The sequence below is a fragment of the Lepisosteus platostomus genome, chromosome 10, assembly GCF_059453375.1.
Source record: "Lepisosteus platostomus isolate fLepPlt1 chromosome 10, fLepPlt1.hap1, whole genome shotgun sequence".
In the NCBI taxonomy this organism is placed as follows: domain Eukaryota; kingdom Metazoa; phylum Chordata; class Actinopteri; order Semionotiformes; family Lepisosteidae; genus Lepisosteus; species Lepisosteus platostomus.
This window is the reverse complement of record NC_142620.1, coordinates 16739425-16951833: the sequence shown is the minus strand read 5'-3', so window position 1 is coordinate 16951833 and position 212409 is coordinate 16739425. Positions and strand designations below refer to the sequence as shown.

Sequence of the window (212409 nt, the reverse complement as noted above, 5' to 3'; positions counted from 1 at the left end):
AGCTTGTGCGAGTCTAGATACGGTTTTTAAAGATTTCCTTATCTGGTGTGTGGCTGTTTTTCAGAGTGAACCCAAAAATGTTGTCGAACGCATATTTTAGCCACGTGGCTTCTAAACCAACGGACAGTATGAACATTGGTGACCAGGAACTACCATTGTCCAGTCAAGGAATATAATCAGTGTGCTCTCAAGTTGGAAAATTTGATAAATAGCATCAGACATAAAAGTTGGGTTTGGATTTGGATACTTATAATATTAAAATTGCATTTAATTAAGATAAATATGCAGTCACTGTTATTTACCCAACAAGAACTAATGTTTGATAGATATTCATTAGGTTTTGGCCTTCTTTGAAGATTCACATACAGTAAATACCTTTCACTGTAGAATTGAAAACACTTAATGTTTTCTTCAGTTGCTTCGTTGGTGTCCATTTTACATTAAATTAATGGATATTGTAAGTATTCTGTTTATTTTAAATGGCTGAAAGGATTGTTCTGGTACAGGAACATCCAATAATGACATACATGTGAGAGATGTTGCTTTATCTACTGTAATCTTTTTGGAGTAAATAGCACAATGTTCTGTGAGGTGTAGGGGGAAATTAACCAAATGGTCTTCATGGACCTTTAAGATCAGTATGGTGAGAAATTTTGCAATGTTAAATTTAATTAAGGTGGTACACGGCCCTTTGTAACAGCCACAAAGTATTTTGACAATCAATAATGGGTACATCACCGAAGTTAAATTAAATTCAACACACTTTATTTGTACCCATAGGAGCAATTAACTTCATTCTTTACAACAGAAGGATAACGGCAGTCATGCAACTCAATGCTTCCGCCTCGCAACAGATTTATTGCCCAGGATTTTCCTCCCACTGGCAAATATTTTCCTGGACTGACAGAAGAACTCTCCTAAATTCTTGGTGTCACCCAAAGAAGACTCAACAGCGGAAATGTCTCTATTTTGCTGGTTTGAATGAATCTTTACATGTTCCTTTGCAGCTCATGCACACTGCCACAGTTCCGCACTTCCACACAACAAAATGTGTCAACCAACACTTTTATTGTGAAGGCACTCTGCGAAACCTCAGGGTATGATTTTACATTATATTCCACTCATTCTGCTTGTCTGCGTGATCTATACAATTGACTCATTTCTCAGTGGGAGCCTTAAACTCATTTATGCTTATGTTTATTTGCAGTTGACGTCTGATTTCTCTCCATGGTATTTGAAAAAAACACTAATACTGGATGAGCAGGTTGTCTAATATGCATCATGACATAAAACTGTGTGGGTTTACCCCCAGCTGGCAGCTGCATTTTGGTGGTAACTGAAATGACCCTAACCTGATTCTCTTCTATACTGTATGTAAAACACATGGGGATCCTTTGGAATAAAAAAACACTTTGTAAATGTTAGGAATTATGATGATTATTGTTCTGAAGACAAATTCTAATCCTACATACATTAATTGATACTCTTTCTAGTGTTAAAATTTCAACATGACCTTCGCTGAAACAGCTTTTTCTGAATTAGTGGTACCAGTTTCCATTTATTGAATTGAGTATAACCCTAATTTCAAGCAAGACCGAAAAGAGATCCACCTCTAAGTTAATTGGCAATTAATTGAAGTTATTTTATTTATGCCCCCTTTTTTTAAAAAAAAAGTTCAAAATATCTATTTTTCAAGAGGTCCTGCACCAAGCTGGCCCATTAAGACAGACTTGGGGAAAGAAAAATAGAAACTGTGCTGTTGGTTTTTGAGTCTATGCTGAATAACTTACACTGGCTTTGAGCCAGCTGAGCTTTTCCTATTTCCCTTCCTTGTGCCCCACCGAAGGAAGTACAAAACAATGGCTTATCTTTTTTTTTTTATGGCAGCCAATGTATTCTTCTCTTCATGTTTTACAGTGACAAGTCCCATTATCTGCATTAATACTATGTATGGCCATTTCCAGCCTATAGTTCAAGCTCTCAAAATAAAAATGGAAGTAGTAAAATTATAAATACAGAAGAACTGTATTTAAGGATGGGATTGATACACCAATTATATTATACCTGTTTAGATGAATAAATACCTGTTATATACTGTAGGTAACAGCTTAGGTAAGTTCATTCATTCATAGGTCAGTTATAACTTGAATTGGATATAAACTGGGATTAACATTTTTGAAGTTTTCAACTGCAATCTCAATTCCACTGAACAATACTAATGTTTGCACAAAGCACTTTTGATATTATTTACATAAGTTACTTTAATAAAAACTGAATAGTATTTCTAGTATAGCCTGGCTTAACATTCAACACTTCTTTATATAATTCATACAATTATAACAAGTGTCATGGCTAATGAGCTGATTGCAGTGTGAGTTTCCACAGGTTAATGATATAATGTCATTGTTAACTCCCATTCTTAATTAAATAAAATGAGCTAACCTGTGTGAGGCCCATCCTTACACTCAGTCTTCGCCGTGTAGATCTTTGGAAAGACAGGGAGGTCTGAGCAGAACTAATACACTGTAGCATTAACTCCTTTTCAATTCCAAAAGCATGCACTCAGTGACAATGCCCGTCATTTCTCTTAGTTCAGTCGAGCTTTTGGATCAGACAGAAAAATGGCCTTATGTGCAAGTAGAAGAAGGATTAGCAGGAGATAATGCTTCTCTGAATAGAGTTTGTAAGGAGAATTGTGCTCCAGTTCCTGAAACTGATGCCAAAGCACAACTTTTGCCTGCAGAGGAATGGGACTGCTGATCACATTGCAATTTTCTGTAATAATTCTTTGAAGCATTGTGGCAGCTGAATCAGGGCATAGCAGAAAAGAGGCCATTTTCATCTCAAATGGGCACCTATCACCATGTAACATATCCCAGCCAGCTTCTACAGGTGCACTATTGAGAGTGTCCGGACTGGTTGCATCACAGCCTGGTATGGAAATGGCTCCGCCTGGGATCCCCACGTTCTGTGCAGGGTGGTGAAGTCAGCGCAGCTCATTACCGGCTGTGAGCTACCAAACATCTAGGATATCTACTCAGGTAGATGTCTTAAGAAGTCCAGGTCCATTCTCAAGGACCCCAGTCATCCCAGTCAAAAAATGTTTTCTCTCCTACCGTCTGGTAAACGGTATTGAAGGATTCGGTGAAAGGCTAACAGATTACGGAACAGCTTTTACCACCTGGCAATAAGACTGCTTAATAGCCAAGCTGCAGTTCCTTCAACAAATCAAATGTAATAGCTACATGGACATACAGTGTTCAGTGTATTTGGCATACTGCACTACTTGGACATAATGTATTGCATACACCCTGGACACACCGCAGCTCTGTTTATATTGAGCTTTATGTCTGAGTTTATTCAACATCTGTTGCACTATTATGTAACTATTTTGAAACTTTAATTTTCTGATTTTTATCTCCCACTCCCCCCCCCCCCCCCCCACAGAAAAGACATTTCATTGCCAGCAACTACTGTTACACACTATTGTTGTGCATTTGATAAATAAACTTTGGTTGATTGATTGATTGACCTCGCTTGCTTGGATGAGGTTTTGAATAATCATGCATGATCCATGTGCATACTTGAAGACTTACTTGATAATAAACAGTGTGCAGTGTGTAGCCAGGAGGGGAACCTCAGAAGGTAGTGTCCCCATGTCCAGGTTACTCTTACCCAGATCCAAGTCAGCCGGGGAGCAGTAATGCAGTAAGTGCTGACTGTCAGAGTTTAGCCTGCGAAGGACAATAAAGATGTCACTAACAAGACCCTGAAGGAAGAATTGAACGTGGCTCTGATGGTAGGCATGTCTCTCAGTTCTGATGATGCTCATGAAAAAGGATTTATTCCTGCATCCTGGACAGAGAAGGTTTTTCCATCTTGATGAACTTTGAGACACCACCTCCCATGGAAAGCTGGGGGAGGAAGATGCTGGAGGAGGTGGTTTTCAGCTGACTAGAGGCAAAAAGCATGGGTGCTAAAATGAGAATAACTAGGTCAGTTGTTGAGTTTTGCAACAAGAACATTTTTCGAACTTTTGCAGTCATAGAAGTTCCTTCTTTTAGTTCACTTTTTCAGGAGAAAGTGGACAAGGGTGGTGGCTCTAGTGAGGATTAAAATAGAGGGGTATGAAGTTGTTGAAAACATACACTCGTCCATGGAAAAGATGGGGAAAATGAGAACTAGTTTCTGTAGAATGGACCATCAGAGGGTCTTTCTGGAGTGTTGTGTATGTCCATCAGATGTAGTAATATAACAATAATTGCTTACACTTATAAAGCGCTTTTCTGGACATTCCACTCAAAGCGCTTTACAGGTAATGGGGACTCCCCTCCACCACCACCAACGTGCAGCATCCACCTGGATGATGCAACGGCAGCCATAGTGCGCCAGAACGCTCACCACACATCAGCTATCAGTGGGGAGGAGAGCAGAGTAATGTAGCCAATTCATAGAGGGGGATTATTAGGAGGCCATGATTGGTAAGGGCCAATTGGAAATTTGGCCAGGACACCGGAGTTACACCCCTACTCTTTTCGAGAAGCGCCCTGGGATTTTTAATGACCACAGAGAGTCAGGACCTCGGTTTTACGTCTCTTCCAAAGGACGGCACCTGTTTACAGTATAGTGTCCCCGTCACTATACTGGGGCATTAGGACCCACATGGACCGCAGGGTGAGCGCCCCCTGCTGGCCCCACTAACACCTCTTCCAGCAGCAACCTTAGTTTTTCCCAGGAGGTCTCCCATACAGGTACTGACCAGGCTCACACCTGCTTAGCTTCAGTGGGTTGCCAGTTGTGAGTTGCAGGGTGATATGGCTGCAGGTATATTGCATGTGTTGGAGCAACTCAGCTCTGAATACTGTCCTACATAGTCTAACTGGAAAAGAATGTTCAATATGTTTTGGTTATAATCCATATTTTTATAAAAAATATACCCCCAGCACAAAGCGCTATGATACACTGTGGCATGGATGTGAAAAGAGGTCAAAATAAAAAGCCAAAACACTATGGTTGATAAGGCAATTGTACACCTTAAAGTACTCATTAGTATTTTATAATACAGTTTTAATAATAATAATTGCTTACACTTATGTAGCACTTTTTAGGACACTCCACTCAAACCGCTTTACAGGTAATGGAGATTCCCTTCCACCACCACCAATGCTCCACCTGGACGATGCAACAGCAGCCATAGTGCGCCAGTACACTCACCACACATCAGCTATCAGTGGGAAGGAGAACAGAATGATGAAGCTAATTCTTAGATGGGGATTATTAGGAAGCCATGATTGGTAAAGGCCAAGGGGAAATTTGGCCAGGACACCAGGTTTACACCCATACTCTTTTCAAGAAATACCCTGAGATTTTTAATGACCAGAGAGAGTCAGGACCTCGGTCAAAGGATGTCAACTTTTTACATTATAGTGGCCCTGTCATTATATGGGGCATTAGGACCTACATACTGTAGACCACAGAGTGAGCACCCCCTGTTGGCCCTACTAACACCTCTTCCAGCAGCAACCTTAGTTTTTCCCAGGAGGTCTTTCATCCAGGTATTGACCAGGCTCATACCTGCTGAGCTTCAGTGGGTTTTCAGTTGTGAGTTGCAAGGTGATATGGCTGTAGGCAAGGAACATGCACTCGCCCAAAAGTTGTGATTTTTCATTTAAAAGACTTGAGTTTACATTCAAATCCATTGTAAGTTATTGTAAACAGAGGATAATGAAGGCATGAAGTTTCTTATCACAGTCAATTTTTAATCTTCATCTGTGTATAGCTTTCAAAATAGCAGAAACAAGAGAATTATAAGTGAGCATATGGGAAGAGGTTTTCATTTCTTCATGTCAAAGAAGATGCAAATGTTTATTTTCCTCAGGAAAATGACAATGAGTTGCTTTAATAAGAGGGAAGAAACGTGTTGCTTGTTTCAGACTCAACAGACAGGGGATGAAACATGAATAATTGATAAAGAATGCTAAACATCTGGGAACATACCACCTCCCTTTACTCAATGATAGTAAAGTGACAGAGTAAAAGGAACAGCCTACATTGCAAACATCAAGTAACAGCTGGAAGCTGCAGGAGTGATGCTTACTGGAGTAGAACACACCATTTAAAACGTTAGATGTTGGACTTTATGATGTTTTGTGTGTTTAATTTCACGTATAGCTCTTCTGAACACCACCATGAATGTAATGCAAATGTCACAGAGTCAAACAAATGGGTATGAGACAACAGGTGGCAGGGGCCATGTTGACTTTCCTTTTTTTCAGGCTTCTCGTTGATCAAAGGTCCTTGCACAGACACTTGTTAATGGACCACACAGTTCAGAGACGACGTGGGAGTGGGAGACAGGTCTTACTGTGTCTCAGGCTGAGAGGAGGCTCTAGAACAGGGTGTGAATACACAGTGCATCCCTACTCCTGGCCATCTGAATACAGCTACAGTACTTGACCAATGAGCCCTGAGCAGTTAGCTCTGACCACACCTTAGATATCACAAGGACCTTTACACCTCCACAATAACGGGTCGAGAGCTCCAGCTACACTAGGGCTTCATAGAGAAGAGAGAATTTGGATGGAATGCACAAGTCTTACCGAATTAGTTGAATTAGCTGCTCACTTCAGAAAATAAAAAAAAACAAAGGGTAGTGAAAATTACTATCAATTACTAGTGGTTATATAAATATTTTAACAATAATTAAATAACGGCAAAGGGAAATCTTCACAAACAATCTGAAAACATCTTAATTCAAAATATTATTTTGTACTAAATCGGTCTTTTATCGCATGTGAAATTACACTGCTACACAATAGTTTGGCTGTGTTGCCACCTAGTGTTGGAAATACTACCTATCTGTTCAACTACAATTAAATTAAATGTGACCTGATTATTTTGAACTGCGCATGTGTACACCGTTTCCAAAATGAAACTTAAATGTGTAGTTACATTATGTTGCTTTGCTGTATTAATACTTCTAAACTTGTGTTGTGCTGTATTAGTATTTCAGTTGGTTATCTCACATTTCTATCGTCATTAAATCACCCTTTGCACCATATTAATTTGTTGCCATTACCGATGTATATACTGTATACATTGTAACTGGACTGCAATGTACATTACATTAATTTATTTTTTTATGTGTACATGCGCAGGGCAAGTGACCCGAAAATGGATGGATTTGTATTTGCATAACATAAATCTTTAAAAAACCTACAAATCCTAGCATGCAGTTCTTCGTGGATTTTGGCCACTTGCCACTTTGTTGTTCAAAATAATACAATTCCCAGAATGCAACGTACTACTTATCTCATGACGTATGGGGTTAAAGTGGAAAAATGGTGTGTGGGTTTTTACGGACTGTACAGGAACTTAAGTTTTAAGGAATAAATAAAACATAACGAAAATGTCTACAACAAAAGAGCTGCTGGAGAAGAATCTGTATGCTTTGCTTGGAGTAGAAGACGGGGTATCCGAGAAAGAGGTAAAACAGAATCGTATTATAAGAAGTATAATTATTTGAGATGAGTAATTTAAACAATGAAGTGAGAAATAATCGTAAACGTGACTTTTATTTCTATTGTTATAATGGAATTGCAATGAATGCTTTTCTTCTGAAATCAGTATTTACTATACATATTTTCTGTCTAGCTAGATATGCTATGTTTGTTAAGCACATTTAAAGTAAAATACACTGGAAAGGCCAGGTCCAGTCGCCTAACCTGCAACTTGGAATAGATAAAGCTACAGCCGGTGATCTTTATTTAAACACATCTTATCAAATAGATATTTACAGTTCTTTTTAGAAACTGAAGGTGGATATCGCTAGCCTTTCAAATGACACCTTTTTCCTAACGCTATTAAAATTAAAATGCAGAGCTGTTCGATGTCTTGAAAGTAGTTACACTGCTGTGTGTAGAAGCTCTCTGAACACAGGGTCGATACATTACGAGTCTACACTTCCATCGCAAAGGAAACATATTGCACTGAACTTGTGTTTGAGGTAACTGTTACGTTTTGGTTAAGTGTTCAATTTTGTACGTTTAGCTAGGTTGACCTACAGTAGATCCAAATCCAAAATGGATAATTCTGTGAATAATCTGGATTTTAAGAACACTTCAGGAAGAAAAATAAATACTAACAACATTATTATTACAGTATTTACTACTACTACTACTACTACTACTTGCGGTTCCACAATGTATTTTGGCACAGGACTGCTACTACAACTGAAATCGTTTTCTGCCACTACAAGTAAAACAGTCTTGAAAGAAACATTGTCAAACACCATTTCTGCAATTCCAATTTATGTAAAATCAAGTTTTTTTCACAAAGTGGATCTGTTCTAAGAATGCATTAATTTTTTTGTACTAATGTTAGCACTACATTCAAATACCCCTCTATGTTCAATAAAGATTTAGTCCAAAAGAAAGCTTTGTAGTGAACTGGAGTTCAGGCAAACATTGGGCACACAGTATGATACACTCTGGATGAGATGCTAGTTCATCTCAGAGCGCATATGCATTCATTCACACATTACGAAGGGCTTAAAATTTAGAGGTGACATTTAACCTATACTGCGTTGTTTTGGGACTGTGTAAGAAAACTTGAGAAATTGCAGAGAACCCATTCAACCACATGATGAGCATGAAACTACACACAGAATGTTCTCCTGGTCTGAATCCATCCCAGTGCCCAAGAGCTGTTAGGCAGGCTGTTAGGAAAATGCTCCATTCTGCTATGCTGCCCACCATCCTTATTTACACAGTTTATTTTGCTGTGATTTTGTGTAGAAATCTAGGCTTTTACTGAGGGGTTTTTTTTCTTGAAAATTTGTATCCTAGTGAAAAAAATATGGAGAATATCCATCCATCCATCCATCCATCCATTTTCTAAATGCTTCATCCAATTCAGGGTTGCAGGGGAGCTGGAACCTGTTCTGGTAAGCTTTGGGCACATGGAGAGGTACATCCTGGACAGGATGCCAGTCCATCGCAGGGCACTCACAGACACAAATAAACAGTCAGGGCCTAGGGCTCCACCACAGCAAGGCAGCAGTGCTAACCACTGTGCCCTTCATGCCACCTTATTGAGAACTTCTGGAGACCTTTGTCTTCTCTACTAGTTTGTTTTCACCACTAAGAGGCACTATCATCCTGTGTTATGTTCTTCTTGATCTCCTGATGCAGCCAGAGCTGTCTTAGTAGATGCTGTGTTGTTCCGGCCTTGTTGCTACTGCACCACACATGTAATGTTTTCTTCCCAGGATATAGCCTGAAGCTAATCTGCAGCTGCTGTAACAAGCCTGTGTTTTTCTGTTTTGTTTTATTTGACAAAAGGATGCAAAAAGAAAACATCTTCTGAGAAGCTGAAAATAAATTGCATCATATAAAAGCTGTTCGTCCCCAAGTTTTGTTTACCTAGATGTACATTCCACCCCTGACTCCTACCATTGCTTATGGTCCTCTGAGTACTGTATCCAATCCAGACAGCCTGAGTGTGTACTAGATCTGCAGCTTGAATTTAATGAGTGTATGCCTGAATATCTCTAAAATGTTATTTGTTGATGCCATATTTATAGTATATAATTAAATAACATACTGTGTGTGTTATTAATGTATGTATTAACACATACATGATTATATTTTATAGCAATACAGTACCAGTCAAATGTTCCTCTGAACAGTTGATGTTAAAACATCTGTACTTCGAGTGCTCAGCTTATATTTCAGGGGCAGTTAGTCGCCGGTTTCTCAGACTTGTGACCCTAGTAAATGTATTTTCTGATTCTGAGGTCACCTTTGGCCTGCCGGACCTTTTTCGGTCCTTCTGAGTGCCAGTGTCTTCATATCGTTTGATAGTCTTGGCCACAGCAGTAACCGATACTTGCAAAGTTCTTGCAATTTGTCTTAAAGATTGACCTTCATTTCTCAAAGTAATTATAGACTTTTTTTCCTTGCTTAACTGAGCAAATTATGCCATGTTTATTCAGGAATTACAAACTTTTGCCCATGCTCCCTATATTTATAGTAATTGTGGACCCTCACCTGTTAACCAGTAATTGGTGACAAAAGGTAAATGAGGTAACATGCTAGTTAACTGTGAGAACATCTGAAAAAGACCATTTTAAACTTCTTTAAGTGTTCTAACACCATGTCATACACATTTCTAACTAACCAGGGCTTCAGACTGAAATCTTTTTGCTTTGGGTGTTAATTGTATTGAAATTGAAAAATTAACATTTTCAATGCAGTTCATTTAAGATTATAAGTACATATATCATGTAATTAAATATTAAGTCTTTATAGACAAGTTTATACAGTTTAAAGCACAGATAATCATGAAACACGTGGTTTCAAGCAGGTGTACTCAAACCTTTGACTGGTTCTGTATATTACTATGCAAAATATTTCACTTATATTCTTAATTTCTAACGTTAACCTGATGCTCTTCTCGCAGAGTGGGAATAGAATGGAAGTGAAGGGATTTGGCTACAATGTATGAAAACAGTTAGCAATGATGTGATTTGTCCTGGGTTCAGAAGAATATAAGAAAGGTTACAGCTTAGAAGGGGCCAAACTAGTTTATTTGGATGTAACTATCTACTGTGGGGTATCAGCCTCAGCAATATGGCCAGTTAACTTATTCCAGACTTCCACAACCCTTTGTCTAAAGCATTTGCTCCTGTTATCACTCTCAAATGATTTTCCCTTAGTTTAATCACAGAAGATGGAGTGGGCCAATGTTTTTATCTCACATTTCAGAGAATGAGCAAACTGCTCTTCCAGGAGCTATAAAGTGGCACTGAAGTCACCTTTTGCAAAAAATGTTGGGCAAAACTAGGTAGAACTGTTATGCCGTAAGGTATCTCATGAGCAAGGAGGTCTAAAGAGTACACTGTAACCATTATCTCGGAGTGTTCATATGCGCAGAACCTTGATTAATTGCATATGGAAAAGGGAGTGCAGAAGTCATTTTCATCTGAGCTGTTAAAGGGACAGTAACTGGAATAGAGAAAACTAGTTTTAAACTAAAATAATCATGCTAAAAGGTTCTATGTTTATATTTAAGATGAAAAATTGTAAATAAATTGTAATGCTTAAGAGCAGTTTGTGTACTTTAAAGTTCATTGTTTCATTCACTTTTACTAATCTTAATTACATTAAATGCAGAATTATCAATATTGTAGGTACTATAGAATGTCCAGATAAACAGCTTGATCAACAATGTATCTTCCCCTATGTATGAGCTTTAGTTATACTGCTTTGATTTACAGAAAACTGCACCTACCAACAAGAATGTCTCAATATTCAAAGTTTTAAGTCAATAAACTACAACGTGGCCTATTGAAAAGCAACAAGGGGCTACAATCTAGATCTTAATCCGTCATAGCACATTTGTTTTTCTGGATATGTAAAGACTTTCAGCTGTCGATGTGGGTTAAAGAAGGTGGGAATAATATAGTGTACATTATAAGTACATTTAAGAAGAAAAGAAACCATTGGCAAGGTTAATTCCATTAGGTGGCACTATAGTGCACAATATTGTACATTTTTACAGTGCAGTAAATCCTTGGTTTATATCACTATTTGTAATACATATATGCTTTCTGTATTTTTTACTTATGTTATAACAATTGTGTACAACACAGTCAATGAATGTTCCTGTGCCTTATACGTATATATACTTATATACTATATTATACGTATAAATATGATGAATGTCTTAAATATACTGTATAAAATTTGCATAAGCATACAAAACACAATTGGAAGCTATTGAAATACTGCTCTAGGGTACCATTCATTTTTCTAGATTTTAAACCTATAGAATTATATCTTGGGCAATGTGTTTATTTTTACCTTGATTTACCATTTGTGCATTTCATTGTAATTGCTGGGAAAGGCCAGTATTTCTGATTTTACAGAGAAAATTCCGATTTTGTCCATTAAATCCGAAGGCAGTGAATGTGCAATCCATTAAACCTGGGGTTTACTGTAGGAAGGGTGTTGACTTAAAGAAGGTTTCTGCATTTTTAGAGACACCTACTCACTTTATAAAAAGAGCTTTGATGTATTGAAGATTTTGTTTTCTTTTGGTGTGCTTAGCAGATTTTCAAACCTTCTTTTATGTAGCCTTTAGTTTACTTTATAGCACTTTACACATTACATTTTTAGAAAATCCCAGAGCAAAGGAAACAAAGAAGATACAGCAGTTAATCATACAAGAGCCTTTCTGAAAAAGTTACGTTTTTAGACTAGAGTTAAAATCAACCAGTGTGACTAAGTACTTGATTTATTTTGGTATGCTGTGGCACAGTATCTGGGCATGGCATCAAAGAACCTTGTCACCTTGTCATTCGTAGAGTGCAAACATATCATGATATTTGAAATATAATTCAATTTTGTTTAAAGGAGCCACAGTTTTATCAAACGTCAGACAGATTTTTGTCAGTTTAAGAATCTCTGTACATGGTGCCTAGCTACAGTATGTGGGAGAAAAAGGACAAAGGCTGTTTGATAAAATTATTATTTGACCTGGCAGTCTGTCCTGTAAGAGCTGCTGTCCTTTAGATGAGATGTTAAACTGAGGAACTAATGACTTTTGGTCATTAAACATTTTGCACTGTTTATAAGAGCAGGAGTGTTAGATCAATACACCATTGGAGGCACTTGTATAGGACCGTGATCCAGGCTCAGTGGTCTAGAGCCAGTGTTCTGCTACTGTCATCCCCAAAAAGTCACTGTAGGCTTTATTCAATATACTTGTTCCATATAGCTTTATATGCAGCTCATTATTAAGTGCCTTCATTCATCCATACATTCATTTTCTGTCCAATTCTTCCAATTCAGGGCTGTGGGGGAGCCAGAGCCTATCCTGGCAAGCAGTGGGTGGAAGGCAGGATACGCCTTGGATGGGATGCCAGTCCATCGCAGGGCAGACAAGCACAAACATGGACACTCACACACTTACATCAGGGTCAGTTTCCCAAAAGCCATTTTACGGGTCTGTGAGTATGTTTTTGGACTGTGGGAGCAACTAGAGAAAACCCACGCAAACACAGGGAGAACATACAAACGCCATTCAGACAGTACCCCAGGTCTGGAATTGAACCCAGGGCCACCATTATGGTGTCCTCAGTGCATTAAGTCTGTTCATATATTAAAGTCTTTGATTAGTTTTAATAGTTAATAGTGTGAATCAGTTTTTTAAGTTTTAAACCTGAAAAGTTTTGCAAGCAGCTTCCTTACTGCTGTCATTTTACACCATGACTCTGTATACCAATCAGAAGACTCAGTTGCTGTATATATTAAAAATGTGTAATTTAGTTGTAATTTAGCTATTCTAGGCAGGTACTAGCTATGTTGCCACAGCTATATAATCCACAGCTTTGGATGTTTTTTTCCTCTTTCACAAACGTTATCAATGCACATTCTTTATTGCTGAACAAAACAGCCGCATATTTATCAATAGAAAAAGAAAGATCAGGGTGTTGCAGAGGCTACACTGCATTATTTCACCTTCATGTGCTCTCAAGTAGGTCCTGGTGAATTTTGTTTCTAGAGAACTTGGGCCTGAAAGCTCCCTTCTGAAATAAACACTGTTCCACATCCCGAGTCACGCACAATTACAATAATCACATTGGGAATCATCATAAATACAGACCAGTTCAGAAACTCACTGCCTGTAAAATTTAAATGTCTGATAATTCTCTCCTTATGTTATTACCAAATTGTGGTTAGTATATAGGAAAATCACGGTTTTACAAATGATTACTGGCCAGAGCTCATATGACAAAACAGTATAGGCTCTGTGTTTATTGGAGTAATGCACGTATTTTACATTTGGACTCTGGGACAGAAAAAAGATCCATTGTCCTTTCCACCCAATAAGTAATGTGGTCTGGAAAAAAAAGGGCTGTAGCCCATTCACTTGCCTCCTGACCTTGCCAACATGTCAGAATTCTGAGAGCAGAGACCGGAATCCAATTAACATTGCAGTGAAATTGAGGAAAGAAGGTCATGTATTTACTGAATTACAAAGATGGGGTGGAGGGTGGGGGTCATCCCAAAATTTGCTGTGGAAGTTTGTGGTTGGCCAAAAAGTACATTTGGTTTAAGCCAAGTTCTGTGAGGTCTTTGATAGTTCAGTTTGATAATAATTGTCTCTAGACACAGTAGGTTTGCGGAGGACGGATTTGGGAACAGTGTGGTTTAAACAAAGATGTCAACAGATTAGCAGCACCAGCATCTTTGGTTGGTTTTTGTGAGCCCAGGAAAGGGGACATGCATTCGGAAATTGGAAAGCCCAGGAGCCCTGCCAGGGTTGGTTTGTTGCAAGATGAAAGGTGTTTTAGGACTGCATTTGGCCTGCTCCAGAGCTTGTAAAAATCTTTTTTTAATGGCTTGGCATGGTGCTAATTGTTACCTCTCACATGATTCTCATTAACATCATGTGAATTTCAGGGACTCTGAGGCATGCTGTATCTGTGAGTTGATGAGCTAAATGCTGATGTTATTCCAGTTCACATAACAAAAAGGCTCAGGCTGGCATCAGCCAACAGTGTGGTCCGTGAGGGTTCTGGGGCCATTAGTTTTCTGTTTTATCCAGGCTTGTAATTAATTAATTGACTCCATTATTTAAATTATTTATTTGAAATTTCAGTGCGCAACAGGTAGCTAAGAATTGAGCATTTAGAGCCAAATGTGAGACCAGGGGATATAAGTTAAAGTCCTTCACGAGCCTACTGACTCATTGGGCTGGAACTAATCCCAGTGTGTGTATAAGGATACATGTCTATATCAGGTTTACCCTCCAGCAATGCTAGTACCCATTTATACAGCTGACTGGAACAGTCATACCTTGCTAAAGAATACAACAGCAATGTCCACATGGGGCTCCTGAACTCATAAACATCTGGTAATGGATCCAGGGCCTTAACCATTAGTTTGTGCTCCCTTGAGCTGGCGGAAACTTAATATTTTATATTCACGCAAGTAGTACTCTGGCTTATGCCGTGTTCCGTTGAATTTCTCTTCTTTTCAGAGAAAAACATGTTTTACCTAATGTCTAGTCCTCAAGTCCACACTGCAGGATGGGTTATTTTTCTCTGAGGCTGCATTCTACATTAGTATTCAATGGTGTCGGGGGCTTTGTATATTTCAAGTTCCATATTTTTTCATTCTTTAAAAAATATTTTGAGACATTTTGTTTGAAAATATGAGGGAAACACATCACAGCGCTGTTAGTCTTGAGGTCTTGTTCACCGGAACAGAAACAGCAGGAGCTAATAGACTGCTCTTAAATGGGAGGGAATACAGTCCCTTGTTAACTCCTTGTGGTTAAAATCGAGGTCTCCTGCAGTGTCCAGAAACACCAACTACAGTAAAAACCGCAGAAAAAAAGCCATTTCCCCACTACTTACCAGTCTTACTCCTACCACTGTATGACTGTCTTGACAAATGGTTCTGTCAGGCAAGTGAACTCATATTGCATTCCGTAAACTGTAATTTCATTCTTTTTTTTTTTCCTGTAAATGCCAAGTCTGGGTAATTGCAGAAGATGGGCTCTCAGAGGGACGCGTAGCCACCCGCACAGGCAATTTTTTAGTAAGTCGTCAGCAGTAATAACGAACACAGACTGTCGTAATGAGAAAAAGATGTAGGAAGGCAATAAAGTATATCAAGCAGCGGGTGGCCAAGCGGTCCTGAGTTTTCTAAGCAGATCCACTGCAGTAAGTTATTACTGCAGGACAGAAATGCCTGAGGGAGGTGTGTGTTTATGTGTACGCTTATACTCTTCTGGGAACCACAAGAGCTTCTTCTCCGTAGATGAGGTGCTCAGCTGCACGATGGCACATCACCACCGCTTATCCCGCACGGGTGCCCTTGTATGGTCATGTATATACATTGGGGATTCCTTTGCATAGTTTTGCATTCTTTGGGGAACTTGTGAGTCATTAATTCTCATAGGGTATAGTGATAACTGTTTTTAAATGTAAAATCATGCTTGTTACTGTATTAAAAAAAACTGCTTTGGCTCCCTGACACATGTTAATGTCAGTAGCTATATCAACCTGCAGCTCACCACTGGCAGTCCACTGAAGCTAATCAGGTGTGAGCCTGGTCAGTACCTGGATGGGAGACCTCTTGGGGAAAAACTAAGGTTGCTGCTGGAAGAGGTGTTAGTGGGGCCAGTAGAGGGTGCTCACCCTGTGGTCTGTGTGGGTCCTATGCCCCAGTATAGCAATGGGAACACTATACTGTAAAAAAGTCCCGTAAAGATGAGATGTAAAACCGAGGTCTTGATTCTCTGTGGTCATTACAAATCCTGGCCAAATTTCCCCCTGGCCTTTACCAACCATGGTCTCCTAATAATCCTCATCTATGAATTGGCTTCATTACTCTGTCCCCCTCCACACTAATAGCTGTTGTGTGGTGAGAGCACTGGCGCACTATGGCTGCTGTTACATCATCCAGGTGGGGCTGCACATTGGTGGTGGTGGAGGGGAGTCCCCATTACCTGTAAAGCGCTTGGAGTGGAGTGTCCAGAAAAGCACTATATAAGTGTAAGGAATTATTTTTATCATTATTATTATTATTTTGTTACTATGTTCAGTGTGCAATCAATCATGATTAAACATGTTCTTTACCACATAACCATTTTCTAGTGTTTGTTCTGTCTGAACATTCTTGTTCCTCTTCCTCAAAGGCCCTGACATTAACCATTCTTTCATTAAATAAGTCCTGAACATACTGGGGTAAGAGCTAAATAACAGGGATTCTGAGTCGTTGATTTAATTCACACTCATTCCATTGTTGCTGTTTGTATTAAACCTTAAAACACTTTTCTCCAGCTAGTTAGTGCTGTGTCCTAAAACCTATTTGACTGATTGTTTGATATACTATTCTAAATTGTCTAAATATGTGCTTTTGCAACAAAAAGTGTTTAGTATTTTCAGGAATAGCATGAAAGAAGCAGGTCTTAGCTTTGTACACCACCCAGTCCAATGACTCCCCCAGTGACCTTATACACTCTTATATGGTCACACTTATAAGAGCAGCTATGTATTAGCTCCTTGCACGCATCCAAAAACTGAAGTCTAATTATCACAGAGTTTTTTTTTCCTTTTCTTAGTTTTCTGTGATGACTTTTGAATTCTGTTGCTCCCAAAGCTGTAAATAATGGTCCATTTTGAGCTTGTAAAAAACTGAGAAAGCACCTTTCCAAGCCCTGGCACACATGGTTCCAATCACATGTTTATTGTCATGTTTTTTGCTGGTCTCAGAACAATTTCCTGAGAGACCTGGAGGGCAACGCAGTAAAACGAAAAAAAAACACAACCTATATGTGTATATGAGTCGTCCAGAAGACAAATGCCCCACAGTTTTTAAAAAATAATTTCCCACAGGAAATTCCTGCTTCATTTTGCAAAGTTCCAAAACATTCCTACAGATAGCTCCCAACAATCTGTCTGGGAGATCCTACTATACTTTATGATATATATAATAAGTTTTAGTCGGTTTAGCTGTTCCAAGCGCCGCATATCAAACCACACTACAGGTCTTGAAAATAGACTGCTCTCCCTTACTTCTTTTCCTGGAGTCCTGGATTCTTTTTGATTCCTCTTTTCTGACATGTTACACGTGAAACTATAAGTACGTTTCCATACTCTATACTTCTTTCTTTTTTATATATCACTGTTTTTTTAACTTGTTAGATGAAGTTTTTGTGTACTTTTACATATAAGGTCCTTTTACACTGCTTATACTAGGACTGATTAAGACACCTGCTCTACTCTGTAACCAGATTCACCTTATCTTGACTAAGTTTGACTAAATTATTTATTTCTTGATGGATATGCGTTCAGGGAGCAGTCTTGCTTTGTGTTCTGTACCTGCCAAGTTGGGTTTCAGCTCTAAGGACATAAGCAGTAACTGAAAATGTTTGTATGAGGTTCTTAAATCCTGCATCACTTCTTCATCACATACATGTACTGTAAGTTCTGAACTGCTGCACACCATTCATTTGGCTGTTATTTGTTGTAATGTTGTAAAACATGACTTTCAGTTGTGACACTAATCCAGAGGCAATAATTAGACAGCCAGTGTGTCCGTGAGTTTTCACTCCAACTCTGTGCTCAGTGAGCTAAACCAGCTGCTTAAAGGCTAAACTGGACCAATTTAATAATTTCTCCTAGTTGATCAGGTGATACTGCTTTAATGAGACCCTTACAATCTGCAGACATGCCGGCCTTGAGGATCAGGAATGCACACCCCTGCATTATTTGTTTTTTGTCTTTTCCTAGACCCTTACTACTGCAGCCCTTCTGTTAATGAGAAAAGTTTTTGATTGAAACCTTTAGTATGTAGAGTTGTCATAATAATAATAAACAAAATTAAGAAAATGCTTTTCAGGACACTCCACTAAAAGCACTTTACAGGTCATCCACCACCTCTCCTCCACCTGGATGATGCAACAGCTCAAGGGTACAGTATGCTCAACCCACATCAGCTACCTCTTTTTGGGGAGAACAGAGTGATTAAGTAAATCCATAGATGTGGATTATTAGGAAACCGTGATTCTCTTTTCAAGAAATGCACTGCGAGTTTTAATGACCCTGGAAAGTTAAAATCCTTTTTCTGAAATCAGTCATTTCACAATTAATATTGTTACCATGATAATTAAAAATGTAACTAGTGTTACATTTAAGAGCACTTTTTATGCCTCTCAGTATACACTTTCATGAACAGTATTTCTGAAATGAATATCTTTGTTTTTAAGTCAAGGAAGACAATACTTATGTCTGCAACTGCATAATTAGAAATGACCCACACTGTTTCAGAAATGCATATAGAAGGAGGGTTATTCATTTTGCAGCTTTGACAGTTAATATAAGTGTAAGATTAAGAAGGTACGGCTACCTTCCTAAAATTAAGTATATTAAAAAGAAAAACGTCTTGTTTTACAGTACCATATACTGTATCACGGTCTTATAGTCAACTTAGAGCAAAATCTATTAACTTTACAGCCAGTGTTGTGTCCATCCATTAAGGTGGTGCCCACTGGACAGCTAGACAGGTGGTAGAAAAGGCAGTGTGTGGACATACCGCATGGCTCAGCCTCTCTAATCTACTGCCGGCTAACATCAGGCCTGTGTTTGAGACTTCCCAGCAGGGATGTTCCTGGTCAATTAGAGCAATAGCGCAGCAGGGCTCTGTACCACAAATAAATATTTGTGTTCTTTCCTGCTGTTTTATTCCTCTTTTTTTCTGTACCCATGGTCAGTGGTACAGAAAGATCGTTATCCATCTGGCTTGCTCTCAAGCTTGCATCAGTACCGAAAACATGCAGTTAAAAAGCCACAATTTCCAGGTCACCTCTTGGTTAGAAAAACACATTACATCATTTTCATGGCTTTTCTTTTTCATTTTAATACCCGTTATACAGTACTGGGGTGCTAATTTGACTCTGGCAGGTGAATTGTAAACTAAATTGAGATTTGAAAAGGGAAATCTTATGTTGTTGGAGTAAAATTAGCTTTTTTGCATTATTTTTCTCCATTGGTATTGATGCTTCAAGGCACTATAGTTTATTGTGTGTAAAATGAGATGGTTCTTATCATATCCTGAATTGTCAAATTGAATGAAATGGATCAATTAGGAATAACAACTGGGAGTTCAGTTTACCAGTCTGTCCTAGAAGAACCTTTCTGCATATCAATAATGATACAACCTACAGTAAAGTTAGATTGATATGATTACACAAATTGAGATACGAGGTTAAGAGTGTTCGTTTTTACTGTAGATCACTAAAAGTATATTGTTGTTCTGGAAGAAGAGCCACCAAGTATATTACTTACAGGCTGGAAGAATTACATTTCTTTAATCGTGGACAGTCATAACTAAGAGGTGACTTCATTCAGCTGTTCTTAATCCTTAAAGGTATTGACAAAGAATCCAATGAGCTTCTTCAGGACCAACAGTTAAACGTGAACTTGAGGAAACAAATGGAAACTAGAGTAGTTAATTTAATATTGAAAATTAGTTCAATTAGTTAGTTCTTTATACAAAATTGTCGTGGGAGCTTAGAATAAGCTATCCATCAGTGTTGTTGAAGCTAACGTGTTCACTTCCTTGAAAACACCTGGATGAGCTCCTCAGATCAATAGAGCTATTACTACCTGAGCAAACTAGATGGGCTGAATAGCTGGATGTTCATTTTTCCTATGTGTTGTTTTGAAAAAGTAAAAATACAGTGCTGTTTTTAATCAGAACAAGCTGATGTCGAGCTGCTGTAGCCTATAATCAGGGTTTTCCTTCTCTAGGAGTTGTGACCTTGGGGCTTTTGTGCTACTGCTCTTTGCCTGTCCTGTGGGTGACTGGTAGGTGAGTCTGACGGGCTCTGCGGAAAGGAGGCCGGCTTGTCTTGAAAACAGATGGAGACGGAGGCGCGAGGGAGCCAGGGTTCTCTGGCAGGGGGCCAGCACTCTGCGTGTCAGACCTGTCTCTGGAGGAAGTGCCTAAGTACCAGTCAGCGATGCTGGGGAGCTCTAACAATGTTTTTATTTCTGAAAGCCCTGGAACTGAACTGTGTCGAAACTGATTATAAGGATAAAGGCACACGTTGCTGTTAACTGTTAGCAAACTATGTCCTGTTCTGCTTTTTCCCGGCTGTGGCTGTCTCAGGACTGGCTCGGGCAGTCCCAGTGGAGCTTGCGGCCTGGCGCATTTGAGACGATTTAAACTTGTCGAGAGCGTGCGAGGAAGACTTGATCCGGGAGGGTCTTAGAGGCTGTTCGTGTGGAACATTCCACAGATACAAGAGCGTCTATCAGTACACACGGAAAAGGCATGTGTAGAAACGTACTGTATCATACGAAACTCCAGACGTGCCAAGCATGTGAGATCCTTGTGTTTCGATTGAAAGTATGTTCAGATTTTGCTTTTTTTAGACTAAAATGTTAGTGTCAGGAAACTTGTAACTGAGATTCTGAAAAAGAAGTAAAAACATCTTTGAAGGTGTAAATAAAATGTTCTAATAAAAACTTTTAAGTTCAGAAAGCGTTGAACTTTGAGTTGCTTTGATGTGTACAGTATTATTGTTTAATTAATACCATTTGGAAAAATGTTGTTCTTTTTAGCATTCCTTTGCCATAATGTGATGTTCCCTGTAAAATCTCCACTATTACTATAATCCCATTCATCACAATTTATTTAACCATTTAAAAAATTAAGAGGAGTGCAGTTTCTTTATTCTATGTGAATTTTTAAAGGTGTATACATTTCTTATCCTCTTGTTGTGGGCTTCTTCTGACAGGGTATGTCACATTTGGCTAGATTTAGGAAAAGATGAGATACGTCTTTAAAAAATGCTGTAGTTGACCATGATTGCCGTGTGGTTCCAAAATTGCTACAGGCAAAAACAAAGGGAATATTTTCTTAGACCCTGACTACATTTTATTGTCTCTTTTATTGTTCCCTAATTACTGAAAATTCAAAAATAGGAATAACAGGAATAAATAATGCCTTGAAATTTGAATTAAATTTGTCTTTATCCCTGCTAAGAGTGTGTTTAAAAATAAACCTGGTGGAGAATACTAGTCTCCTAGACCACGAAGACTGAGAGTTTTGCTATCCACAGGCCAAAAACCACAATTACAACCAGCCTTGCTCCTAGGGATTGTTTATCATTGGCTAATAACACTAAATCAGAATTAGTGTTTTACCTTAAAATATCATTAAGCTTGTGTTTATTTCTCAAGTTTGAAATCAGAGACACACTGAACATAAAGCAATGTATTTTAAGATCTATTACCATACATTAAGGAACAAACATTTGCCTACTATACGCATTCTGGGTTGTTGATGGTTCTTTTGTAATTAAAATAGTTTTCTCATTCGGCAAATACTGCCTTAATCAGAGAGACTGCTAAGTATACCTCCAAAGGATGATTCTTGTTTCAGACCTAGCAAGGCAAGTGTCAGGAAACTGCACTGCCAAACTGCTCTGTACTGTCATGGTGGCCAATACACACATTGAGAAACTGCTTAAAAAATAATAGGTTGCACATTTTTAGAGCATCGGCCCTGTTGCTTCTTGAAATCTGTGCACAATGTTGGTTAGTATGTGTGCAGATAATGCATATGTATATAATGTATATGCATTAACCCATTTTTTTATATGGTACATCTTTAAATATGCCCATATAAATCTGGTTTCTGTTCCTCTTCATTCTTGTGTTCTTGCTTAGCAAGGATACATTTTCAGCTCAGGATAAGTTTCTTCCACACATTTTTTGGAACTGGGTGCCCTCACTCATCAGCCTTTTTCTTCAACTTCATCATTAAACATGGCAGGAGTCTCCCCTCAGACCATTTTTAAGTCTTCTTTGAGGGTTTTCAACTTCCTCTGTCAAACACAGCTTCATAGTGGCTCAAATGTGTGTTAGTGATGTACAAATATGTATCAGGACCACTGCTTGTTTCAGAGTGAAGTTAATGTATTATCCCTTATTTACTATGCGCTTAACAGAGAAGGAGAATCATGTTTTTCTCTGTTACTAAGCTATCAATAATTAATAACAAAAAAGTGTGGGGCATGGTTAGGGCTTTGTAATTTGTAACACCTGAAATTCACTTGATTTGCTACCATAAATGCCCAGCTGTATAAATGGCTAATAATGACAGCTGAATAAATTTATATAGTAGCTTTACCCATTGGAGAATGGAGAAAGAAACTAAACTAGGCAGTACTGTATATTATGTTAATCCTGTGCTGGGACCCACAGGATATTAAAATAAAAGGCCTCAATAAGGCAATGAAATTATATGGTACTTGGGCAAATGGTAACTAATATTTAGAGTCTTGGGCAGCCTTCTTAGGGAATGTGTGTGGAGGAGCGTGAGCATTTTACAAATCAGTTATTTTTCAGTTATTTTCTCAGAGTCAAACTTCCAGCAATTGCTTTTGTTTCTTTCCACACTATAGTCTGAAGTACAGTGGCATCCTATCAGAGGCAGTTGTACACCTCTTCTGCACATTTTTGCAAATATTATCTTAGGTTATTATTCCGTTTTCTCCATAGATAAGAAAGTAGTTTACCATTTAGGCATTTAATTTAAAAAGAGCAGTTGCAATTTTTCTTGTCAAAGCAGGAAACGAACAGACGGCACATGCTACTAGCTTCAGGTTCAAGGTCAGAACAGTATTCAGTAGCTGAGGTCTCTTGCAAGCTAAAATCTGTGTCAGTATTCCCTTTTCATGTCTTATTACAAAGGTTAAGCTTGAAATGTAATGGAGGAGTCTGCAATTGTTTATTGTTATAGCTTGAATGAGCTCTGCCATAAGGACTTTTAAGCCTTTTGCCAGAAGGTAGGGCGCCATAGTTTTCCGACTTATTTTTTTTGTTCTTCTGAATAATGAACCTCAGTCCCATCCCATAGTAATACCCATCATCTTTCAAGAGCTTCATTAAAAACAGCCTTTTTTTCTTTTTGGTAATAAAGGTTTAACTTATTTTATAGGGACCTCAAGTTTGGCTGTTTTTCAGGTTCTGCTGTTAAGAATGTGCTGGAAACTATTTTTCCAATATCCTTAAAGAGACCTGTGTGGTGGTGAACTGTTCCCACAGCTCAGTTGATTTAAGTGTCTGAATCAGAGCAATTTTTTGTTTAGCGTGCTTGATCAGGAAAACTGTGTACTGTTGAGTACACTTACAAATCGGATCATGGGAAACACGTTTCCCTGCAAAATAACAGTATACAGCACTATGATAGCTTGCATGTGTAGAAGGACACAGAACATACCTACATGAAACTGTTCTGTGTAAACTCTATGGGAATTTGATTTGATTGTCGATGAGAATTAATTTGGCACGTTCCCACTTGAGTACCAGACTTCACTCCTTCTCAGTGTGAGTTTTTAGGACTCTGTATTAACCATGCTTTTATCTTGCCTCTTGAAGATCAAGAAAGCCTACAGACAAAAAGCACTGACATGCCATCCTGACAAGAACCCAGATAACCCCAAAGCAGGTGAGTAGAAAAAAATGTAGAAACTTAAAGATTAATCAAAGCTTTTGTGGTTTATCTTTTAACCCTTTGTTAACAAAATCTTGTCCTTCCTTGCTTTAGGTTTTTCCAACAACCACATTTATGGTTTCACCAATTGCTGGAGAAGGCAATCGGATTAATGAGCGGCAAAAGAAAAATATCACATGTAATTGCAACTAAGTTCTTATCCAGAGAATGTCAATTGTTGTTGTTGTTTTTTTTGTAGCAGGCATAGTGACAGTCAATTGAAAATATATTATATGGGAAAATTTAATGCTGATTAATATTTGTGATTATCAGGGATAAGCAATGTGGAGTCTATTGTGAATATCTAGTAATACTGTACATGTATGTCTGTGTACCCACTGTTGAAAACAATGTAAGCTGTACATCTGTGTTGCATAGTTCACTGGGTTGCAGAACAGATGCTCTTTGTGGGATTTTGTCCCTTTCCACTCACAGAACTTGGAAAAGTAGTACTGTATGAGATGTCAAATTTTATACCAGAAGTTCAAGGACGTGTCTTATTGTTACTGCAGGAATATTGTTACATCAAGATCATCCCACAGAAATGGCAGCAAGTGATGTCTTAGGGCTTGATCAGTGTAGCACTCAATCATTAGACAGTCCTACCCATCCCCATTGACCTAAAACCGTTTATGTCTCATAGTCTGCTGTGTTTGGCTACAAAGTTAGAAATTCACACCCCAGACATCAAGTAACTTAAGACTGGGCTTAATCTATCATACTTATGACATTAAGGTGTTGTTCTCCTGATAAGTGTATTAAGCTTGACAATCAACAGGTTAAATCATTTCATCCCATGAACTCAATCAACTAATTTTTTTTACAAATTCAAGGAGCTTTATTGGGATGACTGAGGAATTGTAGTCTTTCAAAATCGTTAAGAATTAGCAAGAGATTTACAATCATTAATATTATTATCTATCCATTTCGTAACCCCTTCATCCAATTCAGGGTTGCAAGGAAGCCAGAGCCTATCTCGGCAAGCAACGGGTACAAGATAGGGTACACCCTGGAGAGGATGCCAGATCATCGCAGGGCACACATACACATGCTCACATCAGGGCCAATTAACCCAATTAACCTATCTGTATGTCTTTGGACTATGAGAGGAAACCTGGAGGAATCCCATGTTAACATGGGGATGTTATCTATACATCACACAGATAGCACCTACTGTAGTTTCTGGAAATGAATAACAGTGCTAACCACTGTGCCCTTGTGGTGCATGGTATTCTTCTTATTATTATTATTATTTAATTATATATTTTAGATCCTCGCTCTTCCTCAGGCAGTAACAGGGGATCACAAACAGGGCTGCTAGCTGTATTGAGTTTCCTGGCCCCTTCTCCATTAGGACTGGAAAAACTGACTCAGGAGACGCAGGGAATTCTGATCGTTTACTGGTTATTTTGGGGGGAATAATGACTCTCTAACTCTCAGGTATATCTTGCAGAGCAGCAGAAAGTGCAACACTGTCTCTGCTTCTCCCTAGCGGCAGTGGGAGCGTAGCAGGTCCTCTCTGGACTGCCAGGTTTGTCTGTGTCGCCCTCTGTGGCCAGGCTGTGTTCACTAAACCAGTAGTTCGGCAAGGTTTTTTTCTCATTGTAGCCTCTCTGCCTGGTCAGTTTGGCCATTGTAGCTTTTCTTTTTACGGCCTGGAAGCATTCCAGTCTGTGTGTAAAATGAACTAAGTAGTGTTTGTGCTGAGGTGATTTAATGTTTATTCAAGTCAGTCAAGTGCATCTCAGTCAGTCATGGGTCATGAATCGGTTACCTAAAATGATATCAAAAACAATATCCAAAATCTGTATTGTTTTTGTAAAAACATGCACATATAGGAAAATAATGACAAGGAACAGGGAATAGGTTTATTCCATGCTTTTCAGCATAATTCTTGTTCCTTTGCAGCTGATGCAGCTACCCACCATAAATAATGATATATTTCTTTAGATGTCTAGTGTATATTGACCAAATTTACCAAACCTTTTCTGTTTTATTAGCTATAGAATGTATGGAGTATACTAGTTAAAAAATAAATTAAAACAAATCGGTACAGATGTAGGATACCCCTCCAAGCCTTGGAGTACTTGTAATTTGTAAAGTTCTTAAACTCCTTTCTGGTTGCAGACCGGCCACATCCCCATGAGTTGTTTGGCCTTCAACATGCAACTTAACCAGCTACAGCAATTCTCTGGTGACTAAGGCCCCAGCCCAAAGGACCGCGTAACCAGAAATATTAGGTTGTAATTGCATAAGTAGCCACTCTGAGGTGATGCATGTTTTTCTGTCTTTGAAACTCTCCTGAGGCCTTATGCCAAGAAACATGCAAACAATCAGTTTCGGAAATTTAAATATAATTTGAATGTGAAAAATGCACCCTGAAAATCAGTAGAATGTTTTCCAATGAGGTCTGTGGTCCCTGGATCTCTTTGCATTATGCCAGATTAACTGACAAGGAAGATATGTGTATGTGTGTGAAGGCCGGGGAGGGGGAAGACAGCTCCAGACCCACAAGTGGATCTTTTTCTCTGAAAAACAGAAACAACAAACAAATATTTAGGAAGCCAGAACCTTTGCAATAATTCAGTTAAGAATTTCTTTGGTTGAATGGGATGCTACCTGGTCACACTAAAGGAAAAGGCAGTGACAGATGCAGTGGAATTAGGATCACTTTGGCAGTTTGAAAGTTATTTGAACTAAAGTTATTTATCCATTGTCTCTTACGGTGCTTTCTCATTGTCTTTCCTTAGGAGTGCAGAGCAGCTCTAAATGGCTTCAACGTCTTTATCTCTATCCACACTATCCCAATATTCTAGGTTCATTTTTCTAAGACTTCATAATTTCTTCTCTTTAGTGTGAGAGACTGGCCATGAAGATGTTTTACTGTTCAAGATAGATGTCGGTTTCTGTCACTGAACATTAACAGTAAAACAAAACCTTATTTGTTCAAACTGTTTTCTGTCAATGATACTGCCATTGAGAATAGCATGTGTAGAACTAGGAACGGGGAACCTTAGTCTTAGTCTTGTCATTTCCTCCGCTCCAAAGCCCGATCCCAGTGAGCCCGTGAACAGACCTGTAAATGCACCTCTCTTCAGCTAAGGCTGCTCTTCTTTGTGTACAACTCCTTTAGTTCCAGGTTGGAATTCCTCTGTGGTATTCTGTGATTTCTGGGAGTAGCGTGACATGTTTATTTATGTTTCATTATAAAGTCGACAGATTTCTGAACCCTTAACAGGAGGCTGTAACTTTACTCTCACATGTACTAAATTCCCGCCATTAATCTGTATTCCCCCAAGCCAGGAGAAAGGCGAAACCTAAGATTCCTGCAGCTCATTATATATATAAAAAAAAATCTCAACAGAGTTATTAAGCCCAAGCGATGGCAAGGGGCAGGTTCAGGTTTGGGGGTTAGCTGTGCATTGTACATATTCTGCCCTTCTGCGGACCCCACTGTTTGACAGAAAGAATCAGGAATTTACGTGAGAAAATTCACAGCATATCATTAGAGGAAACAGTCTGCGTGAGACTTCAAGCACGTTTTTTGCAGGAAATGTCTCAATTAATATCAGCCGTGTTTGGCACTGAGTCGATGAACAGTACACTTCTGTTCATTGCTTAACCCCTGTCTTGCCTCGTTTTGTCCACCCACTCTGTTATAAGTCCTTTTGAACGTCTTTAAAAGCCTTTTAATTTGACTGTCTTTATTTGATCAAGTTTTGCTTTTGGACATGACCGCTTCTTAATTTGTCTGTGTCATGGAAAGGGTTACTTTTGTTTCTTGTCATGCAGAGTCTTCAAGGAACCACCCTTCAATGTTATTTTAAATTAGTTTCTACTGTGGTAGTGCTCGACTACAAGGGATGCGAAAGGTCTTTGGTTAATGAAATGCAATTTTTCTTCAGAACACATAAAAACATGGCCTGCAGGTTTAATAGTGTATTGTCATTCTTATCAAGACTAAAGATTCCTTTTCTGCATATGCATGTGGTGTGAATTTAATTTTGTGTTTGTTTTTTCCATTTTTGTATATGTGCTCTGATGGTGCTCTTTGCTTTCTTTTCAGCTGAGCTCTTCCACCAGCTGTCCCAGGCTTTAGAAATCCTCACTGATGCTGCTGCCAGGGTAAGACTGCCATAGACCACTCCTATATTTTCACAAAGGGCACTGCATTGTGCATTTCCTCAATTATCTCCATTTATCTTCCTTCAAACCAACATGTGCAGTAGCTTGTATTCTGCTTTATTTCCCTCGAGTTTTCACTGCCTGCCAGTGACAATGACAAAGCAAAACCCATTCTGGAATAGATCACTACTTTAAAAATGTTGTGCAGACTTCTTGTCTGATCACTAAAATTGTTTTCTGTATTATTGGAAGCTAGCTAAAAGTTCAGTCTTACAGCAACAGGTCTTTGAGTAGGCCAGCTACATTTTAAGGAACACCCTGTACTGTATGTCAGATGACATAATGAAAAGAAGTGCCACTCTTCACTTTGTAATGATTTGAAGATGTTTTCTTCAGTATGAATGATCTGTTAAACTGGTGCCTTCTGGTTTGATTTCCCATTCATTCTGTTCCGCACATGTGGTTCTAAGGATGTTCTTACTAAAAAGCAAAACAAAACCGTGGTTCAGTGGTAACTTAAGTCTCCTTTTCCCCATCTGTGGTTGTTCAAATAAAGCTTCCCATGAAGTAAACATTGGCTGTCAATCAGTGTTATTAATTTCTGATCTGACACAAGTTTGTTAAGCATGAAATTTATCAATCTTACTCAGAAGTAGGAGAGCTGTTTTGTAAAATGTGAGAAAAAATGTAACAATAAGAATAACATTCAAAATGATCACCTGGAACTGACAAATTCTTGGATTATCCATATCTTAATGTATTTGAATGCACAGTATTTGTTCACCTTCATTAGAGAGGAAAGAGAAAAAAAGAAATGTATGTGATCTTTAAATGTGATTCCTCTCTGGTTCTGTATTACTTTCAACATAAAAGCACTAGATTTTTAAGGCTAAAGTCCTTGTCCATTAAAAGGATACTAATTTCTACTAAATATTACATTTCATTGCACTGCTCAATTTGCACTGCTTTCTTTAAATCCCAAACAGAATGCATTCCCTTTTTCATTCCTTTGATACTGCATCTCTTACTAATTTTACAAATTTCAACAGTATATTTCAGAAAATGTGGAGCACATGTTATTTCTGGAGAAAAAAAGTTTTCAGAGTTACAGTTTTCTCATGGATTTATAAATGGCTTTTTCTTTAACTTTTAAATAAGTACGCTTATCTGCGACACTGCTTTGTTTGTTAACTTTGAAATGACTCTTCCCTTCATGTTCTTCCCAGGCTGCTTACGACAAAGTTCGCAAAGCGAAAAAGCAAGCTGAAGAGCGAACCAGAAGACTTGATGACAAAAGAAAAAAGATTAAACTAGGTGAAGTGTCTTTCTAAGCTGTAAATATCAAGAAGTCGGTTTGATGTTAACAGATAATATACCTAATGCTTAAATCTCTTCTACAGAGAAGATAGTTATATTGGGAAAAAAACTTATTTGCAAGATTTATGAGGTTTAGCTATGAAGGCAATGGGCTGCCTTCAAAAAAGGTTCCAGGTTCAGATCCCTTTGTTACTAGCAATGCTTTTGCCGTTTGGTACCAAGTTGTTCAGATGGGATATGTAACTGAAGTTATGTTGTAAATTATTTAGCTGCTGATAATTTGTTTTCATAATCTCTGCAAGTCATTTTTTGTAGTAGCGTCTTCTAAATTATTACTTTTGTTTTTAACAGCAACAACTAAAATGTTAGTTAAGCTGGTTAAATATAACAGAGTACTTTTCAATTAAATTTTTTTTTTACTTAATTACCTTATCTAAGGTGAATCTGCTTTTCAAATAAAATATAAAACATTTGGTGACTGTCAACATTCTCAGAGATTTCTAAATGAGAAATGGCATTTTCAAATGTTTTTATGGTTCTTGTTATGGCTGTTCTTATGATTTATAGCAGAAAATCTCCCTCTGTTAATTTCTGTCCTGGGAACATTTTTGTCCGTCATTGGAAATAGCAATAAAAAGTAACTAATCTGCAGTATTGTTTACCTATTGTCTATTATCAGGAAGCAGGATGTCTGTGGAAACTGTAATTGGTTTTTAGTTTAGATGAGTTATTAAGTTGGCTAAGGACATTGCAAAACAATCTAATCAAACAGTGCTAAATTCTTGCATTTCCACTTGAAAGATGCAGGTTATTTTATTTGATTAACAGATGTCATTTCCACATTTTTTCATTCTGAATGGTAAACTTTGTGTTTTCAAGTCTGATAAAGAAGGATTGTCAAAAGATTGACAATGTAGCACACTTTTATTCATGTTTTAATGTTCTTGCTTACCACCCAAAGAAGGGAAGTGTTTTTTTCCAGTTTCTTTTCAGATAATAGTTCCAAATGTAAACCCTTATAAAATCCATATTTTTATTTTTCAGACCAAGTTGTAACTTGTGTTACTTTAAATCTTCAGTTTATGCCTGTGATCCTATGTATCTGTCAAAAAAAACAAGCCTCTTCCACATATTATGCTGTAAGAGACAAACTGCAGTGGTGTGTTTTCCATAAAAAAATAATGTTTACAATATATTCTTTCAAATCCGATTATTTATTTCTGCTGCAGAAATTGGAAGAGCATGGTGAAGGGCTATTTTTTCATTTCTTGAACAATAAACAAAAAAAAACATTCAACTAATTTTTAACTTGGATAGGCAGGATTCTGCTCTAAGGAGAAACAGTGGTTTAGCATAATTTTGTCAACTGCTTTTATCTTTTAACTTAAAAACCTAATATTTTCCTGATTCATTTTATGAAGAACCTAGAATCTCTTTCTCGCCTGCTTGTAATAAAGTGATCTTGATTTTCACAGACTTGGAGGCCCGAGAGAGGGAAGCCCAAGCTCAATCTGCCGAAGAGGACGAAATTAAAATAACACGTACATTAGAAGAGGAGGTGAGCAGTGTTATTAAAGTAATGTGACTAGAAAGGCAGTTTACTTTTGATTTTTGAAAGTATTGCATACTGTTTGTTTTATTTATTCCATCATATTTTTTTATCTTCATCAGTATAATAACAGCAATAACAATGATTATTATTTGAGTATTAAGGCACCAGGTCATTTAGTGTCTGAATCTTTTAGATAGAAACAGCAAGGAGGAACACAAGTTTTTGTTTTGTTTATTTAACATCCTGTTTTTTACATACTTGAACTGTGCGTGCAGTTCATTCCGAAACAATTGTATGGTGTTTCTGAATGTGGTCATAGCAAGCATAAAACAACATAAAACAGACTTGAGAGCTTAGGAAATCTAAGAAAACTTTTAACTCACAAGTCAAAGATTAGGGACTGCCACAAGAATTTAGCTTTACGGTATACTAAAAATTTCTTAGGAATTACAAATTGCACTTTAAAGTGACCACATGGCTATTTATGTTTGTCTAGGTGTGCATACTGTATGTCTGTTTTATTCAAGCCTTGAAGTGTTCTTTTAAAATAACACTAATCAGCACTGTATTGAAGACACATAATCTGTATAGTTTAATATACCCATTTTTTTGTTTTAGGGTTATGCAATGCTTGGAATACATTATTTTAAAAAGATTTCAAGTATTACATGCAGATATTTTTTGGGTTCTGAAGAAGACAGGATATTTGTATTAAACACAGCCAGCAGGTGGCAGTGCTCAGTTGTCACTTCAGAAGGCATTAGTGTTAGACTGACATGCCTTTTACAATAGTAGTCTGCTCTTCTTTAGGCAGTTGTTCCTCAGAAGCAAAACTGAGATTCTGAAGGATACTGTCTAGCATGTTATTGGATATTTCCTTAGAATTTTCCCAGACGTTCTCAAAATATATCCATCCATTTTGTACTTGCTTTATCCAATACAGGGTCAGGGGGAAGCTGGAGACTATACTGGCAAACAATAGACACAAGGCAGGAAACACTCTGAATGGGATGCCAGTCCATTGCAGGGTACGCACAGACACAAACACAAATATGCACACGCTCACACCAGGGCCAGTTTTCCTAGGAGCCAGCTAACCTACCAGTATATCTGTGGACTGTGGGAGTACACCGGAACACCCACAGGAAACCCATGCGAATACAGGGAAAACATTCAAACCCCATGCAGATAGCACCCCGGGTTATGTATAATCATTATGTCAAAGATGCTAAGGTGCATTGTGCTGTCTGTTCAGATCTGTTCAGAATGAAGATATCATTCATGCTTTGGTTTGTGATTTGAGGTGTACTTTTAAGGGCGTGATTTCTGAATTCTGAATTATTCCCAGATCATACGGCTGCGGGAAGAAGGGTCCAGAGAGCTCCAAAAAGAGCAGCAGCTGATAAAGGAACAGATCCAGCGAGAGCGGGAAGGCAGAGTGCACAGGACGAACACAAAGCAAGGTGCACCCTGTTTCTTATTATCAGCACATTAAGCCATTGCCTCTTATTACTAACAGCACACATGCCATACAGATACTGCTGCTTGGTGCAGGCGTCTCACAGCACCAAGCACTCGCACACAGTATAACATGAAATTCCTGTTATATGATTATGGAAAACACATGCAGTGTTTCTTATTGATAACATGGAGCAGGCCCTTTTCAGTCATTGTTTTTTTATTAGTAAAACTGGACACTTTGCTCTGTGCAAATATTTCCTCATAAGAACGTAAGAATGACAAGTGGCCACTTTGACCTAGGCTAGGCAGTGTGACAATAACAACAAACACCCTTTTATATAGCGCCATTAAAAGTGGCTTGTCAAAGTGCTTTTTGGAAAATAAGAAGCCCTTCAAAACAAGGTTTTCACTCTAGATTTGAAAGAGCTCGGGGAAGGTGGTTCTCTGGTATCCTTAGCGATAAAATTCCAGAGCTTTGGGGAATAAGAGGAGAAGGCCCTGTCACTTATAGAGTATGTTTCCAATGTTCAAAAGCCTTTGTGTCAAGAAGGACCTCCTGTTTTTTGTCCTTAATTCACACCTTCTTAGTTCTCACTTGCTGGTCTTCACTTAGACCTTAGGGTTTAGACCTTAGATTTTGTTTCATCACTGGCAAAGAGTCCCCATAGCACAGAACACTCACACTAAGTGCTTGGTGTTAGTTAGCAACAGTATGCTGCTGTAATGATCAGTTCTCATAAAAGCATTGTCCTAACAAATGGAGAGCACACCAATCAATGTATATGTAGAATTACATGGTAAGCAATATTTTAGTTAGGACTGATTTTGACTGGTTGTATTCACTTCAAGAAAAAAATACATTATTCAACTTGAATAACGATAAATTGACTATGATACATTTGTGTCTAAATTGAGAATTTTGAAGAAGTTAGTCTGCAAATAAAATACAATATGCAGCACTGATTGACACATTGCTGCTTTTTCAGAGTGTCAGGTCATCTGTCACGGCAGCTCAAACTGTAACCAGGTCATGTTATACAGAATCTTACAAGCCCAAAAGCTTCCTATCAGTTAGAACAACAATCCAAAGACAGGAACACCATCTGAAAACAGATCTTTTTAAAACAATTCTCCATGTGCATGCAGACTCTGCAGGTGGGGATGCACAGGGATTTTTTGGAGTTTGGGGAAAAAAAAGCAGCTGAAAGCTGTTTGTGTTTCAGTGAAGTACTTGGGAATCAGACAAGGGCTGCTTGTTATGTCTTATTATTTATTTTCTTTGAAAACTAAACTATGCAGTCATCCTTCCAGAGCTTTTCTCATGTGGAGAGGACTTCTGTGAAAACAGACTAGGTCTTTCAGGAATTGGAATAAGACAGATGTTAATCCCTATGCCTTCTGAACCACTCACTCCTTAATATTGCTCTTCGAAATGGATTAATACCAAAAGTCTATAATAAACAGCTGCTTCTAGTATTAACGAAATGTGGCATTTCAGCACTTTGTCTATAGTGTCGTGAAAAAAATAGTATTTGAATGCAAAGGTCTGTCATCTGATATCCATTGTATTTAAGTGCATCAATGTATTTTTGCCAGTGACAATTTTTTAGAGCAAAATTCGGACTGGGGATGGGGAACTGATGTGAGAATGAATGTCTAACAAGGAAAAAGAGACCTTTTCGTTGGGTTAAAAAAACTCTGCTGCCTGAACCCTAGAACAGTATGGATGTCTGTTCTCATTTTAAAGTTCTGGCATGTTGCCGTCTTCGTTCTGAGAGTATTTTCTTTGCTAGACCTGTTTTTACTTATTCCTGTGCACTCCTATAAATGGCCACCTGACTGCATCTTCCTTCTTTCCGAAGGTCATTCTTAGGGCTGAAAATTCAGGTGCCAAGAACTCCAGAAGCTCTCAATGGCTTTCAAATAAGTAGATAATGCCAATATTAAAACCTGGAGCACCTCACCATCCCTGGAATCTCCTTCACTAGGAGGGCCCTGCATCATAGATCAAACTGTGTTTGTATGGGATGTAAAGGTATTGTGACACAGCCTTCAAAATACAATTCTTAATATTTTCTCTTTCTCTCCGAGAGTCCCTTCTTCCCCTCCCATGTGGTAAACTAGCAAAACATCCAAAGCCACACCAGCATTAATTGAAAAATTAATATGAAACTTTAGTAGACACTCAAGAGGCTTTTTTAGGAGTCATAGATCTTCCAAGACTTACATTATCTGGTATTTCATTTACTCTTTTGAGTAGAGTCTGCATGTCAATTTGAGAGCTCGCATGTGCTGCACCACAGTCGAGTCATAGCAGTACAACAGAAGGGGAATCTGCTTTATTGTAGCAATCTCTGACTCTATCCTGTCCATTTGCCGGCATACTGTAGCTGGGTTCAGACTCTCAAAAACTAGCTTTCCCTTTGGACTCCAAGCTGCCTATTGGAGATTCAAGCAATCGTTCCTCTTTTCTGTTAACACTGGATGGAAATGCACCTGAAGTGGAAATAAGGCTGGGTTCTGTTGGGTTAATAAAAAAACACAAAAAAGGTGAAAGAATGATAGAAAAACAGGTAATGAGAGGACAGAACCCCCATCGAGGCCTCAAACAAGGCAGGCACGCAAGGATGCTGTTTTCAGTCTGCTCTCCGCTTGCACGCAAGAAGGCCCTCTGCATTCCTCGTTTCTCGGAAATCTTCATTCCAGAAAGGCCGGTTAGATCAACAGTGTGGTTCCTGGAGCCAGAAAATGAATTTTAAAAAATTGTGTGAGACCAGCAAGTGATACAACAGTGTTAGAGTACATTTGACAGAAGTGCAGCTTGTTCCTGTCCCTCTAGTCGAGCTACCCCCTCCATCACTCTTTGACCGCGTGTGCACCACCTCCCCCCTTCCTCCCTTTCCCTGACATGTCCAGGTTATTTATACTGTTCTTTCTTAATTTTGGCAAAATTCAAATATCTCGTCTTCCCTCCCACAGGCACTCAGGGTGGAACACGATCCGACACACATGTGACCCCCAAATTAAAAGTAAGACATTAAAATATTGCTTTTCGATTGGGTGAATAGGGGTCAGGGGAGTATTGCGTGACTCTTGCAGATAGCTCTTTTGGAATTATTCAGTGGTGTCCCAGGGAGTCAGTGGGTCAGGGGACATTGAGAGGAAAGCAACTCTTAGAAAACCAGTGGAATATTTGTGATTATAGCAGTCATGATTGAAACCAGGGCACTGTATAGCAGAACATTAGGGGTAGTAAAAATACTGCCTATTTATTTTATCTGTACCTTATTCCAGCTTTAATTTATTATCCAGAGCACCATAACTAAATTAGCAACTGAAAGGAAACATGGGGAATGTATACTTTAGGAATTCACTACAGGAATAATATCTTTAACAATAAACTAACTACTCTTTGTGTTTTCAGCAGTGATATCAAATATTAAAGGTTGGCAAGAAAATGCATAGTGTAGTGTTGCACAAAATTTGTAAAGACACTAGTCCAGGTCAGATGTGGGCATAATACAAGCTGGCAATGATGACCAGTGTCAATCCAGGCTTTTGGAATATGTGAGGAAATGTGTAATCTGCTAGGAAATGCTAAATGACAAGTAAGTCATCTGAAGAATGACCACCTGACTTTCAAACAAGACCTTACAGCTCTCAGAAAGAAGAATAAAGATAACCATTACTGTACCACAATACCCAAAGTAAAGTCTTTTTAATAGGATGCTAAGCACATCAATGTCTGATCCCAATCAATGTGGATGCATCTTCCAGTTACAAATTGCAGGGACAGTGCTTGAAATGATTGCTCTTGGCAAAAACCCTTTTCCCTTTTATCCAAAATGTCTAAATCTGAAGAAAAAGTGTATTTTTTTCCAATCAAGTGTTGGATTGTGATTGCAACAAGGTAGTATGATCAACATTTTAAAACAATAATTGTTGCACCTAAGGAAGATTTGTAAAGAGAGTCTTATATGAAGTAGAACATTCGTTACATTTATCCCCTTCTGAAGGTCTAAAGGTCCAAGAATTGGACAATAAATTTCTGTCCTGCACTTTGGGTTTTGACATAATGACACCGCATTATATGCTGTGACCACCATATAGATCACAGTTACTATTTACCCATTAAAGCAATCTGTGTAGGGATCTTACTATTTTTACAAGCAAACCTGAATCTATTGGATGTTGTTTAGAAGTCTATTGACTGCTTTAAAGAATGTCCTATAGATTAAGAAGCAAATAAAAAAGACAGCAATTCTTCAAGAGGTAGGTGGCATGTCACAGACAAATCTCAGACATGTTGGTCCTACTGAAAAGTATTTTATTTCTAATCAGTAATGTCTCCAATGCAAATTCCTGATCCAGTTTTTCATAATATAGCGGTCGTATTCTGATTCTAGGTTAAAATATATAAGAAGGTTATTTACAGTACCTTGCAAAAGTATTCCTAAGACTCTTCCTATGGTGTTCCATTTTGTAAAATTACAGAATGATGCATACACTTAGTATTGTATTCAAATATTTATATATATGAATGTATTGTATTCAAATTCATATTTTGGTTACAGTAAATGTAAACAAAAACGAAAGAGAAAAAAATGAAATATGTTGATTGCATAAATATTCAGACCTATGAACGTGTGACTCATGGCTATTTCCTCCCATCTCAGCCTTTGTACTCTTTCTCCCAGAACTCTGTAACCCTTTCACTGTTGTTGGGCTCGCAGTGGCATCCCTAACCAGTTTTCTTCTTGTCCGGATGCTCGGTTTGGAGGAAAAACTTTATCTGGGCAGTGACTGGGTATCGCTAACTGCCTAATGACAGTTGGTTTGTTAACTCTGAATTCTAGCTTGAAATTCACTCACTGAGGCATCTTTCAAAGGCTCATTTATTCTGAAATCATGTGAAACAGTTATTGCAAACGGCCCTCTAACCGAAAGTAGGTATGGTTCCTTAGGGTCATTTTTATTAATTTAATTTTATTAAGGTTTGCCACTGCAAATGTTTAGAATACTTTTGAAAGAAAATGGAAAGTCATGATTGCATATTATCAATTTAATTATTTTTGTTTTATACTTCCTATACTTGTATGTGAAGTAGTTTGTGTATATAACATTAATTGTTAAGTCACAGTGCCATTATTGCAAGTTTTAAGCAATAAAAAAGTGAAAACAGAGCAAGGACTTTTGCACAGCCGTGTACAGTATGTCTTACATCAAGAGCAGCCTAGCCTCTTATAAGTGTTGTGTTTTTGTGTGTATAACCATGAATGGGACTACATTGTAACCAGTTGTCTACAGTGAACAAGTGATGTATTTGTCAAAAATTGATTTAATCAAACTCTTTGCATGTGAGACTATCTGGCAGAGCCTAAAGTCACGCATGACCTGATTGACAAATATCTGAGTGGAAATTAATTTTTCTATGCTTCATTGTTCCCTGGGTTTGGTTAACCTGGTAGATATCATTTTGAGGACATTCTAAAAGGTGTAATAGGTTCCAAGCAACAAAGTTGCTTGTGTGGATTATTTTTTCTTCTGTAATTTTCACATGCCTATGAAATCCAGAAACATTGAGCAATATTATAGGCAGGTGAAAGGCCAATGATAAGTAGTCACAGTACAGTGCACATTGTACCAGTCAGGTAAATTTTGGCAATCTCGAAAATTGTTGCTCCCTGAAACCAAGCAGAATAGAGGTCTATTACTATTGGGCTGTGTTATGACACATCCATAATAATATGTAGCGTATGTTCATAATAAGATGGTTGGCTGTCACAAACTAATCAATGTAAAAATCTAGGTAATATGTACTGTATATGTACAGTAGCATTGTGACTTGGCGGTACATTGTGCCAGTGTCATATAACATCTCGTACTTCTAGAACTCGCATAGATCTGAATATGGAAAGGAACACATAGGTTAAATGTTGTTCACAAAACGTGGCTAGAGCCTATAAATGCTGTTCTGAATAGCAGCCTTTGGTGATAATATTCCTCTATCAAATAAAGCCAATTGGTCTCATGACTGTGCAACAAGTAAGGTTGTGGACCTGTCTTCGTCCTCCTGACCAAATAAAATGCCATTTAACTCCATAATGAATGCATAAAGGGCCATGGTTACTGTGGGATGCAGGTGGGAACCCTTATGTGCTTATGGATATAATGATAAATGAAATATTGTGTTATACAACTCATGATAAAGTTATGGTTATTATTTGGAACACATCAAGGAATGTACTTTTCCATAAAAGACCTTTAAGTTCTCATGAAAGTCATGTCTTGGTCACTTATGGATCTGTTCTTGCAGCTATACTGTATTTCCAAATTGTTTTTTTGGGCAACCAGATGGTTTTGCAGTTAGTAGTGCTCCCTCACAGGTCGTGGGTCCTTTTGAATTGTGTGCCTCCTGTGTGGAGTTAGCATTTTCTTCTGTATGTTTTGTTTGGCTGCTTCAACCTTCTCCCTTGGTGTCTGCAAATTGTGTGTGTCCTGTCTGCTGGGTTATGCTCTGGCATTCTGCAGCTATCTATAGGATGAAGTGGCTGTGGATATTGAATGGATTTTTTTTTGTTAATGTACTCTAAATTGTTTAAACATAATTTGAATTCTGTAAATCCAATGTAAAAACATGCTGCTGTTCTTTGAAAAGGACCATATAACAGTAATACTTAATTTGATTTATGTTTTTTCCCCAGAATGTTTGGTTATTTGTGGTCTTGGTGTTTGGGGTTGATCTCAAATGGACTGTAGCATTTAGCCAGTGGTGGAATGCATTAATTCTTCACTTAACAAACACCCTTCCAAAGTTGTTTAGGCTACTAGTAATATACTGTATACACAAGCAATATGCAGCAACAGACAAAATGTTGGGTATCGCCCACACGCTGTTGTGAGTTTGATGCATGTAGATTAATGGGGAAAGACGTTACAGCCGATCAGAAAGAAACAGTGTGGGAAAACACATTTTTGAGACGGTTTTTGAAACCTAAATGATAATCATTTCACTATTTTTGATTTCTAGAAATACCTTTTATACTGTACCAGTTTTGTCCTCAGTATTGCAATATTACACCGTGGCTTTGAGTTAGGCACATTCTTCACGAGAACCTAACTGATTACTTGAAGCTTTTTGTTTTTGTTGAGCTTTAATTAAAACATCCAGAAATGTGTGCTTTAGCTGCTGTTATGTTTTGACCAGAAATGCTAATAAAATGGCGTTGCCCCACAATTTCAATTGCCCCTCTCTAATCTGTCTTACTGAAATACAGTGCCTTGCAAAAGTTTCAGACCCTTGCAAAATCTTCCATGTTGCCGCTTTAAAGCTTGCAGGTCGGACAATTTAGAGTAGCAATTAACATTTGTTATATACACAACCAACAGCTCCTCGCATTCAAAGCAGAAAGCGCTATGAAAAAGTTACTGTATCTCATCTTACCCTTAGATGAAGACCCTTACCTCTTAGTCTTTAGTTTAAGCATTCTAGTTTTGAATGCAATAGTTAGGTAAAAACTTGTGTATGCATCATTTTGTAATTTAAAAAAAAGGGAAACAATGGAGAGAGGTCGGAATATTCTTGCAAGGCACCGTCACTTTGACTGAACATAGTTCTAATCTTTGTTAATGAAAATATTAAGAAACCCCACACGTTAATGGGGCCTCATCAGCAAGAACAGGATGAGGCACATATTCCACAAGGCTTTTCAATATTTGAACCCTGTCATACTCTATTTGGTGGTGGTGGAGGGGAGTCCCCATTACCTGTAAAGCGCTTTGAGTGGGGTGTCCAGAAAAGCGCTATATAAGTGTAAGCAATTATTAATATTATTATTATTATTGCTCGAGCAGGATCACCGTCAGATGACTTCTTGAGGGTTTCTAAAATTTGGGGCAGTAAGTGTATATAAATGGGCAGGAAAATCATACATTTTATTACTAGGTATACTAACCTTGTATACATCACTGGTCTCTGAACAATGTCAGAGAGGGATGTAGAGCTAAATTTTTCTGTAGGAAAAGTCAGACATATCAGGATTGATTTTATGTAAAACAAACAGAATATCTTCCAAATAATTCCAGGAACACAAAACATCAGCTGGCATAGTTCTAGTACATTATCTTGCTTATTTTGGAAAATGGACATTATTGTGGGAACACAAAACTTGTCTTGTACAGTCAGAATGCACAAGAATAGTAATGCTCACCAAATATTTTCTCAGTTTCACATACAGATCAATATTTTATGCCTCCATTCAAGCAGAAGCCGGACCTCGCTTGCTTGCGTGTCTGTGCACTATATTTTTACTCATGTGCGTTTTATTATAGATGACAGGAGTAGACAACTAACCACAACTGCATATCGTTTAGAGTCTGAAATGATTTTTTTTTTTTAGATTTGTTTGTTTTAAAACCTTCAGACAATGGCTTCTTAAATCTAATATCATAAATTAGTTCTTCGGGGGGTTACAAGTGAGATTCAAAGATACGGGCATCAGTTACTGTCAAATTTTATTATTTCTCCTCCAAGGTTAACTGCGGTGTGCCTCTTAATACATAGCTTCAAGGAGCTGATGGTTTAAACAGAGTGTGGCACGCATGATGTATTTATTAATTCCAACAATAACTGGTTTAAATTAGCACACCAGTAAAGTGTTTTTTTTCTTAAGTCAGTAACATACCATGTCATATTTGTAAGTCCATGCTTAATGTGCTTTGTCTCCTAGTGAATGAAGACTGAGGGAATTCAAACATCACACATGGTTTCAACTTTACCCCCCCTTTAAATTGCGAATAGTGTTTAAATTTGGTTTCATTTTCGTTCTGCTTCTCTCAAGATGTAGAGAAGCTGTACATGCTTTTGTATGGTACTTATATGTAGGAGGTCAAGTGAAAACTTTCATCTCCTTTAAAGAACCTTCTCAACTTAAAACACTTCAGCATTCTCAGGCTTATTTATCTAATTTGTTTTTGGCTCTTTTGGCCTTATATGGGAACAAATTCTCCATCGATTGCGAAACCACAACCTTCTTTATTTTTTATTTAAATCTTTTGAAATGGGTTAACTGGTTGCAAAATGTTCCTAACATTAGGAAAATTGTTTGTTTGGTTTTTAGAATCCCAGACAATTTACAGTTTGGCAACCTTTTATGTTTTGAAAGGTCACATGTGGCCCTGAAGCTGCAGGTTGCAAACCACTAATATAAGGTATTGTATTTTAATAATAGTAATCCTTATAATTCTGGTTGGATTAAGGCATCTGCTAGATATGTATATAATAAAGAGTGTTTTTGGTGTTCATTTCTATGGGAATTCTGCTCTGTTTGCTGCCTGTCTCCACTAAATTTCCACTAACAAATTAACTATAGTAGTAAACAAATCTATGAGCAATAACCAATGTTATTGCTTAATTTTACCGGTAGAAGACAATTACTATGTAAAACAAAACCTTAAAGGTTATATAACCTGTTTTTTTGCAGTTAATCATTTGATGTGAATTAGACAGTCTGGTTTGTAGTTAAACATGTAATCAATATCATTGTTAATCTTTTTTCACTTTCGAATGTCATATCTAAAAATGTTTATTTTGTATCTTTTTTAATGTAGGTTTGGTATTTATGCCTTAACTTAATGGAATATCTGTTTTGGATTGCACTGAGTACAGTGACATGTCGGGATCAATAAAGTCTGATCTTATCTTATTTTCTGGTGGCCCCTGGGAAGATATGTTGTAATATGGTAACCTAGTTTCCATATTACATATTCCATTTAAGGTTGTACATGTCCTGCTGAGGTGATGCAAAATAAAAATAATTCCTTATACTTATATAGTGCTTCTCTGGACAATCCACTCAAAGTGCTTTACAGGTAATGGGGACTCCATTCCAAACATCACCAGTGTAGTCCCCACCTGGATGATGCAACAGCAGCTAATGTGCGCCAGTATGCTCACCACACCAGCTATTAGTGGGGAGGAGAACAGAGTAATGAAATCACTCAGAGATGAGGATTATTAGGAGGCCATGATTGGTTAAGGCCTGCTGAAGGCCATTCTTTACAGTACGGTGTCCCCATCACTATACTGGGGCATTAGGACCCACACAGGCCACAGGGTGAGTGCCCCCTACTGATCCCACTAACACCTCTTCCAGCACCAGCCTTAGTTTTGCTGGGCTCACATCTGATTAGCTTCAGGGGTTGCCAGTTGTGAACTGCAGGTGATATAGTTACTTCTTCAGGAGAGGAGAGTCCCTGTTGATTAAGCATTTCCAGCAAACACAAATGATTTTGACAACAGTGAAAACAGGGTCTACACTACTCACAGGAAAGTTTTTTTTTCATTCTAAATTAATATTATTGCTTTTTTTAACAGTCCGAATGATTTTGAACTCATAGAGTAAGATTTTGCAGCTCATGTAAAATGCTTGTCTACTGTGTAGATGTAAACCTTTTAAATAAAATCTGAATACCTAAGTGGATATTTCTGTTGATGATTTTAAGAATTAATTCTTTCACTGCTGTTGTAATCACAATTATGACATTAAAAGTTATTCAACTGTCAGCTCTGTGTTTTAATGATGACTGTCTTTGTAATTTAATGGTTCTGTATCATCTGTGTTTAATGTATAAATACTAAGATGGACAAGCATGTGACACTGCTGTGAAAATCTGTTTTTCTATAGACTTCTGGAGGAAGTTGTATATTGGCAGTGTACAGTAGCTGTTGTAAGTTGTAAAAGTATATGAATGAAAATGCTTAACACACTTCAGGATGCAAAGAAAAAAGGAGCCTCTTTTAATTTCAGAGAAACTGGTAGAAAAAAGTTTTGTAATCATCAGTTGTTTTAAGACTCCTCAGCAACTTCTTAGGTGTTCCCAGGTGCTCTAGGCACCGAGCAATCACAGGAGTCTCAGTTTGCCAGAATGATGAGAGCCTTGGCAGTTAATGCCAGTCCTATCTCCAGTGGCACTCGACCAATGATGTACTGCCACTTGGGGTGTCCCACTAACTTCTGCCTAGTTATATGGTCTAGGGATAGAGGCATTTGGATCATAGTTCTCCACACTATGATCATATGAGGTCTGAACAAACACCTTTATCTTTACAGGTTGAGCAACCCTTGGAACTCAACTTTTTTTAGTTTAACTTGTGAGGGCTTTCAGAGCGCTGTGGAGGCTGTTAACAAAGGTTGTACTGTTTGTTGTGCTTGCAACTGTAGAGGATCACACTCATTTTCAATTTATTTTAGTTTATAAGACCAGATGTATATCCTTTAAAAACACTTTTGGCTTTTTCACCCCAACTACAATCTTGGCAAGTCAGAACTAGCTCTGGAGTTTGAATGGGAAACCATCAGTGACACTCTGCTTTTCACAGGATCAGCAAACACTTTTAAAATACTTCATCTGTTTTACAGCCTTTTAGTAAGAAGATCTGCATCTGTTTCTTTTGACATTTGTCTTTTTCAGTGTAATAATTCATTTTAATAAAAGTTAATATTACTGGTATGGCAATAAATGATAGTTTTTTTATATGAGAAAAGGTTACACATGAGAGGAGGCTCATTGTTGGAAGTACTGTAGCTAGTTGATCCAAGAATCTCGTCTAGCCATTTCTTGAAGTAAGCCAGGTATCAGTTTTGCTGGTTATCCTACTCCATACCCTTACTTCCCTTTGTGTCAGGTCCCTTCGTAATCTCTGTTCAAAACTAAAACGATTCAGTTCTTTGAGCCTGTCATAGTAAAGCATTTCTTTATACTCAGGAATAATTTATTCTTCTGTCTTCAAAGCTGTTTTGAAATACTGTATAGGATCCACTCAAAGACAGCTGAGTGTCCCTTAGGTAACCAGATGCCTTCAGAACATAGCACTGTTGCCAAAGGCTGTCTGTCCTTAAGTTTTTATAAAGGCTCTGTTGTTTCCACATAATGCAAAAAACTCTCGACAGTGTCACAGGAGTCAGCTGTGCCTTCAGATGTCTTCGTTTTTTAGTACAGTGACCAGACAGGTTTTATTGACAGTTTCAACAGAGTAAAATTCTTTGTATAATAATGATGAATGGTTAAATGGTTTATGGTGGTATATCAGTAATGCACACAAATGAGTAAATTATGCTTCTAAAAGGATCTTTGTGGAATTATCTGGTGCTAATTTGCTTCTAGCATATGCTTCCTATCAGACTGTATTTAAGAGGCTTGTTTTATTTCATGAAATGGGCAAGCGAACTATGTAGAAACACAAAAATCACACAGATCACATTAGGGTAGAATGCAGCGCAAGTAGGATAATAAATACGGTACTAAATTAAATATCACACAGAAGCTTTTCAGATTATATAAACATCTTTTTTTTTATAGTGTCATAAGAAAATAAACAGAAGGTCCTGTCTGGAAAACAAAAGGTTATGAATGGGAGGCAAACACATTGCCAGGTCTCAAATGTGCAATATGTGGAAAATGTAATCTAGTGAGCTACCAAGGAGAGTTCTAGATTTTCATGATGAAATTAGATATAAGATGCGCACAGTGACTGCTTTGTATTAATTTCAGATTGTGTTCTTATAACACTTTCACTGCTAAATGCCTGCAGATTTCACAGGTGGGTGGGTGCTCTCCAAATATTTAAGACCTGCCCTCTAGCTCTGCTTTCTTGGCATGGTTCTTGTTATTGGAATTAATGTTAAACTCTGCTCGTCATCGGAGAGGTATGTGTTCCAGTAGTTTGTGAGGTGAAAGGTCTTGCAACAACAGAATATGTATCCACTAACAACTTTTGTTTTCCTCTCTTTTTCAGTTGAAGTGGAAGAGTAAGAAAGATGATGAGACAAACGGGGGTTACTCCCGTGATTTGCTTCTTGGCCTTTTACACAAGGTGGGTGTCACGAAACCAGGGCTGTATTTGCCTCAGAGCCATGCTTCAAAATTGCGTTTCTCTGAAGGGAGAAGGCTCGTTAGTTTGTCAAAAGCGATGTGCAGCAAAATGGTTCTAAATGTGTGTATTTACACAGCATTACTCAAAAATGGATGATATTTTAAAGGAAGTAGTAGATTAACTTTGTAGACGTCTGGTCAATTGCAGAAAAAACACATCCGTGTTAAGAAGTAGGTCTTTTCGCCTCGTTAAAAATCGATCTGTGGATGCACTTTAAAACTAAAAGTTTAGTTTTGAGAAGTTAATTTAAAAGCTCAAAATGACCATTATAGTTTATTATTTCTGGCTTGTCTGAGTATGAATTAGTGTGGTTCATTCATCATTAAGGAACTTTTTTTAGTTCTCCTTTATACACAATGAGCTTGGCTTCTCTATCTCCCATTCAGGTTTGTTTTGTCTTGTTCGGTGCCTTGTGGAAAACGTGGAATGCTACTTATCCTAAGTGGTATACTCTATTTTTGTGCAAGCCTCATTAATTTTTGTTTAAATGAAACTGCTAATGGCAGATTACTATACTCTTTTCAACATTGACACAACTTTGTTTTTGCCCCTTTATTTGTATTTTTTTTTTATCAGTGGCTTGGAAGCTGGTAGAAAATGTTCTCTTCTCATGCAATGCTGCTGCTGCTTCACAATCTCGATGAGCCCTTCAACACTAAGCAAATTAAAAATAGATTAGTGCAGTGAGTTTGCAGGAATGCAGCAGAGGCAGTCCAAGTCTGCTGGCATCAAGCATCTAAAAGGCACTGTTTCAATCTCTCCCTCGTGTGTGCATTATTAGCAGGGGTCATGGCCTTGGACATGGGAAATTGGGTCAAGGGTTTGTGGGAAAAAGCACACTGGACTAAGACAGAGGGAGTAAAAGCAAAACAAAATAGACATTTTAAAACATGGCCAGGCAGGGCCAAGAAAAATGTCAGGTAAAGCTCAAATAAAAATAATAACTACCCTTGTGGGAATGGGACTTTGTGTATTTTGGACTTGTGTGGAAAACTGATTCCTCCCCCACAAAAAATCAGACATTTGGAAATCTGAAATAGTAGTCTTTAGAAAGTCCCTTTGTCATTGTTGGCCATTTTGCTTTCAGTTACAATACTTGCCCTTTTTCCAAAGATTAAGAAAGAAGACTCTTGGCTTCTTCTGTTCCTGGGACTCCCTGAAGGGTGCTAATGCTCTGTTGAAATCCTGTTGTTTGATTAATCCAGTTTATAAAGTCAAGCCTTGAGGGTCACCAGCCGATCCCAGTGAATGCTACAAGATAAAGACTAATGAAAGCTTTAAAATTAGTCCATACTAAAAAAAAAATCAGTGGACCCTTCTAAGTGTTAACCAGTAATTATCTGTGGAGTTGAGGAGAATGCTTTTTATACCTTCAGGCTTTGTCCGATCCTTATCCCAGTTTTGAAATTTCTAGTTTTCCAGTGTAGACACATTTAAATCCTTCTTCTGTGTCATCAATTAAGAAGTATAAAAATACAGTACAATGGCCCAATTCCTTTTGGAAAAGTTTTTGTATAACTTAATTTGCCATTTTTATCATGTTTAACCAGAGCATACAGCAGCACGTTGTCACTCATTCTGGGCATTTGTATTCGGATGGTATTTTAGCTGTAACATCTTCATGATGTCATTCACAGTGCATCTTGTAGCTTGATGTTTGTCTTTGATATCACACTTTGTACTGCACTGCTTTTTAGTAGCTACTGAACAACGTATTTTTCTAAAGATTTGTGCAAGCTGAAATGATCCTGCTGCTGTCATTTTGTGGGACTCTTTAGAGAAATCTAATTCATTATTGATCACGGTTTGATTAACCCAGAGGAAATGTGAAGGAAAGTGAATAGGATAATGTCTGAAACCTTTTGGAGTTGAGTGTAATCACCTTAGATTATGGTTTCATGCTATCTCTTTAGGTTCTTGGTGGACTAATTAAGGCCCATAGTAAACTGGTGTGGTTCAGACCACAGTATAGTTGGAGTCTTTTCAGCACCATATTATGTTTATATTAAACGCACACTCTGGGCTGTAACATTTCTGAGCTATTTTCCAGAATAAACACATTTCAGAAAACCCTTTACGCACACTCTATATAATATATATACTGTCAGGCTTATGACATATGGTTACCAACACCAGCTGCCAGTTTTTTTATAAAGTACCTCTCATAATGATCTTCATTACAATTAATTGCAGTAACAAAAAGCACGTGCAGTCCTACATGCATAGAAATTCTTAGCTGGCACTTCAGGTGCAATGTGGCGTCCAGCTGGACAGTTACTCTGAACTGCGGAAACCCAGGGCTAGTTGTTTTGTGTAGAGTGCATCACATGAACCTTCTCATGTTAAGGATAATGATTATACAGTTTAAGCTGAGACAAGTTTAATGTAGGTTTTAAGTAAGCAACTGGTTGTTAGAAATTGGTTTGAGAATGATGTGCTCTGTATAACATTTCCAAACTGTCCTTACTTCTTTGGAAGGCCCAGGAATTATCAATTATTAATCTCACTTTTACAACAGTGTAAAAAGTTTTACTTCATTTCAGGAAGATTTTTAAGGAAATGTGTACCTCACGTATGCTTTATTATTTACCACATTCACTTTGTATTTCTTAACATTTAAAAAGTCTCTTTATATATTTCTGTGTTTTAACATTTTTTTTTTCTGCAATTTCCTAAATGTATTGATATTCTTTTTTGCTAACAAATGTTGATTTAGTCTTCAGGAAGGTGATTTTGCTTACACACAGTGCACAATATGTTTTCTTGGGCATCACTAAAGGCAGCTTCAGTATTTGTTCATTCTTTTTCACATTTTGGTTACTTTTTATAGATCTGTTTGTGAGCATATTTGTACTGCTATTGAGTCACTGGTGTACTAATTTCTTTACTCAAAATACCATCTGTCCTAAGCCACAGCCCAACATTTAAAAAAATATCTGCCGCTTTGTCTAGTTTTAGCAGCAAGTGTCTACTTTCATGGTTTTCCTGGAAACAGTTATAACATATATATCATTATAAAAAGACACCAGGCTGCTTGAGTATACCTGATAAATTATGAAGCATACGTCTAACTGGGTATTAAAATGCTTGACTAAATAATACACAATCCATCTCTGTTTTTTTCCAGTATGGTGATGTGTTAAATGTTATTGTTTCAAGTAAGAAGAATGGGAGTGCAGTTGTTGAGTTTGCTACAGTCAAAGCAGCTGTAAGTACTTTTCATTTTTGTTCTTGTTTCTTTGGATGTAACACTAAATGGGAAAAAAGTATCTTCCAGACTTAGTAGTTCACTGTTTTTCTTTGAACAATGCCTAAATATTATTATCTCAATCTTAAATTATGGCACCTTGAAGTGCAAGCTGTTCTTTTAGTGTTCGCACAACATCCGAGGAGCAGGAACTTATGACACTATGGTCAGCAGCACAACATTCAATCTTCTACCCACTAGCCATAAAATGATTATTTTTAGCTGAATGAAAGTATAAAGGGAAATGCCTTCAAGTAAACCAAAAAAATTTTTGATGGCTACAGTTTAATCCTTTGGCAAAAAGGATACATTGTTACAAACTTTTGAAAGCCTGTTTGTTGGTGTGTTCTGTTTATTGTGGTGGTTTGTATGGAGTGCGTGGTTTCTCTGAAGAGAGCATGCTTGCTTTCCTCTGAGAGCTAGCTCTCAAAGTGTGGTTGTTGTCAGAACATTCTGAGGGTCTTGCAACGCCATGGGGGGTCAGGGGAGGAAAAGTTCAGTATATGTCTGAATTTGTGAATTTGCAAATGTTTGCTGTGTTTTTAAATGAATTAAAGTACACTCTCATTTAATGAGTACTGCCTTGTCTACAAAGTTAGTTGACTGTTTGGGGAGGCCTACATTGTGCAGGTTTGAATTTCGAACACGTACCAATAGGACAGTGGTAAACACATTGCTGTTGTCAGTGACAATGGACATGGAACAACTTCTTGTTATCATGTAGTATGTCCTACCATGTGAACAAGCCATCATTGATACAAGTGGTAGGTGTTTGAGTCCATTCAGTGCTCTCTGATCCCCCCTATCGCTGAAAATGTATGCTCTGTGGTTTGTACTCTGTGAATCCCAAGTGGCAGTGCTCTAGTGACAGTTTTAACAACATAGTTGCTTAAATACACCAAGCATCATAACGATATAGATCTATAAGTGTTTTGCTTATCTTTGGAAGGATTTTTGTTGAAACACATTTTCATTACAGGATGTGGAGAAGAAACAAGTTTTGTCATTAATTCCCCCTAGGAACTTGCTTTTAAAAATGAAATGGGGTTGACAAGTAACCCCTTGAAGATATCCTGGCTGGAAGGACAGCCTACAGTCCCAGCAGCAGAAGCTTACAGCAACAGCTCAGACAGTTCATTCAAGCCAGCCCAGGTAATGCTCTATCTTGGATGTACAGTATATCATGGAGTGAGAAATGTTTCTTCGGAGCTTTGCGACTAAGATGTACTCAGGAATTGAACAAAATCTGTTTTTACTTTAAGACGGATAATGCAATACCCTGTCTTGTCAGAATTGTTTTCCCCAGTGGGAGCTGATTGTGCTAGGTGAAATACTCATCATAGTTTTGAAGACTTCATAAAAAAGATAAAAAGTATTTATTTTCTATTTGCCTTGCAAAAGTTCAACTGAAGGCATTTCACTTGCATCTAATGCAGTCCAGGAGGGCACAATGATAACTTGTTAATTGCTGTCCTGTATTTACAATATTTAAAAAGAGCAATAGAAAAGCACCTAAGTGTAAACAAAGAACTGTTGACTTGGCACTTCTCTCGAGTACAGTATGCAGCTTGTTGAGTTGTTGTGCGAATTCCTCCATCAGGGTGGTCATATTAACTGCAGTTACACTTCAAGATATTCTCATACATGTTACTAGGTTTTAATGATTTCAACATTTTTAGTTTCTTCCAGGCAGTTCTTGGCATTAAGGCACATGCAGCGGCACCATATGTTTGCAGTTTGTTTATTCTGATTTGAACATTTCCTTGAAGACACAGTGTTTGGAGATTGTTCTAGAGAAGGGAAATATCTCCTTGTGAAATATAGTCTATATTGAAAAGAAAAGAAAGAAAAAGCAACTTTTCAGCCGTGGAGCCTTCTTCAGGAGTGAGCGACCTACAGAGTGAAGACCTACAGTACAGATGCCCTGCCCCAGCGTGCGGAAGAAATATCTCTGATTGAAAGAGTGGCGCATTTCTCATTATCATTACAATAATTACAGTAAGGTGCTCACACCTGAAGAAGGCTCCACGGTGGAAATGATAAGGGATTTTGTCTTTTCAGACTAATACTTTGATTCGGAGAAGCATAATTTTCTGTCAGCTGAGTGGAAGATCGTGAAAGGTATTTGACAAATACCTGAGCCCTAACTCTAACCTAGACAAACCCATAGCTAGGGTTAGGATTCCCATAAAACATAGACAGTATTTGATGGCATGGCTGTGTTTTAAGGCAGAAATTATACCAAGGAAAACAGTTATTTCAATGTTTTCTAAACATTTTTTTTCTCACATATATAGTTGTATACAGTGTACTGGCCCAAGAAGGAATGTTTTATAAATTGCTCTACAAGCAATAGTTTGACAGAATCTGATTTAACTTTACAAACTCTTGCAATTAGCATTGACATCACAGGCATATTAACAAATAAAACCAAAATTTATTAGGTGTTTCTGACTCTCACGCCACTTAAGCCTGAACCCATATTCAATCAGCACTCCATTCAACACAAAATTTCCAAAGAATATCTGACAAAAATTAATTTAAAAAATCTTGATACATTCTTTTGGTTTTGGCAAGGTTGTTTAGTCTTTTCAGACTAATACTTTGATTCAGAGAAGCAAATTTTCCTATCAAATGAGTGGAATATTGTGAAAGGTCTTTGACAAATCCCAGAGACCTAACCCTAACCCTAACCTTGCCAAACCCATAGCTAGGGTTAGGGTTAGAATTCCCACAAAACATAGACAGTTTTTGATGGCATGGCTGTGTTTTAGGGCAGAAATAATAACTAGGAAAACAGTTCTTTCAATGTTTTCTAAACATTTTTTTTCCTCACATATATGGCTATATTCAGTCTGTTGGCCCTAAAGGGAATGTTGTCTAAATTGGTCTACAAGCTATAGTTTGACAGAAACTGATTTAACTTTACAAACACTTGAAGTCAGCATTGACTGCAGATGTATTTTAACAAATAGAACCAACATTTATTAGGTGTTTCTGACTCGCACGTCACTTAAGCCTGAACCCATATTCATTCAGCACTCCATTCAACACAACATTTCCAAATTCCAAATTTCTTTATACGTTCTTTTGGTTTTGTCATGGTTGTTTTTACTTTACAGATTAGTGGTTTGATTCAGGGCAGCAAATGTTCGTATTAAATGAGTGGAACATTATGAATGAGTGAGGACCTGCCGACGCCGCGCTCCAGCGTGCAGAGGAAATATCACTGATTGTGAGAGTGATGCATTTCTCCATATCATTACAAGCTTCCAGGTACTCTGTAGGTTCCAGGACTGGTTTATGCATACTGTAAATTGATGAGGGATCCCTGACAGTGTTCAATATCCCTCACAATCTCTTGATTGCCAGGCCCAGGTTTGAACTGGTAACATCTGGACCAAAGCGTTTCAGATCATGTAAATTCTTCAACATGCAGTTCATTTACAGCTTGTGTAGATAATACTAAACTGCGCCTTGTATATAAGCAAGGACTGAGTCTTAAAACCACAACACCCGGAATTCTGCACATGTTCTTTGTTACTTTTTTAAACATGATTGATATATTGGAAAATACTGAAAATGAATATCCCAGCCATGTGGCTTCCAAACTAAATAATATTTTAGACACATTCTTGAGAAGAATTGAAATGTAAGGTATTATTTTTGTACCAGTGCAAAAATAGTCCCAAGTCCTTACATTTAGCTGTTCCAGATTCCAGTACTTTGTTTTATTTAAGCATGTTGAAATTTGTATGGCTTGGAAAGGGCTCTAATTCTCCACTTTTAGTCCAAACCCCTGTTCGTCTTTCATTAAGAATTAAAATCAGTCCCTCTAACAGCAGCATGGCAGCCTCATAGACTGAAGGAATGCTGTTTCATTTTGAGCTACAGAGGAAGAGCAGGTGGGTCAGTTTGGTTTCCCTCCAGTTTTGATCCTTGACCCTGTCTTGCTGTGGTTTACAGACATTCCAGAATGGTCAGGTTGACTCACAGGGGGAAAAAGGTTGAAATTCTTCAACTAGGAATTCTTTGGAGAGAATGTGGTGCTGAAACAGCAAACCCACATATGTGAAATAAATGCTACTAAATAAGCAAGGGAGCATTTGGGCTGTTGCACAATTGCTGCTCTATAATTTGCTTCATCTGTTTCACAATATGTAGGATGCATTTGAGCAGATCAGGAAAATGCACGTGAGTGTGTATGGGAATGAGATTTTGCAGGCAGAGAGAGGCAAGCTAAAAGTCGAAGGTGGTGGGTTAGTGAGAGTTCCCATTACCATCTTAGAAATCTGACATTGCACTGGTACATCTTTACCCATATTAACTTGGTAGTTTACATTCTGTTTTCTTTTAGATCATTTTTAGATCCACAAATCTCGTTTCTTTTTTTTAGATTGTTTTGTGATAATTAAATATTTGACAAAAATAACCTTCTCTAGAGATTTTCCATAGATTATTAATCAGTTAGGTAGGCACCGTTATCAACTGCATTGTCAATTAACAAAATGGAGTAGAAAAGAAAATCGTTTACAAAATTATGCATTAACAAAATTTCAGTACATGTGTTTCAGTACAGTTTCATGGGTTATGTATGGCTCGATATAGGTCCCATAAAGCAGTTTTTGAGGTACGGAAAGGTAAAGAATTAGATGCGATTAATTCCTTAGGTGGATGACTAACACAGAGTAAGCATAATATGGTCACCACTGCTTAATTCTTACACATGCACTGCATCATCTGTACTGTATATCGATCTGCGCTTTTTTGATTAAAATGATAAAAAGCCCTTACTTCAGTCATATTGTTGTGTTTTTAGTTGTTGAACAGTCCAGTGTAAGGTAAAGAAATATACAGTACGGAATTTCAACAATTTTTAAATGGGATTCTCTTTCCAATGTTTCATTTATTGTTTACTGTATGCAGTATGTGGTGTTAATTTATATTGGTTGCAGTACCTGTAATAGTGTGCAATACTGTATTAAAACAAAATCCAAACTATTCCACTACTTAATGCACATAGCTGGTGTGGTGACTATGGCGAATGCGGTCTAAATGGGCGAGTCTTGGCAGGAAGTAAGGATATCGGATGCACATTACAGTAGGTTCATGTAATGAGTTTCTTTTACTTGAACTTGAACTTTATTACCATAAGTTCAGACAGTGCATCAAGACAATATGCAAACAAACAGTAGACAATGTACAAGTAAACAGTTTGAATGTAAACAATGCAGATGTGTAAACAATGACTGGAGATGTGCAATAAATAAGAAATCATAATGAGGTAGATGGTATAGGTGTGGTGCAAGGGGCATGGCTAAATGTGTTCGCCAATCGCGGTGCTTGTGGATAGAAGCTATTGAAGAATCTAGTGGTAAGTGTCCATATGGTCTTGTATCTCTTGCCTGAGGGCAGTGGGGTGAAGAGCTCATGCCCGGGGTGGTGACTGTCCTCTGTGATGGCCAGAATTCTACCACGCCAGTGGTCCTCATAGAACTGTTTAATCTCGGTGAGACCACAGCCGATGATCTTCTGGGCCATATTGACCATTCTCTGCAGTGCCTTTCTCTCTCAAGAAGAGGTGTTGCCGTACCACACGGTGATCCCGTTGGTGAAGATGCTCTTAATGGTGCAGCAGTAGAAGTTCACCAACACAGGTATTGGCATCCCCCATAACTTGAGGCACCTCAAGAAATAAAGGCGCTGCTGAGCCTTCTTCAAGATAGAGTCAGTGTTCACAGTCCAAAATTCACAGTGTGAATTCCCAAAAACCTAAAGCTAGTGACTGTTTCCACTTCCGTTCCATCAATACTGAGTGGGCCGTGAGTGTGTGGCCTGTGTCTGCGAAGGTCCACTGTTAGCTTTTTCGTTTCATTTACGTTCAGGTCGAGGTTATTGCTATGAAACCACCTTAGCAGCTGTACAACTTCATCCCTGTAAGTAGACTCGTCATCATCGCTGATCAGTCCTATTATAGTGGTATCATCCGCAAACTTAATGATGCGGTTGTTGCTGTGTCTTGCTGTGCAGTCTTGAGTGAACCAGGCATACAACCTTGGACTCAGACAGCAACCTTGTGGGGTTCAAGTGCTCAGGGTGAGAGGTGTTGATGTTTTATTACCTATCCGCACCTCCTGTGGTCTCTCGATTAGAAAGTCCAGCTGCCAGTTGCAGACAGATTTGCACAGAACTAATCCCCTGAGCTTTGTCACCAGTTGACTGGGTATGATGGAATTGAATGCTGAACTGTAGTCCACAAACAGCATTCTCACATACTAGTTCTTTTTAGTCCAGGTGATCCAAGGCTGTATGTAGAGCTGGGGAGACAGAATCATCCACTGATCTGTTGTTCTGGTAGGTGAACTGCAAGGGGTCCAGAGACTCCTTGATGGTGGAGTTGATGTGTGACAACACCAGCTTCTCCAGGCATTTCATCACCACAGATGTTAATGCTACTGGGCAGTAATCGTTCAGGCACGTTACTTTTGCCTTTTTGGGGGAGTGGAACAATTGTTTTTTTTGAAGCAGGTGGGGACAATGGACTGTGACAGGGAGGAGTTGAAGATGTCCGTAAACACTGTGGTCAGCTGGGCTGCACATAGGTCAGCTGGGTATCCCATCAGGCCCAGCAGCCTTACGGATTTTCAGCCTGCTTGGAGTCTTCTGCACGCCCTGCTCTGGGAGTTTCAGAACAAACTCACCCTACACACTGGGGGTCTTTTCAGCTTTGGGAAATCATTGTTTTTTTGGAGATGAATACTGATACTATAGCTGAAGCACAATAAACGTGGTGCAAAAAGGAATTCAGGTTAATATGAAATTAAAAGTAGTATGGAGTTTCTTTCAAAATAGGAATGTGGAAGTACAGTATGTCCTGGATGCCATTCTTTCCACACATGATGCTCTTTTAACATTTGTGGGATGAACTTGAGACTTTGTGGCATCTCAGACTCACAAACTAGTGAAGAGACACCTTTATCCAGGCTCTATTAAAAGAGTAGAACAGCATCCTAGAAGACAGCATCTGCAGTATGGTGCAAATCATAATATATGTCTCAAATCCATGGTGTGTATTGCTTCCAAAAGTGACCAAGTTTACCATTAACCTATGACTTTCATATTAGAACCCCTGTTGATGACAAATGTTAATCAGCATAGTGAAATTATCTATGATGTGTCTGGTCAATAAAATGTGAGTTCACCAGCTACAAAAAAGTAGTCTTTATGACATTTGTTTTGCCTTGCAAAAGTATTCACACCCTTGCACAGTTTTCACATTTTGTTTGAAATTTTTCATTCATGTTACTGTAAAGTAGCCATTTAGTAGATCATGAGAAAAAATGGAAAATTCATAATTGTAAAGAATGGAGGTAAGGTTTCACATCCTTTCCTGTGGCAACCTAAATTTTATTTTGTGCACAATGTTGCCTTAATTAGTCACACAATTAGAGTGGCCCCTATGCAATGTTAGTGCCTCACATGATTTCAGAATAAAAACACCTGTTTGTGTAAGGTTCCCTCAAGCAGATGATGAATTTCAAGACGAAGGAGCTTTCAAAACAAATCACGGATAAAGTCATTGAAAGGTCCTGACTTGAATCCTATTAAGAATCTGTGGAAAGACTTGAAACTGCTGTTCATAAGCGATTCCTGTGCAACTTGATAGAGCTTAAGTAAATCTGCCAAAAAGAATGCATACCAAAATTGGAAGAGACTTACTCAAAAAGACTTGTGGCTGTAACTGCTGCCAATGGTGCCTGTGCCAAATACTAAATTCAGATCTGAATACTTGTACAATCGATATATTTAAGTTTTTTTCACTTTAGGATTTGCTGAAATTTACTGTAACTTACCTTAGCCTTAGTCTTCAGTTTGAGCATTCAGATTTTGAAATGTTCGTGTATCATGTAGTTTCACAAAATGAGACACCATAGGAAGGATCTAAATTATTTTGCAAGGAACTTTTGATGCTTGGTATATATACACTAAAAAAGTATTATATTTTGTAATACAATCTTCCATTTCCCCTGGAAAAGCAGGGGGCGTCTGCAAGTGGCATTGGTGGATCAGGAGTTAGCACTCTTCCATCTGGATCAGAGGTTGCAGAGGTTTTGATCCCGGGTACTGGCTAAATTCTACTGTGGGCTTTTACGGTCTGGCCCTCTCAAAGTACCGTCTGGGACGACTGGTGGAATGACATACACCAATCATATAATGACTCTTGTGTGTCATTCAGGTGGGTGCTGCACTTCATAAGCGGAAAAAGTGTGTCCCCTTCTTTAGATAAAGTTTTTTGATATCCTTAGGGATGAACATGAATATGAACATGAATACAAGGAGATCGTATTTCTTATTATTAATCAAAATATTTCACTCTTTACATTTATAGGATCCAGACAGTATTAATGTCCTACATGTACAGTATGTTATGGGACAGTGTAAGAGTCACAAGAACCTTAAAGGCCGAGTAGCCTCAGCAAGTAAACTAATACAATGAAAGCCTTTTTTCCTGTTTGTCATCATCCAGGTTAAAATGAAGATACCTTTTTTACCTAATCTATCCAGAGTCACTAATTAAGATAATGAAATTACATTGGAACAAGGAGGAGAGGAATTACCTCAGTCTGATTAACGAAAATTTAGTTCCAGATGTTTATAGCAAAAAAATTGTCCTGGGTCTTGAAACAGCTGTGGCTATGACTTAAGAGTTACACAATATCAGTTCATGATTTAATGATGTGCTTACCAGGCTTATGTGCTGTGTAACAACCCCTTGTCACTGCGCATCTCCCTCTGGAGGGAAATGTGACCTGATGAAGGGAGTTTTGCTATCCTTACTGCATGAGCAGGTGTTTCTGCAGAAGAACAGCCAGCCCTTCTGGATTAGTAAAGACTCTCAGTGTCTCGCAGTTTTTATACTTTTCCATATGGCAGGCTGGTCTTTGAAGGGACTGTTTACCAGTCAATCTGCCAATAGAGACTGTACAAAAAAGCCTCTATTATTTGTAATTAGATACACTAAATGATGATTAATTAGGTATTTTGTAAAGGGTATAGAAGTTGTCGTCTCTTGGGTACAGTTACTGTAGTTTTTCAGGATAAAAAGGGCTTCCATGGTGTTAGTGATTGGTTCGATGTTTAATAGCTGTCTGCGGAAGCTGAAGAGTGTTTTTTGTTATTTAACCTGCAAGATCTGAAAAATAAAACCTCCCACACAGACTGGTGTAACTATCATGGGTTTTTATGTGTTCAAATCCATTAAACCACCTTCATTAAAGATCACAATCCATTACACATATAATAAACTAAGATCTGAAATAAGTCATAATGTTTGTTGGTTTTATTTAGTTTACTTGTAGTATCTCTGTGGTTCAGATGTTGATAGTTTGAGCCTTGGTTTTTTTACATTAACTGACTACAGTATAACAGGGAAGCTCAATCCTTGGCACACATTTGTGAAAAATGCAGTGAGAGCTGGATAGTTTGGAATGTTCTCCTCTCATTTATAACATTCTTATGTTTTTAAGAGTGTGGTAGCATGCCACTAATACAAAAGAGACTTGTTGAAACTAGTTATAGAGTTCATGAATAAAGCCCATGGACTACTGACTTTCTGACTGAAGTCAGCCCACTGACTTTCCTATCAGTAAGGTGTGAGCTTTTGTCAATGTGTTTCAGGTCCTAGATGCTACAGTAGGTGAATTTGACCATTTGAAGTTTCACCATACATTACGGTGGTAATGTACAAGTATTGTTATTTTTTTCATCTGGAATTTTTATTTTTTTACTAATAAATTGTTAGTTTGGTATGAGTGCTGCAGCAGCCATGTAACAGCAACATGGAAGCACCATGATAAAGACTAGTGCCCCCTATAAAACATGAGGTCACCCATCTCTTTTAGTACTGCGACCCATGGCACTCAAAACGCCCTTTTAAGATTCCTGATTTGGAGAATTGGTACCACTCTTGCTGAGAAAATTGCAAGTGTACAGCCTTCTGGTCAGCCATAGGGGATTTTGTTGCACCACAAGCTGAAGAAATCCTGACCAACTTTAAACCCAATCAAACTTGGCAAGTGCTTAGTCGGTTTTCTGGTAAAATTCAAGCCCTGCATTCCCTATGATTTTTAGCCACTCATTGGGGAGTCGTGGTCACAGTGAACTAATGATATAACCCAGATATGAACCAGCAATCCCTGGCTTAAAGGACTCAGCATACTGTTCAAGCCGAGGCCTCTACTGGTTTCTACTTTGCTTATTTTAATTCTGTCTCGACATACAAAGAACAAAATATTTGTGAAAAGTGTATATAATAAATGTAAGAATTTATTAGAACCCAGGTCTTGTACAATATTAGTTTGGTAAATTAATTAACTGTAATGTAGGAAGTAAAGGCAGTTTAATGTAACACATTGACATGGTAGTCAATAGAATGTGTAAAAGTAATTAAGCCGAATAGTTTGTGTTCTAGCTTGAGTACCAGCAATTTATAAAAGTTAAAGTTAAGTAATAACACCCCCCACTGGTGAGGAAATGCTGGGTAAGGTCACATGCAATAGCTTCTTTAATGTTCTGTGAACAATTTGGAAGGGGAGAAATAAACAGGTACTCGCTTTCAAGACAGGGATTTATTAAAGTAATTACTAAGTCCACATGACACACAAAAAATATTTTCACATTACTATTTAGAATTTATTAGAGCCCATGTCTTCTCCAACTTTGATAACCCCAGTTGCACTTTGAAGGGGACATGAATCTTTAGGTGTGCAGGCTTTTCTAAACTAAATTCCCCTCCACAAGTGAGCCTGCTCTCTAAAGTGGCGTTAAAAAAGGAGAGTCTCCAAAAATATCATCCAGATAAACAAGAGTGACAACCCTTATGTGGTAGATTTCAAAAGGTAATTTAAGTAGTTCCATCAGTTTAAAAATGTAGTTTCTTTACCTTCATTTACGTTGGCCTTTCAGTGCTCAGTACCTGACAAATCAAAAACATTTTGGTTTGCCAAAAAGGCATAAAGTGGTGAAGGTGTTTAGTAGGGTTTTCTCATACTACATTCTTTCTCTTGCTGTCTGTCTTTTATATACTGCCTAGTCACAAAATGCTGTTCACCTTCTGGAAATTTCCAGCCTGTACTGATGTTGAGATGAAGTACCCAGATTACAGTGAAGCCACACAAACAATATGTTGAGTGTAAGGATTATTTTAGTACATATTAACTATGTATGTGTTAGGTACCACAATTACGAGATGGCTGGATCTCTTTAGACTATAAGGCTAGGAAGAATGGAAAGTCCAAGATAAAAAGTAGTTTTCCAAGTAGCTAAAGAGTTTGGTGGCATCCTTCACAATAAGGTCCATATCAACAGATGTGTTATGTCAAGAAAATAAATCATAACACAAGAGCAGAACTTTTATAAACAAAGAACAATGATTTTAAGGCTTAGTAACAAGAAAATGTACTCTAAAATATTAAAAAATAATTGCAAGAAGGAAACAGAGTTAGGTCAATTCAAAATTACTTTCACACTTTTGGAAGAATACCAGTCTCCCTCATTACTTTTTTAATGGGTCTGAATGCTCAGATGTAATTACATCACAGAAAATAGAATTTCATTTCACTGTGTTGTTCCAGAATATTTATGCTTGGTGCTCAGCAGCGTCTCATAAGATGAAACAATGTTCTGTTTTGCAATGACAAAGAAAGGGCTTGTGAGATGTTTTTAGTATGGTTTATGAATTTAAACCCAAAGACAGCTCTGCAGGAGAAAAGGATGACCCCTACAGGCAATGACCCCTGCTGTTCACAGCTGGAGCATTAACATCTCTGTTGGAGACTGGTGATGACCATGATTCAAACAGACAAAAAGCTGTTTGGAGATAAAAGGAGAAATCCAGTACCAAGGTACTGTATATAGAGGGAAGACATCAGCTGGTGGTGGCAATGATTATTATTTCATTCAAATGGCAAGAGAAAACAAATACCCCAACCGGAGAGAAAATATTGTTTTAAAGATGTGAAGTGTGGGAATCTTTAGGGATCTCAGTGGGGTAGTTGGACAGTCCAGGGATACATCATTGCTGGGAGATGACGGATCCTCTCTGTGATACAGGCCTTTAGTGACTTGCTATTACTTTAAAACTCCCAAATGTCATTCTGTGTATCAACATACTGTACACTAAGACTTTCCTGTCCTGGTGATCCTGACCTTGCTTTCTGATGGTTTTCATTTCCACTGCACTTCATTTCTTCATTGAAGCCCTTAACTAAACCAATAGATAGATGAATTAGAAGGCGGCTTCCATGCTTTGCTTCATTATCAGCAGTTAAAAATGTAGCTTTTACAAGTTTAAAAAGTTCCATTTCATACATTTAAAATTAATCTGGAAATCCCTGAAAATCTAGGAGTTTTAAATTAAAGATGTTGAACACTACAAATGAGTAATTTGATTCAGGGTTGAATTAATAGAGAGTTCATCGAAAAGGCAAGCTCAAAGGTACTGGGGTCAAAGGGACCAGGGAATAAGGGAAGTGCTGTTTTACAATTAAAAGGGATGTTCAGATCTATGCGTTTTAAAAGTTATTTCCAAACAGTATTGGAAAAAAATACATTGAATTACCAGGTTGTTGTTTTTTTACTTGCTGTTAACAAAAATACATAGGGACCGCCACAGAAATGCTTCACTCCACAGAACTGAACACAGTTTCAAAGGCTTGCCCAGATTAGTGAAATCAAGTTTATCCCTTAAACTATTCACCACATTTACAGCCAATGAAATCGTGTTTATGCCAGTATTTCACAGGGACCAAGATAACCAGCATTGAGGCCATGTTGATGAGAGCATTGCTGTGCTGGGCAGTCGATGTTATTCTTATTGATGACCATAAGAACACAAAATCCATTCACTCTTCTCAGGTCAGAACAAAGAAGCAGAGATGGCCAGAGAAAACGTTACAGTCTTATATCTATTCTAAGAAAGTGTCATCTGATGTTAGATAGTTGGAAAAAGGTGTCCCATGAATGATGCAGATGGTACAGCTCACACCATAACAGAATGCTATCATTCAAAAGTGAGTGGATTGAGGAATTGTTAATCCCTCACAGTTACATGCAAATCCACAAAATGTATTTGGTAACAACTCTTTAACACCCTTTTAACCTCTGCGAGGTCATGACTATGATAGAATTGATACAATCAGATTCTTCTCAAATCGCAATTGACCTATGTTTTCATATGGAGTAATATTAGAAAGATTATAGTTGTAAAAAAATAATAAAGGACTTCTCAAAAAGTGCATCTAAATGCAAAATATTGTACATATACAGTAAATACACCTAATAATTCAAGCTGGTATTGTATATCTGACTTTATTATATGATATCAAATTAGAATTAGGGGAAAGTGGTAACAGATGTGGAGCCACACTTTGGAGTTTAAAACTTCTGGGCAGTCACGCAGCGCCAAGATAATTTGTCTTCCAATTATAGTCTTTGTTCTCACATCTTTCCTCTGTGTTATAATGCTTGTTAAGAATAACTTTACATGATTTTAATACACTTAGCTAAATGCCATTTGATGAAGGTATCGCTTACAAATTTGGAGGAGCTTGTACTCACTGTGTCAGGCCTGATTGCGTTAGTTTAACAGGAAAGAATTCCTGACTGTAGTTTACAGTCCAGAATTATACTTGTGATTCAATTATGTTGAAATTTAAAGTATCAAAAAAATCTTATAGAATCTTCCTGTTTTGTATGAAATGTTTAGCCAGCAGTACCAGTCAAATATCATAAAATGACCAATAGATTCCAGAGTGCTGTCAAAAATTGCAGTGAATAATAACTATTTTTTCATGGCAAATAGCCATAATATTTCCCTCCACAACCCCTGTAGAAGTTCATACATTATATAACTTGTATAGCAGCATCCTAACATATTCTCATTTGTGTCAGTTCATTTGGGGGTATTATGAATTATACATCATTCACAGCAGCAGAACATACCACCAGAAATGCACTGGAACCATACTGGTTTCATCTGGGAGGCTTCCTTTTTTGTGTAAGTAATGTTTGTGCTTTCTTCGACTCAGATTTCTTCTTTTATCTAACCCCCCCCCCCTCTTTACATACACATATAGTGGATAATCCCCACCACCACCACTCAAATTAAGTCATTCATCTCTTCATCTACAGAATTATTTTGTTGTTGATTTTGAGACCATCATTTACTGTAAGTGACCCTGTTGTGACAATATGTGTTGAGACCTGACAATATATTGGTCTGGTAAACCTTATTAACAGGAAAAAGAAAAAAAATCTCTGTTTTTTTGTCCTCTTGAAAGCCCTTCGAGAAAATGATAGCCACCGTTACAAAGGACCTTCTGGGTCACTTCCGTAAGAACGGTCACTTTCCGTCAGAACATTCTAGACTGGAGTTTTCATGTCTTGTAAGGTGATTGCACATGGCAGTGAATTTGTGTGATAGAAATGTGATTTTCCCCAGCTTCTGCCAAGTATTATTTCTGAAAATCCTTTATCGATATAAAATCTCCAGACAACCCTTCATAATGTCCGGCAGTATAAGTGTATGTATGCAGAAGGGATGAAAATGTCAGGAGTAATAATTTGCAGGCCTTTTTAAGATGTGCAAATGTTTTCCCTCCCTCATCCCCGTGACATTTATTCAGGCTCCCAGCACAGTTTGTGCAGCTGTGGGTTCTCACATCTTAATGATGTTGGAAGACACCCCAGCCACAGAGAGAGATGTACTATAGGAGTGTCAGGGAGAATTTGTCCTCCTGCCTTCCCTCTGTTTATCTGACTCGCACGTAATGGCCATTTATTTATCTAGCAGTAAATGAGGAATCTTTCAAATGTCATTTGTAAAGCGGTCAGTCTCGAAGTGAAATGTGTCAGCTATTTTATTTAAATATATTATTTTTTATTAGACAGTTAACTGCATTGTTGAACTTTAAAACTGAAATTTCCTGGAGTTAAAAACCATTGCTTCCATTTTTAAATGTTTTGAAGCGATTATTTGTGCTCTCTTCTTGCAGTAAATTTGCAGACTTCTATACATATATGTTTTTTAAAGTAAGTCACCCTGTATTACTGCCCATTTTTTTTTACAGTTGGGTTTATGCTGTAATTTTGACCAAAGCAAGGTAAAGATAAATTCCAGATTTAACTACATGCAGGTGCTATGAAACTGTGCGCTTTAAGACCTGCATCATTCCTGGCCTGAATAAACTTATAGACCTACGTGAAGCAAGTCTAACAATGTGGATGGGTAAGTGGTTTTAGAAGCCCAGCAAACCTTTGTGTAAAGAAATCTCTCCAGCTCATAGTCTTCAGTAACCTTCCCCTTGTTTTCACCTCATGTCCGCTAGTCTGTGTGCATTGAATTAGCTTTGTTAAAGCATGAATCAAGTCTCCTTGTACTCTTCTGTGTAAAGGTTAAAAAGATTTGGTTTGTTTAGTGTCAGTGTGGGACATTTCTTTTAAGACCGGAATGTATGCTCTTTCTTTTACACCAGAGTAACAGTGACTTTTTTAAAGTATGGTGAACAGAACTTTTTACAATATTCCAAATGAGGTCTTACTAATATGTTGTGTAATTTTAAGATTCCCTCACCATTGTTTGAATTTCAGTGTTTTTAACTATATAAATCCTTACATTGTGTTTTTGGTTGATCGATGAATTCAGCTCAAGCACTAACTGCCAGTGTTGCAGGGATAACGATGGTCATGCTGTCTCCCTGAGACCTGCAGGAAATCTTGAAGATGCCTTGGAGCCCTTAGCTATCAGCTGTAGTCCTTATGGACCTTTCAAAACAATACACATCAATTGTTTTTTTACACTTTTACTTAGTGAAATGATGCTTTTTGTTGCATTTTGTAGAACAGTTTGAGGAAAAGTATTGCAGCCAACCAGGCCTTGCTTTAAGAAGATTGTCCCACCATACCTTATTTTTTAAAAAGGCACAAAATTAAGGAAAAGTGTCATTGAGCTTTTCCAAAACATTCAGGTAACGTTTTCTGGGTTGTTGTTGATGTGTCAGAGAAGTGAGGTGTTTTGGAGATGCAGCACACATCACAAGCTTTCTGCTGTGGTGTTTGTCAAGATAATGAAACCAGCTGTGTACTATCACTTTCTTTAATTATGGCTAATTTAATTTGAAATGTATGACACTGAAGACAATTTGGAAAGGCTGATTTTACTGTAAAACAGTCATTATTCCAGAGAAAAGCCTGGATCTTGATTTCTTTCTTTCTGTTAAAATTAATTTCCCTATTTTGTTTATTGTTGGATATTGCACCATTTGTACAGTTTTCTTCTTCTGTGAAAACCACTAAATCGTAAGCATTATCTGCTTGAATTATTGAAGAGTTCAATGATTAACAGTGGTTGTTAAAGTTAGTGAAAAAATGTATTGTAATCTTGGGGATTTTTATGGTAAACCAGAATGGAATCCCCTGACAGGATTGACAGGAATTGCAGATGAAGTGATCATTGATGGATCAGGTCATGGATTGCTGTGAAAGGCAAGCTCTTGTGGTGTGTGGTTTGACTTATAAGATGACTCTGCAAAACGGAGATATTTAAGGTTTCTATTCAGACATGTTCTTCTGATGAAACATAATCATTAAAACTGAAGTGTTTTCATGTCCCGTCATTGAATGACCAAAATATGTGTTTTTTACTGTAATTACAACATTTTTATTACTGTATTGCAACATTTATCTCCTCAGGGTGTTCTGCTTCATCCAACTTTTAGTGTCCAGTAATGATATTATTTGCATAATCTGTTTTGGTACAGTACCATTAAGAACAGTTTATGTTGTCTGCCCACCAGCTGACAGCAGTTTTTGATTCAATTTCCATTTGCATCCTCAGCTCCTAGTTTTGTTGTTGAGCATCAGGAATCTTGTTCACTGTTAAAATGTAGGATGTAGTGAGGATGTTCATATTTCTTATTACATGTATTCATCTGCTACTTATGATGGAAGTCCTTTCATTAACTTTCTTATTGATCTTATTTGAGTCAAGCAATTGTTAAATATATACTAATAAAATAAGATCAGTATCTTCAAATGGAGTATGCAGTATGACACCAGATATTTTATCTCTTAAGTCCCACTGTCAGTTTTGTCTGAATGTTTAAGAAAAATGAAACTAAATCTATCCAATCTGCTGACATTATTTTACATTCTTTTCTTTTTTTATTCTGGTCAAATTCCTAATGCTGCTGGCTCTGCTGTCAGCATGTTTCCTATTTCATAGCACTTTTAATGTTTGTGAGGAAAATGCAGTTTTCTCATTTTTCAAATAAAACAGGAAAGGCAGGAGTAGACAGGCATTTACATTGTACTGTATCTTAAAAGACACTTTCAATAAATTTATTACATCACTTCCGTGAGAGATCTCTGGAATGTAAAAATCTTTCTAGCCAGTGGCATGATGTCTCATGCAACGTCTGTCTCGGTAGACACTGAGTTTCCTTTTTCAGTGTCTTCAGACCCTCCTTACACATGGGCAGGTTTGCCTGTCCACCCTTCAGCTGACTGTTTTGTATAATAGCTCATGGAGGATTGTGTCCCTCTCTGCTCTTGTCGTATCAAAAGCAGCCCAGAGATAAGCTTTCTTGAACTTGAAGTTCAAGTCTAAAACTTGAAAATGACATCATACTTGGTATAACTGGTTTGGCTGTTAAAAACAAAGAAATAAATAATGAAACCTGTAATAATGTAACCTGAGCCTGGATTGCACATCTTCTCCTGCCTCCTGCAGTGGTGGTAAGAGAACAGGGTAGCTCCCTGATGTGTGCACTTGGCAGGTCTTTCTCGAGACGTGGTGAGAAGCAGACATGTTTGTTCAGCAGGTAGCATTTAAACCCTCATCAGAATTTATAATGAATAGCTCTATTACAAAAACCCAAAAGGCAGATGTGGAAATACTGCCTTTCATTTGTTATTTCTCATTTCGGAGCAGAAACAGTAGTAAGGACTAAAATTACACCTAAAATAACAGGGGTTGTGTTTTAGTTGAAACCATTGGTTTGGTTCTGGTTGCAGCTTTCTCTCCTTTTGTTATTGAAAGCAGAGGAGTCCATTTATTTCTACTGCAGTATTGCATAAGGACATCAGGAGAGAGCAGTGTTTTGGTGAGGGTACTCCGCGGTTGTATAGGGACAGAAAAGTGTTCCTTTTTTCTGGAAGACAGGTCCTAAGATGTCATGACTTGAATATTTTGCAAACCATGAAGCTAATAAAAAAGCATCTCTGAGGATGATTTGCTAACTTGCATTTTACCTCAGTTCTTAAATTGCATATAAATGTTTTAAAGATGTGAAGAGGCATTGAGGTCTATAAGTAGAGTTTCACACGATCGACTTGTATTGCCTTTTGACTATTAAGGCACAACGGCAGATGTGGGCAACTGTAACCTTGAAGCGAAAAGACTACTTAAAAAATGTTGGTTGGAGAAGTAAAAGAGCTCCCCTTTTAGATTAAATAGTTGGAACCCCCCAAGTAGAGCTTAAAAATTCTGCTAATTATTTTTGCCCAAATGGCAAATTTTACAAATTTTAACTGAGTTCTGAGGTTCCTTAATGCTTTTGTTAGTGATGTGAACTTTGTTTGGGATGGGTGAAAGATCATTCGTTTTGGCATCAGGCTTAATATCCTGTCATGTATTCAATACAGCCCATAATAGGCTAAGAGATTAATTGAGCATTAGATTTATACTATATAATCCCATTGCATCTTCGTATATGTGTGTACAGTGTATATGCCTATGTAATATTTCTGAAGGCCAGTTAACCCTGAATAATTTCTAACAATTGTGAAGGTAAACGCATCGGAAGATGGCCATTCTGCATCTGCATTGGGATCTCCAGCCCAGCTCACCCCAGTTTCATGCTTCACCATTAAGTTGCCATTTTCAAAAGACTTAGAGGAATTTAATTATTGATAGCAGATGATTTATTACATATTTAAAATGAATACACAGATAATGTGACGTAAGGATATCCTCAAGGATGAGAGTTTCCTTAATTGAACACATGTCTTTAGTTGATCAAAAATTGACGGTGTTTCCAATCTTTAAAAACGAGTGATTTAGAGTGATCTATAAAACCTCCCATTTTGGGGTTCTCCCAAACCAGCCTGATCTTTAATCTTTGCGTACAGTATTTAATCCATTGTGAGTAACCATTGTGAGTATACGTATTTACCCGGATTTTCTGTAGACATAATAAACATATGACTCTGATGAAACAAAAAGCATTTATTTCAGGAACTATCACACTTTGACAGGACTTCTAGGGGGGCTTAATTATCATACTGTACGTGTATGATGGGAGACAGCTGCTCTCAATGTTCTTGTGGCTCAGTAAGTACTGTTCCTGTTTTGTTGTCAGAATTGTAACTGTTTGCATGCTGCTAAACAGGGTTTTGGGAGTAGGGGATAAGATAGAAGACCGCAGAGCCAGCCACTGTCAACTTGAACGTGCTCTTCAAGTTTTTGTTGGCTTTTAAACTGCTGGGTTGTGTAGTTGTACCTCATAGTTTGGTGTTTTTTAGAAGAATCTATATGGTGCAAAAATAAAGACCTTAAATGGTAGGAAAGGAGAACGCTTCAATTTTCAGGGTAATTATGAATGGGACTAGCGTCTGTTATATGAGAATGTTTGACTATAATTTTTTGCTTCAAAAACATTCTGTAAACTTTTTGTTTAAAAATATATATTTTTTGTTAAATATAAAAAACATAAAACCCTTACCCATATTTCTATAACAATGTGTATCTAACCATAAATACATGGTACCTGGGATTAGAAAACTTCTGCATAGGCTCTTCCAGTAATTTCATTCCTAAACTCCAAGCATTCCTGTTTGAAATACGGTATATATAGCTTTAAAAGAAGTTTAAAAATCCTAAACACCATTTTTATGTTTTGTACATGTCCAGTAAATGCTAGACTTTAAATTGTCCTCCTGAGCATCTAAAATCGGTGATTCATTGAACCCAGTAAGCAGCTATTCATTCAGAGTCCATTCCAATGAGTCCAATGTCAGTGACGTTAAGCATGCCATATGTGTGCTCTTTGTCAATAGCTTTGTACTTGAACTGCATTCATACAGCTCACACACCCAGACAGTGACAAGATAATGAAGTGCACTCCTGCCTGGTTCTAGTCAAACAAGCTGTATTTAACAGCATTGGTGTAGGCAGAGAAACTTTAAGCACTACAGTTCTCTAGAAACTAATGGAAACCTATGGATTATACCTATGATACAGCTGCTATTATTGACTAGCTTTTTCTTTTTCAGAGTACTTCATTTTAAAAACTCTGCACTTATGGAACTGTTGTAATTGACAGATATTGTCTGAGGAAAGAACAGACGAAGTGTGAATATTTACAAAGTAACTTATTGAGTCTCCATTGCTCTTGGAACAGAGTGCAGACTAATTTCCAGCTAAACAAAAGATTCCCTCTTTTACAAAATAAAGCTGCACTTCTGTCCAGTAACTGTAAAGTGATGCTTTTTCTTGTAATACAATATAAGTAAGTCAATACATACAGTAATTCCAGTTCTGATTGTCCAGTTGTCTGCACTACATTCTCTTAGAAGTAGGTATCTGAATTTTAAAACCTAAGAAAGATTACGAATGAGAGAAGGCCATTCACCCATTGAGCCCGATTGGTAGTCAGAAGCTAATTAATCTGGGAATCTTGTCCAGCCATTTCTTGAAAGAAGCAATCTTTAGCCGCATTACTGAGATACTCTAAAAGTCCTTTGGGTAAAGAAGTGAAAGGTTTTCCCACTTGTGTCTTCTAGCTTGTGTTTTATAAGATATGTCTGTGAAATGCTTGCTGAATGTCAGTGGAAATTAACTGTAATGCAAGCAGTTCATTGGATTCAATCATTCAATCTACATTCTGTGGTAAAGGTACCTATATCTGCATTTCGGGTACCTTGTATAAAATTCTAAAGTGGATGATCTGTTTTCCTTTATGCATTATGATCCTTAAATATATTATTATAATGTTCATTCTTCCTGCATTTGCTTATTCGTTTTATACAATACATTGTGCAAAACGGCCCTCTTAAGAGATTTTATATTTTTTACTGCCCTAATACCCCTGTTAATTTATCTAGTTAGTTTCACTGATGTTTTTCCATTACTTGAAGAACATCATCCAGAATTGAAGGACCCAGGTCAAGGTTTAGAGAGAAGGCAGGTTCCTCTTCCACTGGCAGAGGGTCCTCTTCAAAGGACAGTGTTGTCTCCGTGTCTCTCCCTGAGCTGAAGCTGTGCTTGTCTGTGGTGTCGCTGTGGTCCTCAGGCTGAAGATTGTCCAGCTCTTCGCTGTCCAGCAAAGGCATAGAGCTGGAGATCTGTCGTCTGTGGCTGGAGTAGCTGTCCCCCCAGGCTGTACTCTCCCGAGACCGGTCCTCCTCTGGGTTAAGCCGAGGGGGCTTGGGTGGGGGGGCACAGGCCAGCAGGAGGTTCTGCTCACTCTGGGAGCTCTTGAGCAGGAGGCTGTGGCCCCTGTTTAGGAAGGAGAGGTCTCCGAAAGTGTCCCCGCTCCCCCCACTTCCGATGTGGGAGAGGTGACGGAAGTCACCCAGGGGCAGGCTGATCATGTTCACCGAGAGCACCTCCTTCCTCTTCTGCTTCTTACTCCAGCGGGGTGACGGGGATTTAAGGTGCAACGAGGACTTGAGCGGCATTCTGGGTCAAGGCTGTGGTGCTGGCAGACAGTTTGGAGGCTGCGATTGTCAAGGAGGTCTCCAATTACAACTCCAGTTCCATTGCTCCTTGGCAGCTGTTCTTGGGGAAACAGGAAGAGAGGCAAGATTATTCTAAATAGGTTTTACCTGGAATTTTGCGAGCGTGCATGGGAATGGGAATTATTTTCTTCATTTGCCTATTAAAAATAAAGTGCTAACATTTTTGCAGATTTGCTCAGTCTGGAATTGTTTCAAAGGAGTTTAGAGTAAACACAAGAGCAGGAAAATACACAGTGAAGCTGCACTGTTGGTAAGACTTCAAAAAACAGCACTGTTACTCATTGACAGTTTTTATTCCACACCTTGTGAGATCTCTTTTTTGAAAAAGAAGTGTTCCAAAACGACTGCATTCACATTCAACTCCAGATGCAAATCTTGGCTATTGCACGATGGTCACCTTTCACAGTTTGAGGTGAAAACCCAAATGGCTGCAGTCTGTGTTTAATAAATGCACCTGTGCTCCTATACCCCAGGCTAGTAGTATTATTCATTATTTGGACCAAAAGTGGTATTCAAACATGTGCTTCAAAGCAACATTAAAAGTGAATGGCTTTTTGTGAAATGTATTCTAATTTAGCATGGCATTGTTAATAAAAGAACATATTAGGCTAATTGGAGTGCCTCCATTTGGATATAGGTTAAACTTTAAACGGATGTGAGTCATTCAGATTTGCTTTCAGTCACCTACAAGGGAAAGTAAAACCTTGCCATTTTTTCTTTTGTTATTTTTTATTGTTATTTAGTAATCTACTACAAAAAAGACAGTAGGAACATCTAACTATAATACAGCAAGATCCAGACTCCAATCCCCTCCCCTACCCACTCATGATAGTAACCCACCCCATATTCACAAAAGTGCATCACCAAAATGATGTCAGTCAATTTCAAAGGCTAGTATAAAAGAAAACAGATAAGACAAGGAAGAAGGGGCAGGAAAAAGACCGAAAAGATCTGTATTTTCTTATGCTGCCTATGCAGACTCTCAGAAGTGAACGGTCTGGTCTCCAGCCCCATGCATCCGACCTGTGAAAGCGTCACATGCAAAACATCCAGAAAGGAAAAGGCTCATTGATGCTATCTGGCCATTGACGCAGAGCTACCATGTTCTTAGCTGCTGTTGTATCTGCGAGGCAAATTATTTTTTTTTGTGAAGTAGGCTGCTCAGTGAGGATGCCTCGCCCTTTCTCAGTGTTATCATGAAAAATCACAAAGGGAAAAAGGTTACAACTCCACACTGTGTTCAGCACAGCTTTCAGAGAGGTTACTGCAGTGTATCCTGTGCTTAATAAGTACAAAAAGAGAAATAGTCTGCTGCAGAAAAGTAAAAAAGTAAAGCACTGCATTCAAGATTTGTATTCAAGATGCAGTTATGGTAGATTAATTATCCAGTGTGCATGGTGAGAAAGAGTCACCCTGGGAGAGAGTTTTCAGAAATGCTAGGTAATTGCATCCGTTGTTAGAATAGTTTATCTATTAGCATTCTTTTATAATATTGTGTTTTAGCGTGTTGTGTATATGCTTATTAATGTTTTTAATTTGTTTAAAGTATATGTATTTTGTAAATAGAGCATGGAGTTCGTCAAAACACTATTAGAATACATTTAAATTACAATACTGTAGAAACAGTGCTCCACAGAAACATTACTTCAGCTTCTTAATGCAAGGTATAATACATTTACTGCCATACTTATTTAATAAGAGCTAAAGTATTGTTTGTAAATACTGTATGATACAGAATATATTAACTGTGACCACCAGTGAATGTTGGAAGCCAAAATCCAACATTGGCCAAATTATTGATAATTTACTGTATTTGAAAGTTTGTATTTTATTTCATTACCTACAATAACAATTCAGTAATGACTTTAGTTTTTTTTTTCTTCATTACTCTTGCATGAAAGTCATCTTTGTATTGCTTCAATAAATTGTTTTAAATGTGGAAGATATGTGACAATCCGTGTTTAGAGGAGTTATTTTGTTCATTGTGAAAAGTTCATTTTATGATGCTCAAAACTCAATTCTGAATGAGGGCACATGACACTGATATATACAATGGTCCAGCTCAGCGGATTATGCCACTTCATTGAGCTTGATAGCAATGTGTTGAATTTCCTTTCCTTAATTGTACACTTTAACATTTGATGAATCATTTTCAAGCTTTATTTTTCCTAAGGTAGTTATTTTGCAAGGCAAATTAGAATCCAAGATATATCAGTGTGCAGTCTTGATTCAGGATCGCACCTATTTGTAATTGCATTTCCCCATTAACATTTGGGGTTGAATCTTGTTTTGAGTCACAGATTAGTTAATTTTACCTTTATTTAGCAGTGCGGTTATGGAGGCTGTGGACATTTGACTGTGGACTGAGTGATTAGAGCAGTGAATCTACAGTAAGGCCTGAAATGTTTGGACAGTGAAAACTCATTTCCTGAATAACATTTCCTGCTCTGTTTTGACTGATGCCAGAGCTTCAGTGTTCTTACCTGTTCTGGTGACAGAATGATGACTGTGGAACCAGTTTAACGTCACACCATTGCCTAATCAAAGGCTTGTACTGACTTGCACATTACAATAACAGTCGCCCTTTCAGCTAAATCTGAGAAATTATTCAGAAGTGCTGGATGTTTTTGGTAAGTCTAATGCAAAGTAAACTACAGAATTTATTTACACTCTTTATGATTACCTAGAAATGGGTGGTATTTCTCTTTGGTGTAATTATTTAAAGATTTAGACGTTTTCTGTGAACTATCCTTCTGAGCTCTGTGCCTTCCCCTTATTTGTGGTTAGGTACAACCCTGACCATGTAATCCAAACATATTTGGTATGTTTTTAACTTTGATCTTTGTACTCATAGGGTGAGATTTACAGAACTAAATCTGTGGTTGACACTCTGCTGAGTCAGAGCTAGACGTGCCTAAGACAATAGAAAACAAATGGGAATATTGCAAAAAGAGATGTTTAGATAGTTGTGTGATGTCTGAAACTAACAAGGAACAAGTGCAGTAAGAAATCAGTGCCAAAGCGATGAATTTTATGGTAAAAGACTGTAAAACCCACATTTTAACATCTAACATTGAATTGAATTTAGTTTTACATAATTAAAATGTGAAATGAATGTTATACTATAATGGAATCCAGGAACTAGCAAACCCATTCTACTATTAGATTAATTCTTAACAATTGGATGCAGATCTCTTTTTTTTACCTGACATTTGTGAGCTACACGACCTACTGTACCTACACTAAATTGTTCAAGTCATAGGAATTTGATGCATGCAATGTTATCTTTTCTGTTAAGGTCACTTCCTTAGAAACAGAAATAGAGGTTAAGTATTGTTCTACTGACAGGAGTCAGAATAAGACATAGTCTAAAACAATACAGTACAAATGAAAAAACAAAGGTCCACAAACTTCTTAAAAAGCTCAAATATTATGCTTTAGTTTTCCCCCATTTTAAACATCTGGTTTATTGCCTTTCAAAAAAATGGACAGACATTGTATTAGAAAACTTTATTTTACGTTGTGAGGAAAAGTATTTGAAATTTAAGAAGTATATTTTGATCAACTTTTAAAACTTGTTGAACTGCATTAGAAAACATAACTATAACATATACAAACTGTTTTGGTCCTGTTTTTGGCTGGTTCTAGTTGTCTGTGATGGATTCTAGTTGGGCACAGTTAAACCGGTCTAAGTGGAATACAGAGGTGGATATTTGGCATTTCTTTAACAACACTATTTTTATACTGTATTGACTAATTCCAAGTAAATTATAGCAGCTGTTTTAATACCATTCACTTCAAAGCATGTTATGTGATAATATGGAGCATGGCTTGAACAATATCTTTTATGAAGTTTGGTTATGTAAAACTCTTGCTCATAAAATCTTTTCAACCATAATGTAAATATACCATGTCTGGCTATAAACATTTTATTGCTGCTTTCATAGCTAGAGGTGATTTTCAAATCTCCTCACAAAGGTGTGTCAAAAACAAGTGTTCACACAGCAGCATTCCTTCTGAAGTATGTAAATAGGGTAGAATGCAGTTTTGCCTAGAAAAAGTTAAGTTTGTATTTTCTTAGCAGAAGTAGTTTGTGACTGTGAAGCTTTCTCAGGCTTTTAAATAAGTTATTTACCTGTTGAGGTTCCTGTCGGACCAAGATCATTTCTAAAACTTCCAGAGAATATAATATAATAATATGAAGAGTACATGGCAGTTGAAAGTTTTTAGTTTATACTCCTAGGTTTCTTAAAGAAAAGCATTAGTTTTAAAAGACTTACATTATGATGGGTCTCTCTGGGATCTGTCTCTTCCTGCACCTACACGTAAACAGGCATACACAAACTGTCAGACTAAAAGAGAAGGTAAAATACAGTAGTAGCTGAAAATATGAAAACACCTCTTTAACATGATCAGGCTTGTTCAACTGTGAGTAAGAAACAAGACAGGAAAGGTGCTAGTTCTGGATTTAGTATATGAAAAGTCAGTTAAAGGAAAGATCAACCTACCAGTCCAAGGAACAGAAATGTGCAGACAAAAGCTTTGTTTATGTCGTCTCCAGGCTTTCAGGTTACCCTGATTAAATCCAACTCTCTTGTCTCTGTTTTTGGTTTCCTGTATCACTCCCTAGATCCGTTTCCCCTTTATCCCAGACATCCCAGCATTCAGAGCGCCCCGAAATAAATCAGGAAGAGTCACTTTGAAAACCCAGCACCTGCGACTAACGCACTTAAGTGTAGTGAGCTCTGACGACCAGGTAGAGTGCTTATACAAAAAAGGGATTGTGTGCACACGCCCTCAAGCCAAATAACTACAGTAATTGGGTGAACTTTCTTTTTTTTAAAGTCTACCTAGAGAGTAAGGCGGGAGGGTTTTCACCTGAACAAGAGATTTGATGGGTCACAGGTTTGTTATATGTTTTCTGCTGTTTTTACTATAAAGCAATTTCATACACTTTACAATTATAATGAATGCATACAACCTGTAGTGTTTGTAGTCTTTTACTTGGACTGTATAATCTTTTACCTGGACTTTATTTTTAAGTGTATTAAGTCTTTTACTTTTTCATTCTTAGTTTTTTACCTTTACCTTATTTTCTTTACATTCTTTTGCTTTTAGTCTTTTACTTAGTATAAAGTAAGAGCAAAGTAAAAAGTAAAGTTTTTTTCCATGCTGAAAAGATACACAACATTTGGCTTTTTTGGATCCTTCTTGAGGTGAACTTTAAAAGCTATGAGAAAAACCCAAGAAACCAAAACATGATTGCTAATCTTTGTGTCATTGTCTCTGCACTCTGAATTTCCTTTATTCCATAGGATAGGCTCTAGTGACTTTCCCAGAACCATACAAATTCCCGCTCAATGCTGAAAGAAACACATTACATTACGCAATGCTACACATTCAGAGCACAAACATGCTTAGTGTCTGCTGAAAATATACGTCATCTCTTGCTACAGTAGAAATGTTGATTTATAGTATTGTCGCTCTATGTGCCTCACACAGTTTTACAGCCCTTTGTATTTTGTTGTTTTTATTTTCTTTTTATGAAAAAATCTGTTCCACTGTTAAAGGTGTTGTTATATATTCAACATACATTTTGGAAATGATTTCATAGGGGCAGCCTTTACAAGTTCACAAAACAATAGCGTTTTAAAACTCCTTCCTTGCCTTTTTTTACCACATTTTGTGTTAATTGCATTTTGTCTGTGCGGGGAGCTTTGCTATTTTTTGTAATAACTTTAATATATTATACATAGATATTAAATGCTTAATTCGTTCTGCATTACCACAACACACGTTATTTTATCATGTCTTAAAGACAGCTTCTGTTGTTTAGTTCAGTGTTAACTTACATTCTAAGGAAGATAATATTAAAACAAACGGTTCTGAAATATTTATGTATTTTAAAGGACAAATAATTCATCATGTTATTAGTTTTTACCATGTGAAACCAAGATTGTAAACCTGTAAGCATGTAAAGACCTGCTCAGCACACTCTTAAATGTTAGGAATCCCCAGTAAATGTCATATTGGACTTCTGCAGATTACATGAACGGATGTGAGATGGATTCTAAAAGGTCCTGAAAAGTTTTTTACCAAGCCTCATAGTTTTTCTATTAGGATGTCCTATATTTGAGTTGGTCAGGAGGGTAAGATAACAGGCTATTCCACTTGTCCACTAGTTTCAGTTTCAGTCTGAGATCTACAAATTGATCTTCACAGGGAAGGTGATGACTAACTTTTGCTTCCTAACCAAGAACACACTGCCTGCCCACTGGCAGCTGTTCCTAATATACTGAGGAGGTATTGATTCCGGTATTTATTTGTTGTGTTTTTAATGCCTTTCTGCATTTCTTTTTGGCAAGAGAATATTTAACAGGTTTTGAATTAAAGCACATTTTTAGCAATAAAGGCCAGTGTTTTTGAGATAAACTTCCAAAAGAGACCAGTCTGCTTTTAAACCTGCTGTGTAGAATTCTAAGTCATTTCTATTTTTCTGATTATCATATTTCTAAGAGTTTCTTTGCACGAGAGTGACTTTAAACTGTAGAAAAACAATCTTCTAAATGCATATCTTGAGTGCATTCAGAAAATCTTACGTAGGAGATTCAGGAGATCTTACATAGAAACATTCCTTCTTCTGAAGACTCTGAACCATTTGGTTGGCTCTCTTGATTTTTATTGATCTCCCTATGCTGATTTATTTGAGCTTTTATGCTTTAATACCCTTAATGTGAATTGACTATGCATGACTGCATTTCTTACTTCCCTGTGTAGCTATTGGATACCATATAACATCAGCATACCTTAACTGCCAGACTTTCTTTTACATTTTCGCACTAAAGGTAATGAAGCCACTTAACAGTCTTTCAGATTCCATTGAATTAAAAAAGGCATATTGAAGAGTCCATTTTAAAGATTCTTACTGTTACAAGAGTGTAGTTCTTACTACACATGTAGTATCCAAGGACATGCATTTTAGAGTGAAAGTGATGATAGAGCTACAATAGGTAACTCTTTTCATTGGCTGCCTTTTAGAAGTCTTTCACTTTAATAGAAATGGCAGAGCTGTTCCCACTAAACGTCAGTGGGTGAAGGTCTTACAGAACATTCTGATAGGTATAATTGCCAGTGATTGTTCAAATAACTGACTAATCATAACATTTACTTAGGATTAGGCTATTAATTCCAACAACATTTTTTGTGATTTAAGCAAACAGCAATTTGACTCAATCGGACAAATGGAACAAGGCAATAATTTCTCTGGGTATTGCAAACACAAGAAACAATTACAGGCAATGAATCCTGTGGCAATCATTTTTTATGCTAGTAAAGCATGTCTTAAGCTGATTTGTTTAGTATTAGAGCAAGTGATAGCTTTACAGTTAACTTTCCTCCCCTTTTTTGTGGAAGTAGTAAGAAATGTGCATACTGCCTTAGGTTACTTAGAAATTTCCTTCCTTAACTGATTTGAGGTTGTCAACTGTTAAACTTTGCCTTTTTGAAAATGTGTAAAAGCACACAGTATGTCTTGACAGGAAGATGAGCTTGGATCATTAAGGTATACAGAGATATCATTCATTGCCGCACATCAAAAAGGTCCAGAGGTGCAGTATGAGCCTGTATCATCATTGTCATTGTTTTGTTTCTGTTACGAATGAAATGCTCTACTGGAGATAGATTCTGCAGCAATATTCTGATTATGTGCACACATTAGCTAAAGGAGGTTTCACAGGCCTTCATTCATCCTTACATTTTCTAACCGCTTTGTCCAATACAGGGTTGCAGGTGGAGCCAGAGCCTATCCCAGAAAGCAGCAGGTGCAAGGCACGATATACCCTGGGAGGGATGTCAGTCCGTTGCAGGGCAGACACAAACACAGACAGACACACACACACAGGGCAGTTTTCCCAGAAGCCATTGAACCTGCCAGTATGTCTTTGCACTGTGGGAGGGAACCAACATGAACAGGGGGAGAACATACAAACTCCACGTTGAAAGCAATGCCAGATAATTACACGATAATTTTTCAGTTCTCTACATTGAGTATAGCTTTAGAGCTAGAAGAAAGTTGCAGTAAGGTTAGGAATTTAGAAGTAAAGGATTGTGACTCATGAACATGGGCAAACTTTGATAAGATTTAAATGATGTTCTAATGCAGCAGTAAATAACATTTATCTCTTGATCTAACAACTCAAAATGTGACTCACAAAAAAAGTCTGGTATTCTGTAGTTCTAGAACACAAATTGAGAAGCATACCCATTATGAAAATATTCCAATAATTGATTATATTTTAATAATTCTTTTTTACCAAATTTCATATTCACACTTCAGCAGGCTATACCATTCACCAATGCATTTCATGTGAAGGAGCACTTATAATGTTAAAGTGGTTTGGATTTGGACTGGTTTTCGGCCTTAGTTTTTGATTTAAAGTATTTCATCTTAAAATAAAGCTGTTCTAGCTGAATGCAGCATGTTCTTTTATACCATGGCTATTATAAGACGAACATATGTTTTTTAGTATTAGTATTCTTCAGGTGATGTTTCTTTGAAACAAAAAAGGCACTATGAAGTGAACTTCATACTACATAAACTACATTCAGTTTTATAATGAGTTAACATTCAATTTTGACATTCCACGGCATAAATAATATGATTGAGCTATGGCATAAAATATTCCATTTACAATAATCGTTTGTACTTTGTTGGCTGGGTGTTAAGTGGCAGACTCCTGCTTCTTTCTTACCCAATCTTAAAATGCAGAAGCTGTTCAAAGGAAAAAAAAAAGGTTTTGTGATAAAAGTGATACTTTTCTTAGGGTTCTTGAGCATCACCGTTAATGAGGCAGGAAAAAAGACATGCCTCAAAAAGACATTTGTTTCTGTAGACATGAAAGATCTTATAGTTTTCACACGGTAAATTGCTGATGTAAAATTTTTTGCAGATTTGAAACAAATAGTGATGTGAAGTTAAAGGTCAAAAGCTTTAAAGTAAACACAGTGAGAAGGCTTGCATTTCACACACTGTTTATTTATTGCATTCATTAAATTAAAACACATTTCTCAATATTGGGAATACCTATGGCTAATCTTGTAGATAAGATAAGCCATTTTTAGACAAGCAATGTTACCATACATACTTTATGTCCTCTGTAATTCAGGAACAATAGCATGTACTGTATATATTTTGTGAGATCTGTAATAATTAAGATGTTTGTCTATTTCATAACATTTCCAAAGTTAATATGAAGAAGTGGCCACATTTAATCCATGACTGAATGGCTGCATCAATCTGGATGACACACTAAAGATTTTCAGCCATAGTCCACAGCAGGTCAGATGGAGAAGGAAATTACTTAAGTTGAGTTAAGGCCGAATTTAGGGAAGCCAGACTGTGCAAACCCAGAGTGGAAGTTAGCCAGAACATCAGGGTTAACATCTCTTTTATTTTAAACAGTGCTGGGGGAAGATCTATTCAATATGATAATATTCATTTTAATACAGTTTTATTTAGAATCTTCAAAACTGGAATTACTGCACAAAAGAACACAGAAATATAGAAGCAGAAATAAAAAGAAAGAGAATAAGTGCATATTGAATTGACTAAGTGAAAGCAATAGAACTAAATCTACATTAAAATGCTAAAGCAAAAAAATAGGTCTTTAAGTGGCTTTTAAAAATGACCACAGGATGTGGGCAATGCGTTACACTGTTGTGGTGCTGGACAAGAGAGGGCTCTGTTGCCATGGCACCTGGTCTTTAGTGGAATTAAAATGCTTGTTCGCAAAACTCACACTGGAGTGTTGGATTATACTCGTGTAGAAAGTCTTGTAACCTGGAACGCTAGTGCCTTAACTGAAGGACCCTACTAAATTCATGGTTATTTTTGTGAATTTCACAGTCATAACAAAATGCCTTTTATGGTTTGTCATTTAAATTTTAAATTTCATGGTGTTGTTAGAAGACATGGATATTTATTTAAAAGAAAACAATATTTACAAGCCAAAACTTCACAAAATCACTGCCTCTTATACTTGTGTTCTTACAGTATATTCCTGATTCAGGGTAGTAAACAAAATTGTTAAACATCATTTGCCAGGTGTTTGCACAGTCTTGAATTAAATCTTTAATCTTTTTAAATTTAATATTCTGTAATCTGGATTATTGCTTTTGATAAGGAAGATCAGTGGTCCTAGTACAGATCCTTGCAATGCTCCACTAATTATATCCCCCCAAACTGAGTATTCACCCCTTATCTGTGAATCTGTTTTGTATTCAAGAACCAATTCTCAACACTCCCAACATGCCTGCTTCCTGAATTTCGAGAAATATGCATTTATTCGTTTTTTTTTTAATCAAAAGCCTTCTGAAAATCTAAATATGCCATATTATTTGCCCTGTCCGTATACATTACTGTTGTTGCTTGTTCAAGGAATTCTAACCAGTGGCTTAGGGAGGTTAGGCAAGACCTACCTTTAATAAAAAATCAGTTTACAATTTTTCTAGAATATTTTTTCCATGTAAGAAAGGTACACTATCAGTAACTTGTGTTAGGGTGTGATTGACCTACACTAAGTGATGTTTGGTGATGGTGATCACAAAGGCTAGTTGAATTCACCACCTTCAATTTAAGGAAGATCATATTCTCTTTACTATTAAGTAAAGGGACTTTCAGTCTTGTGGTCTTAAATGCCCACTTCTAATGCTTGAAGATTGGAAATACCCACACCACATGTACTGACTAAGTCTGCATGGCCACACTTATGTGCTGAGAAGTTGACATGCTGAGTAGAGCTGTAATAATCCAAATTAGCCAGGAAAACAGTAGCTAAACTGTTAGGAGAATCCATGTGTATGCTGGCATCGCCAAGAAGTAAGATGCTTTATAGGCTAGACAAAGCACAGTGAGTAGCTATAAAAACTCTTCCTTCAGTTCACTCAACTGTGTGATTCAGTAGCAGGAATGCTGCGGCACCATACCAGGATGCCATTCAAGGAGAAACATTTGCTCAGTCCCTCAGTTCACTCACTTATAATGCAGCAGAATCCAGGATATGTGCTAATGCCAATGAACCACTTAGCTCAAAGAGTCAAGCACAAAATGGGGACAGATAAACGAAGTGATTGAAGTGTTTGAGCTTTCTGGCCATGTACTGTAGCTAATATTAATCCAATGTAGATGTAAGGTAACATTAATTAATCTATTATAGGTAAATATTAATTCGTTCCTAATGGGAAGTATTTGATTCACACAGCGGTATAGCTAATTATTAGCTCCTGTAAAAGAGGTCTAGAGAGTAGACTTGTAAAAGCAAGTCTAAAAGCTGTATTGAGTACAGTGGACGTTTGGAGACAATTTCTAAACTTCCAGATGAGGAATTTATAATGTGCAAACAGTGGCATCGATACATATTTGCACACATTTAGGCTGATTTTGCAAATTGTGGAGTAGTTTTCCCAAAGTAGAGGCATTAGAATACCAATGATAATACATTTTAAAATTGTTTGTAGGAGAATTGAATAACAGTATTGTTTGGTTTTCATGTACTCTGAATTTTGGTTTTGAGGCCAATTGTTGTGGAATAAATTCCTTTCAATGTTTTTTTTTTTTTATTCTGGTTGCCTTTTTTAATCGGTGGAATGTGTGGGTGATACCCGTCGATGTGAAATGTGCACAATAAACCCATTTCAGGGTCCGACCTCTACATGATTTTTTTTTGTCTTCCTGAGGTTTGAAAAAAAGACAAATTGGGATCCTTGTTTTTCTCCAGAGAAAAGAGCTGAGCAAAAATGAGCTATTTGCTAAAAATACCCTGCTACAGGACATTAAATTCGGGATAGAAAATGTTCACGGAAGTCCACCCCCATTAGAGAACTTAGAACATTCCTTATTACATGGAGAGTTCCGGAACACTGCAAACCCAGCAACAACATGGTTCCCAAAGGCCGGAGTTGTTCTCTGGAGTTCCTTTGGCTTATATTTTGGAGGAGCTAGCTACATGTGACATGAGCTGGATTTCTAGTATCCTGAAACAAAAGTTTTCTTTTGTCTTAAATTTAAATATAAATCTGAGGCCTGCATTTTGTCAGAGTGGCCAACTATGAGGTAAAAAAACTACTGGCTTTTCACGGATTCATATTTTTAAAACAGTATGAGACTGTTTTCCTTCAACCCTACTCTGTCATAAATCCTAGCATGTCTGTTAACACCCCATGAGTAAATTGGAGTGTACTTCGCTTTGTTCATGGCAACATATTAATGGATTTGTTTTGTGATCTTTGATCTAGAACCATCAGGTGTGCATTGTCTTTAACTGCACCATCTTTGCTGCTGTTTCTGAAAGTTTATTATTTCAAATGCTCCTGAATAAATAGTTTTACAAAGTTCTGAAATTTCAATTTGTAAGAAAATGTAATTATACTTGAATGAACTTTTTAGCCTTTCCAAATACTGTTCATTATCTTTTACAGTAGGAGCCATGTTGACGAACATTTAGTGTTTTATGTGCCAATCAAATTCCTTCCTTGTGCAAGCTTTTCATTTAGTATCCAAACCCTTTATTTTCATTTAAAACTTTGCTAAGAGGTTTATTCTATTTGCAGAAAAATATTTTATTCATCAAGACTTCTGTCTTGAGCAAGGTATTCTAATATAGCACCTGCAGGTATTTCTGTTTTAAGATAAGTTGACAGTGTGAAATAAAGCAGATCAAGTATTTTTTTATAAAAACCTTTTGCACTCAACTTTTTACAACCACAGTATCTAGGACTCAAAGACACTGGATTATTTAAAAATGAAAAGCAGAACATCAAACATCCTGTTTTTTTTTTTAATTGGCAAGTCCTGACTGTGATGTCCTTGCCCTACACTCATGTAACTCAATTGTATTTTTCAGAGAACTAAATGTGTTACTTATTCCTTATTTCCGTATGCAGGCTTGTTCACTGCTCAAGGGTATTATTTGATGTCTGTGCTGGCTTTATCTTGAAATAATTCATGCCTGAAGTGCATTGTGGTTTTTCAAGTAGTTATACAATTATTAAATAACCTTAAAAATCACCTAAGTCATGAATTCTGTTATGGTTTGTTCTGTCGAGCACATTTGATGTACTGTATGTACTCTTAAATTAAGTAAGAATTTTTGAAAATAGAATTGTTCCAAAATGTAACTGCTTCACCCCTTTTGAGTGCTAGCAAAATGTACAAAATTTTTGTATTTTTGTAAAATATATGTCATGTACATGAATATATATAAAAATAAAAAAGAAGCAAGGACTCCTTTGTCCTTAACCTTACGCATACAGTGCCACTGTATCTGAAAAAACATAATCGGTGTCATTCAATTCTGAATTGCTTTTCTATATTGACATACTTTGGCGATATACTATATGTTACCATAATAACGAAATATCACTTGCTTAGCCCAAGCTGTAAGCACTTTCACAAAATCGAATTTTAAAAATTACCAAATTACTTTCAGTTTGTATTCTGGCTTGTGCTTTTTTCTTTTTGTTTATTTTACTTAGCAAAAGTACTTGGGCCAAAGTATGCACGTATCGCACTTCTAATGATCTCTAAATAAGTGTTTGGCCCTCATAAATCAATGCTCCAAATCTTGTTGACACAAATCATAGACAAATAACCCATAATTAACTTCACCTGTTGGGAGGAATTTAGATCAACCAAAAAGTGCTAAACATTATAACCTTGGTGGTTATAAAGATAGTTCCATTTTGTTTGCATTCATGTAACCAAACGTTTTTTGTATTTGGCGTATCTCACTCTATGAAGGTAATGGACTGACAGCTATTGGCTAGCTATATACAGTACATTCAGACATAATTGCATTTCGCAGTCTGGTACTATGACCTCAGTTCATTTGGTAATGTCAGCTAAAAAGATATCAGTCTATGCTTTGTCAGTCTTTGTAATATCATACTACCCTGCCTAGCATTGTGGGTTTTCCATGACAGTGCTTTGTATTTTACTTTATTACATTGGGAATATTTATTTTATTAACTTGTCTACTTCATCAACTACAAACGCTGTACATGAAAGGACTGTTGTTGGGCTGTTCACAACAAACACAAGGGTCTTGATGTTTCTGAAGACAGAGAACAGACTATGCATGTACACGTCAGGAGTGTTTTCCCAGTTTCCTTGTATTGTTGATGCTTTGGAGTTTTTGGTTAATAGTGGAGTGTAAACACAAGAACGGTTTCAACCATTCATATTTTTTATGGCATTTTAAGAAACTGGGATGAATCAATAAAAATTCAATAAAGACACTAACCATGAGCTAAAAACAATTAGAATAAATCCATGTTGGCTCTGGATTTTCCTGTGGTGACACAAAGTGTACCTGCTGCCACAGTTAATTAAGGTTACCTCACAGTAGGCTGGATGTCCACACTTTGCCAAATAGCAACTTCGGAGACTGGTCTGGTGGAATGAAATGACAATAAAATTCTGGTTCCCTTATCATAATTTTAAAAATGCATAACTGCATTGTAGGGTTCCTTACTCACTCAGAAGTGTCTATTTACACTACAATTTTGTTACATCTGCAGCTGCTTCTTTAACATACTGCATGCTTTGGAAGTCCAGATGTGATTTCAGTGTGAAAATCATACTTTATCTTGATAATATAGATACATCTGTTTCACCCCTTCCGTGTTTCTCAGTGATTTCTGAATTTAACAGTAGGCGTGGATCTGAACGTTTCTTGAACGTGTGTACGTGACAGTTTCACTTGGTCCCCAAATGCCTGAGGGTTTCATTTTAAACACAAGTTGAAGGATCAAAAAGAACTCTTACCCGTATTTATTTTTCTTTCAGTTCCTAGTCAATTTTCTTGTAAATAAACAGACTGGAGTACTTTATCTGAGTGGGTAAAGTACTTCATTTTTGTTTGTTTTAACTTTGGAAGAGAGTGCCAAAGCTGTGTAATAGTTTAATTTGCTGTCAGTACATTAAAGTCAAAGTCTTTAAACTTTTCCCAACCTTAAAATATAGTATTACTTTTTTCCAAGCTATAAATATTTCTTCATGAAGAAAGGATTACAATATAATATTTCGTACGTGTACCTGACACTAATGGATGTCTTGCATGGATACTGTAGGTAGCAGAGTAAGATGCTCTAATAACCCTACTATTATTGCTTAAATATGTTTCTAGTTCATTTATTTATCAAGATTTTAGAATATTCAGGGTGGTCTTAAATGTTTTTTTAATAAATCAGAAACAGGTTTTATGGTATTGAAAGTGGAAGATGAACAAATCTTTAGTTAAGCATACGTTCGTGTGTGCCAGCTATACAAACTCCTGTTAATATATATTTCATTTTGTAGCTGTGGGGGTTTTGACATTGAACACATTGATAGCTGAGATTCCTGCTGAGATAATGTTTTCATTATATGAGTGTCTCGCATCAGGGTGTGACTAACAGTAAAATTGTGTGATGTCATAATGTGGTCAGACCAGGAGGTTTCTGTCTGGGTTCTTTGGAGTTTATTCTTAATTGTGGTGTTAGTTTACCCCAGGCATCAATAAACAGCTCTTTGTCATCTTTCAACAGAACAACTTGTGTCATCCACACTACCCTGCTATTTTTTGTGTGAACATTCAGTATTTATTGTATGGATTCTGCATGTTTCTCTTAGTGTCTTTTTGTGCAGTTTCCACAAAAACAATAAAACTTGAGTGTAACTCAAAAATAATACATACATGTGATGTTCAGGTCTGTAAAAGTTAGAGAATTCTTATTAAATTGCTTCACGATTTAGCGTATTAAGTATGAATTATTCACAATAAATTATAGTATTATTGCTAAACATGGTAAGGAGAAATCTAGCCATAATCGAAATCTTAGAATCAGACAGTTTGTGTCCAGGCTTGTGTAACAAAATGAAAATGATCTAACTAGTCCCTTAAGTTAATGTTAAACTGTTAAATTTTCCCAAGGAACTAGTTTCTTTTCCCAACAAATCAAAAATATTAATTTATGTTTTAAATGTATATTATAATGTTGAACTATTTTTGCCTCATTTATAATATCGATTTGGAAATTGTGAACATATTTATATTAACTACTGTATAAGCTTTATCCAAGTACAACATTTGAAATAAATAGAAACAAACATTAAACAATATCTTTCTTTGTTTTCTGATAAATGTATTCTATCATTTACAGTCTATAGCTTTATTTTCAAAAAAATATTTTTAAATAAAAACCATTAGATATCTGAATTCATTGAACACAACAGAAAAGAAGCCTCATGAAAGTTAAATGTCAAAAGGAAATTCAAAAGGAGTCATTTGTATAAAGAAAGAAAAAACATTTAGACTTTATAGTTTTATTTAAAAATACTACTTATAGTACTTATTGGCCTGGCATTATTCTGCTAATTTCGCTCTGTCCTAAAACCTGCAAAGGAACAATGGCTGATCTGTAGTTTGTACTTATTTAACAGTTTTTACATAGTTCCAAAGGTTTCCAGTAGAGGTCAGGATGAAGCAGAGATAGGATTGTAGTAGAAAGAAAGTGGTTGATCTTTTTTTTGGCTCTACATTGTTTTTTTATTAATGGTTATAAGTTGTGCTTTCTTTTCCAAACTGTCAGCCTATGATATTTCAAAGGAATTTATTGAATCCCTCTTAATTAGCAAACAGAATTACCTCGACAGCTAACACCAGCTGTCTTTCAGCATTCTGGTCTATGTAACTACTTCTTCTACAACTGTACATTTGTCACGTAACGTACATATCACCATTGCAATTGAAGGGACGAGCTGTGAAGATTAGTCAGATACAATGTTATATGTTTATTTGGTTGCATTAGGTGTCAGTACATTGACTTATTCTATTTCAGTCTGTTACAGTACAATTTTTTGTTTACAGATATTTGTGCATTGCGCAAACCCTATTCCATGAAATTAGTTTTCAGAAAAGCTTTCTGTTAGTTAGATTTCTGCTAGCTAAGCTTGCAAAAGACTGGACAATATCAGTGGCAGCTCTTGGCCTTGCTATTGGCAGTGAAGCTGTGCAGTTTCCACTCCAGATGTGCCTCAGTGCAGAAGAGTGAACAGCTTGGTCATAAAGAATATGGTTGTCTTCCTGTAACCCATGCTGTTTGAAAACTAACTACAGTGGCAAGAAACGTTGAAGAACCATGGCTGATAAGACAAAAAATATTCAGATTTTTTTTTTAAATAGCCTAAGACGTGTCTCTTATTTTCATTTATTGTTCTTCTGTGCCAGAAAATCCAAAATATTTTTTATTTTGTTTTACACTTTGTTTCCTTTGGAGTGATGGCATTTGAAGAACTTGATTCAAACATTTCTTATTCCCAGTGTTTGTACAGTATGTGATTTTGGCTTGGTGATTCCATTTCTATATGACAGGCTCTTAGGTCAACATTTTACAGTGTCATCTTTTGTGATTTTGAATTTGTCTTATGTATTCCAAGTGTCACCTCATTCACGTGCATATACACCTGATTCTGCTGTCCTGATTATAAAAGCTGCTGTGACAATCTGACTTTATTCACAGTTCCCATATAGCAGAGTACATTTAAGAGCCTAGAATAAAAATGAGAGGCCTGTAAGATTTAGTCTAGTCTTGCTGGTATAGTAACTAAACCCATGCCAATACATTGCATGGATGTGGACAGTTTGCATTTCAAAGTGCCTGATTAGGATAAGGGTTGCTTATTTGCTTAATTTCCAGGAAGCAAAGAAAATGTCAGAATAATTTATTGACATTGTGACTTCAAAGAAATCAATTCTTTTTTATAGTTGAAATTAAGTTTTAATGTTTAACTTAGAGTTGATTTTTTATATGAAAGCGTCATGAAGCAGGTCTTTCATTTTCCACGAAGCTGTATATTTCCTTCTAAATCTTTTGTAATTTCATTTTGTATTTTGTTACAAGCACAAGTATGAAAAGTGCATCAGACTTCTGCTAGTATTCAGGATGTAAACAGATGTTCCAGTAAAACACCACCTGTGTGCTCCATAAACTGAAATGTGTAGGAAAATAATCCAGAATACTTGCAAGGATACTTTGAAGCCACTGTCATACCCCAGATTTCATCCACTGTGCCAATGAAAAGCAGATTAAGAAATATAATAAAATAAGCAATCAACATTGATGTGTATGCATGATGAACATTTCTTGCATAATAATACCCCTTTAGTTCAGATCAAATGTCACATTGTCATGGGCACAGAAAACTGGTTACAGTCGACTGGAACAAAAGCAAAGGGCATATTGTTTAGAACTAATTTACCTGTGATCTTTTAACAGTGACTATTTTCAAGACTATTTTTTCCTATCAGGCGCTTTGATGTTCAGCACTTCCAAAGGTTAAAATCTTTAGAAACCTATATACAGTATATCATATATTCAGGCAGGGGTTAAAATTGTTGGTATCAATTTATTTTTCTGCTTTATGAGCATTGGTCTCTTGCACAAAACATCAGCAAAAAATGTAGTGTGGTATTTGAATGGTGTTTAGTTTTTATAAATATGCATTAAATAATGCAGGAGTTTTGAGCTTAATACAAAGGAGCCTTTTCATCCTGCTTGCAACAAAGTAACTAAGGCAACAACAAGCTTTTTAAATTCTGAACTTAATCTTAAGACTCTATCACACTTTTGTTATGCTGACTCTGAAACCCAGATTTTTTAAACCCAGAGATATTGTAGTGAGACAAAGCAGGCCTCTGTCTTAAGTCCCACTGGATCACAAAGATAGATAGCTGCTGTTTGGTCTTTGACAGCTGTAATAGTAACTCTTTAAGCAAAACAGAACCTTTACTGGTTATTTTGTTTCTGTTGAGAAAAGTAATAGAATAAAGAATAAAACAGAAATAGCTCATATTGTGGCTCTCTCTTCACATGAAATATAAAGTTATACAATTCATATTTCTTGGAGTATTTTAGTTTTGATATATTTCAGATGCAGTTTTTGAGATTCCCTTTAGTTGTATGTTAAAGCTGTATGGGAGAGGAAAGTTTAATTACTAGGAGTAAAAGTTAAGCTGTGTGGCATGGGAGCAATATCCTTGTACAATATTCTTGTTAAAAATAAATCAGATATGGATTTTGCTTCATTCAGTTAGTAATACACTTCTTTATCTCTAGCACTTCTGAAAGATAGAAGCATTTTGGCCACAACAAATTATTAAACTTAAATATAATACTGTTACAGACATATCACTCATCATTAGATACAGAACACTTTGGAGTTACATTGGCGTCATGGCAGCCTCATACCTTGGACAGAAGAGTGACAACTGGTGACAGTTATGGTTACCAAAGTGTTGTCATTGGCACATCAGTGTCTGTTGACAGGCACAGTAAAGGTTTTCTTCCTCAAGCTTCCCATTCTCTGAACATACTGTGTAGAACAGCTGCGAGTTAGTATACACTGCATTATTTATATGGCTGTCTCTTTTACACAAAGAGACCCACGTGTGTACTCGTTTATCAAGTTGGAGTGAAGTACGTAGCAGTGTCCTTTATTCACACAAAATTTGAACCCACCAGTTTTACTTATGAGTCTATCATCCATTTTTTTTAAACTCCAAAATAAAGTCTATGCTAAACTCAAGACTTGTTTGGAGAGTGACTGTCACCACGTCTCTAGCCCATACCTCTCCAAGCACTCTCAGGTTAAGCATTCTTTATCTGCTTACAAAACAGAAACAAACAATTGTCCTAACTCTGTCAGGATGCCTCAGCTTCTTGGTTTTAAATCATCACCTGACCAATCACTCTTCAACATCTGGCCAGGTGACTGAGGACAGTAGGACATTACCCTCAGCTTTGTGGGAAAATGTAGTTCAGGCCAGAGTTTGGCACCTTGTCAGCCACCTGCTGTCCTCACTCAGTGCATATTTATTAGCCATTGTGGCTTATTTATTTAACACAATTTGTACACAAGTATCCATTGTTGCTGCATTATACATAAATGTATTTGTCTTCAGTCTACAACTTATTCTGTCTTTGCCAGGATTATTTTTCTGCTGAATTGTTCTTTATGCCTTAGAGTAGTCTAACCAATTGAGTCTGAATAGGGTGAATCATTTGTGCTAGATACTCATTTTTATGTGGTTTATGGAAGTATTTTGTCTTTATTTACACATAATAGCTTACTAATTGGTTAAATGTTATTCTTTTACATAGTTTACATTGATTCATAACTTTTATCATTAAGTAAAAATATTCTGTAGTGGTTCTCTTGGTACCATAGTGGTTTAAATTGTAAATCCAAGGACCTGTAGCCACAAACCACAGCTTTTCTGGACTCTTGTTGAGATCTTGTTGAGAAACTGTAGGCTGTCTAGCAGAAGCCTGTTTCTCTCTGGTCTCTGAATGCTGAACGTTTTGGGTCTTTTCAAAGTACTTGTGTCTGAGAGCCGTCAACGATTGCGTCTCTCTCTCCTCCGGCCCCTGCAGGGTTCTCTTCTCACCGAGCGGGACTACGAGAGCGTGGTGCTGATGCGGATGCGCCAGGCGGCGGAGAGACAGCGGCTTATTGAGCAGATGCAGAGGGAGGACGAAGAGGAAGCTGCACGCCCCTAGCCCGCAGGACTCTCTGTGTCTAGTTTAATAAAGCTCTTCTTTTTTTAAAAGCACAGAACTGTATGGATCAAGTGATTTCATACTTTGTTGGCATACTGATAAATAAATGTGTAAAAACAAGTCGTAGGAACCTGTTTTTTGCGCACTCTATGAACCAGTATGTTACCTTAACGCAGCATAGATTATGGCTGTTTATACAGTATGTCTTTAGAATTTGGAATTGCCCATCATTTATCAGTGCTTGCTCCTACTTCTCTGCACCGGCATGAGAAGAATGATATCTGGGAGCACTGTTCTGACATGCCCACTGTTGAACTGCTCATGATTTCACACACAGTCAACGCTAGAGAGCCATTTGAGGAGAGTTATCACCAATTTGAGGAGCAGTAGTCTTCTAGGTGACAACATTGCAAGCTTACAAGCACCTGGCAGGTTCCTGGTAGGGGTTTCTAATGCATACAAAGTCAAACATGCCAAACTCAAAACCCAGCATAACCTGACAGTGCTCTACATCTTGGGGAATCACTGTTCCTGTGTGTTCATTACATTGCCGAAGCTTGAACCTTATAATGTCTAGACTTTGGGGCTCAGCTTGCACACTGTGCAAAGCTACCTTTACTGATTAAGCCATTTTGGGAGCTTTCCATGACTTATGAGCTAGAAGCATTGTAAGTATAAAACGGTGGTGTTAAATGTTTCATTCCCCAGCTCCCTTTGGGAAAGGCTACTGAGTGATGGTTTACAGACATGGTGACTTGAAGCACTGTAGAAAGTTACAGTATGTCATATATAAGAGTGAAATAAAAAGGGGCCCAGTCAGGTTCTTCGTTAGATTATATATCAGTGCAATTACTTCCTCACTTATTGCAAAATCCCTTTGATGGAACTGATTATTATTTTGTACACTGAGTCCCAGGACTGTTATCATTTCATTACTGCCTGTCAGAAAAGTTCTTGCTGTTATGAAAAGAGTAAAAACTGCTTTTTGGGATTTCCTCCAATTTGGATTTCTTAATCCTCCAGACTAATATTGCAAATCAGTTCCTTATTTATTTTTTCAGTTTTATAATTTCAGCCAAGAGCAAATTTCTCCCTCATTGAATAGTTCTTTTTGATTTATTTTGTGTATCTTTATAATGTCCTTTGTGTTTCTGCACTGCTTAAATCATTTGCCATGCTTCTCTTTGGGAGATAGATATGCAACAGAAATTTTAGAATTCCTTTTTGTATATATCTGTGCATGGAATTAACCCCTATGACTGTAAACATTCAGTCTGATGGAAATTATATTCAATTAAAATGTTTTACTGATTTTAAAAGGCTAGTGCTGAAATGCATCTGTTCAATAATATGTGGAAAAAAGTTTGAAAAAAAGATGTTAAAATGTGTAATTGAGCTCAACGAGTCAAATTGCTTACTGGATCCCATGTTGAGCCCTGTAGACCAAACCTGTCCAGTTTGGAGCTGGGTTCTCTCGTGGGGTAACTATGACCAAGCAGCCCCAGGTGGCAGTGGCAGTCCTTGGCATTTGATGAGTGCCTGGGAGCTGTTGCTATGAGACTGCTCTTCGGGAGCCATGCTTACTTTGCTGAAAAGGCACGTCAGTACTTGTGTGGATTGAGCTCTGCAAGGTGGGCATCTTTAGGATTTTGAATTCAAAAATGGGATTAACATGGCAAAAAAAATACTTGTTGATACAAAAAGTTATCAAAAAATAATTAAGCAAATCCTGTGAATAATGAATGGGGAGACGCTCCACAAAATCCCCGTTGTGTTAGAGGATTGAAGATTTACACCACTGCTAGAACCCCCTGGATTCGCTATGACTGCTTTATTCCCTGCTTATATTTTAGCCAAGCATTTGTAATCCTTCACACTTGACTTGTTGTGTAGCCTGACATGCTACATAGACAATTTTGTATTCAACCGTTCACCACATACAGTACAGTACTGATGGTCCACCCACATTTACTTTAGTAATTAAGAAATTTTGAAAGACGTTCTCAGAATTGATTGGTGCTGTGCATAACTTTAGCTTTGAACCCAAAAAGTGATTTTGAATCCAGTGGTATTGAGGCTTTTTTATTAAAATCATCACAATACTATGATTTACATCATGTAGCAAGTCCATATATGACCAAATTCATCATTCAATTATCCTTTCAACAACATGTTAGTTGCAACCAACTTATACCAATAATATGCCACCACTTTTACTTAAGTTTATATTGCTGGAACTATCTTAAACATTTCCATCAATATTCAATCTTTCGCATTTCAAAATCCAGCAATCTGTTAAAACAGCTCACATCTGTGATGTAAATCGGTGTTCTCCAGTATGTTAACAATTTTTTTCTAGGTGGTTCTATTTGTGTTGTGATGATTGGGTTTTTTATATTCTTCATAACCAAAAACATAACCCAATTCAAATTACAGTAAAAGAAGAAATGGAATCACATGTATTCTCGAAGAAACACATTTCTCTGCCAGCATTTGCCATTTCAGAAAATTAAGCCAGAGGAAAAATCGTTTTAATCTTCCATTCCATATTCTGTGCATCCTCCACTTTGAACCTGCCAGTTCAGTGGAGAATGAAACCTAAAGTTTCATTTCCTTTGACAAAAATTTTACTGTTGATGGAAATTACTGCCACTTTTCAGCCAAGTCACGGTATTTAATGAAGCAAACCACCAAGCAAGGCCAATTGATTTTGGCTCTTCTTTCAGACGAAAACTGGCAGAAAGTCACTTACAAATTTTCTTCTAATGTAACCACCCACAGAGGTTGGCTACAACTGCTTCGCCACTCCAGAGGTTTCACTTTCTGTCCAAAGGGACATTCATTTCTCTGATTCATTTGCATCATAAATTATAAACTGAATCCTCCAGCAGCAAGAAAAGATCCCTTTAGCTCCTTAACTAGGACTCCTCAATAAACTTGCTGTCCTCTAGGAAGTCCTTTAGTTCCCTAGTTTAGTTTTCCTTTAGTTTAACTTGAGCCAAGAGCAAATGTCACGACAGGTTCGCTGTTTGACCTGGGATTTCATTTTGGTTTTGTGATCTTACAGGAACTATGGATTCTCCACACAGTGCTGAGAAAATGTTTGTGAACCCCCAGGTTGGTCAGTATTCTATATTGTAGACCTAAAACATTAATAGACATAAATGTCTTAATAAAATATGAAAATAACCTGATAATATATATAAACACAAAATGTTTGGATTAATGAACAAAATTATCCAATAGTATCCCTATGTAAATAAGTGTGAACTGAGAAACTGGTGGCATCTTTTTGAGCAACAATGACTTCAACTAAATGTTTTCTGTTAACAGTTTATCAGTTTTCCACATTGACCTACGAATTTTGGCCCATTCGTCCTTCCAGCTGGTAATATTTTTGAGTTTTCATGCATGAACTGTTTATTTTACATACTACCATAACATTTCAATAGGGTTTATGTCTGGATTTTAACTTGGCCAATCAAAAATGTAAATTTCTTCTTCAGCCTTTCTGTTGTGGATCTGCTTGTACAGTATGTTTAGGATCATTGTCTTTATGTATGACTCACTTTCAGCTCAGCTTCAGTTGAAAAATGGATGGCCTCACTCCTGAACATACTGATAGAACATCAAATTTATTGTTCTGTGGGTCATGGCAGGCCTTCTGGGTCCTGAGGCAGCAAATCTGCCCCCAAATAGCCCTGCTACCATGCTTGGCGGTTGGGATGAGATTCTTCCGTTTTAAAGCAGTTTTTGGTTTTTGCCACACAAAAAGTTTGTCACGTGGTGAAAAAGTTCGACCTTTGACTCGTCATCCAGGTGGTCCTTGGCAAACCTGACATGGGCAGCAATGTTTTTTTTTAGAGAGCAATGGTTTCTTCCTGGCTGTCCTCCAATGAAACCATTTCAGCTCAGTCTTTTCCTGAAGGCTGAGGCTTGAACACTGGCTTCAGCTACAGTGAGAGAGGCCTGCACATCCTCAGACATTACCCTGTGGTTCTTTGCCACATGATTTTCCAGGTTGCTCTTGGGGACATCTTGGCAGGATGACCTGTCTTAGAAAAGTCACCATGGTCTTGAATATTTTCTATTTAAATACTGTGTAAATGGTAAATGTTTAAAACAGAGCCTCAAATGTTTAGGAATGATTTTGCAACCCTCACCAGATGGATGAGTATCAACAATTTGTCTAGGTCCTCTGAAGTCTCATTTAATTGCTGAAGTATTAAACTACTAAACACAGAATGTTTCAGAGCATTTTCTAGGACAGGAATGCTGAAAAACTGTCCTTGTTGAACTGTTATCCAATTATTTAATTACATTATTCTAATTACCCCCTTACTTGTCCTAAGCAAACTTTGGGTACACTTATTAATTTCTACTGCATGCGCCATTGCATCACCAAACAAATTTGACATGGTAAATAAATAAACCCTTTAGTTTAAGAAAAGACTGGTTTCAATTCAAAAATCATATCCTGGTAAGAAATTGTAATTCTCATAATTACAGTTACTGAATGTTTGAGGTTTGCAAACATTTTTTTGGCCTAGGATGTACATCAAAGTTTTCCAAAAGACATCTGCCTATCAATTCTTGTTCTGTACAGTAGTATTATTGGCTATAGTGTCCCACTTCAGAAATCCAGTGCAAAGCAAGTGTGAGGTCATCAACTGCACCATGTCCTTGTGAATGTATGGGTATTCCTATTGACCAATTTTGATGTTCAATTATTTGAAGTTCTTCAGTGCATTATTGCCTTGTGCATTATTGCATTTTAAAATGATAGAAGGCTGTGTTGTCAGCAAGACAAAAATGTTAAATTGCATTTTGCCAATGTTTTGTATTCTTTTCAAAGAGACTAGCGCTCTTTCAGATGCCCCTGGTTGAGACCTCTGATCAAGAAGTAAAATGAGCAAAATAGCCTCTGACTATCTGTACCCTTTGTTTTTTTTTCAATTCCTGGACACATATTAATTTCTTCAAATCTCTGTAAAACTGATATTTTCTGCAAAGTGCTTTTTCAAACTTTCATTTATGCAGTCTTTTATCAGCTTTTCATCTAAACATTAAATACCTTCTATCTGAAGCAGTTTTACAGGTTAAAATGTACTGTAATTGGAATTTAACAAATAAGGCTTATATTGACTATTTGCTTCTGTGTTCAGAAAGACTATTTTGTGATATGGTCAAAATAATGCTGTCATTAAATGTACTAAGATGATGAAGCAATAATATGTATAAAACAAGAAACAGCTTATAAAGGACAAAACTAATTTATTACATTTTTACATTTAATGTTAATTTTATACAGTCTCCATCTCACACTTTATCACATTGAGAATGTATTGAACTCAACCTTCATTTCTAGATGATGGTGACAGGCACACAACTGGGAATAACACATGTGATTTAAATTACATCATTGTTAAAGACAACAGTACAAAACAGACATATTTGAATGACTTTCACACTACGCTCTGTTGATTATTAGAGAATACATTTCATTTTGTGCTCTACTTAATGTGTATACTAAACAGAAATTTAGTTATAGGTTTGATAGTCTTCATTTATGATGAAAAGACTTTGCAAGCTGGGGAAAGGGTCATTATCCAGACGACATTTCTTAAACAGTAATGGACATAAACTATGTTTCTGCAGTGGAATGTGGTTATTCTGTGAAACATCTGCATCATATATATACAGTACGTACTTGTTTCTAACTGTGGGGCTGAGATGTGTGGCATGAGATGACCTCACACCAAGAACCTTAGTGGCTATCTGCAGAAATATCCAATAGGTGTGAAAAATTTCCACTTAGCCACAAAAATTAGCCACTAAGGCCCATAGAATTTGTCATGAACTTTACAATGTGTTCAAATTCCTTGTGACAGGTAATTCAAGCTTTGGCTATGTCACTGTGTCACTGTGTCACAGGAACTGTGGCTGTTCCCACTGATGATAACAGAAACTAACATTTGAACTGGCTCTTTTATTACACAGATCTCCTTCAAAATGTGTTTTGAAAAAAATGTGTAATTTTGAAGCCTGTGAACCACCCCATCCTTCTGAAGCCAAGAAGACAAAAATGCACCTGTGTTTTTTTTTCTAGAACTAGTCATACACATTATAGGAAGGATTAATAGGCTTCCAGAGGGAATCTTCAAGTCCTCTCCACTGAGAATCCAGTGCCAAGAATTAACTGCTCACTAAAGTGAACACAATGTGTCCAAAACAAATTAAAAATACTACTTGTACCTTTAAACTAATTATAAATTCCACCCAGCAACAGTTTCCCCTGGTAATAAGAACAATATAATTTAGCCCCCCTTCTAGGATGCATGAGGTAAAAATCATTTGGATGCAAGTATCAAAAAAGTAATTTTTTTTTAATGTATTGTGTAATACAAATCACCAGAGCTTCAGCACAATGTAAGATCACATGTACAGCACAAGAATATCCAGCAGTTAGTCTGTGGTAATCCATTGGTAAGGCAGGGCACCCATTATTCACCAACATCTGCACAGCTCACAGTGTCTCCTTGTGTAGGCACCACACCAGTGTCTGGCCTACTCCAGTCATGCTCACCACACGATAGCCGATCTTCTCCAGTTTGTCCAGAACCATTCGTGGTGGATCGTCTACATGGTATTCAGAACTGCAGCAGAAAGTAAAGATTTCAATCGGCAACAACGCACAATGGCATTCAGCTATATTTACCATCTTGGTACCATGTTGTGCTGCTACTGTATGTCAGTAGGGCCATTCCATTTGAAATCAGTCAGGTCAAGTGAAGGCATGTGTCTATAAGGCTCATTTTTTAATGTGCTCTTCTGCTTTGTAGCTACTGTTCCAGGGCAGTTTTATATTTTGCAAAGTAACAAGTAAAGATTTATTCCTTGCTGTGAAGAGAAGAAAATAAACATAACCTCATGCATTCTAGAAGGAAGACTAAATTACATTGCTTATTACCAGGGGACAAAACTGAAGAAGGCTCCACAGTGTTTCTTTTCTTCTCTTTTCAGCATGGAATAAACCTTTACTTGTTCCTTTGCAGCCTACGCATGCTGGCACAGCTACCAACTTGAACTACTTTACTTATATGTCGCTTATCTCCTCAGGACTCAATGTGTGTTCCGCTAGTTGCTGTGGTTGGCTCCAGCAAGTCAGCACATATTCCTAAATCTACACTGATTTGATCAGAATGGCTAGGGACTGGAAATGATCCTGAAGGTCCCTTTGTGTGCAGGAAGTTCACCTCTACATCATGCTGCAACCGACATTGCCAAACCAATGCACCTGTCCCTTGCCTTACAATATGCTGAGGATAATTTTTTGGGGTTTCAAATAAATTGATAAATTCAGATAAATTGTCCATTTTCTACCAGAGTACCAGAGATCTGAGCTCCTTTATATAATGGGCATATACTGAATACAAAATCCTCAGTGGAGGACACCTGTATTAATTTGTGAAGACCACTTTAAGTGCATCTAACATTACATCACCTCCTAAGTCTGGGACCTATCAACTTTACTGGTTTGCTTCCAAAATGCAAGCTGGATTCGAAATCTGGTAATGCTTTTATTTTTGTGAGTAAGGTTTTTTTTTCCCTTTGTCTGCTCAAAGATCATTCGATTGTCCCTCAGAGTGATATATATATATATTTTTTTTTACTCTGTTAAGAGTGACAACAAACAGACCACAATGGAAAACAGAAGTGAACTGTATAATGTTCTTTCTGATAAGACACTGATAGAACATACAGTCTGACAAAACCAATCACACTGTGACAGACAGGATATTAACTCCTCTGTAGTTTAGCCCAAGATTAAAACTGGAGATTGTAGTGTCTTTTCCACAGTATTTCTGAAAGGTGTTTTTGAAAGATAACACTAAATGCCAAAGGAATATGATGCAAAGCCCACACTGTTAAAGAAAGAGGCCTTTCAGAAAAACACAAAGGGATTAAATACTACCTACTCACACAAAACTATGAAATGCAAACTAATGATTAGTTCTCAGAATGTTTTGACTTACTGTACATCTCATAAAAAAAAACAATTTTAGAATATAAGCTTAAAAAATGTCTCCCAATTATTTTCCTAGTACTTCAGTTAACAAGAATCATTTTATTATATATTTTTCTAATAAGATAAAAACTTCACATCATGATAACAGGACTACCAATGCAAGGAATGCTAGATGTAGATGTTCCCACAAATCCTTTTACTTACCAGCTCTGGCTGGCTGGTTACACTATTACATAATGCAATTAGGTGCTGATGTGTCTCTGGTTTTATTTCAAAGCTTCTTGTTTTTTTCATCTACAGTACTTACCAGACAGTCGATATTTCCCCTCAATCTGATTTTATAGAAGTCTTTGAAACAAACAAACAGACTGACTACAATAATAATTACCTTCAAATGGTTAAAGCACTAAAATGATTTAATATTTTATATCAGTGGCTGATGAGTGTAATTTTGTTATGCAACAAGACATAACAGAAAATGTTTACTGGCATTACACAATTTTATCATTAGATGTGCTCTCCCCACCACACCCCACTCATATTGATGGGTTAAGCAATCAGTTTATGTTTGAGTTTCAAAGTTTTGAATAATAACTGATCGCTGAGATATATAATTGGACAATGATGAAACATGGCGGTAAAAACGGTTAACTAACTTTTAAAAAGGTAATATGCACACATACACCCATCATGAATGATATGTAAAAAAGTGTATTCACCTTTGAATTTAAGTGCACTAGTTAAAATAAATACTAAGGTAGATTCAGAACATTTGTATTCAGCACACTGCTAATATAAACAATAGTTACTTTGAGCCAGAAATTACATTAAATGAATTAAACTAATGATCAGACTTCTCCTTTAAGGTTCATTTAAATTAAAATGCATCATTAATCAGGGAATACATAATTATGTCCAGCCTGATGCCTCTCTCACACATAGGATAAGCTGCTTGAGAGGCCACTTCTTAACATTAAATTTTGCACTTATCAAGAGAATGTGGTCAGTATATTTCTCTGTTCATCTAGCTGAGTACGGACAATTAATCAGCTCTACCCTATGTAGGATTTCTATGAAAGGTGTGTTGATGTTTTACAGACATAACTGATGTTTAATACCAGAAGACACTCTCCCTCAGTTCACTTCAAAACATCTTCAAAAAAGAGGCCAAAATATAAATGTTTTTATTTCATACTATATAATGCTTTATAATGTTTTTACATAATCTACCCATAATCTAATATTCTTACTAATTTGTCTGTTTTTTTCCTCTCATATAGTTATGTTCCTGAACTGACAGTCCAATTAAGCTGGCAATTTCTACCATACCTCTGGTCTTTAAAGCCCTGCAGTCAAATTGCTTGTACAAAATCCTTATAATGATTTAGACCTATGTCATAAGCAGTATTTCATTTGTATAAGCAGAGTTTTGAATAATGGATTGAGTATTTACCACTCCAATCATGTAATCTTAGCATTTTTAAAGCAAAATAATATCACTCACAAGTTGTTGCCCAACATTGTTGTTTTCCTGGCTCCTAAGTAATTCATAAGGGTTGGGTCTGAGTATTCATCCCCAACCATAGTAGGACCAGTTTCCTGAAACACAAGAGAAACAGTCAGGAAAGACACATATCATTTTAAAATCAATACTACATCTACTGCTTTGTTATGCAACTATTATACACCCATATGAGAGAGACAGCAGTTTTATTGCTGGCTAACAGAAAACAACAACAACAACAACAACAACAACAACATCAACAACAATATGAGATATATCATATGTTCTACACTTGACCTAAAACTTCTTAATTGAAGACGTATTTGTTCCCGTAACATCCCTCAGCTACTGTATATTTCACGCGATAAACAGATTCACGACCAAACACGCTTTTCCTGGAGTTCTAGCTCGAGATAATTCATCTCCTTTGTAAAGTGTAAATCAATAGTAGAAGTAACAGCATCTGTTTTTGTATCTTACAAGATTCAAAATATTTTTTCAAGTTAGTTATTTTCGCACAACAAAATAAATATATTTTGATGCATACAGCTCATTTTATACTGTAGTTTATACTGTAGATACAGTATATCATGTCTAATGGTAATAGTTTAAGAAGTCTAAACATAAATACGTTTGAAAACGGTTGTACAGTATATAACATTTTACGCTTATAAAACTAACTGCAACCATCAACGATTCACAAGATAATGTATCAACATTTACACACTTCGCCTATTTGTGAATTCCAGAGAATTCGCGGGCAAGAAGCGGAAGAATGAACTCAATGGTAAATTAGAGTTTTGGAATCGCAAACCAAACACGTCTGCTTCTAGTTTTTAGGTTGGGCTTTTTTGTAAACCTTAAAATGTCTGTTTTACATTTACAAAACGCCCCCCCCCCCCAACGAGATTTACAGACAACACATTCAATTTAGATCCAACACAGAATACACTGGATAAACCCTTTCTATTACAAAACGTCTAACAATTTGCAGTACAAACTATAACACTTTACGCAATATTTGCTCAGTGCATTCCGCTTTCCACACTATATTTTTTTCATCCACACCGGAATATCACAAAGGTGAGTCTATAGGACACAGAATTCATTTTAAAGATTCTTTCGGTACCACTGGATTTTAAGGATTGTTGTATGTTTTGATAAAGTTACCAGCATTTCTTAGCACCTAACAAACATTGGGGGCGGGGAAGAAGACATGATCGTTTTTAAGTCTCGTTAGCAAAGGCTTATCCAGCATGAAATGGTAATCACGGTGCGACGCTAAACTCAAGCTAGTTCTCAGAGCAACCGATGCATGTTACAAACCAGTCGAATCTGTGTGCTGATGAGCACGTAAGGCATCCTCGGACTTGGCGTTCTACCCTCTTTCGCAGTTGTCTCCAAATCGTCCCCTGAGGATTATTTGGCGAGTGCAGCTCTAACTGGTTAATGAAGCAAGCAGCTCTCTTCCACAACAGCTTTCCTACACTGACAGCTCAGAGCAGAATGCGGAAACACCCATTGCAACGGACCAATCATATGCCGACAAAAACACTTCTGTGCCAACGGCAATAAATTTGTATGAAGAAAGCAAAGCATTTTTTTTCTTCCAAGCAGACTAAGTCCTTAGATGTGTAATGGAGAGTTGTACTCTCCATTAAGTCCAGCACACTGAAATTCCAATAAATACTATTGCATGAATACATATTAATAATAAAACCACCATATATTATACTTTCTATTTATTATACGGCTAATATAGTGTTTTGCAAAAGTCTTCAGCCCCTGCATCGTCTTCACATTTTGTTGCCTTTGAGCTTGCAGTCGTGACACTTAGAAGTAGAAATTAATGTCTGTTACGTACTGTACATAACCTGCTCCTCATATTGAGCAAAAGTCAAAATGAAAAAAAAAAGATAAATTCTCAGATCCCACTGTAGTTTGCATCAGTAGGTACGTGATACTGCAAACAAAGGATTTGTGGTCAGACAAGACACAATTGGTACTTTTTGGTGTATTAAATCGGCAAAAGCCAGCAGAGCTTCACCACCATGCCTATGGGGAAGGTTAACCTCAGTAGTGACTTCAAAGCTTATTAGGATTGAAGGAAAAGTATGGATGGGCAAAGTACAGGTACAGTATATGTTAGAGGAAAATCTGCTTCAGTCCTAAAACTAGGACAAAAATGGACCTTTCAGCAGAATGATCCAAAGTACAAGCTCAAAGCTACTTTGCAGTGGCTTATTATTATGAAAGTGAATGTTCTTGAGTCCTGGTTCGAATTGTAGTGAGAATCTGTTAAGAGACTTGAATAATACTGTCCATTAAGTGGTCCCCAAAAAACTTGAGAGCCCGAGCAAACCTGTCAAGACAAATGGACAAAAATTGTACTAAGCCGTTTTGAAAAGTTGATAGAGACTTACCCAAAAAGACTCATGGATGTAAGACAGTATTACATTGAAAAGAACGTGTATGACTCATTTTGTAATTTCACCAAATGGGATACCATAGGAATGGTTTGAATAATTTTGCAGTGCTCTGTAATATATATATGCTGTACTGTATATACTGTAGATTGATCAAACACAAGCATTTATGTACCATTGAAACAGAGAAAAACAAGTGGCAATAAAATTCCACAGCACATATGTACATATCAATATAGCAGGGGGGTCCATCAGAGATTTATCTACTCAGACAAGCTTGTTTATTTTTCAGACAGGAAAACAGATGAAAGAGTTATCTCAAAAATTTTCTGAAAATGTTGCAATCAGACCCGGTCTTCCCTGAGTGCACGGCAGTTGGATGATTTGCCACCTCTTATGGTTTTCCTGTGTTCGGCTCAGGTTTCCCTTTTAATCCTGTGGTTTGGAAAAGTCACATAATATCCACTGTGGTTTTATTCTCAAACACGGACATAGAACAATGGTGAATTTTCCTAAAGGGGCACATGTTGAGAATTTCTTACTGCGCTCTAATTTTGTGTCTTTCAACTGCGAAAACTTGAACTATCCTTCAAAAATGTAATTACTTAAGGCTGTCAATATGTATAACCTCAAATCCTGGTGTCCCATAATACTTTTCAGTTTAATTGAGAAACATGATTCTATGGTGTCCCTTTACTGAAATCCTCTGGTAATACTTCATTTTTGTCCAAAGGCAGACTTGTCTGTTTTAATTCCCAACAAAAATTGATGTTTTGAAAGACTAGAGTTCAGTTCCAAGAAGTGGTCTTAGTTTTTCTATAATCCTTCAGGTTTTGAGAGTGCTTTAAGGGTATTCCCCACATATAATCTATCTTTCTATGCCCTTTATTGTGTACTTGTAATTATATTTCTTGATGTCTTCTTTTACATGAGTACGTTCCCATGATAAAAAAATTCAAGCAAAATTACAGTAAAGCCTCAAAAGATATCAAGAGATCTTATATGTATGAGTTCTGTCTGTACTTTTAATCATAGGAGAGCTGATTCTTCTCAATCAATCAGTCAGTCAATCAATCAATGTGTATTTGTTTTAAGTTGGAAGAAGTGCTTTGCTTTGGTGAGGTTGTTTCATTTTTAGGGCAAGAGAAAAATAACATGCTCTGATTTAAATCAAAATATATTACTCGCCATTTGGAGAACATTTGCTTTTATTTGTTAAAAATGTGCTGCAATCTGAAAAGGGATGATGTTACAATAATTATGAATCACCAATACATAATCTAAAAAATTTCAATAAATGGTATGTAGTAAATATTTCAGTTGGGTATCCATCCACATTTGTTTTACACAAGTTCTAATTTTGAAATACTTTAATTTAGTTAAAAATAGAATGGTTAAGTCAAAGAAGACTTATGTGGATTATGCACACAGTAAAATGAAAAGATCTGATCTGAAAAGGGAAACTCATAAAAATGCCAAGTGGAGTAGACAGGCAGTGCGCAAGCTCTGACAATGAAAATATGAAGGTGAAAATAAAAGCCTTTCGATTAATATCACCTTCATGTCCTTTTCCCTGAAAACGGCAACACTAAGATACTGTCTTTAATATCCTCAGAGCTCTTTGTCATTTGAGGCTCATAAACAATAAAAAAATCTTTTGATTTTTAAAATAACTGTCAATATACAACAGAAATATCTTCTCCATGTATCTTTCGAAGGCTCAGTGGAAAAAGAATAATGACTAGACTCAAATGAGTAAGCAGTTTTCAATGTTTATACATTTAAAAAAAACATTGTGAAAAATTAATAAAATTTCTGAAAAGGCGTGGGAGAGTAATTCTCAGCAGATATTGTATGTATGTACTATTCCATTGTAACACCATTGTGATTTTTTGTAAATTGCTTTGGGGTGATGCTCACCAGGAGAGAGCAGCTTACACAAAGGCTTCACAGCCAAAACGTTGTGTTTTCTCTCGTCTCTTTTTAGCATGTAATAAACCTATTACTTGTTCCTTAAAAGAGTAAATTACAACAATTAAAATGGTTTATAATGTTCCTCAGACGGGTCAAGTACATCAATTTAAGAAATTAAACACATGGCGTGAAAAATGTACTGTATAACATACAGTATTGGCATTTTATTGTTTTTTTTACCTTTCAAACGTTCTATTTACTACTATAAATAATTCAGTTTTGCTATAATATGATTTGGATTATTAGTAAATTTGAAATGATTTAATTTACTCTTGCAACCAAATGAGAGCTGCGGTCTGAATGGCAATCTCTCGTTTGCGACCTTTGTTACTGTATGTTCGTCACCCTGTGTCCGTAATGGTTACTGTCACTTTAACCTTACGGTGGGGGCGAGGTATAAAAATGTATAGCTTTTGGTTGCAAGACGGAAGAGTTTTGGTGTAACACTATAGTTTTTTTTCCATGCTAAAAAACGAAACAGAAATAGTGAGCACATATACTAAATAGAAACTGATATTATCATATCAGCTAATAAAACATTAAATAATAATCTTTACTTAGACAGAAACGAAGAAAAACGTGCGATTCTGGTCCTACGTTTTCAAGAGGCTTTCTAGTGTAAGTAAACGTGATGACAGCGGCTGTAGTATAGTACAACGCAGACAACCGGCTTGAGTGGAGAAAGCGTGGTGTATTCGTGCAATTCAAGGAGAAACACTGAAACTGCCATATTTTAAAGCGCGTTTAGAAAATAAAAGCACGGACACTTTCTAAATAAATTACATGGGGCTTCATTCATATGTTTTTTTATTTTAAAACTTTTATTTTTAAAAATAATATATTTCTAGTTATTCCTAAACGACACTCTTAACTGAATATTTTTGTTTTCCGATATATTTTAGTATTGCATCTAGTGGAGAGCAAACGTTTATTTGGGACCTCTCATGAATTAGAACCATTTGGTGTACTTTGCTATTATATACAGTATATAGGACTTCTTTCTGTAATGGGCAAACTAGGAACAAATACCTTGGTTGCACTGAGCTTGGGAGCTACCGCAGGAGCTGGATTGATTATTTACTTTATATGCAACGAGAGGAAAAAAAGGAAGGTACGAAAGCTAAGACTGGAGAACATCTCAACACACGTGTTGCACAGGACGGATGGGCCGACTGGAGTTCACAGCACTACACAAGCCCTGGATATCAGAGGTAAATCGCACGCAGAATATATTTCAGTTAGCTGCAAACATAAAGGAAACGCTTGAGCAAATGAGTGTACTGTATATTGAAAGCAGTTTAGACAGGTATGGTTCCTGAGTTAATTAAGCAATTAACTTCGTGCTTAGGGTCAGTGGCTTTGAGAGAGGGGTGACTGTTGGGGAATGTTTGGCAGGAGCTTCAGTGATAAAGACTGTGCAACGTGCTGATGTTTCACGAGGAACAGTGGCTAAAGTGGTGTTGGCATGGCCGTCTGATGGAAAGACATCGCCTAGAGGCAACTGTGGACGAAAGCGCACACTCCCCGACTGTGATATCCATGCATTGGTTCAGGATAGATGAGCAAAACAGACCAACAATTCTGAATCAGCTGCCTGCAAATGTCATTCTAAGGCTGTTTCATTAAGTACAGTCTGTCAACCTCACAGAGAGGGATACCATGGTTGGGTTGCAGTGTTTAAATCTTGTATTATAGCTAGAAATGTACTTTTGCAAGTAAAGTGGTGTAAGAACACTAGTAGTGGTCTATTGAGCAGTGGAAAAAAGTCATATGGTCAAATGAGTCACCCTTTGCCCTGTTCTCAACAAGCGGATAAGTACCTGTGTGATGCTTGCCAAGTGAAGCCTATAGGCTCGAGTGCTTGTTTCTTATGGTGCATTGACTGCTTACAGGGCAAAGCCATTCTGAGTGATCATGATTGTCATCCTGATGGGAGTGGAATCTTCCAGGATGACAGTGCCCCCCTGCACAGGGTGACTGAATGGTTTGATGAGCATGGAAACGATTTAAACCATTTCTCATGGCCGTCCTAGTCAGGAGGTCTCAACCCAATTAGACACTCATAAGAGATTCTGGAGTGGTGTCTGAGACAGCGTTTTCTACCACCATCAACAAAACCTCAGATGATGATGAATTTTTTTAATGGAAGAATGTTGTCACATCCCTACAACAGAATTCTAGACACTTGTAGAATCTATGCCAAGGCACATTGAAGCTGTTCTGGTGGCCTATGATAGCACACTATCCTAATAACACGTTGTAGTGGTGTTTCCTTTATTTTGGCAGGCTTTACAGTATTGTGAAATGTCATCCTTGACTCCCACAGATTCTTTCCCTCTTTCTCCACACTAGCCTTATACCTTTAGCTAAATTTCATGCTATTATGTTTTTGTAAACATAATATGTGTTTGCAGTCATTCTCTTGCTTTTTGCCTTCTCTGTTTTAAGTGGTGTATTGATGCTTCTGTGTTTTCGAAGGAACAAGTACATCAGTTTAAGAAATTAAACTATTAATTATTAATTAATTAAGCCATGAAACTGTCATAGGCTGATCATAGTTTTAGCTGTTATTGCCGTCAAGCCTACTTTGATTGAATAGTTGAATTGTGCTGTATCAGAAACTTGGATTGAACTCTATCTTAATCAATCTGCCCATGTAAAGGGTCTTCACTTGGAACACTGTCTTTGGAGCCAGACCGGGGTGTGTTGCCTGAACAGCAGGGGGAGCTGTGGAGCCGGCTGGACGCAGTGCTCCACTGTGTGGCTGAGCTGCGGGCTGAAGTGGCTGACCTGAGGAACGGTCTGCAGGGGATCGCTGACCAGATTGTCCAGGATGTGAAGTGAGGAGACAAAAATGCTTGTATGAATGGAATGGTAACTGGCATGAATGCCTTCTGAGGAAGCAGGAGCACAAAAATGAAGGAATGAGCAATGGGTCTTCTTTCCTGCACAATGTATTTTTTTTACTTAATCCTTTGTTTAACCAGAAAGGTCAATTTAGACAATTTCTCCTTTTAAAATGATCAATTTTAGGCTTATACAGCATTAGTACAGAAAACATAGCAGTGAAAGAAAGAAGAGAGCAATCAGTAAAATGTAAAAGGCATAACATAACAGGATATGGATTTATTAGTTAGTATCAGGCAGAAATGATTTAACTATCCAACTAAAAGAACCCTAGAATACAAAGGCGGATGCCCTCAGCTTACTCTGTAAATTATTCCCTTCATTAGGAATGACATATGGCAAATTGAAATAAGTTAAAAAAATATATTGTTCTTCTTGGATAGTTAAATTTGTTGAATGTACTACATTTTAAATTGAAAGATGTAACTGAGAACTGCAATAAATTAGAGAGGTGTTTTCCCAATTTTGAGTCTGTAAATTTGCTTATGAGTTGTCTAAAGTGAGCTTAAATGGCATAATCAGTTGAAAAGTAAAGATCGCCTATTGCCTGAACCATATTAATATATGAAAGCAGTAGGGCTCAAAATAGAAACTTGCAGGACTCAGTTTGTAACTGGATGTGGTTGTGAAGTATATCTGTTGGGTTTTACACATTGTATATGGTTTTGGAAATAGTTGCGACACCATACAAGTGAGACTGTATCAAGACAGATATTACGCAACCTTTTTGAAATGATTGAGTGATCCACAGTATTGAGAGCAATAGATTAATGCATGAAGATCAATAACACAGTATGTGAGAGAATTTGAAGCCGCCTTATGTCTCTGTTTCACTTTGTTTTGCAGATTCAGTGTGGAGGAGAGTCAGAAGGCAGCACGCAAACGGAGAATCTTCCTGCCTAGGGAGCGCACCGACTCTATGAGCTCCAGCTCCATCTACTTTTCAGCTAGTGCAGGCCCAGCCAGTGCATACGATGGGGAAAGTGAGGGAGGGTAGGTTTCACAGGTCACAGGTCTCTGAACTCGCCTGTATTGCATGCATCTCAGAGTTCTCGTGTGGTCACCCGTGTGGATCCCTCAACAGTCAAAACATCATTTTGGAAACCATTTCGAACAGTAATTGAAACTGCGCCGAAAATGAGATTAAGATAAAAACACATATATGTGTGCACACCTCAGGATTGAGAATGCTGTTTTCTAAAAGTTTAAGTTTGAGGAAAGATGATATCTTGCAGAAAACGGAGTTAAGGTGTTGGTAGCAAGTTATGGTGGAAGCAGCATATGGACTATCACAATTATTTATCGTTAGAGATATGAAGGATATGTCCATCTTCAAATGATCCTCCACACTCATGCAAACATAAATTGCAAGTACCATATTGCAAGTACTGTGAGTAGAAACTTCATGGATAAGTCACGTGACCTGCATTCCTTCTTGCACACTTGAAAAGGTTGTTGGGCTTGATAAAGTGGGGGGGAAAAAAACGGGCAAAGCGACAAGTCGCTGTTGATTGAAAGAAGGGTTCCCATGGAGCTTCTTTTTCAAGAATTTGTCTCTGCAGATTTGAAGAGTACCGATCCAGGAAGGAAAACAGGAAACCGAAGGGGCACTGAGCTGAAAGCAGAAAACAAATTAAGAATCCCTCCTGCCAAAACACACTTTCAGAACCTCTTTCTTGAGCCGCCCCCACCTTCCGGTAGCCCCTGTGTGAATTCCTGTTACAGCTCCAGCGCTCCATCTTATTAGCGTCCAAATGCACTTTCACTCTTACCTGGGCTCCCGCTGGGACTGACCTGTGTGCTTCCCTGCGGTGGTGGAGAGGAAGCACTGGGGTGGCAGGCAGGGAGGCTGTGCAGCTCTGCCCATCCTTGGCACAAGGACGCGCCCTGCCTGTGCAGGCCTCGTTGGCTTTCTTGTTTCAGCATCCGATGTTTTAGCTGTGCCCTCATCAGGAAAGGATGCTTCACGTTAGAAGTGTTAAAAACTTCCCTACTTCCTGACTTTGAGGAAAAGAAGCAGAACAATGATGGGAAAGTGGTTATTTTCCCTGGAACCTCTTGAGTGAAGCTTCAGGGTCATCCCATTCCGAAACAGTGCAGAGGAGCTATTTTTGTGAAGTGCGCTGTTTAATAGAGTACATGTGAGCCAAAAAAAGCTTTGGGTGTTATATAACGCTTGTGTTATGTTTTTTTTTGTAACAAAGGCGGAAAAAAAGCCTTAGAAAATTCAGGTCAGTTAGCTAAAGGTGGCACAGATCCAACCGCATCAGGAGATCTCTTCAGAAAATTGCAGGGCACTTAGGAGCCATTTAGACTGTCATTGTTTTTATTCTTTTAACTAAGCTTTTATCAGAAAGGGAAAACATGGGTGTCTTCTTCTTTTGGAGTATTTTTTTCCCATCACTCAACACATCAAAGACATGATGATTATAATTAGGAAATGTCAAAGAAGCACAACCACCCAAGGGTGTGCATGATAACCTTTACAGTCCCAAACTTTCTTTTTTAATTTTTTTGCTTTCTGGCTCGTGTCTTGTCAGGTCATTTATTTTTATACTTTAGACAAATGTTGATAAAGTTAGATACATTTGTCAATTTAATTGGTGCTTGGAAATATTTAGCTAAAATGATGACAACAAAACAAAATATCTTTCTTGTGGTAATGTACTGTAATCTAAGTCCTGCATTAATGCCAAAATTAAGTAAGGAAATCTTATCCAATCGATCCTGCTTTTAGACTGTTGGTCTCAAAGATCCATGAGAAATTTGTATTTAATAGTTAATAATATATTATAAAGATTTGTTAAATAAATAAATATTTTTAAGGCTAAAATATTTTAAGACGAGGGATTGATGATAAATTTGTAGAAGAGCAGCATTATGAGTTATTTATAAACAAAGTTAAAATATTTTAGCTTTAACAAAGCTTCAATATGTCACCCATCCGTCCTTCCATCTGTTTTCTATCCACCTTATCCAATTTGGGGTCGTGGAGGAGCTGGAGCCTATCCTGGCAAGCAGCAGTCCATCCCAGGGCTGTGTTATCATTCACATATTCAAAATGTTTTCATGAACAGTAAAGGTTTCTCTTTTCTTGACTTCTCAGGTACACGACTGCTAACGCTGAGTCCGATTACAATGGAGAAACGGACAAGGACACGGATGAGGAAGATGAGAGTTGCGCAACGGTGAGGACGCTTCGACGAGACTCGCTCTGCCTGGATGACGATGAGCCTTCCTCCCAGCTTGACTTCGAGCTGCCCAGTGATGAGCTATCCCTCCTGCTGGCGCAGAGTGACAGGCTGCACACTGGAGCCAAGGAGGAGAAGGCTGAAGGCTTTCACCTGCTGCTCACAAACAAGCCCCTGGTAGGTGCAAACTAGAGTGACAACAGGTATAACAGCAAGAAATGTACAGAAGTGAATTGAGTTTTGGCCATGAAGATAAACTGACTCCTGGCATATTTAAAACAACTGCATTAAGTACTAGACATCAGTTCATACATCCATTTTCTATCCACTTTATCCAGTAGAGGCTCACGGGGGAGCCAGAGCCTAGGATGGACACCAGTCTACCACAGGGCACACACAGATGCAAATACAGACATACTCACATGAAGTCCAGTTTTCCTAGAAGCCAAATAACCTACCAGCATGTCTTTGGACTGTGGGAGGAAACCGGAGTAACCAGAGGAAACCCACATGAACACGGGGAGAACATACAAACTCCATGCAGAAAGGACCTCAGGTCCTGAATTGATCGCAGGGCTCCCTGTGCTGGGCAGCAGCAATGCTGGGACTAGAAATAAAATGCACAATTCCAAAAACAAAGCACACAATACATTTGAAAAGGTGCCATATGTACCTTTCTGGAAATTATACAGGCTGTAAGTCATGATACGTACTAGCTTCAAATGCAAACATCAAATTTTCTGTTGGCAGATCATTTAAAATGCTTTATTAGCATAGTTACACGAATGCAGCTGTTAGAAATTGCTATAATGTGTTCAAGTACTGTTACTGCTCTAGAATCAAACTATGGGTTATTTTGTCCTCCAGTGGTAGTCATGACAGCCATATGCAGTTGGTCCAAGGAAATAAGTTTCCTAATTATTTTACAGATGTAATCTACTTTTTATATTTTTTATGCATAAAAAGGACTAATTAATGTGTATCCTATTTACATGTATTTTGTGTGCAGCACGTCATGGAGCATGATTTCACAAAAGCTGCTGTTTAAAGTTACATTTGATAAACTATGAAGATTAAATGTAGTTTCTGTACCCTGCCTGATGTAGCTGGTCCCTAGCTACTGGGTACACTGAACCCTGGTCAACCATTCACACAGTTTCACTCCACAGATGTTTGTTAAGGGTTTGTTCTGGGCTAGGTCCAGTCGTCTTTAGAATGCTGTTCTTATCTAACAAGACAATGTTGATAGTATTGATTGAGAAATAATGGAAGACTGTAAGTTACAGATAATGTATCAGTTTAACACCTGTTGAGTAATAATAAAGCTACCATGTTGTTGTCTGTATCCCCAAGAAAAGGCATGTTTTAACATAATAGAAGATTCTTGTTTTGGTTTAGAGAAAGCTGTCTGGACATTATGGGGCTTCTATCCACAGACCCTTTCAACCAATTACATTCTGCAGCAGAATCCATTGTGCTCATGTGATCTTTTAGGCGACACACCAAGCCTTTTAACCTCCAACTCAATACCTCAATGTGCGTAGTGTCAGGAACAGTTAAATCAACTCTACTTGACAAATCCAAATGGGCAAAAATCTTGCTTCCTCAACCATAGATGAAGATCCTTTGGCACGATATCTTTAGTAACCCTGAACGGCAGGTTACAATCCCACAACTCCATGTGAAAGTATGTTGAAGCTGCTCTTGTACCCCCAACCGTATGTGGAAGTAGATCAAAGCTGTGGATGTAGTTCAGACTTCAGCATCAATATTCAGTGTAGAGCATTATAAAGCTTTTTTCAGCTTAAGCCAATTCATTGATCCCATCAAAGATACACCAGTTTTCTCCCTCTGTCAGAAATACTGGCTCAAATTGGCATGGCTATATTCTTGCTCTAAAGTGTCGATATGTATCTGTAATCGTTACTTTGTACCCAAGCCATATAAACAAAGACTTTGTACTTCTAATGAGTGTTTTTTTTGTCCTGTCACACACAAAAGTTACTAGCTGTGGTACCTGGCTTTACCCAGGGAAGGAAATGAACAAGCTAGCCTGTTTCTGTGTGCCACATTTTCTGGGAGTTAGAATAACTACATAACCATAAATGTTAGACTTTGCACAAAAATGCATAAAATGCCACGTTGAAAGGCACAGATTCACAATTTAATTCTAAGACTCTTTTGTCATAATTTTGCACCTGTGTTCCAAATGTGGTGCTGATTAGGTAAACAATAACAATAGTAAGGCTACTAATGTAGATTATTTAAAAAAAGCATTATTGGAATATACCTATGCTGCTATTTGATTGACATTCAAAATAGGATAAATTCAAATTTTGAATTAGGTCATATTTTATACACTGTGTACATGTGCTACAGGAATCCATAATATATATATTTTAAACCCTTCTGTCCTTCATCATCTAAGTGCCAGATTGGTACTAATTGGATGAGCAGTATTAGAATGCACACAGGACAGACATACACATTGAGCTTTATATGTAAGATTGTTCAAATCCAGCCTTTGTAATGTGATTGATAAGAAACAATTTAGAGTGAGACAAAACAACAAGTTTAACATTGGATTGAAATTTATATATATTTAAGTATATATAATGGCTGTTTTAAAAGCAAACGTTTGCTAATGGGTAGATAAAAGAACATTTATAGAATTTCCTAGTTTACAACATTCTCAGTTTGGCAGCATTACTGAGGTTACCATCAGGCAATTGTAACAAGACAACAGCAAGGGACTCAAAATGTTAAAAACATGTAATCGAAAGCTTTGAAGAGCTTTTATCTTAAATTAAAAATTCTTTGAAGGAAGCAATATTTCACACATCGCGCGGAAGGAAATGCCAAGACCCTGATACAAGCATGGCAGGGGACACTGTGCTATAATTGGATGAATTCTGCAGAATTGTTGAATTTTAGGAACACATCCTGTTAACCAGTAGTTAGTCGAAACAGCTGTTGCATAATATGAGCTAAAACGTCTGTGGCTGTCGTTTTACCCATTTTAACATTGTTCAAATATTTCCACTGTGGTACACTTCTGGAGTAGCACGTACACTTGAGCAGTTGCTGCACTTTGGTATTAACTCTTGTGGTCACAAAAGAGTAAGCATGGGCCTGGAACCAGTTTACAGTTAATTTTCTTTATGGGCAAGAAGGGATAAGCTCTACCAGTTTACAATAAAATATATTAAAAGGTAAAAACCCTAAAGATTATTTAGAATTTTGTTTTGGGGAAGTAACTTTGAGAACTGTATACAAATAGCACCTTAAAATTGGGCTGAGAGAATTACCAAATTCATGCAGAAGTGGCTTAAAAGGTTTATTTCAGTTGCCTTCCCACTCATTTCTGCTTTACATTGGTAAAACACAGAAAATATAGCTCTACGTAACTTTCTTGCAACTATATAGCTCTTTTCTATCCCAGAGCTCTAAACATATAGGTGAGGACCCACTTCTTCAACCACAGTAATGCATTTCTCCAGTGGGTGGGGCATGCCATTCATTATACTGTACAGCAGCAGTCTCACTGCAAAAAATCGAGAAATGAGAGAATACGTCATCGTTTGAATTAAAGGTAATTTAGGCTAGAAGGTGGTAACGGTGTTGCTGGGACAGGACCTAGTCAAGATCTGTTATTAGCTATAAGCAAGTTATCCTCTTAACTTTGGGTATACTATTCCCCCCTCAGTATGGCGATAGTAAAGAATTCCAATGGCGACTGGCACGTTCCTATAATGACATGTGTGAGATCACAGAAGACAAAGAAGAGAGGAAATCCTACGCTGAACAAGGTGATGTACTTCATTTTCTCCTTCCTTGGCCAGGGATTGAGAGACAATTTACCTAACATTTCAGTTTCTTCCAAACAGCAAGAGCCAGAAAGTTCAGTATAGCGTGTGATCTTCTATTTTGTCAAAAAGGGTTTGTGCTACACATCTTATTAAGGTTTTGTGAGCTTTTATCATTGATCAACAGATATTCAGGACTGTGAGTGGAGAAGTGGAAGCTTACAGTTTAATTAATTTAATTAACTAATGGGATTAGGTGCAGCCTGCAGCTCACAAGTGGTAGCCCACATAAGCTAAGCAGGGCTGAGCCTGGTCAGTACCTGGATGGGAGACCTCCTGGGAAGCTGTGGTTGCTGCTGGAAAAGGTGTTAGCGGGACCAGTGGGGAGCACCCACCCTGTGGTCTGTGTGGGTCCTAATGCCCCAGTATAGTGACGGGGACACTATACTGCAGTGGACTCCGTCTTTCGGATGAGACAAGGTTCTGACTAAAAAGCATATGCAACCTATACTTTTCATTTCAGGTAAAAAAATATTTTCTAAAAAAAGCACCTTTCATACAAAAAATCTAAACTGTGGAATAATTAAATCATATATACAGTATATATGCATCTAGTCCTCCACATTCCCAGGGAATATGTTCCTGAACTGCCCGCAGATAATGAAAGACAAATACACTGTGAAAAGTCTCCTCTACACTAGATATACTGTATATACCATGAGTATACCTAATATGTCTTGTAAGTAAACATAACAACAGAGCATGACAGAAAATAAATGCAGTGCTGCAGTTTTCCATTATAAAAGGGACTATATTAAAAACAAACATGAAGTGCATTTCTTTTTAGTTACTGATAACGGTAATAGTCAGGTAGATGTGATGGGTATTGTATGCACATGAACTACTTTACATTCTGTTGATGGTGATGATTGGTGAATCCGATGCCAAGAATGAAGTTAATGATTTTACAGTGCTGTCTTCCCTTATTTGTGTTTACATGTGTATAATGATTTTAACACGCACATGCCAACTAAAAGCAGCAAAAGACTGTGATCATGCATAGTCCGATGCAGGGGTGCAGAGTAAATAGAGAACTGGGATGAGATGTGGTGGGTAAGGCTGAAGAAAAAAACGCATGCATGAATTTTTAATTGAGTAATGGAGACTGTCCGAGAAGTTTCTGGCTTCTGAGAATGTTCTAGAAGCCTCAAGATTGCCTCTCGAGCCAGGCGTGGTTCAGTGTTTAAGGATTTCTGTACTTTTAAGTGTGCACTTAAGTTTGCATATAACCATTTAAGAATAGTCAAATTAATAAAAAATCACCCTGCATTTAGAATTAAATATAGGTGCAAGCACAGACAGGAACATTACAGAGTTGAAGCACATGAAAAATATTGTTTGTAAATCACAGACTGACAGAGGTTTCCTGTAAATTTCGATCAACTTAATTTACTGTAGAACTTTGACCTGTTAAACTGTTAGTCTTATGCATATTCATGGGAAAATGGACCTGATCCAGCAGTGAATTGAGAGATCAATATCTTCATCACAGCATAAGTTTTATTCTAGTTAGAACAGCAAATTGATTACTCAAAATGGACTTTGCACTCCATTCACTTTAATCACTAATTATAAGTTGATTCTGATGCCAGAGGACATCTCGGCAGGTTATTTAGGTTGAATGGCCCAATATGTTACTGCAGCATCTGACTAGAAATTTGGTTAAGAAACCAACTATTCTGGAGGCAGTTTTTGCAGACATGGATGAAAAACAGGCAGCTCAGTCCCCCCGAGCTGTCAATAAGGATGATGAGGAAAGTAAAACTTTAACTTGACTTCATATGCAGAAGACTAATGCCTGCATTAACTGATTTAACTCGAAACAAGTGAGGTATTCTCATTGTAGACCAGGCAGCTATAACAAGAAAGTCTGTAGTGGTAAAAGCCAGGGCCTACAGGGGTCTTGTATGACAGTCCTACAGAGTGTAAGGATTTATATGCTGTGAAGACCTGTGGGTAGAGGCAACAGGAGACATCCACATTACAAATGGTCAAACCTGGGAAAGACATTTGCAGATTCAGAGCGGAGGTTAGGGGGATGAATGTCTGACTGGGGAGAACTCGAAGGGCAGAGTGTCAAATGATGCTGAGCAAAAAGAGAATTGAGAAAAAAAAAAGAGAAAAGAGAAAAGGCTCAAGAGAATTGCTTTAAGGGGAAGTCTGTACCACACTGTAGGCAGGTAATAGACTGAGTGATTGTGGATGGTATAGCCCAGTATTTCTTAAAGGTTCCCTGTGAAAATCTACATTAAGGGGAGCCTATGGTGATGAGTGTTTGCTCCACTTATTTGCCGCTTTACTAGATCATTTTTACTTCTTTAATTGACATTTTCATAGTATAATACTGGGCGAATTCTACTAAATGTCTGCTTCAGGAAAGGGTGGCAATCCTGCAAGTAGTTATTAATCAATAAATGACAATGTCATACATATGCTACAATTTCATACCAGTTGATTGACAAAAGCATTAATAATCATTTTTATTGAAATGGTGTGTGAAAAAAAAAAGATAGGTGATATACAATTGCGATTAATTTGCGTTTCTGTTTATCAGCATAACTTTATAAAAGAATCATGACCTATGTGATATGACTTAAGAATTTTGTTGTTTTTTTTCCTGTTGCTTTCTGTTGCAATTGTGATACCTAGTAAATATTCCTGTTTTAAGGACAGATTTTGTCAACATTCTGTATTTTATTCCCATGTTATCAATTTATTTTGCATGGGGTTCATTCTGTCTCTTTTTTCCCCCGATACCTTGTGCACGGAGCTTGATGCAGCTGTTTCATGTCAGTGATCAATGCAATCTGTGAAGCTGTAAGAAAAGCTTTTACATCTGTAGCACAAACATGGTAACTAACTCATAGCTAATGGGATAAAATGTGTAATGAAGGCTTTCACGAGGGCAGGTCTTAGAAGATGAAAGAGTTTCCCAATGCAGTTGAGCGAAGTTTCAGAACAATATGTTACCATTCCTTCAGTCTTTTTTTGGCATCAGTTGAGGAAGTGGGAATAAGAACAGACGCCTTGGGCAGGGCCTGGTGCACTAAATGGACAACAGCTTGCCTGGCACAAAATCAACCATGGCACAGACCTGCTCTGACTGAGATCAAGCACAGATTGGGCTTCTCCAACCAGCACTTGTCCAGAAACCAGCAAACCTGGTTTTGTTCTGAAGGGACTCCTGGCCGTGTTGTGGAATTCCTTCAAACTTGTACCCCACTGCAGTCTGTATTTTTCTCTTGTTTTGATAGGTGCGAAAGGATTCCCACCTTTTCCAATGTTTTGTTACAGCAGTTTTGTATTTAATACTGCTAAGGGGCTGATTTGTATTCTTGGAAAGCTATAATTGATGCCTTTTGCAGCATGGATAAAAGTTAAACTGATGATTTAGTGAGGCATGCTGACTTCCTTGTTTTCTGTAAGATGAGGCCTTCTCTAGCTAAGGGCCTTGTTTTCTTCCACTTTGATTAATCATGAACAGTTCATGATTTGCAGTTGTTCTTGTTACCTCAGAAACCAGAACAGAGCTTTTGACCCTTTGGGGCCTATGTGGTGTTTCTAACTCAGCTATCCTTTCTATGACGCTTAACAGAATTGTTATTTTTTTTATTTTCCCCATACAGAGATAAGAATAGCTTTGGAATTATGGACATTAAAGAAAAGTCACATCTCATGTGCTAGCTTTAAGACAAAAATAAGTAAAATAATGTATGAGTAAACATTTTATGTTTTATTTGTAATGTATGTGTAGGCTATTAATACCTGAGAACATTTTGTTATTAATAGGCGATGCTTTTTATCTCCTGGTGAGGTGTTTCCTTTGACCTTTATTTTGGGGAAAGAATAGAGAAAAATGTTCAGGATTTGTATTTGTTGTAGACAAAACATCTATAAATGTTATCTCAGAAAAAGTTTATTCATAATACAAATGTTCCTTTTCTATGTTTACTTTTGAAGTGAATAATATTTCAGAAATCAATTGCTCATTTTGTTACAATTTTTCTGTTTGACTAATTGTTTGAATAGCTGCCTGTTTTGGCAACGTGTACATTTTATGTGTACTGTATGTAGTCCAGGTAGTAAACAGAATGGAAATGTTCTCTTTTAGCTCCAAATATGACTCAGTCATGCTTAAAGGCATTATCATCGCTCATATTTTTTTTAAATGTGTCTTCCACCTATAATGCTGAATCTTTTGAAGGTTGTGTTCAAATGGTGGTGGTATTGAGATTATTCATTGGCAGACCTGCATGTTGTTGCCTCACTGCAAATGGGAGAAATTTGCCTGTTTCCATTGCTTGTCTGACTTGAGTAATGGACCTTGTTGTGAATGTTGCCAGAGAATGGAGTTTCTGAATATAGGTGCTGTGTCATCAGATTTTACCATACCCAACTGTCATTTACCTTTTATACCATTTATTCTTTAGTCAGTCTAGACTAGCACACAACAGTCCAAATATTTTTCCATAACTAATTTGTTTTTAATTTTTCATTAAATGTTTTCTCAAAATATATTGGAAGGAAGAATATTCCTTTTTTGAACAAAATTATCCTTCCTGTTTTTTACACACTCTCCATTCTTCTTTTGCCTGTTATATTCTTGTTTTCACTTGAATTTGTATTTAATTTTTAAAGAACAATGAGGTGTCTGATTTTTTTTTTCATATCTGCAGTTTTATGCAGGTGTGCTTTTTTGGTGTTGAAAGGGTGAGGCCTGTTGGTGTGTTTGTCCACCTGAGGGAAACCATGGCTGTTTTTTCTTCTGCATTATTGATTTCAGATGGCCTGTACCTCTACCAGCTGCTCCTCATTAACCCTTCTATAAAGAAAGATGTTTACATCTCTTTTCATTACAGTCCGCCCTTTGTTTCAGTACTGTTTCGCACACCATTTGGATTATTTTTTCAAGCTACTGTGTGAAAGTCTCTGTTTTTTACCACAGTGACCTTAACCCTTTTCTTTGACCCCTCCACTCTAAGTCTGGTCAGTGTGCATGTCTCTGTTTTAACCTTAAGTGATCTCAAATTCTCTAAACAATATCACATCTTCTATACAACTGCTAATTATTATGGGCAACACACATTTAAATATAATTACATCAGTGGAATCCTGCCCATTAATTTCTTTGGAGAAGATGGATTTTGCTTTGAATTTGTAAAGTACAAAAGAAGTTACTTGTGTTACTATCAGAGGAAATATATTTTTTCATTCACTGACTCAGGAATAAGTAAAAGGCACATCATTTTGTATTCTTTTAAAGTCATACAGAGGCATAGTGTGGTATTTCTTTTGGGGTGTGTCACCTAATTCAAACAGTTTTGTTCTCTGATCTTACCCAATATAAAAATGTTGAATAGGTCCTTTATCCGCAATGTGACTCCACTATAATTTTGAGTGTCATAGGTCAGTGGCCAACAATTAATAATTCTGAAAGGAGTACGTAAAAAGAAGTACTATTAAAGAAATTGGGCAAAATTTACAGTACATTGAAGAGAAACACATTTAGAGAAAAATAAAATAGAGAAAAACATCTCTTAGTTAAGTCACATGCCAGGTTAGGGTTTAAAGGCCTCCAGAGTAGCTCAAGCAGTAAAGGTGCTTGTCCAAGTACAGGCTCACCTGTAGGATTGTGGGTTTGAGAGTGTCATGTTACCATCTGTCTGTGATGGGGATTCCACTGTGTGCTGCTTGCTTTAGAATGAAATTAGTAGGCCAGAGCTCTCTCAGCCCTGCAGTCTCAAGGATGCCTGCGTGTCTGCTGTACTGTCAGTGAGGGACTGCTCAGACTTCGTTATGAGACTGTGTGGCCTGTGATGTGTTAAAAGACAAGTGGGTTGAAAGTGGAGAGACAGAGGAGTCTGACTTCCCTTCCTCATTCTTTCCCCTCTGCTGTCACTGGGTTCATAGCTGTGAGCCAAGATTAGCACAGTCAATTGGCGATTTGAATCAACCAAAAATAAATGGTGATTCTACATTTTAAAAAGAGAACTGCTGCCTATCTAGTGCCTTTAACCTGAGGAGAATTCCTTTACTTTGCAGATTGAATTTAAACGTACTATCTCACTCCAAACCTGGTCAACTACAAATTGTAAATCCAGTATTTGTTAGCTGCTTTTAGTTTCAAAGGGCCTTTTACGGAAAGAAAGTCCTGCATCAATATATGTTCAACATTTATAATCTCTGATGTGCATGTGTATTGATGTTATGATTATGGCCTCTGCTCTCTTATATATCATAGAAATGTTAGAGCTGAAAAACAAAAGTGAAGACCATTCTAATGTTTCTCATCTCTTCTGTATCTTTTCCCTATAGGTCGAGAAGAAGCAGAAGCAGCTCTCCTGAAGGATGACCAAAGCGCTGAATGTCACAAGTGGTATGGCTCAAAACTTTGCTTCGATTTACATTTCTGAGTATTTGTTCGTACACTTACAGTGGGTTGTGGTGTTATTGTCAGATGTAGCTTCAGACAGATATTTGGAGAGATTACAAAGTTATATACAATAACGAGGAGTTGCCAGCTTCAGTGATTACTCATTAAGAGGCCGGCAGTATTATTAAGGAGATTGTGATGGACAGCTGTTCTACGAGACCCTAAGAATTTCTAGTTATGAAAGACTATTATACTTTATCAGCCTCGATGCAAACAAGTGTAACTGAAAATCATATTGTTAGTTCAGAAGTAACTCAGGCTTAGCCAATATTGCATCTTTTAGAAGTTAAAATGTTTCCATACTCTATACCTTTCTTATTCAACTTATTTTCATTTTATTTTCCTTTGTATTCCATTGTCATAGAGAAAGGTGGATCATTACTTTTTTCTATCAATTATATTACCTCATCTGAACAGAGAGATCCTATTTTACACCAGCGTCTTGTAAAAAACTTTCTGCTTGCATGGCTTATTTTTTGTAAAATAAAATCCTCAGATTTGTCAGAATGTGTTAATGTAGAGGTCTGATGTTAACGTAAAACAGGGGCATTTTTCTGCATTAGTATTAGTGCTTCTACATGAATAGTTCTGCACAGTGCTGTCTCTGCAAAATACACCTCTATATCCCTCCCTCACATCTGGAATTCATTCTCTTACATTCACTAATCAGATTTATCAGGATTTTTATTGGTAAGTAATTGTAGTACTTTTTAAAAACAAAATCACCTATAGTGAATCAAGTCAGCTCACTGCTTCATCGTAGCATGTGCAATGTCAGGAACTCTCATATCCTTCTATGTGCTTGCTTTCTGACTATTCAGCCCTGTGGAAGCTTGCTCAATTGGACACAGATCCTTGGGAATCCCTGGTTGCAGTTTCACCTACTGTAACTCTGATCTAAGACGTATTGGACTGCAGCAAAGGAATTCAACATCTTCTAGTAGAAGGACCTCTTTTCAGAAAGCACTTGTGAATTAATTTAAATTTTAATTGAAGTCATTTTTCAATTAATTGTTTTCACACCACTTTCAATACCGTCTTATTCAGTTCATGGTCACGGTGGCCCAGGCCTGTCCTAGGAAGCACTATACATAAGGTAGAATACACCCTGGGTAGGGCACTAGTCCATTGCAGGGCATACGCAGATATAAACACACTTACACACTCATGACAGGGCCAATGTATAAAAGAAGCCAATGAGTGTATCAGTATGTCTTTGGACTGTGGAAGGAAAGTGGAGGAAATCTGGAGGAAATGCAGGGAGAACATGCAATCTCCGCACAGATAGCACCCAAGGTATTGAACACAGACCTCCTAGCACTGCAAGACAGCAATGCATCGTTTAAAATTTATAATTATTGCCAATAATCCTCTTGTCAATTATAAAGTATTACATTCAGAACTGCAGGTCAGCAGACCCTCCATCACCTCTGTGAGAGCTGCTGAAAATGGGTTCCATGTGTGATTATTGATCTTACACAATGTACTTTAAAACATTTTCTAAGGGCTCCCAGTTGTTCTCTGCCCTATAGTTGAATATACTTGAACAACAGGACCCAACCTTATCTTCTGAGCCACTTGGACGTCCAAAAATACTTTTTCATATTTATTTACTTGGAAATCGTGTTTCTTTTTCTGAAAAGCCTATTTAGCAACGGTTAATATTTTAAATACCTCTCTGAGTAAATGCAGCCATAGTGAATTACAAAGAGAGAATAACAGGATTTTATAATGGTTAAACATGAAATCAACATGAAATGCACCTTTAATAATGGTTTATAAACAGCCTTTCAATAATGCCTCTCAGCACTTTTGTACAATAGAATAAAATGCAGCTGAGCATAAAGAACAGCTTGAGTTTGTTAAAAACTGGGAAAAAAAGACACAAAAATTATGTCCAGAAGCACAACAGCTACAGAACAGGATGCAGTCTAAGTCCTTTTTGTTTATATTGAAATTATGGCCGATAATAACATCCAAAATTGGAGGAAATTTCAGCAGTTTATCATGACGTAGTTTTGTATGCCAGCTGTGATTATTTTGTAGTGCTCGCTGAGGTTCGGATTTGAGATCTGTTGTTTTGTGTGTGGTGGGTAGTAGCTCAGTTTCAAACTGAGAATACTGTTCTCAGATGAGGACAGTTATAGGGAATACATGTTTCAGCCAAAGTTGGATGATATCATCAAATAACCTATTGTTACGGACACAAGCTGCGATTGAGCAGCTTACAGTAAAACCTAAAGTGACTGCAATTCACAAAATGTGATAAATGCTGTGCAATTTGACAAGACAGACCCAATAATACTCTTGCTTTTTTTTTAATTCACATTGGTTGGATATTTTATTACGCTCCATAGGCTATTGAAATTAACTGCTAAAACCAGCTTGTTCCTTTATCTTTTCGAAAGAGACAACATAAGCTCGGGTGATACAGAATTATATGTTTCGAAAATGATGATTAGTTGAGTGGAGAATTATGATAAATGGTATGCCAGTCTGGAAACAGAAATGTTCTTCAAATGCTATAACAAATGATAAATGACACACAAATGCTTCAAACAAGTTTGGCACTTAATACGTAAGAAAAAAATGGAGGTCAATTATGTGACAATGATGTCATTGGACTACTGTGTTCTATTAACTCCATGTGTTGCTGTTTTTTTTTCTAATGATGTTTCATTTTGGTGTTCTTTTCTGGACCCGTAAATTAAAAACATTCACGTTTTCCTCGATAAAGGCTAAAAGGAACTTCAAAATGTGACAGGAAATGGTTTCAGAAGTAACTCCTAATCATAGCTCGAGTGGTATTTGGAGATGATTTCAGCTCTAGCCAGTCTACATGCTTTGTGGTTTTATAGGAAGTGGCTTACATTGCAGCTAAGATTCTTTTGGAACAAACATGGTCTAATTTCTTTACACACAGAAGAGGTGTAATTGTCTTTATGATAGTAATAGGCTCATACTGTAGGTTACTGAATTGATAGATGTTTTTCTCTGCTTGAGTGTCTTAAAATTACTTCGTTTGAATGTTCTATCTTTATATCCCTGTCCTATATTTTTCTTTATTGGAGTTAAAACATCATTAGGGGTTATACTATAAGTCTGACTGGATGTTTGTGTTCACCGTATACATTTAACAGGTTAATCACAGTCATATTGGAACTGAAAATGCATTGTCAGAATATCTTGATCAAATCCAGTTTTTAAATTTTCAATTTATTGAAGCTTTAGGCATTGCTCCCGAGTCTTTCCCTAAAAGGAGTTGCAAACGAACACAGCTGTGTCTTTGTCGACAATTGCTGTGTCAGTAAATTGAATTATTTTCCAGTAGTTTAACCTTTTAAGATGCATTTTCTAAACAGGTCAGATTAAAGTTTTCACTAACTAAAGTATTTCATTAAAGAACACATGCTATACAAAGAAAAGACTTATGGGCTGATATAAGCTGAAGGCCTTAATGAATTATTGTTGTTACCTTGCCTGCCCTTTTAATGCAAGACTTAATTTTAAAGAACAAAATAGGATGTAAACAGGAAAGTCCTGCAGTGAAATATTGGGTAGATTGTTTTTTGTTTCTCCAAAGAATAAGATTTTAGTTTATATCTGTCTAGTCTAAATATTTGTCATAAGCAGTAGACCAAAGTTCTCTTTTTCAGAGGATCAAGGTCTCTTTCCACCATGTGTCTGCGGAAAGCTGCAACATGGCCCAATAATTGTGAGAGACTTTCATGTCTACATTATCTCTCACAATATGTTTAATGAATTGTATGTTATACCACATCATAAACTGCATTTACTAACCAAGGCCTGCAAGATATAAATTATTTGTTCCTGTCCGTCACATACTCATGGAGCCACAATAGTGAGTCTGAACAACTAAATTGTAATGCATGAACAGAGTATCCCAGCTGCCTTTTATACTGTTTCTTGCTCAGTCCTTTTCTCTTCAGGTTGTTTGCCTTGCCAAAAGATAATTTAGATTTTCTGTGTAGCCTGAGTACACCTACAGTATGTGCTCCCTTTTCAGTAATAGCAGTTTCAAAGGTTTGCTGAAATGGCCAGTTTTTGGACTGCTTCCATTTACTAAATAATGGACAATTTGTATGCCAATTCAAAAGACCTCTGTACTTGAGGCCCACTTGATATTACCCTGGAAGAATATTATTCTGGCTGTTGCTAGTTTCAATATGAGTCAGTATTTGCATGTGCATTTTTCTGGAAATTGTAGTTTTGGACTCCTGGGACACATAATAATGATAGAGCCAGACTTCTACTTTGACAAGTAAGTCTTGGCATGGTAATGTCAGATAACAGTAAACAAAATGTTTTGCTTCAGGGAAAACTAGAAGGAATGCCTGTGGCAGCATAAGTGGAATTTATTGCAGTGTGATACATGCAGTTCTCTGCCAAATTCTGTCGTGAGCTGCAAACAAAATTTGAAATGGTTAATGACAGTTCCACACCAAAGAGTGTAAAAGTGCTAAACAGTGTAGATCTGTGGTTAAAAAGCCTTAACTGTGTTCAACCACGGTCACATCAGAATGAGTACTGGCTGGGCGCTTAACCCACAGACTTGAAACTGAACACTTCTTGCGCCAACTCTCTTACTTCTAAGTCGTATATCAGCTTGTAACAGCCCTTATAAATACAAGGTGGTTACTGTGGCTAAGCTTGCCACCTATACCTGACCCTCACAGCCCCTTTGTTGCATTTAAATTATTTGACATCCTTCAAAATGCACAATGATAAATTATTTGTGTGATACTAATTAAAAGACCATACAAATATTCCCTTTGTATGGGAGCAAAATTGTTTTCATTTGACAGTTTTTGCAGGTATAAATATTTTGTTTTTAGAAACATCTTGTATGTAGTCCAAATATATATGCAGTATACCCTAAGAAGACACCGCTGCTGAAAATGTTTTCCTCTTTTTACTTTTCAGTGTTGAATTAACCTTACATTGTTTCTATGTAATATATTACTATCCAGTATATTTTGACACACCCAAGAATTTGTTGTGTAACAGGATCTTTAAAATAGGAGGGCCCAGAAAAACAGATACAAATACAGCTGGAAGGTAGACAACAGTGATCTTTTATTAACAGTCTGAGGACAACACAAAACAAAAGCTTAAGTCCTTTTCTGTGTTTATAACAGTGGTATTCACAGTCCCTTGTTATTCACAGCGATGCAGATAAGCTGCTTAACGATTTTTTGTAAACATCACATTTCTCAGGCTATACACTACAGTAAGTCTCTCTCCCAGACACTCTGTCTCAAAAAACATTCAAAACTCACAGGTTCCACGGGTTTTCACAGTTCCACTGTCAAGCACTTGCAGTTTTAGGTCTGTGGGTTAAGTTCCCAGCCAGCACTCATTCTGACATGACAGTGGTTGAACACAATTAAGGCTTCTCCCTTCTCATGAATTTGCCCGTTACCCCCCCAGAAGGCACATTCAACCAGCATTTGTAAGATTTTGCTTCCTTATTGTTGATGATCATTTTATCTGTTATTTTCTCAAGGCTCATCAGGGGATCGAGAGTAGTAGATCAATCCTCACAGCATTCTGGAGGTTGTGGTTCAGACGAGCCTACTGCCCTTACTGCCCTCTTAACAATATGTTTATAAACATACATGTACTGTACGGAACAGGCATTTCATCTCCACCAATGTATATAGACAGTATATGTTTTTCATCTACTTGTTTATGACATTACTGATGATTACAAAAAATCACTAGTGATTTCAATATGTGTATATGCAGTATAAATGTAAGTGCACATAATATAAATGTCTACATTCACATGTCATAATGTACACTTTAGAAACATATTTAGCAAATAATTATATTTAATTTCCTGTGATTTACTGACTTTTGACTTTCTAGTTCTATCTCAAAAAGGTAGTGCTTGGAAATATACCCTTCTATAACCTATAGATGCTATTTTAAAAGTTCATGTACAGTATGTTAAAGTGAAAAGGAGTAACCTTTCTTTATACATTTTAGTAAGGTACAGTAGATTCATTTAATATAAACCCACACTCAATCAACACTTGTAAATATTAGGATATTAGCATGAATAGAAATTGTGCAATGCATACGTTTTAAGAGCAGAGATATGATTTGATTTCGGGATGTTTGCACATTATTCTGTTTGTATGCATTGAAAATAACCTACTGTACAGTATAAGCTTCATTATCACTTTGCAGAATTTGTACAGTGTGGAACAATATTTGTCCAAACTGCTTGTCTGCTAAACAGTGATTAATGTATTATCACACTGTGTATATGTGTTGTAATCTAAAGATGCAGTTCTTAATGTTTCTATGAAACTGCCTTTCAGAAAGTTAAAAGAACTTAAATCCGATATCGCAGATAGGAAACAGTACAAATGAAAGGAGGTTATTCACTGTCTATCTTATTTGGTTCCTCATAGATTGAAGGATCTCATCCAATATTAACTTTAAATTTAATATAGGGAGATGATAGTACTTAGTGGTGTTAGGTACTAGCCGCAGTATTTGACTTAAAACCATTATAACAGTCTCAATATTATAAAAAGTTTTAGAGGTCTAATCTAATTATTATTTTAAGGGAGTTCCAGTAGGCACAAAACCTGGAAAATTCCTGGCCTTGCTGTAAATAGCAGATTGTTTTGTTTGCGGGACAGTGAATTTGCTTCGCACTTAACATACGTTTTAATCAAAATTTTCATTCAATAGCTCAGAAGTAGTCTTGGATTTTTTTTGTTGGTCACGATCCACATGTTTTATGTAGGTACTGTATAGAGGTTTTAGACAGGAAGCCATCACACAAATAGAATGCTCCCCTGCACTGGAAAGTTTTGGGGGAATGTAAAAGACATTGTAAAAGAAGTTATTAATCTCATTTACACTTTCCTCAATCAGTTTTCCTGGCAGAACAGCACAATTAGGCTAAACCATGAGTTTCTGTATGGATTTTGATTTATGAAAGTGGAGCTGAAAGGACATCACAACCTTTTGTTTCACATTGGCATCATTTAGAGTGGTACAGTTTACTGGATTCCATCTCCTGTTGCTTTCATTGTGCAGGATGATTTTTTTTGAATTACTGGATTTTGCTTTTATTGAAGTTAATTTTGACCTTTATTTAATTTTGAGTTTTTCGCTGGATTAAACATAATTATCTCTATGGATTGACACCCATTTAAGAATTTAACATGCAATTATATTTCTCAATTTCATGCCTAATATTTTAACTATTGAATTCATATTATGCTTTTTTCTAACAGTTTCTTGTTCCTCTGCCAGATGGAGCCTACTGACTTGTGTGTTTTGATAGATATGAAAACTTTCTAGGCATTGCCTGTTTTACGTTTAACATAAAAAGGAGCTTAAGTGTTAGCCAGGGGCCAGACAATGTTTAGTGAATACTACACCGCTCAGCACAGAATGCAGTATATTTTAGATCATTTTCTAGTCTAAAGCAAAACACTAGATACGTCGCAAAAAATAATAGTCCTACCTCAGAGAGGACATACAAGGAAGCTAAGGGAAAATATATTTGAAGCTGAGAACAGGAGTTTTTTACCCAAGAGGTTTTGATAGTCAAGAATAAGGTGCACAGCAATATCATTGATCCTGATACTCGGCTTCTTTCAAGAGATGACTAGATGGCATCTTGAGATCAAATAGATTCTAGCAACCAATCAAACTGGCCTCTAATCGATTGTACCCTGTAGGAGTTTCTCCATTCTTAGAGTTGTAACAACTCTCTATCAACATCAGATCCTCATTTCATATGTAGCAGGCACCATAAGGTCATGGTTTCAACCTTAACGAGTGAGGGAATTAATCAAGTGCCAGATCAGAAGGTGATGCCAACAAAACATTCTAATTGCTGTGAAATTGGTGCTTTCAAAACAGCAGCCAGGGGTTACTTAAGCAAGGTAATTGAGAAAGCTGTCATTCTTTTGACTTCGTATACCTCATGTCCTCTGGGCCCTTCTTACAGCTCACACACTTTGTGCTTCTGGCCTCAGGTAAGAGCCTGGTTTTAATTTTCGGTAATGGCTACCGGATCGCTCTTGCCCCCTTCGTTCGGCAGCATTTAATGAATCATTTCCTCCAACACGCAGCCAGAAAATAATTTTCAGTGATGGCAGATAAAAAGCTGGCTACTTCTGAGGGGAAAATGTGATTAATTCTCCCACCCCAAGTGCAAGTGTGGTCATTTAAAATAAGAATGGAGAAAAAAGTTTGGGGATACAGTGTTTAACTCATCATCCCTTGTTTACCTTCTGATTCACAGGCCTAAACAAACGCGAAGAGTTGGAAAGTGTAAAGCTAACTTCCATTGTTGCTCAAAAATGGTTTTGCAGAATGTTTTATCAAATCCATACTGTATGTACAGGGGTATAAAATTCCTTTCCCTACACCATTATCATCTACACTGTTTTTAAATTGCCAGCTATGGTCAAATGGTAATTACTATTGCCTTCAACTCACTAAAACAATACAAAGGCAAAACTAAGGTTCCTAAAACATCACAATTTAAGATAAAGTTGGGAAATCTCGAAAGAAAATCAAAATATTGGTTTACCTCTAAAAAGTCTAAAACACAATCATACATAAAATCTACTTATAGATTCATGGAGAAATCAAAGCCACACAAATTTCTAGGTATCATAATACACAGCAGTCTTTGGTGAATTATGATTAGGTAACATATTGTACTGCTCAAAGTAATTAAGGGAACTTAATCTTAAGGGATCTGAGATTAAAAGATGCAGATCATTTAACAAGACAACCTTCCTTTCAAAAACAGTGCTGTTTGCTTTGTAACCATGACATCTTGGTTGTGACTGCACATATGGTGCAAATGACATACATATGACAAACCTCCATGCTCATTGCATGCATCTAATGCAGTACATTGGTTGGCTGCTTTAAATGTTTCTGGAATAGTTATTCATATTTTTCCTCCATTGTGCCTTCAAAGGTCTACCTCCTAGATGCTTTATCAGATTTAGTTCTGGGGAGCACACTGGTTAATTAAGCTGTTCCAAGACATTGGAACTAGTGTGACCAGTGTGCTCTGGCATTCTTGTTAATGAATTCTGACAACTATGAAATATCGAATTTAGTGTCTTTAAAACAAAGTCAACAAGAAAGAAGTGAGCTCTGAAAATTACACGTGCATACCATTCAGCATTTCTCAGCTGCAGTTCTCAGCAATGCGATCAGTTCTAATTTTGAGTAATTTATTGCGAGCACTCAGCTTTAGGCCTGTAAAAGGAAACTTGGGTATAATCTGTTCAAGTCACATTTGTGGGTAGGTCCAGGTAATACGATCCTGGCTTGTGTTATTTTGTCTCATTCCACTCATAGAGCCTGGGCTCGCATGTGCCTGTTCAGAGATCTCTAAGCCATAGATGCCACACATCATCATCTGAGCTCACCCCCCACAATTGTTCAGTCTGGCTAGAAGGGCATCCACAACATAGCTATCACATTCTCATTTTACAAGAAAAATGTTTTTATGGGGAACAACATGAGAATATGCACTGTTCTGATGGAACATTGTCATGTCAAGATGCATAATACAGGAATGGCACTAAATGAGATCCCCAGCTTTGATATGTGTTGTGTGGTGCAGTCAGGATGACATCAATCGCTGTAAGTAGAATTCTATAGTAACTTGGCACTCCTGCCCTGATCACGATCACACTTGGATCCTCCCATTGACTGGTCTGTCTTACTCAACAATTAGTATATCATGCACATCTGTGCCTTACTCACAGATGTAAGACAGGGCAATACACAAAACTTTCATTAATTTCTAAAGAGGACCTGTGTGGTAGACTAGTCTGCAAAGAATAACTATTGTAATGACTACGCATATTACATATACTGTACATGTCAGTCTTGGTGAGGAGACTTGTTTTCTATCACTGATGGACAATGTTTGGGAGTAAAATATTGCCAACTTAGAAATTGCTGGTTTCAAATACCCAAGAGGGCTAAATGACAGTGCACTGACTTAGTCCAGCCTCTGACATACTGTATATGTATTGGTGTCTTGATAAGGTGGCTAAATTTGTACTTTTGTGTTTGTATTTCTGGATTTTAACCTGGATTGACATTCAACCGGTTGAAGCACCTCATTACCTGGCCCAATCAACTCTTACACATAAGGGCTAGATGATTTCTTGTCTTCTTGTGTCCACCTTTAGGGAAAACAGTTTAATTTAGATATGTAAGACCCCTGGGCAGTTAAAAAAATTTTCTCTTCCCTTTCTTTTTCTGTTTTATGATCTTCCGTTCTTTAGTTACTAGGAAGAGAGCAGTTAGCTGTATGGCCATTCCCTCAGTGGTTTTACTTCAGCCACTTTAACAGACTGCTAGAGGTCACGTAATCACACTCTTTCTGGCTTCCAGACCTCACATTACGCAAGCTATATGTTTTGGCAGCAGTTATCACTTTTTATAGAACCACAGAGGTTAGTTCACAACAATTGCTTCTTTTGGCTGTTACACAGGTGCTAAATTGATATCAGCATGTAACTTGAGTAGAGTTTGGGCTTTAGGGTAAGTTCACTTTGCCTCCCTCCTTTAATTTTCCAGTTGAGTCCTGACATTCGTATCTTTTGGTTCGATGGAATTTTTTCTTCTCATTATGTACCTAACCCCTAACCCTACTGACAGTACATTCACAAAAGATAGCAATTTTCGAGTCAGCCTTTTGTACTCTAAGTTGTTTCACTTGGCAGTATCCACTGATTTTCTGAAAACTAGATGAGGTTAGGATAATTGTTTTTCGAATCGAATTCTGCAGGTGTCCAGATTGCCTGTGTTTGGTATGGCTGTGCACACAGCTCCCAGCATCCCTGAGGTCTTCTTGTTTTCATTTTGACTATGTATCAGAGCACGAGTTGCAGTATGCTCAGGAGATGCTTGGGTAATTGAAGCAGTAAGCCTGTACTATGTGCACAAATGATTTTCATATTGGACACCCCCAGCATGAGATTTTCATGGTCTGCTAGAAGAATTGACCAGAAAATTGGATTGTTGAGAGTTAGATTTACTTCTCAGTTGTTCAAGCACACCACCTTGCAGGTTTAACTCTTTACTGTCCCTATCCAGTCTCTTCTATGAAGCCCAGTTATTTAGAGATTAAATTTAACTTTGTCAAATGTTTTCTGGGCTTCTTGAAATCTTAAGATAAATGTTTGTAAAACACTACATGCTGGCCTATGCAGCACATTGTAAAGTTGTTCCATGTTGCTTTCTTCATGTTGCCATGTTAAGCCTGTCAGCCTGACTTTAGCTGAGTGACTCCGGACATTTTAAGTGGCGCACATCAGAGCAACGGATACCCGAAGCATCAAAAATGAACAAGGGCTGGTATAAGCATATCAGCTACGAAACGATCAAACAATGCATACTGTAGTTCAGAAAATAGTCAAGGATGGGAGACCTCCAAGGAAAATAGCTCTTCTGCTGTAAGTAGTTTATCTTCCATCTGGTTAGGAATTTTCAAACCAAATGGGACATCTGGACACCGTAAAATGTCTCATATTATGTCATATTATGGTGTTGACCAGGTATATCAGGAAATTTATCTAACGGGATTATATCTGCAGTTTGGTAACTGATGTAATACGTTTTTTGGGCATTGACTGTATATGTACTGTATAAACTACATACCCATATATATATATATCATATACTGTATGACTACTTCTGACAACATCACTAAGCTTGGGGGTGAAAACAAGTCCAGAGGTGATGGACAAGTTAAGAGCCCAAGCAAGAGCACAGCTGTAATCTGGAACCTCTTAACAGTGTGAGAGGACTGAATTACCACCAAAACAGACAAGTAAAGTATTTTCTCATATGGTTTGTGCACGATGACTGGTGTCTTACCAGTAAATAAAATTAAATCAGCTCAGCTTCAGCTTACAATGCATGTGCTTTTGTTTAAAATGTTCTTACTTTTCTGTCTTGTTTTTATTTTTTTTAATTGTTTTCTTCCTTTTGGTGTACAGTATGTGAATTCCCATTCGTACCAGCATTGAAATTATTTGTCCGTAGTTTTGGGAATGAACCCGTTGCCTGCAGCCATACTACCTTGGTTTCTGTATATTTCCAGCAAAATTGTGTAACAGAACAAAGCAACCAGCCATTTCACAACCTTTTACCTCAACATTCATAACAGATGGGTATCTTTACAATTTATAAATACTCTCATTTATCTTCCCCATTGTACTCTTCTTCTTCTTCTTCTTCTTCTTCTTCTTTTTCACAGCCTTAGTCCCAGACTGTCCTGGGGTCAGCTGCTTTGGTTGCTCTTCTCCATTTGTCTCTGTCGAGCACATCTTCCTCACTCACTTCACATACCTCCATATCTTTTCTCACACAATCTATCCATCTCTTTCTAGGCCTGCCTCTTCCTCTGTTACCTTCCACCTCAAATTCCATTACCCTCTTTGTTACTTCCTCAACGTCCCTCCTCATGATATGTCCATACCACCGTAACCTCGCTTCTCGCATCTTCTCAACCACATCCACCACCCTACATCGTCTACGGATTTCTTCATTTCTGATCTTATCCTTCATTGAAATCTGCAGAATCCATCTCAACATCCTCATTTCAGTTCTTCTCATCAAGTTCTCTTCCCTCTTTCCAACTGCCAAGCATTCAGCTCCATATAGTAATACAGGTCTAATCACAGTCTTGTACATTTTGCACTTTAACTTTCTGGGAATTTTCCTGTCACAGATTATTCCAGTTATTTCTCTCCACTTGTTCCATCCAGCTTTCACTCTTTGTTTTACTGCCTCCAGTGTTTCTCCTCCCTTTACCAGTTTTGATCCAAGGTATTTAAAGTCATCAACTTGTTTCAGTTTTCCTCCATTTGTCTCCTCAACATTGGTCATAGTATCTCCTCTTCTCTCCATTACCATTATTTCAGATTTTTCTGCATTCATTTTCAGTCCACCCTTTTCCAGACTCCTCTGCCATTTGAACACTTTCTCCTGTAGTTCTACTTCTGAGTCTGCCATCAGTGCCACATCATCAGCAAAGATGAGTTCCCAAGGCACTTCTGTTCTTACCTCCTCTGTCAGTGTGTCAATAATGTTTATGAAAAGGAAAGGACTTAGTGCTGATCCTTGGTGTACTCCAACTGTGATTTCAAACTCTTTTGTCTCTCCCTGTTGTGTTATCATCTTTGTAGTTGTATCTCTATAGGTTGCTTGAACTAACTTCACCATGCTTTCTGGTACTCCTTTCTTCCTCAAGCACCAATACACCACCTCTCTGGGCACACGGTCATATGCCTTCTCCAAGTCCAGAAAGGCCACATACAGCTTTTTCCCTTTCTCTAGTGTCTTCTCCTGTAACTGTCTCATCACAAAAATGGCATCTGTTGTGCTTTTCCCCGCTGAGAATCCAAATTGTGAGTTGTGGATCCTGATTATCTTCCTGAGTCTCTTGTCCAGAATTTTTTCCAGGATTTTCAATCCATGTTCCAGAAGTTTTATTCCTCTATAGTTTTTACACTCCATTGGGTCTCCTTTCTCCTTGTAGATGGTAACCATACTGCTTTTTGTCCATTCTTCTGGAATTCTCTCTTCCTTTGCAATATTGTTTAGCAATCTCGTCAGCCACTGAATCCCCTCTTCATCGAGGTTCTTAAAGTGTTCTGCTGCTATTCCTGATGGTCCAGTTGCTTTGCCCACTTTCATCTCTTTGATAGCTTCTGTCACTTCCTTTACTGAAATTTCTTGGATTGGTCCACACACTACGTCTGCCTCCACTAGGTTCTCCCTCTCATTTTCTACATTTAACAGATTTTTGAAGTACTCCAGCCATCTTTGTTTGATCTGTTCTTGTTTAATCAAGACTCTGCCTTCTCCATCCTTGAGTACCGCCACCCGGATAATATCTTTTTTCTGTCTCGCTCTATGTTTAGCAATCTTGTAGATTTGGTCCTCTCCTTCCTTGTACAATCTTCCCCATTGTACTGTCCATATTTAATCCTTAATAATAAATGAAGTCGTGTAAATGCAGGAAGGATAAATTCCCACATTCATAGCGACTGTGTGTTGTGTAGAATACTTTTTTTGGTCCATTGGTTTGAATCTCTGCTTGCACTTGATTTTTTTTTGTCTTTGTATCTGTGGCCAGTTTGGTTCTTGAATTCAGAAATCAATGAACAGTTGAAATGTTCTGATAAAACTTGAAAACTGTTCATTTAGCAGAAGAAATTTAGCAGTTTTGAACTGTACCAATATTGAAAGTTGTGTCTACTTGAATTTCATTAAAACCAAAATGTATTTTTCTGCTTCAAAGAACAATACCCCGTTAAACTGTCTTTATTGCAATTTCTTTGTGACATTTCATATGGTAAAACCATTACAAAGACAGGACTTGTTGTGGAAATCAATCAACAAGTCTACAAAGTCAACAATTTTCTTTTACAGTGTGGTACGTGCCCGCAAGAGACATTTTTTTAGAGATAGAGAAACTGGGATTTCCAAGTTTTTTTTTTTTCATTTTCCCCTTGTTTTGTCTGTTTGTTAATTATAAAAGTGTTTGTAACTGTTTACTGGAGTATCTAGCTGGATGTCCTCCATATGGCTGAAACTTTATCATCACTAAGATTAAATACACGTGTAGCTTGTGTTGCTGATAAAAATGCCCTGTCAGTGCTTTTATAGGGTGTAATCCCTTTCAGCAAAGGCTAACAGCTGGCTACAGTTTGTGCACTTAAGCAATCATTTGGATGACAGTATGCTTCCAGCGGATATCTTTGAACAGGATCTATAGGCGAAACATTAACGGCTAAATGCCTCCATTAGTACAGAGTGGGTCCATGATGTAATCAAGGTCACTGAAAAGTCTTTTCACTTCTCGCCTTTTTCCCCATCTTTACTGTTATTTTTGATGCTGTATATTTGATGAGCAGCATTTGAAATCTGGATGATCTTTGAGTTCAAAGATACAAAGCTGTGCAAAAAAATGGAAACATCCATTTTACACCGAACTCAAATACTTAGCCACATCATTTGCTGTTAAATATTTTACTTACTGTATATAATGGAAACAAATGATTTCTCATGGTTTAATAATCCAAAGTTTTTTTATTCAGATATTTTTTTTTACTTGCAATTTTATTAAAATCCAAAACATTAGTGAAATAATATAATGACTTCAAGTGTTAAAGATTTACCGCAGGATAAATGCTGTCTGTACTTTGGTAAACAAAGCTTAAAACTGAAGAAAACCACAGCCAACTTTCAGATATTCAAAAATGGGACAAGTAAAGGTTTATTCCATGCAGAAAAGAAGAAAAGCAGCACAACTTTTCGGCTGTAGAGCCTTCAGGTGATACACAGTAATACAGTACTAGAGCCTTACTAAACGTTACAGGAATACTCGAACTATTCAAATGTCAATTCAAGTTAATAAAGCAATACTTGATTAAGTATACTTTTCTATCACTTATGGAGTCTCCGTTTTTTCATCACAAGAGATACATTCCAGTGACTGCTGTTCTGTTATTGCATGGAAGAAGCTCTGTGGTTGAAGAGATTCCACTTTTAAACTTCTGTGACTTCCCTCCTTTAGTTTGCATTTCATATTATCATTATAGACCCCTGGACGATGAAGTCAAAAGTTTTTCAGTAGTTATGAAGTCCTTTGAGTGCTGCGATTAGGAAGTGCACAGGAACCAATACAATTCTGCCATGATGATGACAGGAAACTTGTCAGGACGTTGCTGTATTCCAAATGGATATACTGTATTTAGAGAAATAATACAGATAATTAAATGATTCCTGTTCATGTGCTTGCTTAATTTTTTAATTTGCTGTCCTTTTGTATCACTATGTAAAGGGATACATGTGTGACAGTGTTAATCTTTCAAGTTCCTACATTGTAATTAGGAATGTCAAAAGTATATGTAAAAAATTCATATTCGTAGCAAAATCCCTTTTAAAAAAAATATTTTCTCTGTTGCTTATACTCCTTAACAGTGTCCACAGTCAGCCATATATTTAGATTATCATCCACTGGTGAGTCCAGTCTTGTGGAGATTAGCTTCTAGAATATGATAGGAAAATATACAAAAATATCACGGGGCTTTTAAACATAAGGATTTATTGGATACAATAACAGTACTTTCTGCAACTTAATTCTGTTTTTTTTTCTGGACAATTTTCAAAATACACTTTCATCATTTGTAGTTGACAGAATTTAATGACAAAAGCACCCTTCATCTTGGTTCACCCAGGACTACAGATTGAATACAGGAATTTGTGGTGGCCAGCAAGGACTATGGCTGTTCAGTATTTACAGTATGACTTGGTAGAGTGTTTCTATCCTTTCCATATCAGTCTTCAGTCTCTATAGTGACACCCAGATCTCATACAAATCGGTTCATTCGTCTGTGGGCACAAGCTCTTAAATGTCAGTAATGCTTTCCTTTAATGAAGTTAGATTTTTCAAATCCTATCGGTAGAATTGAATAGAGCTCTGTTGCCACTGCTGCAATGCTAAATGACTGACTGGCAATTCTAACCTTTCCTTTGCAGGATAGGTTTTGGGTAGCTGTAATCCAATATTCTTGGATGACCTTGCGCATCAAGAGGTGATTTCTGAAAATAAGTGTAAGGAACTAATACAGATGCAGCCATCTACAATGTACATTAAAACTCATGTTAGAGAAAGCAGACTGCGGTATACTACGGTCTGGTCCAGATACTACAGTCTGCACTTCGTCTTCACTACTCAAAATAGATAAAAGGTGGCACTTGTGTTGCGTTCCATGTTACTGAAATGGTACAGTAGCTTCATTTAATGTTTTTCTTAGTCTAATAATCATACTTCCTGAAAATAGAAAATGGTGCCTGGTTTCACAGAAATGCTCAGAAATCAATTATATGCATGCAGTGTCTATAAAACTAATCAAAACAACTGAAATTGTTAGTATTGGAGTTTGTTGAGGTACAGTATGCACTGCTGAAACATTTTAATGCCATTTTAATGCTTACTTGCATGACAGTGGTGTACATAATGGCAACGGAAACATAACTAACAAATGTGTACACTTCCTGGTCTACAAAGGCTGTACAGGATAATTTTTCTTGCTCTCCTACTGTATGTCTGTGTCTTATATTCAGGGACTCATGGTCATGCCATTATGTATAGAGTAAAAAAGCAGTGCATGGCAGTGAACTGAATCGAGTACATATTCAGAGGATACATGACGCATGAATTAATCTGTTAATTTTGAGATTAAGATTACATCTAAAATTCCAAGTCATACTATGAAATATTTTATTTTCTTGTTTTAGTTTCAGGGTCTGTACAGGACACTAAATTTTTATGTATGTTATAAAGTATGTTTACTTTATTCAATAGTCCCGCTGCAAGACAATTAAATAGTCAAGCATGTTAGGATGTGCCATAGTCTGAGTATTAATTACTGGACAAGAGCATTTTTAAGGATGAAAAGGGGGTAAAAAATGAAGTTACTTCTTACTAAAATATTTGGAGTACTCTTTTAAAAACAACTTACATTTGCATTAATTTATACAGTTTGGTACCTTAATAGGACAATTTAGGTGAACGTGCTTGCTAGCAGTTAGAAGCTTAATATAATCATTAAAAAAAATATGTTCCACACATTCCAATCAGAATGCAATAATAATATTATAATTTCCTGTTTTCAAAACAATATGTCTTGTTGGTTCTAAGCTTTTGTGTTTTGTTTTCAGTGAGAACAGTAATCTTTGTTTACATTTGTATCTCTGCACGAATCAAATCCCTTTAAACAGTGCTTGTCCAATTCAAAAACTGTTGCCAATATGTAGCAGAGAGTAGCTTTAATAGGTCCAATTCATTGTTGAATTTCTGTATTGTATTACAGCTTTTCACTCAGCAGACAGACTTTTTATGTAAGTGGTAATAAAACTATTCATTCCATAAGGTCATCACCTTTCCTTGGTACATACTGTATTAAAAAATGCCTGTCATTGCTTATTAACTGATCTCTGTCTAATGAAATCTAACTATATAGCAGTTATTGTTTGCCAGATTTTTTTTTAAATCCTATTTTGTTTCCAGTGCATTTATAAATATATTACAGAAGTTATTTGTTCCAAGTCTGTAAAATTTGCAGCTACTAAAACCAACAACATTACAAAAGTAATGATTCTGATATTAATCAAGGCTGGTCTTCGGCAATGACCTGAATGATGCAGAAAGTACCATTCAGTCCTGATTTTTCATTACTGGGGCAATTTAAAGTAGTTTTGATAGCAAGATGTGTTGCATTTTGTTTTTTGTTTTTTTTGGATCAGTCACCCAGCTGTATATAACACACTTGTGTTGTATTCCGTTTTGAACTGTTTGTAATGGGAATAGCATCTACACAGCTGCTTTTTGAAAACTCTCTATGACCTTTTTTTTAACTTTACTGCACTCTAAACAAATAGCCATTGAAATGAGACCTCAAATGCTAGAATCGGAAATTTCTGTTATTCAGCTCTTTGTTTCATGGGCTGCTGTTAGAAGTGATAAATTACTACAGCCCTTATTGCAGAATGGTGGAAGAGTATCCTTTTCCATGTTAGAGTATTTTGAATGCGAAATACATCTAAATTCATTTTACTGTGATTCAGAGTGCAGTTAGCCATTGTTCCATATCAAAAGGCATCATTATGTTCAGCAGCAGCAATCTTTGTTTCTTATTGCTTTTATAAAAACCATGCCTTCTAAAAAAAGACTGAAAATATGATTGCATCAATAGCCCTTATTGTGGTTGAATAACATTCTGCGTGCCTCAAGAACATTCTTTAGCTTTAACATATTCATACTTTGAGACAAAGTGATCTCTTGCACTGCATAACAAAATATACAATGAGAGATGCTTGTTAATTTGTTTCCTACCTAAATTAACTGAGATGAATTTTTTATTTAATCTCTTCATTTTTCACTCTTTTTCACCTTAATGCAGCATTTGAAACCTAACCAGCATCACACATTTTCAACATTTCCCATTAAATGCATTTTTTGCAAATTCTGCATTCTGCCCTGCCAGAGGATTATGAATACCCTTTTCCCTTTTTCCACACCAGTAAATATGGATATTTGGTAGTGACATTTTGTGAGCTCTCGTCTTTTTTCTGGTAAAGTAAGAACTACAGTATATGTACATGTTGACTTTAAAGTACAATCAAGACATGCATGCCTTTGACTGGACCCTGGTGGTTGCACGCTTTCCACGTAGTTTTAGTTAAGTCAGGTCATTTTTTTGAAATCCTGTAGTTGTTGGCATTCAGCTCTGGCAGTTCTCTTGACTTCTCTGTGATGCAGAACGGCTTTGGTCAGAGAAGAGAAAAAGAAGGCTGGATTTATTTTTATTGGCAGTATGGAGAACCGCTACCTTGGAGGTGGTGTGCTGCCGAGAGTGATATATCTTGCCTCCTGGCAACCGGGGGGGGTGTAGGGGGGTCTAAATGGGGGAAAAGCGGCCTGTTGTAAGGGGGAGTCAGCCAAAGTGCAGGCCTCACTGTAATGGTTTCTCTGTGGCTATGTGATCCCAGCGCTGAGATTTAGAGCAGACTCCCCGACTCCTGTCTACACCGTGCTGTCTTGTGCTGCGTACTTTGCTTTGTAGGACAGTTTAAGTCCTTGTTCGCCAGCGTGTGAGGAAGCTATTGTAACCAAACTGCAGTCATCTGGAATCTTGTGGTTTGACCAAGGTCATACACTCACTGGTACTCACAAACTGTGTGAGATCTGTGCCCTGCAGGCATTGCCTTATTATTTCTCTCCTTGCATCCTATTAAATATTCATTCTTGATTTGTTAAGATGTATTCTGTTACTGATCTGAATTATATTGAAGAGGGTTTGCATCATGCAGTCTCTCTTTTAACAGTGTTCTCGGAACAATGTTCTTGACACTGATATTCAAAGCTAATTAAATTGAAGCTTAAGTGGAATTAAATTAAATCAAAAGCTTTTTCGGTCTGTCCAGTCTGTCATGTAAATCTATCGCTAAAACCTTTGTCATTAAATTTGACTTCTGACTTACTGAGCTACACACTATGGCAGAAACCTGCTTGAACAAAATGCTAATGCTTAATGAAGATAGAAATAAAAATGCCATGATGACCTCTAATACAAGTACTTAGAGTATCATGTCTTGAGGAATATTGCTGTGTTGCTGCAAGTAAATAACCTAAACTGCACTGTAATCCTTGTTAAAACCTTTTGTTTTGTGGTCCTTTTCACCTGCAATAACCTTTACTTTATTGTGATATAAATATGGAGTGAAAACAGCAAAATTGAGTTATCAGCTCCACCAATTGTATTGAATCTTTTGGATACCCAGCCATCAGTGTTACAGTTATGCAACACACCTGACGGTTGCTGAGCTTGGAAATACGGACATGAAATTTCAAACCCTCTTTACAAACCTTCAGGTTCTACATCCCACTCTGCTTTCTGGGCTGTGGATGTCATCTAATGAACTGTTTAGAATCATTTGGCTTGGTATGTTTTGCTTACTGTTTACACAGTTTTAACCCATTATTTCTCAGTTTTAATAATTTAGAATTCAGTGTAGTTTATATTCCTGGAGCTCCTTTTAAAGTCTAAGTATCTTATTGCAACATATTAGAAGGTTCAGAAGTAAATATTGACCAGTTTGTTTGTTTTGCATTTTTATTTTGTAATTCTGTATGAACAACTGCTCCACAGACACTGACAGGCTTCATTTAAGGACTACAAATCCAAACCAGATTCATAATGCCGTTTATCTGATTATGATAACTTTCTGTCTTAGAGGTCTCAGATTATAATGACACTAGTCCTGGATTGAGGTATTATGTGGAATTTACATTTGGAAATAACATGCGACTCAGAAGAAAACTGCCCAGAGTGTTATTTGGGAGAGTGGAAACTTTATAAAATAACTTTTGTCATAAATTCCTTGTAAATGGTTTCCACACTTCCCAAATGTGGATTTAAGGCTTTTTTCCAGATATTGAGTTTCTTTCTGTGGCAGGATTTGTTATTTTATTTTCTTAAAATATCAGTTTCCTTCATTTTTGATTAAACATCTATTGGGCTAATGAAGGGGAAATTGCAATTAATTCTGCATTTGTTCAAGAAGCCGGGCATCAGTCATTTGTCTTAATTAATCAGAAATATTAATAATCTAATAAACATTAAAAGTATTAAAAAAAACAAAGAACGGTTTGATTTTTCAAAAGGTTGACATCTTTCCTGAAGCACAGCTTAGACCTCAGTACTCCATGCATTTTATATAGGAATTGCATGAAAACATAGGACATTTTGTAACAGAGCAGTGTAACTGGAGTAGTTTGTTTATGTCTTCAATGATTGCTTTAAAGTGTGTTATCTTGTAAATAACATAGAGACTTATTTGGTTACAGTCAGATTGTGTTGAAACTGCCTATGAAAATATTTACTCTCATTTGCTTCATTCAGTTTCATTTCTTTGTATCCAATATGGGGATTTAAAACATGGATTCTCATGATATTTCAAATGCTAGGAATTCACAATGTTCAGAATTACATTGAATATATATTTAATGTTTTGTTGCTGATCAAAAAGGTCTCATCTCTTCTACTAAATATACCAGATGTGCTTGCAAAAATAAAAAAAATAGTGTATTAAACATTCACTTTTAATTCTGAACTATTTTGCTGGATGACTGATGCATACAATAAAATCTGTGTGCAAGATGTAGTTTTGGATAGGCTATAAACAACAACAGAAATCTAGCCTAAAGGTATTATTTTAACTATGTGCATGAGATGTGAAGATTAATAACCAATATCTTTAATTTTTATAACCATATTAAACTCATCAAAGACACTGGAATTTCTAGAGATGATCAATATCTCTTTAAAAATAACTAACCAGACCTCCTCTTTGCCTACAGTTATTTTTTCATATTTAAAGCATTTAACTAGTTTGTATTAAAATATTTTTTAGTTTTGTCTTAGTATATGCCTTCAACATTAGTTGACTGCAGATGAAATTTGAAAAAAATACTCAGCTGTTTCATTCATTTTCTTGCAAGATAAAGAGGCGTTTTAAATAGATGGAGGATCAGCAGTTTCATTAATGGCATTTTTGTATGCTATTTCCCATTCAATGTGCTTTGCCTGTGGTTTCAGCCCTCTAATTGTACAGCATTCATTCATTGCTAGTAGCTCTTACAGCATTGTAGTAGAGACTGAGATCTCTGAAATTACTGCTTCTAATCATCTAGAGGAACTGTGAGTTGCGTTCATGAAGTGACAACATGCAGTCAGACAGATGAGACCATGTTAGGTGGACTAGAGTTGTTTGTGAATTCCTATACTTACAGTACCATAATACTCGCCCGGTACCTGTGAGCTTGCCCTGATGTCAGGATGACATGTTGCTCTCCCAGTTAGCTCTAACTCACCTGTAGTGCCATGTTGAGATGTCAAATGGCAAGTTGCTGAGGTTGTGGTAAAACAGTAAAATAGTTCCTCCTATCTTGGTTGGAGGCTGTAGCAATGTACTGTAGTTGTTGATCAATAATTAGGGTTTGCAAATGTGGAAGGTGTAAAATATAAAAAAGTGAGGGCAACTATTTTTTTTTAAATCACTGACAACATTGGATCCTGGTCTGTCTTATTTATATATCTCCTGCTCAGGTCCATTATTCCGGGGATGGGATAGTAAAAACCTGGCTTGCTACTGCTTCTGTTGTGGATGTCTATTCTTGTTTTAGGGGACTTACTAGGGTTCCAGTGATGGTGGTGGGCTGGTATTTAAATGTTATATGGTTTTTGTTCTATTGTTCTTGTTTTGAAAACTTATGAAATTAATACCCTTTTGTTCACTATTAAATTCAATTGAATTGGTCCTTGACCAGCGCACTGGGCTCAGATTTCTACTCTTTCAAATGGGGGTGATTGATTCCTGCCACTGCATTGTGTGCCTTGTCACCATGGGTTTATAATTTTTGGGTCCAGAGGGAGTAGTAACAATTAGTGGTCCAATAAAATCAATGCTGAGGTAAACCTAATTCAAATAGTGAACTCCCATCCAAATAGTGAACAGCCCTTTTCCTGCTTTGCTTTTGAGGTCTGATTAGATTGGACTTCAAGGAAGCTGATGTCTTTCTGTATCACTTGCAACAAAAAGTGTATGTAAAGCTATGCCTTCCTGAAACATTAGTATATAGGGTTGTCTATGTACAGTATCTGTTCTTAATGGTGTATTTGAAACCACTAAAGACCATAGAGTCCACTTTTTAGAAATGACCAGTGTGTGCTGCTGTCATGACAAGTCTTTCAACAGAGTGTGAAGGCATGCTTGGTTTTCCTCAGTATATCCGGTTTGACTGCTGATTATATCTGGGGAATAAAGCCGACCGGTTATTAGTTGTATAGACTGACAGGCTCATTGTGTCCTATCTACAAAAAAACATTTACCCAGCAATGACAGTTGGTGTTCAGTTTCTGAAAAAAAAAAACATTATGTTCAGAAGGGTGTCTCCTGTAAACTCAGAAAGTGTTACTTAATCATTCACTGACCGTGAGTGTTTTCCACAGGTTTGCTGTTCTCACTGGGATTACTTCGCACTACGAGAGTATCCATGGACGGCTGAAGAGTGGACACATTTTTAAGGTAATTCCTCATTGTGGTTAATTTCTACTTTATCTGCTTTTGAAGCCATTTTTACTAGTAATTTTGGATTTTTTGATAAATGAATAGTTTAATATTGTGGAAACCTTGTGTGTGTTAATTATGTTTTGTGGAAAAGTTCTTTTTAAAAGGAGTGTTTTTATATTATATATGCATAAATAATAAGTTGATTGGTACCGAAACCAAATTTGCCCTAACAATGCATTTAAAGCAATTTATTTTAAATAGCAAACATTGTGTATTTGAAACAGTCCATCTTGTGCTATTAATTCATGTCAACCATGTTTTATTTTTAAAACAGACCACGGTTGCTCACTAAGATTGTGAAACCTCTTTCCCAGCACATTTAGATGTTTTCCACTATCAATCTAAATCTCACATACTTTTAGTTTGATCTAAAAGGTTTTGCCATTGATTAACCAAATGGTTCAGAAAAAAATATTTTGTGGTTTGCTTTCACATAACATTCTTAAAATTTTCTGTTTTTTTCCCCATTTGTACAGGAACATATTGATAAGGCAATCAGATTGAAGCCCAATGATGCAATGTGTTACTATATGCTTGGAAGATGGTGCTATGAGGTGAGCTGATATTATGTTTACTATATTCTGAGAAACTGAAGGAAGTAAAAATGGGGATGACCCAATAGTCATTTAATTAGAAATGTTAAGATGAGACCCTTCTAGATCACAGGAAATTTATTATATTTTAAAGTAACTACACAATCTTTGGACACTGCTGCATATAATCATTTTAAACAATTCTGAACCTATTCTAATATCCAAGGTACTTGTTCTGTCTAAGACTGTGACCAAGTCTTATATATTAAAAAAAAACACTTGTTGTTAGAAACATTCAGTCTGAAATTGCATAAAAGCTGTCCTTTAATATCTATGACTTCTAACCTGGGTGGGAAGAATGAACACTTTCAGACATGCTCACCTGCCAGAATAATTTCACTTTTGACCTACTGCAGCTCCACAGCATCTTAGTAGGCAAGTTAGCACTGATTTGAGGATTGGATTGTCGCGTCTCTCCCTGATGTCAGAGGTGCAAATCACAGGTGTTTCAAGGGTCCCAGGAATGTGCTACAGTTGTGCTCTGCCAATCAAGAACATAAAAAAGGTTATAAACTAGGGGATACAATTTGTCCCGTCTATCTTACTGTTTTTTTTCGTAGTCTACTGATCCAAAGATCTCATCCAGCCATTTCCTGGGAGAAAGCCAGGTTACCAGCATCATCAAAATAGTTAGGCAGCTGCTTCCAGACTCCCACAGCCCTTTGCGTAAAGGAGTGCCTCCTATTCTCAGTTTGAATCAATTCTGTGGTCCTACCAGAACACAGTGCTGTGCTGCTGATTGGGCCATCTTAGTTATAACTGGCACTGATGTCACCCAGGTGTGAGTCAGCAGCTTCTAAGATGCACTCAAAATGACTATTTTGAGAGGTTGAGATACTCTGGATCCCCCAGAAAACAAATTGAACTTTTTATCTTAAACTTTATATAATCTCTGGTTATCTCTAGTACAATTTTATATACACCCTATGATCATCTCTGTAAATTCTTATGCTTAAGTCATGCTCTTAATATTACTAAAATTATACAAAGTGTATTTATGTGATTGAGAACTTATGGTGCTATCAAGATATATTTGTCAAACCATGCTTCCTGAAATGTATGATAACTTTATTGCTCCCGAGTTCCAAAGCTATTTAATACCAGCTGTATAGTAGGTCCTTTCAGTATTCTCTTGATTTCCTGATTTAGTGATTGAGGTACTGTATAGATGAGATGAAGTGGTTAACAGAAGATATACAATTACTACATTGTAGCTTTCAACCATTAAGCATTTACACAGCAGAGTTCAACTATATCTGGTCCATTTTTCAGAATAATTTGAGGTTGAGAGTGAACATTTGGCCTTTAATCAGTTCCACAACAGGAACACAAGACAGACTTGGCTTGGTGGCAGTGTTGCAGAGACGCTTTAACAAGGTTTGTAGGTTTTTCCATGCATTTCTGACAGACTCCAAGAACACCAGGCTTGAAGTCTATGCCTTTGTTTATTCTCCTGTTTAGGTCAGTCTCTAATTTAAACACTGCATAATAATTTGACAATACCGTATGAAAACAAATAAAGTTTAGTAGCTAACCACATAAGATAAAGTATTTGCTTTGCTGTATATATGGAAGTTGAACAGTGACATGCACTGGAGTGTGAGGTAGGTCTCTCTTTGTTGTTTTAACATGGGAGCAATTATGGACCAGCAGAAAACAGTAAATACAGGTCATCAGAGGTATCAAAGTACTTTAAGTGACATGGAACTAAGCACTTATGAAAAGCATGTGTAGGCTTACTTCTTCAGATCACCTCAGAGATTTAACTTATGAGACGTTCGTTATAAGACTTATATAAATAAGACTTTCTGCAGTCATATTACCTTATTATTTTTTGTGATGAAGGTTTTATGGATTTTCATTATGCACAACATTAATGTTAAGTACACATTGAATATAAAATGGAAATAACAGAAAAAGTAAATAGAAGTTAAAAAAGGTAAAAATGTGTGGGGCAGCATATTTATTTCAGTTCTCCAGTTACTCCACCTTTTATGCTTTGCTTCATTTTTTAATATCATTTTGATATTAATTATTATTTGATATTAGGTGCCACTTGATCTTCATACAGAGTGTGAAATTTTAATAGCTGTTTGTCCTGGTTGTGTGAAACTCACATCAGGTTTCTCCCAAGCATAATGGCTGGTCTAGAACCAATACATTTTGAGGATCCTCCATAATATGTGCTGAGAATCTTGAGAAACGTATCACTTATAACTTAAACAAATTCACAATGTTGCACTGACATTTTATTGTACTTTATTCAATGGGTGCTCTAATGTGAACATCACGGGTTAGTGTGTGTACCAACACCAGGTTACAGGTGTTGTCTTGTTCCCATTGCTCTCATCGAGCTTGGATTATCATGTGTCTGTTCAGTCATCTAGGGCTCAGAGTTGTGTGTGTTCCAGCTAGCTCATCCCAAAAGTCCCACAAACACTCAATTAAGGCAAGAAGAGCATCCATGTCATAATGATCATATCTTGTCCCTCATGATAGCCACTGTTACACAAGCAGTCTACACAAGGAGGTAATGAGGGTGTCCTGGGCTTGGATATTGTTGTACATTTTCTTGACAAGCAGGGGATGTTGATTTTTCCTTGATTTTTCTTTTAGATTTTCTCTGGGCTTAACATGAAAAGGGTCAAAACATTTCAGCACCTGTGCCCAATTAATTCTCTCAGTAATTAAGGGATTTAGTGCTTATGGAACCATCACAATCACTTCAGTGACTCATTTACAATCAGTCATAAACAACCATTTAATCAAAATGATGCCAGAAACATTTAATTACTGTCCAAAATCAATATTATTTAATTTTATAAAAATATGCATGCATAAGTACAGTAGTTTATTTCAATGCTCAGTGTACAAATAAGGACAAAACTGAAGGTTAACTTTTAGACTGTTGTGTGAGGTCTTAGAGATTTCTGACCACAATTCCTGAATTATAGGACAGATCCATAAAGCATGAACTAGTGTGCTTACCTCTGACTTACTGTACATTTTCAGTATTCTACAGGTCTATTCAAATTATGTCTATGCAATCAAGTTGAGGTCCAGTACAAAGGACCTTCAAATCATTTTATCTTCACTTCAGTTTTAGGGTTATATCCCATTTGGATGTAATGCTGAGACTTTTTTTTGTCAGACTGTTGTAGGGTAATATCATCGCAGCACTTACAATAGTAGATCTATCCAGATTGTCAACAGGAACCTCTGCAAATTTTATCAGGTCATTGGCTGACCTGAACCATGAAAGGTTCTGGATAAGTACTGCCAGACTCATTTAAATATTTCATTAAAAATAAGGTGGGGATTGATCCAGGTTCAGCAGAATTTGGAGGACCTTTATGCGCTTCTTATCAATTGTATACTCCATTGTTAAAAAAAATGGAGTAACCAATTATGAGATTGTATTTCCCAAATTAGGATATTTTTGTGGAATAAAAAAATAAATAATTGGTAATACCTTGTGTGCAGGCAGTTTAGTTCTGAAATACAAAAAGGAACTGCAGGAAAATACCTTTAATGCTAAAAGACTGTGTAAACAACTATTCCGGAGCTCATTGTTAACACAAACATTCTCTTAAGCTGTTTTTATCCCCTCCTGTTTTTCTTTGCAATCTGCCCCTCCGGGTCAGCCTATGTGGTCTTCCTTGGCCTCAGTGCTGAGAGGCAGCCTGGGATTGACACAATTGTTTTATTACACGAACAGCATGCAAGCCTCTCAGGAAACACGCTTATATTAATACATTTCACAGGCTACTAACATACCAGTTCATTGTAGTGGGAAGAGGCAATCGTGTAACCCAAGAAACAAGCAATACAACAGTCTTGATAATGCAAAAGTGTACCAAAAGTCAAGTGATTTAATGAAAATTTGATTTAATTACTTAAAAAATGAATTACCATTGCCAGTGCAATTACCAGAGTTTCAGAGACTTATCACTCTCATCACTATAAAGTATCCTTTCGGTCTAAAGTAAAGAGGGTATAAATTGGAAAGAGTTTAATCTGTTTTCATTGCCTTGACTTTAATTTCCACATTGTGTAACTCTTAGGTTTCTATACAAAACTCTTTTGTGAACTATTGTGCAGAGCTTTTAAATTTAATTTTCTTTCAAACGATAAATGAAGACCAATTATTATTAATCAGTGATCTCTTTTTTAAAGTTCATGTCATTACTCAGACATCACAGAATTTGAAGAAGAAATATAAATTAAAACCAGTTGCACATTTTTTAGACTAATGAAGATGTAATAAGATGAAACAGATCAGTAAATTGCAGCTGCTAGTGCATAGTTTATAAGATATAAGGAAATGTCTTTTTAATGTGGGATTCTTAATGCATGCAACATATATTTTGGGCATTACAATGATGTGATTGTGTGTTACAAATGAGCATAGTTCCTTTAACAAGCATTATGGATTTAGGCCCAAAGACATCATTCCCTGTCATCTGTGTCTAGTAATTACTTTACTTGTAGACAAAGTAGACAGTGTTTTGTGTGTTTTTCAAGAGTATGCACTATGTTACAGGTTTGACTCCTTTCAGAGATGCAAATACAGGCTGACTACAGCACATTTAGTACCTGCCCAGAGACTGCAGATGAAAATTCGCTTATAGCTTAATCAAGCAAAATGAATTTTTAAGAAATAGCGTATGCACAGAACATTTTTGCAGCCCTTGCCAAATCAATAAACTTGTTGAAAGTTTAATCTGATCTAGATAAGCATTTACAGTTCTTTTGGAGCAGCATTGAAAAAAATCCAAGAAGAAAATTTTTTTTTCTGCTTCCCTTAATTGATCTTGTTTTAAGACTTCAGCCTTGTTGTATCTGGTTGTTTAAGCACAAAAAAATAAAACACAACGAAGCAGTAGTATGGGCTACTATGTTGCTTCACATATTTGTTTGTTAAAGAGTGAGGTATGTAGAAGAAAATAACAGCGACAACAGTAATTTAGTTAGTTTGCATTTACTTTCAATGGGCTACATGGAATTATGGCAGTGACCTTAAATATTGATCACTTCGGCCTCACATTTTGCTTTTTTCTTTGCATGCTTATGACTTGTTTAATCTTGTTTCTGTTTTTTTCATTCTTACTGTATTAATATCCTTCATAATTTGTATGCAGGTACAGCACCATGCGAAAGTATTTAGACCCTCCTGTGGTATCCCATTCTGTGAAATTGCAAAATAATGCATACAAATTTTCATCAACAATTTATTCAAAACCTGAATGTTCAATCTAAAGACTTCTAAGGCTGACACAGACAATGTCAACAAAACCTAAAGAGAAAAATTGAACTACTGTGTGGTGATTGTGTAAGTTTTCAGAACTGCGAACTCTGTATTCGGAAGAAGCGTCTTTCCCAGCCACAGGTGTTTTTGAGTGAGTCTCTGCTAACTTTTTACTCACTCTTCTGCACAGATTTCCTCACGCTCTCTCAAGGTGCTTGGCATTCAATTATGAGCAGCAGTTTTCAAGTCTTTCCACATAGTCTAGATGGAATCCAAGTCACGACAAGTCAGCCACTCAAGGACATTCACTGTCTTATTCTTAAGACACTTCAGTGTAGTTTCCACCTTGGGCCTTTGATGTTTGTCCTGTGGAAGGAGAATTTTTGCCCGAGTTTTAAGTCTTTAGCAGACTGAAATGGGTTTTCCTCTACTTTGCTCTGTTAATTTTTCCTTCAGTCCTACCTAAATTTCCAGTCCCTGCTGAGGTGATGATGTTGCCACCATGCTTGACTTTAGGGGTGAGTGAGTGAGAGATGGACTCTGCTGGTTTTTGCGCCAGATTGTACCAAAATGTCAGTCTCATCCGACCACAAACCCTTTGCCATGTTTGCAATATTACTTACCTGTGCTCTGTCACAAATGGCATGTGGGGTTTGAGATGGGGTTGTCTTTCTGCCATACAGGCCAGATTTGTGGGGTGACAAGGATACTCTTTTTCTCCCATCTCAGTCGTTAAACTCTGAAGCTCTTTCAAAATTGTTGTCTTTGGCCTCACAGCAGCTTCCCACACCAGTTTCTTCCTTGCCCAGTTGCTCAGTTTGAAGGGACAGCCAGATCTAGACAGCATCTGGGTGCTACAACATTTCTATGTCTGAATCTATGCTTGAAATCTGCCTGACTCAGGAACCTAACAGAAACAGGAGTATATATTCAGAAATCATGAGAACCCCTTTAAGGGCACAAAGACAAGGGCTATTCACCTAATGATGTGAGCCATTACAGTAATTTTGTGCATCTAAATCAATTTAGTTTTGCCACAGCAAAGGGCTTGAATACTTAAGGCATCATGACTTTTCCATTCTGCTTTCATATTGTCTGTTTTCTCCTTTCTTTTTATTTTTTGCTTTGAATATGTGAAGTAGGTTGTGTATATAGGAAATTTTAATTGCTACTTCAAGGTTTAACACAACAGAATGTGAAAATTGTGCAAGAATCTGAATAATTTAGGAAGGCACTGTATTTGAAATAAGAAAAAAAATAAGTCTTGTCACATGACATTTGGCCTTTTTAATATTATAACTTAGATCTGTCCTGTACTGTACTTAGTACTTATTGTACCTCTCATTAAGTGTAATAATAGTTTGGCATATTTTGTGTAATTGATTTATTGCAGTTTTAATTTATATAACTGGAATAGCGAGTCAGGAAATAAATATTCCAGTGAAGTATTTTTTTTACTTTAACCACACTGCACATTGCCATGTTCAGACAATCAGGATCATTATTACAGCTCTGCAAGATGGTTATTATAAGCAGATTTCCATCCACCTTTGCATGAATCAACAGCTGAAGGAATAATTCAGTTCTTCCAGTTTCTGTGAAACACTGACATGAACTCTTAAATGGTTGAGTGAAAGATTAAAAAAATCAGAAAAATAAATCTGTTCTGTACAAAGGTATATTATTTTATTTATTATTTGTACTAAAGAACAACCGTAGTCTTTCATGCCTCTGTCTGAGTTGGTAAATGTAAACATTTTTAACAGTAGTCAGACAGTAGTGTATTTGGTCATTTTCTCTTGAATATTCTTGGTAAAAATAAATACTGAAGAATACAGACTGAAGAATCAAGCTGTCTTTGATTTACATTCCACTCATCATATTATTGCTTGATCATTTAAGAATCAATTGCTTATTAATTTGTGATGGCCTATGAACTACTTAAAAAATACTAAAGAATGATGTACACATTTCTTTTAATAGTGGATCCTGTACTTTTATTTTCTTTTTTTCTTTTGAGGGACATATTCGGGAGTATAGCAGGTTTCTCAGTTGTCTCCTTGGTAACCAAAAGCCGATCTCTCCATGTGACATTCTTCAAAAATACCCTAATTATCTGTATTGTAGGCAACTTCTTACACATGTCTGATCTTGAAGAACAAAGTGATTGCAGTCTGAATCAACTTTACATGCACATTCCTCAAATCTGTTTGGGAAGGAAAGGCCTAATGATGAACTATTATCTTACACCAAAATGCTGACTTTTTTCCTCATCAGGTAGGGCTGAATGTTCCTCTGACCACAAAAGGCAGGAGGAGGTGGGGTGGTATTGTTGCTCCATTCTGAAGATAGGAAGGCCCCTCGTAACTTTCTACCCCTCAACCCCCACCTACGCCCGACAGTTGGAATCAATTTCACTGCAATTTGACCATTGGAGGGCTTTGATTTCACACGCTATCCCTACCACAGTGCCCAGTACTCACACTGTTCTCTCAGTGCTACTGAAACGCAATCAGCATATAGCCAGGCAGCAGCTTTTCAGCGTTTCAGCTTTTTAGTTGAATTCTCTGTGGTCTAAATGTGTAGGCGACTGCACATGTTGATATATACAAATACAGTATATGTTATTTTACGTTACTTGTGCTTCCTTTATGTTACATTTGTTTGAAATAGCTAAACGTAATACCTGTTTGGCATAAAATGTAGTACAATATGGTTAATGATAGCAGATTGTGGAGACAGTTCACTCAAGAAGTGAAAACTTGTCTGTGGTTGATTCCCAGCTGGATAATGTTTGTAATGACATCCTAATACGTTTTTAGGTTTTTGAGCCAAAAGGGTTTTGAAGTTGTTTTTCTCCTTTTTTTGAAGTTATTAAACAGACTATGTGTTTAGTGATACAATCCATACGTTTCATGAAAAATGACGGCATGCACCATGTACAGTATACTCTACAATTATGACATAGAAATGAAAATTTGCATGAACATTCATATGTCTTGTGCTTTAACATTCAGCAGAGTAGAAACTTTCAGAAAGATAGAATGTTGGAGAATTTGTAGACATGGCTTAAGCCAAGTAAAAACAAATACTGAAACATTGCATGTGTATAGAGGGAGTACATGAGAATATGGTGAAGGGCTTGTTTTTATATGACTTCAATAAACATTTATAGTCAAGTAAGGATCCTAAATCTGCCAAATCACATGTATTTTAACAGGCAAGTGAAAATTATCCTCTAGATGTACCATGATAAACCGTGGCTCCAGTAAGAGTATTTGTCTTTTGTGGACTCAGGCTGATTGTATTTTCTAGTACATCATGATAAAATATGGCTAATTTAAAGCTGCAGATAAATAATGTTCAGGATCACCCTGTTCTGGGAATGTCATGGTTTGGGTTTATCTCAGAAGCAATAATGAGAAGAACTTCATATGGAGATTTAAATGACAGTTATTGCAATAGCATTGTTGGAAGCAGCTTGCTTATATCTGTTAATCTTTTCAAAAATGTGGAAAGACTGGCATTAAATAGATATTCTCATCGTGTAAGTATCAAAGTAACATTAATGGCCACAGTAGATTTTATCATGTCTGGGGCAGACATTCAGAGAAAACAGTCAAAATGCTGCCTTTACCACTCTGCCACTGTTATCTTGGGAGTTTGTTTTTTTTGTTGTTGGGGGGGGGGGTGGTGGATCTTTGCAGTACACAAAGCTAGACCATTACATTGGTACAAACTGTTTGTGCTCACAGATACTTTTTTATTTGGATTGTTTTTGTCATTGATTCCTTCCAGTTTTATGTATGCACAGAACTAATTTGTATGGCCTGGATCACATCAGCTAAATAATGATAGAATAATGGCTTCTGTGTATAACCATTTTATGATTATGCAATATTGTGTCTTTTTTATGTCATACCCATATTTGGCCTACTCCCACTGAGATAATGTAGCAGGTCAGTGTTTGCCTGTGGTAACCATCCTTTTGTGGCATAATACCGTATAAAAAGCTGTGTCCCATCCCATGAAAGATGATAAAAGTAAAAAAGAGTTGGCCTTTTATTATGGAATTCACGACAGCACTGATTTTATTGAAATAGCTTTTAAGGACTTATTCTTCCCCCACCTTGTCTTTGCCATGTGAAATTGAATTTGTGACAAAATGCACATTACAGGATTCTTTCCAAACTATCCATTTTCTTGAAGGTTTAGTAAAAATAAAATGAAATTATGCAGTCAGATTCAGTTTTAGCACAATGACTGTGATTGTATTGCTTTAGAAAAAATTACTACATAAAGTCATTAAAATTGTTTTTTTAATATCTTTAAGAAATATTAATTTCTACACTCCTCTATTGATGACCAGATGGTGCTTTCAGTAAATGAACTCAGCAACTAGAAGTTATCATCATTATCAGCAGAACATGAGAAAAACATGACTTTCATATGAAACAAAGCATTTTATTTCTAAGTGCTTTATGCAAAACTGAAACAATATTGTGCACATAACACACGTACAAAGAGCCAAAAATAACACAAAAGATTAACCTGTAAAATCAGGAGTTAAACTAAATTATACAATCACTCTATTGGATCTGGGCAGTGGGTTCCATGGATATCTTTTTTTAATTTCCTCTCTGTCATCAATAGTACTGATGTCTCTAGCTGACGGTAGGAGCCCATGAGCAGAACTCTGGACAAGTCACAGTTTGCTTTACAGAAGACGTTGAAGAAAAACGTGGCAGGACATTTCTGCTAAAACTGAAGAGCAAGCGAAAGTGAAAACGGGCCTGTTCCATCTTGTCCAACGCTGTGCTTTCCTGTGCTTCCTGCAGGTGTCCAGTCTCGGGTGGCTGGAGAAGAAGGCTGCTGCTGCCTTGTACGAGAGCCCTCCAGTGGCCACTGTACAAGAGGCCCTGGAGAACTTTCTCAAGGTATTACCTCTGCTCGCTCCGGAGATGATTAGCACCGAGCTCGGAAACATGTTTCTTATGCCTCCTTTTATTTACCTGCTGCTTCACCCGTTGAGGCTCTGAGTAAACTTCTCTTGTCAACTGAAAGGCATCAAGTCCCTGCTTGATCTTTGTTATGCATACTCGTCTGGGTTTCACAGAAAATTCACCGTTTTGCTCATCAAATCCAAATCTGCTAAATGAACAGTAGTTATCAAAAAGGATGCATGCCTCAAGTAAAATATGGCTGATGGAATTGCTAACAAATATTTTAGTGCTGCACTGTTTCGCAATTTATCTGGCTTAATGTACTGTATTTGAGTTGGTTGTAGCATAGCTATTTGAATTTTAACAGCTGCAGTCCAAGGAAGCATCTTGTTTTTGCTTTCTTGATTCAAATGTTAGTGCTAGTATTATATTATATTTCCACAACTGTTTGGCAGAACAAAATTGAAAATACTGTATACAATGCATGAGCAGTAGGCTTACTTTTACTTTGGATATTTTGCTGTTATTTGAAATGAAGGCTTGTAGGTTCAAAACAAAAATAAGCAATCTTTTACATTTTACTTCAAAATGTATACTTTTATATGTAAATACTTTTGATATGCTTATAGTCATTAATTTAATGTTTTATTTGTTCTAGGCTGAAGAGTTGAGCCCTGGTTTCTCCAAGGCTGTGAGAGTCTATATAGCCAAGGTAAATGGAATATTTCTTTTAATAGGCCCTCCTGTCTAATCAATACCTACCCAAAAGGAAATTTAAAAGGGACAGATGTGGAGAATGCTTGGCTGGCTTAAATGTGTAGCCATAGAAACTCTGGACTAAATAAAATATGAAAAAAGGCAAAGGTTTTTCATTTATACAAAAAACACGTAATAGGACTATGCACTAGTCTTATGTATAAAATTATCCTATTATTATTTTGGGATTTATTTTTCATACTTTTTCAGTATTTTGCACTAGTAGTGTGTGTACTACTATTACATCTCACTTGTCTTACTGTTGTTGTTTGCTCCTCTAGTTAACAGAATACTTGAAGAATTGGTTAGCACAAGCACAGCACAGTCTCTGATAGTAATATAATAATTATAGTCAAAGTAGCTTCAGTATAATAGCAAGGCTAAGAAGTAGACCTTAAGTTCACTTTATTCCTAACCCTTTATATAAACTCAAATGTTTATAATTTTATTTGGTTTTAGTTTGAGTTAGGATGAGTTATTTCTTTTTGGTGTCGAAGCAGTTTCTTGCCCCAAGTGCCCCAAACAATTTCTAAAAACTGCTTCTACATATTTTATGTTTAGCATTTTATACACCTTCATTTGCATATTGAGGCCTTTAAGTTATTGATTTTTGGTTTGGAATGATTTTCCTCATAAAGAAATGAAGTTTTCTTTTTTTTTCTAAAAACCTCAGAACCGCCAATATTTTTTATTATTATAAGACTCCAACTTGGAATCCCAAAATGTCAGCCCTCTTGGCTCATTACTATCACCCTCAGACCACTGGCAGGGGGATAAACACAACGTACAATCCACTGCATCCTGGAGCCATCTGTTTATTTAGAGCTGTGAGCCCCAAGGTGCTCATAAATGAACCAGCGTCAGCAGAAGAACTGAAACAGTCCTCATTGACAGGTCTTTGAAGACATGTTCAGCAGGCTTTGACCCTTCTTAAGTAATTAATCACATGGCCCAAGTTTAAATCCATGATGTCTAGAAAATATGGCTCAATCTGGCTCTGACAAGTTGCTTAGCTGCTCCACTCAGGAGCAAAAAAAATTTTAAAGTAGAATAAAACAGCAGAGAATCGCACAAATAGTAGGATGTGTGAGTGTTTCTGAAGTAAAATGTTCAAAGATGCTGCTGACAGTACAGTGGTCTTGGGGTTAGCTGAAATGGGATGGCTGACTTGGTTTTCCTGACAGGCTCCTCATTTTGAAAGCTCAGTGTTCTCAAGGACAAGGCCATTAATCGTTCTCAGAGAGGAAGTGTTACTCTTCTGTTATTTGGTGGATTAAAATGACCTTGTCTAAGGAATGGTATGGCTTAGTGGCAAATTTATGGTTTTATCTATATAAGTTTTTGTGTTGCTTAAGACATTTTTCAGAGAACAGCTCTCGGAATTTATAATGAGGCCCTTTACAGAAGCCTGCATGAAAATCCGTGGTACCAGTAAAATCGGTCATTCCATTTTTTCTTCTTTGATCAATCCCCGTTCACACTGGGCGGGGCCTGCCTCTGACCTTTTTGTCACTGCTTCGGCTTGATTGGTCACCTTAGAAAGAAACGATCTGCCAGCCAAACAGAAGCTGCTGTCCACTTGATTGGGCAAACTTGTTGGTGCCTGAAGCTGTTCCAGCTGAAGTGATGAAGAGCAGCAAGTGAAAAGCCCATGAAATAGGGCAGAACGTACATCAGGGTGTGCCTGTGTTTCCCATGATCTCATTGGTGTGATGTGAATTAGGAGAGCCTTTTTCACAAAAGTGGTAAACAGCACATCTGTAAAACATTTATGTGCTCGGCTTGTGTGGGATGCACATGGCCTTAGAACTAAGGTGGAACATGAAACAGAAGATGACATTATTTTGATCCTTCATTTCAACCATCATAAAACAAATGTTTGTATAGTCTTGGGCATCAGAGGTTACTTTTTGTAATTTGAGTGTCTGTCTTCCTGCCCACAATGGTGAATTTTGAATCATTTTGTTGTTGTATCCCCCTCTACCCCCCACCGATAACGATCTGTATCTCATTTTAATCATAAGTTGCTAGCAGACTTGATATCTCAATAGCTATCGATTTCTTCATTCCATAACTTCTCACGGGAATATGGCCTGTTTTTCTCTCTGTCTTTCTTTTGTTGTTTAAAAAAAATAAACAAAGGAAGAAAGAAATCCATTCTGCCTGTTTTGCAGAAAAACAAGCACATGCAATTGTTGTATTGTTCAGAGCCATTTCCATATGGGCTGATTAAAGTCTTTGCCAATTGAAAGTTTGGTTTGGATAGTTTGTCTTGAGGCAGAGTCTGATGCTGCTGTCATTTCAAGGAATATAAAAGTTTAATATGTCTCTAAGGGGACTGGATGAGTAGATTCATGGGTTTTCCAACAGTATGTAAATGTTTTTTGAAAATATTTTTTGGAGAACAGAATACTATTCTGGTCATTTTTGTTAACTGCTTTATGATAAAACTGTCTTAGAGCACATGACCAGACCCATTTTACCTAAAGACAATCAATTTTCAACAAATTTATTTCAAGATGAATACTGTACAAGTTAGTAAGAGTCCAGAGACTAGTACAATGGATAACCAAGTATACAACTGGTTTATAAAATTAGATACTGGACTCAATTCAACACACTTCAGCGTTTGTAAAAGTGTTCAACAGAATGTTTGTGTATTTATGACAGTTGTAAAATATCTTTACTAAACGTCCAGAACATTTTCAAGAATATAAACGTATTTAAGTACGTTTACTATACAGAAACACAGACGACGGCATAAGTACATAAAGCAGCACTGATCAGAAACAGCCTTTTGTGTGAGAGCAAACTTTGCAGTGTTTATAAGTGCAGCAGGGAAAAGGAAAGCCAAAGATAAGAGATGTGGCTTAGATGAAGATGACTGAAGTTCTCATGGCCTCAAGCAGACAGCACAGTCTGTCTTCAGGCGGTCACCCCAATTGCATCCTGGACTAGTTCCTGAAAATAATGCTACAGGCGTGCATACAGTTGTGCACATCCATATTAGGAAAAAACATGTATACGCTGTAATGAGATTTTTTGTTGCAATTCAGTACTTTGAATCACAGGACAATTTGTGAATTTTATTTTATATATTTTTAAATGTGCTGTGAATCACAAATTATATTTCCCAGTGTCGTTATGTTTATGATTTGTAAGTGGTATACAACCTTATAGCCATGCTATATTGGATTAACATCATGTATTGGAATAGCATCCTATATTGATTGTTATTATTTGACATGCTGTTCTAATGAAAAGTGAGTGAGGGAAACCAAAGCCAAATGATTGGTGATATCACCTTTTTGAGAGATTCTGTTTTCATCAGGCATGCTGTGCCTAATCAGCATGGCCTTCTGAGTTTTTGGGATCTGAAATATAGAGCTATACATGACTGCTTTCCACCAGGCATCACCAGAGAGCCTGTGGACTCTTGATTGGTTAGCCATGATGAGGCAAATCATTCATCCCTAATACACCTAGAAGGAAGAGTATCTATTATTATTATAATAATAATAATAATAATAATATCACCAATGTGCAGCACCCCAATTGGATATACTATTGTCAACTATTACACTAAAGTAATTGACAAGAAAAATAAAAAAACCTAGTCAGAATTAAATAAAATATGTGAAACAAGCAAACTCTTCCTTAGAGCCATAATGAATAGCAACTATCAAACAAACACAGAAAAACACTTTAAGAAAGCACAAGCTTTCGCTGTGATCGTAAACAAGCAATGCTGCCTCATGGCGTCCTTACTCATAATGCCTTGCACCCGCGAACAGCTGTTCACGGAAGGTTCTCGGCCAAAGTCAGTCACTTTCGAACTCGGATTCGCGAAATTTCGTTCTTATAACGCATTACAAGGTACAAATTCTTCATGTTCGGATTAGCGAAAATTCAAATACTGAACATTCTTATACTGGGGTATGAGTGTAACGCTGCATTATTTATGCAGCCATTGAAATCTCAATCAGATCATGTGATTTGATTTAGAAAAGCTGTAAAGGTAAAAAAGACATTTGAAAATACATTTCTGAAACCTAAAGGTTTGATGTGCGTTTATAGGTAACCCTTAACCCAGTTTACTGAGTGTTGTTCTGTTTTTTAGCTTTTCCTACACAGCACAGCTATGTTGTCTGTAGCCGTGTTTTTCAGGAGTTAAGGCTAACCACAGAAACATTGGTCTGGGAAGACAGTCAACACAAACACATTTCCTCCCTAATGGATACTAGTGTTCCAGTAGTGAAAGGCCTACTGTCTCCTTGCTGGTTCAGTGAGTCTTGAAGCACTGATTTCAGCTGCTTCACTTCTAAGGACTCCGAAAGTCGTCTTTGCAGGCTGTTTTGTTGACTGCTCGAAGCAGTAATGGAGACTACTTTGGAACAAACTGAAAAGTGGTCATTGGGAAACATAATTCTCTTTGACAAGGACAAAGGTTAATGGAGCACTCTTAAGCAAAGATTTCACACATCAATTCAGTGTTTATAAGGCTCCAGGTTTTGCTTCCTTGTCCCCCCTACACATTAATATCTCTAAATATGATACTTCAACCACTTTTTTGTACATACTGATTGTAGTGAAAGCTGTTCTTATTCCTTTTTAGGAAAGAAAATAACAGTTACTCATCAAAAACATGTACAGGTATGCAAAAAGCTGAAGTGTGGTTTAAACTATTAATACATTTTTGTTCGTAGTGCTACAGGGATCTGGGCAACAGCACAGAAGTCAAGAAGTGGGTAGAATTGGCATCTGAAATGCCCAACATGTCATACGAGGTAAGTACATGCGGGGACATGCAACTAATGTGGGGAGGTTTCTTCTTGTACCTTTGTATTTTTTTTATGTGCTGCATTCCATTCGTGCTGATCTTTGCCTTGCCCAGCCCTTCACGGTGTCGCAAGTACTTGGTATGTTGAAAAGGTTCCTTTATAGACAGATCTGTACCTCTTTTCACCACTTCACCTTTGATCATCTCCATAACTATTGAGGAGGTGATTAACATTCCAGTCCCCAGTCATCTGTCAAACAATAGATAACTGTAGGGTGCTATAGCTAAGAGAGCAAAGTATACAATAATTAACTTATTTTTTACCAAAGGTATTTTACTATATTGTGTGACGTCTAAAAGCCTACTGTGTAACGGTTCAAGAGAACAACCTTCAAAAAGAGATGCACTTTATTTCTGAAAATCACAAGGCCTTAGTGTGTATACAATGTGTGAATTTTGCCACCTGTACTGAACATGTGGTGATAACACATTTTTGATCATATGTAGTACTTTTAGGTGAATTTTAAAGCAATTTAAAATAAGGTTTAAATGGCTAATTTGGAAAGAGCCAAGTGAGAGGTGCTAAGACATTAAATGGGAAGGACTGCTTATTGGCATTGTTGTTGTGTGACTCTGTTTTCCTCTGTTTTTTGTGTGTATTTATTTGTTTTAGTCTGTGGTAATAGTTACCTTTAATCATGACCAGGCCAACACTGAAAATGAGAAATGACATTTCCACTTAAGACAATGTTTTGCTATACTGAAATGAATGTTGGAGTCAGTGATGTGTGATTTCCTACAGTAGTTTCCATTGAATAACTACCTCAAAATAATTGTTGCATTAGCTGTTGGTAAAAATACATAGTGCCATACCATTGGGCTCTCCAATGCATGGTAGACTAGAAAAAAAACACAAAAGTATGAGGTGTAACGTTATAAATCCAGAAATAACTTCGACACTGTCCCGTTGTCCCATCAGGTCATTAACAGCACAAGCCTAGAAGAAACACTAGAGGCGCTGAGGGAGAATTCCATGTAAACCTTGTACTGCATGCGAGATGGAAAACAACTAGGACACACTGGTGGGGCACTGGGAGTCAGAATGTCTGGAAGGTCTCTGTGGGTGTTTAAATCACACTTCCATCCTTTGTCAAGCAGGGAGTCACAGTGTCTGCATGTGTTGGTGCTCTCTCGCTGTACTCACCCACTCTGGTCCTGAACTAACGGCAACTCCGAAATCCTACATATACCAAATGTAAAAGATGTTTATGCTGTATATGTCTTAATATGAAACAAATTATTGTTTATTTTTATTATGTTTGAACATTACATAGGTAACGACTAAGATATATGCTCTACGGTGCATTGAACAGTGTAATTGTCATTCTTTAACTGTGAAAATCTAGAATGCAAATATAATAAGTGAGAAGTTTATGACTATTTCTGAACATAGCTGCATTTCATTAAATCATAAAAAAGTAATACTCTTCCCAACAAATACATTGTTCTCATAGTTACAAAAACTCAAAACCACATGAGCAGGGATAAAAAAGAAAACATAATTCCAAGTGCAGATAATTGCAGATTATTGATTAAAACTTGCCTTGTATAAACTGTTGTATTTACAATTATTACAATTTGCACATAGTAAGTATTGTGTCACTTCTACTGATAAAATTTATTTTGAGAGCTCCGTGTTACCAAAACCTCTCTTTTTGAACTTAGTGTTGTAAGAACATAATTCACATTAATTTTGAAGTCCGCATTTTCTTGGTTAATTTACTCATTCCCATCCCAAAAATAAATAAATAAGTAAGATTTATGTTGTACTCAACTGAAGCAATGGTGTAATTCTGGCATAAATGATATCTGTATATCATCATTCAAAGTGGGCTTAAGACTCCAGTGGAAAAGGTTTCGTCAGGGCAAACCACAATAGCCAGAGGGACATAAATATTAAAATATAATTTAGGACACTTTCCATTTGGGTCTCTCAAAGCATTGGATTGCTTATTTCTGTGACTAAAGCATGGAAATAAGTACGTTCTCTGTGTAGTGAAGGATGTATGAATAAGGAGTATATTCATCAAACTGACAGTGAGGATCTAACAGCTTTCATCATCATTCCAAAGACTACTGCCAGTACAGTACAAACAAGGCACATTCTCAGTAGGTCTTTTTGAAGTGTTTTCAAACATAGTTTTTATTTATGATTGTGGTTTAATATCTGGTATTATGGAAGTATGTTTGTCTTATTTTTTTTTAATTTAAATATTGTTTTTTTTATTGAAGATAATTTCTAATTTAAGAGTTTTGTTTGTAACTAATGTGATTTTTTTATTTCATTCCATCATCTTTGGAAAATACTGAAAATTGTTATTTTGTACTCTGACAGCAGTGTTTCCCAGTCTTGGTCCTAAAAAGTTCTTTCTGGTTTTCATTCCAGCTGAGCTCCTAATTAGTTAAATTGATTTAATCTGGAAATTACGCAGTGGATTGATTTTTAACCATTCTCTGCACTCAGGATTTTTTCTCCCAGATAATTTCCTTTATTTGTATGACTTCCAAGTAATATATTGAACTGAAATTTATTAAATCTTGGATGCTTCCTTACAGCTTTCGTACTGACAAGCTATAAGAGTTTTTTTAATGATGTGCAAATCCAGGTGGGACTGACACTGTCAAATACAGCCATGTTTTCTTAGTGCAGTATGGACCTAAAATTTAATGATGTCTTGAAAGAATAAACATAAGGAAGAGCAGAGCTGAAACCTGGCATTTATGACATGTTTCATGCTCATTTCTAACCTTGTTTTATTAATTAAGAACTGGAGGGATTGTAAAAGTACAGATCAGTTTGATTTAAGGTCTTTAAGAAGCAAATTAACAAGGTTCAGTAGGAAACCAGAAGAGAAGACACACTTTGTCTTTCATAAAACTGATGCACACAACATTAACACAAGGATTTTGCTTCCACTATGCATTCAAAAGCATGCTGTTGGCTGACCAAGTGATCGATCAAGTCCTTGGTATCAAACAGCATCTACTGTACCTTTCTCCTCTTCTTTTTCCTTTAGAGAGATCCAGAACATTTTGGTTCTGAAAAAAGATTACAGAGCTTGATAGAACAGTGACCAACATTTTGATTCACTTGCAAGTATTGGCCAACAGTAACAAATCTTGGAAGAAAATGAAGGAAACCCTTATAAGTCTAAACATTGGCCATTGTTTGCTCTGTCTCGTCACTTTATTTTTTTAGGATTTGAAAACATTTTCCAAAAAGTATATCTGAATCCATTCAAAGAAAAACTAACTTCTTTGCAGATGCAGGTGTGTTCTGATACAAGGATTTGAATATACTGTAACAGCCTAATCCATTCCTAACCCATACATTTACATTGAAATGAAGATTAATTACTACAGACTATTGAGTGAACACCTGAAGGAAAGAGTGATTTTATTTTGTCCCATTAATTGTGATATTATGCAATATGTAGATATAAATTAAATTCTAACCAATATGGATATTGTTATATCCAATATGGTCCCATTCATTGTGATATTATGCAATATGTAGATATGAATTAAATTCTCACCAATATGGATATTGTTTAATGTCTAAAGAATTATGATCTGTTGATAAAGATATTATTAATTAAGACTATTTAGCTTTTAATATAGTCAGTCCTTCAAGATAAACAATCAACTAAGTATAACAAAACAGCTAACATTTTTTTTGGGTTTGTTTTTTTAAGCTTTTGAATGAAGAGTTTATTCCTTCTGCCTAGTTTCATAACCAATGTTTTGTTTTACATTTTGTGTTAAATATTCTGTATGTACTGACTGTGGAATATTCTTACTTATTTTTGCTAAAGATATTTGATATTTATACTTGATGCGTGCACTGATGCTCTTTGGACATTATCTGTACTTTATTCCGGTATGTGACAGAATGATTTGTATATTGGTAGATGTTTTGCATTACACTGAAGTGTGGGGATGTTTTGTGAGGGTGTTGCATTGTTTTTAAAATACTAGCTAAAAATTGAAATGAAGTGTCATGCTACATTAGGGAAAAACACAAAGACAATACACTGGTCTTTTATTCTACATCCAATGAGTTTAATACATTACAAGATACTTGTAAAATATTTTTTTTTTTTATGTTTGGCAAGTGGTGCTCAACCTGCTTATCATTTAGTGGTCAGGCAAATGTTTAGGGTTGGCAGGAGGGGTTGTAAGTTTCTGTTGCCGTTACTTAGACTTCAGACTAATTGTGTGTGTTCTTTTCACAAGCAATTCAACATTGCAGTTACTTATGATGCAGTTTTGTTGCAATTACTGCTACATTAGAGATACCTGAGTGTATAGCATACAATGCTGTAAACAACATATATATCTGCATTACATAAAGATCCATACAGTGCATACCACAGAGGAAAGTGACATGCTGTTTTACTTTACATTCAATATTGCTCTGTAGACCCTCAGAATGATTTGATGAAAACGTACCTAGTTGATCATTATTTTACCATTTTGTCAATACACATAGTACATCATGAAATTCTAGAAACAAATTGTGTTGGAAAATCCAGAATAACTTAGTGTATTAGAACAGGAGTAGCAATACTACCTTTAGGAACTTTACTATGCTTTTGAATAATGCTTAGAAATGCGGACGTCTGTGCTCTTCTGCAAATAGTATAGGAATTCAAACTCATATGTTACAATATAGATTTGACAAGTTAAATAAACTAATTTTGAACTCCGCTAAAATACTTCTACCGATGATTGTTTTAACAAGTAGAATTGTCAGAATACTGTACTTTATATTTTAATGAGAACATCTTTTATTCTAAAGCCTGGCAGTTACAAATGTACAAACAGTACAATATTTTATCCCTGACAAATATAATTTTCAGACTTGAAAAGGGAGGCAGACATAGCTTGTTCAGCTTTTAATTATCTGTTTATTAATGGAAGAGATAAAAAAGAAAAACTGTAATACTGAATTAAACAAACTCCCTCTTTTAAAAACTCATCATATTAAAGCTAAATAGCATATTTAGCATTTTGTACAGTCTATATCAATTTCAAGCACTTTTAAATCAAAATCAAAATAGAGCTCCTGAATGTTTCAGATAAAACCTCTCATTCTCTTAAAACAAAAAGTAACTTATACAGTACCTAGACACCCTACTTCTTGCGGCCTTGTCCATCTCTCTCCTATGTCCTATCAACTGTCTTCTGAAGAAGTGTTTCTCGCACATAAGCTCTGAGGTTTAGGACTGTTGTGGGCTGGGAGTCTGTACCAGGGAACACTGTTGACTGTGATGGAACTAATCCATCCTGTCATAGGTCCAAATAATTTAACTGAAACAAAGGAATGTTGGAGCCAGAGAGAGACACCAGGTGTTCCAGTGTAAATTGTAAACAATGCTGAATTGGACTATTCCTAATATTAATAAAATCAAATATACAGAAACAGCTTTCGGAACTGGGTGGCAGGGAGAATGTGATACGGCCATCTATTTTCTTAAGATGTCAGTAATCCGTGGGTTGTGTAACGAAGGGCTACACAGCTTTTGACATGTTATCCTATTAGGAATTTTAATACACACAGCAGGCGTTCCCTTGCCCAGATGTGAAGCACAGAACTGTGAACTGCACATGTTGAGAATGACCTGCATTCTGGTCAATTAGGCAGAAACAGATGATAGCATAAACGGTGATACGAGGAATCCAGGCATCACTTAACTTGTTTTTTTATTTTCATAATGAAACAATTTATTGTTCTTTGTATTCCTTTTTTTTGTTTTTAGAACTGTTGACGCACAGACTTTTTGTAGATGATTTGAAGTGGCTGTGGTTTCTTTGGGGTTTTCTGTGATGTGGCTATAGGAGGAAAATGTTGTCTTTGAAGAGGAAAACAAGTGACATAAAAATCAATCCGGTTGTTCAAGATCTGTGAAAGGTGCTACAGTCTGGTTTCTATGGAAGCGGCCGAGGAATACTGGGATGTTTAAAAGGCAAATTAGATCGTTAAGCAACCACATCTGATCTTGTGTTTTGTTGAGGTTGAGGTTCATTTTTCTTGTTAAGTTTACTCTTTTTTTTCGAAATAAGAAGGACAACAGGAATCAATCGTGAGGTGCCTCCTCTGGGAAGCACAAGATGATAATGAGTCTCAGAAGAGCATGAGACCAAGTTGTAAAAAGAAGTGGGGAAAAGAATAGGATCATTTCAAAGAGACCTTTGACCTTGACGTGTTTTATGAATGTTATACAGAAACCGCATTTCTCAGTGGTTGAACAGATTAGAATCTCTTACCTCTTTTATCTGTTTCCAGTTAAACACATCCAAAAGTCCAGTTAACCAGTTTGCAATGGGTAGGAGATAGGACTGTGGATCTGGAAACAGAAATAACAGTGAGAGTCACACTGGATGGAGCAGTTACAGAGCTTTTTTTAGTCCATGATCTCACTAGGCTCTCAGACACAGTGACAAGAGGGCAATAACTAAACTGCTTTGATGGCATTTTTGCCATTTTGGGTCCTTTCAGATTAAAATATTAAACTTTACTATTTGGTATATAGTACTGGAAGCTGAGATCAACCCGGTACATTTTTCTTTTAAAAAAATGTTAACACTAGAAAAGTGTTTAAAAATATACAAATATACAAATACAGTATACAATGTACTACGCTACCAATCTCATAATAAAGTAGAAGTCTTTTAAGTTAAAATCACAGTACTTTTGGATAATGAGAAAGGGTACTTGCACTGAATGTAGCTGCAACTTGCCTAAATCAAATCCTGGACTCCCTATTGTCTGACCGTTTCAAGACACTGCAGTTTGTAAAAAAGATAAACAGAGAATATTTGCAGAATAAGGTTGTTTTCAGAGTCTGAAATTTAAGTAATTGAATCTAAACAGATTTTAATATAAATAACATATGCAATAGTAGTATAAACTATTAACTTGTTTTTGCCTTGTTACTTTGGAGTTTTTCCTCAAACACGTAATATAATAATTGTGTTTACAATTAAGCCATATAGGCTTAATCATATAGACAAATAAGCCATGTCTAACTTTAAAATGTGTTGTTGGGATTTTAAAAGAAGTGCACTGACAAAAATGACTATTCTTTTGCTACATTTTAGTGTTTTTTTCTGTCAAATTGCCGTTTTATTTTATGTTTATAAATGCTTTACCCAGAAATCTCTTCTGTCTGATGTCTATGAAATTCTGTTGCTTCTACATAAAAAATTAACTAATTAAAGTAGACTGGAAACAGAATTTAATATGTCTGACCTGTAAAACACATGTATTTTTCTCAAAATTGTAAGCTGTGAAACTGCTTATTGGTATAGATATTAGGAATGCTTATTAAACCACTTATAGGAATTTAGGGAATAGAAGAAAAGGTTTCTGTTTTAGGTACTGTACTAGAAATGTCATTAACTTTTAAATAGATATGGATCTACATTAAAGACTGCTATCTTTCAAAACCCCACTTGTCTCCTTCACTGTCTTTAGAAATACAAACCCGAGTTTTAAAGTCTGCCTTATTGAATTGCCTTCATTCAAACTTTAGTTTTATTGGCTTGATTTGTTAATTCCACCTTTTGTATCTTAATAAGTTCATATATTCCCTGCTCTTATGCGAAGTGTAATTTGGAACAGCTGTGGTGTACGCTGTGTTTAATATGTGGTTGTGATGGAAAATAAAAATCATGTAGTTAATAAAGTGGATAATCCTTTACAAGCATTCCTGCCTCTCTCTCGTTTGATTTCCTGCTAGTGGTGAGAAAGAAGTAGCTCTGGGGTGACAGACCGGGTCTGAGCGTGGTTTGTGTTTCCAGACTTGCTGACCTTTTCACAGTTGCATTTGAAGTGAATGAAAGACCATGGGAAACTGAAGGAGTCAACTTCCATGGCAAAAACCCTTGCCTTATTTTTAACTTCTGTTGCTAATTTTCACTTGTGTTGCTAAAAAAATCTACGCTTTAAGTAACAAACAATAAAGAAACACCCCTCGGCCGCCCAGATGCTAGCTCAGGTTAAAGTGTTATGCTCATTGCTGTGAGGAGCAGAGTTCAGGGCCTTGGAGTGACTCAATCAGTAAATGGTCATTTGGATTGCAGGTTGTACCCTTTAGTCCAGATGTGTCCAGTTCAAGTCTGGGCTACATTATGAGCTTAATTCTGAGTGCTACTCCTCCAGGTGTTGGCACACAGTCAGGTGAGTGCTGCTTGGGTTTTGTTGTATTTTAATTAACTGTCATATTCAATGCTTGTGGCATAACTGTGACATCTATAACTTTTTTAAAGAGCCTGTGAACGTAGTTACCTGTCTTTCTCCACTCGATGCTGAATTTTCTTTTGACATCTTGGGACTTGTAGTACGAGCAATGACCAGAAAACTAGAGAAGGGTGCTTAGTCCTCATCCTTCCTTTAATTGTATGGGGACTGCCTAATAATATTCATTTATCTAAAAATCAGGTTAGTCAGTTAAGAGCAAATTACTATTTAAAATGACTCTGTGTAGAGTACCCAGTTATACAGCAGGGCAGGAAGTACCTTGGTTCAGGGTACAGCAAAAGTGCTTCATTCAAGATTTTACAGTAACACTATTCACTTCTACACACTGCTAATTCAATGACGATGATGCAAGTTAATATTAATGAGTTTTCTTCACAACAGATACAAAACTTGAACTCATGTCATGTGAATAAAATCATCATGGAGCTGCTTTTCAGCTTTCCTATTCTTTCCTATCGCTAATTAAAGGCATATCCGCAAGAAGGACCAAATGGTCTGCTCTAACTTTATATGTTTCTTATGTTTTGTGTGAACAGTATCAAATCTCCTGAATTTGCAGAGTCCCAACATTAGTTTACAAATGTACACATGGTGGGGTCTGTGTACAGATATACAGTAGAACATGCAAGATTTGTTTTCCTATTAAATGTTCAGGGAGGTGTAGGCCTCCTATAGGAATGGCTGACCTGTCTTCTAAAAGAAGCCCTTTCAGCTACTCTGTTTCTGTGGTGTGCTGTATGCACTGGCAATTGAACTGAAGGCACGTACTGTGGCTACCAGCCCACCTCCTGACTCCTCTCTCCCTCCACAAGTCAGAGAGAAATCCACAGGGCCAGAGTTGAGACAAAATGTGAACAGTGAAAACGTTATACTGCCTGAGCCTTCTCTACCGTTAACCTTGTGAAAGCAACTATTTTGCAGATTTTATTTATTCTCCTAGGTTTATGTTTCACTTATGCATTAAACTGTACATCTACAGTAACTGCTGGATTGCAATGTTTGTGGGGTGGTTAACACAACTATTATATTTAATAATGTTTTAAGTAAAGAAGCCTCAAAAACCACCTGGCAATGCTAAGACTTATCCTGTTTAAGTATCAGGTAGCTTTTTGAAGCTTATGTGAATTTGAGGACATCCACAATTCTGAGGGTTACAGACTTTCATGAAGAAGAGAATTTTGCCTTCCAAAATGCTGTGCATAAAATTAAAGTTTGAAATGGAGTGTATTGTAGTGAAAGGTGGAGAGCACAAAGTGTGGAATTTAAATCCTGGGAAGTTAAATCTTTGGGAAGTTATGCACTAATAAGACAAAGTCTGGAGATCATTTCAGTTTTGGTCACTATACCTCAAAAAAGATATAGCCTTAGAAAGAGTACAAAGAAGTACAACAAAAGTAATCCTAGTGTCAGGGGAGTATCATATATTTAGACAGATTGAGGGAACTACAGTAAATCTCTTTAATCTAAAACAGAGCAAATTTGATCTAGGTGTACAAATCATAAGGGTTATAGCTGGGTTTAACTAAGGGGACTTTTTCACACTCAGTATTGAAACAAGAGCATGGTGATCACAACTGAAAGATTAAGGGGAATACATTCAGAACAGAGAATATGAAACATTTCTTTGCTCAGAGATCCGTGGGTTTCTGGAACAGGCGTTCCAGCCAGGTTCCGGCCAGGAGGGCCAAACTCGGGGCACATTTCAGAAACACCTGGATGAATTTTTAGATTCACTCAGCTATTAAACTACCAAATAAGCAAGAAGGGAATGACCCCCTCTCTGTTGCAGACTTTTGTTATCTTCTTATATTGTAACTATTGTAATCTTTTCAGATTTATTTTTGTGTCATGAAGCTTCCCAGACCTCAGGTGTATTTATTTCTGTATTTATTTTGAATGTTTTTTTTTTCTGAGTGAAGAACAATAGACAATGCATCATTTTTTCAATGAAGACTTTATTGGTTTTCTGGTATTGAATCACAAAATAACATGCAAAAGATAAATGTTGACAAAATGAAAATTAATATGCATTAAAAATAATGTGTAATGCATATAGGACCTTGATTATCATAGTTTATACTTATTAATCAAGAAATAAAACATTCTTATAACCGTACATTACAGGGGCCCATTAAAAATTGAAATCAATTATGAAAGGTGACGGGGCATTGCAGTAATCTATTACAGAACATGACAAGGATTCTATTCTAAAATGCTGATTGTCATTTATTTGTGACAGACTTGTACCAGCTGTGATTTTTTCATTCATAATTGGTTTCTATGATTCTTCCAGTAAAGAACAAATATACCCGCATATTATATTAATATTCAATTTTTCTTTAATTATTTTTATTATCTCATTTTTATTATCACATTTTTTACAAGAGAGTTGTTTGGACATTCCTTACCTTTGTGAAAATGTTTTTGTTGCTAGAACTTCCAAAAGTCATTGATTTCATGTTTATAAGGAATGATTTAGAAAAGATGAAAATGTGAACAAAATGTAAAAAAAAAACTGACTTGCATTTTTGAATTGCTAAAATTTTATGTATATCGCAAGACTATACACTATGGCTTAAGTTCTATTTGTACGCCTGTATCATAAATCTGGCCAGTGACCTACATACAGTATATAGACTGCTTTGCATCTTGTCTGATAGCTTCAATTCTTAATGGCTAAAACACATTAATTTCTCAGTAACAAAATAGCCTTAAATACAAGCAACTTGAACTTATCTTACATTTAAATCTTATTTTCAAAAAAGGTGAACACAGTAAGATTCTACATTGTGTTTGATAACGGTTTGTGCTTTTTGGAAGTTGCACTGTGCTTTTACTGATTTTAGCTCAATTCAAATGATTTATTGTGTTAAACCAAATATAAGAAAAAGATTCATGTCTGATATATTTTATTAAGAACCGCAATTCTAAAATAAATGAGTTACTATGAGTGTAAGAAGTCTCAGTTTTAGCAAGACACAAGTCTCTAGATGTCTAGATGTCATCTAGATGTATGATAATTATCGTAAGAATTTTAGAAATGCTGGGAAAAAGTGTTATTTTTTTAACTGAAAGGTAGGTGTAAAGGTGACTTGTGGTATTTTTTGACTAAAACTTTTTAAGGGGTTTTACAGTTTACTTTTTTCTATTTTTATTTTTTCACAAATATGTCTTTTAAGGTTTTCTGTTGAATTTATGTTTTAATTTTACTTTTTCTCATTTCAGTGCACATTTACTTTTGATCTTTTATTTCTACATGAATTTATATTTAGTAAGGACAGGGGTCATGAACGGGTGACCACCGAGCACATGGTGACCCAGAAGTCATTTTATCATGACCTAAAGCAGTTAACTGTGTGCACATGTTGGAGGAGTTTGGTTTTTAAAATAATCCTTCGTATCCCTTTCTAATTAATAAAGTACACATGAAGAAAACTAATTCCTGTACCCTGTTTTACTGTAACTTTGTCTCTGCATTAGAAATTCTTTGAGAAACCTTTTTTTACTACTTTTACCTTTCCTATTTTTCAAATTGTAGGAAAAAACCACAAGGCCTTGTGGTATTTTGCTTTGCACTAATGATGGTGTTAATGAGATGTGGTAAAAACAAATATGTTTCTCAAATGTTTGAATATCTGCCTGCCAATTGTGTTGGCAGATAAAGAAAATAGAGAGTAGATGAGCTGCGAATCAATGGACTGGAATGAAAACATTTCATGACATTAGCTTTGGTGTGGTTCACCATGGATGGAGCTTACTTGAAATGAGTAAATTACCCATGTCACAAAATCAACAGCATATTTCAAATGGTACACTTCCTAACAGTTCAGGTGGGTAGCTGTGTCAACATGCGTAGGCTGCAAAGGAACAAGTAATAGGTTTATTCCATGCTGAAAAAAAGAAGAAAGAAAACACAGTTTCGGCCGTGGAGCCTTCTTCAGGTGTTCTTACACCTGAAGAAGGCTCCACGGCCAAAACGTTGCACTTCTTAACAGTGCCTATGTAGATGCTAGCTTTGAGTAGCCGAATAATATACTTCTATTGTGCCCTTTCAATGTCTTTTTAAAATTGTGGTCTGAATAAACCACAACAAGCTTTACTTTTTCATCAAGCACATTTCTTTTACAGCATAATTACCATAGTCCACAAAGAGATCTGAGATCTTTTCTTGTTCATCACCATTAACATTGCTCATGAATTGCTGGCTAACATAATAAAGGGATTTTTTTAGCAAAAAGAGTGCTTAACCTCTTTTTTATCCAAAGGTATACAAACAGTAATATATGAATGTTATTTGTAATTGCTATAGAATGGTAAAAAAGCAAATATTGATTTGCATTAATTCTGACAGTGTAGTTCGTTTATACTTCATATCTAAGTTAGGCTTTTCTTCTTCCAACAAAATATGAAGAATACTGAAAAAATTCAAACATTTTATGGCATAACCTATTTTATGGGTTTAAAAATGCCAACATCTTTGATGTAATCTTACTGGTCACTGTTATTTTTCAGGGCACACTAAACAAGACATATTTTATATTTCATAAATATTTCTGAATCTTTTAACAATTGCAATACTCACTTGAATGTTATTGGCTTCCTCAAGTCTGATTCAAACATAGATCCCAAGGACCAGTGTTGACAAGTACTAAATTCCTCATGCTTGAGTGTCTAAACTTAAACATTTCCCCCTGCATTTGGCAGATAAAGTAAAGTGGAGAGGCTTCATTGTTAAGCCGTAAGAACAATCCATGGTGACTGCCTGTGAAGGGTTGCTCTCGAAGGTGCACTGGTGAAGGAGGATGGCTGTGAACAGAAACATCTGCACTTTTGCGATCTGGTCACCGATGCATCTCCTCTTCCCAATGGAGAAGATCATCACGCTGGTGGTCAGGTCCCTGTCGACAGTTCCGTTCTCGTCCAGGAAACGGGATGGGTTGAAGACGTGAGGATCCTTCCACTTCTGTTCGTCATGATTCACAGACCACTGGTTCACAAACACCACAGTGTCCTTGGGGATGTGGAGGTCTTCAATTGTGACATCTGCAGTGGTGGAGTGGGGGATCGTCAAAGGAACGAAGCTGGTGAAGCGCATGGTCTCGTAGATGAAGGCCTCCAGGTAGGCTAGGCTGCTCTTGTCCCCGATGTTTGGCAGTCTCTCTCTGCCCACAACTTTATCAATCTGCTCTTGAAGTTTAGCCTGGATGTGCGGGTATTTTATCAGAAGGAGGAGGATCCAGTGCAGAGCTGTTGAAATCGTGTCTTGCCCAGCACCAATGAGATCTGTGATAGTTCCTTCAACATGAGCTTTGGTCAGTCTGTTTTCATTGCCTTCCCCGTGCTCTATGATGCCAATGATGGCGTCACTCATGTCTCGTGTAATTTCTGGGTTATAGGTTTGCCTGTGCTGAATCACCTTGTGTTTCACAAATTGAAAAAAGTCCTCATTGAGCTCTTTGAAATTTTGGTAGATACTGCGCACTGGGTTGGGGAAAGCCTGGAGCCAGGGCATGACATCCACCAGGCTCCCTGCTCCTACAGTCTCACCAAATTTGTCAACCCTGCTCAGCAGCTTCCTGAACTCCACGTCATCATGGCTATACCGTTTTCCAAAGCATAGTGCACATATAACGTTTGCAGAGGCCACTTTTAATTCATGAGCAGGTTCAAAGTAGTTTCCATCTGCACTGAGCCTCAAGAAAACCTGGATGAGATCTAGGGCTTCTCCCACCACATGCTTCTCAAATGCTTCCTTGGTCTGGCTGTTAGCTGAAGAGAAAGCTCGGATGGATGAATGAGCAATTCTCCGATGCACCTTCCACAGTCTGCTGTAGCTGCCAAATACCATGCTCTTGCCACCTGAGATAATCTGAAAAGAGACAAAGTTTGGCCTTCCTGCAAATTCTGCACTGTGGTTAATCAGAGCTTGCCGGATTGCAGTATCGCCGTTGAGGACCACAATGTCATTGCTGCCCAGCCTGATCTGAAAGACGTTGCCATATTTTTTGGCCAGTTTGGAAAAGGTGAGGTGAGGCATTTGTCCTAGCTGCATAACGTTGCCCACAATTGGCCAGGCAAAGGGTCCACGTCTCTTTTGTCTCAGGTTCCTCACCCACAGGCAGGCTTCCAAACAGAACAGAAAAATGAAGGAGGCGACCAGAGCTGGCTGGACCTGTCCACTCCAGTCTTTTGCAGTGCCTTCTTTTACTCTAAAGTCTGTATTGCTCTGTGCCATGATGAATTATCCACAGCTCCTTCTGATTTTTTTTTAACGTTGATGCTGCTCTGTGTGGTGTAAAAAAGTTAAATCTTCTTTCACAGGTTCCCAGTTAAAGTGTCTTTTTAAAGGGTTTTTCCATTCACATACTATTTATGAGATGTAAAATGTTAAAGCAACTCTTCCGTCTGACAGCAAGGTTCTAGTGTGCTTCATTTTTGCCCAACATTTGATTAATGGACATACCTCTAAATCTGAAATAAAATCCATTCAAACTGTTCATCGCTGGTACTGTAAATCTAGACGATGACAAGGTATTGCTGTAATAAGCCCATGTGCTTTGGTTTCTCTTAAATAATTTTTCCTAATACTCCAACACAGGTTCAAAGGTTTGCTCTGTTTCAGTCCTGTTGAGTAGATGAGGTTAGAAATGCTGTATTTAGCCTTGCCACTCTCCCTTATATATCTGTTTAGTTTTGGGGGCTGGAACTTGGTTTATTATCTTACTCCTCCCATTGTGGCCACTGTGGAGACCCCAGTATCCCTACTGAACTTTACAACTTGATCTCATTCCTCCAGGAGATCATCACTCAGTAGTGTTGAAGTAAATCTTAGCAAACCAGGGAGGTCATAGTGCAATAGTAGCTATTGCTGAACTGAAAAAAATGCCAGCTGTTGCAAAGGATGTAACTACAGTTCTGATGTCATAAAAAACACATACAAATCTCTTTTTTTACTGATTAAATGCCTGTTTTATTTTAGGTAAAATCAGCATTAAGGTAAAATGAGAATAGCTCCTGTGATCTGTATTTAAAATGTATTTTGGCATATACTTTTCATTTTTTTATGACGGATACTTTCTGACAGGGAGTAAAATAGATTTCACTCATTTAATGCTAAAATCCTACCTATATTTCCAGGAAGTTAAATAAGATTACGACTTCCATCATTTTATGCTGTACGTTACCTTTATTTTTCACCAGGAGAACAGTTTAATCATCTACCATTAGCTGTTTATCAAACTGTACATGGTTATAACAGATGTTAACATAAATAATATATAGCCAATATAATATATACATATTTTCTGCGTATATTCTAAATTTATATACCAGGGTGAACACACTACCGAAACATTTTTTCATTGAACTGTCATATGAATTAAAATTAAGTGGATTGGTTAGCACTGTGGTTTAGAGAAATTAGATATTTTTCCTACAAGCTTTTATGGAGGATAGATCTGGGGAGTGTGGCCTTTTTTAATTTTGGAATACTGATGTTGGGGTTTTTTTTCTTTGGTTGGAGCAAGTCCCTACTTTCTAAATCATTTATTAGATATGTTTTGCTTCACTGGCCTGTAGTGTAACAGATGGTATGTTTGGGCAATGTAATGGCTAGATTTGCAACCTGCCATATAAGGAAAGCTGGTATCCATTCATAAGCAACTGTTAGTCTAAACTTCTTGCTGTGCCAATTGAGTGATAAACAATTTAATAAATAAAAACATTAACTTTATTGTTCCTTGCAGCAAACATTTTCGAAAATCAGTTACTTGATACAGTTGATTGTGATCTCAAAGTTATGGAATCCCGGACTTGTGTATGGATCTTGCAATTGATTTGTAATTGTGTACTGTGTACTGTATATTTGGGGGCTGATGTTCTATAAAGCTGCAGCTTCAAATTCTAAAATGCTGTAGTATTGTAAGTGGGGGTGTTGTTTTCATACATTTTGGCTTATTTATATAAGGTTATTTAGGCCTGTCTATTTTATATACTGTAGCTTTGAACAGAAAATATGAAGTTAAATATTATTTTGTGTTTAATAATGTGAACTGCATTTGTGGCTCCAGGGTTCAGGCAGGTCACTCATTCAAAACGACTGATGAGGTCCACGCAAACGGGCTGGTTGCAATATGAAATGATTGATAGTAGAGTTTGAATATGATAGTTCCTCAGAGAAATCTGAATTATTCTAAATTCAATTGACAGTTTGTTGTAAGAGGAGAAATTGGGTTTTAGGTAATGAAGTACATTGAAAGTGTCAGAATCGTCCTTTATTGAGCAATATGAACTTTTAAGTTTATAATAAAATCTTAAGGAATCAATCTGGCGTTTAAGTAAAGACCTTGGCCCTGTCGTTCTTCACTTTTTTGAAAGCTGAGACATTTTGAAATTTCTTAATTACAAATGTCACAACTGAGGAAAGATTTAAATACGCCTTTGAGATTTAAGATGTATCTGAAGTGAAATGACTAAAACTGCAGGGAAACATATCACAGAGATTCAGATATTGGGATCTGCATGCAGCAAACATATTGCTGCAGAATTCTGGCCTTGTGTGTGGTGTACTCCTGCACTGTATACTGTATATTCTTCCATGGGGATGAACCTGTAATAAGATGGTTTTTAACATGCATGTTTCCAGGTGGACAGAGTATGCTTGGTTATTGACTTAATTGATGCCTTCTTGTTCCCTCTGAAATTTATTAAAGTTGAATGAAGCCAGGGAGAAACCTAATCCATGTTTAACTGTTAAGAGTCATAAGAAATGTGTAAATACTATACTTAAGCAGATGCCTAATTCAGTTACTTTTGTTCATTTTTTTATTTTTATGTATTTATTAGTGTGCTGATTTGTGCAAACAAAAGAAAGTGATTTTTCATCCTTCGGAAACATCCACTTTAAATTGAATTCACATTTTGGTTGATAAACAACAAAGGAACAAAAATATATCAAAAAGCTAAGTTTACATTATTAAAAAATAAAGAAAAATAAATGCAAAGCCTACTTATAAATATGTTAACATGTCTAACAATGTTACTTTAGAATAGCTTAAGGTATACATTCAATACATGAGATAATGGAGAAAATGGTAATCTTTTAGAAAAAGAGAAGTTACAATCAAGCACAAAATTAAAGACTATAAATGCAGAGATTCTCTCTGCAATAGTAGGAACGAGGCTTACGGGTAATAAAACTTTTTCTCCTGAATGATTCTGAATTTTTTATTTTTTGCCAGGAAGGAGTAAGGGAAGATATTGTATTAAAGGATCATTTTAATCCCTAATCAACTACTAGCCATATTAAAAACTAAGAAATAAAAAATGTCTGTAGGTGGTAGAGTACATGGATATATTGGTTTTAAACTCTAACCTGGTTGTGTATTTAAGCCAAAGGTCAGACCTGCTGGACCATGTAGGCTTGCTTTTTGTTCCTTACCATATTGTAATTGGGTAACCATAATGCCTTGAACATTTCAATGTACCTGTTATAACATTTTGTTTATTCCATCAATTCATGTCTTTGGAGAGGTGTATACTGTACCTCCTGTGGTAAGGACAAAGGACAAAGGATATTGTACACTGCAGGATGAACACTGCTACTGTATGTGCAGCACTTTGTTTATAGCTGATTGATAACTCACTACACAAAGACTACAACAAGAGTTCACAACATTTAAGAGACACTTACAAGATTACAGTACATTGTGCTGCACACTGGACCTTCCTGAAGCTTTGAATGTCGAGCTATGTGTTTTACTATACAGTACATGGCAATTTTTGTCATTAAATACAAACCATCATCTAGTGAGTTTGCAGACCTGCACTTAGAATCGTGTTCTACTTTTCAGAAGTTTTGCATGGCTTTTTGCTAGTGCCACAATATTTTTTTCTGGAGTTTGAAAGGTTTATGGTACTTTTTTATACATACATTTTCATTCTTATAAACCCCTTGTTTATTGGATGAAAATCCATTTGGAAAAACAGGAGTGGTTATATTGTAAATATTCCAGTTAAGTTACACGATAACATAATTGTTAAAATTGTGTACATTATTATTTTAGAATACAAATAGAAAAGACAAAAAATCACTTGTGAATGACATTGGGGACAGAGTTTAAGGGAGCCTTGGAAAGTTTAAGTTATATTGTTTCCTTTATTTAAGAATAGGTGGTGGGTTGGCATGTAAAATCGAATTTTTATACCATGCACTAATCTCACCACAGTAGTTCCTAATTGTAGGTCACCAGCACCTAAATAATTCAAGTTTGTTTGCTTTTTAGGTGTGTGCAGATACTGTACACATGTGTAGAGAATATGTAGTAGTTTTGTGGTCTGTTTGACAAAGAACTCTGGTATTCTGTGGTATTTAAACCTTTAAATACCTTTAAACTTGGTACACCTTCCTGTGCTTCTTCCTGTGATCTAAACCAGTTTTGAGTTTGTATGAATCTAATGCAAGGCTTGAGGTGATGCTAACACTTCACCACAGTTTACTAAGTTTATTAAAACTGGAGCATAGTAAATTGATTGTATGAAAATAATGCAATTGTTTTGCATTCTAAGGGTAGAAGTAATACCATTTACTGTATTACATATAATGTATATACAATAAGATAAATTGGAATTTATTTATTTAATTCGCTTAGGCATAAGTATGATGTGCCAAATAAACAAGTTTTTCATTCACAAAATAGCTTGTAGCTATTTACAAAATTGTATTTAATATACTTACTTGTTTTCAAGACTACACCTTTAAGAGACCAAGGACTATGCATTGCCCTCTTTAGAAGGGAACTGTCCCTTACACTGACACAAAATAACCTGCCAGAATGACACGAGGATCCTCACTTTCAGCCATACCAACACAGGTCATTTCCTTGTAGCAATTACAAAACAAATCCTATAAATTGTGTGTGTTTTTAAACATGTAACAGATAGTCACATGTTTGTGTTTTTCAGAAAACGAAGAGCATAATTAGTTAATTTCTGAGTTATGTACTCTATTGTTGTAACAAAACACTGCAGATAAACTAAAACGTTTACAACAATAAGTTGAAGGCCTCAATATGCAAACAGAGGTGTACATAATGACAAACATCAAACATGTGGAAGTAGTTTTTGGAAATGATTCGTTTTGGGGCTGTTGCTTCATACAGTACGAAGCTTGGATGAAAAAGAAAGATATTTAACTCCTAACTGAAGCAGTAAGTTTTAAAGTTTTTGAAAGCAAATGTGTTCTGCAACACAAAACACTACATCCCAACAGCTTGTACCAAAAGAAGAACAGTTCCTCCCTTTGAACCCCTTCAGCACACTGTCATGTTAGTTTACTTACAGTAGTTGGTGTATTTTTTATTAATTTAATTACAGTATGACTTTACAACATTTAACAAACTTGCTTTGATTCTTTTAAAAAAGGTAAAATGTGGTATTTTGTGAAATATTTAAATGTAACAATAAATTGTAATTATTTTCAGAAAAAATACATTTAACAATGAAGACTTATGAAATGCATAAACAGTTTAACTGAAAAATGAGTTAATTCAATTCAGAAACTAAATTTGCCTAAAAATGTCTCTTTACCCATACACATTTACATGGGTGTACACTACAGGATAAACACTATGTGATGCATGCTTACATTGGCAGCTGTTATTTCTTACACAATTTTCTGTGTACTAGCTGCACACATTTTACTGTCCATGCAGAGCAATCAATATACACTCAAGACTTTGGAAAATTTATAGCTGTGGCAGAAATACTTTGTTGCAACCTTAACAAAATCCTTGACTCCTGTTTACTAGCACTAGCACTTTCACTTGTCACAGTTGACATTTCTGTAACCTGTTTTGGAACATTAAATTTAACTATCCTGCATAACTTACTTTACTGCAATATGATGTGATATAACATTTAACCACCCTTTACAAAAATAATAGCTTTATAATTTGTGGTAGAATAATAATTAAATATTAAATATGAAATCCCTTAACAGTACTGATCAGTGCAGTTTAATTTGACAAGGTTGTAACCCATTGGCCAATACTCACTGTTGAGTGTCATCGATTGTCTTTAACACAGAGGAGCCTCTGCTACCAATGAAGGTCAGGCAGAAATTTAAGGTTTGATTAACCCCTAGCTTTTTATGCTGGTGAAACCAAGCTTATGAATTTGTCCCTGAGCTTGGCAGATAAAGTAAAGTGGAGAGGCTTCAGTGTTAAGCCGTAAGAACAATCCATGGTGACTTCTTGTGAAGGGTTGCTCTCAAAGGTGCACTGGTGCAGGAGGATGGCTGTGAACAGAAAAATCTGCACTTTTGCGATCTGGTCACCGATGCATCTTCTCTTCCCAATGGAGAAGATCATCACGCTGTTGGTCAGGTCCCTGTCGACAGCTCCGTTCTCGTCCAGGAAACGGGATGGGTTGAAGACGTGAGGATCCTTCCACTTCTGCTCGTCATGATTCACAGACCACTGGTTCACAAACACCACAGTGTCCTTGGGGATGTGGAGGTCGTCAATTGTGACATCTGCAGTGGTGGAGTGGGGGATTGTCACAGGAACAAAGCTGGTGAAGCGCATGGTCTCGTAGATGAAGGCCTCCAGGTAGGCTAGGTTGCTCTTGTCCCCGATGTTTGGCAGTCTCTCTCTGCCCACAACTTTATCAATCTGCTCTTGAAGTTTAGCCTGGATGTGAGGGTATTTTACCAGCAGGAGGAGGATCCAGTGCAGAGCTGTTGAAATCGTGTCTTGGCCAGCACCAATGAGATCTGTGACAGTTCCTTCAACATGAGCTTTGGTCAGTCCATTTTCATTGCCTACCCCGTGCTCTATGACACCAATGATGGCGTCACTCATGTCTCGTGTAATTTCTGGGTTATAGGTTTGCCTGTGCTGAATCACCTTGTGTTTCACAAATTGAAAAAAGTCCTCATTGAGCTCTTTGAAATTTTGGTAGATACTGCGCACTGGGTTGGGGAAAGCCTGGAGCCAGGGCATGACATCCACCAGGCTCCCTGCTCCTACAGTCTCACCAAATTTGTCAACCCTGCTCAGCAGCTTCCTGAACTCCACATCATCGTGGCCATACCGTTTTCCAAAGCATAGTGCACATATAATGTTTGCAGAGGCCACTGTTAATTCATGAGCAGGTTCAAAGTAGTGTCCATCTGCACTGAGCCTCAAGAAAACCTGGATGAGATCTAGGGCTTCTCCCACCACATGCTTCTCAAATGCTTCCTTGGTCTGGCTGTTAGCTGAAGAGAAAGCTCGGATGGATGAATGAGCAATTCTCCGATGCACCTTCCACAGTCTGCTGTAGCTGCCAAATACCATGCTTTTGCCACCTGAGATAATCTGAAAAGAGACAAAGTTTGGCCTTCCTGCAAATTCTGCACTGTGGTTAATCAGAGCTTGCCGGATTGCAGTATCGCCGTTGAGGACCACAATGTCATTGCGGCCCAGCCTGATCTGAAAGACGTTGCCATATTTTTTAGCCAGTTTGGAAAAGGTGATGTGGGGCATTTGTCCTAGCTGCATAACGTTGCCCACAACTGGCCAGGCAAAGGGTCCAGGCAGACGTCTCTTTTGTCTCAGGTTCCTCACCCACAGGCAGGCTTCCAAACAGAACAGAAAAACGAAGGAGGCGACCAGAGCTGGCTGGACCTGTCCACTCCATTCTCTGATGCTGCTGCTGCCCTTCACTCCAAACTCTGAATCCCACAGCACCATGCTGGCAGGTAGGCAAGTTATTCCTCTGTATTTAAACAGATTTTGCTGTTGCTACAACTATTGAAGTCTCAGGATAAGAAAGAATTTAAATAATTGATCTAAAATTCCCTGATTTAAGGATTAAGATCACAGCTTCTTCAGTGGTTAAACTTTTGAAATTATATAAAAAATGTATCTGAAAGATTTGCAATAAAAATGCAACTGCATAAATATCCACAAGAAAGTTGTGAAAAATATCTGTGGTTGATCTTTGAGAATTGTGTCCAGTGCTTTTTTGTATGAAAGTCTTATGCAATGTCCGCTGATAGAGTTCTTTCTGTACAGTTGTGGGTTAGATTCCAGTCCAGTAATTCTTTAGTGGTTTGTAGAGTTTCATCAGGTACAGAAGTCTGATTTTTTTTTCTCCTTCAAAGTTTGAGTAGCTTCAAACTTAGCTCTGTTTAGGGTTACAACCGTCTCTTATATACATTTGTAGTGCAAGGGGCTGGGCTTGTGCTTTCTATCATTCTCCTCCCATTGTAGCAGCCCCGGAGACCCCATTACATGAGCTCATTCCTGCGGGGTTTCAGAGCGCTCCGGAGAAGGAGCGAGAGAAAGTGCGCAGAGGTAATAATATTCAGTAGCTAGTGAAGTGTTTGAATCCAGCAGGTTGAAGAAGGGTAGAAACGACTGAGGAAGGGACGTCTCTGGCGAACACATTCTGGAGTAACAAAAGTTTGAAATTTAACAGATTGATCACCAGCGTACATACTGTTTATATAAGCATGTGCTCACATGTAGATTTGGGATAATCTTTACGGAGTTATTTTGGAGGACCAAACTCCTCATACGGTCTGTCTCGCATGTGAGTGCTAGTTTGAAGTGAGTGAAATTGAATGCAACCTTTTTTACATTTGTCTTTTGAAGTTAAAAGTGTTTGGGTATTGTTTGCATGCCAGGAACATTAAAAGATTATTATGATTCTGATTTCTTTTTAATGTTGTGCGTAAATTCTGAAAAACAAACAGCATTATCTTGTAACGACGCATGTCGGTTTTACAAAGAGAGCCACAATTTTTTTTTCTATTAATGAAAGTCTGTCTCCTTAGAGTTACACAGGGAGAACAATTATTTAAACCAGACGTTGTACGTTGTGTAATGTATTGAAAATAAAGCTTCAATTTTCAATTAAAGTACGGAGTACAGTATATTGACAGTTTTTAATGAAAGATAAAACGTATGCTAAGTGACTTTTTAGAATCTTAAAATAGGTTCTGCATAGATGCAGTAGTCTATTATATATTGTATATACTGTGTAAAGCAAAATCATCTATATCGCGACCTTTACTAGGAGTGAGAGGCTTTCTGGTGAACACCAGATGGACAGGGGCACGTATTAGGCGTTGTGCACTACGATCACTAATTATCTTACGTTCTAATGTTCTTAGAATCTGCACAAAACCAGAAACTATGTATTTGTACGGAATTCCAGCCAAGTATTTGCCAGGTTGCAAAGTATTCCTTTGCAACCAGCTTGTATACCCTTATGCATGATCTCAAAGCGCTTTAAGAGACAGATCAGTTCGGTGGATAACCATTTTTATAGTTTAGAACATAGATACATGTATAGTTAATAATGGTGATCAGAGATATACATTAAAACTTTGTGAATTATATATGCACGTGTGAATTAAACTATAATGTAGTATAATGTATATGTATGAATTAAACTTTTTGAATTACGCAACACATCAAATTTCATATTTGGTTTTAAATAGCATTCAATTCTGAGATGTAACTCTAAGATTGTCCTCGAGAATGTTACAGCTTAAGCATACAGATAAAGATATTGGCACACTTCCGGTAAATGTTTCTGTTTATGAATTATCATTATTATTACACAAAAGTTAACTGCTCTCCGTTTTATGTAATAAGCTGTTTTTCTTCATGTGTAACGCAATATGAAATACCTCCGAAGAGCCATAGGTTTTGGGTCATTGCAGTTACATCTGCCTCCCATGTGGACTTCACTAAGGTTATGTAAAAAATTACACACGCAAAAATAGTATTCGCGATTATAATATTGCACTTTCTTTGAATCTATATTCTCGCTTAAACAAAAGCGAATGAAGGTTGTTATCATATTGAGTTTTCATAGTGCTGTTTAAATAGCCTACACTGAGGGGATCCTTTTGAAACTCAGCTGCGGATTGGAAGGTAATGAGACAGGTGTCATAACAACATAATCCATTAAAATGCATATGGAATCTGATACCGAGAATTTGTCGGAATTTGAAATTGTCCAGGTGTGAAGCACAAACACTCATTTCGACGTGTAATATTTTTTAAATTTACATTAATTGTTATACGTAGGCTACAATAGTGTTACATGACTCACCTGATGTAATTGCGTTCTGTATGTACTGTACTGTATGTATACAGTAAATATAGAAAGATTCCGCTGTTGATGCTCGCTTATTCATTCAGTAAATTGTGAAAGCCGCTTAGTTATCTGATATCTTTGATCTAACTGGGACCACTGAGCATCAGAGAAGGTATCTGGATGTACAGTATACAGGTATCAGATCTTACAGCCTGGGTATATTGCCTATTGTGTACAAAGGACATTCGTCTGCTTTAGCACAAAGCTATGCCTTGTTCCAGCTGATTAAACCGGGGAGTAACAGAATTACTGCATCTCAGTAAAGAGCACCTTTTTATACTTAGTGATGCTAGCCAAGGCAGTATGCGCTTACATTTTGTGAATGGAATTAGCAGTTTGGTTCGTGGGATTTCAGCCCATTTCCGACACATTGACTGATTTAATGATTCCCGTTAAGTGTTCTCAGGGGGTTGGTTTAACGGAATTGTCTAAGAAACTCAAAACACACCTATTCTGTAGTAAAACTGTAAAACTGTTTGGATGGGTTTGGCTGTTTTGTGAAGAAGATTAAATTTATAGCTTTCATATCAAGATTCACTACAGTAACTCCCGCATTTCCATTCCGTGGTCATCTGCATAGCATTGAAAATGATGCCTCACCATTCTTTGTATGTGTAACATAAAACGGAAAAAGGTTGAGTACAATTATACTAAACAAGAAGTCTTCGTGAAAATGAAGTTTTAATCACAATGTCACATCTCATTAAATATTCCAGTGTTCCCTCCCCAACAAAAACGTTTTATTTCCCAACCCACTGTAGTTTTTGGTTGTTTGAAATGCTACCTACTGTAGATTTTGCATCTTACATTTGTTCCTGCTTCGACATTGAAAAACAAATTTGTACGTTTTAAGTTCAGGCAGTTGCCCAACAAAATAAAGACCCCAAAATTCATATTATTTGGTAAAACAAACTCAAGTAATTTGAGTTTTCCATTTTAATAGATTACTGTAGTATCTCATGTAGAAGACGTGATATAATATAGTATTCCACTGTAAAATCATGGTTAGGAGGTCTGTCAAACTGTTCAATACACTAACTCCTTAACAAAGGCACGCCAAAGAAGCATAATACAAGCATTTTAAAAACTGGGAGAATACCGTAGTAAACGTAAAAATTGTCAATCAGAAAATGCACTGACGGTCCAGTTTTACCAGCAAGTTTAACTAAAATACTGTCCTCTCTACACACATTTGTGTTTGCTTCCCTTTTAACATTTAAAATCTGTAAACTTTATCAAATCTCATAAGAGATATAGTGTTTTAATCACAATTAACACCAGAATAAACAAATCTTTGTGTCAGTATATTGTTCAACATCGTTTGAACTAAAGCGTATGTAATGTCAAAGCTTTTTTTTTTTGCGGGCTCTTCTATCATACCGCTGTTGTGGCTGCCATAGAGGAAACACAAATGTTTATTGGAATATTTAAAACTAAAACATGCCTTTCAAAATGGCTACAAATATGCAAAAACACTTAAGTCTCTGGTTAAACTGTGAATAAGAATATGTGTGTTTTTGGTTATGTTGACGATGAATGGAAACGATACACAGCTGCCTGAGCTAGACTGGAACATGTCTGTCCGGGGCTAAAGACGTGAGGAAAGATTTCATACTGCTTTGTTATTCTTTGCACACAATACGACAGGAGTCTCCCACACTGCGTGATTTATAAGGTCTTGGAAAACAATATTCCATTAATTCTAATTAGCCTTTAAGCTAAGGCACTAATTTTAGTTCTTAAAGACATTGCTCTTCTTCTTTAATAAGGAAGTTTCTGCATGTGACAAAGAAGGGATTCGTGTTTCTGGTTTCTGTGTCAGCGGTTAAGTTTATTTATGCAAGAAGATAATAACTCTAATTCCAAACACTAAAACGTTTCCTAAATTCGTAGACTTAAAGGTACTCCGACTTTTCCCAGTAATACCCTGCGCACACAATTGCGAATAATGTAGAACGTAATGATTTTTAAAAATTACTTTAAAAAAATTGAAAATATTATTTTTCTCAGAAAGTAATTGGTAAGAGCAGTGTTTTTCCAAAGAAAAAACACTACTATTAGCATAACCATTTTCTTGTGACAAGAAGGCATTAACTTTCATTCTCCAACTTGTATGTTCCACCAGCAATGACTGCTCGGGTTTTAAAAGTTTACGTTTTCTGCGGCTGTTTTGATTGTTAGTACTGAATTTCGAAACTTTTTTGTATCAAACTTCTAAAACAGAAGAAAGGAATACCCCTTAATTAAGAAATATTTCTGAAGGAAAATTATGAAACTTTTAATACGGACAAAATGGGGTATTGCAAAAGAGATTAAGGAGAAATGGCGTGTGCCTTTTTGCAGATTATAAAACTATAGATTCTAATGATCTATAGAGATCCTACAGAGGCCTTACAGAGATTTTAATTGGACAATTAAAAAAACTCTCATGTGTAAGACCTTCAAACCACTTAGATCAAAGTCTATTAAGATCCACAAATCCACTCTTTGGGACAGTTATATATTTAATTGCAAGTTTGAGGTTAATCTATTGATGTTAATATGACACCTGACTGACTGATGTGAGAAGCATTTCTGTCACTAAGAATGAGAAAAACTGTGGCTTGGGAGAAAAAAAAATCAAATTTTGAAAGAGTGAGTGCTAATCACAAGGCACACGACTCATACAGATGGCACAGGGTACATAGAGAGGTTTGTGCAAGGGGATGAGGTTTTTTTAACTACTTGGTTCAGGACCACCAAGCTGGTACAGGAGCAGGCATGACAGGAAAGGAATTTGATATTCCCACAGCCCCAGAATGCAACAGTAAGCAAAGTGGTTGGACACGACACATGAGTTTAGCGGAGACTGTGCCTGACTGTGTCTTGTGGCTGCCCCAGGACAACGAGGGACAGCTGTAGAGAGAGCGTGACTGACAGATTACAGGATGGGAGTTAACGTCTCCTTTTTTAAAACTTTCAAGGAAAACCATAATGCTGTACAGTTGAGTCGGAACCATTTCAGGAATGTTGGAGGAAGGATGAGCACTCCCAGGCTGACAAAGACTGCATGAATGTGCCTTGAACTAATATCCGGTAGCCCTTTAGTTAATTAATTATACAGTACATCTGTATACATGTAAATCAGATGGCAAGGGCGTCTAGCTCCTGACTGGAAGGTCCCGGGTTCAATCCCAGGTAGGGGCAAGCGATGTATTTTGCTCTGATTCCTTCCAGACGGCTCCCAGGTCCACTCAGCCTGCTTTCCAATTGAGTACCGGGGGGTTAATCCTTCTGGGGGTAATAGGCCAGCCGGAGCGTGATGCTGACCACATCACCTCCACTCCCAGTGTCGGATGGTTGAGAAAAATGGTGGCCCTTGCCCCCCATTCCCTAATGGGCCTTTATGGCCTGAAAAGGGGACCTAACCTATCTACCTATACATGTAAATGAAAAATTAAAATAGTGTACAGTTCAGAAAAAAGAACAGGTATCTTAATTGGAGGTTATGTGGCACAGACCTCCTAGGACAGCTCATATAGTTTTAATTTAAAGAGCATTGTTTTTTTTTCAAAGAACTAAGAATTGACCTGAAGGATTAATCTTTTAATTTAGCTCATTCACAATCACATACATGTTAGCTTTTAATAAATTTTGTGGAGGGAAAAGGGAGAATTATGACTTACAAAGCTTTGAATTTTGTGAACTGAAATACAGTTCTAACAGAAAAAAAGTACCGAAACACAAGCAAACTTGTTACTGTTTTTTCCTCATATCATACTGCTGCTGCATTGTGATTTCAGTGAGCTTTACCATACAAACTAGGTGACTACTAGTTTCTTGGGCAATACTGTCTTTTGAAAGAAATTCATTTCAGAAAAACTGGAACTGAAGTATGTTCTTGTGGTTGGCATACCATTGCTCTTGGCATCAATTGTGGTATTACACTGGCTCTTCCAATCACTTTGGTTCATGAGCTGCCAAATTTAGCAATAAAACAACATTTTAGAGACAATTAGTTTCCACGTTTATGTAAAATTGTGAAACTGGCCATTCTTGGACAATATACTTCAGCACAATCCTTTAAGAGAATTTGTGAATTAACAAATACAGTAAATTCCACAACTAAAACATGTAATAATTGATGGGGTTTTAAACATTTATAGTGTAACACCCACAGCAAATACCAGTGTACACAGATTCACAGTTCAATAAGGCATTAGCAAACCCATATCATTATAAAAACAGTAGTGATGACATAACGTCCATGTCATCACAGCTAATTTGACCTACAATGCTGTTAGGTTGAAGAAGACATGAGGTAAGCATGAATTAAAAGCTTCCAGAATTGCATTGATCAGAAAGGTAGTCAATGTGTAAACAGCAAAGTAGGTATGAGGAAAGGTATAGTTTCTTCTGCTATCACTCAGCTTAAGATTGTGGTAAAATTATTATTAAATATTCCTAAGGCTCTTTTAATTATACCACAGCAGTTAGCTGTAAATGTACTTTGAGAAACAGCAAAATAAAGGATAAGGAGATAAAGCACAAACGTACAAGTTTTCTATTTACATTCACAGAAATTTTTCATGGTATGAAAAAAAAATCAAGTAAAGGTTTCACAAACAATTTTGTTTGTTTTACTGTTTGTTAAATCCAGAAACAAAATACTACTGGCGATTGTGGCTGCTTTGGTGGGTTTTTAATATAGTTAGACATGTCTAGTTAGAAGTTCAAAAGGAGGAGACTAAAATTTCAGCAAAGGAGGAGAAAAAAGCATATTTGGAGGTGATTAGGACTGCAGGGAAGGGGGAGTTAGAAGGAAGCTCAGGGAATGAAATATTCTGAGGAGAACTTTCAAGATGGAGTGTTTATTTTACTAGGTTTTCATTCCATGGGCCCATTAAGAAATGGAAAATGTGAAATGGCGCGATACCCTGCCTAGTCTGAATTTTGGGGGCTAGTGATGAATTTCATTGAGGCTGGGGGTGAAAAGTGAGCTTGTGTATTCAGGGAAACAGCAGGGGGTTGCTCAGGCTCACACTTCCAGCAGGCAAGTGCCTGGAGTGCTGTGTGGCGTGACATTGCAACTTCTTACGGCTTTAAAAAGCTTCACAGAATTTCTGATCAGCCTGTAAAGGAGTCCCACAACCCCTAAGGAAAAACATATTGGTTCGAGGGAACCTAACCCCTGTGAGTTGAGTTGGTGTGATATCTGTGTTGGTTTAATGGGGTTGTTTTACTATATGCTTGTACCCTTCCAAAAAAAAACCCTGCCTTTTAATATTAATAATAATAATTAATAATTGCTTACACTTATATAGCGCTTTTCTGGACACTCCACTCAAAGCGCTTTACAGGTAATGGGGTCTCCCCTCCACCACCACCAATGTGCAGCATCCACCTGGATGATGCGACGGCAGCCATAGTGCGCCAGAACGCTCACCACACATCAGCTATTAGTGGGGAGGAGAGCAGAGAGAAATGAAGCCAATTCATAGATGGGGATTATTAGGAGGCCATGATTGGTTAAGGCCAATGGGAAATTTGGCCAGGACACCGGGGTTACACCCCTACTCTTTTCGATATTAATATTAATATTAATGCTATGAAAGTGAATTATTTGGGTGGAGTAAGTATTTACTGAACATTGTTGAAGTCAAACTGTATAAAGTAATGAAGGTGTCACTTTAAAATAATGAGCAATTGAGTCACAGTGTTCCTGTGAATTTGGGGTTATTTATGGTAATTTAGATTATACAGTATATCAGACTAATATGTTACAAGAATGTCTTAGGAACTCACAAGAAGTGCCAAGATATTCAGACTTTACTCTTGTGTTATTAGTTTGTGGTTTTCAATGTATTTCCAGGTATTTTAAAAAGCTACTGATATTTGGTATTTGGTGAGGTTTTTTGTAACGGTGTTTGGAGAATTCTTAAGTTCTGAAACTAGTAAAATGTGAACTCTGAAAAGGTTTGGAAAAAGAAAACAGACCATTTGTGAATTCAAAGGAATCCATTAATTTTTCAATTATAATTTTCACTTCTTTAATTTCACACCTTAGTTAATTTACTTTGTTTTAGATTTAATTTGTAAGGCTGTTCTTCTTGAGTCTATGCTATTCTTGAAACTCTGAAGTAAAAAAGAAATCAATGAGTTTCACTTTCACTTCATTTTCACTGAAAGACAAACTCTAAGGTTAACTAAAGTCAGTATAGTCAGTCATTACCAAACCAACAACAGAATTATTGGCATTGACATTCCTACTAAATGCAACAGTGTCAGCACTACAACCTGAATACACATGTCCATCCATATTGGGTGCACAGTGAGTATGAGTTTTTTCAACTCATTTCTTGTCCTCCCTGCTCAAAGTGGAAGACCACTCTCAAAATATCTGAGACAACAGGAGGTTGCAAGTTACAAAACAAGGTTAAAAAAACTAAAACATTCCATACTCCCTTCCACCATACCACTGACATGCAGATTTCATGCCCTTGTTAATCTTTGAGTCATTCTTGTCATGCTCAAAAGATCTGAAGTAATCTGTCTCTGGTTAATGTAGTGTTCCCGGGAATGTTGGTTTAACCATTGAAATAAATTATAGATGCTCTTTTTATTTCTTGCGGGCATTTACTTTCCAGCTTTTAGTTAATTGTAGGAAATAACAGACATCATTTAGGGTTAATGTAAAAGCAAAATCCTAGAAAGGCTCACGCAATAAATTAGAACATTTTCAAGGTCATTTTTGCAGTGTGCCAGTATGTACAAGATTTGAAGTGTGGGTATTAAGCTAGCAGAATTCTTGTATTTCTAATGACACTGTTGACGCTGTATATTACAGTAATAGTTTTCATCCATGGTATGTCTTGCCTTTTTGTGTCTGTGGAGCTTTTTCATGTTTGTATTTTTTAAGAGCCTTTTCCTCAAACTCTTGTTCTGTTGCAGTAGGAAAATAAGAAGAATACCACTGAATGTAATAAAATCAAACAGTGTAGTTTAGGGAATGTTCGAGAGATGGCAGTAGTTGATTTACAAGGGTCTATCATACAGTATCTACTAAGATGTAAGACCTCAGGCCTCTATTTCAGCAAGTCCAATATGTGGCAGATATTCTGTAAATGTTGTGCCAGAAGTAGGCATTTGTACCACCTGTCGTTTTTGCAGTACTTGTAACCAGTACTAAAACTAAAATGTAATGAAAACCTTTTGAGCAATTTAAAAAGTAATAAAAACAGTTCCTCCTCCACAGTTCCAATTATCATATGAACCAAGGGGAAATGACATGTCATTTTTGAGAACCCTCTCAAAAACAATCCAGTCTTTATAGGACTCTTACTGTTCTCTTGAATGGTATAAAAATTAAAGGCTCTTTGTGTATATTAAGGCTATAGGCATCATTTGCAGATTCCTGCCTGCAATATCATATACAGCCTGGTGGGAAAGCCCTCAAAGCATGTAATTCTACACCTCCCTTTCCACACAGTCACACACACACTGCCATCCTCTTTAATTAGAGCCAGGTTTAAAGCCAGGTTGCATATGTGTTTTTGCGTGTGGCTGCTGTGTTTGCCGGTGATTATCTCCTATAACCTGGCTGTGAAAGTGGCCTTGACCTGAGGCTGACTCGGAGCTAACATTGCATGTAAAAGCTGGCGACTGGAAGGAGACGGCTGCAGTTACCAGGGCCCTGTAGTTCTGGAGCTAATCGCTGTTTACTAGTCTCATTTCCACTTTTCACTGAGCTACTGTCACGCAAAGGAGGAAGGGATGGAAGGAGCCGGGGGCTGGAGGTGGGCAGCGGGGGGTGTAATGTGAGGTATAAATCAGGGTCAACACTCAGGAGCGGGAGTAATAAATTTGACGCATATTTATTCTCCAGAATAAAAGAACAAAGAACACCTCCTGACACTCTTTCATTAAAGTTAACCATGGGCATCTAACACTATTTAAACTTAATGGCTAGATGAGTTGACTGAGGTCCAAAATCTGCAGACAATGACCAGACAAAGATTCTGCTTTTGAATTGAAAAGTCCTACCTAATACCTGGGAGGTTCTTTTATGTAATATGGGAAATGATAACATCCTGAATCATCACTGTTGTAAAGTCCTGTGGAAATTAATGAATTCATATTTTGGATTAGCTTAGACTGGCTTTTTTTTATGGCAACCTGATTCTTACTTGAGAAATGGCCCCTTGCAATAAAGCAATTCCTTAAAGAAAGGATATAAAAACATGAGAAGCCCATTTCCAATCAGAAGCTGTCACAATATTTTGCTTTACTTTTACATCGGGTTGCCTTAAACTTTGAAGTAGGTATTTGGAAACTAAACATTCTATGGAAGGCTACAGTTTTCAAAATTTCAGTTTAAGTTGCCAGTCAACAAATTATTTTTATTAAAGACACTCAAACTAATACTTATTCATTGTAGATGGTAGATCTTTGGTGCAGTTCTTTGCTTTCACATGATGATCACATTAGCCTCTGCTTTTCTTCACTGTAACACGGAGAAGACAGATATAACTGATAAGTTTCTGTGATTGTTTAAAAAAACCTACATAAATCAACTCATAAAGCCTGCTTGAGATACTGGACCTTCTGATAACTAAAGTCTTTCTGATTCCCATGATAAATGTGTGGTTATATTATCTGCACAGTTCTTTAATGATTGCTGTGAATTATATAACTTTAAAAACAGTGAGATGATGATTAAGTTAGTGTATGTTTGAATAAGAATGTATAAGGAACACAGAGGTCAGTCTGAATACTGACCCATTTTCCAACATGATGCAGCTATGTGTCTTGCTAATCATTAAATCTTTTTTTTTCTTTTTTATACTGAACATATATCTACAGCTGTCTCTGGGAGAGGTAATAGAAAGAACAGTTTGAAGTCAAAACAGAACCAGTGTTGTGGTTCTCATGACAGTCATATGAAGACCAGCAAAGCCCATTTACAACAACTGAAGAAAAATTACTGACCACTCTGAAATTTTATTTTGAGATTCTACCACTGGGTGGCACGGTCGTATAGTGGTTATCATTGATTTCTCAAAGGGCTGGGACCCTGGGTTCAATTCCAAACCTGGGGTGCTATCTGTGTGGAGTTTGTATGTTCTCCCTGTGTCTATATGGGTTTCCTGCAGGGGCTCCAGTTTCTTGTCACAGTCCAAAAGCATTCCGGCAGGTTAATTGGCTTTTCGGAAAACTGGCCCTATGTGTGTGTGTCTATGTTTGTGTGTCTGCCCTGTGATGGACTGACATCCCAGGGTGTATTGTGTCCCTGTTTTGTGCCTGTTGCTTGCTGGAATAGGCTCCAGTAACCCTATGACCCTGAACTGGAAGAAGCATTTAGAAAATGGATAAACTTTATACCACTTTTATAGCAAAGTCTCCCTGGGCATTACTGCAGAGATCATGAAAACATCTGTGGTGAGTAGAAGTATTTCTTTGATTACAGTGTGTCATTAATAAAATGCAGGGGCTAGTATTTTTTCCCAAAGCGCATCTAGTTATAGTTAACATTATAGCAGCATTTAAACTAGGTCAGAGTGTTGAATAGAGCATGACTGGATAAGTATTGTTGACCTGTATCAACTCTGTAGTTGTAGGCTGTAGTCCAGGACAGTATTGCTTATGTAGCCTTTAACATGGTATGTTCATGACACAAAGGTACTGTACAGGGCATATGTACAGTATAGTGTTTCTACTGCTACAATAAGCATTGTCATCATTTTCAGATATTGGGAGTAAAAATGCACCTCATTTTTAAGACAAGATAAAACTAACAAACCACACCACAAACATATATAAAATAAAATTAAAAATATACTTCAATTATTTTCACACCAAGGACAAATCAGTTTTCTTGAGAAATTCATGACATTAAAACAATCTTGTAGTAATTAATCAATCTGAAAGAAATGTAATACATAGTAGCTTCATATTCACTGATAAAACCGAGACTTATTTTTAAAGTTAGACATTTTCTTGTCATGAAGAAGGAATTTGTTTTTGGTGAAATATTCTCTTTTATTTTTTCATAGAGGATTAAATGAAGCATTTTTGAACATCTCTAGACAGCTTTTGCTATTATTGCTTCATAAGAGTTATTATGTCTGTGCTCTGAATAGCGCCTTGGTGCTGTGAGTGCATTTATTGCTGGCTAAATTAGATACATAACTAAGATTCAGGTCCCTGGATAGCTCATTTTATTTTTTCAGTGCCACTTTCAGCTGCGTGTTTAACTTGGTGAAGTAAAGACAAGCTCATAAAACCGCAAAAATGCCCGAACTATAACTGCACATTTAAATTTGTGACTTTGCTTTATATCTTTGCTTCCTAAGTTCGTTCTTTTGACTGCCTTGATAGAACTGTACATACTTCTACGAAAACTGGGAATACTTGTGTTCTCTCCAACACTTGGATAAGTTCAAGTTGCCCACATAGCTCAAATATAAAAAATATCGATTTAAAGTCTTTAACACTTTATAAGGAACCAAGGCTGGAAAGGGTTTGTGGAGACGGTTTTTCTCCCCTTTATAAAACTGACAAGATGTTTTGGTATATTTTTGATAGTCCACCGTTTTCTAATGTTTAGTTTTGCCCTCTACGGAAAAGAAAGCTTTAAAACCTCATACTTTTCATATATTGATAATATTGTGTATTGATAATAAATAATACTGTATTCCACTTAGATCTGCGCACGCAAGGAAAAAGAAATTTGTATAGTATTCATACGAAAAAAGGAACAAGGACAATGGAAAGATAATCATTTTTAAAAAGCAATCATTCAGCAACAAGTTTTTCTAATTATTTAATGTTGAAATAATTTAAAAGACTGATTTCTTTTTCATTATGTGTACTTTTCTGAACCTCCATAAGTACTTATCAACCGCGGAGAAGAATCCGTACTACTAATAAACCACTGTTGACATTACATAACATTTTTCTACTGTAAATTATTTATGAGAAAACATGCAATTGCAACAAGGTGGATTTTAGTTCAAGATACGATCTTCAGTCATATTTTGAATCTTAAAGTTCTTAACACGTTATTTCCCTCGGAACTTGAATCCTAGCGATGTTTTTCAAATTCTGCATGTCTAAACTCAGAAACTACACGTTTATTGATTGTTGATTGATTAAAACAATGTGTGCTTAAAAGATACACGTTTATATATAGATAAATGTTCCGTTATATTTATTAATTGACGTATGATTTAAATGTCATAGAAAGTTGGCAATAAAAACGACATATAGCACACGAATTTAATTTAATTTTAATTAATTTAATTTTCAAGTAACAACAGGAGAATGTGTAAAATTAAACTTCTTTAACTGAAAAAAGCAGGTTGTGTAAAAGAAAGTAATGTGTTCGTTTTTATACATTCTGAAGTCGTGGTTTTAAGTTAAATAAACCTCTGTGCTACTCACATTTTAATACGGTTTGCATTGATGTATTGTAACAGTGGTTTACATTAAATAAGATTATCATAAAATGGCATATACTGTAGTAGTTTACACACTTTGATTTATTTGAATAAAGTTAAAACTGTTTGACAACACATTGTTGATAAAGTTGATGCTAAACTCCAGCAATTTTATTCCAACTGGATTTACAGGATTAAACAAAGTGTCTTTAAGGGTTCTCCACCTTATCACGCTGACAAACGTCTTTCATAAGAAAATCATAATAACGTCTATTGAAACAAATGCTTTCTAGTAGCATAAAGCTAAACGTTGTAAAAGAGAAGTACAAAACTTTCAGAAAAAGGTAATTTATGAGACGGGGAAAATGTTTCAACTTCTGTTCATCCCTAAGTGGCTCTGCGTGACATTTTCACATAAGGTGCTCTACTGCTGATCCATCTATTATGCACAGTTATTTGTTCCCCTCCATGGGGTTTTAGCGTGCTTGAGAGCGGGACGCGGCTAGGCTTGCGTGCCATGCCGACCTGGCGTGCATAGATCATGGTCACTGAGCCCTGGGATCCCTAGGGAAAAGGGGGTGGGGGATTCCACTAAGATGAAAATGAGAAGGAAAAAAAAAGTAAAAGAAGAAATGGCTTCCAGATGAACCCGATTTCATCAGAGTTAGCTCATCTGCTGATGGCTGATGGACCAGGCAGGGCACACTTAATCACGCGCTCTTAAAATCAGATACCACTTTGTGATTTCTAGAATTGCGAGATCCGAAGTGTTCATGAATGCGGAAAAATAATAACTACGACTGTTTTAGTACATCAAATATTTTTAGGTGCGACCTGGCAAACTTGAATGCGTTTTAAAAATGAATGGTAGATAACAAACAGAACGGCGCATGTTTAAGTAAATTAGGTCCATTTCCGAGCTCCGAAGTGCCATCTTGCTTCTCTTTAAACGTCTCGGGCAGTTGAAGTAATGAAACTGTCAGACACGAGTATACTTAAACAAGAATAGAAGTTTTACCAACTGCCAGCTTATTTATTTTCATTCTGAAACTTTTGACGTTGTATTCAGCAGCTCCCATTCATAACAAAAGTCATTCTGGTTTGAGCTGAAGTGTGTTCTTGGGAAGAGATGTTGCAGTTGGGATGAAAAAAAAAATCACAGATTTGCTGAGGTATTACAACAATAAGCATGTGAAAAGCCAATCCAATTTAATTCACAACCCACTGGGATACTGTAAAAAGTGGCAATTTAATGGTTTAGCACTTTGAAATAAACATCCTTAATGAACACTGCTTACACCACACTCATGTAAAATACACCATTCATTCATATTTAAATATTTACAACATGTAATTTAGGCTTTTAAAAAATATTTGAAGGATTATACAGACTGGAAAGGAGCTGGTTACATTAGGCATGTTTATTCTTAAAGAAAGTCTTGATACTTTATTACATCATCCCCCAGACTTAGAACAGCAACTTTTTCATATTACTGGCAAGCTGCTCCAATACTCTAGCCTGCACTGCAGAGATGACAAGATGCACAAGCTCTCCAACCTGTAAATGGTCTGCCAATCAGCTAAAAAATCCAAGGGATTTTGGGATTTGGCCTGATAGATGGTAAACTTAACCATTTTGATTCTCCTCTGCTTTGGCATAGGTAGGCAATCACCGGAATTCAAGTCCATGATTTCCATGCTATAGAAGCTAGATAGCACTGAGGATGGAGGTCTTTACTGTTTCAGTGTTTAAATGTTATATAAATCTGCCTTCCCTCTGAATGCTTCAAGCCTTCCGGTCATAATGTTCTAGTAATTTTCAAAGGCCAGTTACAGTTCATAATATTTGTTACAGTACCTCTAATCCAGGTTCAAGTTATGGATATTTGTTTTCTGTCTGGCATTTCTATAGCTACACTGCCAAATCTTCATAAATGACATGGTATTGCTAAAACTAGCACAGACAAAATTCACACATTGCAAAAGTGCTGAAAAATTGCAAGTCCAGAAATGAGGAGGCCACTGCACCAATGAACCTAATTTGGATATTTCTCTGTAGTTCCGTAGCTATTGTTTTATCATGTGAACAGCTCCCCTGTGGCAACCAGCATTTTCAGCACCCTAATTACCATCCTTCTAGCAAGTGGTCTGCTATGCATATTTCTCAATGATGGAACCCCTCAAGGCTCCTAATTCTTGTTTGCCTCTCAGGGAAGTCTACACAGTCTTCTCAGGACTAGGGTTTTCTTCCAGGGTTTCCATCAATTGCTCTTTAATATTCAGGCACTGGAGTATTCTACCCAAAGTACTCTGCCCTGTCACAATAGTCACTTTTACAGTTGTTTCTCTTTCAACATTTCACAATGTTTATCACTATGACAACCTCTCTATACCAGCTGATCCCGTTTGGCCAGGATATTGCACAAACAACCACACTCACTCCTGACATCAGCCACTTTGTGCTCTCTCATAGTAAGTCTGCACACCCATCGGTGGATGGTATAGCCCAGAGGACTGAGAGGAGCAGTGCTATCTATACTCTTCTCACACTTAGCCTTGGAGTCCTCCAAGTCCTAATGTCTGTCATCACTGGTCCAACTGGCCAAACCTGTTTCTCAGTGAACTTCAACCCATTCAGCTGGGCAAACTACCACACAGTTTACCTGTCCAGCACTTGTGGTGTCCCTCAGTATAGCTGTTACAACCCCAAGTGTCTAGGGGTAAAGGGGTGTAACATTTAGGATAATTCTTTTGGAAGCAGGTGGGTTTTGGTGAGGGACTAGGAAGCGCGATAAGGGTAAGGAACTAGAGTGGAAATAACAAACAAAATGGAGCTGGCTAGGACAGTGAGGGAAAGCTAATCTGACTACAAAAGAAAACCCGAAACACACGGTCTTCTGCGTCTTCAACACCCTAGCTAACCTGTACTGACTACCCAAAACCATAAAAAACAAATGGCACTCACCTGTACTAAACTAGTGTACTAATACAAAATCAACTAAGTGTGTAAAGTGTACCCAACAACCTAAACTAACCTTATATACAAAAGTTCACACAAAAACACAAGTCAACCAAGAATACAAATAAGGGAAAACAAGAGTAATCAACAGGAGCAGGGTACAAAAGAACACAAAAGTTGAACATGTAACACTGGGGCAAGGTAATGGCAAAACAAGGATGAACACACAAACAAACGAAAGTACAAAGAAACTAACAAAAAAACAACAAAACAAAGCCGAACCTATACGAAAATACACACACACAAAGCAAAACAAACCAACAAACGAAGCTGAAGCAATAACCAGAAGCGAAGGGATAACCAAAACCAAACAGGACCGAAGTCAAACGAAAGTCCCCTCCTTGCTGAAAACCTCCATGTTATATGCTGAATAAGATGTGTTCTGATTGGCTGAGAGCTAATTGATGATGATGTCATACTGAAAGTGTGGTGTAATGGTGGGCCAATGGGGAAGGGAGAAAAATCAAGGGTCAGCAGTATGGACATAAGAGAAAAAACACACACAGAACACACACTGGGACGTAACAATAGCCTTAGCTATATTTTCTCAATCATCCTTCCCTTACTGAGTACCATAAGCCTTCAATCCAGCTCAGCCTCTTTCTAGGTAGGTCCTTAATAGGTAGCTTTCTCCCTGAACCACATTTGACGTCCTCACACCTTGTGCCCCACTATTCATACTGGATGTGGAAAAACATAGTCTCAAACAAAAAGCCAAACATATGTTTATGGTACGACAACAACTTTAAAAATAGTGGTAGAACTAAAAATCCCGCAGTTGTGCAATATTACGTAAATGTGTATTTTTCACTAGAGAAATACTGTATATACAAAATGTTTATTTCACAGTACTTGTGTATTTCATATCAGGCAAATGTTCCCACACATACACAGGCGGCAGACAGAGTATATAAAAATGTTTTAAATTCAGTTTTAAGTACATTTTTGAAACAAGTTTGTCTTTTGCTTTGATCTTCGCATTGCAAGTGTACAAACTCTTTTTAGGGTTTATCCAGAGCATATGGGCATATGGCATGACAGAGAACAAGAATTTTGAAGGATCATTGTCTGGAGCTCATGAGATGTCTCATGTATAAAACAACTTTCTAGAAAAAAGTGAAATGTAGGGTTTGCCACCTACTTTTGAGAACAAAACACTCTCACAGTCAGCAAGCATCTCAAATAATAAGCACCCATTACAATAAAGCTAATTCTGGAAAGTTATTTCAGTGAAAGTATAATAAAAAAAATCTTAAACAGAATAACAGGAAACAGTAATGGAATCTATTAAAATAATAGGTAAAATGTTTTGCATCATTTAAGTTTTCATTGTTTTTATTTCCACATTTCCGTATCTTTGCAGTAGTTTTCTAGTGCATTCCAGTTTAAATAAATGACATCCCTTTTGAAGGTAACAAGATCTAGAATATGTTTCTTCACCAAGACATTAGACTTACCTATACATATGTTTTTTTTTCAGTAATGAACAAAGATGCAAGGCCATGTATACATATATTCTGATTTTCCACATCATTTTTTTCTTTAGTCCAGACACAGTCAAAACTAAAAAATGGAAAAATGTTATACTGAAATACCTGTCCTATGCAAGAAAAGCATCGTCCTTTCTCTGAAATTAATACAAGTAGTGATAGTTTGACTGCATTGACTGCGTTGCATTGTTCAGTCCTAGGATGAACACCTACTGTATGTCAAGTAAAACCTGCTTCTGCATTTGGTAAAGCAGGTGGCACTCCTCCAACCAGGACAGAATTTCTCTACCAGTAGTTCTTAAACTGGGGTACATCCACCCCCCGGGGTACAAGATGTCCTTTCTGGGGGTGTGGAAACAAGCCAGTTTTTTAGAGAATAAATCATTGAAAACATAAGTTAAGCATGGGTACGTGAGTACAACTATTTTGTTTAATCAAACCTAGGTGTTTAACAAAATGCGTGTAATTTTTGTGTATTCTTAATTTTACTGTGCAACTGAAAAAATGCATGTCTGTCTCTTTCATTTCATAGTTATTACATACTGTGTCTTGGGTTTCAAGAACTTGTTCAATGTGTTTTGATAAGGGGTGTGAGAACAAGTTTGGAGAACCAAAAGGATACTGGCTACAGTAAAGGCCACTGTTCTAAACCAGTGCCCCATGATGGTAAGCAACTGTAGGAGGTGCTACAGGTACTGCAGGAGGAAAGCTGTGTCTTTCAGGTGAGATGTTAAACTGAAGTCCGGACTACCTGGTTGTGAAAAATGCAAATCTTAGAAAGAATAATGGTGATAACCCTTCTGTCTTAGCTAACTTCCATTCTGGGCAAAATGTCTATGGTCCATGGTCATTGTAAAGTTCATGCCTAATTTATTTGGTAAAGCATTTTCTCTGAAGCATTTATCTCAAGAGCATAATGGCTGTTGCGCATCATCCAGGTGGGTGCAGCAATTTAGTAGGAGGTGAAGTTGGCCCACTTCTATTATTTAAGTGTGTTGAGGTGGTTTGAGATGCAATTAATTCATCATTCTGATGTGAGACTGTACGTGATTCCTTTGCCTCTTTAACGAAAACACACACCAGTACACACACGAGTGTGAGTATCACTCAGAACAGCCATAATGCCAGGTCTTGCTTGACTTGAAAACAGGATCATATAAACCAGATCAGATGATTTACAATGCATGCGCACAAAGAACTAAATTGAAGCCAAAGAGTGACTCATTTATCTTTTAGTTAGGGGTCTACAGCCTGTTTCGTTTCACAGGTATCGTGTTTCCTGTTTCTATCCTCCTTCTTCCCACAGTATGTTCCAGTAGGCTGCAGGAGCTATGTAAGGCCACTAGCTTGAGCTCAGAAACACCCTGAACATAACGTGCAGAGGTTGGTACTACCAGCAGGGCTCTATACGAATTGTGTAATTGGGCAGATAATATTCCGTGATTCCCTCTCTTTTTCACCTCCACATGTTCTGCTTGAATTGCTCTGCGCATTTAAGTAGCTTGAAAATGAAGCTGGGTCAGGGAACGGTCGGGCTAGCCTCCCTTCAGTGCTTGGTTTTATCAGATGCACTTTACCGTCGTGCTGCTCCCTAGAACTATTAATGTTGTCTTTTTGTAAAGACATTTGTGTGTCAAGATGTCTGGACATCTTGCAGCCTGTTTAGAGAGGTGGGCTAATACATGGTAGGTAACACTTGTTAAAAACTAAGTTAACAGTATAAACTGTAATACACTTCTAATTTGTGGTTATTGTCATTGAGTTTTGTTTCATTGCATTGAAAGTGTTTAAAATGAACAAATATTGATAAAGGTTATAACTCAAACTGGGGATGTGACAATGAATGTTACTGTACATATACTGCAAGTGAACTTCCTCTTCACCAGACCAGATCCCAATACATCAACCATCCCCATTTCTAGATGTAGAGCAGGTCTATATAACGACTGATAATAAGAACATTTTGCTTTGACCTAACATGACACTGCTGCAAAATAACGTGATTCTAAAGTAATTAGTAGTATACAGATTTTTGTTCATCCATTAAAAAAATCCATTAGAATTGCGGAAACCCTGCACTGCAAATTTTATTTAAGCTGTTGCCGTTTACCTCACTGTGTGGCTTCTTATAGCTCATTTGCTTGACTTTTCTAAACTTTTCAGTCTTAATGTGCAAAAAGATGTACAAGTAAATATAGTACGACAGATGTTTATAATATTTATCTTTCATGGAGGCACCCAGGAGAAAGACCTGACTTATATACAATACAAAGTCTGGTAAATCTAACTTCATTTTCTAGCAGAACAGTTCAGGGTTTGGCAGTTAAGGGACAGTGTAACACTGGCAATACACTTCAAGCTGGGTTATTGTGAGCACCCTTGAATTTAGGGCTTTGTGAAAATTAGCATGTTCCTTTTGTAACATGATACTTTTAAATACCAGTATCTTTTTCATGGGCAAGTACTTTTGTGATCTTCAAAGTCCTTGCCCAACATAACACTTACCCAGAAATACTCTGAACAGTAGCAGGTAGTGAAACAAACTTGATGAGTTTACCTTCTGGAAGAACCATTAAACAGCAATGTTAGTGTCCCCTCTCTAACGTGGTATTGAGAAGCTCATGGCTTCATAACCGTTGCTGTAAACCTCTTCCTTTTCCTCTATTTTTTTCTTGTGTATTAGAGAAGACAAATTTGGAATTAATGTTTCATGTTATGGCTAGTCTCCTGTTCGAAATTTGTTTACATTTCTCTAAACAAACAAATAACCAACAAGCACCCCCCTCAAGAGCACAGATGGGCATGCAATCACCAGTCATGTCCATGTTTCTTCTGCAGTGGTATGATTCAGTGTAGTATTAATCTCAAAACACTTGGAGAAACATTTTGCAGAAAGGAAAGAAACAAAATCCCAAGTTTCAACATTTTCTTCGGAGGTGAACCTTGTGAATGAAAATCATGCCAGCTTTCAGTCAATAAACAGTATGCTAAATAAATATCTGCTCAGTTTATCTGATACGCAAACATCTGTTTGAACCACTGTCCTTTGAGAGTGAGGAGCAAATATACTTTTTGACGCTTTGCCTTTAGATCTATATTGTACACCCACTTTAAAACGAGCTTAAGAGTCCTCAGATTTTGTATGTGAACAGGTTATAACATAATAATTTTGGAAAGAGCAGCACATCACAAAAAGTACAACATGTTCTCTGCACGGTTAAAGAAATGTGATGAAAACTATTTTTTCTGGTTTCTTATTAATGAGAATTCATGGGGCGCAATCCTCATGTTAATGCCAAATGAATCTCTTAGGAGTGTTGTCTAGACATTTCTGAAAACTGTACACTTTTAGTGTTTTGTGACTGAGGTGTTCCTATTTATTTTAAAGGCAGTGTAGTAAGTATAGTTATAATGCTCACCTCCTATGTAGGGCATGCAAAGAGCATATAAAAAACACAGGTCAACTTCAGCATAGCCTCGTCCTATAGGATACTTCAAACACCAAAACTTTTAATGAATCACATGTTTATGAGCAGCTATTACAATCTAAATTCTTCTGCAACATGAACTTACTCTTTTGTATTTATTAATGTTTAAACTGGAAGTGGGACAGACCTGTAGCACAAGGCTAGGAACAAGTGGATACACATTTATCCCATAGCATATTGATTTAAGATTTTCACCTACAGAACTTGTTCTTGAATGCCCCTGGTGATGCTCTTTCACTATAGCCATGTATTTTCTAGATGTCTCCCAGGAAATTATACCCCAGTTTTAGAAGTTGAGATTCACCTAAAACTTTTTTATTGCTCAGCAGCCATGAAATATATTATCTACTGGTATCTGTTGTAAACAGGCTCCCTGATGTCTTTACCGATAGAGATTGCTTCCTTGCATGTCAGCTGGGTGTCTTTTAAAAAGCTTTAGTGCCCATGCTATAAGAAAAAAAAGAAAATTTAAAAAGACACATTTCCATTATTTTCTAATTTTACTGCAGCTAAGAACCTTTTTACTTACACAATTTCCTTGAAACTGTTCTTCATTTCCTGTGTTGCTAAACATACAAAAAATCTTCCCAGCATTTATATAATAATTACTCCTTTTTCTACAATTCTCTGCCTTGATCTCTCATCGTTTCCTTCTGCTCGGTGTCATTATGCAGGAATGCCTGTGTCTCCTGTGTTTTTAATTTTTTTACCCCTGTTTGTGATAGAGAATATTTGAATACTTTTGGATTTTTTTTAAATAGCACTCCTGTGAGATACTGTACGTTAATTACACAGATTGAAATTGCAATGGAACATTGCTTATAGAAACCAAAAAAAATGAAACTGACTAAAATTCAAATCTAAATTAAATAATGTTTTCATGTTAGATATGCTTTACATATTCTTTAAATTTAACTTATTTGTAAACTAATTTTATTATTGATTATTATTGAGTTATTTTACTTTGTATTTTAGCAAGGCACTAGAAATCTGTAGTTTGTGTATCAATGTGAGTTATTCAATTTAGATACTATTTTATTACTTTATGTGGCTGACATTTGATCCAAAGCATCATACATTGGGTACATTTATACAGCAGTGTATTTTACCAAACATTCAGGTGAAATGTCTTCCTAATGCAAAGCAATAACATGCAATAGCAGTTTGTCAGCTGAGTTTTAAATCTACAGCCTTCCAGTTATAAGTCCAAAACCCTGACCACTATTCCACTGTTCGCTTTTACTGTTTGAATCCCATGTGTTAGAACTGGAAAGAATTTTTGGAAGTCAGCTAACTACAAGACTGCGATGAAATGCTATGATAGAAACAGAAGAACATTCATAAATATGGTAAACAGAAAGACATGTTCTAGACCCACGACTTGATTTTGTCTCCTGGTGAAATTATTAAGGAATGAGCTAAGGGGAACAGACTCATCTGAAAACCTGGCCAGTATAGACACTAATTTGAAACAAACTCTGATGTTTGCTCAATCTTATGACATTCTTAAAGCTAACAGCAGCTCAAGCAACCAACTGCTTTTTTTAGCAGTGGAAATACACATTATCTTCACTGGAAATTAGTATATGGGTGTCTAATCTCCTGAATGTCATTTTCAGCTCAGCTAGGTTCAAAGGGATTAAAAGGATTGGAGCTCACCAGGGAGTTTTACAATTCCGATCCAGAGAATGGGCTTCAGCTGAGGAAAGAGCTTCCTCAATTTACAGTATTGCTACTCTTTTTAAATGCATTTCATAATGAAACATCATCTTCTCCTGACATCACAGCACAAGGCAGATTTCTGTACTTTTGTCTTCTGGCATGTTCCTTTAGCTGTCCTAAAAAAAAAAAACAGTCTTTTAGGATTTGGAATGAATAACTGAGTCAATCAGCTCAAATTATGTAAAACTAAATTCATAAGCTCTATGCAAGTTATAATGTTTTTTTTTTTTCATAAAGCGATGATCAACTTCAGGTATGACAAAAAAACACAAAATGGAAATTGGTAACTGAAGTTCAGGAAGGATGATGACAACTAAGCTGCTTTTATCCCAGCTATTTAAATTATAATCATTCCCAATGTCATTTCCCCAAAACTCTATATAGTTACAAAAATCTCTGACACAGCTTTGGTGATTAAAATTAACAATGATTAAGGCACAATTACATAACAATAGTACAAATCAATGCAGTTTATGTTCTAAAAATCCAGAATTCAGCCCCTGTAATATGTAAGCACTACAATACTTAAGTCAAAAAGAAAGCCCTTTTTTCCTAATAAATGGATTCTAAACAAAACTAAATCTCCTGACTTGCAACATGATTGCCCAAAACCGAATGGGAATCAATCTCCCCATTCTAAAAATGTATTCCTAACTAGGAAAGAACCTTTTTGAGTGTGAGTATTCTACAACACAGAAAATCAGCATTTTCTAAAATAAGACTACAAAAACTCTATAATGATGTTTATATTATACAGCATAATGTTCATGTAAAATTACCTAGCCAGCATATGGTCCCCAAAACTGATCAGAACAAGGTGCTCTTGCATGGCACAAGCCTTGAGGAAGAGGAGCGTGATTTTGATGTTCCTTGTTCTCTCTCTATCTTCTCCTCTGTTTTATTTTCTCTGTCTTCCCTCTATGCCCCTGTACATTATAACAGTGTATTTACACTGACAACCTAACTCTGGTATTCTATCAGTCAGTATACAAGTCCAAAAGCTTTAATTAGGCCTCACTGAAGGACAACTGTGGCCTTTTGTGTTTCCAGAGGTGAAGCCTGGCGACCCTTTAAAGTGTGGATTCAGTCCTTTCTCTCATTTTTATTTTCTAGGTCACATTATCTCTGATTACAAACCCAGAGAGAAAATAAATAATCTCAGTCTGAAGGCAGTGTACAAATGCACTGCAAGTTTTGTGTTCATGTTTTGAGTTTATTTTATTTTAAAAATGGTCTGTTTTCTTAATGGTTAACTTCAGAATGAAGATTTGTCCAAAAATGTATTGAGTTATTTGCTTCAGATGCAAGATGTAATAGAAGAGCACACTTAATCCTGTTGTCAAAGAAAAAAAAATCCTTTAACTGTCTTTTTAGTTTATAAACCAAAAATGTTAATAATAATATTTCCCCATCCTCAGTGTTGTGCTTGCAATAACAAGTGAAACTAATTACATTGTTGACTGCTTCATTTGTTTATCACAAAATTTGTTTGCAAGAAGCAATTAAATGAGAAAGTCACTCATTCATCCATAAAAAATAAGGTAAGACCACACAATCTCATTCTTCCATAACTCTCTGGCATTCAAGTTTTCTGCTAAAAGTACTGTTTAAGTCTTTGCCAGCTTCTAATACCAAAAATAGAAAACAAAAATGAAATCTGAATAGAATAAAACTGCAACTTTTTTTTCAAATAATATTGGCACTGCAGCACTGCAGCATTTTTCTTTGCTAATTGCTTTTAGGATTTCAAGCTAAACAGGAAGAAGTGACCTCCTAACAACCTTAGGTAAATGACATTTAAAATCCTATATAGTGCAAGGATATAAATAGTAACTTTATTGTGTTTATAAAATTGTCCTTTTGCTACTGCAACTCTCAAAAATTTCCAGCATGAAAATTGCACATACAGTATTAAATGTAACTAAAGTGCTTTAGCCTTTAAAAAATAATGGACTTACTCTGTACTTAATGATGATTTCTGGCTTTGTTTTCCAGACTGCTAGGTTGTAGTGATATTACTTGGAAATTAGTAAAAGATACAAATCTGAAGTGGAGGCATGGTTCTGCCTTAACTCCACAATTTCAGTCATGGGAAAGAGAACTTATTCTGTTTGAAATGAAGTGATAATCACAAGGTTTAAAAATCTTTTTTCAAATAAAAGCTGCCAGAAGCCAAGAGACATGCTATCAATACCCCTAACTAAGGGGTATTTGGCAAGTGTCACTGACACAGAAAACCCTAAAGCTGATTTTTTGCACTACTCAGGACAGTATTTCCCTACTGTGGTACCTTCTGGTTCACATATAGCATACCTACACTGCAGCAATATAATATACTGTATATGGATGATGTTGTCATACATAGTGCAGACTGGTCAAGTCATTTAAAGACATTGGAAGCAGTTCTAAATTACTTAATTTTAATGAAGGTGTCTAAACTCTGTAAACTATGAGCTGAGAAAAACAGGCTTCTTTATAACCTTTTACAGTACACAGATCCTTTAAACATAATGTGGGTTTCCAGCTTCTGGTTCTGTGAGGATTTATTCTGTCTACATGCTGTAGAACACATTTTCTAACTGCAGGATTCTATGGTTTACATGCAGGTATATTGATGAGACAGAATGGTGATTTTTGTTGTGTGTTTAACAGAAATCAACATCTAATTGTGACTTAATGCAAGTATTGCTACTGTCTGTAACAATTATCAGAAATAATCCATATTTAGAAAAAAGACTTGTTTTTTTCTAATCAAAGAGGTCTTCTTTGTTTTGGATGGGAGTGAAGGCACTCTTTTGTGTGGAAGGAAAATGCATCAGAAGGGTTATATTTGACAGCCCTTGAGGAGAACCGACTGAACTCTCCTCAAACAGCATATACAGGAACATTTACGGCTCCAGGCCTCTCATCTAGTGCCGGATGTGTTGCCAGGAGGATTTCCTCCAGCTGAGCACAAAGACAGTGAGGGGCCTTGTCATCCTTTGCACAACATTTTTTGTGTGGAAGTGGATTTTCTGCCCCAGATTACATGAAAAACAAATACCTTTCAAGAATCCAGCCAGAGAGCAATCTGGGGCTCTGTCCATCATCCTCCATCTCCCCAAGAATGTATGTGGAATGATTACAATGAGTTTTGTAATCCTGTAAATTCATTGATATTTAATCAGCAGCATAAACATCATCATTATTAGGCATTTAAATCAATGAATGTAAAATATGATATGCAAAAAAGTGACAGGAGATAGGTCAAAATCTAATGTGGTCCCCTGTCTCTCCTTCTATCCAGGTAGGAGTCCTTGGACTGGAAAAAGGTTTGTTTTTTTTACAGTTAGGAATAATGGAGTGTAAACATGGAAGTGTGGGAAAACTTTGCTTGGGGACAGTTAACACTGGACCATGGGCACAAATGTATTTGTAGTACACTAGGGATTTTTAATAATAGAAACTATCACACCATATATTTATAGGGACATATGGTATGAAAGCAACTCTTCACACATCATCATTACAATAGCACCCATGTCATAGTGAGTATTGTTATTCCTGAGTTTCTTTGAGTCTGTAAGACATCACATAGCAGGTGCAGTAAAAGAGCACGTCAACCCTTCATCTGCCTGTTTTAAACATCTGTCACATAAAACGACAGCAATTATAATCTGTAGATATCTTATTTCTTTGACATTTGATCCTCAAATAAACAAGAGAGAAGACTTACAGTAAATGGTCCACTTAAGGATTATTTGAAATTGCCTCTGTATTTTTTTCCTAACTAAACTCCATTCAAGTAAGGTAAAAAAATAATTTGTTAGCTCTCAATGTGGCTGAATTTTGCTTGAGATATACCGCTCTCAATTGGTAGCAACAGAAATTACATTTCAAGTAAAGGAAAGCGTTGACTTTTGATTTAAAAATTCTAAGATTCACAGTCTTTTAAATAAGATTTGTGAGTATTTTAAATGTGAAGAAATCCTTTAAAATATTCTAGAAAATAAGTATCTATCTGAGAGAAGCCACAAGAATATGTTTTACAGATTAACACAACCTACCCTCACTTCCCAAAACACACACATACAGTATAAGCAAATGTTTGTCAACTCTTGATTATACATTTCTGCTACTAGTTATGAAGATGGTGTTCTTAACTAGAAAGTTAGGAAGGAGTATTTTAAAATGTCCTCTGGCAGCAACAATTAAAAGAATCACACATACTGTATGGTTTACAACAGAAAGACTATCCTCTTGCTGGTATTATTTTTTTCTCTTTTAAAATTTTCAAAATGCATTAAAACACATTTGTAATGCATTTTGAACACACGTTTTGTTTTTGCATAGCCTCCTTATTAAGGTTAAGAGACATTAACTTGTGCAACAATGCTAAGTTACGTAGACAGACCAGATATTGTTTTTGGGTATGTAGTCTGTTCACTATATCATTCTGTTTTTACCTGTCCTGAATATTGTTGAATGTTCAATTGGGATATCTGTTTAGGATATACTTGAAATCTGATCATCAAAGGCTATAGGTTATTCTTCTTTTGATTCCACCTGAGCAATTAATCATGCAATAGAACAAATTAATTTATCACCGATGTGTTAATTAACCAATGCTGTCCCCAGGTCTAAAGCAAGTCATAATTTAAAAAGATTTAAAAGCTGCTTCATTTTGGAGTTCGGGGACTGGAGTTTCTACTAGTAAAGGTCAAATGAAAAATCTTTAGAATCTTCCCTTAAAGACTCCCTTAAGTTGTGTGCTGTCTCCCCAGAAAAGTATAAAAAATCCCCCAAACCGTAGATGAATGTTAGGTTATATACAGTATAAGGGCTAAGATAAATGTCTGAATGTAGCAAAATTTATTTAAGTCTTGAGGGATTGTGCCCTTACTGAATTGTTTACTGATGTAGCACAGTTAAAAGTGTTTTGTATTTATGCATCCAAATGGGCAGCAAATAATTCCTTATTTGTTCAATGGTCCATTGGGAGACTATTCATTACAGAACCACAAGGTGAATCATTTTACTCCACAGGAAGACCATCACCATGAGCATAATTTATTATTCCTCCTGTCAGACAACCACAGACATTACTTGTGACATACAGGCCACAAGATACATACCCCAAGCCAGCCGGGAACTTCTGACCTCTAAATTTGCCAAAAATCCCACAAAGGTGATAAATTTCACATTTCTCTTGTTCCTGAACAGAATCAGCTGTCTTGCCAGCCACATAGTTTCTCACACCACAGTCATAAGGGAATGACTTGCACAATGCATTCCATATGCAT

General features: G+C 36.9%; 4 protein-coding genes and 2 pseudogenes across 10 annotated transcripts; 2 read left to right on the top strand and 4 right to left on the bottom strand.

Moving 5' to 3' along the window:
* The first annotated feature begins 7305 nt into the window (after positions 1 to 7305).
* On the top strand, positions 7306 to 91232 carry dnajc17 (DnaJ (Hsp40) homolog, subfamily C, member 17). 5 transcript variants are annotated; one of them, XM_088648469.1, is made up of 12 exons: positions 7306 to 7486; positions 23969 to 24038; positions 28150 to 28208; positions 29435 to 29522; positions 31001 to 31083; positions 32426 to 32540; positions 35518 to 35567; positions 45335 to 45412; positions 48600 to 48680; positions 49740 to 49871; positions 61635 to 61669; positions 90987 to 91232. In XM_088648469.1, exons 1-12 carry the CDS (start codon positions 7409 to 7411, stop codon positions 91027 to 91029), a joined length of 912 nt encoding a protein of 303 aa, XP_088504595.1. In that variant the 5' UTR covers positions 7306 to 7408; the 3' UTR covers positions 91030 to 91232. The 5 variants fall into 5 exon arrangements, with proteins under 5 accessions (XP_088504595.1, XP_088504591.1, XP_088504596.1 ...); XM_088648465.1 differs by lacking the exons at positions 61635 to 61669; positions 90987 to 91232 and adding an exon at positions 55248 to 55934; XM_088648467.1 differs by lacking the exon at positions 61635 to 61669 and having other exon boundaries at positions 7307 to 7486.
* LOC148653452 (cdc42 effector protein 2) lies at positions 67678 to 75280 on the bottom strand. Of its 2 annotated transcripts, none has more exons than XM_088648472.1 (3): positions 75026 to 75280; positions 74798 to 74836; positions 67678 to 70552 (listed from the first exon to the last, which is right to left on the bottom strand). In XM_088648472.1, exon 3 carries the CDS (start codon positions 70455 to 70457, stop codon positions 69888 to 69890), a length of 570 nt encoding a protein of 189 aa, XP_088504598.1. In that variant the 5' UTR covers positions 70458 to 70552; positions 74798 to 74836; positions 75026 to 75280; the 3' UTR covers positions 67678 to 69887. The 2 variants fall into 2 exon arrangements, with proteins under 2 accessions (XP_088504598.1, XP_088504597.1); XM_088648471.1 differs by having other exon boundaries at positions 67678 to 70557; positions 75026 to 75279.
* Positions 91233 to 96366: 5134 nt separating the features above from the next.
* gchfr (GTP cyclohydrolase I feedback regulator) lies at positions 96367 to 102149 on the bottom strand. The gene is made up of 3 exons (XM_088648473.1): positions 101972 to 102149; positions 100646 to 100740; positions 96367 to 97768 (listed from the first exon to the last, which is right to left on the bottom strand). Exons 1-3 carry the CDS (start codon positions 102005 to 102007, stop codon positions 97639 to 97641), a joined length of 261 nt encoding a protein of 86 aa, XP_088504599.1. The 5' UTR covers positions 102008 to 102149; the 3' UTR covers positions 96367 to 97638.
* Positions 102150 to 105487: 3338 nt separating this feature from the next.
* On the top strand, positions 105488 to 169282 carry rmdn3 (regulator of microtubule dynamics 3). The gene is made up of 12 exons (XM_088648464.1): positions 105488 to 106256; positions 107708 to 107885; positions 108799 to 108945; positions 111059 to 111320; positions 114850 to 114952; positions 121325 to 121385; positions 145070 to 145145; positions 145667 to 145744; positions 155870 to 155968; positions 156633 to 156686; positions 161437 to 161517; positions 162490 to 169282. Exons 1-12 carry the CDS (start codon positions 106052 to 106054, stop codon positions 162547 to 162549), a joined length of 1404 nt encoding a protein of 467 aa, XP_088504590.1. The 5' UTR covers positions 105488 to 106051; the 3' UTR covers positions 162550 to 169282.
* A 2489-nt stretch (positions 169283 to 171771) lies between these two features.
* On the bottom strand, positions 171772 to 176574 carry LOC148653448 (cytochrome P450 1B1 pseudogene; annotated as a pseudogene). The gene is made up of 2 exons (XR_015941667.1): positions 174419 to 176574; positions 171772 to 173693 (listed from the first exon to the last, which is right to left on the bottom strand). The product of XR_015941667.1 is annotated as a cytochrome P450 1B1 pseudogene (transcript).
* A 2062-nt stretch (positions 176575 to 178636) lies between these two features.
* On the bottom strand, positions 178637 to 183993 carry LOC148653447 (cytochrome P450 1B1 pseudogene; annotated as a pseudogene).
* Positions 183994 to 212409: the final 28416 nt, after the last annotated feature.

Bases quoted from the DNA above. Each gene is read 5' to 3' on its own strand.
- rmdn3 (XM_088648464.1), top strand. From the start codon at position 106,052: ATGGGCAAACTAGGAACAAATACCTTGGTTGCACTGAGCTTGGGAGCT. The intron at 114,953-121,324 runs GTGATGTACTTC...TTTTCCCTATAG, and splicing joins GAAATCCTACGCTGAACAAG to GTCGAGAAGAAGCAGAAGCA. The intron at 121,386-145,069 runs GTATGGCTCAAA...TGTTTTCCACAG, and splicing joins AGCGCTGAATGTCACAAGTG to GTTTGCTGTTCTCACTGGGA.
- LOC148653452 (XM_088648472.1), bottom strand. From the start codon at position 70,457: ATGCCGCTCAAGTCCTCGTTGCACCTTAAATCCCCGTCACCCCGCTGG.
- gchfr (XM_088648473.1), bottom strand. From the start codon at position 102,007: ATGCCTTACGTGCTCATCAGCACACAGATTCGACTG. The intron at 100,741-101,971 runs GTTTGTAACATG...CTTGTGTTTCAG, and splicing joins TCAGCACACAGATTCGACTG to GAAACTGGTCCTACTATGGT. The intron at 97,769-100,645 runs GTGAGTGATATT...TTTCTGCTGCAG, and splicing joins ACAATGTTGGGCAACAACTT to TTCTGAATACCATGTAGACG.
- dnajc17 (XM_088648465.1), top strand. From the start codon at position 7,409: ATGTCTACAACAAAAGAGCTGCTGGAGAAGAATCTGTATGCTTTGCTT. The intron at 7,487-23,968 runs GTAAAACAGAAT...TGCCTCTTGAAG, and splicing joins ACGGGGTATCCGAGAAAGAG to ATCAAGAAAGCCTACAGACA. The intron at 29,523-31,000 runs GTGAAGTGTCTT...TGATTTTCACAG, and splicing joins AAGAAAAAAGATTAAACTAG to ACTTGGAGGCCCGAGAGAGG.